Source organism: Camelus dromedarius, chromosome 2 (genome assembly GCF_036321535.1).
Source record: "Camelus dromedarius isolate mCamDro1 chromosome 2, mCamDro1.pat, whole genome shotgun sequence".
Taxonomy (NCBI): Eukaryota; Metazoa; Chordata; class Mammalia; order Artiodactyla; family Camelidae; genus Camelus; species Camelus dromedarius.
The window spans coordinates 64,925,241-65,213,598 of NC_087437.1; the positions used below are offsets into that span (position 1 = coordinate 64,925,241).

At 37.4% G+C, this 288,358-nt stretch overlaps 6 protein-coding genes across 21 annotated transcripts in view; 4 read left to right on the forward strand and 2 right to left on the reverse strand.

Annotated features, from left to right (window-relative positions):
* Positions 1-19,305: 19,305 nt before the first annotated feature.
* ILDR1 (immunoglobulin like domain containing receptor 1) lies at positions 19,306-58,892 on the forward strand. Of its 3 annotated transcripts, XM_031454854.2 has the most exons (8): positions 19,308-19,543; positions 31,243-31,413; positions 32,758-32,907; positions 36,240-36,359; positions 36,651-36,797; positions 42,562-42,693; positions 42,913-43,739; positions 53,695-58,892. In XM_031454854.2, the coding sequence occupies exons 1-8, from the start codon at positions 19,489-19,491 to the stop codon at positions 53,734-53,736; spliced, it is 1,644 nt and encodes a 547-aa protein (XP_031310714.1). In that variant the 5' UTR covers positions 19,308-19,488; the 3' UTR covers positions 53,737-58,892. The 3 variants fall into 3 exon arrangements, with proteins under 3 accessions (XP_031310716.1, XP_031310720.1, XP_031310714.1); XM_031454856.2 differs by lacking the exon at positions 42,562-42,693 and having other exon boundaries at positions 19,306-19,543; XM_031454860.2 differs by lacking the exon at positions 36,651-36,797 and having other exon boundaries at positions 19,307-19,543.
* A 5,497-nt stretch (positions 58,893-64,389) lies between these two features.
* Positions 64,390-95,857, reverse strand: SLC15A2 (solute carrier family 15 member 2). 2 transcript variants are annotated; one of them, XM_010981547.3, is made up of 22 exons: positions 95,387-95,857; positions 93,470-93,557; positions 92,755-92,896; positions 87,009-87,101; positions 85,758-85,857; positions 83,826-83,916; positions 83,493-83,570; positions 78,675-78,757; positions 78,167-78,253; positions 77,913-78,002; positions 77,776-77,820; positions 76,551-76,583; positions 75,748-75,836; positions 74,531-74,612; positions 73,819-73,953; positions 72,711-72,875; positions 72,512-72,558; positions 70,861-70,971; positions 70,059-70,155; positions 67,371-67,517; positions 66,677-66,781; positions 64,390-66,336 (listed from the first exon to the last, which is right to left on the reverse strand). In XM_010981547.3, the coding sequence occupies exons 1-22, from the start codon at positions 95,522-95,524 to the stop codon at positions 66,160-66,162; spliced, it is 2,223 nt and encodes a 740-aa protein (XP_010979849.2). In that variant the 5' UTR covers positions 95,525-95,857; the 3' UTR covers positions 64,390-66,159. The 2 variants fall into 2 exon arrangements, with proteins under 2 accessions (XP_010979849.2, XP_064350764.1); XM_064494694.1 differs by lacking the exons at positions 74,531-74,612; positions 75,748-75,836.
* A 16,662-nt stretch (positions 95,858-112,519) lies between these two features.
* On the reverse strand, positions 112,520-150,902 carry EAF2 (ELL associated factor 2). 2 transcript variants are annotated; one of them, XM_064494731.1, is made up of 7 exons: positions 150,674-150,902; positions 143,304-143,398; positions 133,411-133,547; positions 131,513-131,658; positions 119,841-120,098; positions 115,842-115,961; positions 112,520-112,980 (listed from the first exon to the last, which is right to left on the reverse strand). In XM_064494731.1, exons 1-7 carry the CDS (start codon positions 150,780-150,782, stop codon positions 112,934-112,936), a joined length of 912 nt encoding a protein of 303 aa, XP_064350801.1. In that variant the 5' UTR covers positions 150,783-150,902; the 3' UTR covers positions 112,520-112,933. The 2 variants fall into 2 exon arrangements, with proteins under 2 accessions (XP_064350801.1, XP_010979850.1); XM_010981548.3 differs by lacking the exon at positions 115,842-115,961 and having other exon boundaries at positions 150,674-150,899.
* Positions 150,903-151,010: 108 nt separating this feature from the next.
* IQCB1 (IQ motif containing B1) lies at positions 151,011-186,613 on the forward strand. 4 transcript variants are annotated; one of them, XM_031454882.2, is made up of 15 exons: positions 151,011-151,051; positions 151,589-151,671; positions 155,544-155,655; positions 155,889-156,051; positions 157,999-158,128; positions 161,726-161,819; positions 165,823-165,922; positions 168,953-169,131; positions 171,039-171,148; positions 171,744-171,853; positions 177,213-177,355; positions 178,977-179,125; positions 182,716-182,847; positions 184,329-184,485; positions 185,331-186,613. In XM_031454882.2, exons 3-15 carry the CDS (start codon positions 155,556-155,558, stop codon positions 185,558-185,560), a joined length of 1,797 nt encoding a protein of 598 aa, XP_031310742.1. In that variant the 5' UTR covers positions 151,011-151,051; positions 151,589-151,671; positions 155,544-155,555; the 3' UTR covers positions 185,561-186,613. The 4 variants fall into 4 exon arrangements, with proteins under 4 accessions (XP_031310742.1, XP_010979851.2, XP_031310749.1 ...); XM_010981549.3 differs by having other exon boundaries at positions 151,017-151,103; XM_031454889.2 differs by lacking the exon at positions 151,589-151,671 and having other exon boundaries at positions 151,023-151,103.
* Positions 186,614-195,413: 8,800 nt separating this feature from the next.
* Positions 195,414-268,086, forward strand: GOLGB1 (golgin B1). Of its 9 annotated transcripts, none has more exons than XM_010981551.3 (22): positions 195,414-195,546; positions 210,340-210,434; positions 211,187-211,339; positions 211,532-211,684; positions 213,733-213,861; positions 217,231-217,356; positions 219,220-219,342; positions 220,475-220,588; positions 222,053-222,455; positions 224,012-224,127; positions 233,430-233,544; positions 236,186-236,259; positions 239,262-244,459; positions 245,338-247,252; positions 252,696-252,874; positions 258,231-258,393; positions 258,595-258,732; positions 263,452-263,607; positions 264,353-264,450; positions 264,888-265,022; positions 266,359-266,464; positions 266,706-268,086. In XM_010981551.3, the coding sequence occupies exons 2-22, from the start codon at positions 210,342-210,344 to the stop codon at positions 266,838-266,840; spliced, it is 9,822 nt and encodes a 3,273-aa protein (XP_010979853.2). In that variant the 5' UTR covers positions 195,414-195,546; positions 210,340-210,341; the 3' UTR covers positions 266,841-268,086. The 9 variants fall into 9 exon arrangements, with proteins under 9 accessions (XP_010979853.2, XP_010979854.2, XP_010979855.2 ...); XM_010981552.3 differs by having other exon boundaries at positions 263,452-263,595; XM_010981553.3 differs by having other exon boundaries at positions 219,235-219,342.
* A 2,480-nt stretch (positions 268,087-270,566) lies between these two features.
* The window catches only part of HCLS1 (hematopoietic cell-specific Lyn substrate 1), a 24,285-nt gene continuing 6,493 nt past the window's right edge, over positions 270,567-288,358 (forward strand). The window contains exons 1-6 of the mRNA XM_010981559.3: positions 270,567-270,709; positions 274,135-274,218; positions 274,786-274,859; positions 281,126-281,255; positions 282,997-283,107; positions 284,953-285,007. Coding sequence (XP_010979861.2) covers positions 274,135-274,218; positions 274,786-274,859; positions 281,126-281,255; positions 282,997-283,107; positions 284,953-285,007 — 454 coding nt within the window. The 5' untranslated portion in view covers positions 270,567-270,709. The remainder of the gene's footprint in view (positions 270,710-274,134; positions 274,219-274,785; positions 274,860-281,125; positions 281,256-282,996; positions 283,108-284,952; positions 285,008-288,358) is intronic.

Sequence of the window (288,358 nt, forward strand, 5' to 3'; positions counted from 1 at the left end):
ACCAGAAGCAATTTCTGCATATGAACTAAAAAGGCACTCAAAAGGTTCAGATTGTCAAAAAAATTTCTTTAAGAAAATAGATTTTCATCCAGATAAAAAACATTGTGAGCATTTTAAACTCCAAAGACAAAGAAAACTTGAAAAAGAAATTTAAACTAGGCTGACTACAGAGAGAGCTAAACTGACTTGGCCTCTTAATCAACCCTAAATGTCAGAAAATCACAGAACAATATTCATTAAGTTTGGAGATAGCATTCTCTACCAAGATAAGTTGCCAGTTATGTGTGAAGTCAATAGAATATATTACCAAGCAGACAGAAAAACAACAATAACAAAAATACCACCACTAAGATAACCTTTCTAAATAAAGTACTTAAAAGACATGTTCCAGAATATTTAGAAATGAATTAAAATTGAAATTCTAATAATGGAAAAGCTATGACTGAAGAAAGAAATAAAATAAAAAGGCTATGAAGGAAGAAAGAAAAAAATGAAAGCCAGCTAAAATGTAAAGATAAGACTAAAAAAAAGTTGTAAATTAGTTTAGAAGATCAGAATGTTAAGAAAGAATTATTAGAAATAGACTACCTGTATTATTTTTAATGAAGTTTAAAAATAACAAATGATAGGATTCTGAAAAGATTGCAGAGTAGGAAGCACCAGGAATCTGTCTCACTAGACAACTATTGCACTGGCAGAATGTGTCTGATGTACTATTTTGGAACTCTGTAGTCTATTGAAGTCTTTCAATTTCCATAGGAAGGCTTGGACTATAAAATGTGGTTAATTTCAGTCAATTTCAACTCTTGGAAGAGGAGCAGCTGCCCATCTCCCACTCCCAGGTCCACTGCAGGTAGTTGTGCACAAGTTCCTGGAGCAGCTGCATACAGCTTGCATGATTCAGGGTGGACAAAATAACCCTGTATTCCAAATATTTGGGATCTAAATTCTGATCCCTGACTGCTGCTTCTGATAGGAAAGTGCAGACAAAGAGATGAGAAGCCATTGTTGTTGCACCTGCCCCCATTGTTGAAAGTTCCTCCCCTGCCAGTGAAAGTGACTTAGAGGGGATTTAAAGGGCTGGAGCCCTTCCTCTGCCTTTATTTTTCTCTTCCCCCACTTTGTAGAGCCAGGCATTAAAGACTAGGAAGTTCAAAAGCAATAGTGTATGGGGGAAATTAGAAAGTGACCATGCATGCCTAGAGAAAGGCATAGACTCACAAAAGACCTGAGAAAATCCTAAGTTTATACCTCAGTCTGATCCTTGGCACAGAGATAGCCTACAACAATCTAAAAACCAAAAAGAATAATGAAAAGCAAACACTGGGAAAGGTGGATAATCTGATTTCCAGAGTTACCACATTATTAGATTTAAATGTCCAGTTTCAACAGAAAACAATCACAATGTATATAATGAAATGGAAAGTATGGCCCACTCAAAGGAAACAAAAAATCGACAGAAACTGGTCTTGATAAAGACTTGATGGCAGATCTGCAAGACAAAGACTTTAGAACAACTATCTTAAAGATGCTTAAAGAACCAAAAGAAGCTGTGAAGAAAGTCAATAAAATGATGGATGAACAAAATGGAAATATCAATAAAAGAGATAGGAAACCTAGAAAAAAACCAAAACAATTATAGAGCTGAAAAGTACAATAACTGAAATGAAAAATTCACTAGAAGGAATCAAAGGAAAATTTGAGCAAAGAATCAGTGAACTTGAAGATAAAACGAAAGTAATTATCAAGATGAGATACAGGAAGAAAAAAATGAAGAAAAATGATCAGAGCCTAAAGTACCTATGGAACATCATCAAATCAACCAACATATTCATTATAGGACTCCAAGAAGGAGAAGAGAGGGAGAAAGGGCAGAAAACCTTTACAAATTTGATGAAAGACATGAATATAAACATTTAAGCAGCTTAACAATCTCTAAGTAAGATGAACTCAAAGAGACCTACCCTGAGACATATGATGAAACTTCTGAAAGCTAAATACAAAGAGAGATTCTTCAAAGCATCTTATGAGAATCACTTGTCATATACAAGGGATCCTCAATTAGATTATCACCATATTTCTTGTTAGAAACTTTGGAGGCCAGAAGGCCATGGGCCAATATAGTCAAAGTGCTAAAAGGAAAAAAAAAAAAAAAAAAAAACCACACAGTCAACCAACAATCCTATGTATGGAAAAACTATCTTTCAGAGGTGAGGGAGAAATTTAGTTATTCCCAGGTAAACGAAAGCTGAGAGACTTGGTTACTACTAGATTTTCTCTTCAAGAAATGCTTAAGGGAGTCCTGCAGGATGAAATGAAAGCAAACTAGATAGTAACTCAAAGCCATGTAAAGAAATAAAGATGTCAATAAAGGTAAATACATGGGCAATTCTAAAAGCTGGTATTATTTTAACTTTGGTTTGTAATTCTACATTTTGTTTTCTATGTAATTGAAGAGACTAATACATTTAAAAGACTTATTAGTTTATGTTTTGGGGCACACAATGAATAAAGATGCAATTTTGTACTGTCAACAACTGAGTAGGGGTGGTTACACAGCTATAAAGGAACAGAGTTTCTGTATATTACTAAAGTTAACCAAATTAATTCAAATTAAAATACTACAACTTTAGGATGTCTAAATGTAATCCCCATGGTAACCACAAAGAAAGCAGCTACAGAATATATATAAGGACATAAGAAAGGACTTTAAACATTTCACTACAAAAAAAAAATCAACTAAAGGCAAAAGAAGACTAATATAGGAAATGAGAGACAAAAAAAAAATCTATGAGGTAGATAGAAAACAGATACCAAAATGATGAAAGTAAGTCTCCTTATCAATAGTTACTGATAGTTGGAGACTTCATTAGACCACTCTCAATAATGGATAGAACAACCAAACAGAAGATAAGTAAGGAAATAGAGGACAAAACAGACCAACTAGATCTAACAGACGTACACAGAACACTTGGCCCAACAATAACAGCATACATCTTCTTTTCAAGTACACATAAGACATTTTCCAGGATAGACAATAAGTTAGGCCACAAATTAACTTTCAATAGATTTTAAAAGGTAGACATCATACAGAGTATCTTCTCAGACCACAACAAGAAGTTAGAAATCAATAACAGAGACAAAACTAGAAAATTCACAAATTTGTGGAAATTAAGCAACATAATCTTAAGCAACCAATGAATCAGAGGAGAAATCACAAAGGATATTAGAAAATACTTTGAGATGAATGAAAACGAAAACACAACACCAAAACTTGTAAGACACAGTGAAACTAGGTCTTATAGCTATAAACACTGACATAAAAAAAAAACAATGAAAATCTCAAATTGACAATGTAAGGGACTAGAAACTTTACAACATAAGAAACTAGAAAAAGAAGAACAAACTAAATCCAAAGATAGCAGAAGGAAGGAAATAATAAAGATTAAAAAAGAAATAAATGAAATAAAGAATAGAAAAGCAATAGAGAAACAAATCAAAAATTGGTTCCTTTTTAAAGATAAAAAAATTGACAAAAATTTAGCTAGATGGATTCAGAAAAAAAGAAGACTCAAATTACTAAAATCAGAGGTGATGAATGGGTCAAAGAAGAAATAAAAAAAGAGATCAAAAAGAATCTTGAGATAGACAAATGAAAACACAAAATACTGAAACTTATGAGATGCAGCAAGTGCAGTTCTAAGAGGGAAGTTTATAGCAATAAATGTCTATGTTAAGAAAGAAAAGAAGTTCCTTAACTGAATCTTTTAAGAACTTACAAGTAAATTTTATAATTGTGGTATTTTTGTCATCTATTTTACTTTTATTCATGCTTTAAACACAGTACATTATTATTTTGCTTTACACAGTTATTTCTAGCACATTAAATTTAAGGGAAAAATATTTTTTTCTTTCATTTATTCCATTTCAAATTTTTTTATGTACAGCCATACCTAATTTTATTGTGCCTTGATCTATTGCACTTCAGGAATAGTGTGGGGTTTTTGCAAAATTAATGTTTGTGGCAACTCAGAGTTGGCAGATAATGGTTAGCAGTTTTCAGCAATAAAGTATTTTTTAAGGTATGTACATTATTTTTTAAGACATAATGCTATTTGACACTTAATAGGCCAAGTATAGTGTAAACATAACTTTTATATGCCCTGGGAAACCAAAAAATCTTATGTGACTCACTTTGTTGAGGTGGTTTGGAACCAAACCAGCAGTAGCTCTAAGGTATGCCTGTATTTTTTAAACAATACATATTCCTTCTACCTAAAGGGTTTTTTTTTTTGTTTGTTGATTGGTGGGTTTTGGGGTTTTTTATATTTCTTGGGGAGTATGCATACTGGCAATGAATTTTATCAGTATTTGTCTGAAAAAGTAATTCTCCATCATTTCTGAAGAATATTTTTTGCTGGGTAAAGAATTGGGTTGACAATTTTCTTTCTTTCAGTACTTTAAGTACAGCACTCCATTATTTTCTTATTTGCAAGGTTTCAAGGGGGAGAAAAAGTCTGCTGTAATTCTTATCCTTCTTCTGTGGGTAATTTTGTTTCCCTCTATGTATTTTCAAGATTTCCTCTTTGCTTTTGGTTTTCAACTTTGAATATTGGCATGGACTGAATTGTTTCCCCCTAGAATTTATATGCTGAAGTCTTAACCCCAGGTACCATTGAATGTGACTGTATTTGAAGATATGGTCTTTAAAGAGGTGATTTAAGTTTAGATGAGGCTGTTGAGATGGCCCCTAATCCAGTCTGACTGATGTCCTTATAAGAAGGGAAAGTTTGGACACAGAGACACTATGAATAACATCCATGGACAGAGGGATGACTATGTAAAGAGACAGCAAGAAGACAGCCATCTGCAAGCCACAAGGAGATGCCCCAACCCTGCCACACCTTGATCTTAAACTTGCAGACTTCAGAACTGTGAGGAATAAATTTCTGTTGCTTCAGCCACCCAGTCTGTGGTATTTTGTTATGGTAGCCCAGCAAATTCATATAAATATAGGTAGGGTTTTTTTTGTTTGTTTGTTTTGGTTTGGTTTGGATATTTATCTTTCCTCTGAGCTTCTTAGATCTGTGGTTTGAGTTATGGCATTAATTTAAAAATATTCTTGGCCATTATTTCTTCAGATATTTGTTCTGTCTCATATTCTTTCTCTTTACCTCTCCTGGGATTCCAGTTACATGTATATTATACCATTTGGTGTTTTCCTTCAGCTCTTGGTTGCACTGTTCTGCTTTTTACCCCCATCCTATTTTTTCTTTTGTTTATTAGTTTATGTAATTTTTATTGACCTATTTTCAGGTTCCATGATTCTTCTTTGCTCCGCCAAGTTTATTGATGGGACTTTTTTTAATTTTTGGTTTTTCCTTTGATTTGTTTATTTCTTTGTTCACCTTTCTTTAAACATTTTTTTATTCAGTTATATAGTCATTTTACAATGTTGTATCAAATTCCAGTGTAGAGCACAATTTTCAGTTATACATGAACATACATATATTCATTGTCACATTTTTTTTGCTGTGAGCTACCACAAGATCTTGTATATATTTCCCTGTGCTATACAGTATAATCTTGTTTATCTATTCTACATTTTGAAATCCCAGTCTGTCCCTTCCCACCCTCCCGCCCCCTTGGCAACCAAAAGTTTGTATTCTATGTCTATAAGTCTGTTTCTGTTTTGTATTTATGTTCTTTTTTTTTTTAAGATTCCACATATGAGTGATCTCATTTGGTATTTTTGTTTCTCTTTCTGGCTTACTTCACTTAGAAAGACATTCTCCAGGAACATCCATGTTGCTGCAAATGGCATTATGTTGTTGGTTTTTATGGCTGAATACTATTCCATTGTATAAATATACCACCTCTTCTTTATCCAGTCATCTGTTGATGAACATTTAGGCTGTTTCCATGTCTTGGCTATTGTAAATAGTGCTGCTATGAACAATGGGGTGCAGGTGTCTTTTTGAAGTAGGGTTCCTTCTGGATATATGCCCAGGAGTGGGATTCCTGGGTCATATGGTAAGTCTATTCCTAGTCTTTTGAGGAATCTCCATACTGTTTTCCACAGTGGCTGCACAAAACTGTATTCTATTGATGGGACTTTTAAGGCATTTTTCATCTCTGTTACTGCATTTTTTTTTCTGGCTTTTCATTTGATTCTTTCTTATAATTTACATTTCTCTGACAGAATTATCTTTAAAATATCTTTTCCATTAGATCCTTTAACCTATTGAATATAATTATTTTAAGTCTTCTGTAAAATAGTTCCAACGTCTGTGTCATATTTGTTTCTGGTTCTGATTATTGTTTTGTCTCTTCAGATTTTTATTTTTCTTGCCATTTTTTATGTCTCTGCTATATAAATTCATATGTTAAGGCCTTAACACCCAGTGTGATAGTATGGGCCTTTGGTGGTAATTAGGCTTAGATGAGGTCATGAGGTCTATGAGGGTGGGGCTCTCATGATGGGATTAGTGCTCATATACAAAGAGACACCAGAGAGCTTGCTCTCGCTCACTCTTTTAACATATGAGAACACAGAGAGAAGACAGCCATCTGAAAGCCAGGAAGAGAGCTCTTACTGGTACCAAACCAAACTTTGTTCCACTTGCCCGATGCAGTGCAAAGCCAATCCACTGACACTGGGTTGTGGTGAAGGAAAGTATAGCATTTATTGGAGGATGCCAAACAAAGAGAATGGGAAGGTCATGTTTAAAAGACCTGCACTCCCCAATGGCTTTCAGGGAAGAGTCTTTAAAGACAGTGTGAGGGAAAGTGTTGTGGGGTGTGTGATCAGCTCATGCACAATATATGCACAGTTTTTTGATTGGTTGATGATAAAGTAACAGGGTGGTATTTCAGAAATCTCAATCATCAACCTTCTGGTTCCAGCCAGTCTAGGGTTTCCTTGCTGGTGGTCAGCATGCAGCTAATTTTTTCCCACCTGATGGGGTTAGTATCTGCAAAACAACTTAAGGATGTGGCTCAGGATATTACCTATATAGCCCTTGAGGAGGAACTAAAGGTCCTTGACTTTGATTTCTGGCTAAAATAATTATTTTGTTTTCCTTGATTGTTTTTCTCTGTTTTTTTCATTTTCTCACTTCTCTGATTAAATTTATTCTTTGGAACTCAGGGAAGACCTAGGAAGCTAAAGCAGTTTTACAAAGAAGAGGTGGGTGACACAGGGGTGGAGCATGACCCCAGGAAGGCCCCACAAGGTTCTGCTTGGTTTCATTATCAGAACCCAACTATGCTAGCATCCTGATCTTGGACTTCCCAACCTCCAGAACTGTGAGAAATAAATTTCTGCTTAAGCCACCCAGTCTATGGTATTATGACAGCCTGAACAGATTAAGACAGCCTCATATATTTTTTTTGTTCAAAATCAGATGTGTTATATAAAATAATAGCTACTGAGGTAAATATGTTTTATTTATTAAATAATATATCTATTAGATATATCCATTCTCTTTTAGGTTGTCTGTTAGAGATAAGCATGCTTTTCTTTCTACTAGGTCCTTAGCAATGAGGGGATTTGTGTCAGTTTTGTCTGGAGTTGAGTTGGGTTTGAAGTTTGTTGTTGGTATGATTAATTAACCACAGTGAACTACAGGCTTCAAATTTCTCTGATGATACCTTGTGTGGGCTATTTGCCAGTGTTTCTCTCAATATCTTCTCTACACTTGGCTTTCTCTCTTTCTGCTTTTTGTTGCACCTTCCCTTTGAACTGCTCCCGAGGAAGAATCTGTCTTTTGCAGCTCTCCTAGCTATGTTCCATTCTTATTGTTACTTGACACTTATCAGAGTGGTTGTGGCAGAGGGGACTGAGGAAGGCAGAGTTCTCTGATGTTCTAATTGTTTCAGCTTCAGTCAGACATTGTGACCCTGCTCTTGTGGGCCTTCATAGTGTTCCTGTCCCTCCGCCAAATCTAGTGCTAGGCCAGAACCTATTCCTGATTTTTTCCCAGGGTTAAACATGTTTTTCCTGTTTTCCTCCCCCAGTGGCAATGGGCTTCCACCAGTGCCTTAAAATGTAGTTTTTGTTTCCAAAATCTCTACAGATTAAGCCTTTTGTTCCATAAGGTTTAATCTGATAGATAGGATAGATGGGTTTGGGCAGAGTTTTGGCAGCAATTTTTTGTCCCCATCATCTATCAATCCCTATGAGGAAAATTTCCTCAGAATTTTCTCCAACTTTCCTTGTGAGCTGTTGGTGATGTTCTCACAGAAAAACCGTGCAAGAAAGTGCAAACCCCCAGGGGGCTTCATTGTATCACACTAGCCTATACTCAGCCTTTAGCAACTTATTTTCCAGCTGACTCTTGTTACTGACATGTGGCATCTGGAGGCCTCTGCCCAGGTAATCGAATGCTTTGATCCTGTTTTTCCATATAGGAGCTTGTCTCTCCCTAAATTTGGGGTTACATTTTTGCCCTATCATAGCAGTTCCCTAAAGGATTCAAGAGTCTTCATTGATTTGCAGTTTGTCCTGCATTTTCTTGCTGTTAGGGTGGGAACAACTCTTATATAGCTCTCTATATCTCTGAGTTGAAACCAGAATTAATCTCTATAATTTTTCATGTACAATTTCTGGGGCTTAAAAAAATGACCAGACACACAAGTTTGCTGAATACAAAGTTAATATACACAATCAACTTAATGTCTATATAGCAGCCACAAATAATAGAAAATAAAAATTTTAAATGATGCAATTTGCTATCAAGCCATATCAATACCCAGAAATAAACCACATGAAGATGTGTGGAATTTCTTTAAAAAAAAAAAACCTTTAAAAATTATTAAAAGAAATTGAAAAATACAAAAAATAAATAGAGATATACTAAGTTCATAAATTAGAAGACTCAATAATATAAAAATGGCAATTCCCCCCAAGTTGACCTATTGATGTAAGGCAATCCCAATTAAGATCCTAGTAGATTTTTGTGGAAATTATCAGGCTGATTCTAAAATGTGTGTGGAAATGCAGAGCTAAAAATAGTCGCATCATTCTTGAAGAAAAAAATGAGGTAGAAGGACTTGTTCCAGCAGATATCAAGACTTGTTTTAAAGCTCTAATTAAAAGAGTGTGGTATTGGCACGAAAGTTGGCAAATAAATAGGCCAATGGAAAAGAATAGTGAATCTGGAATCAGATACACATGTGTATTGACACTTGACTTTTGGAAAAGCTGACACTGCTGAGCAGTGGGAAAGGAATCAATTTTCAATAATTGGGCTTGGTCAGTTGGATATCCATATGAGAAAAGGTGAAATGTAACCCCCTCTACCACACACCTCAGTTCTATGCAGACTGAAGACCTAAATGTAAAAACCAAAATATAATTCTCCTAGGACACAATAGAGGAGAATATCTTCATGATCCTAGGGCAGGCAAGTGTTTTATCTTAAGTGAAAAGCTAAAATCTTAAGGACATTAAAGGAAAAGATTTATAAATCAAACTTAATAAAATAATAAAATATTAGTTCATCAGTATCATTAAGAGAGCAAAAAGGCAAGTCACAAATTGGGAGAAGATATTTTCAACCTATATACCACAAAAAGGACCATATCCAGGATATACGAGAAACTCGTACAAATCAAGAAAGTAGTAGAAAACTAAATAGAAAAATAAGCAAAAGAGTTTACCAAAGCCAAAAAAAGGATATCCCAAAAGTACAAAAGGCTAGTAAACATATGAAAAAGTGCTCAACTTCATAGTCTTCAAGGAAAAGAGTTTACCAAAGCCAAAAAGAGGATATCCCAAAAGTACAAAAGGCTAGTAAACATATGAAAAAGTGCTCAACTTCATAGTCTTCAAGGAAATGCAAATTAAACCACAATGCAATACTATTACACAGCCACCTGTAGAGCTATACTTGAAAAGACTTACCGATTCCAAATATTGCCAAGGATATGAAACAATGAAAACTTTCATACACTGGTGGTATGTAGGTAAATTTGGGGAAAAATTGTCATTTTTTACTAAAGTTCAACATATGCTTACTTTACTGGTAATCTATTGCTGCAACATTGTAATATTGTTTTAGTGGATTAAAATAATAAATATACATCCTCTCACTCTTTCTGTGGGGAATTTGACAGTAGCTTAGCTGTAGGGTTTTTGGCCTAGGGTCTCTCATGAGTTTAGTCAAGATGTCAGCTCTTTTGAAGACTTGACTGCAGCTAGAAAATTTCCTTCCAAGATGGCTTACTCACATGACTATTGGTAGGACGTCTTAGTTCCTCAGTATGTGGGCCTTTCCATAGGACTACTTGAGTGTCCTCGTAATATTGCAACTGGTTTCCCCCAGAGCAAGCAAGGAAAAAGCTGTAGTGCCTTTTATGACATGGTGTCAAAGGTAACACCTTGTCACTTCCGTTATTCTATTCAATAGAAGTGAGTTACTAAGTCCAGCCTATACTTGAAGGTCATGAATTTACGCTCCCCCTTTTGAAGACAGGAGGTCAAAGAATTTATGGACATATGCTAAAATCACCACACATACCCTATGACCAAATAATGTGACCCTAAATTATAGAAGCAAAAATGGGCAGGTGTATGCCCCCTTAAACATTTACTGGTATGTTTATAGCATTATTATTCATAATAGCCAAATAGTAGGAACAAATCAAGTGTCTATCAACAATAGAATGGATAAATAACTTATGATATATTCTAACATTGGAAAACTATTCAGAAATGAAAATTAATAAACTACAAATTAAGTATACTACAGGAACATGCAAAAACCATGGATGACTCTCACTAATTCTTTCGGTCACTAATATTGAGCAAAAGAGACAAACTCAAAAAAAACTGTACTACATTCTTTCCTTTATATAAATGTTAAAAGAGGCAAAACTAATCTATAATGTAAGAAATCAAGATGGTGGTTGCCTTTGGAGAGGAGGAAGGAGGGAATGACTAAGAGGGATCATGAGGGAGAGCTTCTGAAATGGTATTAACTGTGCTATAACTTGCCCAGAATGGTGGTTGCAAAGGTATGTTTACAACATGATAGTTCACTGGGCCATATACCTCTTATTTGTGCAGATTTCAGACTTGTCTTACCCTTCAAATTTGGAAAATTTTAAAAAAGATACCAAGGAAAGAAAAAAGTACTCTTCAGGCAAGAACAAAACAGGACTGTGTGCTGAATTTGGCTTGCAACTAGCCTTAGTTTGTAATATCTGCATTAAACCAGGGTTGGTAAATTTGATCTTCAGCAGGCCTCAAAGCATTTGGGTTATGGTAGTCTTTGGTGGTGGCATAAATCTATTCCTGTAGAATTTAGAATTGTTGACTGTTGTTTCTGGAAAAGACCTTTTGGATCATTTGACACAGTGATTTTTTAAACCAACCTCTGGCAGAGGCAACCCCTTAGGTGTTCCACAGAATGACAGGGTTTCTCAGAACACAGTTTAAAAACCACTGATCTCGTCTAACTCCCTTTGCTACAAGTAAAGATACTGAGGCTTAGAGAGACTCAGTGTTACCTGTTTAGAGTTACAGAACTATTACTTGGTGGTAATGACCTGAGAGTCACTGCCATCTGAAGGTAACATTATGCTGCCCTGATGGAGAAGCCAGAACAGTGTTTCATTTAGGGGCTGCCCTGGGGAATACCCTTTTTGGTAACAAAGATGTGGGGCATTTTCTCATCTAGCTCACCCTTCAAGTAGTTTCTCAACTCTGGCTGCACATTAGAACCATCTGGGAACTTTTTTAAAAAATACTGCTTCCTGGGCCTCCCCATAGACTAATTGAGTCAGACTCTCTGGAGTGGGCTGGAAAGAACTGGATATTCTCACCCTTATTGGGCATTACTGAGATGTTCATGGACTGAGCTCATCATCTCAGAGGAGCTCTGAGTCTGAACAGTAAACTGGGCCCTGCCACAAGAGGAATAAACACTAGAGAGAGAGAGAAAAAAAAAATCCCAGTGATGGTAGCAAAACTCCAGGCTCTCTGCCTTTGTTGCTATGACCTGAGGATGTGGACCTCTTCTCCGTGGCTCCAGGCTCAGGAATGCAGCCCCCTATTTGTCTCTAGCTTTTCTCTTTATAAAAAAATATTGAGGTAACCAGATCCTTAGGACTTGCATGACAAGTGCAATTGAAGTACATTGGTTTCAGGCATGGTTTTGGCAGAACATGGATTTAACCCCTCTGCTCAAGAGCCCAGCAGGACCCTTCTCTGAGGGAGGTCGCCCTTAGAGATGTGTTAGTTCTGTATTCCTCTGTCCAGCCAAGGGACACTGACATCTTCTTAATCTGGGTCCTTTTCACCTTTGAACTGTAGAATGCCAGAGGTGGAAGGACCAAGGAGGTTATCTTATCCAGTTTCCCATTTGATAGATAAAAACATTCTAGGCCTAAAGTGACTTACATAAGGTCACACTGAATGTCAGTGGAAATGTCCTGACACAAACACCCTTGGTCTGATTCTACACCCAGTACTCACTCTTTTTTTTTGGTTTGTTTGTTTCAAAAGTATTTTAAAATATAAAATATGCCCAAGATACAGAAAAGCATACAAAATACACAATTGGCACCACTTATACCACCCAAATTTAACTGATTTTACATTTTTAGCATATTTGTTTCAGATATTTTTTTTTAATGTTACAGATTCAGCTAAAATCCCTCCCAACCCATTTCTCTCCTCCTTCTCTCTTGGGAGTAACAACACTCTAAGACTGGTGAATCCCATTCCCATGAATGTTTTTATGCTTTGTTCTACATATATGTGAACCTTCCATAACACTAGACAATATTGTGTCTTAACGTTTGAAAAAATAGTATCTTGCAACTTCTTTATTCATACAACATTATGTTTTTAATACTCATTCATGTTATAGATCTGGTCAATTCATTATAACAGTGACAGATTATCTCAACCACTGATAAGCTCCATCTTATTTATTTCCCTCCAGTGGAAAGTTGTTTCCAAGTTTTGCACAGATTGCTTTGTAGTGAACATCCTTGCACATGTATCTGTGTACACAAGAGTGAGAATTTCTATAGAATGGAGACCTAGAGGGGAAATCACAAAGTCCTAGAATATGTGCACCTTCAGCTTTATGAGGTTTTGTCAAATTGTTTTCCAAAGTAGTTGAACCAATCTGTACTTCTCACATCTTTACCAACACTTGGTTGTCTCAGACTTTTACGCTTTAATCATTTGGTCAGATGTGAAACAGCATTTGTTGTTTGAATTTTCCAATTTCTGATTACTAGTCAGTTTGAGCATCTTTTAATATATTTAATAGTGAACCAGATTTCTTCCATGTGAATTGCCTATTCATCCCCCTTACTATTGGGTTGTCTCTTACTTGCTTTCCAAGGGTTTTTTTTAAATATATGCTGGTTATAATTTTTTTGCCTTTGAAATACATGGCAAATATCTAATTCCAGTTTGTGGTTTGTTTTTTCACTTTGTATATGTTGTCTTTTGTTTATAGAACTTTTTAATTTAGTATAGTCTGATCAGTTTTCCTTAATGAATAATTCTTTTTATTTTCTGTTTAAGAATATATTCTTTTCTTCAAGGTTATATGGGTATTCTACCATATTTTCTTATAAAAGCTTCAAATTTTTGCTTTTAGCATTTAGAGTTTAATCAGTTTGGAATTTTGTATGTGGTATGAAGAAAAGATAGATATTACATTTTAATATAATAGACACTAATTGTCCCAGTATCACTTATTGAATAGTACCATTGAAATATAATGCCATCTCTGTTATGTATCAAGTTCCCATTTATACGGATGTCTATTTCCAGAATCTCTTTTACGCTCCACTTGTTTGTCTATCTGTATGCCAATGCTACATGTTTTAATTGCTCTAGCTTTATTGGGGCAAATTCCCCCCTTCCTCCTTATTGTTATTCAAAATTATCTTGGCTAATTACCACCTTACAATTTCCACTTAATTTTAGAAATGGCTTGTGAAGTTCTGGGAAGATTTTTTCAGAAATTTGTTTTGAAATATATAGAATTTATTGATTAATTTGAGGAAAATTATCATCCTTAGTGATATTGAGTGTTCTTATCCACAAACATGGTGCATCTTTGCATTTGTTTAAGTCTTTTAAAAAGTGTTTCCAGTAACTTTTTTCAAATTTCTCCATAAAGCTATTCCACATATATTGTTAAAGATTTATTCCTAGTTACGTTATCAATTTATTGCTATTGCAAATATATATTTTAAAGTCCTATCTTTGAAATGGATGTTGCTGGTATATACAGATGACATTGGCATTAATATATTGGCCTTGTTTCCAGCAATCTTTCTTGTTAGTCCTTATATATAATTTGTAGATTCTCTTCAATATTCTATATAAGTAATCATAATACAGTGAATAACATCTTCATTCTTCATTTTCAGACTTTTAATTTTTATTTTCTTATTATACCAGTAATAACATCCTGTAAAATGTTGAATAGAAGTGGTAATAATAAACATATTTGTTCCCAGACTCCTTTCACTAGATTCTACCACCTCTTGCTTTTAGCCCTACTCCAAGATAAATTGTCTTGTTCTATTCCACTAACCAAGAAATAGGTCTCCCAATCTCTACTGACCCAGACCTCCCTAGACAAGTGTGCAGCTCCTACACCCCAGTCAACCAACTGCACTTAATAAAGATGTCCATTCGTCCACAGGAGTTTCCTTTGGATGACCCACTCTTCTCTCAGGTGCACTGTGTTTGAAGTGGTTCAGAACCTTTCTGTATTCCACATATAAGTGATTAAAAAAAACCACACCCTGTTTATATATCTATATTCTTTAAAGGCATCACCATCCACCCAGGTGCAATAGTCAGAAACCTATATTCTTCTCTCAATTCCCACATCTAATTTGTCACCAATCTTGTTAATTCTATATTCTAAATATCTACCAGAGTATCCTCTCCTCTCCATGCCCAACACCAGCGACTGGCTTAAGGGTTCAGTATCTCCCACTTTGACTACAGTGGTCTCCCTGCCTTTCATCTCAATTCCTGCCTATCATTCTTCTCACTGCTGCCAAGTTTATCTTTCTAAAATGCAAGTCTGATCATGCCTCACCTGGCTTAAAACCCTTCACTGGCTCCTCCATGTCTAATGTATGAAGTCTTAGTTCTCCAGCTGGTCATACAAGGCCCTTTATTTACCCTGGCTGGCTCTCTAATATACTTGCCTACCACTCCCCACCTTTCTCTATTGTCTGGTAAAACAGAAGTGCTTATTATTCAGCTATGCTATTTCCTGGTGCCATGGTTTTCGCACATGCTGGTCTCTTTGGTTGGATTACTCTGGCAAAATCTTACTTGTTTTCAAACCTAGATCACATGTGACTTCCTCCAGAAATTATGGATAATGAGCTCAACAAATATTTATGGAGCACTACCTATATGCCAAGTACTATACTGTATGCTAGGCATACAAAGATAGATAAGATATACTCCAAATGATGTAGCATCAGTTAGCTGCTTTCATTTCTTGCCCTCCTTTAAATTTAACTGCCTGAAGCATAACTTTTATTTAGATGTTCTTTTCTCCATTCTTGATAAATACACATATAGATGTACAAATATCACATTATTCTCAAATACAGATACACATGCACCTTATAGACACAATATTCAGATACATTCATGGATACAGTTTCAACTTGGAAGTATGATTGTAAATGGTGAGATCATAAGCTCAGTACTGTATGGTTAGACCCTTGACCAGTCAACACAAAGCAGCACAGGATGCCTAGGGTAGGAATTAAGGGTGTGTTCTCTGAACACGGATTGCCTGAGTTTGCATCTCAGCTCTGCTACTTACAAGCTGGGTGACCCTGGGTAAGTAACTGAATCTTTGTACCTCAAGTTCCTCAGCTATAAAATGGGGACAATGACAGTTCTTGCCTCACAGTGTTGTTGAGGGAATTATTGAAGTTAAAACAAGAAGTGCTTAGAGGGGGAGGATATAGCTCAAGTGGTAGAGCGCATGCTTAGCATACACAAGGTCCTGGGTTCAATCCCCAGAACCTCCTCTAAAAATAAGTAAACCTAATTACCTACCCTGCTAAGAAAAAAAAAAAAAGTGCTTAGAATATAGCCTAGCACAATGGAACCATTTAAAATATTACAGTTATTATCATTTTGTATATGTGGACACTTCTGTCTCAGTCACTATCAGCAGGTCAAGTGATATTTTCTTCTATATCCAGCAATGAAAGAACTGTTGTTCTGAGCCAAATGTACACTCCTATCTAATCTCTATTGAATAGTGGCACATGTTGGCAGAATGACTGGCTAAGGAGAGCTCATGGCACTGGAATAGAGTTTTTCTTTGTGTGAAACTAAATGGCATACGTGGGAAGAAACTGCATTAACACACACTGATAGAATCAAATAGCTGTAAATACACATTGAGGCATAGCTAGATGAGGATGTATGATGTAATAACTAAGAGCACAAGGTCTGGAATCAGACTGCCTCACTTAGACCATAACTCTGCCACTTACTGGCTTTGTGACTTTGGACAAGTTACTTCTTTGTACCTCAGCTTCCACATCTGTAAAATGCGATTGATAGTAATAGTTCTTATTTTGTATATTTATTGTGGAAATTTAATAATATATGTACAGCACTTAGAACATTACTTGGAATGCAATATATAATAGGTGGTGAAGAAAAAAAAAGGTGCATGTAGTAGACAGAGAACCATATAAAGTTAACCTAAGTGTTCTTTCCAAGAGAAGCAATGGAGGTAGATATTCAACTGAATGAGTAATTCCCAAGAGAAAAAAAGGAAATTCTAATTCTGCTGCACTTGGAATAACCTTTTGAAAAGTCATTTTTGTTGTTGTTCCTTTAGAAGTCTCCAGTATAGCCCTCTAGTTATGTTTGGTCTAGCCACCAGAATTTCCCAAAGAAAATTCCTTGGGACATCTGTCCTAAGATACGTATGAGGAAAATAGGTTTTGTGGTTGAATAATGCTGGGAAATACTCATGACATATTCGCTTAGAAATTCAAATGTATCGTAGTACCTTAAGGGTTTGCTGGATCTTGAAAAAATGCTCCATTTAGTTTAATCCAGCTTTTCTTGTATATATTTGATCAAAGAGTCCTTTATCCATATGCTAGTTATTAACATTCCAAGGAACTACTGTTCCATGGAATAAACATGGAGAAATGCTGCCTTCAATGAATATTAAAATGACCTTAATACCAAAGCAAGGGCTAAAGGAGGTAGGTGAGGGAAGATGAGGGCTCATAGTTTTTTAGACTGGGATTGGAAATTTGCCTAGAACCCCTGGACTTAAGTCAGAGGACATAATGACTCTGGGCGAACTAGGTGTGAGAGGTAACTGAAGGTTAAAGCGATGTAGTGTTTTTAAAAAGTCTGATTTTGCTGTGTTGTCTAAAAATGTCAATAAAATAAATTATCACATGCAAGCTTTGAGTTGCCACTGTCATTAGCCTCTGGACATGTTAACCAAGAAGCTAATAAATATAATAGATGAATAGTTAGGTTTTACTTTCTGGATGCATTTTTAAGTCATTAAATTATAGGATATATGTCTTGAATCCTCAGGCATTTGCTCTTTGAGCCAAGTGTGTGAACTTTATGATGAAAGAAAATGGTTGCAGGTATGGTGGAGCACTCTTGTCCATTTTGTCCCTCAAGTTTTGGGGAAATGTTTAAGTCTACATAAAGTTTTCTCACAGCTATGTATTGTTTACTTACAAAATCCTGTCATGTAGAAGTCACCTTCACTGTCATTGCCTAGTTATTGTAAAGAGGCACTAGGCCATTCAATGACTAACCAAAAATTCTGAACAATTAAAAAAAAATTTTAATTAAAAAAAAAAAGAAAATTTGCCTAGAAAATTCTCAAAGCCAGGAACCACAAATCTTGCAGGGTCACAAACACTCAGATACATACAATGTTCCTGGGAGCATGTGCAGGGTCTCTGGAAGGGGTCGGGGAGCACACCGCACTCACACTGTATCCTGCTACTGCTGTGGTGCAGGGACCCCACTGTGGAAGATTCAAAAGCTCCTAAACATATGATGCCATGTGTCTTCCACCCTGCACTTCCTGATCTTACTTCCTACTCTTTAGAAGAAAAGAGGCTACAAGAAAAACATTTAAAGTGGAGAAGCTCTACTGGAGAAACAGAGGCCACGCCCAGGAGTGGAGGGGGAAAGGGGGAGCTGAAGAGAAGAGACAGACTGGTTTGAGACCTCCAGTCAGATTCAGGACAAGGATACTTCCCTGGGCAGAGGTGAGATGAGAGGCACCACTAACTAGCACCAGGCGAAGAGGACCCTTCAAGGCAGAGCTGGGCAGGAGATACACTTATGAGAAATAATATTGACTTCTAAGGTCAGTGACCAGAATGGGAGCTTTCTGAGGACAGAAACCATGTTTAATGCATCTTTATAATTATTTTCTTCAGGAAAAAGGTGGTGGCTGGAAGGAAGGGGAATTGTGTCTGTTACAGAACAGGGAGCACAATGAGAAATCCCTGATAGGGAGAGGTGCATAAAATGGCTTGCTGTGTATTTTCATTGGCCAGTTTACATGTGACTTTCCAAATTAATGTCATTGGTTGGCTGCCTGAAGGCAAGTGAGCCTTCCTTCTCTGTTTTGCTTTACCCCTCCCTGTGGGTTCCTACCAAGGAAGGAGAGACTAGGATTACATCTTAGGTGGCCCGGTGCAAAGAGACCTAGAATCTTTGACCTTGAGGGGCTGCTGAGCTACATGCAGGATGGCAAATAATAAAAAGGAATAGACCAAAGTTAATAATGCCTAACTATGGATTTTTTTCTTATTTCCCTAAATTTATATTTTTCTAACTTTTCTATAAGAAGTATCTGGTTTTTTCTTTATAATTACGGAAAGTTAAGTCTATTGCTCTAGTTCATATCCTACATATCTAGTTCATATCCTCAGAAAACCTGAACAATCATCATGTGTAAATTTCCTATTAGTGTGCTTTTCTTGGGAAAAAAAGCTTTTTCCAAGCATGTATAATTGCCTGGGAACTAAGGCAGGAAATACTCCCTAGAAAGTTATAGCCACGTTTTTCTACGAGGAGAGTTGGGGGAGAACTTTGCTTGGGGTGAGATTTCCTGAGAACTGCTGGGTTAAATGGTTACGGGCAGTTTCGGCGAGGAGAATCACCTGGCAGCCTGCAAGGGGGCGGTGGCAGATAGGAAAGGTGGCCGCGGCCCGGGCCCAGGGGCGGAGCAGGAAACGGCGGCGCGCGGAGCGGGAGGCGGAGCGGCGGGCAGCGCCCCAGGTGGGAATGAGCCGGGCGGTACCTGCCCGCGGGCCGGTCCTCCCGCCGCGCTGCCCGGAGCGCGAGGAAAGCCGAGGGAGTCCTCGGGGAAGTGGTGCGTCCTGGGCCGGCCGCTGATGAAAGAAGACACAGTGTCCCCGGCGCCCCTGAGCTGAAAGGGGGCGCAGAGGGGCGGCATGGGCCCCGAGCTGCCCACACCTTGGCTGCTGCTCTTCACCTGGCTCCCAGCAGGTGAGCCGGGGGAAAATGGGTCCCGCCTCGGGCCGAAGGAGACAGGAAGCCATTGTTGCCTGGCCTTGCGGAGCTGGCCACAGGCAGGACGGCGGAGGCCTGGGCTGCGCTCTAGTGCCTCTTGGCTCGGGTGCCAGGAGGTCCGGGGACCGGATCGAGTTTCCGCCTGTGGGAACCTGTTGTTTTCCTCTCGTTAGCCCAGCCCCTTCTGAAACAGGTGCAAGAAAGAAACCCAGAACCTCTGGGCTTCTCATCCTGCAGTCTTTAGGCACTTCTTTGTCCCTGAAGCGGAATCCGTAGCGGCGGAAACATCACTCTTAAAATTCCTAATTACTTTTTCCTTTCATCTGATACTTGCTCTAGGTTTTAGATATGGTGAGAACCATACTGGCCCAGGAATGCACTTATTTCACTCCTGAGAGGTATATGTCTCCTCAGTATATGATGGAATGTTCCGTATGATTCACAATCCATTTTACAGGATCACAGCAGGAGGCTCTTTGCTAAACAGGTTCGGTGTCACTTTTCGGCCTTGTATCCACTCACTTCTCGAACTTTCCCCCTTGCTTATTATCTCACCATCAGGTGCCCATCCACCCACCCTTTCCTTCATGCGCTTAACCTCCAGGCCAGTCCCCTGTCTGCTTTGGAAGCTTGGTTTTGTGCATCTCAGTGTATCACTGAGAAAAATGGCAGGAGACTGTATGTGCATGGGTGAAACTAGATAGGAAGGACTAGCTGAGGGACAGAAGGTCTTTCATGCCGTTTCAGTTAGGATGTAGGTGTGACCTTGCAAATCAGAGTGTATGAGTTCTCTTGCAAGGTCTGCCGTTTTATTTCATTTTACCTTTTTGCCTTCCCTCTTTTAGGAATAGCTGCTCTCACCTCTAAGTCGTCTGTGGGAGATCAGCTCAGTCTGCTCACAGACCAGCTTCGGTCTTGTATTTTTCTGTGGGAAAAGAAGTAATAGGAAGGCACAGGTAGAATTCCATTTTTACAAGCTTGATAGGCATGAAAATAGCTCAGGTGTAACCAAATCTCACTCAGACAAGATGCCACAATAACTTAAGCTTAAGGCTGAGAATAAAAGGGAGGGAGTGTTGCAAAAGGCTAGGAAAACTAGAAAAATTGGTATCCCCAAGGTCCTCTGGATTACCACATTTCCTGTAGGATGTAGATCCTATAAATTATCTGAAGCTGACAAGTCTGGGTGTCAGACACCTATGGTACACAAGGAAATGGACTAAAACTCACCTTAACTGAAGTGCCCCCAAATTCCACCAGAGCAGTCAGCAGCTTAGACTGTGAAAGCAAATTCATAAAAATCCCACAGCTTTGCACAGTCTTCTCTCCTATGCCTCACGTGTTTAGCTCCAGCTCCACAGTAGCTAGGCATTTCTGAAGCTGCTTGAACTGACTTTTCAGGAAAATAGAAGTCTACTCCCACCTCTGCCTTGGGCACCGCATCCTCAGAATTAGGACTTCGTAGCCAACAGTCATCTACATCAAAAGAATAAGAAAAGAAGCCTTATAGACAAAAATCCCATTAGGGTGTAAACCCCAATCCTTAAATCACTGGCATGATATTTTAAAAGCTGTTCCAAGATTATACTGTATAGCACAGGGAAATATATACAAGATCTTATGGTAGCTCACAGAGAAAAAAAATGTGACAATGAATATATATATGTTCATGTATAATTGAAAAATTGTGCTCTACACTGGAATTTGACACAACATTATAAAATGATTATAAATCAATAAAAAACGTTAAAAAAAGTTTCCAAACCAAAACTACATTTGCATTTGAATAGGTGGTATATTAAATGCATGCTCCAGATAGTAGAATAAAAATTACAATCCAGAAATAAAATAAAATAAAATAAAAGCTGTTCTATTTTTATGAAGAATATTGAACACTGAACATTTTTCAAATATAGTGATTATAACCAACGGGTATATTCTTACAGTAAGCAAATTGCTAAATGGACAGAGACTTCAAAAAGTAGAGCTCCAGGTGTTCATGAACCAGCCATGCAGTGTGAGTAGCCAGGATGTTGAGGGGGTCAAATAATACAGACTGCTGGGTTTGCCTGGCATTTGTTAAATGGAAGCTTACCTGCATGACACATTTTAGAACCAGAGAATGCTGAACACACAAAAGTCCTAAGTCCAGTAAGAAATACAGTTTATATTGTGACATGTGCACACATATATAAGATTTATAAATTAGGAACAAAGGGTACACATACACACAGTGACTATGTTGGATAAAAGAGTAACAAATTCACATCAAATATTATTTTAATAAAATTTCAATCCATAGAAAACCATCCCCAAATTAATATTATTAAATAGAAAAATCCGGTAAGTTGATTTTTTTCAAGATCTGCTGCAAACTTTAGATAGGAACTTTGGAAAACCCAACACTAGAATGTGTTCATTTTGGCCCATCATCTTGTCCTTTTCTGTTTCTAAAGAAGAGTCAACCCCACCCTCTGATTAGCACCCAAGTTTCTGCAATTGCAAAGTGTGGGCCAGTAGTGAAATGATGTCAGAGGTGAGTACTGGCTGGTTAGTGTGGCTTGGGGCCTCTCATGGAGACTCTGGGGTCAGGAGGTCCTGTGAAGTTACATAGTCTGTATGTTTGGAGCAGTGGAGAGATTAGTTGTCAGAGGGTTTTGTGTGTGTGTAATTCTCCAAACTTCATTCCTTTAAAAAGAAAAAAAATTTATCACACAAGTGATACTTGCTCCTTAAAACAAAACATTAAGATAAGGCTAAAGTAAGTTCCTGTAGCCCTTTGCATTATTGGCTAATAACTCTGGTTACCTTCATCCAACCTCAAAGTTTATTCCTGGAATGAAAGTTTATGTTTCCCCCCAAATTCTAAAAGGTTGTGTGTCATTTTGTGCTTTTGGGGATTTTAAAAAATATCTTAGAGTGATGTTAACTTATAGATCCACACAGCTATCAACCTGTATTATCATTCTTTGGGAAATCAGACAGCTCTCTCTTAAGGGACAAGAATTTTTGGAGAGCATCTAGATCAGTAGCTCTCCCTTAGTGGTGAGGGTGAAGGTTGGGATCATACTGACAACTTAATGACATCTTGGTCCTTGATATAGTAGATAGTAAAGTGGAGCTTCTCAGGGGGAGGGGGAGGTCAAGGGTGGAGGACGGAGGACTGTCCACTCAGTGCCTCCCTTGCCCCTACAAGGCTCCCTGAAATACCTCCCAGAATCCCAGTGCTCTGCCAACACAAGGAGGAATCACTCCCATTCCCTATTTCCACCTCCCAGCCAGTTTTACAGATAAAGAAATCTGTGTCCAGGGAAGTCAGGTGTCTCAGATTGTCACGGTGGAGTTGGTTTGAGAGCTGGGACTAGAACCCTGGCATCTTCACTCTTAGTTCACTGCTCATTCACCTGTTTCATACCTAGAGCAGGTTTGTTTTGTCTAATCGAATCCTGGTAGAAATAGAAGTTGACTACCTCCTGGATGTCTAACTAGATGTTAATTATTAAACACCTTGCCCCAACAACAATGCAGTGGGGTGAGATGCTGGGTTGTTACTGCTGTACTGTCTGCCTAGGTTCCTTTCAGCCTAATACTTTATTTCGTTCTTTGAAGTCCTTAGGGGAGAAATAAGATTGTGTGTTTAAGAATTGGGAGGACTCTAATCATGTCTCATCTTTCTCTAGTCCTCATTTCTGCATCTTCTAATCTCCAGATCTTAGGGTAAGGTGGGGTCAGAGGAAAGCATTCAACACTTCCTTCATTTCTGAAACCAGTTACTCACTGTGTTCTGTTGCTTAAGCCCAGCATCTTAACCATCTCCTTGCCTCTAGGCCTGATGCCTCTCTGTCTAGTTCCAACCATCCTCTACCTAGATGATAGGTTAACCTACCTGAATTAATCTTTCCCACCTTCACTTTAATCCTCCAAGAACTCCTACTAGATCCTCATAGTTTACAAGAGTGGACTAAAGCTCTTTGTTTGTTTCAAGGCTCCCTCATTCTGGCCTCACGAACTTGGGCACCCTGGTGTCTGCTGCTCTGGGCATGCTTTTGTACCCCTTCTCCCTCCAACACACACCCTTCTTCCTTGCCTTTTGTCTGGCTGTACCACAAGTAGTTAACTTGAACCGCTTATTTTCCTTACTTTCAGAGAACTTAAAATTTGTTCTAAGCAGTTTAGACTGTCTCGTATGAATTTATTTGTTCTTTTATTCAGCAAATGTTTAATGCACACCATGTGCCAGGTGTGCTGTCAAATGAAAGTGGACATGGCCTTGGTCCCCATGGTGCTTACGATCTAAAGGAAATACAGGCAAATATAGAGATACAACTATGACAGGGACCATGAGGAAGAGATATAAGGTAGCCCAGGAACATGTAATAGGTGGGGTTTTGCTCATTTGGAAGGCCCTCCCTGGAGTAATGATGCTGGAGTTGAGAGCTGAGGAATGATCGTCCCAAACTAAAGGAACAGCATGTGCAAGTTTGCTGGATGGGAGCTCAGTGATAGGAGAGGTGGCAAGAATGTCAGCATGACTGAGAGGAGGAAGTCAACTGGCGTGCATGTGGTGGAAATGAGGCTGGGGTGGGTAGGACCAGGTCTGCATGGCTTCATGGTAGGAAGCTTTGTATTTATCCTAAGAATAACAGACAGCTTTTGGAGATTTTTCAGGAGAATGAGTTGGGAGACTGACAGCAGCAGGTGGAATCCACATGGAGGAAAACCAGAGTTTGCGCTGGTACAAGTTAAGCTGATGCACTCTCCAGACTAGAAGTGATGGTAGCTTGTGCCTGGGCAATGGTGATGATGGAGAGAGAGAGAGGATTCCAGAAATACTTAGGAGATAAATAAATCCAGTTTGATAATAGATTGTATATGGAGAGTGAGGGAGAAAGATGTCCAGGACACCTCCTAGTTTTCAGGCCTGCCCACCCACCAAGATGGGAAGTGTGGGAGAGGGCCAGGTTTGGATAGGATGAGAAGAGCTTAGAGCCTGATTTAGAATTGGAAACAACCAAGAAGAGCTGTGAGGAGGATTTGGACCCATGTATCTATCTTGTCCTTTATTGTACATTAGTAGGATTTGCTCTTCAAAGCTCTGGCAGTTTCTGAGCAGTCCTCTGAAGCTTAGCCATGACCACAAGTACTTGCTGATGGGTTTACTTGTTGACTATTGACTTTCTCTCCAAGAGTGCAGGGACCTTGTCTCTCTCATTAGCTACTTCACCGCCATCCTCTGGAACAGTGCCTGGATCATAGCAGGTATTCAATAAATGAGTGAATAAGTGACCGCTGAAGGTCCAGAGCACATAGAAATTTGTCACTCTGGTGAGACTTAAATTTGCATATGCTCTGAGATTAGCATGTGGGGACACAGATGAGTCACTGACCTGAGCGACTAACTTTGGGAAACCCCAAGCATCTGCCTCTCAGCCAGGTCTTGTTGTCCTCTACCTCTTATAACCAAAGGATATCAAATTCAAACCACCTAAGGGGCTATTTTTTTCACCTAGTAGTTTATCAAAATTTTTTAAAGATTGATATTTTCCCCTGTTGGAAAGATTGTGGTGAAACATGGGAGTGTCACGCAGTGTTCACAGGAATATAACTTCCTTTTCTGTATTATCTATTAAAATAGAAAAGCCTTATCGCATTTGGCCCAGCAATCTCACTTTGAGAAATACATCCTCCTGGAATAAAAGCACGCGTGTGAAGAGATACTTCATATAATATAAAAGTATTCATTTCAATAAGTTATTTCAACATTGTAGTAGTGAAAAATCAGAAACAGGCTAAATGCCCATCATTAGGAAAATGAGAAAATTATGGTTCATCCATGTAGTCACTTCATGCAACCACTAAAAAAGAAATTAAATTTATATATACTGATATAGAATAGAGTGGTATCTTATTAACTTGAAAAAAAACAAAGTTGCAAGTCAATGTACTTAATATGATTAATTAAAAAAAACAGCATAGGAAAAGATGTGGACGACAGACACCAAGTTATCAAGAGTGGTGCCTCTGGACAGTGGAATTCATGGTGAGCCAGGAAGAACTTTTTACTTTATTCTCTTCTCTATTGTCTTAAGTTTCTTATTATTTAGTTTATATTTACAAATTTTAAAAAGGAAAAAAGAGGTTTCTATACAGAGTGGTATAAAATAAATTTGTGAATGTCCCTTAAATTTGTGAATATCCCTTAAAGGGTTAAACCTCCACCATTAGAAAACTTATCCAGAAGGCAGGTGGTGCACTGGAAGCTGTGGGCTTTGGAATTTTAGAGGTGTAAGCGTAAGTCTAGTTTTGCTATTTACTAGTCTAGTTTTGCTATTTACTAGCCGTGTGCCTTCAAACCAGGTACTTAATCTCCCTGAGGATTTTCCTCATCTATGAAATTGAGATAAAAATAAGGCTGATCTCAAGGGTTTCTTGCAAAGGTTAGTGAGATACTGTGTAAAAAGCACCCAGTACCCTGCCTACCAGCATCTAAGTGCTCAGTAGTTACCAGTTTCCTCACCACGGTCACCATAGGCTTCTCCCACCCCAAGCCTAGTGCTGTTGAGTAGCACAGTCAGATCTGTGTTTAACATGTCACATGGAGATGTAATTCCTCCCCGCCACCACCCCCACCTGCTTCTCTTTGTCCCCTTTTCTCTGCTCCTAATTTTCTCTACCCCTTACTTCATATATGCACATTGGCAGGCCCTTTTCCCCTTGATTCTTCTGTTTGCACTGTTATCAAAGGAAATGTAACAAGCACTGATGGTAAATATACTTGGGGAGATAACTTGCCCTGACATAAACTCTGATAGGATTAAACCTGTGTACTTTTTGTTAACCAGCTTAGTGGAGCAGAGGTGCCTGGGTCCCTGAAAACCGGGAATCAGCACCTTCCATCAGAGGCAGCATTAGGCCACTGCCCCTCGCCAGGAAAGGCCTTGCTCTCCCTCCCTGACTGCCACTCCCTTCCAAGCAAGGCCCTTCATGTGGTAAGGAGTGGAAATGCCATCCGGTCCCCTGAAAACGGTTCTTAGTTTAAAAAAGAAAAGAAGTTTTGTACCTATATACCTACGCTGTATGGATAATATGTTCTAGAAACTAAAACATCTTGTCCACACTGATGCTACACAGGGAAGGCAGGCTGAATAAATAAATGTACGAAGACAGGTATCTATTTGGGAACACATGGCGCTTAGTCGTAAATATACTCTTCTTTCGTTGGTATATTTTCCTTCCACTTTAACGCAGAATGGTAGTCCCCACCCTGCACAGCAGTGAAGTCTTGGAAAGTACCTCATGGCGGGAAACAGAGAATCCCCTTCCCTTTCCCTCCTTCCCGTGAGCTTTGATACCTCATCTGAAGTCACTTTTCCACCCTTAAATGACAGATCTCCCTTCCTCTTTCAAAGAGGGGACAATCTGAATGGGTTTGCCAGGTAAGACACAGTTTTAAAAGCTTTTAATGCACTAATTCATTTTGCAAAGAGAAGACAGTAATGATAGCTTAACATTTGTAACATTTTAATTCTTTCAAAATGCTTTTACATGCTGTTCTCAGTTGACCTCAATTTCTCAAAGTATGATACAAATAATCGCTGATGTTCATTGAGTATCTATTATGTGCCAGGCTGTTTGCTGAATGCTGGACATATTTATCTGATTTAATACTCACTATTACCCCATCAGGCATATATTATCATGCCAGTCTTGCCTATAAAGAAACAACTGTAGTTTGGAAATAACTTGTCAGGTTTTTTAGCCAGCGGGGGAGTGGAGGCTGGAAGTGGAGAATCTCAACTCAGAAAGTCAGTCTCCAGAACTTAAAATTTTTGAGAGAAAATGATAGACACAACTAGCAAATTAGATGGCGATGAATTTGGGAGAAGGAGATGCCATAGGATGAAAGGCATTTAAGAACAAAAAGAAAATTTAAGAATTTGAAAACACGTAGTATGAGGTTTAAAAGAGCAAAGATGCAACCAGGACATCTATAAACAGAACACTTCTCTTTTTGAATCTATTCATATTTTCAGCCCACCTTCTGCTGCCCTTAATCTCTTCTTGAAAACTTTACCTGCTAAGTAGTGTGTGTAACCAGTTTGGTTAGTTGCACAGAGAAATTAGAAGCTAAAGGAAAAGAAAGATGGGAAGTTTTTGCCTTTGACATGAGCTGTCTTACTACTTCCTTTCCCTTCCTCCCAATCTGGAAAGTCCTCCTGCTTTTTGGGAGTCTGGTGCTTGACTTCTACTTGGAAGGTCAAGCTTGCCTGCTTGGGCAACCTCTGGTTCCAGCCAAGTTCCCTTCTCTGACTCCCAACAAACCCACACTACATCCCTGCAAATATTCCACCTCTATACGAGTAATGTTGACAAGAGTCTTTTGAATAGACTGCTATTTGTGTTGAATTACCGTTCAGTTATAAAGGACATCTAGTTTATTAATCAAAGTATCAGAGTGACTGCTGCCCATTGTATATTAATTATTGCTCCTATGGCCTGGCCCCATGCTATGATTATTTGCAAGTTAATGAATCCCAAACATCTTCCTTTATTTAAAGAATAGACAGGGAGAGTGACAAGAGCCTACTCAGGGGCAGAATCCTGACTTTGACCCCCTTAGAAAATAAATGACCATAGACAAGCCACTTAATCTTTTCCAACCTCAGATTTGCTATGTATTCAATGGCACCATTTTCTCCTCCCAGGGATCATATCTAGTGAGTCAAAGAAAATATATGGAAGTGCTCTGTGAATCTAGGATTTTGTTTAGACCACAAATCTGTGTTTTTCTCTCTATTCCAATCCATACGTGTTACTGAACAAAATAAGCTAGTGTTGACAATACCATCCTATTCTTTGCCAAATCTTACCTGTAGCTGCTTCTACTATTCAATTAAAGCTGTGTTGGGTGAATGCGCCAATGTCTATTTCAGGTCAGTTGTAGAAAAAGGGCAAAGGGTGGTGAGGATGGAGAAGCAAAAATAAAAAATCAATTATGAAATAATCCACGTTAGGCTTGAGATGCCAGTCATTGGCTCTTGCATTCAGACTGGACTGATTCCCAGGAACTCTATAGCTGGGAGAGAGAGCAGCTATTTTACCCCAATCTCCTCAATGCTTATTTTCAAAATGATGTTCTTTTTCTATTCACAGCTAAATAAGGAAGTCATCCATCTTCCAAAAAACACCACTTCACCTTCTCCTTCCTTCTTTCTTCCTCTGCTTCCTCCTCGTCCTCCTTCTTCTTCCCCTCCTCCTCCCCTTTAGTGATTATCCATTAACTAGAAATAGACGCTGAAGTGCAATTTACGCTCCACCCCATCTCCCCACTCACCACCACCAGCTCACTTTATCCCCTGTCTCCCATAAAGTCAGAGGCACCAGCGAGGTTGGTTCCCTCCAGATTCCCCAAGGAACTGCACCTTCCTCATAAGGACCTTGGCTCACTCTTTTCTTCCATCCTGAAGCAATGAATTTCTCTGCCCTCTCCCTAGTTTTCACGTGGAATCTTAATCCTACCTGGGTTGTAGGGCCTAGTTTAAAATCTCTTCCCTCTGTGACATCTTCTCCACCCACAGGTCTCCCCCACACTTCTGCAGGCCCACCCACTAGCACGGCTGTCCCTGGCACACCCTCTTTACAGCCCAGCCCTGGAAATGGCTCAGGTCATTCCTGGGCTCCAGAGCCTGCCCTGAGCAGCACCCTGCTTTCTCTCTGTGGCCATGAGAAAAGTGGGTGCTGGGACCCACTTTCACAAACCGCCACAAACCACAGTGGACTGACTTTTGAGGGCTGTGTCCAAGAAGCGAGGCAGGACCCAGAACCGTGTGGCTCTGACCACTGAGCCAGGCTCACACAGCTGCTCTGTAAGGGCGTGACTCTATCTGTTTTGTTTGTGGAAGTAACTCGGTCAAAATGAAGGCAGCTCCACCTGAGAATATTGGAGAGAATCCCAGCTTGAACCCCTTTCTCCTTGGCCCTCATAGTAAGGGAAAAAAGGAAGGAGACATGCACTGACACTAATGCGGCAGCATACATGCCAGCACCAGCACCATGGAGGTAGACATCTCATTGCATTGTTGCCAGGATCTAATGCGGTTAGTACTATTATAATCTTCATTCGTAGCTGAGGGAAACACAAGCTTAGAGAGAATAAATAACTTGTCCAATGTCCAAGTAAGTAGTAAAGTTTGATTTGAACCCAGTTGTGGGTTCAAATTTGAACCCAAAGCCTGGGTTTATTTTAGCTAGTCTACACCAGTGGTTCTCAAAGTACACCACCCAGAGCAGTAGTGTCAGCATCTCCTGGGAATTTGTTATAAACGTAAGTTCTTGGATCCCACCCAAGTCCCACTGCTTTTGAAATCCCTGCTGACAGTGATCTGGGCTGGCACGAGTCCTCCTGGCGGTGCACGCTCAAGTTTGAGTCCTACTGTTCTACACTAAACCTCCTAAGAGAAGACCCCCATGACAGCCTAGAATTGGTATTGACATAGGAATGTTCAAAGATGCTGGTTACGTGTGGACCTCTGACCATGCCAGAGTCACACCTGACATTTCTGTGCCACCTGGTTCCTTGTCAGCACGGAGCTGGAGCTTTAAGTGTGTCTGTAGATTTGGTGGGGAAGGGTGGGAAGTTTTTAAAAAGTGAAAAGAAAAAATTTTAATTCCTTCAAGTCTTTTTTGATAAAACTTGTTACAGTCTGATCATTTTTGTTTTCTTTGCTTTATGCTTATGTTAACCAGCTGTACTGCCAGTTTGCACTGGTTAATGTATTCTTGGTTATTCATTCCATCATTCAAAGATATTTGTTGGGTGACAAGGAGGTGACAGGCACAGTATGAGGCTCTTGTGTTTGAACAGTGAGTCAGAGACAAACCCAGCCAGCTTTCTCAGAGCCTACAGGAGCCAGGCCATTCCCGAGAATTGTGAAAAGCACTGCCTGGGCATCAGATGAGGCACTTTGGGAAAACAGAGGGAGGCCCCTTTCCCAGGTTATCAGTCAGGGAAGGCTTCTTGAGGAGGTGAGGGTGCAGCTGAAGACCTAAGGAGTAAATAGTACTTGGCCTGGTGAAGGGAGTGGAGTGGTGGCTGGTGACATGGAATAGTGCTCCGGCTGAGAGGTCCCCATGTGGGGAGACCTGGGGAAGACAGCAATCCTACCATGGGAAGGACTGAGGCAAGTTCAGGGTGGCTGAAACCCTGAGTGTAGGGTGGTGCGTGAGAGGGATGAGGCCGCAGAGAAAGGCTGAGGGCAAACCTGACTGGCCAGGGTACAGAAGTTGAACTTTACCCTTAGGAAAATGGGAAAACATTTGAAGAGTGACATGAAAAAGCACAAACATTAACAAATCATTCCAATACGTATATGGCCTTCTTCTAATATCATTTCTTGATCACTGTTGGATGTGGTAACACTCCCTGTGGACCATGTGCAACTTGGGAGTCATCTTCCTTTCCCGTTTTCTCTGCCTTCTCCCCGAGGAGTCTGTGCAGTCTCCACCCCTCATCCTGCCCAGGTTCAGGAAGAACTCAGACTGCCTGTGAGCTGCTCCCAACCAGTCAGGCAGTGTGTTTGCTTGTGTGCACTGCTTTTATTGCCCCGTGTATAGAAGTAGGTCACCCTGTAGAGACTTGGTCTGCCTTCAGCATTTTCTTCTGCTCTTGGCTGCAGGGTGTGTGTCCTTGCTGGTGACAGTCCAGCACACAGAGCGCTATGTCACCCTGTTTGCCTCCGTCGTCCTCAAGTGTGACTACACCACCTCTGCCCAGCTCCAGGATGTGGTGGTGACATGGCGCTTCAAGTCCTTCTGCAAGGACCCCATCTTTGATTACTACTCTGCATGTGAGTCCCCCCAGCCTGCTCTCCCAGGGCCCCTCTGTGAAGTACTGCCCTTAGGGTGTAGGAATTATTTAGGATCACAAATTCTTACAGTAAGAAGAAGCCAGAAAGATCACTTAATGCAAACCCCTCATTTTATAGATAAACAAACAGGCCAGGTAGATGAAGTAACTTGTTCAGGGTCACACACTATTTACTTTAAAATTTATGACCCACCTTGTTCTAAAATGATTTAGATTTAGGTCAGCTTAGACATTAAGTAAAAGCAGAGTGAGTTCTGGTTGCAGTGCTGAGGACGTAGCCCTGCCTCCCATGCCGCTCACCACCTAAGAATGCAGACAAGAAGACTCCTGCACTCCCCAGGATCCATCAGTGGTCACTTGTGAGCCTCCTGCCCCTGCCACATTCCCTACTATAGCCAGCCTTCCTGATGGGTGGTCATTCCTCCGCCGACTAAACACTCTTGGTGATGGAGTGCCCTCTGGCCACAGGCAGCCCGTTCCTTGTTGGACATCTCTAAGTGCCGTGCAGCCAGGTCCTACCTCCCAGTAACAACTGCCCCACTCCCGTCAGTTCTGCTGTCTGGACCCAAAGCCTTTTCCTAGCCTCCCACCTCTGCCTCTTTCAAGGATCAAAGGAACCCAGATCCCCACCACCAGCCTGGAACAATGAACCTTTAGACATTTTACAAACAGAAGTAGACAGCCTGTCTGAGCTTCCTGACATGAGGAAAAGGAGGGGGAGGCATCAGCTTTACCTTTTTCAGCCCCAACTAATATCTTACAATGTGAACTCCAAAACTTAACTCTCTGAGCCACCCACTGAGCCTAACGTCCCCAAAGGGGACATGCCTCTAAATTGAGGAATTGCTTGCTGGGGGATTACTCTTAAAATGCCTGGGTTAAGTGGGAAGGTAGGAGGGACTAGGGTGATAGGCATTTGTCACTAGCAGATTTGACAGCTCTCAAAACTTTTATTGTAAGGGCACATGGATGAACAGTATGGGAGCAGATTCTGGGATTACTTTGACAATGAGGCAAGGGAAATTGAGGTGAGAGATGGGGATACAGTCAGGATTTGGAAATGAGGGCCTATCAGAGGGGTTTGGAGTCATGCTGCTCAAAGTGTGGGTCATTGGTATCATCTGGGAGCTTATTAGAGATGCAGAATCTCAGATCTCCGCTCCAGACCTACAGAATCAGAATCTTCACCTTTAACAAGATTTACAGGGGATGCATAGGCTCAGGAAAGATTGAGAAGCATCACTGCTCCAGGGACCAGTAAGGACACCTTTCTTCATGGGAATTCCCCACTGCTGTGTGACTCAGGTGGGTCCTCTTTCCTCAGCATACCAGGCGGCTTTATCCCTGGGCCAGGACCCATCCAACGACTGCAATGACAGCCAGCGGGAGGTTCGCATCGTGGCCCAGAGACGGGGGCAGAATGAGCCCGTGCTGGGGGTGGATTACCGGCAGCGCAAGATCACCATCCAGAACCGTGAGTGTGGAGGAGGCAGCACGGAACTGGGGGGTGGAGAGATGTGCAGACACCGCACCCAGGAGGCTGAGTCATTGTGGGGATTTCCCCTTTTTTTTTTTTCCCTGCTGCCTGATGGTCTGCTTGGTCACTTTCATTGTTTGAGGAAAGTGCCAGATGCACAGAATGTGCTATACCGTCTGAAGTCACTGCCCTGGAAGTTGGTCTCTGGACAAGAGGGTGTCCTACAGCTTTGGCTAAAGATCTGGAAGTGGATGGTTTCCTTTGCTTCCCTGATACTGTGGGCTAAGGTGTGGCTCAGGTTCCCTAGATTCCTTCCACAAATTGTTCTGAGGCCCTAATGGAACCCCAAATCCCCGAGTTCCCCTCTGGCTACTCCTGTTGCCCAAATCTAAGGAAATAGGAGCTTCCAAGTAGATGGCCACCTTGAGACCATCACCCTTCATTGGTAGAAGAAAGAACATTGGGCTTAGAATTAAAAGATGGGGGTCAGGATCCTCATGCTCCCACTCCCTTGCTTAGTAACCAGCGGCAGACCAGTTGTCTTCTCTGGCCTCTGCTTCTGCATCTGAAAGATGGGCATAAAGGTCTCTGTCTCCCACACTGAAGTGAATATCAAATGTGATATCTGAGAGCCATGCCTAAAGCATACCTACTCTCTGTGGGAGCACAGAGAGCGGTGGTCAGCCCCGGTCTGGAGTTAGACTCAGGTGTAGGTCCCCGCTCTGCACTGACAGGGTGTGTGAACTCGGGCAAGCCCCTTCCATGTTTTCAGCCTCAATTTCTGTATGATGGGACTTGCCCTAGTACCTATCTCGTGGAGAGTTGTCAGGATTGAGATGATGTGTGTAAAGCACTCAGTGAGCAGTAAGTGGGCAGGGAACTTAAGTTGTGATCACTCAGCACCCCTTGGATGGATGGGTTAGGGCCCCACATTCCTGTCTTGTAACCCAGGACTGCTGCAGTGGGTTACTGGCACAAAATTCAGAGCCTATTTCAATGAGCTTTATGTGCTGGTTAAATAAAAAAACTGAAAAAAGTGGGGTGGGGAACACCCAGTAGGCCACCCAGGGAACCAGTAGCAACAATGTGAGGAAATCAGTGCATATTCTATGATTGTTCAGAGGTAGATCATCCCACCTTACAAATTACTTCCAACTTTGTGTATAATACTTTGGCTGTTAAGTCTGATCCTTTTACATTCAACCTCTGATTTTCCCAAGCCTGTCCTTGAACTCTCGGCCTTAGGGAACATCTATCCTTTTCCAATCTCTAGGTGTATCCTCAGAGATTCAGGGTGGCTCTATTTTCTCCAGAGCCTGCAGAATTAGCTCTGATTGACCCCAAAGTTTAAAGTCTCTTTAATTAGCAAGTCTCCCTTACAGTTTTTGAAGGATGAAAGTCCCCACACGTGACAGTCCTGATTTTCTGTCTTCTAATTTTGAATAGCACTGCTTACTACCTCCACTCCCAACCGCCTTTGGGTCAAACTCTGCCGCCTTTTCACTCCCATGGGAAAGTGGTATTCCCCTCGGTTTTAATTCCTACCTCCAGGCTCACTGTAACTTCTTAGAGCCCTTGTTTTCTGATATTTTTATGCCCTTGCTTGCATCATTTGAGATGACCCTGTCAAATCAGTTCTTGGATCATTTAAAATATTAACATATCTGATATCCCTAAAGTAATTTTTTTGTCTCTAATAAAAATTGGGTCGGATTTATAATACACATTAACCTTAGGGGGAAATTCCTCCAAAAGCACTTTCACCATTCTTCCAAGTCTGGGGTAAGCTTGTTTCTGGGAAAGGCAGTGGGTTTGGAAAATCATGGGTAGGAAAAAATCATAGGGATTGACGTAGAAAGAGAAGAAACAGAAGTCGAAGTTAGCTCCAGTGGTGCATGACCTTGTGTGTTTGTTTCATTTCCTCAATAAATATTTCTTGACAAACAGATAGTAAAGAATTGCAGCTATGACTGCCAACTAAGCAGGAGCAATTCTATAATGCTACGGTCTTTAAGAATTTAAAGGTGTTCCCTGGTCCTTACTGTGGTCAAAGTAGCAGGGACGTGGGGCTACCCTGATGCCTCTGACTGGACTTTAAGCCCTTTCAGGACAAAGACAGGTCTTACTTGATCTTCCACAAGAGTCTGACATAGTGCTGAACCCACAAAAGTTCTTTAGTGAGCATTTATTGCATTTACTAAGCGTGAACATAACATTCCTCTATCTTAATGGGGTAGCACAGCACTTGGTGCTCACGAGAACTGAAATTCTTTTCCTGAGTAACATTTACTCATAAAATATTGGCATTTCACCCTGACTCAAGTTCATCTTATAATCTGTCCCTTCAAGATTCAGAAGTATGTGTTCACAACTGGTGAGGAATCCAGGCTGTGGAGTTTTCCACTCAGCTTGGGGAGGACAGTAGAGCTTAGTGGTTAAGGGCACCAGGTTTGAGGCATAGACGTGAGTTTGAACCTACCTCTGCTACCTACCTCTCTCTGTTCTAGCTTCCTCTTGTCTTGGTTTCCTCATCTAAAATGCAGCTAATAGTCCTACCCACTGGATCAGGATTAAATTTGATTGTGAGTAAGCAAAAGCCTAAAATATTAGTGGCTTAAACAATAAAGAACCTTATCACTCCTCATGTATAAATTTGGAGGTAGACAGACTGGAACTAGTGTGGTGGCCCTGTTCCATTGAGTTCTCAGGGACCCACGCTCCTTCCAGCTCACCAAGAAAGAAGGTCATCTTCTTCCTCATGGTCCAAGATGGCAGCCAGCACATCTGCCTCCCAGATAACAGAGTGGAAGAAGAGGTAAAGAAGCAAAGGGCAAAGGAGTTCCCACACTGTTTTTAAGAAAGTTTCTGAGAACCAACCTGTGACATGTCTGCTTACATTCTGTCTGCCAGAACTGAGTCACATGTCCATGTCCATCTGTAAGAGAGGAAGGGAAATACTGACTTTATTCTGGACGGCCAGGTACATGACCAGAATTCTGTGACCATGAGAGAAAGAAAGAGTAGACACTGGGAGACAGCTGGAAATCTCTGCGTCACCACTTAGGGAGTCATGGTGGGAAGTAGTGAGGTGCCACATCTCAAATCTTTTCAAGGTACCTAATAGGGCTCAGTGAATGGTCAATTCTATCACCATTGTATCATTTGGAGAAAGAAGAGGGTCTGAAAAGAAGGAATTGAGGCCTTTCTCTGAACTACGAGAGGCCCTCTTAGGATGTGGAAGTATAACGCTGGGGTCTGGAAGCTACCATAGGTCAGAAACGATGTGCCCTCTCCTTTAACCACTGGGTCTCTCCCCTCCCTCCTTGCAGGAGCAGATCTTGTGATTAATGAAGTGATGTGGTGGGACCATGGAGTGTATTATTGCACCATTGAGGCTCCAGGGGACACGTCAGGAGACCCAGATAAGGAAGTGAAGCTCATTGTCCTGCGTAAGTTCTTCTGGAGCTTTTTCTTTTGCCACCCCACTATGACACTTCTACATACAGAAAAAAACAAAAAGCAAAACAGAAACAGAAACAAGAAAACCTAGGCTATTGTTGTCAACTGCCAAACTCTGGAGTTCTCTTACCAAAGCTAAACTCTTTTTTTTTTTTTGGCCTGTATATTGCCCAACCTTAACCTGTAGCTCAAGAGCTTCTGTGTTAGACCTCCAGAATGCTCCAGCCTGAAGCATGCCCCTGCATATGTAGTTCAACCCCTGCTCGGCTTCTCCGCTGCAGACTGGCTGACGGTGATCTTCATCATCCTGGGAGCCCTCCTCCTGCTGCTGCTGATTGGGGTGTGCTGGTGCCAGTGCTGCCCTCAATATTGCTGCTGCTACATCCGCTGCCCCTGCTGTCCCACCCGCTGCTGCTGCCCCGAGGAAGGTGAGAGGGGACGAACGGGCCGAGGGATGGGGTGGTGCAGGAGCCTGCGCCCCAGACGGATCGGTTTCACATGCCCAGCTCAGAACCTCGGGTTCTTCCAGGTTCTCCTCCATGCCCTTCTCCCATCACAGGCCTAGAGGTCTTTGGCCTCAGACCACAAAATGATACTCATGGAAGCTGTAGAGCCAAGGGGAGGGCTTCTGTCCTTTCACATCCTAGCCTGCCTGAGGCCTTCTTCAGATGGCTCTGCACACCACCGGCCTTTCCTCAGCAGCCCTGATACACCTGTGCTCCGGTATTTGCTCCCAGCACTGACCTTGCTTGGACATGAGGTGGCTGGAGGGAGTGGTTTGCATGTAGCAGTGAAAGATAAGTCCACTCCTTAGAGATGACTGGAAAAGAACAGATCAGCAAAGAGAGGTGTTGGAGTGGGGGTTCTCAAACTTAAGCATGTCCAGAGATTCTGATTTCACCAGTCTTGGGGGAAGGGGCTGAGAATTTGTACTTCTCAGGTGATGCAATGCTGCTGGTCTGGGGGAACCCTTTGAGAACCTCTGTTTTAGACAAAAGAAAGAGGGGGCAGAAGATCTTGCTCTAACGTGATCTGTCTTTGAGCTGAAATTTGACCTTATAAAACAGAATTATGACATGTCCTAAAAAATGTGGCTGCAGAATGCATGGTGAGGGCAAAAGAATAAAAATTACTCTACAAAGATCTTTTCTTACTAAATAGATGGAGCAGAGTCAACAGCTTTAAATGGAAGGATTTTTTGTGTGTTTAAAATGATTTTTTGTGTGTTTAAATAATATTTCCCTTTCCTGATGATGTAAGTAAAGTGTTACATTGTATAAAATTTGAGAAATTCAGGAAAATGTAAAGACTAAATCTGAGCACCCAGATATAAGCACTCTTATTATTTTGGTCCATTTGAAAGGAAATTTTTTAAAACAAAAGATAAGAAATTTTCTCTTAAGATAGAAACAAAATCTAATCTACAATGTCAGGTGGGTCAGTGGTCTGAGTCTGGTTTCAGGCCTATGTTCTGAGGTTGCTGTGTTACAGGAAAAGAGAACTAACTTTTATTGGATGTCCGCTGTGTGTGGGCCCTTTGCATATATTTCCCTTTTGAATCCTCACAACCCTAGAAGGCAGGTATCATCATTACTTAACAATGAGGAGACTGAAGGTCAGAGGAATCACACAGCTGGTAAGTAGCAGAAGCAGTGCAGTGTTGCATTCATGTGACTTACAAGTGCCTGAATTTCCCACCAGGGAGGCTGCCACAACCTCTGTGGGTAGGTCACTGTGGGACTGGCTGAGATAGCAGTGAACTCCTTAAAGAGACAGAAAACAGCAGAGAACTCAGCATCAGGCCAGGGAGCTCTCTACTTTTCAGGGGCCTCTGGGAGAGCAGCCAGGGAGAAGCCACTGTCACTGGAGTAGTAATATGCAGACTGAGATGAGAAAAACCCTCCCAAGATACCTTCTTAGAAACCCTAGGTCAGCAGAGCCCTCAGAATAGGCAGCATTAGGGATAAAGTCAGCACAAACAATAAACGTATCCACTGTCAGTAAAGCTGAAAAACAGGTTCTGGGAGAAAGTGGTTTCTCCTAAGTGGTTAGAGTTCTTTTAGGAGAACTGGTAAGATAAAGAAAAGTAGGCCACAAATAAAGATCCCTGAACTTGAGCAGATGAGATCACTTTCAAAGTGAGTCACTTGAGGAGACTGTCCTGAGAAATTTGGTGACAAGAAGAGATTACACAGAGGGGGCAGAAGTTGTAAAGGAAAGTGCTTGGATGGGGAAGAGGGTGAGTGTATATGATTGTTGATTTTTTTTTTTTTGGAATAAGGTAACCCTAAGCATATTTGTAGACAAAGAACCAAGGCCAATAGGAGAGAGAAGTGAAGCATTATGAGTGAGGTGATGACTGAGGAGAGATGGAGCCAGTGGGAGTGACATCAGGCTTGCAGTGAAAGGACTGCCTTTAGAAAGGAAAAGAAAAGGAAGCCTGACCTCTGCCAAGGAGATAGAGGAAGTTGTTAAAATGTGGAAGATGATTAAAGTATGAGGAAAGAGACTGTGGGAGTGAGCTCACACTGGCCTGTCTCTATTTCAGCAAATCAAAATTCTAGGTGCAAAGGACAGCTTCGAGGATGTCAGTGGTTCTTGAACTTTCATGATCACAGCCCACCTCCCAGCCTTCTCCCACTTTCCAGTGGGAGTTAATAGAGGACCAGAGAAGAGAAGAATGAATATGACACCAAATTTTAGTAGCCTTGATAATTCACTTAATACTAGTAGACAACCTGCAGTAGAACTCCAAGATGAAAGTGATTGACACTGAACCTTATCTTTTTTGTGAGAACTGGAGAGACAACTTCCATCCCTAGGTCAGTTGCTGGCTCTCCGCCCAACAGAACCTCTGGGCACACCCTGCAGTGGGCCAAGGGCCACAGGGAGAATGTCTGACCTACGCCACCCACTTCCCCAACCCTTCACCTGAGGGAAGTGAGACCTCCAGAGGTTTTTCCGCAGTGCACAGCTTGTTAGTGAGCCCTGGACTAGACCTAGAGCTCTTGATTCCATGTCCAGGGCTGGTTCGTCTTCCTCAACAAAGATATGCCATCAGTTCATAGGGAGGGGAAGACATGAGAAGTGGGGAATGTCTACACTGGTCACCAGGTCAGTCAAGGAAAGGCACATTGGGAGAACGAGGGTGGCTGCCTGCCTGTGCAGCCAGTGTGGTTCCAGGAAGCATCAGCTGGTGGTTCTCTAAAGCTGAAATGGCAAGAGTTCAAGGGACATGAGATTCTAGGATGCTCCTAAGGATGTCACTGAAAGGACCGACAGTAAAGTCAGCAGGGACTACCACTATATGTAAAAAAGCAAAAGAACTGTGACCATGGGTCAGAGAGGGCAAGGACACTCTGTAGGAGTGGAGAGGGGGTGGTAAGGAATGGTAGGAAGTTGGTGCCCACAGATGATGCTGGCTGTAGGGGAGGAGAGGCGCGGGTCTCTGGAGGAAGGGAGGTGTTGAGTGTTATTTCACGAAGGGGACATCTTAAAGAACATCCCCCAAGTTTTCCTCAGAAATGAGGATAAATATGCTTTTGGTGGTTTAGTCTCCAAATGTGTATGTTTTGTCTCCTGTGGGATCTAAGGTGAAAGAAGCAATTATTTTAATAATTTATTAAAACAGTGAGAGCCACCACCTATTGACTGTCCTGTATTAGGCATTTCATGTGTATTACCTCATTTAACTTCAGCCACCTTCTGAAATAGGTATTATTATCCCCAGCTCCTAGATGAGGAGATTGGGCTCAGACACTCTGGAAATTCACTCAAAATTACCCAGATAATACATGCTGGGATTCAAGTTGAAGTCCATGTGACCCTCAAAGCCTGTGTGTAAGGAAACTCATCCCTGAGGACCGTAATTCTCAGAATGTTGTTGCGAATCCACAACAGTCAATTCCAGTTTTACTCCCTGCATAGAAGTCAGGGTGCTTGTTGAAAACATGGATTTTCACATGTGGTATTAGATTGAAGGCCAGTCTGGGAGTGGGATCCAGGAGTCTGTATATTTAAGTAGCTTGTTAAAGGTGACCAAGGCAGACTTTACCCCATGGCAGTTCAGAGGTAACTTATTAGGAATCTTTTGATGCTTTGTTCATTTCTCCATGTTTCTTATTTTATTGCCTGTCTGAGTCCCCATTAGGTGAACAACAGAAACCCCTGATGGTCTAGACTTCCCACAGAGCTGTTTACAGGGACAAGAGGGCAAGGGACAAGCTCAGATGCTTAATTTTTCTATTCCCATCTCATCAGTTCTAGTCCATCAGGGAAGGAAGGGGCCCTGGGAAAGTTTTGTGGCAGCTAAGAAGGGAGCAGGTGGGTTAATCTTGGAAGTGCATAAAAATTTGACAAGAGAGCTCATAATGGATCTGGAAGGGTCTCTAGGGAGTCATCTGTGCAGGGGGTCCCATTAATTTAAAAGTTATTTGGGGAGCAAGGAGTAAGCCCAACTCTCCCTTTCTCTCGTATTGAATTGGGGCAGTTGGAGTAGGAAGTGGCCAAAAGCGGGAATGGTACCATCTAGAGGAAACCAGGATTCAGTTAGAGGGGTTGGGGGTGGGTAGGGTTGTCCCAGTGGAACCAGATCTTGGCAGGTCTTTGCAGCAGAGGTTAGTCTGGAGTGGGTTTTGAAAGATGTGGTGCTGAGGGAGAGAAATGAAGTGAGGAAGTACCACTGGGGAAGGTTTTTTGGGTTTTGGTTTTTTGCTTTATCACATAAATAAAGGAGTCTGGGGACTCTGTGGTTTGGCAGAAAGACTACAGGCTTGGGCGTCAGACAGACACAGGGTCACACGCTGCCTCTGCCAGTCACCAGTTGTGGGACGTTGGGTCGGGAAGGTAGCCTCTCTAAGCCTAACTTCCTCATCTGATTCTCACATTAAGAGATTTCTCTGAGGATTAGCTCCTGTGAAGTGACTGGCACATGCTAAGCAGGGCCTTATGTGTGCTGAAGGCAGCATGTGTAGAGAGCTGGGGGAGGCATCTGTTAGCAAGAGGGAGAAGAAAGAGCCGGGCGAGTGGACTTTTCTGCAGAGGGCCTGGAGTACTGTCCGTTGGCATGAGGGTGTGGCAGCTCAGTGAGCTGCTCTAAGTTTGCATCTGATTTCCTCCGGGCTGGGCTGTGACTCACCATCAGGGCTGGAGCTCCAGACATTTCTGGGGGCTTGGCTGCAACCACTTCCTGTTGTGCTGGAAGTTGGTCTCATACTGGAGCCACTGGGTAGCCTTCCAGATGGCCCTCTAGCTGCTGGCCTCAGCAAATCCCCTACCCTATGCAGCTGGGTCCAGAGTGCCTGTCTTCTGCCCCCTCCTACAGTGGCAGGAGGCAGCCTCTGGCAGAGCCTTGCTACTTTAGGGATGGCCACAGGGCTTGAGGAACCCAGGAGGAGTGAGAGTGCCAGGCTGGGGGCACCTAGGAGACTGGAGAAACATGTCTATGGATCCCTTGTGCTGCTTTTTTCATATCATTTTCTTTGCCCTGAAAGGAAATGGTATCTCTCTTCTCCCTTCTCAGCCTCTACCCCACCCCTGAGAGTCCCCCTACTTAGGGAAAACCCCAGTACTTAGTAAAGTGAGGAGAAGAGCAGAGAGGATCCACTTCAGCTTTTTGCATTCTCTGCCTACTTCCCCCTGGTTTTCTCCCACCCAGGGCTGGCATTACCAGCTAGAAGAGTTCCTCAGTCCCTCTCTCTTTACCAGTAATTCGGCCCATTGACCTCAGCATCCCTCTTGTTTTCTTTTTCCACTTTGAGCAGGCGGTCCTGAGCTTCTCTGGCAGCCCCTGACTCACAGCCTCCTCCAAGCCCTTTCCTTCTCTATTTGGCCTGTTGCCTGAAATTTTCATTGCCTGCTAATGTCTATGTGTCTACCTATACATTTTAGGTGACTTTGGGGATGAGCAGGATGATGAAATGTTTTCAAGACTAGGAAGCCAAGCTTTAAGAGTGTATTTTCCTAGGGTGCAGGAGTTGCATCTTGCTTAGGGAATTTATTCCCAGCTCCTTCCCAGGGGAACAGTTGATTCACTACTTCCCTTAACTCTTACTCCCAGGCAAGAGAAGTCACAGTAAAACTGGAGGAGAGAAAGTGGCCTCTTGGTAAGGCTACTAGGTGGAGAGAAGTGAAGTGGGAGGTGTGGGCCTTGCTGTGGCTGAGGGTCTGCATTTCTCCTTTTCCCCCCTGCAGCCCTGGCCCGCCACCGCTACATGAAGCAGGCTCAGGCGCTAGGCCCTCAGATGGTGGAAAAACCCCTGTACTGGGGGGCGGACAGGAGCTCCCCGTTTTCATCTTATCCAATGAACGCACTGCTGCAGCGAGGTAAACCTTGCTAGAGATTTGGGGTGGGAGAGGGCAAAGGGCAAGGGTAGAAGCATGGGCTGCATCGGGACCTTCATGACCAATACGGTGGGCATCTTTATGACTGACGATGGGAGGGGGTGTATGCAAGCCAAATAAGGTGGCATTTTGGTGCCCTGATTCTGAGGAGCGTGTTTTAGGCCAGAAGTTCTGCATGTTCTTATCCTTATTTTCATTCAGATTTGTCCCTGCGATCCAGCCTCCCAGAGATGCCGATGACCCAGACCACTGCTCACCCTCCCATCACCAATGGTGTCCTAGAGTATTTGGAGAAAGAGCTGCGGAACCTCAACCCAGCCCAGCCTCTGCCCCATGACCTCCAAGCCAGATCTGGCCATCCTTGTAGCATGCTGTCCTCCCTGGGGTCTGAGGTCGTGGAACGCAGAATCATCCACCTGCCTCCGCTCATCAGAGACCTGCCATCTTCGCGGAGGACCAGCAACTCCTCCCGCCAGCAGTGGCTCCCCTCGCCTTCCCCTGGACCCTGGGATCTGAGAGAGGGGAGGAGGCAGCACCACTACTCTGATTTCCACCGGGAGTTTCAGGACCGGGAGCCCAAGCGCTGGGCGCTGGAGCAAAGGGAGCTGGACCAGCCGCGGCGTGGAAGGCACCGCGGCTCCAGGCGGCGTGGGTCACCCACGCCCTGGTTGGACAGGGACAGCCTCAGCGACGGCTCCTTGTCCAGTGAGGCCCGCTGGCGGCCCAATCGCCCCCCTCTCCGGAGCCGCTACCCAGAGAGAGCCCGCAGGCCCAGCCCTCGGGGGAGCTTCCAGGGGCATCCAAGGCGCAGGCACCGCAGCTACTCCCCGCCCCCGCCCTCGGGCCTCAGTTCTTGGAGCTGGAGCTCGGAGGAGGCGAAGGAGGAGAGGCAGCCCCGGAACCGGGGGGCCCGCCGCCGCCGCTCGCGTTCGCCAAACTGGCCTGAAGAGAAGCCACCCAGCTACCGCTCACTGGATGTCTCCCCAGGCAAGGATGGCAGGAAAAAGGGGAGTGTGGAGAGGCGCTCGGTGAGCCTGGGGCATCCTGCAGAGGGTCGGGCGTGGGCGGAAAGGACACCTCAACCAGGCTGACACAGGCCAGCTCACTTGCCGCCTCTGCAGAGGGTCCCTCCTCCCTCCTTTGCAAGCTCGCCCCGTGGGCTTGGTGAGACGCCTCCTGTAGAGCCAGAAGGGAGCAGGGGGTGCCGAGGGCGGAGGAGCAGCTCAGGGCTTGATGCTTAAGAAGCGCTTTCTCACCCTTCGGCTCACCCCAGCTCTCATCAAAGTCCCCAGAGGCCAGTCGGGCAGGGTCACCCCATTTCACGGGTGAGGAAACCAGGCTCAGAAAAATTTAAGCACCTTGTGAGTAGTGGAGCTGGGACTCAGCGGGTCTTCGCGGCTAAGGCGCTACTTCCTGTCTTAGCTGCTTTGCTTTTCTTAGCAGCAATTTCCATACCCCAGATTAGAACACCCCCTGACAGGACATTCGTGCCACTTCTCAGCGCTGCAAGTCAGTGTGCAAGGGCCTGTTGTATTAAAGGACGAGGCCCCCCACCCCGGAAAGTATCATTAAAGTGATTTAGAAAACAAACAAACAAACAACCCCCCCACACACACACAAACCCTGCTATCCCAAATATGGGTCAAAACTAGAATTCTGTGAACAGGCAAGGTGCCAGTGTCAGAACTTACAAGCTTGAAAGGGGCATGAAGAAGGATGTAGTTCTTTTGGGCCTCTGAATATAGGCCTTTTTTCCCTTTAAGATGTGATTTTAAAAAATCATCTTGTAATTAATATACCCCAATAATGGTATTCCTTCTGTGTTTTCACTTTGCAAAGTTATGCTGGCCATTGCTCAAAAATATTCATGAACTGCCTTCAAAACCAACTTATAAGCTACCCACTAAAATCTGTTTCTCTATTTGACAAAAAAAAAAAATTTTTTTTCTGTTTTGCTTCTGTTGAGATAAAGGGATATGTAGTAGGTTCTGAGGGAAGTTCCCAGCATAGAGCGATATCAGAAGAACAGGAATTTTAATCTCTCACACGCTTTGAAGGACACAGCTCTCATTTGGAAATGTAAGTTCTGCTGTGATTTGTTTTAAAACGAATCGCCTGGATAGTGTGTGCAAAGAAACAGGCATCTTATGAAAGCCCCGGTTCTGGTCTTTCTAGGGAAGAACCTTGGTGAGAGTGATTCGTGAGGAAGGTAAACAAGGCCCACAGGCGTTTCTGAAATAATCAATGGCAATTATATTCTCACAGATATCCCATGAGAGAGGCAAAGACCAGTAATAATGAAACCTGGTAGTATCCTTACTAAGTGGTGCTGAGCCATGGACATTTATGCAACGTCTTATTTAATCCTTTCAGCGCCCTATGAGGTTTACACTATTACGTTCATTTTACAGTGATACCTCTCTTTCTTCCATGTTACCAGTAAGAAAATTACATCCTGAAAGAAAATACAGAATCAACCAGAGACAGGACAGCCGCTGTTACTTTGGTTATATGGTGACAACATAGTCTCTTATCTTCATTTTAACAGAAAAACGTAATTTAAAAGCCAGCTTTTGGCCTCAAATCCAAACCCTATTTTCTTGTAAATCTTTTCTTTATAGTCTTCTAAATTAAATTATGTGGTTTCTTGTAAGTGAGACTAGGGAACACCAGTTATGTTCTGGATGCTGGGATAAGCCCTTTCTAAGCCTTATTTCATTTCTTCCTTGAAACAGCCCTGTGAGGCTCAGTGAGGTTAAGTAACATGCCCAAGGTCACACAGCCATTAGAGAATAAAGCCAGAATCTGAACAAAGCCCTCTGACTCTCAAGCCTTTGCCCTTTTCAGTAACTCATGCTGCCTCATTAGAGAGAAGAAAATCACGTGGGGAAATGATGTTTTCTTGTGACTTTATTTCTTCCTTATTTTCTGAAACTATTATAATTTCCTTTGTCATCAAGTTGTACCCACCCATAATTCTATCACAAGCAAACCAAATTTTCTATTATAAAGTTGCTTGTGAGAGGCAGTTTCACTTAAGATAATTTTAAAGGCCTTCATTGTTTTGGATCTCTGAGCTTATCTCCAAAAGAGTTATCACTTTATCACATTCAGCTGTCCACTCATATTCTAAGTGACCAGTGGCCCAGGACCAAAGCTTGATTTGGAAGATTGATTTGTTTGAAGGGCATCCTGTTTCATTTGTAATTTGAACTTTGAATGCCTGTAGTGAGCTCAAAATCACACTCCTTGCTCCTCTCCTTGGTGGGGCTGGATGCTTTCCACACACCTTCCTAGCCTCTGAAATCTTTGGAGCTTGTAGCTAACTGTAGAAGTTATAATACAATTGGGCCACTAGATGGTGATCTTTGATTATGTATAACTTGAAGTTTCTCTATTTGAATTGGTAAGATGTATCATTATTTTCTTAAATCAAGCTTTCAATAGTTACAGCTTTACAGTAAATGTTTACAAAATACTTATTAAAATACTTTATTAAATATTTAGAGTAATTATCAATTAATAAAAAAATCTTTTGGCTTACATGAAATCTTCTCTCTCAAGAGTAATGTTTAACAAGTAGACACCAAAAGACAAGGCCTTCCATGTAAATAATCTCATGGGAACTGAATTAGGTAAGGAGTATTCTCTGCCCAGTGCCCATGAGAAAAGGGAGGTTGTGTTGAGGCATCTCCCATTTGACTCCAGAACCAGGACTCCAGCTGAGATCTCACTGTGGGTCTGGTGGTCTTTTCATTCCACCAAAGGCTACAACCTCAGAAATATAAGCAGTGATAGCAAGCTTTAAACTCCAGCTGTTTCAGACTGAGTTCCTGTGTTCCTGGTCTCCTTCAAATTGATTATTTTTCTCTCCGATCTTGTTCTATCAGAAAGGGCTTCCCAGGGCATTTCTGATTTGTGCCAAACTTGGCCTGTGCACACCTCTTCTAACACAAGAGAAAACTACTGCATTCTTTCCTTTCCAAGCTAAACTGAAACTTTCTGTAGAGAATCTAAGATTTTGTTTTCTTTTTTCTTGACTTTTAATTTAATAAGAATTTTTTTTTACGTTGGGATGCTTTTTTCTACTTTTAATAAAATGTCTATTCTTTGATGTCTTTTCTTCAGAAACCCCTGTCCTTTTGCCCCATTTTGTTGCTTTCCTTTGTGGCAGAGAGCATTCATTCAACATTTCTTTCCGAGAAAAACTTTTTACTGAGTATAGTTGATTTACAGTGTTTCAGTTGTATAGCAAAGTGATTTAGTTACATATATATATTTTCCATTTCAGATTGTTATCCTTGTAATTTATAGGTTATTACAAGATATTAAATATAGTCCCCTGTGCTATACAGCAGGTCCTTGTTGTTTATCTATATAGTAGTATATGTCTGTTAATCCCAAGTTCCTAATTTATCCTTCCCCTCACTATCCCCTTTGGTAACCATAAGTTTGTTTTCTATGTCTGTGACTCTATTTTTGTTTTTTAAGTAAGTTCATTTGTATTATTTTATAGATTCCACACGTAAGTGATATCATGTGATATTTATCTTTCTCTGTCTTACTTCAATAGTATGATAATCTCTAGGTCCACGCATATTGCTGCAAATGGCGTTGTTTCATTTTATGGCTGAGTAGTATTCCATTATATATATATACACCACATCCTCTTGATCCATTCATCTGTCAGTGGACATTTAGGTTGCTTCAGTGTCTTGGCTTTTGTAAATGCTGCTGTAAACATTGGGGAGCATGTATCTTTTTGAATTGGAGTTTTTTCTGGATATATGCCCAAGAGTGGGATTGCTGGATCATATGGCAGTTCTATTTTTAGTTTTTTGAGGAACATCCATACTGTTTTCCATAGTGGCTGTACCAATTTACATTCCCACCAACAGTGTAGGAGGATTCCTTTTTTTTCCACACCCTCTCCAGCGTTTATTATTTGTAGACTTTTTGGTGATGGCCATTTTGACTGGTGTGAGGTGATACCTCATTGTGGCTTTGATTTACATTTCTCTAATAGCGCTGTTGAGCATCTTTTCACGTGCCTGTTGACCATTTGTATGCCTTTTTTTGAGAAATGTCTATTTAGATCATTTGCCCCTTTTTTTTTATTGAGCTGTTTAAGTGGTTTGTATATTTTGGAAATTAATCCCTTATTGGTCACATTGTTTGCAAATATTTTCTCCCATTCTGTAGGTTGTCTTTTCATTTTTCTTATGGTTTCTTTTGCTATGCAAAAGCTTTTAAGTTTAATTAGGTCCCATTTGTTTATTTTTGCTTTTGCTTCCATTACTCTATGACACAGATCCAAAAAAATATTGCTGCAATTTATGTCAAAGAATGTTCTGCCCATGTGTTCCTCTAGGAGTTTTAGAGTATCCAGTCTTACATTTAGGTCTTTAATCCATTTTGAGTTTATTTTTGTATATGGTGTTAGAGAATCATTTTTGGTGGGGGACATAATTAGGTTTACTTATTTGTTTATTTTATTGATGTTTACTGGAATTGAACCCAGGACCTTGTGCATGCTAGGCATGTACTCTACCACTGAGCTATACTCTCCCTGAGAATGTTCTGATTTCATTCTCTTACATGTAGCTGTCCAGTTTTCCCAGCACTACTTATTAAAGAGACTTTCTTTTTTCCATAGTATATATTTTTGCCTCCTTTGTTGTAGATTGATTGACCATAAGTGCATGGGTTTATTTCTGGACTTCCTATAATGTTCCATTGATCTATGTGTCTGTTTTTGTGCCAGTACCATACTGTTTTGGTTACTGTAGCTCTTTAGTATAGTCTGAAGCCAAGGAGCATGATTCCCCCAGCTCCATTCTTCTTTTGCAAGATTTTTTTAGCTATTTGTGTTTTTTTTTTGTTTCCATGCAAATTTAAACTTTTTTTTTTCTAGTTCTGTGAAAAGTGCCATTGGTAATTTGATAGGGATTCCACTGAATCTGTAGATTGTCTTGGGTAGCATGGTCATTTGAACAATATTGATTCTTCCTATCCAAGAACACCAGTGTATCTCTCCTTCTGTTTGTGTTGTTTTCATTTTCTTTTATCAGCATTTTACAGTTCTCAAGAGTACAGGCCTTTGCCTCCTTAGGTAGGTTTATTCCTAGGTGTTTTGATGCAATGGTAAATGGGACTGTTTCCTTAATTTCTCTTTCTGATATTTCATTGTTAGTGTGTAGAAATGCAACAGATTTCTGTATATTAATTTGGTATCCTGCAACTTTACCAAATTCATTGATGAGCTCTAGTAGTTTTCTGATAGTGTCTTAAGGAATTTCTATGTATAGTATCGTATCATCTGAAATAGTGACAGTTTTACTACTTCTTTTCCAATTTAGGTTCCTTTTATTTCTTTTTCTTCTCTGATTGATGTGGCAAGGACTTCCAAAACTATGTTGAATAAAAGTGGTGAGAGTAGGAATTTGTCTTATTCCTGATCTTAGAGAGAATGCTTTCAGTTTTTCAGATGGAATACTCTATAAATCTCAATTAAGTCCATTTTGTCTAATGTGTTCATTTAGGCCTGTATTCCCTTATTGATTTCTCCGTCTGGATGATCTATCCATTGATGAAAGTGGGGTGTTAAAGTCCCCGCTATTACTGTGTTACTGTCAATTTCTCCTATGTCTGTTAATATTTGCTTTATATATTGAAGTACCCACATGTTAAGTTCATATATATTTATATATTTACCACTGTTATACTTCTTCTTGAATTGACCCCTTGATCCTTATGTAGTGTCCTTCTTTGTCTCTTGTAACAGTCTTTATTTTAAGGTCTGTTTTGTCTGATATAAGTATTGCTACTTTGGCTTTCTTCTGGTTTCCATTTGCCTGGAATACTTTCTCCCACATGCTCACTTTCAGTCTGTATGTGTCTCTAGATCTGAAGTGAGTCTTTATGTAGGCAGCATACATACAGGTCTTGTTTTTTTTTAATCCTTTCAGCCAGTCTTTGTCTTTTGGTTGTAGCATTTAGTCCATTTACATTTAAGGTAATTATTAATATGAATGTTCTTAAGCCATTTTGTTAATTGTTTTGGGTTTGTTTTTGTAGATAGTCCCCCCCCACACACCTTCTTTTTTTGTCAATTTGATTACTGTTTGTCTTGGTGTGTTCCTCTTTGGGTTCATCCTGTATGACACTGCCCTTACTGGACTTGCATGACTGCTTCCTTTCCCAAGATAGGGAAGTTTTCAGCTATTATCTCTTAAAATATTTTCCCAGGCCCTTTCTCTCTCTTTTCTTCTGGGATCCCTTTAATGTGAATATTCGTGCACTTGGTACTGTCCTGGAGGTCTCTTAAACTGTCCTCATTTCTTTTCACTCTTTTTCTCTTTTTTCTGTTCTGTGGCAATGATTACCACTAGTGTGTTTTCCAGCTTACTGATTCATTCTTCTGCCTCATTTAGTCTACTATTGATTCCTTCTATTTTTCATTTCAGTTATTATAGTCGTCATCTCTGTTTGATCTTTGTATTTTCTAACTCTTTGTTAAAAACATGTAATTTCTCACTTTGTGCATCCATTCTCCTCCTGAGTTCTTTGGTCATCTTCATAATCATTACTCTGAACTCTTTCTCACGTAGATTGCCTATCTCCACTTAGTTCTTATTCTGAGTATTTTTTAAACACCTTTATTGTGGAATGATTCCTATACAGTAAAATACACATATTTCAGATGTACAATTTGATGAATTTTGATAGATGTATATACCTATGAAACCACCACCACAATCAAGATAGCTAACATTTCCATCACTCCCTAAGAGGTGCAGATTTCAAATTCCCAATTTATCCCTTCCCACCCCTTTTCCCACCTAGTAACCATAAGTTTATTCTCTATGTGCGTGAGTCTGTTTCTTTCTTTTTTTTTTTCTTACATTTTTTTGGGGGTAGGGGTGATAATTAGGTTTATTTATTTTAATGGTGGTACTGAGGACTGAACCCAGGACCTTGTGCATGCTAGGCAAGCACTCTACCACTGAGCTATACTCTTCCTCCTAGTCTGTTTCTGTTTTGTACATAAGTTCATTTGTGTCCTTTTTTTTAGATTCCACATATAAGCAATATCATATGGTATTTTTCTTTCTCTTTCTGGCTTACTTCACTTAGAATGACAATCTCCAGGTCCATCCATGTTGCTGCAAATGGCATTATTTTATTTTTTATGGCTGAGTAGTATTCCATTGTATAAATATATCACATTTTCTTTATCCAGTCATCTGTCAATGGACATTTGGTTCGTTTCCATGTCTTGGCTATTGTAAATAGTGCTGCTGTGAATGCTGGGTGCATGTGTCTTTTTGAATTATATTTTTCTCTAGATATATGCCCAAGAGTGGGATTTCTGGGTCACATGGTAAGTTTATTTTTGGTTTTTAATGAACCTCCATGCTGTCCTCTATAATGGTTTTGTGTGTGTGTGTCTTTTCGAGGGGTCGGGGAGGAGGTAATTTGGTTTATTTATTTATTTTCAGAGGAGGTACTGGGGATTGAACCCAGGACGTTGTGCGCTTGTGCATGCCAAGTATGCACTCCACGACTTTAACTATACCTTCCCCTTGGGGTTTTATCTTGTTCCTTCATCTGGAGCATACTCCTCTGCCATCTCATTTTGTCTAAGTTGCTAATTGTATTTTTATGTATGTGGTAGGTTAGTTACGTTTCTTGACCTTGGAGAAGTGGCCCTCTGTAGGAGGCATCCTATGTGTCTTACTTAGCAGTGCAGCCCCATCTTAATATCCATGCTATATGCTCTAGGGGTACCCTTTAAGAGGACTGTGAGTCCTGTTGTGGTGGGCTATGTGAGCGGTCTGGTAGGCTTGGTTGGTCCCTAGTCTGATTGGTTGCCAGGCTGTGCCTTGTGCAGATGCTGCTGGCTGCTGTTTAGTGGGGTCTAGTCATGAGGTGGCTGGTTGCAGAATCTTAGGGGGCCCTGGGGCTAGTATTGGCTCACTGATGGGTGGGGTCAGGGTCCCAAAGACTCTGGGGCTGTTGCCCACCCATTGGCAGGTAAAGCTAGATCCTGGGGTTACTGCTGGACTGCTGGCAGGCAGAACTGTTTCCTGGAGTCTGGCTGTAGGACCCAGGAACACCAGAGCTCATTTTAGATTGTTGATGGGGGAAGGTGGTTCCTGACACAGTTGGGTATGGGGTCCAGGATGTCCCGAAGGTTGTGTTGGCCTGCTCATGGGCAAGGCCAGGGCCTGGCTGGTCAGAGTGGGGTCTGCCCTGTGTTGCAGGATTGTAGTTTTCTTGCTTGTGGTGTCTGCCCGTTGGTGGGTGAGGCTGGTCTAGAGGCTTGTGCGGGCTTTCTGGTGGCAGAGGCCAGTGCCTGCCCACTGGTAGGTGGAGTTGGGTTTTGGCTTCTGGTGGGCTGGGCCATGTCTACAGGTGTGTCTAGAAGTGCCTGTGGGCTCTTCAGTCTTTAGGCAGCCTGTCTGCTGATGGGTGGGGCTGTGTTTTCACAGTTAGTTGTTTGGCCTGAGGCATTACCCTGGATCCTACAGGTGGTTAGGTGGGGCCAGGTCTTGATGCTAATAAGCCAGTATGGCAGCTATCACGTGTTCACGCAGTTGAATGTTCCCCAGCATGTCTGCCATCATTGTCTAGGTCCCCAGGGTGAGCTGCAGCTGCCCTCTGCCTCTGCAGGGAACTCTCCAAGATGAGCAGGCAGGTCTGGCCCAGGCTTTACTGCCTTTACCCTGGGTCCTGGTGCACGTGAGGTTTTGCGCGCACCTCTTAAGAGTGAAATCTCTATTTCCCTCAGTCCTGTGGGGCTCCCGCAATTAAGCCCCTCTGGCCTTCAAAGCCAAATGCTCTGGGGGCTCATCTGGGGAGCCTGATACAGGGCTCAGAACTCTCACTCCTGTGGGAGATCCTCTGAAGTATAATTATTCTCTAGCTTGTGGGTCAACCACCCGGAGGTTATGGGATTTGCTTATGTTGCGAGTCTGCCTCTCCTCCTCATCTCATTGTGGTTCCTACTTTATGTCTTTAGTTGTAGAAGATCTTTCTGGTAGATTCTAGTTTTTTAAAATCAATGGTTGTTTTGCAGATGGTTGTGATGTAGTGTGTTCATGAGAGGAGGTGAGCTCAGGGTCCTTCTTCGCTTTCGTCTTGGCCACTCTCTCTCATCCTACAGCATTTTGATCAGAAACCATGTCCCCTAAAACTCACTTTCTTGATAAAATGGAAATACACAAAAATTTTATAACAACATGAGTATAGGACATACATATACAGTTTGAACAGTATGTTCTGGGACACATACCTTATCTCACCATTTCAAACAAGAAAGGTCACATTCATTGACTACAGCTGTAGATGTTCAAAATTGAAATAAAAATATCCTATAATATATAGTTATAAAAATATGGGAAATGTAAATTATAGTCCTTGAAGCCCTATAGATCAAGATAAGAAAGCTGAAAGATCAAGTGTAATAACTTCTGAAGAAAAGGCACTGAGTTTGGTCAGGAAGAGGTAATTAGTGATCTTTGAAAATAACTTCAGAGAAATGCCAAGGTATGAAGCTAAACCTTTTAGACAAGGGCTGAGAACAAATGGTTAAGGAGAATATAAATGGGGAAAGGAGATCTGGGCCATGTCTTTATGAACAAATGGTAGAGCAGGACTGATGAATGAAATAGGGTACCTTTTTTTTCTAAGAGAGACTTAAAGATATTAAAAATCAGCAAGAGGCTGAGTGAATGAGACTCTAAGAAAGTTTCAGAAATTAAAGGTGTTTGGGGGAGGCTCCAGAGAGGTAGGAAAGATGAGAAACCTAAGCCAGGGGGCTTCACAAAGAATCAAGAAATAATTTTTAGATTCAGATCTGCTGTCCCAGAAGCCACCATTCAACCAAGGATTTGCACCAAAATCAAGCCCACATGTGTACTGTATACCTAGACAGCAGAGCCCAGCTGACTGGATTTTCTGTGTTCTTCTATTCCCCAGGAGAGAGAGAGCTCCCATAGTGGAAGGAGTGTGGTCATTTAGTCACTGAACACAGCACTACTTCTGCGGCTGCTTCTCAGCTCCCGAGTGTCATCAGCATCACCGAGATGTCCAGCTGACTTGGGAGGGACTTTCCAGCTGACTTGAGAGTTTGTATCTAACTATAGGTTTGTAGCTAATGGTTTTGGGTTAAATTCTGAGAATCAAATAGAATTTTTTTAAGAAGTTTGAGGAATTAATGGCTCTAGTTTTATCCTTGTTTCACACTCTGCATATTTAGATAGTCTCTGACTTGTAATGAACCCTAACTGGGATGTGATCCCTCAGGAACTTAGTAGCCTGGGTCTTCAACTACATTACACTGCTCAGAACCATGGCCATTCTCAAAGTGAGGAATCTTTAAGAGGAAATCTATGGAGTATGACAGGGAGATTTCCATGGAAACTTGTCTCTCCCTATAGCATATCTAGAGGATCCTTCCATGTTATGAGTCTACCGCCCCCAAGACTGGTCCTGAGTTCCTCTGAGGGTCCACCCAGAGATGGCGCAGGAAATAACTCCAGCCATGTGCCCTCTCATGGGCTACTTCTTATAAGTGTAGAAAGTCACAGAGGAGCAATTTTGTACCAGTCTTATTCCTGTCCTTTGTTTTCCTCTTTTTTTCCCCCTACATCTAATTTATATGTTCTTATAGAGTATTTATCCACTAAAACCATTTTAAATGCTTCTTGGGAACAACAGTCATTAAATTGTACACTTAAAAGGAGTGAATCCTATGATATGGCTACTATACCACAATAAAAATCTGAAGTATAGTAGATGAACACCATTCCAAAATTTTTTCTCTGCATATATAGTGATAAAAATCCTTTTAAAATGTGTTCAAATGAATTCTAATTTTAATTAAAAACTTTTTTCTTTAACAGAAGACAAGAAATTGAAGTGAAAGAAACTAGAGGTTTTGTTAAAATCTTTCATTTCCAGGATTTTTTTTTAAAGAGCCCCCCTCCCCACCTCAGATTATGAAAAAAGATAAAGGAAAATGGTGAGCAATTGGCATCCCTGTGCTTTAAAATCCCAGGTTTCAAACGGACTTCTTGGTATAAATATGAGAATGCTAGCAACTCTCATATTTCCTCTAATCTCTCTGCTCCTCACCTCCCAATTTAGTCTTGTCAGAATAAAGTTCCCAGTTATATTTAATTTATAAAACCTGAAAAAGAAATAATTTTTATTCAGGATATTTTCCAAATTCTGCAGAAGGATGACCATATTAAATCAAAAGCTGTTCTGGTCTTTTATAATTCTGTAGAGATAAATGCTGCACTTCTGTTGGGGTGTGTCATGGACAGAGTTCTTAAAGTTCATTTTAAGTTCCAAAATATCAAGACAGGAACTAGCCAGGTGTTTGGACTTTTCATTATCTCAAACATATTTCATAATTCTTGACAAAGATTTGCATTTCAGATTAATCATTAGACAGTTTGATAGCACAAGAGTCTTCATTTCCTTACCTTGAATAGCAGGAAAATACAGGAAAGAAATCGTAGGTAAGATAGGGCGTAGTCAGGTTTTATATTACTGGAGACCTCACCTGAACCTGAATTAGTAAATACAACCTTCCTTTTGATACTCAGGCCATAAATAATATATCGTTCCCTCTAGATTCTATTAGCAGAAAAAAAGTGATTTACAACATAGTGTCTGAATTTAAAAAGTACTTTTAGGACCTGTTATTGATCTTGTTTAGTTTCCTTTTAAGTTAAAGTTGATGATGCCTTTCTTAAAGAGAAGCTCAAATTTTGGTTTACATATTTCATCCCTTATAGATGAGATATATTATTCTATCTTCAAATACATAAGTATTATTTTACCAAAGTTTATATTTATAACCTGCTTTACAGTCATCTTTCTCATAATTAGTATTTGTTTTATATTTAACACAGCTTCTCCATCCCCGAGTTCTTTATTTTTATTCATCTTTTCTTATCTGGATTTCATCACACACAGCTTTTGCAAGAGGTTCTCTCATAAAGGCAATCTTCCTTAAGTTCATTCATGTTTATGAAAGCTGTCAGTGACCCTAAAAATTCAATCAAATTTTGATATAATTTTTTTCTTTAGAATATTGTACCAACTTCTCCATTATCTTTTGGTATAGAATGCTGCTGTGGAAAAACATGAGGACAGTCTACGGGGATTTTTTCTTTTCTTTGTAGATCAGTGGCTCTTAAAGTATGGTCCCTGGATCAGCAGCATTAATATTACCTGGGAATTCATTAAAATGAAAATTTTCAGTCCCCACTTTGTAGCTACTGAATTAGAAACTTGGAGCATAGAATCCAGTAATCTGGTTTAACAAACCATTCAGGTGTTTCTCATGCATGCTAAAGTTCAAGAACTGATTAAATATTTACTTTTTCTGTCTGAACACCTGAAGATTTCTTACTTTGAAATTTAATAGCCTAATCCAGGATATCTTAGAATCGAGAGTTCTCTATCAAAATTTCCTGGATTCATCTTTCAGTGTGCACTGATTGGTCACGGACATGTAGTAAACAAATTAATCATTTGGCTCTTATAACTCTGGATGGCCATACAGCTCAAGATAGTTTTAATTTATGCCTGCCTGTTGTCCCAGGATACTTATTACTAGTGTCTCCTTTTACTCTCAGAACTGTCCTAGTTTGGATGATAGACTGCGTGGTCACCCCATTTATGACCATTGAGTCCTGTGGCTTGCAAAATACCTATGACTGATCAAGATGCTGTGTGGACTCTGTGGAAGCCCTGATGGGAGATGCAGAGTAGAGGCCCAGAGGATTTTGGAGCAAAATCTTGCCTATTTTGAAAATTATCCTTATTTTGAGAGGTGGCTCTTGGCTTGCTATTGGGCTGTGGTAGAGACTGAACACTCACTTGGCTGTAGAATACCAGCTGCCCGACATGATCTACCAAGCCATAGGGTCAGGCATGCCCAGCAACACTCTTTCATCATGTGGTATATTTGGGACTGGGCTTGAGCCAGAGTAAACTGGATGAGCAGGTGGCTCTCACTCCTGGTGTGCTACTCCAGTTGCATTGCCATCCTGCCCTCATTTTATGCTTAAGCCACATGAAGTGCTCTCTATGGCCAGTTGACTGAAGAAGAAAAAAAAATCTGAGCCTAGTTTATAGACAGTTTTTCATGACAGCTAGAGCTGGCTTCTGCAATGCAGCAGCCGTACCAAGGAGTGGCTCTTTAGTAAAAGAATAGGGAATTCCATCCGGTGGGCAGAATTTTAAACAGGACGACTTACTGTCCATTTTGCCCACAGGAAAGCTGGCCTGTGGAGCAGCTCTAGACTAATACATGGATAGGGGCTAATGATTTGGCAGGACAGCCAGGGCCATGAAAGGAATAAGCTATGAGGATTGGTAACAAGTTGGTCTTGGGAAAGAGGTATGTGAAGGGATCTCTCAGAATGAACTTGGAGTGTGAGAATATGTGTGTCCTGTGTAATGCTCACCAAAAGGCCTTTACTTCAGAGTTTTTCTTTACCCAGGTAAGCATGATGACCCTCCTAATTTCAGTGCTAGGGACCTTATGATCAATTATTCAGTGCCAAATATTCCTGTGGGTCAAACATTATGATTACCCACACCAGTCCTTCTTATTAAAGTAACCAGCCCAAGTTGTCTCTGGTAATTTGGTGCTACTTATCTCTGCCAACCCAAGATGTCATCATCCTTATTGAAATAATAGAACCTATTTCAATATCAGTATTTTCCACCTTCATCTCTGACCTACAGAAGACAGCCACTGTGGTGCTTTTCAAATATGTTGGTACTACCTTCATTAATGCATTTCTCAATGTTCTTCTGACAGCTGTGTCCTCAAACTGGGATGGCTTGAGTGGCTAATACATAACAAGTCCACTTTGACATTGTCATCTCCCTAAGTCTTTCTGTTCCTTCTTTTATAAGGGATTTCTGGTATTTCAACTCATCATAGGCCAGAAGTGAATCCAATTTTCAGTCTACAAAAAGATAAAATAATTAGAATTCTACCAACTGCATGTGATAGCACACTGAATCCAGAATCTCTGGTAAGTGCAACTATGTAATAATGTCAGCCTAATTGAAATGATTTTCCTCCATTTCTGGTGTAGTAACTTCATAATTTGGTTCCATATACTTTCCTCCAGGTTTTTGCTGATAAACATTAGTGCAGTTTTGTAACTCGTTTATCATGCAAGCCTTTTGCTCCCAAATTTGACTTGGTAATTGGTCCCACAGGCATTTCAGGATCTTCCTCTGGCCGCAGATGTGGAGGCAACAAAGGGGAGTTGGGTAGGGCGTGAAGAGAACTGGCACTCACTTGCCTGGTAATTACCTCAAGTAGGGTCATTACAGGGTCTTCAAGCAAGGCGGGATCACCATCAATCAGGAGTGAAGGGGCTGCTCTGCTGGCAACAGAGGCTCTCAGTGTTTGCAGTTAACAGATTCCTAGAGTCATCTGAATTCTTCTAGGATAACCGTTCCAATTCCTGGGTCCCCTGTGTTCCTGACAGCCTGTCCCCTTTTCTTTCTCACTGTTCCCTTGTCTGTTTTTGTCTCTTCCTGTTGTTGCTCTTTTTGTCTCGCTTACAAGCTGTGTGCCTTCATACTTCAGCTTTTCTCTATGTATTTGCTCATCTGTCCTCTCAGCTGACCACCTTCTTTTACATGATTCTAATCTCACCCCTGTGTAACTTTTGCTTACACAAAACTAGCTATGCTGCCAACACCCCAGCCCCCCAACAACCTACGCATCCTTCAGTTTGAGTGCCCTACACCATCTGACTGGCTCTCTGAACCTTTGCCTCAATTCTAAACTCTTGAGAGATTCTGATGAGCCCTACTTGGGCTGATGTTCCACCCTTGGTCCCATCTCCAAAGATGGCAGAGTCACTTAATACCTAGGGCTTCCCTTCCTCTGGGTCGTGGCTGGTGAGGTTCTGTAAGAGAGGTTTGGGCTGGGAGGATCCTGTGGAGGATGTGAAAGAAATATGATACAATCCTTGTCTTTAGGGAATTTAATACCATGGCTGACAGCCTGCTGTGCTTCATTATTAGTATTCTGCCTCCTTTTGAGTTTCTGTAATTGAATACTGTAAAGATTATAGTTGGAGTTAGGTGAGGGTAGATTTACAACAATAAAGTTCTAATTTACTGAAGATCTGAACTTCCTTTCCTACGCGTTAAAGCTTAACATAGTAGATTGTAGTATTTATGGAGTCCCTACTGTATCCCCAAAGCTTTGCACATATTTTATTCTCTGAGAAACTCTATTAACACTTATTATCACCCTCTACTCTAGTCTCAGAGAGACTAAGAAACTTTGCAAAAAGACCCACAGTAGTAAATAGAGATTCAGACTAGAGTTTGTCATTCCAGGCTCCATGGTTTTTCTAGTAACAATACAAAGCTCTCTCTCCAACCAGAGCAATAAGGAGCTTACCTTTAGTTAAAATGAAATCCACTTCTTTTAGAGATCCTAGTGTCTCAGAGGCACCAGAACAAAGCAGAAAACAGGCATGTTAAAGGAGAATTGCGCTGGCGTTGTCTGTTATGGCGCAGCCTAGAAAGGAGGCCACTCCTCAAGCTGCACATTGCAGCACAGTCTGTGTGCCACCATACAGGACATGTAATTTCTCAGGGACCATACAGGACCTTATAAATCCTCCCCAGATGCCATATGAAGCGTTAATCTTACCCTTGTGAAGACCTGTACTATAGTCTGTGGAAAAAAGAAAAGGTCAACAAAACAAACACATTGTGCTTAGATTTCTAGAAAGCAGACTCACAGGAATTCCTAGGTTTCTTTTTGTTGCCTATGTATCTCAGACAGGATGTAGAGAAGCCTACGAACTGGAACCACCAATAGGTGCAACCGAAAAAGTCCTCCATAATGGCTGTCCTCCTTAGCCAAAGAACCACCAGAAAAAGAGCAGTATAGCAGAATAGAAAACTTTTTTTTCTTCTACTACCAATCCTACTTCAGCCAAACACCAATGGAAAAACTATCTCCCCCATTATAGTTTCTGTGGGTCTGAGCCGGGAGTTGAACGTTCATCTGTCAACCAACGACAGCATTCTGATTCCCCCACCACAGCGGTGTTCACAAGGTCAAAGTCCCAGAAGGAGAGAGAAAGAGACAGGAAGGGAAGGAGAGGGGGAGAAAGAAGGAATGGAAAGAGAGAAAGAGAAATAAGACAGAATCAATAGTCAAAGAGATAATGGCTAAAATTTTTCCAAAACTGATGAAAGATATCAAGCCCCTGATTCATGGTGACCTGCAAACCCCAGGCAGGTTGAGCATAAAGAAGAGCACGTCTTGGTACATCATGGTAACAAGAATAAAAACCAAGATCAAAGGATAAATTTTATAGCAGCTAGGAGGTGAAAAATACTACCTTCAATTTAAGTTGATTTGATGTTGACTTTTTAACACGATGATGGAAGTTGGAATATAAGATGTAAAAGAAAATAACCACTAATCTGGAAATGTAGGCCCTCAAAATACATACAGCAAAAATATTCTTCAATAATAAGAGGATCTGCAGATCTGCAGATACTAACTACTATATATAAAACAGATAAAGAGCAAGGTCCCACTGTATAGCACAGGGAGCTATATTCAATACCTTGTAATAGCATATAATGGAAAAGAATATGAAAAAGATATATATATATATATATGTCTCTCACTATGCTGTACACCAGAAATTAATGACTCCAGGGGATAGGGGGAATAGAGGAGAAATACTTTTTTCAGACTAACAAAAAATGAGAATGCATTCCCAAAGAAATTGCACTAAAAGAAAAACTAAAGAGTTCTTCAGGAAGAATGAAAATTATCTCAGATAAAAGCATGGAAATGCAGGAAGGAATGAAAAGAGAAAGAGTAAATACATGAATAAATCTAAATGAATATTGAGCATATGCAATGATAGTAATATTGTTTTGCGGGGTCCAAAATATATGTAGAATTAAAATCCATAAAAACAATACAAAAAGAAAAGAATAAATGGAATTATAATGCTCTAAAATCCAAGAATTGCCAGGGCAGTAGTTAAATTAATCATGTGTATTTACTATAAGAAGCCCAGGGTGTATGTAATAATCTGAAGGGTAATCACTAAATACATTTTTTAAAAAAGAATGTACATAACCAAAAAAAAGCCAATAGTAGGGGAAATGGAACAAAAAATATTTGATAACTCAAAAAGGAGGCAGAAAAGGAAAGCAAAAGAGATATTAAACAGGCTAATTAAACAGAAAACAAACAAAATGGAAGACAAAATCTAAATATACCAATAATTATATTACTAAATATGAACAGACTAAATATTCAACTGAAAGACTTAGATTGGATTTTTTTTTAAAGCATATGGTACCTATAAGAGACACATGTTAAATATAAAGCCAAAGAAAGATAGAAGGTAAAAGGATGGGAAAAAATATCCCATGCAAATGTTAACCAAAAGAAAACTGATTTAACTATATTAGTATCAGACAGGGTGGATTTTAAGGCAAGAAGCTTTAGCAGAGATAAAGAAGGACATGACATAATAATAAAATAACCAATTCACTGTAAATAATATAATAATTATAAATCCACATGTAATACAACATAGCTTCAAAATATATAAAACAAAATTAAAAGTAGACAAATCTACAATCACAGCAGAGACAATTGCTCTGATATTTGTAGAGTATAGCATCTGACAGGACAGAATGTGTATTTTTTCAGGTGTACATGTACTGTTTACCAAAACCGAACTGGATCATATACTGGCCTCTATACAAGCCTCAACCAATTTCATTTCATTCAGAATATATTCTCTGACTCCAGTGGAATTAAGGTAGACATCGATAATGAAAGGATAATTTAGACTATCTTGAAATGTATGAAAATTAAGCAATACTTATAAATAACCCATACGTTAAAGAAGAAATCACAAAGGAAATTAGAAAGTATTTTAAACTGATGAAAATGCAACTCACAGGATCCTGCAGCTGAGCAGAGGAAATAAAACAACACAACATACCTGTGCTACAACATAGAAAATGATAACTATCTTCTACAAAATAACACACAGACCACTAGTTAGGTTGAGAGACTGGAGCAATCATGTGTATCCCAGTAGTGCATCAGAAAAGACCTCACCTAGATAAAATGGAGATCATTGGCATTAAAAAGGGGTTAAAGAATTGTGAACCTTGATATTAATGTTTATGTCTATGGATGTGGAAGATGCCAAAAGTGATTGCAGAAGATAAGCCAGAATAAGACTGAGAGTCAGATACTACAATTAGGAAGACATAAAGTTTTTGAAGAAAAAAATCTGAAAACTGAGAAGTTATGTGTTCATTGATGGCAAGAACTGTGTTACATTTATTTTTACGTCTTTCATGCATATAGCACATTGGGGACATAGCAAGAGCTCAATAGATATTTGCTGACTGAACTAACTCTTGTGTCCTCAGAAATTCATATTTATACATGATATGCTAGATGACTATCTCAAATTGAAAGGTCAGGTGATGTAGAGGTGACATATTAAGAACTGAGTGACAGAAAATGCCAGCCAAGATCTGGGGAAGAACTTTCCACACAATGCGAAGATCCTAAGGCAGGTTCAAGCTTGATATGTTTCGAGAATCAGAGAAAGTCTGAAATAATGCATGTGAAAAGTAAGATGCTAAACAATTACGCTCATTTTTATTTAGATGATAGTTATTGAGGTACATGCCTTATCTTCCTTCTGCAGACTTCTTAAGAGTAGGGGACTCTTTTTATTCATACCCATTTATTTCTCCCATAGCTTCTGATATGCCTTTCAGGTTTAAAAAAAAAAAAAAAAGGTCCATTAAATTAAATTAAATTGTGGAGGCAAAAGGATTTGGGCAGAACTTACATAGGAATTACCAGAACCCAGGTTTCCTAATAGGAACATGTGCTTCCTTTAGGTCAAAGAATTTTTTTTTCCATTTTAGTTTTGTCTAATTGTAATAAAGAATGTATAATTAAATCACATGCTCCTGGTTTTCCTCTTACTTCATAAATCACCCATTCTCATCACCTTTTCTGGATCTTCTTCCTCTTACAGATTTTTAATGTTGGAAAACCCCAGGACTAGTCCTTGAACCTCTTCTCTGCATACATTCACTTCCTAGAACATCTCCTCCAGTGTCATGGCTTTAAATACCATTTAAATGCTGATGACTCTCAAATTTACATGTCCAGCTTCAGCCTCATATCTGAACTTCAGACTCATAAAACTGCCAGCTCAACATTTCTAATTGGATACCTTATTGGCAACATGCACAAAACTCTTAGTTACTTTACACTCTAAACCAATTCTTACCCTAGTCTCTCTGCTCCCAGGAAATTGCACCATCATTCTCATTACTAAAGCCCCCAAATCAAAGGGTCAACATTGATTTCTTTCAAACCATATATGCAAACCATACTCAAATCATGTCAGTCCTACCTTAAATTCCAAGTCAAACCACTTCTCCCTACCTCCACTGCTACCACCTTGTCCAAATAACAATCACGTTTTATTCCTGGACTATTATAAGCATCTCCCAATTGGATTCCCTGCTTCCATTCTTTCCTGTCTACAGACAGTTCTCCACTTAGTAGCCAGAGTGATCTTAAATAGAGAACCAGATTATGCCACTCCTATAGTCTAAACCTCCAACGGTTTCACATCTTACTTAGAATAACATCAAAATGTCTTACCATTGTCACAAGGCCCCCCATGATCTGGCCCCTGGCTTCCTCTGCCCGCATCCTCCACCACTTCACACCTTGCTTACTCCAGTCCTGCCATCTAGTCCTTCTTGCTCTTCCTCCGTGTATCATTACTTCCTCAAGCCCTTTGTACTCTCTAAAATCTTAACAGTCAGTCAAGATTAGTGAGGTAAATTTGCACACAGATACAGTAGGTTATTCATCTTTGTTTTTTCAATATCTAACTCGATGAATGGCCTATAGTGAAACACAAAGATGTATTTGAATAAAAATATCACTCTCCTTTAAAAAAATGAGGTTTTAGCCAACCATATGATTAAAATGTAAGCCTTCACTGTGATGTAGTTGCCAAAAACATCTAAAGTTACCTAACGCTGCATTAACAGAAGTGCATTGTTTGGAGACAGGCAGGTTCTAGTTCTTCTGGTCTGATCATTTCTGGAATGTTGTACATATCTGGCTCCAGATACCACGTATTAAGAGAGATTCTGACCCACGCTTGCAGTTCAGGCAAAGGGTATTTTTCAGAAGAGGTAAAAAAAGAGTGGTCAAAAGACTAGAATATGCCCTGTGAGGGGCCATGAAAGGAACTGAGAATCTTTAGCTTGATGAATACTGACTCGACTGGGGAGGTGACATGAAAATTCTCCCCAAATAGCAAAAAGTCTGCTACATAAAAGAGGGGTTTATGCTTATTCTTGTTAGCCATGAAGGAAAGAAGCAACGGTAGATTTCAAAGAGGAAGCTTTTAGTTCAACATAAAGAATTGTGTACCAGTTTTTCCCAAGCCAGTGTTCTGCAGAACATGTGCCATGTTAGGCGAAACAAAGTGTCTTTACTGCAGGATTTCTCAGAATCTTTAATATGCAAATGTTAAGAAGAGGATATAATATGCTTCATTCCCAAAATTCATTTATCCATAGAAACTTTTATTCACAGAACACTGTTAAGATCTCTTGAAACAATAGTTCACAGAATGGATTGAGTTAAAGCTGCTCAAAAATGAATAGAATATCTTCTAAAGAAGTATGGTCAGGTTCACATCAAGATATCTGTGGAAAATGGATGGTGGTGCTGCCACTTCAGTACTTCTGAAAACTTGGTAACTAAAACTAAAGTATTAAAGCTTGGGAAACTGGAGCAACTTTTCTCATTACGTTTACAATGGGAGACTGACTCAACACAGTTCTAGATGAGAATAATGGAGCAAAACCAATGGAAATGAGACTGTCTAGGACAGAACATTTTTCCCTAGAAATACACTGTAGGGTCATGATATTCCCATATCTGTCCACTGATTCATTCATTGTTTGCAAGGTAGTACTTCTCAACTTTTCTCGCCAACACAAACAAAAACCCCTCGTGTTCTACCACTCCTTCCTTCAACCCCCAGATTTTGGCAGAATCCTGATATGGGACCATTCCCCTCACCCTCATTGAGCATTGACATTTTAGAAGCTCAAATCTAGAGTATTAATATAACTTTTTTTTTAATAAACAGGGAAATCCAGGCCTAAATGAAGAAATGGCATTTTAAAATTATGAGAAAAGTAAAAATTACCAAAACAGATCTACTACTTTGAGGCTGAAGGGAATACTACTAAAAACAAGAGTTGTATTCATGAAAATAATGTTATTAAATATTTGTTGCAATAAGCAAGATGATATAATAATAAGAAAAAGCTGTCTGGAGGGAGTATGGTCCTGCCCACCCTTGATTTGGGCACAGTGACAATGATTTCAGATTCGTGGCCTCCAGGATGGTGAGGGAATAAATATGTATGGTTTTGAGTTTCTAAAAAAAAAAAGAAGGAAAGAAAAAAAAGAAAAAGCTGGCCCAACAACATTGAAAAGCCAGGGTTGGAAAATTATAATTAGTTCCTGCACAATTGTCCACAGGAGGGCGTAATCTAGGGCTGAAACATCATAGTCCCTAAGAAGACTATACACTGTAGAATGGCTCATCAGGACTTGCACAATTTATACTTGTTGTTTTCCAGAACCATGTTTACTATCTTTAATTTAGTTTCCAAAGATCTGTCAGTACTGAAAAGGGGGTGTTTGGGTTAGTAGATAAAATACTGTAATTATCAGAAAGATGTATCTTCTGTGTGTTAATAAAATGTCATTTTGTCTCCTACTATCTGTACTGAAGCATTTACTAAGGTCTTATCAAACCTGGATAAGCTGACAAGCCAGCCCCTGGGCCAGATCATACCAGACATATCAATTCTTGAGGTCCTTGTAAACAGAACACTTGCAATGGTAATGAAGAAAATTGAAATACCATTTCTCTGTTATCTTGCAATTTTGCCCCTAAATCAGCACTTCAAAAAGTAGTGTCACCAGTTCTGAATGGCAGGTAAATCAATTCCCACATACTTCTGATAACCAGGGACTAACCTCAGTTAGACATTTGTGTTTTTCTTGGCCATTTGGAGATACCAGGCCAGCTTCAGCAACACTACACAAGGTTTACTGAGTTCACTGATAGACGGGGGGACATGGAGTCTAAGTGGCCTAGAAATGCCTCTATCATGGGAGAAAAGTGGAGGAGATCAGCCCAGATATGATTCTACTTCTCTCTTCTAACCACATCGGAGTGAAAAAAGGTTGAAGATGGGTAATGGCCAAGGCCAGAGCCCGGAACTGGGGTCTAGGCAGAGTCCAGGGGGCCATTAGAGCTTTGTCTTCTTGGTCTCCAGGTTGATCATGTCCCCTTGGATATGAGGAATCTGCTTATCTGCTGAGCCCTGAATATCCTTTGGCTTTATAGGAACATAGTAGTAGCCCATGATGGAGAAGATCAAGCAGACCACCAGCAGGAGGCAGGAAAACAAAATGAATTCGGCCCACTGCAGGAAGAAATACATATAAGAGAAGAATATGGGGAACCTGACACTAAAGATATCTTCATAGGACGAAGACTGGGGACAGAGACCCAAGGCCACCAGTTTAGGAAGAGGTTTGGTAGGAGAAAACGGGACTCACTGGCCTCTCCTCACGTTGGCCCAACATGGACTCTACTGCCACTTACATATGCCTATTTCCTTGGCAATGTCTGTGTGTATCTAATCCCACGTCAGAGGGCTGAGTGGGGAATGAGGAGGCAGAGAGTTGGGGGAAGAGGGGAAAAAGGAAGCTGGACAGAAATCCTTGGGTAGTCACGAGCTCCTGCTTCCATCAGATGCATACCTGTACCAGGCCACTGAACTGGGCCACAATAAGCACGATGATATTCCCAACTGCAACTGTCAGCAGCCAGGCTGCCTGGAGTACAGACTTCATGCTAGAGGGAGCCTGGGGAGGATACGGATTTGTGAGTACTCCTTCCTCAAACCGCATGCATCTATCCAGAAAACTTCTCCCACAAAAACTTCCAGATTTGAACTTCCCCCAGTAAGTTCAGCTGTCACATTGATTCATGGGATGGTAAAAATGTTAATAGTAATATAAGATGGGGCTCTTAATTGAATATTTAAATTCATTATATCATATCATCTTCATTACAACCCTGAGATAAGTCCTATTAGTATTATTTTATACATAAAGAAAAATACCATTAGAGAGATGACAATGCACTTGCTCAAGGTTACACAACAGTTGTGCAGCCAAAATTTGAACATGGGCAGTTTGACTCCACAACCCTTATTTTTCATGTTAAAAAGTATCCTTTGCTGGATCACGGACACAGGGAACACAGCATAGGGATCCATCCTACCAAGATCCTGGGAGTCAAGCTTACACTCTGTTCAGGATCATGAGGAATCGAAGGCCAAAAAATATGCAGGTCTTGGCCAGGGTCACATACCTAACTAAGGCAGTGCCAGTATTAAAACTGTTTTCTGAGCAATAGCTCCCCCTCCACTTTCCACTTGCAAAAACCTACCTGAGAATAAGAGAACTCAAGTCCTGTGACAGAGAACATGACCTCCCCAGCTGTAACAAGGGCATATTGTGGTAGCTGCCATGCAATGGACATTTTGTTGGCTGGGATGTATTCCATCTTCCAGGCCTGAGGACCCTGACTGGTGCTCTTGGTGAAGGAAAGAAGAAATGGGCTTGTTAGCAGTCTCAAGTAAATATTCCTGGCCTACAGCATTTTATGACCTTATATCTATACCCTCTTTGTATTGTCACCCTTTTGCCACCATCAAGAGATTAAGCAGTTTCTACACAATTTCAGTTTCCTGAAATTCATTTTGTAACCCTGCACTCATTTACCTGGCTTCAGTCAATCAGAAACCATTACTGCAGAGTCCTTAAATGGCAGAATATTTTGATACTGTAGTTTGGATACCCACCATTTTGACCTATTGGGTAGTTTGATCCTGGTAAACATTTTAAATGTAAAACAGCATCTGAATGATACAAACACAATGACTTTTCTGAAAGCATGTACTTAAGAAAAGTTTAACTCCTTGTTCAATTTTCTAGCTAAGTACAATTAAACTGTTTCTAACATTTTCTAATTAAATATTTATTTTATTAAATTTACTTTTATCAGAATGGATTATTTTCTTGGTAACCCTTACATTGAATATTTTCTTGATCAATTTTAAAAAATCCATATCAAATGCTACCTGCTATTTTGAATTCTATTTACTGGCCATTATTTTTGAACTCAAATCTTACACATTCAAATTATGTCAAAAAGGTGCAATTTTTCTGTAAAATTTTGGTCAGAATTTTTTCAAGTTCTCTTTTTTGGTCACTAATGTTACCAAGTATACATGATTCTACAATCTTTTTTTGTCTAAAATTACATTTACTATATGCAGGCTTTTAGTTATAGTTGGTCTTATTTTATATAGATTATATCTACTAATATTTCTTATTATAAATGGAATTAAATTTTTGAAATTATATATTTTTCCTGAAGTAAAGCCAAGTTATTAGGTAGTAGGTGTTTCTAGGTATTAGGTATAATATCTGGATATATCATGAGATAAAAGTGGCAGAGTTGAAACATCAGGGTCAAAAGTCCTTGAAATCAAAAGTCTTTGATGCCCAATGCCCTTGATTCTCTGAGTCAAAGGGCCACTGTGTTCAAAATATGTAAAGCAAAGTTGCTTTAGTTCATATTGTGAACAATACCTGGGCATATGTTTGGGTTTTCTTAGCCTAAGAGAAGACCATGACCTGAGCTTCTAAACCAGAGCCACATTCTCAAATACCCACAAGCAGGTAATTGAGTAAACAAAGTGGGCTGAATAGGAATGAGAGGGACCATGGTGAACTGGACGGTACAGGCCCCATCTAAGGGTGCAGCCACTACAGCACCAGCCAACTGACATGGTAATACCTGTTACAAAATCTTCTGATTTTGCTTTTAAGAAATGTTTGGAATCCATCTTCTGAGGTGAAATCTTTTGAATTTTAAATATTGTCAATTAATATTAATAATGACTATTTTGGTCAAGACTGCAGAATGAAGAATACTGGGCTACGTGAGGAACTGGGCCCCCAGGCCTCTAATTTACGACCTCTACTCTAGATAACATATTAGATCCTGGCATTCAGAAACAATACATATGGCCTGTTTCTTGAGCAGTATATGAGAGACAGAATAAATAAAAAATGGAATAACACCAGGAATGCAAGTGGTATGGGTTGAGTTGTGTCCCCCTAAAACTCAATGTTGAAGTCCTAATCCCACAGCACCTGAGAATGTGATCTTATTTGGAACCAGGGCTGCTGAAGATATAATTAGTCAAGTTAAAATGAGGTCATTAGGGTGGGCCCTAATCCAATATGACTGGTGTTCTCACAAGAGAAATTTAGACATTGACAAACATACAGGGAGAACTACAAGAGAGAATGAAGGCAGAGATTGGGGTGCCAGAGAAACACCAAATAATTGCCAGAAAACCACTAGAAGTTAAAGGAAGCTAAATCAAACAGGTTCTTCCTCATAGCTCTCAGAAGGAACCAACTCTACCCACACTTAATCTTGGACTTGTAACCCTTCATGACTATAAGAGAATAAATTTCTCTTGTTGAAGCTACTCAGCTTGTGTACTTTGTTACGGCAGCCCTAGAAAACTCATACATCTAGGTTGGTTTAATATCTGAAAATCAATTAATATAATATACCATATCAATAGGAAACCACACTAATATCTCAATAGACACAGAAAAACCACTTGACAAAGTTCAACACCCTCCTTCATGGAAAGCAAACAAACACCTCAACAAACTAGAAACAGAAGGGAATTTAACCTGATACCTGATAAATGACATCTATGAAAAACCCATAGCTAACATATTTAGTGATAAAATATGTCTACCATTCCCCAAGACCCCTGTGCCTGTGGCCAATGTGTTCACTTTTAACATCCCACATGGAGACCTTAGTCTAAAGTCACTACAGAACCTATCACCTTACACTAGAAATAAGTATGTAATTCTGTCTTGCCACAGAATCTTCTTTGTATCTCAGTATAGATACAGATGCAGATATACATAGACTATAGATATAGATACATATATATATGGTATAAATACTGTTGTATAGATATAAATATAAATACAGTTATACGGAAGGAGATGGTGAGGGTAGCCATGAGCTACTTACATTAGAGATAACAAACAGATAAGCTGCACCGAAGTCTAGTAGACCCAAATTGAGTGAAAAGTTCTCATCTTTTGTTCTACAGCGCACCGCAGGATATCTGGAACAGGACAAGTTTAGGTTAGAATAAACATTACAATTTAGAAAAGCACTCCCACCTCTGGGGGAAAGAGTGATTTCATCTCTCCACTGATGGTGAATCAAGCAGAGAAGCTACCATTTCTCTTTGAAGAGAGGAGTCTCAGAGTAAATTATTGTCATGCCAGGTTTTTCTATCCCTGATCTGAGCTCTTCAGTGCCTGGTCTGGTATTCTTTTTTTAACCTTAAACCTGAATGAAGAAGGCACAAATTGCCTTTTTTTTTTTTTTTTTTTTTTTTGTGAACTTCAGACTTTTAAGTCTTCTCATCAAAATCTGAATTTTTCTCTTCTAGGTCTTATGAATTAGTGCAACAGCATAAAAAAAAAAAAAAAAAAACAGTGAACCTGAAAGGATAAGCTCGAAGTGATGAGGTGCCAGTAGGAGTTCCCAAAGGGCAGGGGAGGGAGCCAAAATAAATTTGGCAGACCTCCCAGAGGTGGCCTTGTTAACCATACAGTATGGCCTTCACGGCAGTCATGGCCTCAATGTATTGGCGCCGAAAAAGGTGAGACTGAGGGAAAGGGGCAAGGGTTGAGAAAGAGCAGGAGACTGTAATGTTCAAAATTAGCTGAGATGTACCCAATCCTCCCACCCATATGCAAAAAAAGCACTTAGAAAACAGTTGTTGCTAAAAGTAAAATGTCCACAAGGGTAATGCTCTTACTCTCCTCTTCGCACAGTCCTGTAAGCAGACACGCCGTAGTCTTCATCAACACTAAGGAAGGTGTCTGTACTGAGGGAGATGTTGACCTCTTCATGCAAAGTGTTAACAAACCTAAGTGTGGAGACATTGTTACAGATCAGACAAACTCCCCCAAGCAGGGACATGTGGTAAAAGGGCAGGGGCCTTTTTTGTTTTGTTTACCACTGTATCTCTAGTGCCTAGAACAATGGCTGGCACATAAAAGGTACATGATATATATTGTTAACTGGGTGAATAAATGAACTCACACATAAGAAGTAATCAGTAGTCTTAGCTGTCCCTCACATTCTCTTTCCTTGGGTATTAGCTTTTTATCTGTCATATTCTCACCTGATCTCAAGCTGGGATGGACACTACCATGATCACCCACGGCAGTCTGAGTACCCTCACTAACCCATCTTAGGTGCACCCAATTTCTCTCCCTCTTATAATAGTGGAATTCATCAACTGAGACCCTACTAAGAAAAATAATTAGGTGTATATAAATGTATACTGGTATTTACATAAAATTGATACTTTATTCTCTTACAAATGAAGTCTGATTTGACTTTCACAAAACTCAGACTCTCAGGCCACAGTAGGTTGAGTTATCATTGTTTGGCGTCTGCAGACAACCCTGGACTCTTCCAGAATCATCTTTCTAGTTTTTGAACCTGTGCCCCTAAATTGCTTCCTCAGTTTGGGTTTTTGGTAGCATTTGCCTTGGTCCCTGACCCATGTGGATTAGAAGGGCAGTTCCCTCTGGAATCCTTGATATTGATTCCTGGATTTCTGATCACCCTGCACTAACCTAGAAATTGCCCCCTTTCATCCCTCTGGAGGTTCCTATTGCTCTCTGACCCAGGGAAGTCCTGTCCTCATTGTTGTCTTACTTCTTTTGATTTGTATACTTTTTCTGAAGCATATTCAATAGCAAATGATTATGACTATTCCACCCATCAGTGAAATTCTAATTTTTCATTTAAAGTTCTCTAAAATACTATTCTCAACAGCAACCATCTAACCTTGATGGCCACAGGCACATGCATCTATTTCATGTCAGATTCTTGCCACAGAGAGCAGGTGACCTCTCAGGGCTCCATCTCTCCAACTGTTCCAGGCTGTCTAACGAGACCTTTAGCCTTATCTAGATTCAAAAACAAATCTTTTGACTCCAAGTATGTTATCTTTACTATAGCATGATGCCTCTATAGGTTTATTTTAAGTTTTAAAAACATGGTAACTATACAAGATATTGAACTACCAACAATGAAGGGACGAATATTTGCTCACTTCTGAATTTCTCTCTGGTGATCACAGAGAAGAAAGTACTCAATTATTTTCCTGACAGCAAGATGAGCAGATAAAATTCAGCAGAAGGGATTTAAATACCAGAGCACAGGGGGCATACATAGATACAGGGTCATCTTTGAATATCAGATGAGAAAGCAAGCCTATTTGCCCCTCACAGTCCTGAAATGGCTTCTGACACCAATGCCCCTAACATTCTAGGAGAGAGAATCCCTGCACAAAACAAGTAGAATGTAAGGCCTCTTCATGTGAAGCCACACAGATTAGAAGAGACCCAAGATTCAAGAGAACAGAGTGGTCTGGGTCTCCTTGACATCCGAACCTCACAGCTGTCATCCCACTGGTTGTTTGGTTTTCTGCATCCTTCACCTACAAGAGAGGGAAGTAAAAATCAGTTACAGCTGAAAGAGGGAACTGATAATCAGAAAATCTGATAATCAGGCACATCCTTGGTAAGATATTAATCAGCCAGTCATCATACTCTTAAGATAATTTGGACACTAGGCCATTCTTCAACTTACCATCATGCTAGAAATATTTTTTCCATCTTCTCGAATGATCAGACTGTACCATTTTTTCTCCTCCACGGAATGCTCAGTGTAGACAGACAAATTTTGATATTTCAGTTGGAAGTGGAAATTCTGGCTTTTTGTCTTCAGGTGGAGTTTGGAATAGTGTGGCATTTTCTGTAGAATGAAGAACCTGTCACACTCAACTTCTACCCTATCTTGGACATCACAATCTCATAGCATCCCAGGGCAGGTGCCCTCATCAGATACTTTCACCATTACCCTTTAACTTAGTAATTCTATTTCTAGGACTATACCCTAAGAGTAATTAGAAGCTTGTATGAAGATTTATGAGTAAGGATGTTCATTATAGAATTATGTATAATAATAAAAAAAACCTTAAATACCTACAAGGAAATATTTTACTAAACCGTGGTATATCCACAGAATGTAATATTTTGTATCCATTAAAATTAGGTTCTCAAAATTTATTTAAGGACATGGAAAAATGTTTATAATGCAATTAATGTTAAGAAAGAAATCAAGGTCGATACAGCATACAGTCAGCACTTTAAAAAAATTAGTTTATTTACGTATTTATACAAAAATGTGAACTATGGTTATCTCTGGGTGATGGAGTTATAAGTGGTTTTTAAATCTTTCTACATACTCCCCAATTTTCACAATAAATGTATATTACTTTTATTATTTAAAAATATTTTAAAATAAATATTTCAGAATATGTATAGCATAGTAGTGAAAATATACAAGCCAAATTCTTCCAGAGGATGTGTGATTAGGAGGCAGTTTGAAATATTAATACACATTACAACCTATTGATAGCTTATAATGTCCCAGATACTATGCTAAGCACTTTACATATAATATTTATCTTTACAGAAGCTTATGACATAAAAATTATTGCCATTATACAGATGCTAAAACTGAAGACTAGAGATAAAAATAACTTGTTCAGGGTCCTATAGCTAAGGAGTGGTAGAACCAGAATTGGCGTGGGGAAGTCTGACTCCACAACAGCATGCTTTTAACTGCAGTATTACACTGCCACCTTGGTGCATAATCTGAATGTGTTTCTAATTCATTCAAGTCCATACATCACCTGAAAGGGTCTGATGGACTCTGCTGACAGAGAATTGTTTTTATCTCCCAGCACTGTCACCTTCACCTCATCATCTGCCAGATTCAAGACTTGTAGGAACATCTCTTGGGAATCTGGCTGGAGTGGGGCCATTTCCTTAGGACAGAGAACACATGTCAGAATTACCAATAAATAACCCTTCAGATACAATGAGAACACATACCTCAGTCCTACCTTGACAGCCTAGCTCATCTAATCAGGAGGACACAGTTTTCTACCTCTAACGAGCTTTTGGCTTAGAAAACTGTAAAGGCAATTTGGAGGGGGAATCACCAGCTTAATGTAGCAGGCACTGATGTCAGGTAACAAACTCCATGATTTTTGACTCAACTGTGGCCTCATACATCATTCCCCAATAGCAGCAATTCAATAAGCCAAAAGGTATTTGTTTCAGTATCTCATAAGGTAATAAAGAGACGGTTATATATCTTGGATATTGGTGTTTTGGAAATTCCTTGACAATATATTCTGAATCACTCAGGTGGGAGGTGGGCCTCATTTTGCACTGCTGCTCTACCCCTGTATCCACTCATTTGCCTCAAATACTTCTCATGCACCTTCTTTAAAACAGGTACTGTGCTAGGGCTCAGGGAATCAAGATTGAATAAGTCAGAAGAGTGAACAAAATAGACATGGTCCTGCTCTCATGAAGCTTAAGATTTACTGAACTCACATTAATTTTTATCTCTACAGCTGCAGCAACTGCAAATGCCAGGCACGCTAGGATCATGCCAACAGCCATTTTCCTAAGCGATCTGTAGAGGAAAGGGAGAGACAATTAAATCTAAATTCTAGACTCTAAAAGATACAATCTAAACCCCCTAAGCCTACCTAATTTGGTCCCAATTGCTTTTCAAAGTATTTCCTAGAACTCCCCTTCACACATTCTTCCTTCTACCCCTACTTAAGTCACATTGTACTGTTCTCTGTAATACACTACATTTTCCCACCTCTACCTTTGTTTATGATGATTTTTCTATCCATTATGTCATAATAACAAAAATAATAGTAATATACCCAGATTTATTAAACACTAGCATATACCAGTCACTCTATATTATTATCTTCTTTTCCTAGTCTTCAGAAGCCTTTCTTGAGCCTGGCCGCAGGGAGCACTCTCTTCCATCTCTACATTTCCTTGGCACTTTGCCCCCCTTCTTAGGGCACTTAACATATTTCACCTTGTGCAATAATTAACTGCATATTTTCCAGCTCCCTTCCTAAAGAGTAAACTCCTTAAGAGCAAGATTTGTGCTCTTACATCTGCATAGCACTTGGTGCTGGATTAAAAAAATCTGCTCCATGAATGAGTGAATGACAAAAGGTCATTTGAATATGACAATGGTTAGCAAAAGGAAATTGTTATTAAATCAGAAATTAGGAGACTTAAGACCCTCCTCTGTCAAACTTCACAAAGAATAACACTTCTCTATTTAGAATGAGGGAAAGCAGTAATTAGGGACAATTCTATCCCACTCTTAAGAGGTCCTCCATTTGTTTCATAGGGACAATAGGAGATTTAATGGAATTAGTTATCATCAATGGCTTTAGACTTTGAAGAGGCAACATTCAAGAACAAAGTAACAAGTTGGTTTCAGAGCCTAATCTCACATAATGTTGACTTTCCACCAAGCTTAGTCTTGGTCCTAACCCTTCAACATCATGCAGGTAAGTCTGCAGTAATGGCTCGGGCTCTCTATAATAAGAATTAATTAGATTCAATTCCCATCCTCCACCATTAATAGGCATTTAAACTTACATGGATAATAAGAAGCAGAAAAAATGATAAACCCAAACAAATCATCATTAAGTAGAAAAGACATTGAATCTTTATCAAACTGGGCAAGTATTGAGTCAGTTTGGAGAAACACAGACATAGTGAACACTTACGTGAAATTAATTCCACACTTGGAAACCAGACGATAAATGACAAGGTCAAACAATGGGATGAAGATAAGAACCAGAAAGGGATTTAGTACCTGTAATGTCACAGTGAAAAGGGATTAGTCACAAGCTTTCTATGAGCGTGAATATGCGCTCTCATTTGCACGCGCACACTCTCACATCCAAACACACTTTCATCATACTAAGCACAGAAAGATTCCACGTCTCTCAATCCCTTTACACCCAAGACTGTTTCCCTTGCATAGCACATTAGCTTCCAAATATTCCAAGGAACTAGTTTCACTCTGAACCTGTTTTTCTGCCAATCAGTTGGGAGTTCTCCCCTTCCATTTTCACTTATCTTCTCCAGTTCCACAGCTCAGGGGAAAATGTCATGGCCAGGAGAAAGGAAGGAGAGAAGGAAGAACTGGGCACTGTTGAATAAGGGGTTAAAAAAATAACTGGGAGTCACCAACAAACAGAGATTCCCACTTTGCTGCTCACACAACAAAGTCTTACAATTTCTTTGACAATATTTCCATGATACTTAACATGGGGGGGGGGGGGAATCCAGTGCTTATACTCTTCCTGTGAGCTCAAAACTCAGTCTCCCTGAAGTTGGGCAGGATGTAACAGAGGATGTAAAAGAGAACTGTGGAGGTTAAAGAGAATATTTTCATCCATATGTTTACCCCTTCTCAGCATACAAGGGAAAAAACTTCAAATTATGGCTAGTAATCCTATTACTACTGGTAGAGGTATAGATGAGGAAAGAAACACGTCCCAGTGACTATGCACAAGTCTCCTACCTGCATCTGGTCAGGCTGAAGCACAAAGAAACCCTGAAATGTTACAACAAATCACAGTTAGATGGTGGCCTGAAGACAGAAAGGGCCTAGATCAACAATCTTGCTAATTAGCTGGTGAAAGGCATAGGATAAAATCCATCAGATCTTTGCTTCAGGGCCTATTGCCCTTGTAAGGATACGTGGGGAAACAGACTGGGAATAGTTTAAGGCTATGTTTGCTGAAGGCAGATGGGCCTAAGGGAGAATCTTATTTTTTGTGAACCATCCTTTCCTCAACTTGAGAGAAAATAGAGTCAGTGTGTTTTTATTAATCACAGTAACTGCAGTCATAGGTGATAATGATGTGAAGGACAAGACATCATGGCTGGGGGAAGACTCCCACTGACACATATTGTTTCTGAAGTTTTTCTCCAGGGGGTCAAAAAGAGGACAACCATGGTAAATCCTGGACAACCAGAGGAAGGGAAAAGGTGAAATTATATTAGGCAAGCTCCAAATAGATGGTTTATAAAACCCTGGCATCATTCCACCCTCCCTCCTCACAAATAGTAGGAAAACAATACAGTAATCTAGGAAGTGGAACAACTGAGGGCAGACTTTGCCAAAGAATGGAAATTGGAAAAAGAGAAAATAATGTTCACAATTTTCTCGTTATTTCCAAATCCATGTACAAAATATCCCACTTCCGGTCCTCTGCCGTGAGCCCTGCCTGAGAGATGGGGACAATTGTGTAGGAGCAGCAATCAAACCTGTCCCTGCTGTGCCCTGGTCAGGTTTAGATGAAAGAAAACAACCACTCCCCCAGGTCTCTATCACTTCATTTGCTATCCTCTCAAGGCTTCCTTGTATATGTTTAAATCTCCCCCCACCTTGGGGGTGGGTATAGCTCAGTGGTACAGCCCATGCCTAGCATGGGCGAGGTCCTGGGTTCAATCCCCAGTTCAGTTCCCTGTTTAAAAAAATAAATAAACAAATAAAATCTAATTAACTTATCCTACAAATGAATAAATCTTTCCCACCCTATGTTCCTGATTTTTAAAGATAAGATTCTGGCTTTTATTTCTAGACTAGCTTTCTTTACTTTGCTTACTCAGTACTTTCATGCTAATGGCATCTCTCTTATGACCTTATGTCAGTTTTCAGGTGATAACACAAAGAAGTTTTTTCTTAATATGGATTATAAAGAAAATGATAGAACTTCTCTGGAAAAATCTCTTCTACTCACCAAATTCCCATTCATCCTGGTGGCTTGCAGAGTCCACCGTGAGCCCTAGGGCAAACAGACGCTATTATGAGAAAACTCTTTCCTGTAAGAGGGAAGGAGTTAGAGGAAGGGGTAGCTTTCAAAAGAACTATTCTTACCTGCTGATCCAAAAGAGCCCAGAACATAGGCAGTGGGATATAAAGGAATAGTACCCTGGTCAGTGCCTTCACATCCAAAATGAGCTGCTTCTACAAGAAGAGGGAAGATGGAACAGGTTGAATTGCCAGATAGGGTTTTCTTGCTTAGAGTAGAAGTGGCCCAGAACAGTAAAAGAATATAGCAGGAGGGAATCAGTTTGGACATTAGGAAAGATTCCATGGAGGCATCAGATGTTTCTGCAGTTCCAACTTACTGGGTATTTCTCAGCTGCCCAGTCCAGCCAATGCTCTCGCTTTGGAACGTCCCCAGAACGATTCTTGAAACGGTTGGAAATAGCAAACTAGGGCAGAGCATAGATATCAGAGGAGAGACACAAAAAAATATCCCCTGCCTTTTCTAATTTATTATCCCTCCCTCAAACACACATACTCTGACTTGCTCCAATCCTTTGATTTCATCAGACATTGAATTTCAGAATATTTCAAATATAATTTTATCTATCCTTATTTTCTATTGGCAACATATATAACTACATTTCAGAAGACTTTTGCCAATTAAAAAAATAGTTACCTTATCTTTTTAAGTTAGTGGTTAAGTAGAGGCACATGGGGTAAGACCAGTTAATCTGTTTTCCAAAAGGCACAGAAGTAGAACAGAGATCATTGAGAAAGGTGTATATCCATGTTTGAAGGCCTATATGCTCATCACACCATCTCTTTCCCTTTGATTGAGAAAGGTAGGTAAATGATTCATGGACTTACCCAGATACATTTAACAACTTGAGTCACTATGTTTCCTTCAGGAGGTGGTTTTTTGTATATTTTGCTTCCCACGGCAAACACAACTGCAGTTGATACACAAACAAGGATCTTAGCTTCTCATTCAGCACATTCAGTATGTCAATGCTAAAGACAGACTGCTGAAGTGTAGGAATGACTGGAAAATCTCATAAAGGGAGGAAACTGACTTACGTTCCCTGACTTTGGAGTTACAAAACTATGGGAGCCAAGAGAACAGTAACATTGTTGAGATTCTCTTATAATCACAGAAACGGAAGTCATCTCTGAATTCTCACTCTTCTTTCTCCATCTCTACATCTGATATATTACCAGCTTTCACTGATCCTCTGTCTTCAGTGTATTTCCCTTCTACCCGCTTTTTTGCATCACCATGACTCCTGTTTAGGACCTCACAATTTCCACCCTACATTATCAAAAGGGCCATCAACTACTTTCTCATTCCCTAGTGTCTTCTCCTTCTCTCATCTGATGCCAAATTAAAATCTTTTTTCTAGGACCTACTTAATAAGCCCAAACTCCTGGCATGGAAAGCCTTCCCAAGTTTATTATTATCCTGTGGTTATTGTTAACACTAACCATCTCTTGAAGGTTTATTATATATGTAAAGTGTTATGCATTTTACATACAGTACTGATTTAACCTGACAAAATGTGTATTACTGTCTCCATTCTATACATGAAAAAATCTAAGATTAAAGAAACTAAGTAATTTGTACAAGATTTCACAGCTAGAAACTACATTTTTGACCTGAGGCCAGTCTGAGTCAAAAATCGATGCTCTTTGCGGGGCGGGGGGGTGGGGAGGGGAGTATAGCTCAGTGGTAGAGTGTATACTTAGCATGCACAAGGCCCTGGGTTCAATCTCCAGTACCTCCAGTTAAAAAAAAATCTACGCTCTTAACCACCATAAAGCACCTCATTCATTCATTCTTGCATTACACACCATGCTAGACACTACTGGGAATAAAGATAAAAAAGACATGGCCATTGTCTACAGTGGAGCTCCCCTCAACCCACTATGTTCACTTTACCTTCTTTGCTCTCCATTAGGTACCCTGTGCTCTAACTACTATTCATCATCCCCTCAAAAATTTCTTTTCTGTACTATTTCTATTCTTGAGCCCATTCTCTTTCCCTTACCCCCCTTGTTTATTCTTTAACCACATCACCACAGCTATCTATAGGTGAATTTAATTTTGTTTTTTCTTTTATTTTCCAAATTACCAATAATGAGATGTTACTTTTCTAATCATAAAAAAGTACAGTTTTTAAAAAGGATTATTAAATGTAATTAAAATCAGTGGGAGACCTCCATCTTGGTACCCTCCCAGATGTACTTTCCTCTTGAACGGGTTTCCCAGCTCCAGCAAGATGCCCCTCTCAGAGATCTTCTACCAGAGATGCCTTTCTCAGTGACCAGTAGCACTTTCCAATATCCTTACATACCAGAATGCCTGACTCATCTTACTTTTCTCTATCTTAACCTTCTGATTTCTGCATTCCTCTCAGTCAGATTCACTCTATCACTTTTTCTTTATTTATCCTCTCAGTTTCCCAAAGCTTCTCCAAATAGTACCCTTTACTTACCAAAGCCTTTTTACTGTTGACAGAAAAAAATAGTTCAGAGCAAGAATGCCAGACCTGGGAGACTACTGGGTAAATAAAGCAGTGTCTAGACAAGAGGAAGATTTTGGATCAGAAATAGGCTGCTCCTGAAACTTGTTTTTCTTCAGTTTTCTAGGAAGAGGCTGGAATTCTCAGGAATTCTGGTCTAAAAAGTGACAGTGGAGTGATAAAAGGCCAGGTGATGAACTTGACAAGGCCACACTTAAATTTCAAAGCCACTTAAGATGAGTAGGGACCTTGAATTTCCCTACTATCTCCTCCCATTCATATGGATTGTTGCCTCCCACTTCACAGAGAAAATAAAAGACTTCAAATAAAAACTCTCTCAACTTCCTGCCCCACCCATCCTTTCCTCCATTTAGGTGAAGGTGAGACTCCTCCTCCTGTACAAAGGCAATTCTGCCATGTGTGCTTTCACAATGATTATACTGTCTTCTCTTACATCTTTAACTTCTTTCTCTGCTGGAGTCTTCCTAATAATATTCAAGCAATATCCTCTCGGTTCCATGTCACCTTTCAGCTATAAATAGGTACTGTTTTCCCTTTCTTACCTCTTATTCACTGCCCAGTTGACACTAATTAGTCTTGAATCTTTACCAGTCTACCATAACTGACATCACCAAATCAATGACCTTGTTGTCACTATATTTAATGGACATTTTCTACCCTGTCTCACTTTCCTAGTCAGTAATATTTGTTACTCTGAATGTTTCTCTTCTTGAAATCCTCTCGGTATCCAAGACAGAACTACCATGAGTTTGGCCACTCCTTCTTAGTTTCATTTGTGGGCTTTTCCTCTTTGTTTGTTTCTTAAAAACCTCAGGATTCTATCCCTGCTCTCTTTTTACCCGACTCTTATTATCTCTTAGTTATTCCATCTATTTTCATGACTGAATTGCTATCCATATACTAACAGCTTTAGATTTTATTCTATAGCCCAAACATTTTTTCTGAACTCTAAACCTGTATTTCCAAATAAATGTCTGATACTCCATTTGGATGTTCCAAGGACATCTAAAATGTGACATGTCCAAAACTAAATTAATTATTATTGCACCAAACCTGTTCTCCCTTACTATCTCAATTAATGACCCCCCCCATTCAACAGTTTGCTCAAGTCACAACCCTACATTCAATCTTGGCTTATCTTCCCCTTCAGTTTCATATATCTAATCATATCAAGTTTGTCAATTCTGCCAGGGCCAACTAGGGTGAGCTTAGTGAGGCACTCACCTTGAGCACAAAATTGAAGGGAGTACCAAAAATTCAGTAATCAAGACAAATATATCCATGTCTCACTTTTAACCCATTCTTTTACCACATTATAGTCAGAGATACCATTGAAAAATAAAAATCTAACATTCCACTATTTGAAATCCTTTTGTACCTTTCCACTATCCTCCTGATAAAGTTCTAATTCCTTATGATGTAAACGGTCCTTCATTATCTGGTTTCTGTCAATTTCTCCTCTTTATCTTTTTTATTTCTGTCCCAGGCAATCTGAATTCCTTTAAGTCCTTCAAATAGGTCATACTATCTCTCATCTCCTTGTGTTACAGATACCATGTCCTATTTCTGTTTCACTTCCCCATCTCTTCTTTGATTAACTGCTGTTAAACCTTTAGGTTTTATCTTAGATATCATTTCTTTAGGCAAACCTCTTCTGATCCTCAAAGTCTTAGTCAGACATCCCTCCTGTGTGTTCCTATAGCTTTCTCTGTTTCCCCATTTGTGACACTGATCATACTGTACTGAAAGTTCTCCCTGTGTACTTGTCTGTCTACCTCCTCCTGCTGGACTATATAAGTTCTTTGAAAGCATGAATTCTGTAGCTATCTAACTCACCAATGTGACACCACTACCTAGTACAGAATCTGACACACAGAAGGTTCATTAAACAAATGTTTGCTGAATGAATTAATGAGTGAAATAAATCAAATGAATATTTTAAATTATAGGGAAAAGCCAGAGAATTGAGTTATTAGTACCCTGAAAACCGAAGCAGCTGACTAATGACAGCTAATACTTGTTTAATGTTTCATAATTTACACAACATTTCAGCATCTCTTTTGATTTTCATAATCATTCTGGTATTATAAATATTATTATTATGCAGTAATCCAGAGAAAGAGACACAGTATTAATCAGTAGAAAACAAGGAAAATATTTAGGAAAATGTTTAGCTTCTAAGGGAGAAGGAAGCAGAAAATGTATTATCACAGGTCTCCTAGAAAAACACATAAACCTCCTTAGAACTGGAATTGCAGTCTGAGTAACACTATGAGCCCCCTCTCCCTGGTAGAAAATAATCAGATGGGACATTGAGTCCCTGGGCTCCTTTTCCTCTATTGAGCTCTTTATACGTGGACTGGATATCTTCCAGGGGGAGGTGCTACCCAAAGGCCCAGTGTGAGAACAGGTTTCCAGGTCAATGATTAGAAACAATCATGTCCAAGTTTCCCCTTAGACTGTATAAACTAAGCTACACACACATCCCCCTTCCTCCTCCATTGCTGGATTCTTGGCGGTAAAGAGACTGCCACTTGATTTAAGTTGCATCAGTTTCCACCTACTTATCCAACTCCTCTTATTCTCTTTGCTCAAGAGCAAACTTCTTGGGAGCATTGTAGAGCGGGGCAGAAATAGCTAAACCTGGAAACTACTGGAAAAGAATCAAAGAGTTTTAAAAATCTTCCAATTACCAGATAAATAACTATCAGATGAAATAAACTAGTTTGAGAGAAAGTATTAGTTATTTTCCTTGCCTCCTTACATATTATAGTGTATATCAGTACATCTCACATTATGACTGCACATTTGACTACACATTAGGATCACCTAGATATTTAAAAAATTATAGATGTCAAGGCCCTATCCCACCATAAATCTTGATTTAATTGGTCCTGCATGGGGTCCAGGGATCAGTCTTTCTTAAAGCTCTCTAAGAAAGTTCTTATTAGTTGTATAACCTTGGGTACTTTCTTTTTTTAAGGTTTCTGACTTTATTAAGTTAATTTATCGCCAATATCAATAATGTTTACCTAATATATTAGTGTGAGGACTGAATGAAATAGTTTGTGTAAAGTGCTTACATCATGCTTTACATGTGGGAGGCATCAGTGGTTATTGGTTTCCTCTGCCCTGCTGCACTTACCAAGAGCTATCACCATAAGCAATCCTGGAACTCCAAAAGCCAACGCATAGCAGTCTTTCCCAAAACATTGTATATCTCCTAAAGAAAAAAAAAAAGCCATCCTGAACCTCGAATCTTTGATGTTCTATTCTGCCAGCTCAGGTTTTTGAGGTCATAGACATGACCTTCCATCACCTGATCTATAATCCTTCTTTTGGGCCAGACAAATCAGGATTAAAAGAAGTTCTCTCAGATTTTCAAACACTTATAAAAGGAGAAGATGGACAGGAGGAAGCCTTGAAGGGTTTTCTGGGCCAGAATAAAGCCCTCAGGCCCCTCAGACAAGATCCTAACCTCTCAGCATGGGGGTGACAAATGTAGAAATCAAGCTCCCTGCATTGATGGAGAGGTAGAAGACTGAGAAGTATCTAGTCCGTTCCTCTGCCTGAAAAAACAAAACAGAAACAAATACAGGACAAATCATCAGTGCCATGTGCCTCCAAGCTCCTTCCCCTCATGTCCGGACTAACAGAGAGGTACATACACAGAGACAGATTCAGATATTGCCTCCATGGTATGTGAATATTATATTAGATATTTTAACACGTATCTGGCTGACCCCATCTTTCTTTCAGAACCTACAACAAACATCTTTAACATTCTTTTACCCTTTTATCTTGGCAAAAATGATCATCTTATCTTACCGTCTTATCTTACAGACTATGCCACTACTGTGTTCTATACATATCCATTCTAATATTAATTTATTTGCATTAAATGTCTGTCCCTTTCAGTGGGTTGAGAGTTCCTTTAGGACACAAATTGTATCTTACTATTTTCTGTAATCCTCACTATCTAGTATAGCACCTGACCTATATTACAGACTTAATATTTACTGACTGCATTAATTAAGTGAATAAATAATTGAATTAAATAATAGATTTTGTGGAATATGTGGTAGGAATAGGACCAGAACATAGGACAGTGGAGTAAACTGTTGCTCAAACAGGGTAATTTACCCAGTGTTTATGGGGAAGTCAGTCAGAGAATATAAAAGGAAGTCTGTGAGCTTAGAAGTGGCTGGTGGAAACCTGGAGGTGGGTTTGTCCTGTTTTTGAAATATCTTTGTGGAGTAGTTACCAAATGAAGCAACCTGCAAGTAAAGTTGCTGATGCTTTATTCATTAGGAACTTCTGTGCTTTATTCTGGGACCCCAGATCTTTTCCTGACACATTAGTACAATCTTCATTTTCTATTTATGGTGTGTTTTGCTTCCTCTTCTAGTCCTCATTTAAACCTATTCCACTCATCTATGTGTACAGTTTATTGTGGATAGAACCCCACTTGCCAAAGGTTGGTTATTTCTCCAAAGTCAGCAAGCAATTATGATCTATGGATCTTCGGGCAGATAAAGAATATAAAATAACTCAAATGGTCTGAAGGGTAAGAGAAACACCAGAAGTCAGGACACAGAGGAATAACAGAGAGGAAAAAACCAGAAACATGATAAATAGCTGTAGAAGAGGGAATAATACATGAAGACAGACAAAAAAGAAAACTAAGAGGAAAAAGAAGCTAGAAATGTTGGCTGGTCTAAGAATAGACTATTTCCCTTGTCTAGTTGTCACTGCTCTACATTCAGGCCCATTTTTACCTTTACTCATACCAGGTCTCCCCCCCCCCCCCCCCCCATTGACAGTGAATAGTATTTAGGAAAAGAAGGAATGATCATCCAGACAGATTCATCTATAGAAACTCAATCTGTTTTATTCTTAATGGTCATTTTCCCTGTTCACAGAATCTGAAAGCTAGAGATGCTTAAGTCACCTCTACACTACTCATCACCTCCCATCCCCAGAGAGACCACCATGTTTCTTCTTAAATACCTCAAATGAGAGTAAACTCACTGCTTCCAACTCTAATTATTTAAAGTTTTTCTTCCCATCAAGCAAAAAGCTAACTTCCTGTAGTTTTACTCATTGATCTCTGGTTTAATTACTGACGTCTTTCCAGTATCTATGGACAGCTATAATATTCTCTTTATTTCTTATCCAGGTTAAATATATCCATTTCTATCAACCTTTCTTCATAATATGTGTCTTTAGTCCATCTACCATCCTGGCCATTTTTCTCCATATTAATGACCAGTACCTGGCATTGAACACAACTTCTCAGATATGATCTGACTAGTGGATCACTTCAATCTTGGCAAATGGCTACCTGCCAGGTAACTTATTTAATGACTGTTCTACATTTTTGAAAATACAGAAATAACAGAATTCTTACATGTTTCTCTTCAAACTGGTCTCCACCAAAAGCTGCCACACAGGGTTTGATACCTCCTGTCCCCAAAGCTATTAGACTCAAGCCAATCATTGATAGGACTCTGAAACAGAGAGGTGAGAATACTAACCATATTGATACTAAACACAACTGTAGAAATTGAATATAGAGCTACAGGTGGAAAAAAATGTACACAAGGGTAAGGACCTCCTTCACATTTCTATACCGTGGGCATTTTCCACATGCTTTCACTCCTAGGGGAGAACCAGGGGCCATGACATTCTTTACAACTCTTGAGCTTCTGCCAGAAAGTATACATTACACGGGAAGATTTTGTCCCTGATAGTTTCATTTGCCCTTTGTGTGCAACAGATAGAAGCAGATACTGCAGGAACTCCAAAGGTAAAACACTGGTTCCGAATCTTGTCTTAGTCAAAGGTACACTTCAATGGAAAGACCTTATGAACCCATATCCCATATATCTTTACTAATCACAAAACAAAATGTTGAAATTAATCATAATTAATAGGAGAATCAGCAGTAATTTTTGATGGAATGACAGTAAGGGGGTATCTAATATTTATCAAATTTCAAACAAAATTCTTAACTCTTTGGAAAATGCACATATAGGCACATTATAAACATGAATATATATGATCTGCTTTTTTTAAATTAAAAAAAAATTTTAATCATCTGCTTCTTGAACAACTCTAACCCTCCCTACTAACTACACCAAGAGACATGAGAATCTGTCAAAAGGCTCTGGCATCATAACGTCAATAGCTTAAGTAAAGAGGAAGAGAGCAACTGGAATATGGAGAGCTACACATAAATGGAAATAATCCAAGCTTTGAATATAAATTCTACAACGTATTATAAGCAAATATTAGAGATTTTTTTTAACCCAAGTAAAGTAAAATGCATGGGTAGGTGAATAGGTGAGGGAATATGGAGGGCATGAAGGTTTTAATGATTGTCTTCAAGTGTATGAAGAGTTTTTATGAGAAGGATACTAACTAGGCATTCTACAAGTCCCCAAATGTTTGATAAGAACAAATGAGCTCAGACAAAGCAGGAAAGAGTTCAACTGGTCACAATCTTTTCTTCTTAACCAATTTTGTAATAAAATAGTGGGTTGGAAAAAAAAGGGACATCTCTGGTAAGAAGACAGAAAAACATCTGTAAAGAATGCGTGAGACATTTACCTATCCAATGGAAGAAAAGTGGTTCAGTTTATTACATGGTTTTACTCACGTGTGTACCACTGGTCCCCCCAGTATTGGTAAGGCACCCATGGATTTGATCACATGGCCAAGCACATACACCAAGGAGAGATAGATGATTGTCCTGTTGAGAGAGTTAAGCCAGTCAGTCTACAAACAGAATTTAGAGATTTGAGTAATACAAACAAGGAGTTCATACTGTTCTCAGTGCCAGGATAAATGAAGTGAAAGGAGAAAGGGGTGGAAGAGGAAAGAATTACCTGAGAAATACAAATAGAAATAATAATGGTGAACAAAGCAAATGGACTAGAAAGGTAGACAGCAACTCTTTACCCTCTAGTGTTAGAGATAATGGACATTTCTCACACCTGCTCTCTCCTTTTCCCCCCACTTACTCCACACATACACAGAATTTCCCTGATCTTGTAGAAATATGTCAAGAAATGGATTTGTAGTGAGTGAGTGTTTGTACTTTGACCTGATTTATTTTTTCCCCAAGGAATGTCTTTGGCTCTAAAAATCCATAAGGGTCAAGGAAGAATGTCATGTAGACATCAAAAAAAAAGGATTGCTAAAACAAAGAACTTTCTCCAAACACAATCACTGGGATATACAGAGATGTAAAGGGCTCACAGTTTCAGTCTGGTCTTGAACTCTTGGGTTAATTTCAGTCCCTAACACAGTTTCCTCATGGACAAATTACCAAGGGTAAAAAAGGAGTCAGGGACTTTGAATAGACTGTCCAGTGATATAGCTCATGCCATTGGTAGGGACTTCTTGTGTTGTTTTTCAAAAAAAAAAAAAAAAACTGAATGGCAAATAGGGAGTAGAAGAGTGAGGAATTCCAGTAAAAACATATGTAGAGATATACACACTGAAACGTGGCACACTACCACATACACAATATGCTCCTTATGTGTATGACCACACCAGCAGTCTTTCTACATATAAGTAGGGTATTAGTATAAGAAGGAACCTTGAAAATTATACAGTTTACTTCTGTGATTTTTAAAGTGATATATGCTAATATGGAATATAAAGAATGGAAAGGAGGTAGTGGAGAGACGCTGGAGGTGCCAGAAATCTCAGAAAGCGGATTTCTCATTCTAAATACTTAATCTTCCTAGGTTGGCTCTTCAGGATGAATAGATCTTACAGGGTTTATAATGGCAAGCAGGGGATAAGAAGATGAATGACTATTTCAGGGGTAGTTAATACCAGGGGAGGGGGCAGGCTTTCCCAGAAAGCCTTGTAGTATCTTCTGGAGAAAAGTTCTCTTTGTTGGAATTTAAAAAATGAGTAGAAAGAAAGAGAATAAAAAGGGACTAAAACAAGGCCAGTTATTATGAACCCGAAAACAAATGATTTATGCTAAATCATCACAGAGAAAAAATAAAAGAATTCTGAGCTGGAGGCATAGAGTCTGAATAAGGAGATCAGAGCGATACCAGCTTGTTGGACTAAATGAATGAGAGAAGTTGGACTAAATGAATGAGAGAAGTGTAGATGGCTTAGGAGGAAAACAGGCAACCTTCTAGGTGAAGGATTTGGGGAACTAGTCTAGAATATGAAGAATGTAAGAGAGGAAGCTAATGACAGGAAACTTTAACAGAAGGAAAGAGCAGTCAAAAGAGGCCTGAAAATTCTGCATTTGAAATGGAGTCATTGGGGTCATTATAATCCCAACCACAGGACACAGAACTGTTTTAGATAGACCAGACTTCCCATTTGCAAATAAGGAAAAGAGAAATCCAGAGAAGTCAAAGGATATTTCTAAAGTGACATTCTAATTAGTGTTAGAATTAGGTCTAGAACTTCTACTTTCTTACAGCCCAGTTTTCCTTCAGCTTTATCATGAACAAGTTTTTTTTTTTTAATGGAGGTACTGGAGATTGACTTGAACCCAGGACCTTGTGCATGCTAAGCATATGCCCTCATATGCCCTACCACTGAGCTATACCCTTCCCGCTATCATGAACAAATTAATGTGGAAAAAAGAAAGCGAAGAGGAAAAAGTTTTCAGTTTTATTTCACAATAAGAATGTCAAAATCCAGAGCCATTTTTAATTAGAGCTTAGGAACTGAGAGGACTATGTGCAGTGATGGCAAAGGAAGAGGCCTAGCATAAAGAGGGTCAACTCTGACCAGATAAAAAAGATATGAGAGGGAAAGGTCATGGGACAGAGCCCCATGGAGAAAGAGAAAGGGAAAGTGTAGCAAGGACATCCAAAAGTACATTTGGCAGCAAACATATTGAAGAGAGTGGTTTTAAGGGCTTGCCAAGATCAAGCGTCCAGACTGATAGAGATGGGTCACAGGGTATAAAAACCAATACTAGGGACTATGACTAAAAATGTTTTTCTCTCTTAAAAGTAACTTAGCATCAAAAATAGCAACCTAGCATATAATTAACCCTCTTAGTAGATTTTTAAAGAAATCATGAAAAGCCAGTATCCATGCTTAATAAATTTTGTTTTCTATTGTCTATCTATTGGCTACTCTTTCCTACATGTAGCCCAGGAGGAAGATTCACTTCTCTCCTGATACAGGGAGTTCCTTACATAAGAGTCAGGGGTCCTAGGTGCCCATTTTCTCTGAACAAAACTATGGTTCTGGGACAACAAAGAGAGGAAGAACTTTTAATAGAAGTTGTTTACTAAATTGAGAAAATTGACCCTTGAAGGTGTGAACAATCTTTCTAATGTTATAGGATGTTTTTCATCCTGAAAATAACATCTGAAGAAAAGTAAACACATAGATGCAGACTCATGCAGGGGAGCACAGAAAAGGTGAGGAAAAACTTTTAGTTTGAAACATTTAATCTACACCCTTTTTCCTTTAGCTAATGAAGAAAAGAAGACTATAGGTTCAAATCAAAAAAGAGAGTGAAGACAAAACCTGCTGTTTTCCTGATTTTCCGGCCTAAGAAAGCAGGGTAAAGTATGATGGCAGGGTAGTTGTAAACACTTATTTTCTTATGTTGCTGTCATCACTGTCTTTGTACATGTGAACTTGTACATACACACATAAGCTATTCCTGTTTTCTCAAACCCACATCCTTTCTGAAAGAGATACCAATTCATCCCCAAAAGAGTTCTATTATTTAAAAAGCAACCATAATACTCACTACAAAATAAAAGTCATCTTCATGCCTGCCCACACCTACCCTCAGACGTGTGCTTACATTTGAGTATCTGAGAGTGATAAATTTATTAACTGAAACACTTATTGTGGGCCTGCTATGTACCAGGCACTGTTCTAGGTGCTTTGGATAAAAATATAAAGGAGATTTTGTCTTCTAAGTGTTTGGAAGAAGACAGTAGATTCATATACAGGTAGTTATTAATAAGACAGAATTGTTAAATGTTACATTTACCAAGCAAAGAGTAAAAACAAGGGTGAAAAAACAAGGAGTTCAGAGAATATTAGATTACTTCCAGCTAGTGGTGAAAGGTGAGGGGCAGAGAATACCCCATAGCATAAGTAACATTTGAATTGAGCCTTAAAGAGTTTGCACTTGGAGGGCTGGCAAGGAAGGAGATTCCATGAAGTAGAAACTGCAAATGGACATACAAAAAATGGCCTGGCTATCATTAGGGAAATATTAGCATTCCATTTTTCTCTAGTGAACATTCTTGAAAGGGAGTAAGTTTGACAATAAGAGCAGAAAGGTAAGTTGGGATGAGATTAATTAGACAATGGGTTAGTCAGCAGAAATTTTTGAGCAGAGTAGTAATGTGAACAGGGATTTCTTTTAGGTAGATTAATTTGGGTGTAGGGCATAGCCCCAGTTGTGAAAAAAGGATATAGAAAGCAATGAAAACATTTTAGGTGTCCATTTCAATAGCCCAGTTTAGTGGCTAATGAAAAACAAAGCTAGAGTAGTGGCAATTAATGGCAGTGGGATTCAGTGTTGAAGACGGATAAATGTGTCAGATATTATAGAAAAAGTAAGGTAGAACTTGAGAACTGATTGGATGTAGGAGTATAGGGAAGCCAGGAGAGAGGATAAGGTGTAATTGCTAGTGTGCAGTTTTAATGCATACCAGGGCTAGGATTACAGATTTCAAGGAGCTATCAGCATAGAGCTAAAATTGACACCTCAGGGCCTGCTGAGGGAGAATCTGGAGAAAGGGAAGAGGGTCAAAGGTAAACACCAGGGAAATGCCTACATTCAGGAAAGAATGAAGTAAGCCAAAGGCAAAAGGAAAGCCAAATAAGAAAGAATCCAAAAAAAAAATAAGCAGAAAAGAACCAGAAAATACAGTGCTAGAGAAGCCCAGGAAGTTTCAAGAATACAGGCGTGATAAACAGACGGAAATTTTAAAACAAGTTCAGAGTGAATAAGAATATAGAAAAGACCTCTGGAACTTGATAACAAAGAGATCATTATCAGTGATTTTAGAGAAAGGAATTTCAACAGGATAAAAAGATAACATATAATACATTTTTGTACTTACCACAATCTGCTCTGTATTAAAGCTAGTTGAACATGAGCAATGTGAAGCAGGTATTATGTCTCACTCATCACTTTATCCCTCATGGTTCTTTGGACAAATAGAATTTACTCAATAAACTTTTACTGAATTTAATTGGACTCTATTGCATTGCATTATATTACTCTGCCCTAAGGGGTGATACTGAAGAGTGAGAAAGGATGGTAACAAACATAAATAAACCTTTGTAGGATCTGGAGGTAATGGTCACAAAGGAAGGTTAACAATAGTTTTGTTTGTTTAAAGTTACCAAGAGATTTTCACATGCTTTAGATACAGGAAAAGACTGTCTCTGAGGAAGAATTTAAAGGCAAGAGAGGAAAGTACTAAGGTTACAAAGACCCTAAGGAGAGTGATCTAGGTGATGGTGATACATATGTAAAAATTCATCCAGCTGTACATTTAAGACTTCTGAATTTGTGTACTTTACCTTCTCTTGGCGATTTTACAGTGTGAATTAGCTTTTTAAAGTCTATAAGAATTCATCCAGTAAAGAAACCTTTTTAGCTTTATTCAGCCCTGCATTTCTCAAACTTATTTGACCATGAGAGCTTTATGCTCCAACATAATATTCATTCGATCCTATACAACCAATTTTCAACACTTTGAGAAATGCTAATTTAGACAATTCCATAAATGACAAGTCCGTAGAAAATAAGTGAGCGATGGGTATCCAAGATCCTTCTCCAGCCTATGAGGAGGATGTTGTAGGGAACAACTATAACATTATCCCATAGACGTCTCTTGGTGCTATTTTCAGAGACATAAAAGATACTGAACTGAATAGACCATTAGTCTAATTCATGAAAATACTTACTATAGTCTTAAGAAACTACAGAAGGAGGTTAGAGAAGAGAAACAGAGATGGCAAGAGAGCTGAAAAGAGAGACACCTAAGAAGATACTAAAAGAGTTAGGATGGCTCAATCTGGAGAAGAGATGGATAGTATACCAAATAACTACACTGAATTATAAATTTTCTTGTGGGTAGTAGCAATCGCTATCACACCTGAGATCAGAACAAGAATTGGTCTTAAACTACCGAATGGAGGATTAAAATTAGATAAAAGAAAAATAAAACCCTCCCAAATGAACAGGATGTAAAAATACTAGAAAAACTGATAATGAAGAGACAAAACCTTTCTGTGTTGTCTGAGAGAGATTCTTATTTGTCATGGATGACATAAGTATGTTCTTCTTTGGAAGCAAGAGGCTAGAAGTGATAGTCTCTGCACAATTAATCTGTGAAGCTTCTTGGGTTGAGACCTCCCATCGTTCTTACTTGAATTTCCCCAGCCATGAGTCAGCAATGGCTGCTCCCAGGATGGGAGTGAAATAACAGAGGCTGCTGAAGGCATGGTATACAGATGTGGAAGTGTTTTCACTCCAATGCAGGAAATACAGGAAATACAGGGTCAGCACAGCTGAAGCAAAAAAAAAAAAAAAAAAAAAGGAGACAAAACAAGATAGATGCATTAAAATGACTTATGGGAGAACATTTGATCTGGTCTTTGAAGGTGATCTTGACCTTCAATACTCCTATCAGTGAAGCGACTTTGGATTTGGGGAAAGTGAATGGGGCTATGCATAGTGTATAAATGCAATATTCCTCCCTTTAGTGTATGTGTACAGAGCATCATTTAGCCCAATCCCAAAGAACATGGGGTTTCAATATCCCTTCCTTCTCCTTCTCAGCAGCAATATAGTTCATAGACCTGAAGAATAGAAATGAAGAATGGAATGCCGATAATGCGAGTTTTTCCACTTACGTTCTCATAGGCTGTGTTCTGGTTTCCATTAGGCCTTTCTGTCCTTGGCCTGTGTAAGTTAGTAGGTAAAATCCTATGAGGCATTTATTGGAGGTTTTGGTGAAAGAAAAGGACCAATTGGGTGAAGGCAGAAAGAGTGGATAAGGGAAATAAGTGCATATAAGACCAGGTTGTTACAAACATGGGATGAGAGTGAAGAGCAGGACTCTGGGACACAAAATTACCTACCTTTCATGCCATAATAGGAAAATCGCTCACAGAATTCATTCACCACAATGAAGGCAATACTCAGTGGATAGTTGGAGCCGCAGATTTTCTATGAAACAAAAAGGCAATGGTTCAGCTGTGAGATATATTTCCCTATTTAAACCATTGGATTGCTCCACTGAAAAATTATTTAAGTCACCATGATAGGTAATGTGAATCAATGGTCCCTACTCTTCATGAAACAGACAGTATCATACTAAAAGTGCTTGCATTCTTGATTTAGGAGTAAGAGAAACTATTCTGAATATTACTTTATTCCTCGTTCATTTAACATGGAATTGCTCAGGCATTCCTTGATTCTGGACCCAGGACCTATTCATTGTCCCACAAGTCCTAAATGAAAAGCTTAGGGTCCTGGGCAGGAGAATAATCATTCTTATTTCTAGGAACAGAATGAGAAGTTGACTCCTGGACATGAATTCATGTCCAAGCAGCTATACTCAGATGTCAGTATCCTGTTTAGCTCCACTGTGCAGATTAACCTCTGTCCCCACCTACCCTTTTCACCATGCTGGGGGGAATCCTGGCAATATGAAGGTTTACCATTTAGAGGCTATTGGAGCTGGGCACAGAGCTCAATACAGATTCCTAAATGTAAGCTGACAGATCACTCTGAACTTGGGGAGAGAGTTCTTACATCTTGTTAAATTAAATGTCCATTTTTTCTACGAAAGAGAGATTCTATAACATTTTCTTGCTAATCCTATTGGGCAATAAAAGGACTAAACTATTTCATGCACTGTATCAGTCAGAGTATAAGGAATATCATGTTTTATTTCAAATCCCTACCCCTTATGACAGCCCAACTAACATGTCAGGGAGATGGAGATATCCATATTTGGTTCAATAAAATTTTATCATGAGATTTTTATTGCCTCTTCTTATTCATAACATGTATAGACATCTTTGTGAGCAACTTTAAATTCTGTGGGACCAGATGATATAGAACTAAGTAAATAATGTACTCATTCTTTTATCCAATGGATATACATAAACATCCCTCCTAAATATTAATACACATTAATGTATGGTTGAAAACTTGCTTGAAAGATACAATGAATTAGGCTTCTTACCTTCCCAGCTCTCAGCTTGAGAATTATGCAACCTGGAATTTAGTTGACATACTTTGACTAGCTATGTAACACCGTCACTGGCTGTGTTAACATACTGAACCTGGCCATGTCAACATACTGACCCTGGCCATGTCACTATACCTGTCTTTATACTTCAGTTCTATTATTTCAAAGAAACAACCACCTCTAGAATACTACCACCTCTTTGCGGAAAGTAAGAACTCAGTAAATATTGGCTAGTTTTACTATATCCTCTCCACTTACAGGATTTTGATATGAGGATATGAGACAATGAATTTGATAGTGCTTTAACAAGTGTATAAAGTAAAATATTATTATTACTTCTTCATTTCTCTGTCCTTTGTCCCACTGTAAACTGGAACATACAGTAATAGAGACTAGATCTATTCTAAAACTTCTCTTGGTGTCCAGCATAGACTCTGCGCACCGGCGGAAGTTTTTAAGTTGGTAAAGAAAGAACAGTCACACACAGTTCTCCAGAAAGGAGTGCCTGCCAAGTTTCCCTGGACATTCAAGTAGCTTTTATTTCCACCCCAGAGAAACTCAGAATTTACAATGAAATACAGCAGAATCCTGGATACCAACTGAAGAACTCTGACGACCTCTTCCTGCTGCTTCCTCTCCTAAACAAAGGTTTAGGTTTAGTTTACAGGTTAATTCTAACTCCAAGCGAGAATAGCTTCTAATACTCTAATACAGCTCAGCCTGAGCTCCAGAGGCCAAGGAAGAGACCAAAAGAGCAAGTCTGTTCCTGTCAGAGGCAGAACTGAATCTGGGAACTCACCGGAGATGGCTTCTTTGGAAAGCTGGGGGGTCGAGGTTGTACCTCTTCAGTGGAGACAGGTGAAAAAAGAGTTTCCTTGGACTCATTTTTCTGGAAGGGATTCATGGCTAGCTCCTTACTCTCTCTCTCTTCAAGCATTTGGCTTCGGTAGGCAGTTGGGACAGCTGCCAGCCTACAGTGAAAAGGGGGACTTGGGAGGGGAAGAGGGGGTGGCTTCAGCAACTAGGTTTAACCCTGTGGGTGTCAGGCTTCAGCAGCTGCCTGGCCCAGAGAAAAGCAAACAGCTACAGAAAAACAAAGGGTTGGGCCTCAGAGAGTGGGTCAAAAGAATGATTATGTAAAAGGTAGAGCATGGGGAAGTGAGAACACATCATGAGATAAAGCTGGGGAATTGCAAGTGAATGAAAATTAGTTAAGACTACAATGCCTGGAGCACAGCCTAGAGCACAGATTTAAAAATAAATTTCAAAGTAACAATAGCTGCCATTTATTGCACACCCTATTATAGGCAAGGTTAATACATATATATCTATATGTTCTAATTCTTACTACTATTCCCATTTTACAGAAACTAATGTCCCAAGAAGTTACATAATCTGTCCAAAGTCATGTGGCTATTAAGTGGCAGATCTGGAATTTTTACTGTGCCTTGACAGAGAGATTAGTATCAGTAATGCCTGTGGTCATTACTCAGGAATGAAGACTATGGGAATGGAAACACAGGAATATGGGGAAACTGAGATGCACTGAAGAGGAAAAGTCATCTTCAAATTGAATTTGCAGAGACAGCAACAAATTTTGGTTTTCAACATAACTCAGTTCAACTAGATATTTTATAATGTACCTATATCTATATCTCTATATATCTTATATCAATTAAAGAGGCAGAGCTCAAAGAAATGAAAGTAAACAGTTGGTGATGTACATTTGTGAATCATTCTTCTCCTTTGCTAAATTCATTCCCTGTGTTTTCATTTTCTCACTTCAAGATGAATCCATCATTTCATTAGCAAGTAAAATTTAACTTGTGTAAAAATTATAAACCAGTTATTTTCTAGGTACTAATATAAACATCATTTTCCTTAATTTTCAGTGAATGAACTCCCAAATGGCTCCAGAATATAATATTTAGTTCTTATCAGAGGAGGAACAAGAACAAACATGGCAGTGACAGATGCATTTTATACAGTATTATTTTTGCTAAGTCAAAGAGGTAAAAGAAGAGTAAGTGGCTTGTCTAGCTGTCAGTCAAAAGAAAAAGGAAAATAATGGCTAGAGAGTGATAAGAAAAATGAGAACTAAACCAACAAGGAAGCCAGAAACAGGAGAATGAATTATTTTATTTAAGAACACAAGAGAGAGAGAGAGAAACTGTGACTATCTCTCATACTATTTTAACATTACCTGTTTGAGCAATTTATTGACAAAAAGACAGTGATAAACTCTACCCTTTTCTCCCTAAACTCTATCTCAGACTTTGACCATGTTTTCTCAGCTTCTATTACACTCCTCGTCCCGCTTCTATCCCACCAACCTTTACCCAAAGAAGAGTCCTGCTTCATTTCTGACTGAGACATTAATGATTAAGCTGTAGTTATTCTTTCAGAAAGCACTGCCCTTTCTGACATAGTTTGGTCAAAAACAAATGAACAGTCAGAAGTTACTAGTCAAGTTAACCACTAGAGGCACAGATGCCTTTAAAATCTAATTATATCAGTGGCTCCCCCTGCTCTGGCCTCGTACCTCTAGAATTTGATCTGGCAGAGCAGATGGAATAGCACATGTATGCAAGGCACCAATTCATTTGCACTCATAGGTGCCCTGAATACCAAACTTTAGATAGTTGACACTAGTTCTCTGATACTCCTTTGTTTAGATAAAATTCTTCTTGGGTTATGGCAATACAATGCTAACATTCATAGAATCAAATAATGTCAGAGAGGGAAGGAATCTTAATCTTGTCCTATGGAAACTAAGCTTCCCTGATGATAGAAATCATTTAGGGATATATATATGTATATTTATATTTATATAAATTTACAGAGCAAATCACACACACACACACACACACACACAAACTTATAGGCCTTTCCTTTGAAAAATCTTATTCAATAGATCTAAATAGGGATCTAAGAATTTGTATTTTTAATAAGCATCTCCAGTAATTCTTACAACATGGGTTTGGTGAACACTGGTTTGAAATCCCTCTGCTAGTCTAGTCTGAAGAATATTGCATAAGAGTTCAGAGGGACCAAGAAAGGACTAGAACCCCAGGCTCCAAGACCTATTCTAGAGCCGTCCTATCTTATCAAGGTGGCTCTTACACACCATTAGTTTTGCCAAGTTGAATCAGATAGCGGATAAAAGGCAAAAGGCCAAAGAGAAAAGCAAGTCTTGAAGAGAGTATAAACTCTTCAGAGACAAAAAATATAAGAAAAGTAGAAGAACCTAAAGTATCAGTGAGAAAAGTAAAAAATATTTGTGACGTCAATGATTATGATAGTCTACAGTTGTGTACAAAAAGGAGACTGCGGCTCTAAAATGATAGTGTTGGCTGAAATAAAATGCACAACCTAAAAGTTGAGAGTTATGTTTTATTCTGTGGATATTTCTGAGGACTCAGCCCAGAATGACAGCCTCTCAGATCGCTCTGAGGGACTACTCCAAAGAAGTAGGGAGGAGCCAGGATATAAAGGAGTTTTACAACAGAGACCAGGTAGTCAGAACATTAAAAGATTACTGTCAACAAAAGAAAACCAGACATCTCAAGGTAAAGAATTTAGTGCTTTTCTGTGTATGGGAAGGAGCAAATGTCTGGGCTCACTGAAATCATTCCTTTGACAAGCACCTAGCTATCTAAAGCCAGTATCCTGTCCTCTTACATTCTGAGTCCCCTCAGAGGACCACTGTGGAGGGCTGCAGAGGCTGGGCTGCCTGCTTGTCTGCACCCTGAGCTGACTGTGGGGGGTGGTGGCAGCTTGATGACATGGTGGAGTCAGCATTTTGTTTACTGATGTTGCTTGCAGTATTTTTTCATTCACGGTTCTCCTCCTTGGTCCTAAATTCGACCAGTATTTTGGGAGACATTTCATGACCAATTTTGTCCCATGGCACTAGGAAGTCTCATTCCTAGATTAAGTGAAGATTCTGTTGACATGCCACTCAAAGTGCCAAATTTTGGGATCAGTCCTGTTGATAACCAAAAATTCTCTGGATCATCTGTCTTACTAGTTTATTATGATCCAGTAAATGTTTTCCCCTCACTGTTCCTTCCCATACCTAGAATCACACATCACAATTATTCTATGCAGGGTTATAAATGTGATCTATTTGCTCAAGGTGTTTAGCCATTGTTAATCTTGCTGGAGGTCTAGTTACACATTGGGAAATCTGAGAGAAAACAATCTTATAAAATAGACAGGATGTAAGTAATACAGCTAGTAACGTTAATAAAGTCACATGTAGGGATTTAAGCCATGAGCTTCCAGAACCAAATCAGCTTCCCAAAAGATCACCAAGGCTAGGAAGTGGGTCATCTTAGGAGCAATCTGATTTTGCATGTGGGTCATTAAATGTGTTATGTTGGAGGACTCATCTGGTATAAAAACACAGCATTCAGTTTGAATTATGGCACAGGTGCCTCCTTGAGATGCTGTAAGGATGTCAAGGGCCATAAGATTTTGTAACACAGCTTTCCTCATCATAGAGATCTCAGAATTCAGTAAGCTAACAGCCTGACTGCTGTCATTTAAGGCCTTTTGGGTGAATTCTGTTAAGGCTCCAATATGAGAAATCACATCTTCCAGTCTTACTGAAGGCACAAAAATAGCTGCTAAATGATCATACCAGTGAAATACAGATCTCTTGATCCACTGGGCTTGCCTTGATGGTTAAGTTTGATGGGGTTGTATCTAAATTATCAAGTAAGTGGCCTCTAGCCCAAGGGAATCCTAAAGTACATCTTCCTATCCACCCTGGTGGAAGCCAGGGCCAAAGTTGGACTCACAAAGCCATTGAGTTCCATTAGGTGTGACCCAGTGTATTTCTGGTCACCTGACCTAATCTGTCCCATACCAGTCATTACCTTTAAAGGAAATGACATACTGGCATTTTTCATAAGGCACCCAGGCTAGTTTTCTACTGTTGATAGGCTGATTATCTTTAGTATGATTTAACTCTACCCAACAGAGTGGGGCTTTTAAACTTAGGTGACCATGGCCTGGTGTTAGCCAAATAAATTCATCCCATAACTAAGGGAAGGTCCCTTCTAATAGATAAGAGGTTAAATTTGGGGGTTGAAATTTAGCTTATTTTTCTGACTAAGCTTGAGTAAGGGAAAACTCATAATTATGGCCAGGGTCAGAATAAGTATGAAGCATGTTTGACTGGCCAAGTAAGGGGATCTCATCTAGTTCTATCAGCAGTGGCCCTGATAGAACTGTAATTTCATTCTTCTAATATAAATTTTCTAAGGGCCATCCAATCAGAGCCTTGGAGAGGAGAAACCCACCAAGGTAACCCAGAAGTACTGGATACTGGTAATTGACTACAAGCCCAGCAATTAGATTGATTTCTAAAAATTGCATAGGATCATGACCATGATAGAAAAACATTTTATTTGTGTGCAAAGGTACAAGAAATTAAGAAGAAAAGTTTATAGATAACCATACGGGTCAGGTCTGGCATCTTGGGATAGCTGTCTACTTCTGATGTCTTCTTCTCATCCAGGCATTGATGTTTCTTTTCTATTAGAGAGTCACTTTAAGATGAGTTTGAGGTCAGCAGTTCTCTATACAGATCAGTTTGGTGCAGGGGCTCTTTTCAGGTGGGAAATACAAATCCAAGAGTCAACTCCCTTTAGTTTTGCTGCTATGAGCTAGTTAAGAGAACCTGATAAGGGCCCCTCCATTTAGGTTGGAGGCAGTCCTTTAAATGATGTCTTTTCCAGTATACATAATCTCCTGGCTGCAAGTCATGAGGTATCTGATCTTCATTTGAGGTAGATTAGCTTCAGAAACAAACTTAGAATTTCTAGCTAATAGACATTTGCAATAATGTCATATATCCCCCTTTAATAATATAGGTTTATATAATCCTTCATCTAATCTCCCCATGATAATCTCAAAGGGAGACAAATGATGTTTTCCAAAAGGGGTGGATCTGAGGTCGAGGAGAACCAACAGAAGGGCCTTAGGCCAATGTGAGGAATAAGCATCCATAATTTTATCCAATTGGGTTTGAATTTTTCCGTTTGTCCTTTCTATTAACCCAGAAGGCTGGGGATGATAAGCACGATGGAAATGTTGCATATTGGCCAAAGCTTGCAAATTTCTTTAAAAATTTGTCCAGTAAAATCAGTTCCTCTATCACTATGTAGTTCTGAACGGACTTCCCAAATAGGAATCACTCTTTCTAAAATCAGTTTTCCTACTGATTGTGCCATGGCTCTTCTGCATGGGAATGCCTCAACGCAGTGTGAAAACATACAAATCATAACAAGAACATACTGATGACCCTGGGAGGGAGGCATTTGTACAAAATCAATCTGCCGCATTTCAAAAGGAAATGGAAAATTGGTAATGGAAAATTTCCTTGAGAACTATGTAATGGCTTCCCTGGGTTATATTTTGGACAAGTATTGCATCTCGAATAGACCTTCCGAGCTATAGTGAGAGAAGGTTTCCAAAAATATTTGTTACCCCAAAACACCATCATATCTGGGTTCCAATGGGTTAATTCATGAACATATTGTAAAATATGGTGAGTATTGAGCTCCAAATGGAAGGATAGGCTCCCCATTTGGGCCTATCCATAGCTATTTGTTGGAATTGAATTTTCCTCCCTTCTGCATCCAGATGTCCTTTTCTTAGTTGGGTGCCATACTCTGAAATTTTAACAACATATCAGTAAGGTTACTGGGAAGCTGAAAGGGAAAGATAATGGTTAGTTGGTCATTGTTGCTTTGTAAAGCTGTTGTCCTTTTGCTTCTGCAGTGTCAGCCTTTAAGTAACCCAGCATCTTAATAATAGCAGGTGCAGTTGGCAGCAGAATTGCATCTAATAACTCTGCCACTTGTTCCCCTTTTTTGTTGGGCTGTCCTGAGGATGCTAAAAATCTCCTTTGTTTCCAAAGCCTAACAAAGAAAGTCATGTTCAACTCCAAAAGCACAGCGGTTGTTTGTGTAAATACTAGCAGATTTTCCTTTTGCCAACTTTTTAATATATATTTTTATAGTATAGTCAGTTTGACAGTCTCTTGTCAGAGCTATTAATTCAGCCTGTTGGGCAGAAGAGACATTAGGCAAGGGAGCATTTTCAAGGATGGACACTAGAGAAACAATGGCATAGCCAGCCTGGTACTTTCCATGAGGTCCTCGCAGATATGAACCAGCAATAAATAATATAAAATCAGGATTATCTATTGGGCTTTCTCGAAGATCAATCCTGGGAGATAAAAAAGATTGTCAGTTACAACAGTACAATCATGCTTTTCATTATTGACGTCTGATTCTTCTGGGAGCAAGGTGGCTAGATTAAGTTTGTTACACCTGTGGAGAGTTACGTTTGGTGAGAGCAAGACAATCTCATGGGAAGTTAAATGGCTTGTTGAATAATGTTGTGTGTGATGAGAGTTTAGAAAGGCTTCCACAGAAAGGGGAACTTAGGGAAGGCTTCCACAAAATGGGGAACAAAGACTGAGAGGGTGGCCCATGACTATCTTCTGTGGTCTGACACAGCATAGCTGTTGCTGTGACAGCTTGGAGACGAGGGTGGAGGCCTTTGGCTACTGAGGCTTGTTGCTGGCTGTCATATCCTATTGGTTGGTAGTAACCACCGGGTTGTTGGGTTAATACTCCTAATGCAGCATCTTTGTTTTCATGTACAAAGAGAAAAAACAGGTAAATCCTAATTTGGTTGCCCCAAAGCCAAGGCCTTTGCCAGGAGGTCCTTTGGGGTCTCCATGGCTTTAGAATGTTCTGTTTTCCAGCAAAGAGGTTCAGTTTGGCCTTGTTTAAGTAAACTATATAGTGGTTGAGTCACTAAAGAAAAATTTGGAATCCAATTCTTGCAGTGACCTGCAAGACCTAGAAATCCCCTTAGTTGTCTTTTTGTTTTAAGGTCAGGGAAAGCTAAAATGCCCTTTACTCTGTCTAGGTAAATTAAAAGCCCCTCCTGACATCACATGTCCTAAATATTTTACATTAGCTTTACAAAGTTGTAATTTTTCTTTGGACACTTTATAACCCTTAGAAGCTAACTTCTGAAGCAAGTACAGGGTGTCTTGTTGGCTATTTATCAAAGAATCTCAACATAACAGCAAATAATCTATATATTGTATCAAAACTGATTTATGAGGAAAAACTAGATAATCTAAGTCTGCTTTTAATATCTGAGAAAAATAAGTGGGGCTTTCAGTGTAGCCCTGTGGGTGGCATCACAGTCCACATATATTGTCATTCATTACAAGTGAAGGCAAAAAGATACTGGTCATCAGGATGTACAGGTACACTAAAAATACACAGAAGAGATCAAAGAAAAGAGATCACTTTTTTAGGGATATAGGACAGTAAGGTATGGGGATTAGATACTACAGAATGACGAGGAATAATAATAGCAGGAATAATAATAGACCTCAGATCTTGTACAAATCTCCAACCTTTGCCATTAGATTTTTTAACTGGCAGGATGGGAGTGTTACAAGGGCTGGTGCAAGGGACAATAAGCCCTTTCTTAATGTAAGCTGATATTAAGGAGTTTATTCCCTCTATAGTCTCTTGTCTCAATGAGTACTGATGAATATTCAGCGGGGGCATATTTTGATCTATGGTAATTTTAATCGGTGATGCAGAATGTATTCTCCCTATGTCAGTAGGATCAAATGCTCATAATTCTTCAGGTACTAAGCCTAACAATTTATCTTGTTCTACATCACCTTCATCATGGGTCACAGATACTGTATGATGAAGAAAATCTGATTGCTCTTTTAGGTCTAAAAACATTCTCCCTTAGGAGTAAAAGAGATGTGGACTTCATAAGTTTCTAATAAATCTCTGCCTACTAGGTGAATAGGGACACTTTCTACTAGAAAAAGTTCTCCTAAGTAAAATTCTAAAGATAATGACTTAAAAGTCTTAATATTGCATTAGAGACCCCCACCATTTGCATTGAAGTATTACTCTGAGGGAGGGAGCCTTTGATTTTGGTAGGGTTTAAAACTGAAAACGTGGCCCCTGTATCTATTAGAGCCTTAACTGTTTCTCCCTGTATTTTCATTTCTACTTCTCCCAGAGTGTTAGAGAAGATGAAAGATCCCCAGTGTTCCCTTGGGGCAGCCCTAATTTTGTTCAACTCAATATTCTGGTCTGAAATCTAGCCTGTCCTCAAAATCTTTTTTCATTTTTCTGCAGTCGTTTTTTTGGTAGCTTTTTTTTTTACAGTAAAAGCAAATGCTAGTTTCTTCTGTCAGTCATGGGGATGGGGGTTTGTTAATCATCGACTGAACTTGCTACTTAATTGGCACAATTGGAAGTTCATAATTTTTATAGATGTATTCTGTTGGGCCAACTAACGTCCTTCAAAGTCCAATGACCCCCATTTCTGGGCTCTCAGATAAAGTACATTCTTAACTGGGCATGTTTCCCCTAACGAACTAATAGCCTCAGGTAATGCCTACCTTATCAGAGTCAAATCCCACTGCCCTTCAGGGACCTAAACCTCTTACTTCACCTACGGCCAATCAGAGGCTTGGGCACAAATTGATCAGGCACCTTCTGACCCTACCTTATAAAAGACCCCAATAACCGACCCTTGGTGCTCATGCAGGCACCCCTCGCCTGTGTGGCCCGCTGTTGCCTACAGCAGCATAACTACTGAAGCTTTCCCTTGGTCTTTACCCCGACACTCACACAGACACCTCTTGTCTGTGTGGCCCACTGTGGTCTATGAGAGTGTACCCTGATAAACTCCTTTCTATTCTTATACTTAACCTCTGGTAAATTGTTTTTACTAAACTATATGTCACCATGCCACCAACTGGCCCTGTTGCGGCCCACAACATTTGGTGCACACATTTGGTGACCACACTGGCTCCCTGAATGGGCTGCCATGTTGTGTCACACAACATATTCCTTTCCTTCCTCCTAATGGTTTTGGAAATTTGGTTGGCCAGTGTGACAAGGGCATTTGTATGTAATGCAGACCAACCTAAATTGTGTCTTTTAATTAGAGTAGCCAATTCTTCACCTATGCCTTCTAAAAAGGAAGGGTTAAGTAAAGGGTTGTTTTGGTGGTTAGAGAATGATTCAGGTGTCATACCTGAATATTGTTTATAAGTTTTCTCAAAACTCTTATAGTCATCCGGAATTGATTCATCTAGCCTTTGTTTGCATTGTTGAATCTTTGACCAATATATGGCTTTTGGTAAAAGCTCTGGGATAAGTCTAAGTAATTTATGAGCTAATTCCTTGCATTCAGCTCAAGCTTGTGGGCTATGTAAATAAAAATCTGTTAAGGGATCTTTCCACCCTGCTTTCTCTACCCATTCCTTTGTTTTACTTTTAGAAACTAATAGCTATATTAATTTATATATATCTGAAAACTCAGGCTCATAGGTTTGGATGGTTAGCTCAAATTCCTTAGCAAATCCTAGCGGATCTTGGCTAGGTTCGGAAAATTCCTTAGCTAAATCTCTAAATTCTGCTTGGGTCCAGGGTGTATACGTAAGCACTGAGGATGATTATCCTCTTCCCGTAATGGGTTTCTCCCTAAAGGGAGCTATGATTACCTCTGATTTTATGTCTTCCTTTTCTGGGGAAGGGGGAGGGGCAGTAGGCAGGGTTGATGGAAGAGAGAGTGGAATAGCCTCTGGATTGGGCAATTCAGATAAAAGAGATTATACAGGAGGAGCAGAGGGAGAGACAGGGTTAATGGTAGTGACTTCTTAAAATTCCAATGTTGTTTCAAGCAACCTTTTGCTGGTTTCCTGCAAAGAAGTCACTTTATCATTTCCCCTTTTAGAAGCTTCTAAATATCAATGAAAATAAGCATTCTATTCAGTCTTTCATTTTATAGCTGGCTTTTTCTAGCTACATATGCAAAAATATTAGTTTTGGAATATCAAAAGAGCCCCAATTTGAATGTAGCCATTATGGAAAACAGTATGGAGATTCCTCAAAAAACTAAAAATAGACTTATCATATCATCCAGCAATCCCACTCCTGGGCATATATCTGGAGGGAACTCTAATGTGAAAAGGTAAATGTACCCCAATGTTCACAGCAGTACTGTGTACAATAACCAAGACATGGAAACAACCTAAATGTCCACTGACAGATGACTGGATAAAGAAGTAGTGGTATAAAAAATGTTAAAAAAAAAAAAAAAAAGAAGTTGTGGTATATTTATACAATGGAATACTACTCAGCCATAAAGAAATAAAATAATGCCATTGGCAGCAACATGGATGGATCTGGAGAATGTCATTCTAAGTGAAGTAAGTCAGATAGAGAAAGAAAAATACCATAGGATATCACTCATATGTGGAATCAAAAAAAAAAAAAAAAAAAAGAAAGGAAAAAGAGGACACTGATAAACTCATCTACAAAAGAAACAGACTCGCAGACATAATAAACAATCTTATGGTTACTGGAGAAAGGGGGTGAGAAGGGATAAATTTTGGAGTTTGAGATTTGCTCATGTTAACCACTATACATAAAAATAGATTAAAAAATTTCTCCTGTATAACACAGGGAACTATGTTCAATATCTTACAATGATCTTTAATGAAAATGAATATATGTATGACAGGGATATTATGTTGCACACCAGAAATTGACACATTGTAACTGACTATACTTCAATTGAAAAAAATAAAAGCCCCAATTTGTCCATTTTAGGTTGAGACCTCCTTTAATATAATTTCCCCAATCAGGTAAGTATTTACAAGTATAATTCCCATATATATTGTATATGAACCTGGCTGGGGTGTTAGCTGGAGGCTGGCAATCTGTTGTTCCTTTTTCTTTGGTTTTGAGAACTTTATTACCCATTCTGAGGTTGGTTTGTTGAAATAAAATTGCTAGTGACGATGGTGTGATGGGCTCGTGTGCTGCTTGAAAGCTTAACTCCTCTAGGTTTTTACCCAGAGTTGTCTCAGCTCCCTCCTATGTCTCAGGTTCCCCCTTTGGTGGTATAAGACCACCATGGGTGCTCAGATCACTGAATGACCAATTATTATTCGAGTCCCTGGTAGAGCAAATTTTAATTAAAATGAGTGGGTTTCCCTACAGGGACAGTTGCATGGCATGAGGTCTTTGCCTCCATCACTCCTGCAAGTTTCTCAGTCACCTGAGAAAGCTGTTGCTGGCCAGAAGGAGGAGTCCCATCTTCAGAGGTGAAAGGCCCTCATAAGATTTCAGTTTTATTTCAACAAACTCTATTAAAGTAGCCAGTTCAAGGAAAAATGACAGGCCAGCCTTCCTTTATTTACTCAGTCCAACCCTACTCAGTGTTCTCTTAACTGAGCAAAGTCTTTTCAGTCTTTTAACTGAGGATAACCCACTCAATGTCTAAACTGAGCACAAATCTTCCTAGTGGCTTTCACTGAGGATAACCCAGGTATCCCTTATTGAAACTAAGTTTCAAGGATAACCTACTCCTCCAGAGAGGATTTTAACACCACCAAATAAAACTTAGGATCATCAACCAATAACGGGAGAATCTAGAATCAGGACTCACAGAGGAGGAGGATGGGTGCTAGAGGCCTCGGCTGGTACCAAGGTTCTGGATCCTTGTAGAGTTCAGGTGAAGGACAGAAGTCTGCTCTGGGTCCCTTCACAATGGTCACCAAAACTGCTGACTGAAATAAAACGCACAACCTAAAAATTGAGAGTTATGTTTTATTCTGTGGATATTTCTGAGGACTCAGCCCAGAATGACAGCCTCTCAGATCGCTCTGAGGAACTGCTCCAAAGAGGTAGGGGAGAAGCCAGGATATACAGGAGTTTTACAACAAAGACCAGGTAGTCAGAACATTAAAAGATTACTGTTAACTAATGAAAACCAGACATCTCAAGGTAAAGAATTTAGTGCTTTTCTGTGTATGGGAAGGAGCAAATGTCTGGGTTCACTGAAATCATTCCTTTGACAAGCACCTAGCTGTCTAGGGCCAGTATCCTGTCCTCTCACATTCTGAGTTCTCTCAGAGGGCACCACTGTGGAGGGCTGCAGATGCTGGGCTGCCTGCTTGTCTGCACCCTGAGCTCACTGTAGGGGGTGATGGCAGCTTGATGACTTGATGGTTTCAGCATTCTTTGTTTACTAATATGGCTTGCAGTATTTTCCATTCACAATAGATATTAATATAGTCAGAGAGGGGAGGCAAATATGAAATTAAAAGAGAACATGTGCTTAAGCAAGGTGTATGAATGTAAAATCACATAAAAATAAACTGTAACAAGTATCAGCAAAAACAAATAGAAAAGGGAATTTAAAAAATACCAGCTACAATAGCATAGAAGATACCTAGGAATAAATCTAATGAAAGATGTTTAAGAGATCAATACCAAACACTCTAAAACATTATTGAAAGAAATTAAAGATCTAAATAAATGGAGACATACCATGCTCATGATTTGAAAGGTTCATCTTGTAAAAATGTCAGCATTTCCCAAACCAATCTACAGTTGCAACACAAAATCCAACAGGGTTTGTGAGTGTAGAAAATGACAAGTTGATTTTAAAAATTCATATGGAGATGCAAAAAAACCAAGAATAGCAAAGGCAATCTTGAAGAACAATAATGGAGGATTTGCACTACTCAGTAGCAGATCTACTGAAAAGCTACAGTAATGATAATAGAGAGAAATTGACCCAAACATAGATACGGCAGTCAATGGAACAGAACAGAGCACAGAAAAAGACCCACACATACACTGAGGCATCATTTATGACAAAAGTGACACTGCAGTGCAGTGGGGGAAATGATGGTGTTTTCAATTTAAAAAACAGTATCTGGATACTCATATGGAAAAAAATGTTTTTACTCTCATCTTACACCATGCATAAAAACCAGTTCTATACAGATTACAGGTCTAACTGTTAAAGTTAAATAAAAATAAGGCTTTTAGAGGAAAATATAAAAGAACATCTGTATGACTGTGGAGTAAGCCAACATTTCTCAAATAAGACATAAACAATGGCAATCATAAAAGAAAAACAATTGATACATGACTATTAAAATTAATAATTTTGTCATTCATCAAAAGATACCATTAAGAGTAAAAAGATAACTCACAATGTGGGGGAAAATATGCATATTACATACGTCTGTCAAAGGGTTTGTGTCTAGACTATATAAATAACTTCAAAAATCAGTAACAAAAAGATCGATATTCAGATTTTTGAGTCTTTTGTAATTATAATACTGCAATAATAACCTTGCAAGTAAGTCAAATGTATCTGTAGAATATATTTCCAGAAGTGAGACTGCTTGACAAAAGTATGTTTCTATAATTTTTAGAACTGCCTATTCATTTCCTTTGTCCACTTTTCTATTGAGTCATTTGTCCCTTTCTTATAAGTTTGTAAGATCTACTTTTATATTAACGCTTTCACCCTCGACATTGCAAATATTTTTTCTATTGATTTCGTTTGTGGATTTTAAAAGGCACAAATCTTAAGTGTAAAACTCCATCATATTTTAAGTATGTGTAATTCACACAACCACCACTCAGGTAAGATATTTGTAGTAAATACTTATTTATAATAAATACATTATATATAATATTATATATTTATAATAAATAAAATAAACATATATATTTGTATTAATATAAATAAATATGTATCTCTAGCACCTCAGTGCTGGAAGCCCTTCAGAGTAATAACTGCTGCTTCCCTTCTGTCTCTCAGCCAAACTATCCTCCCTCGTGGTAACCAGTATTTTGACTTCTATCACCATAGGTTTGCTTTGTCTGTTCCGAATTTCATAAAAATGAAATAATGCCATTTACAACGTTTGTGTTTGATTTCTGTTACTTAACATTACGTCTGTGAGATTCATCTGTTGTTGCCTGTAACAAGATTCTTTTCTCCATTGTTCAGTAGAACTCACAAATATGCCACAATTTATTTCTCCATTTTTTTGTTGAAGGACATTTGGTTTGTTTTCAGTTTTAGGGTTGGCTATTGTTGTCTTAGTTTAAGCTAGGAATTATGCTTCCCAGAATCATCTAGATCAGAACTTGAGTGAGATTTGGGAGGTAGAAGTGAAGTAGCAGGTATTACTCTGAGTGGTCACAGACTGGGTGGAGGTCATGGTCAGATACCTTGCGCCAGTGAGGCTTTGTCCTTTGCTGATGAATCTGAGTGTATAGGAGAATGCATTCAATGTACAGGCTGTTTATATAGCCTCAGGGTTGGGCAGGAGCGTGTGAATAGGTTGGGGCATTTTTGGTCTCTGCTGTACATGTACACAGCCTGAGCCCGAAATACCATTGCCTTCACTAGGACTGCAACCTCAGACTAGTAGGGCTAAACTCTTGGCCATTCCCCTCTGGTCAGCACTGAAGAGGTCATTTCTACATACAGCCTTGCTGTGCATGGGTGTTACCTACTCCTACCAATTGAGAGAGTCCTCATGAAGGAGCGAGCTCTCAATCTTTTTAGAATACATTTTTTATGATTTTTTTTTTTGATTCTTGAGCTGTTAATTTTGATTCATCTCTTAAGAAAACTGGAAATTACTGGAGTAATTATTATAGGAGTAGTATGTGAATGATATAATTCCTGAATTCTGACATGTCTAAGAATGCCTTCTTACCAAACTGTGGATACATAATTCATAGGTCACACTCATATCCTTGTGCAGACGCAGCTTTACTAACTTCAGAGGTATGGAATAGTTCAGAGCCCACTGATTTTTGTTCCTTTGTAGCCAACTTAATTTTCCTACTTACATGCTTATATTATCATCAGTCTCATCAAACCACTCAGAAAGGTCAAACTGAAAGAATATGAGCTTATGTTAACTAACCTTACTTTAATAATCATTTCATAATATATTCACGTTTCAAATCATCACACTGTACACTTTAAAACTTACACAATGTTATATGTCAATTATATTTCATTAAAGCTGGGAGAAAAAAAGATATGTGCTTAGAGTCATGTTAGGATGGTTCTGACAGAGAACCTCACATCTGAGAACTTGTCTCATCCATGGCTCCCTACATTTCAACATCCGAAAATGCATCAAATAAGGAGATAACATGAGCAAAGGAGATATTATTTCATTATTCTCTAAACTACTTATGTTTTCCCTTAAGGGGTATAGAGAATGATACAGTAGGTATTCAATCCATAAAAAAGATCTTTAAGAACATGTTTCATTTATGGGGGAAATAATAACGGGGGAAAGAGTGGAGCTGGGCTTTTAAAAAAAATGTATGGGTGAAATATGTTTCATTTATTAAAATTTTTTTTAATTTTTATTTTTTGATTTACAATGTTGTGTTAGTTTCTGGTGTACAGCATAGTGATTCAGTTATACATAAATATATATACATATTCTTTTTCATTACAGGTTACTACAAGCCATTGAATATAGTTCCCTGTGCTATACAGCAGGACCTTGTTGTTTAGCTATTCTGTAATAGTAGTTTGTAGCAGCCAATCCCAAACACCCAATTTATCTCTCCCTCCCTCTCCCCCTCCCAGTAACCAAAAGTTTGTTTTCCATGTCTATGAGTCTCTGTTTTATAAATAAGCTGTAAATCTAAATAGCTCAAGGATGAGCTGTTTAGATTGCAGGAGGTATACTTTGAGAACATAATGTGTGTTATGTATTCAGCATTATCAGCTCATATCAACATGTACTCATTTCTGGCAGAGTAAACACTAAAAAAAGAAATCAGCAGTAAAAGCTATTATAATTTGTATTCCTGTTAAAATGATAAGCATGTTTTACTAACACTTTGAATACTCAAGCTTGCTTTAGTTAAGAAATAAATAATACAGTTGTGGTATTGATGAATAAATATATATAAAAGTGAGAATACAAAGAAATTGTAACTGAAGGTAGGCCAGAGAGATAAAGGGAGAGAGAAGACAGTGGTAGAGATTAAAACTAAAACTTAAGAATTAAAAAAAAAAAATAACTACAGAACTTCCTATAGTAAGAGGTGAAGTTGAATAAAAATTTTTTTCATAGTTGCCAAAACTTGGAAGCAACCAAGATTCCTTCAGTAAGTTAGTGGATAAATAAACAATAATACATCCAAACAATGTAATATTATCCAGTGCTAAAAAGAAATGAACTATCAAGCCATGAAAGAGATACGGTGGAAATTTAAGTGCATATTACTAAGTGAAAGCAGTAAATATGAAAAGGTTGTTTAATGTATGATTCCAATTATAAGACATTCTGGAAAAGGCAAAACTAAGGAGACAGTAAAAAGATCACTGATTGCCGGGGCTGGGGTGTGGAGGAATGAACTGGCGGAGTACAGGATTTTTAGGGCAGTGAAACTATCTTGTATGATACTGCAGTGGTGGGTAAAAGTCATTATACATTTGTTAATACCCACAGAACGTACAACACAAAGAGTGACCTCTAATGTATAGGACTTTGGGTGATGGTGTGTGAATATAGGTTCATGAATTGTAAAAAACAAAACAAAACAAAAAAAACCTGTACCACTCTGGTGCAGGATGTTTATATTGTAGGGGAGGTTGTGCATGTGTGGGAAGAGGGGTATATGAGGATCCTCTGTACTTTCTGCTCAGTTTTGTTGTGAACCTAAAACTGCTCTTAAAAATAAAATTTTAATTAAAAAAAAAAAAGACCTTGCTGCTGGTCAGTAGTTTTCAACTATAATATTTATCATTTCCTACAAACTCAAAAATGTTATAGGTATAAATATTAATTATGTATCTCATTAACACAACTGCTTATTTTTACCTCAAAAGCAAAATAAAATAAAAATATCTAAGAGATAAAAGAACATGATAAAATATGTGAGAGATAAGAGAACAACTGTTTCATTAAAACAATTACTTAGCTTCACCTTTACCCTAAGTTATAACTTACTTTTCGACTAAAATTTAAGAAGCAACAGATAAAAAGGCTCAGAGATATAATTAAAACAATGGACATTTATTATAAATCAACAATTTTGACATTTCACAATTGAAAACAGCAGTGTGGTAAAAAAAGAACACTGAACTTGAACTTTAGAACACCTGATCTGCCACTTGTTAACTAACAATATGTGGGCAAGTTACCTAACCTCTGGATTTGTTTTCTTATCTGTTAAACTTCATAAAAGTTTTAAGATTAAATGAAAACAAATGAAAATGCTGGTACTCATAAAAGGTAAGGGAAAAAAAGTAATATTAACTGAACCAGAGTTCAAAAACTCTGAACTGGATTTAATTTCTTATCATCAAAAGTTAAGATTCCTTTTCCTCAGTCTTAGGAATTTTTATTCTTAATATAAAATAAATTATCACATGTCTTGTAAATTTATACTTAGAGCTCAATATTTCTTCAGTCATCACTGTCACTTCCTGATTCACTCAGCTGCAAATCATTTCCTAAAATAAAAAAAGCAACACTGTAACAATATTTTAATATTGAATATTTTTGGAAAACATAGATATTATGCAAAATATAACCCCAAAGTGATCCTCATTGGTCAGTATTTTGTCTTTAATAATCATAGATGCTTATCCTATAATTTAGTCACATCATTAGTAACTCAAATAATACTGCCTATAAAGAAAAAAATAAACCATCAATCTTCAGTATAGTTTTAGTATTAACTGACATCTATTTTAATCTTTTTTCATATACCAACATCACCTCTTTTTTATACCACTGATTTAATTACATCAGGAAATGAGAAGAAAATGTGGTTTAGAAGATCATTCTATTTTGAAGAATGAAATAAAGTTATATAATTTTTTAAAGTTTCAGCCAAAATCATTAAGTAGTATATGTTAAGAGTAACTCACATTGATTCTTTTGTAATACATCCATGTGGTTATAGTCATGGAACTTACAGTCCAAATGGGGAGACAGATAGTAAACAAGTAGACAAATATATAATGTAATATTTATCTCAAGTAGGGATAAGTACTATGAAAAAATGAAGATGGGTGTAGGGGAGTGGTGGAAGGAGCTATTTAGACAGAGCAGTTAGGAAGGCCTCCTTGAGATAGAACATTTGGACAGAGATCCAAATGTTGAGAGAGAGTTGTGAGAATATGGAGGCGGAGAAACTGCCCAGGCTCAAGGAACAGAAAATACAAATGCTCCAAGGTAGAAGCATGTTTATTGTGTTCTCTGACAGCAAGAACACCACTGTGGCTGGAGTGGAATGAATGAGAAAAGAACAGTAGGAAATAGGTCAGAAAGATACCTAAAGACCATGCTGTAGAGGTCATGGTTAAAAAAAAAACTTCAGATTTTGTTTGAAATGTAATGGGAATTCAATTCATTGGAAAATTTTAAGCAGGCAACTGAATTGAACTCTATCGCATATCAGTGAATAGGCTATAATAGTGTGGAAGAAACACGGAATCAAGTAGAGCAGTTATGAGCCTATGTAGTTTCTTATGCAAGAAATAATACTGGCTTTGAGATGGACAAACACTGTATGATTTCACTTATATGTGGAATGCAAAAAACAAAGCAAATGAACAAGCCGAAACAGAGTGATGAATGCAAAAAACAAATAGGTGCCAGAAGAGAGAATGGTAGGGTGAGGAGAGAAATAGGTGAGGGAGATTAAGCAGTACAAACTTTCAGTTATAAAAGAAATGAGTCACAGGTATGAAATGTACAGTGTAGGGAATATAGCCAATAACTATGTAATATCTTTAATTGATGACATATTATAACTAGACTTATCATGGTGATCATTTTGAAGTATACAGAAATATCAAATCACTATGTTGTGTACCAGGAACTAACATAGTGTTATAGGTCAATTATAGTTCACAACCAAACAAACAAGCAAGCTCATAGAAAAAAGATCAGATTTGTGGCTACCAGAGGTAGGGGGTTGGGGGTGGAGATCAAATGAAGGTAGTCAAAAGATACAAACTTTCAGTTATAAGATAAATAAGTACTAGGGATGTAATGTATAATATGATGAAAAGAATTAACACTGCTGTATGTTATAAAAGGAAGTAAATCCTAAGAGTTCTCATCACAAGGAAAAACATTTTTTTTTCTATTTCTTTAATGCTGTATCTATATGCAATGATGGATGCTCACTAAATCTATTGTGATCATTTCATGATGGATGTAGTCAAACATTAGTTGTACACCTTAAAATTATACACTGTTGTATGCCAATTATATCTCAATAAAACTGGGGAAAAAAGAAAAAGAAATAATATTGGCTTAGACTCAGGTGGTCCAGGTGAAGGTAATGCTAAATGGTCAAATTTATAATTTGCTTTGAAGATAGAGCTTACAGGACTATCAACAGTATTGGATTTAGTGCATGAGAGAAAGAGAAAAGTGAAGAATGACCTCCAAGGTTTCTGGTCTAAACAACTGAATAAATGGTGGTATCATTCACTGAGATGAGAAACACCAGAGGAACAAGACTGTAAGAAAAATCACAAGTTCAATTTTCAACATGGTACATTTGAAATAGCTAATAAACATTCAAGTATATATGGTACAGGCAACTGGATATATGAGTCTGAAGCTCAAGGTAGAGGCTAGAGCTAAAAAAGTGGTGCTGGGAAAACTGGAAGCTTCCTGTAAAAGAGTGAAATTAGAACATTCTCTAACACTATACGCAAAAATAAACTCAAAATGGATTACAGACTAAGTGTGAGACCAGATGCTATAAAACTCCTAGAGGAAAACATAGGCAGAACACTCTTTGACATGAATCACAGCAATATTTTTTTTGAACCAGCTCCTAGAATAATGGAAATAAAAGCAAAAATAAACAAATGGGACCTAATTAAACTTAAAAGCTTTTGCACAGCTAAGGATACCATCAACAAAATGAAAAGACAACCTACAGAATGGGAGAAAATATTTGCAAATGATGTGACCAACAAGGGACTAATTTCCAAAATATACAAACAGCTCATACAGCTTAATATTTTTTTAAAAAAGCAATCCAATTTAAAAAAATGAGCAGAAGACCTAAATAGATATCTCTCCAAAGAAGATATCCAGATGACCAACAGGCACATGAAAAGATACTCAGCATCACTAATTGTTAGAGAAATGCAAACCAAAACTACAATGAGATATCACCTCACACCAGTCAGAATGGCCAACATTAAAAAGTTCACAAATGATAAATGCTGGAGAGGGTGTGGATACAAAGGAACCCTCCTACATTGTTGGTGAGAATGTAAGTTGGTGCAGCCACTATGGAGGACAGTATGGAATTTCCTTAAAAAACTAAAAATAAACTTACCATATGATCCAGCAATCCCACTCCTCGGCATATATCCAGAGGAAAATATAATTCGAAAAGACACATGCACCCCAAAGTTCACAGCAGCACTGTATACAATAGCCAACACATGGAAACAACCTAAAAGTCCATTGAGAGATGACTGGATAAAGAAGATGTGGTATTTATACACAATGGAATACTACTCAGCCATAAAAAATAATGAAATAATGCCATTTGCAGCACAATGGATGGACCTGGAGATTGTCATTCTAAGTGAAGCAAACCAGAAAGAAAAAGAAAAACACCATATGATAAATATGGCTTATATGTAGAATAGATATGGCTTATATGTAGAATCGAAAAAAAGGACAAAAATGAACTTATGTACAAAACAGAAACAGACTCACAAACATAGAGAACAAACTTATGGAACTTATGGTTACCAGTGGGTAAAGGGGGTGGGAAGGGATAAATCAGGAGTTCAAAATTTGCACCTCTTGGGGAATGATGGAAATGTTAGCTATCTTGATTGTGGTGGTAGTTTCATATGTGTATACACCTATCAAAATTCATCAAATTGTATATCTGAAATATGTGTAGCTTACTGTACAAGAATTATACCACAACAGAGGTGTTTTTAAAAAGTATTCTTTTACACAGATTTAAAATTCTCTGAAACTTACAAGGATGCAACTATCATGTAAACTGAAAGACTTTACCTTTTTTTTTAGAACTTTACAAGGATTTTCTTTTTTTAATCATTTTTGAAAACATCAGTGATATCAATGCTGCTCATTGTATTTGGATCAGCAGTATAGTACCTCAACACTTCTCTGCGTATGCAATTCTATGAATATATATGTACATACTTTTCCAGCCCTTATTTGAACAAGTTAAATAAAAAGAAAAATTATCGACATACGAGTCGAATGCTGTCTTGCTTCTCTTAGTTTCAAATTTATTCATTAAAAGTAAGTGCAATTTTCTGGCACTTTGTTAGGTCTTCTGGTCATACCTGAACATTTTCAAAGTAGAATATATGCTATTTTTATTTTGTCTTATTATATTAATTATTATCAAAGATGTATGTGCCTAGATGATACTTAGCTATGAAATTCATTTCAACATAATAATAACATAACATAGTATGTTATTAAAGAGAATTCTGAGTCTGAAAAGGTTGAGAAATGAGATGACTGCAGTAACAGTAAAAAAAAGAAAAAGGAATTTATTTCCTCTTATTAGGAAACTTACAGTTTGGATAAAATGTATCAGGAAAAGAAATTCACTAATTTTTAAAAAGAAATCCTAAGTGGTTATTACTGGTATAACAAGATCACTGCTAATTTTTCCATATCATTTTTTAAAATATGCCTATGTTTAGAAAGGGAAGATGTTCTTTCTTTGGATTTTTTTTAATGTAGTAGTGAGTTTACAATGTTGTGTCAATTTCTAGTGTACAGCATAATGTTTCAGTCATACATATACATACATATATTCTTTTTCATAATCTTTTTCACTATAGGTTACTACAAGATATTGAATGTAGTTCCCTGTGCTATACAGAAGAAACTTGTTTATCTATTTTATACATAGTAGTTAGTATCTGCAAATCTTAAACTCCCAATTTATCCCTTCCCGCTCTCTTTTCTCCCTGGTAACCATAAATTTGTTTTCTATGTCTGTGAGTCTGTTTCTGTTTTGTAAGTAAGTTCATTTGTGTGTGTGTGTGTGTGTGTGTTGTTGTTTTGTTTTTTTTTTAGATTCCACATATGAGTGATAATTACATGGTATTTTTCTCTTTCTGGCTTACTTCACTTAGAATGACATTCTCCAGGTCTATAAGCACCATTTAGGTGTACCCCCAAACTGCTGAGATATTTCTGATACTGCTTACTTATAAATATTTTATAATTTCATTATAATTTCCTTTTAACATGTAAGTCACTAAGTCTATGTGCTCTGACAGTTTCTAAGCATGTATTTTAAATTATTTTTGTTATTTATTTTTATTTTCATTGTATTATAGTCATATGATATGATTGATAAAATATGAATTCTTTTAAATGTGTTATTTCCTTTGTTCTAATGGAAAGTAATTTCTATAAATGCTTTATATTTATATTCTTAAAAGAATGCCTAGTTTTCCTTTTTAGACTGTAAGATTCTGTGTATTTACTATTAGAATGGGCATGTTAATTATGTTGTTTGAAGATTTTATACCCTTACTAAATTCTGTCTGCTTGATTAGAGATACATTAAATCTACTATTATGATAGATTTGTCAGTTTCTCCTATTTCTGTCAAATTTTGTTTTAAGTATACACACATATGTAACTACATACTTTAATATATGTACATAGATTATGAAGGTGTATTATTATGGGCATACAGATTCATAACTGTTTATCCCTCTGGTAAATTGAACTTTCGTCATTTGTCCATTCAAGAAATCAGATGCTAAAATTTCACCTCTCAGGTTAGGGATAATAGCACTAAAGACAAATAACTAGAAGCTCAAAAGACCTCTCCTGGTCCCTAATTAACTCATAGTTTTATATTAACTCTCTACCACCCATTTGTGGCTCCTCCCTTGTTTAGTTCTGTTATTAGGCTACAGCTAGTCAGTCTTTCCTAGCTGCTCACTTTATTATTATTAATTAACATAGTGAAATTAGTTTTAACCAAACAGAAAGTCCCATTCTCCCCCAGAGTATCAGCCTGCATGCCTTCATTAAAAAGAATTTATGGAGCATCTACTATATATCAGGTACTGTGCTAGGTGTTAGTACTAGTATTCAATGATAAGCAACATAAACAAGATCACTGTCCTTCCAGAACTTATACTTTAGAAGAAAGCAAATCACACAAATATAAATGTATAATTGTGACAACTGATATAAAGAAGACATTGCTCTGAAGGTCTATAACAAGAGGGATTTGACCCTGTCAAAAAGGTCAAGAAAGTCTTTGTTGATAAAGTAAACCTTAAACTGTAATCTTAAGGAGAAAAAGTTAACACATGAAAAGAAGAAAGTGCTTCTGGCTGAATGGACAGCACATGTAAAGGCCCTGGGGTAGGTTAAAGTATTTGAGAATGGTGACAAAAAGAAGGCAAATGTTGCTATAACAAAAGGAGCAAGACCTTAATGTTAAAATGTTTTGTTTCTATCCTAAAAGAAATTATAAGCTACTGAAAAGCATAAAGTAGGAGAGACAAAATATATTTGAATTATGCAAAATACATTTGACATGGCTGCAATGTACTTAGTGATCAAAAATGGGTTTGAACTGATAAGAGGTGAACTGGTTAAGAAGTCACTGCATAGTTTAAAGCAAAAAAATAATAGGTTTAACTACAGTGACAGTAGTTGAGATGCACAGAAGTAGATGAATTTGAGATTAAGGAGGTAAAATAAATAAGACTTGGTGAAAAATTGACTAAACTATATAAAGGGAGAGGAAGTCAACCCTTGGATACAATCAGGCTTCTGGTTTGCATAATTAGATGAATTCTGCCTTTCACTAGAAGGAAACACAGTTAGTCAAAGATTATAAAATGGTTTTGGACAAAGTGAATTTGAAATGTCTTTTAACATGAGATAACGTTGGATTTATGTGCCTAGAGGTCAGAGGTCTGGTCATAGATGCAAATTTACAAGTTATTTACACATAAGTATTAACCAAAATAGAAGTATGAAGATTATCTGGGGAAAGAAAATAGAATAAAAAGAAACAAGGAACTAGAATTACACCTTGAGGAACCCCAGCTCCAATGACCGAGTTGAAAATTATAAACCAGCAAAGAAGAGACAGAAAAGTATCTAGAAAGATAGGAGAAACACCAATAAGGCGTTATGCCACAGAGTAAAAAAAATGAATAATTCAATAAGAAGGTAATGGTTAATCTTGTCAAATGAATAAAAAAGAAGTCTTTCTTTTTATCCAGTTTTTAGACCATAATGGCTCCACTGTGAATTCTTACTTTTCCAGTTACTCACGCTTATGTATACTTACTTAAAGTATTCATCAGAAGGCCACTGTTGTCATATTTATTATGACTGGCATCTATCTCAGGAATCCTGCGCTGTGGCATGGCAGACATGGTAGGATGTCCTGAGATATAATTCCCTGGATCAGAAGGAGAGGATCTGCACTCTTCATCTTCCGAATCACTGGAACTATCCTCACTGCTTGATGATGATGAACTTTTGGAATCTGATGAACTATCGCAACTACTCATCTGGTCCATTAGACTAGCCTCTGCCATCAGTTCTGAAAATAAAAGAAAAGATAATAGAAAGGTTAAATAAATGATACTAACTGTAAGGGGACAGGGTATAGCTCAGTGGTAGAGTGCATGCCTAGCATGCACAAGGTCCTGGGTTCAATCCCCAGTACCTCCACCAAGTAAATAAATAAATAAACAATTACCTCCCTCTCCAAAAAAAAATAAAATAAAATAAAAAAAAAAAGATGAATAATATGAGCTGTAATTATTAAATAAATATAATAAAATTTGAATGTATGAGTTTCTAAAAAACTATTTATGAGGCATAAATAAGACTAAACACACATTTACAGCATTCAAAGCATTTTATTTAAAAAGTTCCCCTACAAGTACAAAAGGAAAAGCAAAAATTGCTCTTTCCTAGCCCCTCCTCAAGTTTCTTTAATCCTACTCCCCAGGAATAATCACTGCTAACTTTTTTGTGACCATATGCTTTAAAATTCTGCTTGGAAAATGGTATTTTAGATTTTGACACCCAACTTATCTATTGTTAGAGATTGAGCGTGCTTTGTTACCACCCAACCAAGAGTTGAAAAAAAATGGGGGTGGGGGGCAACTTTTCTAGCAAAAATTGCAGCCCTGGACCCAAGTCTTCCTTTCTTTCTCAGCAGTTCTCTGGTAGTACTTCTTTCTCCCTGTCCCATCTCTGGACAACATACATGCACAGGCCTAGGACCTCCCCCACCACCAAAATAAAATAAAAACCTCATCTACCATTAAGTGAAGCCATATTCAATTTTGGGATTATGAAAGGTAAAAGATATAGGCAATATCTAAATGTTAACACTAGATTTATACCATTATACTTAAATACACAAGTAATTCAAATAAAATATACAAAAAAGGAAAATTTTAAAAATGTAAAAACAGTATGGAGATTCCTCAAAAGACTAGGAATAGACTTACCATATGACCCAGTAATCCCGCTCCTGGGCATATATCCAGAAGGAACCCTACTTCACAATGACACCTGCACTCCAATGTTCATAGCAGCACTATTTACAATAGCCAAGACATGGAAACAGCCTAAATGTTCATCAACAGATGACTGGATAAAGAAGATGTGGTATATTTATACAATGGAATACTACTCAGCCATAAAAAAGAATAAAATAATGCCATTTGCAACAACATGGATAGACCTGGAGAATGTCATTCTAAGTGAAGTAAGCCAGAAAGAGAAAGAAAAATACCTTATGAGATCACTCATATGTGGAATCTAAAAAAAAAAAAAAGAACATAAATATAAAATAGAAACAGACTCATAGACATAGAATACAAACTTGTGGTTACCAAGGGGGAAGGGGGGTGAAAAGGGACAGACTGAGATTTCAAAAGTTGTAGATATTGACAGGTATACACAGAATAGATAAACAAGATTATACTGTATAGCACAGGGAAATATATACAAGATCTTGTGGTAGCTCACAGTGAAAAAAAAAGTGACAATGAATATATGTATGTTCATGTATAACTGAAAAATTGTGCTTTACATTGGAATTTGACACAACATTGTAAAATGACTATAACTCAATAAAAAAAAGTTAAAAAATGTAAAAATTAAAATCTATTCTGATAGAAATCATCCTCTAATACTTTTCTTATTTCCCCAATACATGTAATTCAATGCAACACATACAGATGAATTTTTTCAACTTTATTGAGGTATAATTAGCAAAAAAACCCTTGTATATCTCTACAGTGTACATGATGCTTTGATATACATATACACTGTGAAATGATTACCATAATCAAGTTACTTAATACATTGGTCACCTCACATGGTTACCATTTTGTTTGTGTGTGTGTGTGTGTATGTGATGGGAACACTTAAGATCTCTCTCAGGAAATTTCTAGTATACAATACAGTATTATTAACTATAGACACCTTACTGTACATTAGATCCCCAGAACTTATTGACATTAAAACTAAAAGTTTATACCCTTTGACCAATAAGCTCCTCTTTTTCCCTTACACCTGGCTCCTGGCATACTTTCTACACTCTGTTTCTATGAGTTTGACTTTTTTTCTTTTTTTGGATTCCACATACAAGTGATGTCATACAGTATTTGTCTTTATCTGTGTAGCTTATTTCACTTATTTCTCTTTCTGATAGCCTATTGTTAGTAATAGAAATGCAACTGACTTTGTACGTTGATTTTGTATCTTGCACTTTATTAGTTCTAACAGGTTTTTTTAGTGAAGTTTTTAAGGTTTTCTATACAAAATTGTGTCACCTGCAAACGGAGACAAAATTTATTTCTTCTTTCTCATGTGAATGTCACTGAATTCTTTTTCTTGCCCAGTTGCACTGGCTAGAATTTCCAGTACTATGTTCAATAGAAATGATGAGAGTGAGCACTCTTGCCTTGTTCTTGATCTTAGAGAAAAACCTTTCAGCTTTTCACTGTTGAGTATGATGTTACCATACATGGTCTTTACAATGTTGAAATACATTTTTTCTATATATAATTTGTTGAGATTTTTATCATGAAAGTATGTTGAATTTTGTCAAATGCTTTTTTTCTGTGTCTATTGAGATGATCATATAATTTTTATCCTTTATTCTGTTAACATGGTGTGTTACATTTATTGATTTGTGTATGTTGAACCATCCTTGCATCTCAGACTAAATCCCACTTTATCATGATGTATAATCTTTTTAATGTGCTGTTGAATTCTGTTTGCTAGTACTTTGTTGATGATTTTTGCATCTATGTTCATCAGAGATACTGGCCTGTAATTTTCTTTTCTTATAGTGTCCTTGTCTGGTTGGTACCAGGGGAAAGCTGGCATCATAAAATCAATTTCAAAGTGTTCCTTCCTCTTCACTTTGTTGGAATAGTTTGAGAAAGATTAATTATTCTTTAAACAGTTGGTAGAACTCACCAGTGAAGCCATCTGATCCTGGGCTTTTTCTTTGCTAGGAGTTTTCTGATTACTGATTCAATATCCTTACTAATAATTGGTCTGTCAGATTTTCTATTTCTTGATGATTTAGTCTTAGCAGGTTGTGTGTTTCTAGGAATTCATCCATTTCTTCCAGGTTATCCAATTTGTTGGCATATAATTATTCATAGTAGTCTTATGAATATGTGTTTTTCTGTAGTATCAATTTAATGTCTCAGTTCTGATTTTACTTATTTGAGTTGTCTCTCTTTTGTTCTTCATTAGACTACTTAGAGGTTTGTCAATTTTGTCTTTTTAAAAATTCAACTCAGTTTTATTCATTTTTTGTATTGTTTTTCTAGTCTCTTTTTATTTTATTTCTGCTCTGATTCTTATTGTCTCCTTCCTTCTGCTAACTTGGGCCTAGTTTGTTCTTTTTCCAGTTTCTTGAGGTATAAAAGTGGTTTCTTTGAGATCTTTTTTCTCATGCAGGCATTTATTGCTATAAACTCCCTTCTTAGAACTTCTTTTGCTGCATACCATAATTTTTGGTGTATTGTGCTTCCATTTTAATTTATTTGAAGATATTTCAAAATTTCCTTTTTGATTTCTTCTTTGACCCACTGGCATTCGGGAGTGTGTTGCTTAATTTCCACATTTTTTCCCGGTTCTCCTCTTATTAATCCTAGTTTCATACTGTTGTGGTTGGAAAAGATACTTAATATGATTTCACTCTCTTTAAATTTCTTAAGATTAGTTTTGTGACCTGACATAAGGTTCCACTTGTCATAGTGGGATTCCACTTATGAGTGCCTTCTGGCCATGTGGTATCTCTGATTGAGGAGAGGAGTACCAGGCCAGGCAGAGAAAGAGAGAACTTCCAAGACTGGAGCCACTCGTGGCATGATCTCCCTTGCCAGTACTCCTCGCTGTATGGTGTCTCTGGGTGGGGGAGGGGAGTCCCAGGCCTAGGAGAGAAGAACAACACTTCCCATGCCAGGGCTGCTTTTGTGGCATGATCCCCTTTGCTGATAAAGTAGCCCACACAGTGTCTCTGGTAGGGAAGAAGAGTCTCAGGCCCACAGGGACAAAGAAAATTCCCAAGCGGGTTGCTTGCTGTGGTATGACTCCTCTGCCACTAAACATCTCTCTCCAATAAACATACACACAAGATGTCTCTGGATGGAGAAGGGGAGTGTTTCTTGGGGTGTACCCTTTTTATGGTGGGATCTCCCTTGCCATTTTTGTGGTGGGACCCTACACTATCTTTTGCCAATATCCTCTGGGTAGGGAAATGGAACCTCAGGCCTGGAGAGAAAGGAGAGTATTTTCCCTGGTGACAAGTTGTCAGCAGATCTATCCCTGCTGTTTGTCTTGTCTGAACTAGCCTAGTGTTGGATACTTCTTTCAATCTGGGGGAAGAATGAATTTGGGATGCCTTATATAGCTAAGTTGGGGGTCAAGACATGTTAGGCCTGAATTGTCATCTTCTGGGAGGGGAAGGTTATAAGATGCCCTGACTATACTGTTCCTCTAGTCCTTCCTGGGGTCCCTAACCAGATTACCTTGCTCTTTCCACCTTTCAGAGTTCTCCTTTGGTTGTCTTTTGTGTTATTTCCAGGGTTTATAGTTTTACTTAGTGGGGAGAAGCAGAAAGAGATAAGTCTATGCCATCTTGTCCCACAATACATTTTAAAACACTGGATTTATACAGAGTATGTCCTCTACCAAAACAAAATAAAATTTAAAATTTATAAGTGGAACGTACATAATCCCCAAATATTTGATAAGTAAATACACTTCTAAAAAACTCATGGGTCAAAAAAGAAATCAAAAATAATTTAGAAAATACTTCTAATCGAATGAAAATGAAAACACAACTTATCAAAATCTGTGGAATACAACTAAAGTATAGCCTAGAGAGAAATTTAAAACATTAAATGATTATATTGGGGGGGGGTCTCAATTACATGAAATAAACTGTACCTTAAGAGGTTAGAGACAGAAGAGCAAATTAAAACTAAAGTAAGCAAAAGGAAAAAAATAGTAAAAGCAAGAAACAAAGACAACAGAGAAAAGTAGTGAAAATAAATGAAACCAAAAACTGATTGCTTGAGAACATAAGTAATATTGATAAAACTCTACAAAGTGTGTCAAGAAAAAAGATACTAGACATGAATTACTAATATCAGGAGTCAAAAGGGTGACTGCACAGATCCTACAGAATTAAATGAATAAGAAGGAATACTGTGAACTACTTTATGCCCCAAAACTCAACAAATTAGATGAAATGGATCAACTGCATGAAAGGCACAAACTATTAAAGTTCACTCAAGAAGAAACAGATACCTGAAAATTCATAAGTTTTCTTTAGACAGTTGAGTTATAGTTAAAACCCTCCCTATTCCCCCCACACATATCTCCAACTACAGATGACTTCACAAGTGAATTCTACACTCATTTAAGGAAGAAATAATACCAGTTTGATACAAACTCTTCCATATAATTAAAAAGGAAGGAATACTTTTCAACTCATTCCTTAGGGCTAGAATTACTGATACAAAATCCAACAAAGACATTACAAAATAAATTACAAATCAACATGTCTTATGAACACAGATACAAAAAATTTAAAGAAAATTTTAGCAAATCAAATTTAGTAATACACAACAGTGGTTCTCAATCAGGGATGATTCTGTCACCTAGAGAGACATCTGGTAATGTCTGGAGATATTTTTGGTTGTCACAATTGGGCGCAAATGGTGATACTAGAATCAAATAGGTAGAACCTAGCAATGCTGCTAGACATTCTACAATGAGTGAGACAGCCCCTGACAAAGAATTATTCAACTCCAAATGCCAATATTGCTGAGGTTGAGAAATGCTAATATAGTAAAAGGATAATACAACATGACTAAGTGGGGTTTTCTAAGGCATATAGACTTTCAAAAATCAATGAATATAATTCATCATATTAAAAACTGGAAATTAAAAGCCATCTCAAAACAGTAGAAATTTTAACATTCTTGATAAAAAAACTCTTAGCAAAATAGAAACAGAAGGGAAGTTAATCTGATGAAGGACACCTAGGAAAAGCCTACAGCTGAAATCATACATAATTGTAAGAGGCTAAATATTTTCCCTCCAGCATCAGAAATACGAGGCTTCTCAATTTGACCACCTCGAGTCAACATCATGTTGAAGGTTCTAACTCATACAGTAAGTCATGAATAAGAAATAAAAGCCATCCAGATTGGAAAGAAAGAGGTAAAATTGTCATTATTCACAGATAACATGACTGTGTATGTAGAAAATTTCATGGTATCTACAAAAAAGCTACTAGAATAGTGAGTTTATTAGCAAGGTTAAATATATAGGAACAATATACAAAAATTAATTGTATTTCTATGTACTAGCAATGAGCAATTAGAAATCAAAATTATATAAATAAGAGCATTTATAATAGCTTCTCAAAATTAAATAATTATAGATAACTCTAACAAAATATTTGAAGAACATGTATGCTGAAAACCATAAAGCACTGCTGAAAGAAATTAAAGATCTAAATAAAGGGAGAGAAATATTCTGTTCATGGGTCAGAAGACTCAATACTGTTAAAATATCAATTTTCCTGAAATTGATCTATGGGTTCAATGCAGTCACAACAAAAATTTCAATAAGATTTTTAAGAAATTGAGAAGCTAATTCTAAACTTTATATGAAAATGGAAAAGTCCTAGAATACCCAAAACAACACTGTAAGAGAATAATAATGTAGTAGGACGAAAACTTCCTGATTTCAAGACTTATTATAAAACTACAGTTATCAAGATAATGTGGTGTGCCTGGCATAAAATAACAAATGTATCAATGTAATAGAATAAAGAGTCCAGAAATAGACCCACACATATATGGACAACTGATTTTTTTAAAAAAGGTGCGAACGTAATCCATTTGAGAATAATTAGCCTTTTCAACAAACGGTGTTGGAATAATTCAATCTCCACATGCAAAAAAATAAACTTTGATACAAAAATTAACTTAAAATGTAACTTAGACCTAATTGTAAAACTATAAGACTTGTAAAAGAAAACATAGGAGAAAACCTTTGTTACTGTGACCTTGGTTTAGTCTTCAAAATTTTTTTTCAACATGACACCAAAAAGACAATCTAGAAAAAAAAACTGACAAAATGGGTGTATTCAAAAGTAAAAACTTTGGCTCTTCAAATGTCACTGTTAAGAGAATGAAAAAATAAAATTCACAGTCTAGGAGAATACATACATGCCTTCTGTTTTCAAAAATGGTACACACACACACACACACACACACACACCCCACACATTATATAATATGCAAAAACTAACTTTTTTGCTTCACAATATATCTGGATATCCTTCTTTGTTCCTAAAATGTAGTCTAACCCCTTTTTTAAATGGATGTGTAATATTGTAATCCCTTCTTGATGGACACTTAAAATTTTTCCATTTTTTCCCTTAGAATGAAAAATGCTTCACAGAACATTCTTATGTGATTGATACTGATATATCTATGTAGATATCTACCTATCTGTACAAGTTTCGTTATAAGAGGAATTTCTAGATAAGGAATAGGCACATTTTTAATAGTTATTAGCAAATAAGTATGATGATAATGATAGCAAAACCTTTTATAGTATTTTCTAGGTACTAGACACTGTTCTAAGTGCTTTGTAGAAAAAATGCCTCTACAAAAAATAAGTATGTGCCAATTTATACTTCCTCAAAAATGTATGAACATATTTGTTTCCCTTTATATCCTCACCAGTACTGGCTGTTGACAAAAATTTTAGCTACTGCCAAGCACATAAATGGAAAAATATCTTTCCCTATCAATATACCCATGGCATTTTCCATAGAACTAGAACAAATAACCTAAAATTTATATGAAACCACAAAAAGACTCCAAATTGCCAAAGCAATCTTGAGAAAAGAGAACAAAGCTGGAGGAATCAAGCTCCTTGACTTCAGACTATACTATAAAGTTAAAAAAACAGTAATCAAAACAGCACGGTACTGGCACAAAAACAGACACATAAAACAATGCAACAGAATAGACAGCCCAGAAATAAACCCACACACTTATGGACAACTAATCTACAACAAAGGAGGTAAAACTATACAATGGAGAAAGGACAGTTTCTTCAGGGAAACTGGACAGCTAAATGGAAATCTAAAAGAATGAGATTCGAATGTTTCCTCACACCATCTATTAAAATAAACTCAAAATGGATTAAAGCCCTAAATATAAGACCTAAATCATAGAACTCCTAGATAAGACTATAGGCAGAACAGTCTTTGACATAAAAATTGCAGCAATATTTTTTTTTTTGGATCTGTCTTCTAGGGCAAAATAAAGAAAAGCAAAAATAAATAGGACATAAACTTAAAAGCTTTGCACAGCAAAGGAAACCATCCACAAAATGAAAAGACAATCTACTGAATAGGAAAGAATAATTGCAAATCATATGACTGATAAGGGGTTAAGATCTGAAATCTATAAACAGCTCATACAAGTCAGTATCAAAAATAAATTAAAAACCCGATTAAAATATGGGTGGAAGACTTGAGTAGACATTTTCCAAAGAGAAGATATACAGATGGCCAAAGGCACATGAAAAAATGCTCAGCATCACTAATCATCAGAGAAATACACATCAAAACCACAATGAGAAATCATTTCACACTTATCAAAATGGCTATCATTAAAAAGCCTACAAATAATAAATGTTGGCAAGGATGTGGAGAAAAGGGAACCCTAGTACACTGTTGATGAGAATGTAAATTGGTGCAGCCACTATGGAAAACAGTATGAAGATACCTTAAGACAGAACTACCATGTGATCCAGCAATTCCATTCCAGGGTATATATCTGAAGAAAACAAAAACACTAACTCAAAAAGATACATGCACTCCAATATTCATAGCAGCATTATTTTAAAAAGCTAAGATATGGAAGCAATCTAAGTGTCTTTCAACAGATGACTGGATAAAGAAAACGTGGTATATACATACACAATGGAATATTACTGAGGCATAAAAAAGAATGAAATTCTGCCATTTGCAAAAATGTGGATGGACCTAGAGGGTATTATGCTTAGTCAGGCAGAGAAAGACAAATACGATATGTTAATACTTATGTGTGGAATCTAAGAGATGAAATGAATGTATATAAAAAACAGAAATAGATTCACATACATAGAGAACAAACTAGTGGTTATCAATGGGGAGAGGAGAAGGGGCAGGGGTATGGGATTAAGAGATACAAACTACTATATATAAAATAAACAAGCAAAAAGGATATATTGTACAGCACAGGGGAATACAGCCATTAATTTATTATAACTTTAAACGGATTATAATCTATAAAAATATTAAATCACTATGTTGTACACCTGAAACTAATATAATATTGTAAAGCAATTAAACTTCAATTTAAAAAAAGTTTTTTTTATGAGATGCTTTGCTATATAGCACATGGCCAGTTTTTTTTTTTTTTAATTTCACGTGGACTTGAAAAAAACTGTATATCTCAAACTGTTCATGCAGAGTTCTATATATGTCTACTTAAGTCAAGCTTCTTAATGATACTTTGCAAATTGTATTAATTTGGGGTCTCCTGAATCTATCAATTTCTGAGAGGGGTATACTAGAAATCTCCTACTATGAAATGAATTTATTAATTTCTCCTTGAAATTATGTTAAATTTTTGGCTTATTCATGTCTAGGCATACTCATGTAACTCCTTCATAGTGTCAGACACTGTAGGAATGAAACTATTAAATTATTAGAAAAAAATCTTTTAATCTTAAAATTTGCATTTTGAAAGCATTAGTGGGTCTGATCAATTTTTCATATATTTACTGGCCATTGCATATCTTATACTGTGAGACAGACTTAAATCCAGATAGAAATTTTGCAGGTGATAAAAATGGCTTTTTATACCAGAAATAGAGGCTTATTCAATAAATGAATATTGATATGCACTCTTTACAAATACCACATTTGTCAAGTCTCTCTCAATACCTATTTTAAATATACTGCTGCAGAGGAGGGAAATTTAGATTCTTAAATCCTAAACTAAAATTCCAGACATCTCAAACATGAAAATGTAAAAATTAAACCACAGAAACACTAGTACAATTGACAGACATCTAAAGATAAACCTGAAAAAATAATTCAACCTGAGCAGTAAGCACTGGCATAGCAGGGTCAAGAAAATATTCAAAAGAAGACAGTCTAAGGAACATCCTATACAAACATCTCAAGGTAAATTCTTATTCAAAGTTAGATCTTTATGCTTAGATAATGTTAACTTATCCTCCACAATACAATGCTTCAATACAATGTTTTTATTAAGATCTCTGCTAAAAAACTGCCATATAGTGGAACCTCTTTTTGTATTGTAAAATTATTGTTGAAGATACTATATAGTTTAATGCTCCAAACAACAGGTTCTATATGACAAATTCCTTTTAAAATTTAGTAGGAGGAAAGAGTCTTGAGTCTTTGGAACCTATCTCTTAAATAATACAAAATATGCTACTTAGGTCTTCATTTTTGCATTAGTGGATAGGAAGCTCAGATATAAATTCAATGTGTTAATAATTGGCAAATTTGCTTCCTCTTCCCCTTCAAAATCTTGATTTTCTGTTCTAGTATTTTATTATACACATGCATAAAATGACACCATGATTCAAATCCATTTTGGAAACAGATATGATATAATAATAAAATAAAATTCAGGATCCCTTCTAGCAAAAAGGTTCTGAACTTATATCTTCTTTTCTGTTTGTAAAGGGAACACTAATATATTAGGGAACTAATACTACAGTGGCCTAGAAAGGGGCAAGTGGAAATAGCTATATGCAAGTTATGAAGGAAAAATTTAGAAGCAAATACACTTTGGTGACCAGGGTCTTACTCTTACTACAATTACCATAACACCAACACCCAAACTGCAGCTAGGAAAAAAACGGAGATTTAAGTTTTCTTACTTTCAAAATGACTGTGCCTCTCTAGAAACATCTTCCTTCTGAGAAGTAAGCAGCAATTCAGAAGAACTTGCCCGCTGCTTCAGCTTACTACATCTCCTACTTCACTATTGGTTTGGTGACATCTTAGACATCTACAGTCTGGCTCTACACAAAAAACTTCAATAGGAAGATGCTGTGAAGAACTGAATTTGAATCATCACTACTGTCAAAAGGAAGAAAACTCCAGTTACACATATCTAAATAGTTACTGTTTTCCCCTGAATAATTAAAAAATATATAAATTCTCATATAGGTATAGGCTTATGCACATAATACTCCAAATCATAACCTACACTCTTCTCCAGGAAAAATCCATGAAAAAGACATTTTGCTCTCAGTAGAATTTTAGATTCCTTGTCAATTAAAATGAAAATTTTCACTTAACATTTCTTAATAATTTCTTGTAAAGGGACATTATATACACATAGATTTTACCTCTTTCAATATCATCCATTGGAGATGCTGGGGACATCTTGTTTTCGGATGGAGAGTGTTTTATAAGGTTGGGAGTCCTAGTTGAATTCCTCATTTGTTGCTGCTGTTGCTCTATACGATACTGCATTTTACTGCTTCCTTCAACTCTGCAATTAAGAATATCAAAAGGTCAAAACAAGTATAACAGCAATATAACAACAATTTCAATTCACAAAGTTACTGAAGTTGACCACTTATTCTTTTCCCTAGAGATCTTTAAAGTGATATTCAAGGATTAAACATTAATTTAATTCATTATTTAACAAATATTTATTGAGCCTTGCTATATGCATAGCACACACACAAGTCCACTGAGGGATACAAATGTGAATAAACGCGAAATCACTACTCAAAATTGAATACATAAGACATACACAAGTGACTAAAATAAAATGAAATTATACGTAAGTGTATAAGGTATAAGATAGACCTTAAATTCTGAAGTTATCATTTCTGTTAAAATTAAACCATTTTACCATTTTTCATTCATAACATTAAGACATGTTACTAAAGGAGAGTCACATAATTTCCCTTCAATACTTTTAAGAAAAGAATATGCAATACAATTATATTGAATTTGCCTCTCCCATTATCAGTCACCACATCCTCTTAGTTCTTCCTTCACAAGGCATTTAGAACTTCACTTTTCTCTTCATTCTTACTCTCAAAAACCATGATTTATGCATTTTTGTTTCACACATTGTTTCATTTAAGTTAGTTTGTTTGGTGGATTCATACTTCAAAACAAGAATTAGATTCTTGGTAAAAAACACTTTAACATGTAATTACTGCCAATAAGGCAAGGTCCTAATTTCATAGTTAATATTGAAGGCATTAGCCTCAACCTACCTTAATAACCTCTAGTCTACTATCAACCACGATCCCCACTTTCTAATAGTCTACAAAGGCACAAAAACAAATCTGTGCTCTATTCAAGTAAGTCTTACTCATAGGCTCCAAGTAAGTCATATATATCCCTGCCTTCAGGCCTTGCTTACATCCTCATGGTCTCTCTGATCATTTAAATCAGTAGTTTCCAAACTTTCCTACAAATAAAAATCACCTGTGGAAATGGGTAATTTAAAAATAGAGCTTCCCAGGTTCCTTCTCCGGTCTGTACTTAGATTTGGGAACTAATATGTTTAACAAGCACTCAAAGGTAATTCCTATCATTAAATATATTTGAGGGGGGAAAAAGCCCTAAATTTTAACTTCTTCTCAAGGTACATCAATAAGGGCTCTCTGAATGCTCCAATCAATCATAACCTCTTCCTTCCTTTAATTCCTAGAACAATTTTTGTCTATACTATTTGTATGGCTTTTAGAGCGTATCCCTCATATTACATGTTAATTAATGCACTGCCTATTTCCAAAAATTTTTTTGAGATGGCTATATTCTCTTATTGTCTTTTCTAGTGGAACTGTCTGTTAATCCAATTAAAATGTTTAAGATTTGAGGTTAGTATTTGTAAAGGAAACTATCCTTTTTCTAGTGCCTTACATATCTAGGTGCTTGATAAATTTTTACTAATGAATATGAAATTATTTAAAAAAGTATATAATGACTTCTTTCAGTCCAGTTCTATGAAAGCACCTACAACAGAATAAGAGATACACCTATACATACAGAAAATATTCAGAAGCAAAACAAGCTTTGCATTATCACAGGGGGAAATGGTTAAAGCTTTTGGATATAGATCTCCATCAAATTTAAACTTAGAAAAAGATAATAACATTTTTATACCACACAGAAATAATCCTTATATAATAATGTGACTTAATCCAATAGCTTTTTCCACTGACATTTCCTTAGCAATTTATGTGTTGATAAAATAAAATTTATTTTATTAACCACATACCTTGTTTTTTTAACAGTGATGTTGCTGTTGAGTTTTTCTAGTCGACATTCCCCAGTATCATGGTTAATAATCAAAATGCATTCTTTTAAATAAGGTTTCTTTGAACCTTTGAAAACAGTTACTGGTGTAGTTGATCCCTGTTTAAAAAGTTAATTATTATTACTTGAAATTTATAATAGAAATTCAGTTGGGAGGGCCACTGAGATCTTCTGTCTTTCTCAATCTATTTTATACTTCAAGTTACCTAACTACCTAAACTTACTACTCTGGCAACAAGTACTACAGTAAAAAATACAGATAAAGACAGGCTGAGATCTCAAAGCTGCTGTCATTGAGGAAAGAAAATAGAGGAAGTACTTGCCCTGAGGAAGAATTTGCAGATGTGTAGATGTGATCTGCAATAGGCAATTGGGATTCAATTCTAATGCAACCAATATTTCTTACAAAAAAGGGAAAAGAAACCCTGAATCATATTTCCTACCCCTCCTCTTCTTCCATCCTAAGTTTAATTTTTTAAATCTGGCATTTCATTAAAGTGGTGCTTCCCTATGCAGATTAAGGAAAATGAATGTATCAAGAAACATGTTACACTAAACCTACTGGTTAATTTTAGCATCATTAAAAGTGGGACAATCAGAAATTATATGCTTCATGATGTGATATAAAAGGTATGCAGAATCATCTATAAAAGTATTTTTGCCTAAAAAATCCCCACAAAGAATCTAACTCTCGTCAAGCCTTTAGATACAACTACCAGTTTATAGGAAATATGAGGAATAGAGGAACAAGTTGAATAATACCAGAAAGAAGTAATTTGAAATCCAAAATGTGGATATTTTCTCTGGGACAAGTAACCTGATTTCACCAACAAACCAGTGGCATGAAAGTGGGGAGGGACTTTTACAGAAGAAAAGAGACTTAAGAAACATAATATCAAAATACAATAATAGGACTCTTAGATGGATTCCGAGGGGGAAAAACTGAAAAAAAATTTTTTGAGACTATCGTGAAAATATGAATATGGACTAAATTTTATAATTAATTCTGCTATGGGTGATAACAGTCTGGTTAGTATGGTAGTTAGGTAAAAATAAAAATATCCTTATCAGTTAGAGATGAGTATGTAAACATTAATGTAATGGCATGTCTGGCTGGGATTGCTTTAACATATGTCAGGAAAAAAAAGTAGTACGAAATGATATAAAAAAGATTAGCAAAATGCTGATAACTATTAAAGGTCAGTGATGAGTACCTGGTGGAGTTCATTATATTATTCTATTTTTCATAATAAAATATTAAAGAATCCTAGATTCTTACTAATAACTAACATCTACCTACATGCTCCTCCTCTGTCCTTTGTCTCTGCCTCCCTTAACCCTGAAGGAATTTTATGTTTCTCATTCTCTTATTTTATCCCACATATAAGTATCCCTAAACAATATATCATTATATTTACTTGGTTTTGAAGTTTACAAAAGAACATTAAATTTTTAGAGCACTGACCGATTATAATAATTTTGTCAAATACAATAGTAATATTAGATCAGGTTAGAAAAAGGTGATTTCTAAAAAGATTAAAGGGCATATCATATTTAAAAGTTTTTATGATAAAAACTCTCACCAAAGTGGGTACAGAGGGAACATATCTCAACATAATAAAAGCTATATATGACAAACCTACAGGCAGCATAGTACTCAACGGTGAAAAACTCAAAAGCTTCCCACTAAAATCTGGGATGAGACAAGGTTGCCCACTATCACCACTCCTATTCAACATAGCCTTGGAAGTCCTAGCCACAGCAATCAGGCAAGAGAGAGAAATACAAGGGATCCAAATTGGAAAAGAAGAGGTAGAAGTGGCACTATATGCAGATGACATGATACTATATATAGAAAACCCTAAAAGATCCACACAAAAACTACTAGAAATAACTGAAGAATTCAGCAAGGTAGCAGGTTACAAGATTAACGTTCAAACATTGGTTGCATTTCTTTACACTAAAGATGAATCAACAGAACAAGTAAAGAAACAATCCCCTTTAAAATAGCACCCAAAGTAATAAAATACCTAGGAATAAATCTAACCAAGGAGGTGAAAGACTTATACATGGAAAACTATAAAACACTGATTAAGGAAATTAAATTAGACTTTAAAAAATGGAAAGATATCCCATGCTCCTGGATTGGAAGAATCAATATTGTTAAAATGGTCATACTGGCCAAGGCAATCTACAGATTTAATGCAATCTCTAACAAATTACCCAGGACATATTTCACAGAAATAGAACAAATCATAATAAAATTTATATGGAACCACAAAAGACCTAGAATTGCCAAAGCATTACTGAAGAAAAGGAAGAGGCTGGAGGAATAACTCTCCCAGACCTAGACAATACTATAGAGCTACAGTAATCAAGACAGCATGGTTTTGGTACAAAAACAGATATATGGAGCAATGGAATAGAATAGAGAGCCCAGAAGTGAACCCACAAACTTTTGGTCAACTAATCTTTGACAAAGGAGGCAAGAACATACAATGGAATAAAGACAGTCTCTTCAGCGAATGGTGTTGGGAAAACTGGATGCGGCATGTAAATCAATGAAGCTAGAACACTCCCTCACATCATACACAAAAATAAACTCAAAATGGATCAAAGACTTAAACATAAGACAAGATACAATATCAGTGGTTTATAGTTTTCTGTGTATAAATCTTTCACCTCCTTGGTTAGATTTCTTCCTAGGTATTTTATTACTTTGGGTACTATTTTAAAGGGGATTGTTTCTTTACTTTCTTTTTCTGTTGATTCATCATTAGTGTAAAGAAGTGCAACTGATTTTTGAACGTTAATCTTGTAACCTGCTACCTTGTTGAATTCTTCAATCAGCTCTAGAAGATGTGGTATATTTATACAATGGAATACTACTCAGCCATAAAAGCTGACAACATAACGCAATTTGCAGCAACATGGATGCTCCTGGAGAACGTCATTCTAAGTGAAGTAAGCCAGAAAGAAAAAGAAAAATACCATATGAGATCGCTCATATGTGGAATCTAAAAAAAAAAAAAGGACATAAATATAAAACAGAAACAGACTCATAGACATAGAATACAAACTTGTGGTTACCAAGTGGGTGGAAGGTGGGAAAGGACAGACAGGATTTCAAAATTGTAGAATAGATAAACAAGATTATACTGTATAGCAGAGGGAAATATACACAAGGTCTTATGGTAGCTCACAGAGAAAAAAATGTGACAATGAATATATATATGTTCATGTATAACTAAAAAATTGTACTGAACACTGGAATTTGACACAACATTGTAAAGTGATTATAAATCAATAAAAAATGTTAAAAAAAGACAAGATACAATAAACCTCCTAGAAGAAAATATAGGCAAAACATTATCTGACATACATCTCAAAAATGTTCTCCTAGGGCAAGCAATAGAAATAAAAGCAAGAAAAAACAAATGGGACCTAATGAAACATACAAGCTTCTGCACAGCAAAGGAAACCATAAGTAAAACAAAATGACAATCTATGGAATGGGAGAAAATTTTTGCAAATGATGAAACCAACAAAGGCTTGATCTCCAGAATGTATAAGCAGCTCATACGACTTAATAAGAAAAAAAACAAATAACCCAATCCAAAAATGGGCAGAAGGCCTAAATAAGCAATTATCCAAGGAAGAAATACAAATGATCAATAGGCACATGAAAAAATGCTCAATATCACTAATTATCAGAGAAATGCAAATCAAAACTGCAATGAGATATCACCTCACACCAGTCAGAATGGCCATCATTCAAAAATCCACAAACGACAAATGCTGGAGAGGCTGTGGAGAAAAGGGAACCCTCCTACACTGCTGGTGGGAATGCAGTTTGGTACAGCCACTGTGGAAAACAGTATGGAGATTCCTCAAAAGACTAGGAATAGACTTACCATATGACCCAGTAATCCCACTCCTGGGCATATATCCAGAAGGAACCCTACTTCAAAAAGACACCTGCACCGCAATGTTCGTAGCAGTACTATTTACAATAGCCAAGACATGGAAACAGCCTAAATGTCCATCAACAGATGACTGGATAAAGAAGATGTGGTATATTTATACAATGGAATACTATTCAGCCACAAAAAACAACATAATGCTATTTGCAGCAACATGGATGTCGCTGGAGAATGTCATTCTAAGTGAAGTAAGCCAGAAAGAGAAAGAAAAATACCATATGAGATTACTCATATGTGGAATCTTAAAAAAAAAAGAACATAAATACAAAACAAACAGACTTATAGACGTAGAATACAAACTTGTGGTTGCCAAGGGGGAGGAGAGTGGGAGGGGACAGACTGGGATTTCAAAACTTGTAGATACTGACAGGCATATGTAGAATAGATAAACAAGATTATACTGTATACCACAGGGAAATATATACAAGATCTTGTGGTAGCTCACAGCGAAAAAAAAATATGACAATGAATATATGTATGTTCATGTATAACTGAAAAATTGTGCTCTACACTGGAATTTGACACAACATTGTAAAATGACTATAACTCAATTAAAAAAAAAAGGAAAAAAAATTAACAATCAGTAGAGATTTAACATATGACCACAAGGAGGAGTATGAGATAAATTTGGTCATTGAGAATGCCATAAAAGAGGCGTAGGTTAGACTTCTGAGAGGCTGGGAGAGAAATTGATGAAACCAAAGCAAGGAACAGGTTTTCCCCCTTATTTCTAAGATGAAAATGATCTACAGGAAGTCAAGTACGCATAGCACACAGATGAGGACACATCCAGAGCAGTCCTAGAAGAGGGAGATGTGGAGTACTTAGCTGAAGCCCTGGTCAGGTAGAGAGCCAGGAGCACGATCATGACAAAACTAAGTTGGGCCTACCTGGCTGGTAAGCTTATTTTTAAGATGTCTTGACTGAAAACAAGTAAGAACTCCAAAATAGCAATCCAAGGACTCCAAATTACATTTAAAAGACTCATACTATATATATATCTATGTATATATATAAATACACACACACACACACACACACACACACGTATTTTAATTTGTATTCTTACCCAGAATAGGATACTTTTTTAAATTATAATACATTATTGTACTCTGAGTTTCTGAAGAATAAGTACTGGATCAGAAATTTTTTTTTATTGCTCTTAGCACCTAAAGTACTAAGCTCTTCACAGATACTCAATGAATGCCAAATATGAACAATGTGAACATTTTTATCATAAATAACAAATGAAATAAACCTTTCATATACTCTCTACCTGCCTTTTCCACTTTGAACAAGTTTTTTTTAATTAAACTTTTTCCTCATTAAAGTGAGCATCTTCTTATTTTAAACTTCAATTTCTTGCCATGTCCCTGATTCAATTCTCCAAATAAAGAGTATTAAAATATCAAGGTACCAGGAAACTTCTAAGCATATGAACTTTCCTTGCCTCTAAGTAACCACTGAATACATCCTACCATCTCCATGTTAACTGCTATAACCCAACTTCAGAACTCAATCATTGTCTCACCTAGATTACCATCATCCTCCTTCCTACTCTCCTTCCAATTTTGTTTCCTATCTGTTGACCGGCAAATCCGATGATGCCTGATTATGAATACCACAAAAAGAAATAATCATAATGGAATGGAAGAGTACAGTAGCGCTCCTAAACATGAGGGAAAACAAAAAGAAAAGAAGAGATGTTTGATGAAACCAATAAAGAACAAAAAAGAGAAAACAAATTCAAATAACTAATACATATAAGATGATAGAAATAAAAATCAAGTATATTGACTTTGAACTAAATGTGGATAGAATTCTCCTAACAAAAATGGAAAGCATTACACCGGGTTTAAAAATGAAACACAGAATATTCTGTCAACAAAAGATATACTTAAAACAAAATGTAAGCTAAAAAAAAGTAGAGACACTAAGATTCCATGAACATGCAAACAAAAAGAAAGCAAAAGTGGCACTATTAATATTAAATAAGGTGGTATTAGGCTTAAAATCACAAAAACAGGATAAGAAAGGTTTATTATACAATGATAAAATATATAGTTCATTTAAAAGTATACTAGAAATAGACTTACAGACACAGAAAACAAATTTATGGTTATGGGGGAGCGGGTGGGACGGGATAAATTGGGAGTTCAAGATTTGCAGATACTAACTACTATATATAAAATAGATAAACAACAAGTTTATACTGTATAGCACAGGGAACTATCTTTAATATCTTGTAGTAACCTACAATGAAAAAGAATATGAGGAGTATATGTATGTACATGTATGACTGAAACATTATGCTGTACACCAGAAGTTGACACAGCAGTGTAAACTGACTATACTTCAATTTGAAAAAAAGGGGAAAAAAGTATACTGTAACAGGACATTAAAATAGGATTCTGGTCCTAAAATAAGCTGAAGTCCCAAGAATGTGTTATGCTATCTTCCCATGTGAGCTAAGTAAACTCAATGGAAAGAATCAGACTAGGTTCACCTTGGATTGGAGGGTTGTCCAGAGTGGTATAGCAATCTGTCAGACATGTGGAACTCTCACAAGTCCAGGGTTTGAGGGCTAAAGTTGTTAAGCAACCACTAGAGATGCATTCGTTGCATAACAGGAAGTATAGTTGGAAGGCTGAGGGGTATTTAATCCAGGCCCACAAAAAGTACCCCACAAAATAGAGAGCCAGCACTAACAATATGACAAATCCTAACAATCAAGTAAATTTTTTCCTTTCAAAATTCAGCATTTTGAGATTTTATAGCAGTCAACCATAGAGAATTGTTTGTAAAAAGGAGAGATTAGCAAATGCTCATTATTAATCCCCTTAACAGTCTTCATTTTTATTAGTTTCTTCTATTTGATACTACCAAAGAAAACCTAGAGGAATGAGAATTAGAAAATCTACCCTATCAAAGAACCACCAGAACCTGAAGGTACTCTTAAAAGTATAAAATTTCTATCTTATGGAATGTCTCCAAGCATCTAGGCATTTTTACCAAGATATGAAGGCAAGTTCATAAAGAGAATCAGAGAATCTAAACGCTTCAAACTAATGATCATTATATTTCCACAAAATGCCCACAAAATTAGTAACACTGAAGAAATGTAAACCTCCTACTTATTTAAAGAAGTTCTTTAATTTAGGGGAAAAATCCACAAAATTTAAGAATGTAATTTCTATTCTTATTTACAATTGTTTAAGGACTCTAACGCCCAGCAGGAAAAAAAAATTGCTCTTAACAGGTAGTAATTTTAACAGTTTTCTTTCATTCCAGCGATCTGAAAGAGTCCCAGGATAAAATTCAAATTTTTCTGCATTACACATTAGGCCCTTCTTTATCTGATTCCTAAATACCTTTCCATCTCTCACTATGTCCCCATATGTCCCCCTTCTTACCTAGCCACTGTTTCTTACCTAGCCACATATAAATACAAGAATACTTATATGTGGTTCTTCAAGTGTAACAGACTCTTTTGTTGCTTTGTCTTATTCCATGTCTTTTTCTTTCTCTGCCTAAAAGGTTCTTCCCTCTTTCTTTCACATGAGTAATTCCAACTCATCTTTAAGACAGCATATCCTGATGTCTCCTCTCTCTCCCCTCTCCCTCCCACTGCAGGCTGAGTTACCTCTCTTTTATACTCCCATAATATTCTGTGTATTCTCTTATGATAGTCCTTATATTACAAAATTTTCAGTTATCTCCTGCCTTCCTCATTAAATGGTAGTATTTTTTAGGACACTGACCATGTCTAGTCTACCTCTGTATTCCCAAAAGCTACCTAGCAAAGGACTTGCCACACAGAAAATACATGTGTATATGGTCTAGCTATCTGTCTCTTTCTCATGTACACATATACACACCCAAAAAATATTGAGGCATATTCATTTTGGTCATATGTCTGGTGGGCTGGGGAAGGAGTTACTTTTCCACAAATGATTTCTTTGCTGTTTCAAAAATTTACAATTTGTAGGCTTGAAAATTTCCTCCTATAGTTGTCATTCCTTTAAGAAGTATTTTTAATTGAGACCATAATCAAACACATGGTGGATAACAACTCTGGATTATAGCAGGATCATGTGTGAATGAAAAAGGTTTATTAATAAGTGTAAGAATCCCCATCTACTTGGAGTAGAAAAGCAATGCAAGAGATGAGGATGGGAGGAATGTTATTTTAGAAAACAATATTCTACATGGCAAAGAACTCAACTAAGGTTCTGCAAACCAATCATCACTGGTCAATAATCCTATAATCTGAGACTAGGATAAAAGGTGGTACCTGTTATCTACTTGATGCTTTTTAATAACTTTTAAAATTAAATGAATGATTTAGGTTTTCCTTTAATAAACCTCATAAAGCAAAAAAGCCTTAGATTATTAGGTACTTAATTTCCAAACTATTTAAGAGGCACCAGAATCTGAACACTTTTTCATAACACAGTAATACAAAGGCTAACTTATCTACAATGTCTTGTACTGAATTGATTTTTCATTTCCTTCAATTTCAAAGGAAGCAAATGAGAAATATACAATAAAGTGCCCCTGCAAATTTAATTAACCTTAGGGAAACCGTCAGAGGCAACTGATACACTCTGACATAAAAGCAGGGTCTCAATATATAGTGTTGACTGATAAAAATAAGAAAAAGATGGAAGACTAGATAGAGAATAGAGTTTGTTTGCTATATCTCTGAACATGACAAGCCATCTCATAAATGCTTACAAGAGAATGTGGATGATCTAGCACAAAACCATTCCTATTACAAAAATTAAACAAAACAAAGGGGAAAAAAATCTCAGAAAGTCCAGTGTTCTCTACAATAAAGTACAAAGTTAAGTCTTGGTTTTCTCTGAGAACAGATCAAGTCAATACAGAAGGAAAAAAAAGAAACAACATGAAAGCTAAGAAGTTTCTAACTCAAGGACTGAGGGAAAAAAGCATACAACAAAGAATTTGTGTATTTATGTAAACAGTATTGAACAGTGTTACTCTGATACACCAGAACATTTTAAAATGGGTGAAAATTTTGGTTAAGGCCTCCCTGACCTAAACTTTCTTTTCCAACCCATTCCCCAAATTATTGCTAAAATCACTCCCAAAGCACGAATCTAATCTTGTTAGCTCTCTGCTTAAAAACATCTAATGGTTCTCTAATACCTATGAGATAAACTCCAAATTCTGTATTATAACATAAAAGATTCCTCATAATATAATGCCCATCTACCTTTCCAGTCACTATTCCTATCAGTCATTTTTTCATTACCCTGTAATTTACTACATTAATTCATTTATTCCACAAAATTCTTGTTCTTTCTCATTGGAGTCTTTCAGATACTGTTACTTTGGCCTAGAATATTCCACTCCCTTCTACACAATGAAATTCTACTTGTCCTTTAAGTCTCAGTCAAATAGCATCTGCCTTTTAAAGCCTTTCAAGATTCCACCAGGCAGAGTATTTAACTCTACTTAGGTGCTTAAACAGAATTTGTCTATGCTCTAATCTATAGCACTAGATGTTTGTGTCTGTCTGCTGTGACAGATTAGGACTAGAAGGTAGGGGATATGTTATTATTCCTAGTTTGGAATACAAAATTGCTCATAATAGTGATTTAATAAATATCTGTTTAGACCTCTAATTATTTCAAATCACTTAATATGATAGTTCTCAAAACTTACAAAGTAGAGTTTAAGTATTTTAAGATTGCTTTACCTAAAATAGTTGAAAATAAGATTTTTTGCTGTTCTGTTTAATTACTTTAACTGACTACACTACATGAATTGTGCAATTATTTTCATTTAAATTTAATGGAAATCCTGCAAAAAGATCTCTTCAATCTAAATATATAGAAATACTCACTTCTATATTTGGCAGAGTAATTGTCACTTGTTCACCTTTGCCGACTTCAAGCTCTCCTTCACAAGAAGTGTCAATAGAGGCAGGTTTGAAGTCATCTAAAAATAGATACAGATACAGATTTTTATGAGATGGAACAATATCTGAACATCTGTATATCAAAAATATGAGCATGCTTCAGAGTGATAAATCATTTTTCAACAGCCAGTAATTAAAAAGGGTTAGAAGGGTCTTAATGTTACAAATAAAACACAGTACAGTTTATTTCTGTATGTGTAATTCTGAGAAAAAAAGAAATAGCTATACTCTAAAACAATATTCCTCAAATCATGATCCCTTGGGATTCTGTTTACATCAAGATGAACTAGACTAAGGTGTTCTACTGCTAAAAACTAAATAATGTCAGTATCTTCGCAATTTGCTAAAAACTGTTATCAGTAGAACATTTTCAATTTTCAGCCTTATTCTCCCATACATTTTTAAAAACCATCTTCGGCACCTACTACCACTTGCCTGTTGTCCTAGCAGAATACAAAATGAGTGAAAACACAGCACACACATACTTAAGGGGAAACTTTTTAAAAAAATTTATTTAGTTTAACAGCTTGAGTTTTTCATAGAAATATATGCCACTAAAAGATGTGTAAATTTAACTAAATCTGCCAGAAGAAATTAAAAGAAGTTTTTGTTTTGAATTAAATCATAATTCAAATGATATTAAAATATATCACTGAGAACAAATTTAGGGTGCTGAGATACTTCATATGCTGAACAAGCTTAAAAACCACTAAGATATGAAAGTTACTTGAAAAATAATTCACATCAATATGTATCAATGACTAATAATAATTCTGATATAGAATTCCTTTGCTATTGCCAGATTATCTTCTGTTTTTTTAAAGAGAGGCCGGTAATCCAGATTTTTGTATAAAAGATCTTGATTTTGGGGTATTTACAACTAATTCATGTTAAAACAACTGTGTGAGTCAAAGAAAGCATCTCTAAATTCAAAATCAGCTGATAGGCTGTTAATCTATAACCTCTGTTCAGTGTTTAAAAGCTGATTCTTTTTCTTTATATCATTACTTTTGATTTTTATAACAACTCTTTGAGTTGAATATTCTCATCCATATTTTACCAATGGTGAATCCCTCTAAAGTAATGAACTCAAGTCACATACTCTACCCACTCCATATTATATAGTCTCTTTGCCTTAGATCCACAGTTCTTTTTTAAAAATTTATTTTTTTTTGAAGGGTGGTGGTAATTAGGTTTACTTACTTATTCATTTATTTGTTTAATGGAGGCACTGGGAATTGAACCCAGGACCTCATGCAGGCTAGGCACATACTCTACCATTGAGCTATATCCTCCTCCCTTGATCCACAGTTCTGAATTTGTGTGTGTATGTGTTGGGGCAGCAAGGGTGGTGTTAGATGAGGGACAGTTATAAGTCCCTATGGGAATCTGAAGAAATTATAGACCAGCCATAGATCCTCTCTGCAGAAAAATGCATTTATTAACATACATATCAAATACTATGTAATTTCAAGGGATTCACAAGCCCTTGAAGCCCATGCCATAGATGTTCATAGGATATTATAAGATACCTATAACAGACAGAAATGTACTCAAAGTATCTGCAGCTTTACTTAATGATAAGCAGTAATTTATAACCAGTAAGTCTAGCAAAATTATTCTGAATCTATGTTTCTAATTATTTTTACTGTTAGAATTAATAAATTCCAGTTTTTATTACTTGTTATATTAAGTAGTGTTGTCTTCTATTTACCTTCATACAAGTTTCTTTTTAAGAATACAACTTATGAAACTGTACAGCTACCTGTGAAAGACAGAAATTAGAACATTCTCTAACACCATGCACAGAAATAAACTCAAAATGTATTAAAGACCTAATGTAAGGCCAGATTCTATAAAACTCCTAGAGGAAAACATAGGCAGAACACCCACGGACATACATCACAGCAGTATATTTTTTGAACCAGCTCCTGGAGTAATGGAAATAAAAACAAAAATAAACAAATAGGACCTAATTAAACTTAAAAGCTTTTGCACAGCTAAGAATACCATCAACAAAACAAAAAGACAACCAACAGAATGGGAGAAAATATTTGCAAATGATGCAACCGACGAGGGACTAACTTCCAAAACATACTAACAGCTCATACATCTTAATGTCAAAGAAACAAGCAATCCAATCCAAAAATGGGCAAGAGACTTAAACAAGCAATTCTCCAATGAAGAAATACGAATGGCCAATAAACACATGAAAAAATGCTCAGTATCACTAATTGTCAGAGAGATGCAGATCAAAACTATGAGATATCACCTCACACCAGCCAGAATGGCCATCATTGAAAAGTCTACAAACGATAGATGCTGGAGAGGGTGCAGAGAAAAGGGAATCCTCCTACACTGCTGGTGGAAGTGCAGACTGGTGTAGCCACTATGGAGGACAGTATGGAGGTTCCTTAAAAAACTGAAAATAGACTTACCGTGTGATCCTGCAATCCCATTCCTAGGCATATAACCAGGGAAAAATAAAATTCAAAAAGACTTGTGTATGCCAATGTTCACAGCAGCACTATTTACAATAGCCAAGACTTAGAAACAATCCAAATGTCCATCAACAGATGGCTGAATAAAGAAGATGTGGTACGCATATACAATGGAACACTACTTAGTCATAAAAAAGAATAAAATAATGCCTTTTGCAGAAATATGGATGGACCTGAAGATCATCATTCTAAGTGAACTAGTCTGGAAAGAGAAAGAAAAATTCCATATGATATCACTTACATGTGGAATCTAAATAATAATAATAATAATAATAATAATAATAATAATAATAATAATAATAATAACAACAACAATAATAATAACAATAATAATAATAAGGATACAAATGAATTACTTATTATTTATAACTTAGATGATTGATTTCTTGAATATGTGTAAGCACATTTGACTGTCCTGTATGATTGGATCACCACATTTTTGTTGATTCTAATTTTATGGTTGGCTTTACTCCTTTGATAACTATGTAAGTTTAAAAAGCTAAAGCTCTAATCTTCTCTTAGAAACAACGGTTAGTAAATATATATAAACTAAAAAAAGTACAGTATATTGTATATATTGTATTTACATGCAATATAATGTATATGTGCAGTCAAACTGTAATAATTCTACCTAAAAAACTGAAAAAGGAAAGAAAAGAAAACAAAAGAATACAACTTATGAGTGTCAAGGGGTTAATAGCTCTAGAATTACAGAATTTGTTGAATGATTTTCATGTTCATGCTTTCCAAATGCTTCCAAATGTCAAATATATTTTCTTCTAAGTTGCTGATTCCAGGCCAAATAGTTTATTTCTTTTAGTTTTTCTTGGTTTGGAAAACTCACCACTAATTTTATCATTTATTTATTCTCTCTGGCTTTCCTTCATCTATATTATTTTCTTCAGGTTTATAATATAATTACTTATATTACATAAAGAGTAGAAAAACATTTCCTGCTTTGTACTTAATATTTTTCTGTTAGTGTTGCTCACTTTTCTGACTACTTGGCTGTAGCATCACACAATGTCAATATCTTCATGAAAGAGTCCACAATTAGTATCATAAATTTATTTCCTGGGATTTGAATTAATTTAACTAACTCTAAAACCCACACCCTTTCCAATATACCACACTAATCAGAGAACATTAACTGTAAATATAATTTTAATCCTATATTTCATTAGCGTATTTTCTAATATTTGCTCACACCAAAGCTTAACAACCACTTTTTTTGGGAATGGCTCCCCTTGATGTCCCAGACAATCTTTCTGTAGTCAATGCCCATGAGCTCATTATTTTGTGACAGCAAAAAGTGGTGTCATTTACAGCCTTAAGAATTTCAATCTTTATTCCCTTATATGATATAAATTGTAAAACTAGTATTAGCCCAAACCAAAATTTATTTTAGTGAGTCCTGTTGCTCAAGGTCTTCTACTGAGTGAGGCATCTGCTGCTAAGCATTTAGTTTATCATTTATGGAACATCCCACGTCCTCCCTACCACACGCCAAGCTATCTTTTTGATAGGTTTTATTGCAAAGCCCTGATAAATGCTTTTTGAAAGTCTAAGTAAATTACATGTATTGGTACTCCTTATACACACATGAATATAACCCTTCAAGAATAATGGTGACTACTATTTATTCTGTCCAAATACTGTGCTAGGTTGTCAATACTATCTTATTTAATCCTGAAACTCTGAAATGTAGATATTATTATCCCTATTTTACATATAAGAAAACTGAGGCTGAAAGCTTAGGTAATGTTACCGAAGGTACACTGCATATATAGGTGGTAAAGGTCAGAATTCATACCCAGGTTTTTCCAAAGCCTCCGCATACTGAACAGGTACAATTACCTAAGTACATAAAGATAGGATATTACTTTCTTCCAGGTAACACTGTTTTGAGTGTTATAAATTAAATCCACCCTGAACGGGATTAAGAGGTACAAACCTCCAGTTATAATAAACAAGTCACAAGGATGTAATACACAACATAAGGAACACGGTCAATAATATTGTAATAACTCTGTGGGGACAGACGGTTACTAGACTTATTGTGGTGATCATTTCATAATGTATGCAAATGCCAAATCATAATGTAGCACACCTGAAACTAACATAGTATTGTATATTAACTATGTTTCAAAAAAATTTAAAATAAATAAATGTCATGCTAAAATATATTTGAATCATCCTTATGAATTATCATGATACTTTCAATATTTTCACACCCTTCCTGTTAAAAAACTTAGATTATAACAATATTTACATTGAGTGAATGAATGAAAATTGTGAGCATTATGTAAAACTGATACTGGAAACACTGTATTTTTCACATACCTATCAATTTAAAGGCATTTAATAATTTTAATAAAAAATGAGAATGGTTGAATTTATTGCTTCATTCTATAGGTAAGATGAACTTAGCAACTTAAAGTGAATTGTCTAAAGTTCCACAGTCTATAGAAAAGCTGAATTAATGTATTTGTGTATTTTCTGTTCTACTTCATTACAGAGCTTAAACATGAATATATTTTTTAAAAAACAGAAACAAGGTCTTATTTATTCTCCCTGAGGAAAAACATACTTTCACATGTAGTACTGATAAATAAAGTAAAAATAATAAATATTCTTTGTTTCCAGAAAGAAAAATGTACAATTAAAAGGAAACAAATTAGGTTCACCTGTATCAAAGTCAGAACTCCTATTCTATAGTTTCTATCCCTCACTCTGAGTCTTTAAGAGTAAGAATTATATGGGAAATGAACCTATCCTCAAGAATAATGATTGGTTTTATTTTAAAAAATCTAGAAAAGTTCTATCTGCTTCAACAAGAAGAATAAAACTAAGGGCTGAAAACTTTTATAATGTCTTCCATAGGACTAAAAGTGTATTCAAACATCTGGGTTTATTGTGGTTATTATTATTGCTGTTCTATTTTCATTCTTGTAACTAGATCATCCAATTCTCTAATTCTGAAGACACAATTCCAGCATTTTGAAAATTTTTGTTTCTTGAGCAAAATTGTGTAATCTTAAACCTTGTAATTAAAAAAATTAATACTAAGACTACTGCATACCTAAGAAAGAAGAGGAAAGGAGAGAGAGAAGATATTATTTAAGAGAAAGGCATGGAGAAACCAGATAAGAACTATATCATATTTTTGGAAAACGAGACTGAAGAAAGAGAGAAACTGCACAGCCAGCACTAGCTGTCTCACTGTGGTAAGCCCTGGACCACAAAGTATGGTAAAGAAGAACAAAAAGGAACACTGTTGAGATCTGTTTGCAAATGTCTTCCCATTTATTCTATCAATTGGATATCAATTTTGCTAAATAAAACCCTTTTATAAAATGTAAATATATCCATGGAGAGTTAAACCTATTGGTTCTTCATACCTTTACTGTGAGTTACTGTAATTAGATTGTGTCAAACTTAAGTAAACTTCTGTAAAATGTGAATTTTAATTGGGTGTTCTGATTGAAGCATGAAATACTTCAGAATAAAAACCATAAAGATCTTTGAACAGTCTAAGGCCAGAATAACTGAAAAAGGTGGAGTGATGAGACACTAAGGAAGGGCAGGGCTAGCAAGAGGAAGTGAAATAATACCTACTTTACAATTTGCCACAGAAAAATAAGAGGTTATGATTCAATGATCTCAAAGTTTCCTTCCCACTCTATAATTCTATGAGGGCAAAGAATGAATGTTTTACATACCAAATCATAATATACTATATTTTTCTTCCTGAAACTTACATCATCCAATTATTAAAGCAAAAGAGCTCCATTTTCTACTTCAACAACATAAAATACAAAAATGTATCAAAACTAGTTCCAGAGGACAACCAAAAGGAAACCAAAAGGATAAATCATAGGGGGGAAATATCTTTCTAATAAATTAATAATACATCCTTCAATACTTTGATAACCAGTATTTGATGATTGACTGAAATTGGGAGTCCAAAAGAGATACAGATTATTAAAATGGTCCAGAATCTCTCTCTGGGAACACACTTAAATAAGAACCCTCATCAGCCAGAAATACCTAAAGTAAAGAGACTATTTCCCCACCAACCTAAAGGCAATCCCTTTCCCCAGCATAATAATAGTTCAGTCCTTCGCTCTCTTCCATTTGTCACCTTATTACAGTTGTCCCTTGAATAACAAGGGTGTAAACTGCAAGGGTCCACTTCCTTGCGGATTTTTTTCAATACATATAGTATCTGTACTTTCATCTTTAGAGATCTTTAAATTAACGAAGTGTGGGAAAAGTTTGTTCGATTAGAGATCACAATATGCGGAATTAAAAGAACTAGGGGTTGAGTCCTGATTCTATCCAAATGGTTTCAGCTTCCGGACCTTGGGTGAGTCACGTATCAATTCTTTAGTTTTTGAGGCAGAGAGAGCAATATGTGGATTTTCCACTGCGCGGGATCCACGCCCCTAACCCCTGCCTTGTTCAAGGGTCAATTGAATTTTCCCTTCCATCTCTGCATCATCCACCCGTCATGTCTATCTCCATCCATAGTCACTCCTGCAGACCTCCACAAAATACCCCTTTCTGCCTGTTGGTCTTAACTTAAATTTCTGCCCCAAATTACCCACAGCTGCTCCACGCAGCTGCTTCCACCGATACCCTAGGACGCGGGACAAGGCAGTGGATCACGTTGGGCAGCCACTTTCCTTCAGAATAAGAAGGTATGTGCGAACACGACTTGGGGAGGGTTGTCTCTCTGCACCCGCATAACCAGAGCTCCCCCTTTTCCCTCCCGGCGTCGTCCGTACTCACAGCGCACTGTGTGGAAGGCGCAGCGCGGCTGCTTCTCAAAACTCTCGCCTAACTTGAGAATCCGCTCGCGACTGTCAATATGCGAGGGTCTCGCTACTCCATTCATCATTATCCTCCAGCTCCGACTTGGCTTCGGCCACCAGCGCTCATTACCATCTGCCACCTCAGCCTAAAGCAGCTGCACTTGCTGCAGCCGGCGCAGCCACCACAGACCCCGCCCCGCGCCGGACAAGCGCGGCCCCTCTGGCGCCCCTCGCGTGCTGATTGGCTGCCTGGAGAGGGCGCCCCGCCCCTTGGCCCCGAGGCTCCTGGTCCCGTAGCCCCGCCCGACTTCCCGCGTTGAGACGCACGCCGCCCGAAGAAGGCCGCGCTTCTGAGGTGCGCGGTGGGAGTCGGGTCCTTTGGTGGAGGAACGTGAAGCGGGAATGAGGTAGCGGACCTGAGGTGCCAGTTAGGGAAGCAGAGGGTCCCGGGGTACCGGGAGGCCCGGATACTTGGCTTCTGGACCAAGTGACCTGGCATTTAGGCGTTCTTAAGAGAAGAGTCGGCCTGCTCCACGCCCTTTCTGTGGAGATCTGGGGTGGAAACTGAGGCCTGGGGAGGGGCGGGGCCTGGGCACGAGGCCTGGTGTCTTGCCCAAGGCCTCGCAGCGCCAAAGCGGGGTCTAGAATCTGGAGTAGAGCTCCGCGGTCCTTGGACCTGACCGGAGCGACGCCGTTACCTCAGCAGTCGTCTTCTGACTATGTTCCAGAGCAAGTTCTCGGTGGTATTAGGACCGCGACAGAGAGCAGGGGTGGGGGTGGGGGGTGGGGGGTTGGGGGAAAGACGGGAAAAAGGTTCAGAGTTAGGAGCTGCAGATATTTAGGCTCGTTTGCAACTAGATTGGGTTGCCTTCTTCACTTCTTTCCTTCACAGTGATCCGTGGAGGCAGTAACCGCACGGCCACGGAGACAAACTTCCCAGAAGGTCAAGGCCGGAGCTTGTGCTCTGGCAACAGGGTAATAGCATTAATAATTGAAAAATAATTGTCTTTTTTTCCTGTCAAAAGTTCGTGAGTTTAAGGGTAAAGATGAGAAAAGTGCTGTATTAGAGGAGAAGCACCCAAGAGAATTAGTTTACAAATGGTTGCCATAGCAGTGGTGGTTTTTCAGGGTAATCACAGAATCAGACTACTCCCTTACTTTACCTTCGCGTATTGTAATTTATTATTCCAAGTAGGTAGATGAATGAGTCTCCCTCAACCTATCTTTTTGTCTAAATTCTACTCTTTTAAGGCGTATTAAGACTGTTTCCTTGGTAGTTAAGGGCTCAGGTTCTGGAGCCAGAATCTCTGAGTTAGTACCGCAGCGTCATACTCTACAGTGTGACTTTGTGCAAACCAAAATAATGTGCTCATCATTAAAATTGGGGGAAAAATAATAGCACTTATACCTTAGAGTTGTTGAGAGGATTAAATGAATAAACACATGAAAGCATTTAAAACAATTCATGGGCATACAGTAAAAGTTCTCCAAATGGTTATTGTTTTTGAGAATTTACTGTCATGCAACACTTTAGGACCATCCTTGGTAGCTGCCTTCTATTCTAACTCTTGAATTATTCTAAGAGGTAGTAATTATTATTTTGTTTACAGATAAGAAAGCTTGTTCAGGGAAGCCCAGTCCTCTGACTTTGTGGTCTTTATCCTCATCATCTGTGTCATCTTTATGACATTTAACATATTTTACATAATTAAATATTTTATTTTACATATGAGTATATATGGGTATGTGTGTATACTTTTCCAACCAGAACATGAGTGAGGAATCTGCTGTATAAAATCTTTGTGACCCTTGCATCTAACATAGGATTATGCACACTTTTGGTGATGATGATAATGTTTCAGTGATGTTTTGTTACATTAGCCAGTGGGCAAGAACAGTGTTTTAAGCCTGTTTTATCTTAAAAAGGCTTTCAACTAGAAATCTGAGGTTTCCATTTACTAACAAGGAGAAAAGCAGAGCATCAAGAAATTGAGGTTTTGGAATGCCCAAAGTTTGTATATTTATTAATTCTTTCAACATTTATTAGTATTAAATACCTACCACATCCCAAGCACTAGTCTAGCCTTTAGGAATATACCAGTGAACCAAAGAGATAAGAAGGTGGCCACCGAGGATGGTATGAGTTTTGCCCTCATGAAGCTTACCTTCTAATGAGAATTTTCTCTCATCATATGTTGAAATGAACTATATTGTACTAGCCCAGGAATAAACAGATACATTAATGAACTAAATAGAATCCAAAAATATACCCAAGTGACGTTTCAGGTTGTTTCTGTTGTATGCATTCATGATAAGTTACCTCAGGAATTTATGACAGTTACGTGCACTTGTTCTTTTCCACCAATCTGTAACCTCATCTAACTTAAAAAATTTAATTAGCTTCCTTACACCATTCACAAAAATAACTTACATGTGAATTGAAGATATAAATAAAGCTATAAGTAAATGAAGATATAAGTAACACAAAACCATAAAAACAATTTAAAAAGTGAGAATATATTTTAACTTTTAAGATAGAAAGGACCTTTCTAAACATGACATCAAAGGCAAAAGCCATAGAGGGAAAGATTGTTATACTTGACTACATAAAAATTGTAAAACTATGGTAAAACTATAATCAGACTTAAAAAAAAAGTCAGGCAAGGAGAAAATGTTTACAGCCAGTATAAAAGATTAAGGGTTCACATCCATCTGTGAAAAGCTTAAAGCTTCTACAAAATAATAAGACAAGCCAATAGAAAAATTGTTGGGGAATATGAATAGAAAAATATATAAAAGAAGAAATGGCCAGTGAACATGAAAGCTTCCTAACCTCCCAATTATCAAAGAAATAGAAATTAAAACAAGATTATAACCATTTTTCACCCAGCAGATTGGCAAAAACATAAAATATAACATTATGTATTAGTGAATGTATAGTAAAATGATCACCTTTGTACATTGTTGGAAATATAAATTGGAACACTCATTTTGGAAAAAAATTTGGTATCTAATCAAAAATTTCAAAATATGTATCTTCCTACCCAGCCACCTGACTTCAAGGGAAATTCAGCCTGCAAAGTACTATCATGAGTACGTAAAAACTTGTACTTTGATATTCATTGCAGCATTGCTTGTAATAGCATACACTAAATGACTTCTAATAGAGGAGATGTTTAAATATATTTTGATGCACTCTAGAAAGAATGCAATATCCATTCCCTTGGAAAGTTTTATGCCTACTATGTGCCACAAGTGGTGTTGGGCTTGCTTTAAAAATATTTCCAAAAAACTTGTTTTTTGATGATTTATATTTTACCTATTAAGGAATGATCTTTGGATCCATGTATTATGGCCAACTCTTCAGTATAAAGAATGAACTGTAGTACCAGTTATGAAGAATAATAGCTTAAAAAGTGAGTTAGGGAAAACAAGTGAGTCAGAAGTTGGTCATTTGGGAATATGTTTTGTGTTTCTTACTCTTTTACATGGGAGGCAATATAATGAACATTATATAAAATGGTAAACTAATCTGGATTTGTATACTGACTCCACCACATCATGCTGGTAGAACCATGACAAGTTTATTAACTTCTTTGAGCTTTACTTTTTTAAAATCTGTAAAATGGAGATGATTACAGGCCCTACCTCATAGTCCTGTTGTGAGGGCTAATAAGATAATGCATTGCAAAGCACTTAGCACAATGCTTAGTTCATAGTAAACACTTAATATATGTTAGCTTTCATTAATTCTAAGTAAGTAAAGATTTTACTTTTTAAAAAATGATATCTTTGAGGTTTGAATGCCTTAAATTAAAACTTTTATGAAGAAAAATTTTAGCAATAAAATTGTAATGTGGATTTTTTTAAAATTTTAAGACAATTGATTTTATTCATTATGCTATTTATAAACAAGCTTTGGTTATCTTTTAATAACATTTATGAGTTGTGTGTTGGAGATCCCCAAGACCTGCTCCATGTTCAGTGATTTGCTAGGAGGGCTCATAGTTCCCAGGATATAATTACATTCATGGCTATGACTTATTACAGTGAAAGGATAAAAGCAAGATTGGCAAAGGGAAAAGGCACATAAGGTGAAATTCAGAGGAAATAGGTGCAAACTTCCACGGGTCCTCTTCCAGTGGAGTCACATAAGACAGCTTAATTCCTCCTACAATGTGTTGTAATAACATGTTGAAGTGTTGCCTACTAGGGTAACTCACTAGAGACTCAGTGACCAGAGTCTTTATCGAATGGTGGTCATGTGGGCATCCTCTGCTACCACATACCAGAATTCCAAACTTCAGGAAGGAAAGCAGGTGTTCAGCATAAACCATGTCGTTTTTACAAACGGATTAGGCCAGTTGGTCACTCTTACTAGGAAACTGGTGGAAACAGTTCTGAAATCCAAGTGCCTAGACACCAGCCACGGGCCAACCTTGTAAGGAGATCTTTAAAAAATGATAGCAGTCTTAGGCTTGTGTTAGCTCTTTTCTGTACACTCAGTTTCTCTTTTATGATAAAGGAAAATTAATTCCTAACCTAGTATTGTTGTGCAGATTAGAGAGAGTGAATGTTAAGCACAGTTTTTGACTCTTAGTGAGTGTATAATAAACAGTACCTCCTGTAGCTGTTATGACAAGGTATGATGATCTCTAGCTCTTTTACAGATATACTAGTTGGGAAAACCAGAGTTTGCTATAAGGAAGAAATGAGAAAAATCTACCCTTCACTTCTCAACCAAGCAAAATGGTTTTCATTTATACTGAAACTGTATTTCAGATATATAGAGGGTGAATATATGAGGGCTGTTTGATCTTTATTTTTCTGATTCTGCTAAAATATAGGTGGTATGAGAAATGAAGCCAACAGGTACAGACCCAAGGATCTTATCTCTAGCTGCTGAAGTTGCAAACAGTCCTGAGCAGAATGTCCCTGTTATACTGTTGAGGTTAAAAGGTAAGAAAATCTTTCTGTGATTGTCTAACACTTCTTAAGTAACAGTTCCATCATGGATACAATTTTAGAATTTGTTTTTAATTTGTTCAGTGAAATCTTAAAGTTGAGATAAAGCAGTGATGGCTTTTTCCTTTTTTAGTGTATTTTTAGTTATTATTCAACCTATAAAAATACAGATAGCTCTTGGTTTTATTGAGCAAAAAATAAGTATATCTTATTTCCTTTTGCCTTAGAAATAATGAATAACACACCTTTAGGAAGCTCAGAGTTGAAGAAAATCAAACAAGATATATATTGTTATGATCTCATTCAGTATTGCCTCTTGGTCCTCAGTCAAGATTGTTCTCGAATCCAGGGTGGTTGGACTACTATTTCCCAGCTTACACAGATATTAAGGTAAAATGATGTAGTAAGTTAGCTTGTTCTTGAGGGATATAGTAATATATTCTTACGTTCAACATTTTCTTCCTTTTCTTCATCTGCCTAACAAGCATTGGCAACCTTCCATGGTAGGTTATGGTTGTACTTTTCCTTCATAATCTGTGTTATTTTTCCTAGCTGTGTATGGGAGTATGCCACTGTCTAAAATTTTACTCCATGTGCTTGATGAAGATGGTGATCTTGTCTTTTGCTCATCACTGAATCTCAAGTGCCTAACAGACTATTGACTAAGAAATATTGAAAAAATGAGAAGATTAAGGCACTGACTCTTATACTGAAAAAACTTACAATAGAGATGAGATGACAGTCATGTGAATTGATCATACAAGGCCGAATGAAATAGGTGCCGAAATGGAAGGCATAGCAAAGTACTATGGGAGAACAGCTACAGAAACGATTCATTTCACAATATATTGATTTAGCTATCTTAACTGTATATTTCATTAAATAACCCAAAATCCTATCAATAAAATTTAGAAGCATCATTTACCGATCTACTGCCATTCTAGAAATTAAGAGAAAAGAGATCAAAATCTTTTTTTTATAAGAAGCAATAAAATAAACCAGCTGTTCTCAGTGTCTAAGCCACTTCCTAATTAACTGAAAATGTACATTACTAATTGGATCTTAGCTTTCGAAAGCGCTTACTCATAATTTGTTTTAGATAAAGGCCAGATTCAAGGTGTACAGTTAGGAAAAACAGTTAACAAATGTATATAATATTTTTATACTTTAATTTTCAAGGTTAATTATTTCCTTAAGTAAATAAAGCCTTATGGCTTTGTTTTGTTAGATATGTTTGCTCATGAAAATATTGATTGAGCTAGGCTTTCAGAAGTGGAATCCAAGTCTTAAATCCCCATGTTTGTGAATGTACAAAGAACATAATTTCATTTATTAATGTTCTTAATCAAAATAGATTCTTAATTAACTTTCAAACCAAAGAAAAAAGAGAAACTGATGCATGTAAGTCTGTTGACCTTGGGAATTGATATGCAAAAAAAAAAAAATGACACATTGAGCATTAGTCAGTTTTTAGCATACTCAATATATAGTCACTGTTGCTCATCAGTGTCTGCACATTTTGTGGAAGAGCCTTAAACAGCAGTACCTACTCATTAGAGTACACACATAGAGACCATTCTTTGCATGGGGACTTTCTTTGGTATTAGTCTGTACAAATTCTTTTTATTACTGAAACTTCTGAATATACTCATTTCATGTCCAAGGAATGACTACGTGTGGTTTCCAGAGGACTCATTTCTCTAAACGACGTATATTGTACACCTCTCTCTTCTCTTTTTCAATGTATAGTCTCTCTTTCAATGTATATTGTAGAGTGTTCTACTAGAGTTTTTGCCACTTCCTTTTCAGATGTAGGGAATATGCAATCAAATATTTTGCAGATTTTAGGAAAGTAGATCTATTGGAAAGAGTTGGTATAAAATTAGAGTTTTTGATTTCCTAATCTATCCCTTACAGACTAATACTACCCTATTTTTCAGCTAACAGATGTCTAAAATGTATCAGTTAACACAAATGTTATTCCTGAATTAGACTTTCAAAGTATCCTATTGCTTTTAGGTGTTTGTATGCCATTCACTGAAAACTTGCCTCTTTCTCTTTATTGTGAGCCAGCTGTGTTTTGTTTCCTGAAGGATTGACAAGTAGATTTTTAGGACATACGAATTCTGTCTCTAAGTACAGGCATGGTTCACACCACTGTTTACTTTTCTAGAAAGTTGTTGTATTGATTTTCCAGCAGAAGTTCTTTATTGCCTTGGCAACAAAAGAGAGATGCTAAAAGTTCTCATTAAGGCATGGTGTCTATAAAAACTTTAGCATTCAACTATAATTTACAATTAACATAAACTGAGTCACAAACTTGTGCTCTCATTTCAGCCATTGCTGTGTGGGCTTGGAGCCAGGAGAAGATGCAGAGGAATTTTACAATGAATTACTTCCATCGGCTGCAGAAAATTTTCTGATTTTGGGGAGGCGATTGCAAACATGTTTCATCAACGCATCTAAGGTATATGTATTTATTTAGGGTTTTGCGTCTTGTAGAAAAAAACAATTGAATTCTTGAGAAGATGTTCCACATTGTTTTTCAAATGTGCAATATTTGGCTGAAAGTACAATTAGAGTAATAGATTCAAACATTTTTAAAACTGCAACCAAATAAAAAAAAATCTTTACGTTTGAAAATTTTGAAGTGCTGACTGAAACATCCTGTATAACAGTATGCTTTTTGAAGGATCTGCTTTAGGACTGAATTTTGAGCAGCACTCATTAGACACATATTTCCACAGCATCTTCCTAAAACGTACTTTCTACTTAACAGTAGAGGAAAATATTGTTCTCTGGGCCCAAGGCTTTTCTTCATAGTGCCAATGGTGAAGAAGAAAAAAGGTGAACTTTCTGTTTGATCTTTCAAATCCTCTTTAGTCAAAATATTTCAACCCAAACAGGATTCATTTCAAGCCAAGAAGTATTTCTTGGGTGAATTGTGCTGGATGCTATGTTTCCCTTTTTTTTTTGCGGGGTGTGGGGGGCATGGATTATTTAGAAGTATGTTGCTTAGTTTCCAAATATTTGAGGATTTTCTTTATGTTTTATTGTTATCAATTTCTAATTTTTTTCTGTCATAGTCAGATAACATACTCTGTGTCATTTCAATCCTTTGAAATGTTTCCAGACTTATTTTATGGCTCTCCATATGTTTTATATTGGTGAATGTTCCATTACAAACAGTCCTTGATATCCAGTGCTATCTTAACTGGTATCAGAACCATGTAAAGGTTTTGATATACACAAATTTCGTTTAATGTGGTACCATGCAAAAGCAAGGATGCCCTGTATACTTGAATGTGAACTCTGCAGTTGTTGTGTATAATGTTCTGTGAATGTCAATTAGATCAGTTTGGTTATGTAGAATTTATAAGGGGTGATAAGTCTGCAAGGATGAAACTCCTTTACTTTGAAAGAGTTCTTGGCTATATATATTTATAGGCATATTGCCACCTCAGAGATTGAGCAGATTGACAGCTTTTGTGAATTATGAAGGGAAATAGCTTGTCACTGTGGGATGTTAAGTTTCATTTGAGATGCTTTGAGTATATAAGGAATTGACAGTCTTGCATTTAAAAAACTCTCAGACTAATGAAGTAGGTAAAATCTTTAGATATTTCTTATGGAGAACCTAAGACAGATATATTTTTGATTCAAAAACAATAAAAAATTGTAAGAGTGAAACTGAGCAAGATGTACAATAATATGGAGAAAAAAGTGGTTTGAGTGTGAGAAGTATTGTCAGCAGAGAATTTAACTTAGTGATAGAGCATACAGGTCCCAAATACCACTTCTAGCATCTCCACTGACATTTTGAGGGAAGCTAGCAGTAAATAAACATTTGCATATTTGCTGGGCTTAATTCAGTTCAGTCCAATTAAAGCAACGTGAACTATGGAAATTGTGTTGGGCTTGATTTCTTTTTCTGGCTGTGTCACCGACTGACTCTGGGTTCTGAGGCAAACTACTTGATTTCACTGTACCTCAGTCTCCTCCTTTGTGAAATGAATTTCCATCTCATGAATAGTTCAGACCATTATGAAAACTTTATGTTTTTCTCAAAGTACTTTTATTTAATATTCTCCACTTAAGAGCAATAATAATTATATTCTTTTCATTTAAATAGTCCTTCAGTACTTTTCATAATACTTTCCTACTCTTTATTATGGAATTTGTGGAGAGATAAAAAATCTTTAGTATATACATCAAAGGGAGTAAATCAGCTACAAAAAAGAGGGCCACTTGACCCCAGAGCAAAGTAAAATGGTGGATAAAAAGATGAGAGAGGATTCAGTGCACAGACACAGGCCGGGCACAGGGAAAGTGTCCAGAATCCAGGCAGGAAGCTGCTTTCTCAGTTCATGACTCAGGTTCCTATGGAGCAGGTGCTGGTGTGATGGACAAGCTGGTTGGGCAGGAGGACCAACTCTCCTTGCTCTGTAAGCTCAGTTTCTGCCCCTGAGCCCATATGCTTCCCCCCATAGCACTCATTTCTTGATAGGTTATCATGGCAAAAGGGAAGCACAGAAAAAGTTAATTATCAATACAGAATAAAATAAAACAATTTGGACTTTGGATTAAAGGTAATTAAAATTCTGTTTCTAATGTTGAAAAAAAAGATGACAAGAAAACTGAATTTATCTAGTAGTTCTATCTACCTGGGTGTTTCCCAGTCATAAATGTATTTTTTAATTGTCTGGCATATAGGTAAGTAGAGCATATGGTGGGACATACACAGGATGTTATAGCCTAAATTGCAAACTTATTAAAATATACTTACATGTATACATGCACACACACACAGACACACAGACACACACACACACACACACACAGTCTATCTATAAGAATAGAAGAATACCCATGCCAGAATTTTGAAGAGGCTTAAGGGTAAATTTTGTTAACCGAGTCTCAAAGGCTGTGAATTTATGCGTGACATTATCTAATGGGTTTTTAAAGGAAAGTATTAAGTATAGGAGCTCAGCACTATCTTTTGAGGTTATCAGCAATGAGGATTGCTGTGCCCTTTCTGCTGCTTCCGTGAAACTGGCTAAGGCAGTTTATTGGACTAAAGGGATTCTTGGTCTAATCTGACACTTCTTTCTTTTTAAATTATTGTAATATTTGTTAGTACTTGTCTGTTAAAGCACTTATCTAATCCTGTGCTAGAGTAATAGAAAGAAAATACTTTGATTATTATGAGGAGTAATCATAGCAATCATGTTTTTGCTGTTGTCACTATTTTTGTGCCACAGTACATTCAGGACATGGATAAGATTGGTGGCCTTTATACAGCTTTCCACTGAAGTTTCATGGCCAGAAAAGACAGAATTGTGAATGGAATCTGTTTCTTATTTCCCATTGTGTTGCATACTCTAATCTAGAATAATTTCTGACCCTACTTTCCAGAAAGAAAGAAGCAGAAATAATTGTCATTTATTTACTGGATAAATATTGATTGAACATTTACTGTGTGTCAGAACTGTTTTAGACACAGGGTGTATACTGGAGAGGTAAATAACATGGTCTCTGCCCTCATGGAGTCATAGAGTAGAAGCTGCAACTGAAATGCACTAATAATAGTGCTTTACATGCTAACATCTACGTTTGCATACTGCAGTGATTTTCAGCCTTGGTTGCATAGCCAAATCACCCACCTAATTCAGTAAAAATTTGATGTCAAGACTTTTGACTTTGGAGATTCAGATTTCAGTATATTTGTGCTAAAGCCTTTACATAGGAATATTTTTTAAAGCTCCTGAGATGATTCTTATGTATAGCTAGTGTTGAAAAATCCTAGCATATAAACTTGTATTTCTTATACTACTTATATTGTCTTATTTACCTCTGGATAACAACCATTTCTGTTAAGTAGAGCAAGTATCATAAGCCTGTAGCCACAGTTTTTTAAATTAAAAAACTAAAAGCTACAAGGTCATGGACCTCATAAATAGCTACGATAGATCCAGAAACCAGGTCCTGTGATTCCACAGAGTGGTCTTTAAAAAAAAAAAACAATTACAGAAAAGTAAATTGGGTTTTTTGTGTATATGTTAAGGGTGAAGAAAAAGATGCATTACTACACTTTTTCCAAATTGTGACTGATTCTCTTTTCTGGCTATTGGGAGGCCATGTTCAACTCATCCAAAATGGTAAGAGAAAAGATTTTTCATATAACTGATAGTCATTGTAGAGTCACCTGCTAACAGTTTGATTTTTTTTTCCTAAAAATAAATACCTCATTAACTACAGATAACCACAGTTAAATGAAACCACATTGAAATAACCCCACACACAAAAAAATAAAAGCGCATTTGGAGGTTCCAGCTTTAAATAGACGACATTAACAATGTGAATATTATATTAAGGGGAAATTTGCTAAAGTATGACTTTCTTCTTAGCTTTTTCTATTTAGCAAATCTAAGATAAGGATTAATAATTTTATGTCCATGAATGACTGAAAAATTGCGCTGAACACTGGAAGTTGGCACAACATTGTAAAATGATTATAAATCAATAAAAAATGTTTAAAAAATTAATTAAAAGAAAAAATATGACCAACATAAAAAAATAATAATTTTAATAATTTAGGGAAAATTTTTTATGTTTCAAAGATTACAATTGTGTTTTAGACTCAGTATGAGGGTGAGAGAAATCCTTATGTACAGAGTATATATATGATTTAACTCACAGCCTAACTATTGATATAAGAGTAAGCTTTTATATAGTGACATTTTACTGAACTTCAAAGTTCCTTTCTATACTTAGCATATTTCTATACTTACACAGAGAAATGTAAATATATGTTAGTTTCCTTAAGACTGAGAAAGTAATCCTTAATAATAATCATGATAACACTCCTACCTTCTTGGGGGGGGGTTATAATTTGGTTTATTTATTTAATTTTTTTTTTTTAACGGACGTTCTGGGGATTGAATCCAGGACCCCATGCATGCTAAGCATGCACTCTACCACTTGAGCTATACCCTCCCCACAATTCCTACCTTCTTGAAAGATTTAATCTAAGAAAAATGTAACTATATATGAATAATAAAAGAACATTGATTTTTTTAGAGAGTAAAAATTGAACTAAATATTACTATTTTATTTTTCACTCAGAATTATGCATGCACACAATTTAAAGAGTCAAATAGTTCTATAAAGATTGTTTAAAAAAAACGCAATCTCTGGCCCTTGGGCCTCACTCCATTTCCCACTTTCCAAAGGCAGCAATTTTCAATTAGGATAACTAATATTTTTGGTAGTTATATCCAAAATCTATATATGGATTCTATCTATAGAAATCTATCTATTATAGAGCTAAGTAATATGCTTAAATAGTTCCTTTTTTAAAAGCATTCTCTTTTCATTTCCCAATATGGAACAAGTATATAAAGTTCCCAATTTAAAGAACTATTTTACCAAAAATATAAAGTACTTAGACTCACTGTAGTGAGATATTAAAGACCTAGTAAAAAGAGAGACAGCGACAGAGAGAACCTTAAAAAATTTTTTAAGTATACCATATTCCTTTTCAATGATAATAATTGTAACAAAAGTGACAGTACTCCTCAGATTAATCTGAGGAGATTTAAAGTATCAATAAAGTACATATTAAAACTAAATTAAACTGGGTACAAAATTAGGATGTCCAATAACCTTTTCTCTCAAAAGGGTCACCTCCTTGGGGAAATGGCTGACTATAGGTCTGGGGTCAAAAATATGCAAGATAAGCCGGAAGTATCTTGAATACTAGATAGGAAGGAAGCAGTCAAAGTCTATTAGGATTCTGTGAAAAGGACTCAGGAGCCAACATAAGAAGACTTCTAGCCAAAAGTGGGAAATTTGAACAGTAGTAAGGATAATAACTACAGTTGATTAGAACACAACAAATATAGTGAGGCTATTAACCTTTTATGGAAAAAGTAGAGTAGTATAATGAACCCCCATGTACTCATCACTGAATTTCAACAACTATCAGCACTTTGCTAATCTTTTTTATATATTCCTCTACCACTATTTAAAAAAATTACCATTAGAATCTGCTAGGGAACCAGTTCATTTTGAAAACTGGTAAATGAAGAATCCAGCATTTATCCTGCCTTTTCTTACATAATGATGAGGAGAAATTTCTATCTATAAAAATATTCCAATAAGTGAAAAATGTATGATAGAATAGAGCCATTTTGCAACCTTCAGTGAATTGACAGATCGAGGAATTAATTATCCATCACTGTCAACATCTCAAAAGGAGAGACAACCAGATATTAGTGCCTCATCATAATGGCTCATCACAGCCTCACATATGAAATGTATATGCCAAAAAATTCAAACCTGAATCATTTCAATCCTTCAATAGCTCCAATTACCAATTTACAGAAGGTCAGAGAAATCTTAAATTATACCCCAGGAATGCAGTTAGCAAAACTAGACTTTAGGAAGCTCATAGGACAATTGTAAATTGCAAGGGGGAAAAAGGTAGAGTAGGAACCCATAGTTTAAAAGAAATTTAAAAGATAACCAATTACAATATGTAGGTATTATTTGGATCTTGATTTAAACAGACTTATAAAAGTTTACAACAAAACAGTTGGATATGGGAGCACTGGCTAGATATATGATGAAATCAAGGAATCATGATTATTTAGGTTAAATAATGGTTATGTTTTATTTTTTAATAATTCATAGCTATGGGGAATATATATTGAAATATTGGCGGATATGAAGATTTGATGCCTTGTATTTGCTTCAAAATAAAGTAGGCAAAAAGTGGATGGGGCAGGCTAATCAAGATTAGCCTTGAGCTGATCATTGTTAAAGTTGAGTGACTGGTATATATTAGGTCATTACACTATTCTCTCTACTTTTATGTATGTTTGAAACTTTTATTTAAAGAAGTGAGCAAAAGTACCAGTTTTTGTTTGGGGGACCAAATAGTTATCTGACTGCACTTGAAAAACATAATAGGGGCTCCAAAAATAAGTTATATAAGACAACTAGTATAAAAAGTAAGATGGAATGACTTTAATAAATTATTTTATCATAATCTTTTCCAATGTAGAAAAAAGATAAACTTATATACACACTACATACTACATGATTTCAGTGAATCCAAAATGAAGAGTTGTTAATAAAATATCTTTAAGGAGACAAAAGTGGAAAAATATACTTATCTCAGCTACAGAAGAGAATTTTGCTATTGAATAATAGAAAATAAGAAGCCATAAAAATATTTAATAGTAGTAGAATTGTTTTTTGAAGTTGTTAAACATTAAAGGAAAATTGGTGTCTGGTGAAATATTGAAATATTGGACTACGTAAATACAAATGAAGAACAGTAGTTGATATGTGAAAGAAATCAAATATATTCACTTAGGAGATTGAAAGAGGAAAGTTGTTTTGTAGAAGCTAGTGTGGTATTCACAGAGCTGCCTTGCTAGCATCCCTGATCCCACTTAAATTTAAATTCTGATCCGCTAGTGCAGAATGGAATAGAAACAGACATTTACTGGAAGTCTGCCCTGTTGTAGGACATTCTACCATAGCCTGTGAGAGAGCTGTTTATTTTACAGATGGAGAAATAGATGTTCTGAGAGGTTAAGCAATTTGCATAAGCATTTAGTGCCAAGTCTTCATAACTGGCTGCTTAGAGCCTAAAATTTACAAATCAATTAAAAAAAATTGTTCTGTAGTTAATGATTTTATTATTGCTTAAGATACTACCAAACATGACATATTATATAACAATTAAATTTTTTAAGTCAAGAGCCACTGATTATAGGTATCTGTATCATTTCTGTTCCTTCATATTCTCTGTTTTTCACAGAAAATTTGATTTTGTTTACTGAAATTTACTGCTAGAAAAAGATTCAGATTTAGGATGTGTTACATCTTATTTTTAATTTAAAGGGAGATAACAATAGATTCTTAACTTAGTATTTGTGGATATTCTTTATTTGTTACTGTTTATAAAAGTGGAATAACTGTCTATTATTTTTGGTTATTGAAACTATCTTAAAATCATCTTTTTATTGTAATGAATACAAAGGTAGGAGGTTTAGCTGAAATAAACTTTGGTTTGGTTTTGAAAGGACAAGTAAATCCCAATTGAATCATCATAGAATCTTAATCTTTTTTTTTTTTCTCTTTATTTAGTATTGCAAAGTGATCATTTCTTGCACTTACTGCAAACTGACAATGTTCAAATAGGATCTACAGTCATGACTATGCTACAGAGCATACTACAGATCAAAAGGTGACTTGGTTTTACAAAATACTTAAAATTTTTTATGTTTAATCAGAAGCATTACCAGTTTTATTCCAGTTTTCCTGAACTCATTGATTGCATATGACTTGTACTTGATGTTTAAAAAGCTCTATTATTACCATTGTATTTCAGAAAAAAAAATGAATATACAATACTATAAAAGACTGCAGATTTACTATAAAATTGGTATCTTATCTCAGTGCTTAACAAGATTTTAGACCAAATCTCAGGCTTAGAGAAGAAAAATTACTGTGATATCTGAAGAAAAATACTGTGATCACAATAAACAATGCTTTAATTGTGTATTTATTTAGCGGTCTACAAGCTCAGTATTTGACAGGTGGTATAAAAGGGCATAAAAGAAGTAGTAGGCAGTTCTCCCAGGTTAAAATGGGAAGGCAGAACAAATCATTAAAATCATTGATTCTTTTAGTTTAATATGGATTTATTAGGCATCTGCTATATGCCAGGTATATGTCTGTCATTGGGTTTACACAATTGATCAAAATATGAACCTCTTTTTCAGATAGCTTACAGTATAGTGGAAGAGATCAACACAACACAATTATGTTACAGTGTATTAAGTTACAATGTTTGAGGGTGCACAAGTATTAGAGCTCCTAATCCAAACTGAGGGGGGGATGCTTTCTGGAGAAGGTAACACCTGAAATGAAACATTAAGCATGAAAATTTGGCCAGAAAGGAAGAAAAGAAAGCAGTATTTGTAGGTAGAAGTAACAATATAAGCAAAAGTACAGAGATAAGAAACAACATGCTGAGGGTGAAAAGTAGGCTATAGTTCACAAGACAGAATACCATGGAAGAGAGAGCTCCAGAGATCTGCAGAGTCCCCTTCAAGTATTCAGTAGTGTACTGATTGGCACATGCGTTTGAGGAAACTACCTAATGCCAAGAAAAACAGTAATCCAAAAGGATTTAGAGGAACAGTACCAGAAACACACAAAGCCAGGGGTACTGCCTGATTCCAACAGTCAAACTGGAAAACCTCATGAATAATGGAGCATTGGGTAGAGTACTCAGGTTTCATCTCGGTAGTGGGGGATAATTAACATTAGACTGAGCACTATTCTGAACCATCCCAACAAAATGAAAACAAAATCTGAAAGGATCAAATTATTTCCAAGCCAGTTAACTGCATCTGGTAATTGAAACTGCCTACATCTTAAAATCTTCTTTATTCTAAAGTATACAAAGGCAGGAAGTTTAGCAGAAAAGGTCATACTTTGATTTGGCTTTAAAAAGATGAGAAAACCCCGCTTATGCCATCATATAATCTCTTTGCTCTCTCCCCCTCTCCCTGCTTCCTCTACTAATACAAAGTAATTATATCTTGCAGTAATAATTTCTGCAAACTAATGATGTTTAGATAGAATCTATAATCATAACTATATGTAAAATTCTTGAAAATGTAAACTAATTTATAGTGACAGCAGATCAGTGGTTGCCTGGGAATAAGGTACCAGGGAGGGCAAAGAGGGAAGGACTGCCGTGAAACAAAGGGAAACTTTAGGGGGGTGATGGATATGTTCATTATCTTGATTGTGGTAGGGAAAAATATCAGAACTTATCAAATTGCACTTTTAAATATGTACAGTTTGTTGTATATCAATTATAATTTAATGATGCTGTTCAAAATAAAAATCATCAGGCCTTGAGAAGTATTTTGATAAGGGGTAAGATAAAAGATACATTCAGGTATCACAAGTTTTCTATATTGGGTAATGAGACAGTGGTATAACCAAAACAAAGAATATATAAAGAGTTGATTTGGAGAAACAGGTGATAAATTCAGTATTGGTTTTGTTGAACATAGATATGTTCAGCAGGAAGAGAAATAAGAGTCCATGCATAGACTTGTATACAAATATTCATAGCTTTATTTGTAATACCAAAGACAAGACAACTTAGATATCCACTGACTGCTGAATAGATAAACTGTGACTTCTGGAAAAAATCTGGACTAGAGTTATAGATTTATGAGTTATCAGCCTACAAATGATAGTTAAAAACATGAGAGCTTAGTGGAAAGTATGAATCCAGTGAGAAAGGAAGTAGGCTGAAAATGAATCCTGAGGAGTAGCCTTTAAGGGGTATGTTGGGGAAGGGGAACCCATGAAGAAGACTGAGAAAGAATGGTCAATAATCTGTAAGCGGAGGATGGAGGGGGACCAGAAGAACATTGTATCACAGAAGTTGAATGGTAGAGTATCAGGTAAAAACTTTATGATTACTTTTTCTAACTGAACGCAAGTCATTTATATTGTTGTTGAATAAGAATCTATTTGCATTGCTCTCAGATAAGAATCATTGCCATTATTCATTTTCTACAGGCCAATATCTATTTTTACAGAATTGCAAAATATCCTAATAAGTAGTAAATACATAGTCAAAGGTACGCACCCCTAGAAAATGACATGTTCCTTAATGGGATGAGTAAAAGGACGCTCAGTAATCCCTTTTGATTATTTCTAAGTATCAGGTAATTTTTCACGACATCAGTAATGCAAGATGAGGTTGCTAGTATAATAAAGGAAATACCAAAAGAAATTAAAGTTCCTTCTACATTAAGTACATGATAATTAAATTCCTGTAGCATGTTTGTCTTCATACATCATTAAACAATGAACCATGTATTTACTGTCTTGTGATTTTCCTCTTATTATTACCTTGAATTCTTTTGAATCATCTATTTAATATTTTGTACATTTATCTTTCCTCCCCAATTTGATTGCAGGTTTCTCTGAGGAGAGGGCCTTTGGCTACTTTGTATTCCCTATTTTACTTAGCATGGTGCCTTATATACAGTAAGAATTCAATTAATTGGGTTAATGTGGTATATTCTTGGAACTAAGCTATGCACTTAAAATTTGGTTATCTTCTTGGATCAAACCACAGTCAGGCATCAAGTTGCTGAACGTTTTATGTTTAATTTGTTGTAATACTTATGCATCAAGCAGTAATGGTACATTTTTTATTTTTTTTATTTTGTTCTATTAGTGGTGATTTACTCAGAATAGAAGTGAAAACTCTGCATTCAATTTTAGATGAAGTTGTTTTCAAACTTTTATCAACAACTAGTCCGGTTATAAGAAGTACTGCTACAAAGCTCCTACTGTTGATGGCTGAATCCCATCAGGAAATTTTGATTTTACTGAGACTAAGTGCCTGCTACAAAGGTAGTGCTTATATATTCTTTTTTCTCTTGAGGTTTTCAAAAAGAACATTTTTATTGGTGGTTTATGGAAAAAAATTACCTGTGTTTTAAAAAAAGTCAGTACTGAAATGTGCAGATAAAACTGTCACAACAGGAAAAATGAGGAAAAAAATCTTGATGTTATCCACCATCTTCATGTCTCAACAGATGGCATATGATACTTTATTGATGAGGTTACAATGAATATTGCTCCCTCTCTGACAAAAAGGTGTATTGAATATGCCACATAGTGTAGTAAAATAATGACCAAAAAGATTAGTGATCTTACCTAACTTTACTGAGAAAATAGAGCTATGCTTGAGAAATTGACAGCCCTTTTGATTTTTACATCAATTAATAATTACTCTTCAGCTCCTATACTGCCTTTCCTCAAAACAAACAAAAACTTTCCCTCACCTCCAAAACCAAACGTGTATGTGAATAAAAAGTCAGAAAACCTAAGAAGGAAAGGACTCAGTGTATGACCATTCCCATATAATAGTTTTCTACTATTCTACAAACTTTACATGTGTTAAACTATTTAATCTTCATAACAATCCTGTGAGATGTTTACTCTTAACCTCATTTTATAGCAGTAGAAACAGAGGCATGGAAAAAGTAGGTAAATTACCCAAGATCACTCAGTTTTTTTTTAATTACCTAGTAAAGTTATGTGTTAGCTTAATTTTATTTTTTTTGCTAGCCAGAGCTGTGAATTCATTACAATATATTTTCTTATTCAGTATGGTCAAGGACTAGGTTTCTAGTTATTATATGTACTTATTAATACAGGGTTATATGTAAATTTTCAAACATTAGAATATAATGTGATGCATTTAATACCAAAACAATTACAGTGGACTTCAATCATTCCTGATGATTTGGAAGGCACTTTAGTGACTTAGCTTGCATTACTCATTACTGTGAACATAATTATTTTATGTATTATAGGAATAGATAGGGAGAGAAAGTGCCAGTTAAAAAATTCTGTACATGATATTGTGCCAGATACATATTTTTTATCTTTGTAATTAGATTTCTTCTATAGAAATGTGACTGTCCAGCAGATTTCATTATAAAGGAATTTTATCTTAACAATATTTCTCTTTCTTAGCAGTAGAACTTACTCAGTTTCCTCAAGATATTTTACAGTTGTTAATGCTGCTGAGAACTTGAGTCTTGAAGAAAGTATTAGACATGGAAGGATCCATACAGTGGATTCCCCAGTTGTATACTCCAAGGCCATTTTCCCTTGTATATTGAATACATACATTACAATGCATCATTCCACCATGCCCTGGAAATAATACTTACTTTGTACCTTATATTATTGCTCGGTTTTGTTTTGGGATGAAAGTGTAGTATTCTAGTGTTATAGCATTTCTCCTATAATATATATGCTCAGGGAACCTATTGATTTGCCCCAAATTACATACATTACTGTACATTTTTGTTTAATAATAACTTCCTTTAATTAATAGTAACTAGTAACCTGCTTAAGTGCTTCCATAGGATAGGCATTTATTTACTCAGTATGTATTCATTATCTTTTAAAAAATGTTTTGGTTTAAGGTATTTATGTTCAAACAGGAAAAAAAAACCTGTATAATTCTGTTCCTTGACTTATCACAATGATTTCACTCCCCTTCTTTTTTTTTAATTAAAAAGAATGACTAGACAGATTTTGCATCAGATCTCAGTTAGCACATAAAAACTTTTAGGATAGAGGAATATCCTTAAAGACCTCGGTCTAGAAGTTTTTGAGAAAAGGAAAAAGAAAAATGATGTGATTGGTCTTTTTATTGTGTTCATTTGTTTCTAAACTAGACTTCTTAACCTCAAATTAATTCTGGTTAGATAACAAAATCATATTTTGTTATTGCATTTCAGGACTCAGAAGTCTACTAAATAAACAAGAGCCTGGGACAGAGTTTACTCAAGAACTTAGACAGCTCATTGCTCTTTTAAGCCCTAACGTCTATCAGGAAGTAGAAGAGCAGGTATCAAATTATAAAAATAATTTGCACGGTATTTGCTAACATTTCAGTAAACATTTTAATTTCAAAATATTGGAGAATGGTAGCCTCTTGAATCTTTTATTTGCTCTCTCTCCCCTTTCCTTTACTTATTTCCCCCAAACATCCAGAGCAGCAATAGTTTGATGGGAGAAGGAGTTGTTTATGGACTAAATTCTTAACCCTAGAGCCTTTTTCTATTTTTAAGCATGTACAGAGTCCTTCATACCTTTGAATCCTTGATTAAGTGAAGCCATGCAAAGAAGTCAGGCAAAGATGTTAAAGCATTAAATAAGCAGGACTAAAAAATCCTTGTAATGGGATTGGAAGTGAGATTAATCAGGAAGAATTTGGAGCTAACCAGACTATCTTGAATATGTTCTAGATATTGCCTAAGTGAGCCTCCTTTGGGAAGTCAGGTTTAACATTCTTAGGCCTTCCCTGTCCTGGACCTATGAAAATGTTGCCTCCTGCCCAGCTTATTAGAGGTGGAGATTAATACCTGATATTTTAAGAAGTAAACTTCTAAAAAAGACTTCCCTAGAGATGTCTGTAAATTAATTCTGGGCTTTAATTTCAGAAACTGCATCAAGCAGCTTGCTTGATTCAAGCTTATTGGAAGGGTTTTCAAACTAGAAAGAGATTAAAGAAGCTTCCATCTGCTGTGATTACTTTGCAGAGGAGTTTCAGGTAAAAAAATTTTGGTGAGAGGAATGATGTTCTTGAGAGGGCTAGATATGTTTTATTAGAGCACAGCTGAGTGAAAACTTAAGAGTCTGGGGTTCTTTTTTTCTTTTTCAGTTTTGGTAATCTATTTTATTCTTGCTTTCATTCTTGTTCCATTCATTTCTGAGTACCAGCATTCCATTAACCAGATGTACTTTCAAAGCAAAGGACATACTGTAAGACAGGAATCTAATGTAACAAATATATAATCCTGTTCACTTAATAAGACTTTTTTTGTGTGGGCCAAGCCTACAGAGGGAGCCAGTGATGGTCAGTTACCTTATTAAACCCTTAAAACTTTAAAGTTGCCGTAATCGTTCATATGTTAATTATGGTAAAAATACATATGAGTATATAACTATGTCAACCTGATTTTCCTCAGTAAATATGGCATGGATATATATGGTCATTGTGATATGACATAGTTTGTCATTTATCTCTATTTCAAGTGGACTAAAAGTGAAATACTGAAGACATAGCTCAGTTTACATATAACTAACCCATCCAGATTCTTAGAGGCACTAAAAAGAACACACACACAAATGAGTTATCCCCTCATTGATGATAAAGTAGAGCCATCTCAGAGGTGATTTTTCATGCAACCTAACTTAGCTAAATTTTAATTCACTAAAGTGAAACTTGCATATTCCAAAAGTCAGTGTTTTTTTTTTTTTTTAAGAAAACTGAAACCTTTCAAGACTGCAGCTGCATTTCTCAGTTAGAAACATGTTTTAAAATAGTGAACTAAAATTCACCTTTAAGTTAGGCTGCATGAGGAAATCACCTTTGAGATGGCTCTACTTTGTCACAAATGACCTCAGGAGCTAAGTCATTTGTATCTGAGTGTTTTCTTTCTATTGTGTCTAAGAATTTGATGGGTTAGTGGTAGATATTTAAGCCACTCTGGCTAACTGTGTCCCTTAGTGGACATTCTTTTCATAGATAAAAGTTTCCTTCAGAGAAGACTTATAAAGTTATTGATATCATAGGGCATGAGTTTTGTTGGTAGCAAAAAAAATTAATATTTTTAAACATGCTGCAAGTGCCTAATGTGTGCCAGGAGCTATGCGTGGTAGTGGGAGAGTTAAACAGACTTGAATTTGTATCCCTCATCAGAAACTTAAGGGCTGAATCACCTTGGACAAGTTGTCCCACCTTTCTCAGCCTCTAATTTCCCATCAATAAGATGGGGATAATTGTCTATGTACCTCACAAGATTAAAAGAATAGAAAGTTTTTCTAGCATGTTACTTAGAAAGTGGTAGGAGGGAAAATGCATATGGCATATTTTTTGCTCTTGAAGATTTACAAATCTAGTTAGACAGACATCTGTTAAATAAGCAGTTCTCATGAGAGGCACGTGTAATCCATTCCAGCATTGCTCAAAGTTTATTGTCTATCTACTAGCTGTTTTCTTAAAAAACACATGTAAAGTATTTCTTTGGTCAAATAAATTTGAGAAGTGATGAATACTTTGAGAGTTACAATGTATATTCTTTTATTCAGGAGTCTCATATGTTCTTGGTATAGCCTTGCCTTCTGTGGTGAACTCAAGTGGACTATTTATGACTTACAGATTTTCTACTTGGCTATCATTCTCAGCTGAATGTGCTCTTAACATTTAAGTGTCCCTATGCCATGAATTCAGACTGTTAATGTTTAGCCTTATAGTAGTTGCTAAATTTGCCAGTTTACTTTCCTTTGCAATTAAAATCTTTATTTAATAGTATCTTAGGATGACAGATTTTGTCCACTTAGAAGGATATCTATGGAATTTAATTAATATTCCACTCTTTAAAAATAGAAGTTCCATTGCCTATGTAACAAAACCAGACTGGGTACAAATACATCCATTAAAAGACGTTTACCTGAAGCCAAAATTATTTAAATCTCATATTATGATGTGTTTTTAATTTTTTAACCTCAAGTTTTCTCCAGGTGTCAGCATCTTTCCTCTTCTATTAGTTGCAACGTTTATGCAAATTTCTCTTACTTCCTTTGTAGCTGGGCTTTCTGCAAAGGTTATTTCTGTCTTATTTGTGGTCAGGTCATTATCTCAGAGTAATTTTCCCCCTCCCTGATTTTTTGGGGAGAGACTGCCCACCACTCACAGTTATGGACCTAGATTCATCAGAGCTCTTCAGATTCAACAAGAGGTACATTTTTACTGTCACATCCTTGCTAAAGCACTTTCTTGGTGGTTTCTTTTTATTTAATCATTTTCTTGGTCAGAAACTTTGTTTTCTGTTAAGTACCCTTCTCCTCAGCAAGGTTTTCTAAAGGAACAGTTATTTCAATTACCTTCGGAAAGCTCACAATTTACCTACCTCTATCATGGTGCTGATATTAGGTCTTTTATTTATAATTATTTGACTTTGTAGGGGAGAAATAATTGTTCCCTCTACCCATTTTAGGTTCATTGGCTGGGGCCCTGAAAATTATACTGACCAAAAAATACCAGATTAAAAAGAGAAAAAGTTTATTAATGTGTGCAGCACTCACACAAGAAACTTGATGTGATGGGTAACTAAAAGGGGTGGTTAGAACTTGGGCTTATATAGATATTAAAAAAGAACAATACATTTATAGAAAAATGGCAGGTGAAAAGAAAAAGATTTCAGACTTCCAAGGGCAGCAAACTGTGGGAAGGTAGATATATTGGGGAAACTCATGGAAGATATGGGTTATTTCTGTAGATCTGTCTTGGCACCAGCTTTCCATCTTCATGGCCATGGCATCTATGGCAGTCTTCATTTCTCAGATGTTTCTGTTTTTAGTTAGTTAAGGGAAGCTCTGGGAAGGCTTATTTCTGCATTTTTTGATTCTCATTTGCCTCCAGCACAAAACAGTCTTTATGCCAAACTGGCATATTCCACTACCCTTCAACTTCTCCTTGAAACTAAGCTCAAGGGCTGTATTTCTTCTCTCTTCACCTAAGGCAGCAATCACTCAAATGTTTGTTGAGTTAATAATGAACAGAACCCATGACCTACTTTGCCCATCAACTATATGGGTCTCCTCTGGTTCATACTTCGTATTCTATGACAGAGAAATTTCTGGAGAATTCCTGATGTCTTGGCAGCAGATACTTAGGTCAGCTCTCTCTTTGATGGTAAAGGTTCATGTTAATTAAATGTAAATCATGAAACATACTTAGGTAAATTATTTTGAGAATATGATATCAGTCTTCCTTTTCAGAAGTGCAGTACAAATTCCAGATAGTCAAATGGCTACTTTTTCTCACAAAGAAACCAGTTACGTTAATAATCTTTTAATTTTTGAGTGATTATAGAAACCTTTACCCACAGAATACCTAGAATATCCCTAAGGGGAGTTGGAAAATATGCAAAATCACATTAATTCCTAATAAATGTTTTCAAAACAGTAGGTTAAAACACGTGAATTCAGAAGCACATATATTTATAATTTATTGTCGTTATTCAATCACTGAACCTCACTTGTCTACTGTTTTCCTGGTTTGTATTTTACTTCTACCTGTATGCTACATGGTCTTTGCAGTTTTGCTAGTTTCATAACCTGCATACCTATGCTATTTATCAAACCCAGTTTTCTGACAGGTTAAATGTCTTAGCAATGTGGTTTTAATGATTACTATGTTTCTCATACTATAGTATAGTAAAAATATTAGTAATGCAGTATTAGACATTATAATCTATAATCAATTAGAAATTAGAAACAGGTGGTTTTTTGTTTTGCTTTGTTGTTAATCAGTTTGAAAGTAGATTCTGTTTAGGGCTTGTTCTCTTTTACCCTCTATAAGTAGGTAAAGGGCAAAACATTCTTATCTATATACTATTATACAACCCAGTTTTGGAGGGGAGTTCTTTGGGAGAGTCAAGTTTCCATTAGCCATTCTTTAAGAAGGAAAGAGCCTTTCTTTACTTGATCCCCAGCACTTCGAAGGGAGCAGGAGAGATAGTTAGAAACTATTCAGCTTGCCCTACATCCTCTCTAGAACCCCTTCTCCTTCTGGTACACACACATACTTGAGGTCTTCTCTACCTTTGATAATAGGGTTAAGAAAGATGTTTTGACACAAATAAATCCTCATCTCAACTCTGGCTTAAGTAGAAAGCCAGAGAAAACTTAAATTGTAATTGGTAGCAGTTAAGAAATTGTAAGAAAACAAAAACTATACATACAAAATATTATCAAAATCATTTTGTAGTTTTCCTTTTAAAGTTGTGTTATACTTAATTGTATTTGCTGTTTCAAAAGAAATTGAGTTAAAATCATTATAACCCTCTCTAACTACACCAGTATGAAGTCTGCCTGTTAAGACTCCAAAGCTGTAGCCAAGGTACTACATTTGTTGGCCATTTAATTCTAAGAATCTATAAGAAAGCAAATGCTCTTGAGTGGATACATGCAAATTAAATCTATAGAGATAGATTGCAGTCTGTTTCTCATTTTAATTGTCTGATTTCTTTTTGTATGGGTATCTGAAGGCATTTTGAGTATATTTACTGTATACTAACATTTGTGATCTCCTTACATAGTGATAATAGGAAGTAATAAAAAACTATAGACAGAAAGAGCTGAGGAGAAATTTTGGTGAATAAAAGCAGATAATATAGAAATGCTAACTGAATAAAAATTTTGCAGCCACATGAAAAATCCTATGATCGGTTATAAAAATAATTAATAAGTGATAAATAGGTAAACATATGAAGAAAATTAAAGCCATCTATAATCACATGCAGTGAAAATCCCTGTTGGAATTTTAATGCATTTTAATTATTTATTTTTCTATATAAGTAAATATATATTTTTAAACACAATTTGAATCTCATAAATTATCCTGATTTTATTTTCACTTGACAGTAGATTGTGGGTATATTCCTATATTACTAAATATTCTTTGAAACTATTTTTCTCATAGTTTATAGAGTTTCATCCAGTGAATGAATCAGTATTTATTTATATAACTCACTATTGTGGGACATATGGTTTATTTTCAACTTGTTACTGTTGTAATGCTGTGGAGAACATTCTTAATTATTTACATACATACTGGATTTTTCCTTAAGAAAATTATTAGAAATGAAATTAATTGGTTAACATTTTTAAGGCTGTTGATACATATGTTGATGCATATATCCAGATATTTCTCTAGGAAGGTTGTACAGCAGCAGCACATGAAAACTTATTTCATCACATTCTAACTACACTTGGAATTATCTTTAAAGTTTTTTTTTCTGTCTGTATTTATATGATTACTAGTGAGGTTGTCTTTTTTCATATACTTCTTGAGTAGACATATGATTATGAAAATTGTGTGTAAGGTAATGTTTCCATCACAGATCTAAACGAACAAAGATGTTACTGAAGCTAAATAGGCAGAAGGAAGAAGAAGATCGCAGATTACAAGTGCAACTTCAAAGGCAGAGAGCCATGAGACTTTCCCGAGAAATACGACTGAGTATGCTCGAAGTAGTTCATCCAGGTGCGTGGCAGTATCAGTTTTATAAGTGAAAGACTGACTACAGTATCTTAATAAATAAATTTCCTAGCTACCTGATGATTTCTTATTTTAAATGTGGACCTTTCCCTGTTTCTCCTTTTTTAGATAAACCTTAAATCTCTCAAGTCAAAAAAAGTTACTGATTTTTCTAATTAAGGCCTATTAGTTGATGATGAGCAATCTCTCCACTAGTTTTTCTTTTCTTTCAGATAAATTAGTGAAACATAAAATTTTATGCTTAAAGATAGCTGTCAGTGACATAAAGAAAGAACCCCTTGAACTTAAGTAAGGTGTTAGACTATTGCTACATTCTGCCCTCAGAACTTTACCCATACCCCAGGTTAAGCTTTGTGAACCTTCTTACCACCTTTGACACACTAAGCTGAAATTAATATTAAAGTATAGTCTGGAAATCTGAGTTGTTTCAGCATTCTTTTTTTGTTCTTCCCCTCCCTTCTTGGTACTCATTCCCAGTATCCTTTATAGCCTCTTATTTCTCTTCCTTTCCCTTAAATATAGATGTTTTCCAGAGTTCCATCCTTACCCCATTATTCTCATGTTGCTCTTCCCATCCGTAACTGTAGCTTCAACCACCAACTGTGTGTTTAGCACTCTGAAATCCTATCTGCATTGTCATCCTTTCTGCTAAGCTGTAGACCAAACCTGCCCAGTATAACTTTTGACAAAATGAAATATTCTATATCTGCACTGTCCAATACAGTAGCCAGTGACTACAGGTGGCTGTTTACTTGAAATGTGGCTAGTGCACATGAAATTTTAATTTTACTGTATTTAAATTTAAGTAGCTATTTGTGGCTGATGTCTACTACATTGAATAATACAGCTCTGTAGCCAGCTGCCTGTTGGTTGATTTTACTTAGCTATCTACAAGCATCCGTAACACTAGTCATTATCTGCCCCCACTAACTTCCTCTTCCTGTATTCCTCATCTCAGGTAATTCCACCAACAGTCTACTCAGTTTCCTATCTGTGAGACACCCTAGAGTTATTTTCCTCTCTCACCTACATGTCTAGTTCTAGTTGGTCACTAAATTCTATTAATTTGTTGTACTATTTCTCAGATATATCCTTTTTTATTATTACCTTCTACTGCCTTATTCTCTCACTTAGCTACTGTTAACCCTGGGTTATATGCTGACCAACTCCCAGAAAGTAAAAATAAAATCATCTGTAGAATCAAATGAGTGACTAAAGAGACATTTAGAATCACACAGAGTAGGTAACACATGTACATGATTTGCCCTTTCCCTCTGGTGGCACTGAAAGTCTTCTTAACTATTTACTTGTGTATCTTTTTTCTGAATGTTTTTGCTATCAGATTTTTAGCCCTTTTCTCATTCCTCTGACACAAAAAAATTATATGAGTCTTTTTTTCTAAAGAAGATGCCTAATCTGGGGAAGCTTTTAGAGCTCTTTGTTTTTAAAATCTTACATTGTAAAATAACAAAGTTGGGAAAATCAGTGAGCAGTATTGAAAAAAATAAAAAGACTGCAAGACTGTTGTTACTTTCATTGTCCTGATTCCAGAACTTCAGAAAGCATAGAAGTGAGTATGTTGTAATAGTGTCTGTCATCTTTTTAGGTCAGGTGGAAAAACATAATCGGGAAATAGAAGAGAAATCAGCATTGATTATCCAGAAACATTGGAGAGGGTACAGGGAAAGGAAAAATTTTCGCCAACAGAGGCCATCTCTTACGGAATATAAAGCAGCTGTCACACTTCAGAGAGCAGTGAGTCTGATGTAGTACAAAGAGTACTGGACTAGGAGGCAAAAACATGGGTTCATACCTGACTTTGCTGTTTATCTGCTGTAAAGTCCTGGTCAAGTAACTTAGCTTTTCTGAACCTTACTTTCTCCCTCTATAAAGTGAGAACCTCCTTACCACTGGCCAGAATGATTTAGACACTCAGTCCTTAGTATTTCCATAGACCTTATACATTATTTACCATAATGCAGTGTTGTTTGTTAATTTTTTTCTTTCTTACTTGAGCTATGGGCATCTCAAAGATAAGGACTTAAGTTTTATTTATTGTCAGCTTTTAACATGTGTTTGATGAGCAAAGTCTACCCTATCTTTTTCACTCATCTGCTGTGTAGATTAGATGACCTAATTTATGGCAAGGTATTTTGTCAACTGCATAGTCCTATGCAAATGCCTATTTGATGTTTTTTAATGCACAGATAATATATTAGGTATAATTAGATCATTATAATTCTTGAATTGTAGAATGGTGGTATTAAATGCTAATTTTCCTGGGATTTATCTGGAGCATAGTAATATTTTATTGCCTTGGAAATACATAGCACAAGGCTGCCTATTTCACTTAATGACCAGTTTTCCTAATATCCAGTTATTTACTTATACATAGTTATAAGTGGATCCTTTCATATTAGGATTTTAGGTCATACAGCATTTAGTTTTATAATCCCTTATTAAACCAGATCAATTTCAGTTTTTCACAGTGATAGATTTTGAACAGTCTCTTTGTTGAATTCTCTGATTAACCTTTTACAAAGATTTTTTTTAAAGCCATTCAAAAAACAGAGTAAATACTAGGGAAATAGGAAGAGATGTCTGCTACCTCCTTCTTCCTCAGGCTCTTCGAGGGATATCAGGCCATATCTGCAACAAACAGTCCTGTACCATCACTGAATCACATCCACACCTACTATTTACCCTCTGCTAAATAAGGCCATCTAAGCATTAACCTGTGAATATCAGTGTTGCAAACTGACAGTGGGTCCTTTCTAATACCTTTACTTCATGGCTACCTTCTTTTTAAACTCTTCCCTGTGAAAGAATCAGCCTGGCCCTTATTGAGTTGTCTTATTATCTTGCCTAATTTAGATAAGTCCAATACTTTGTAAAAGGGTCCTCTACTGTAAAGTGAGATACTCCAGTTTGTTCACCATTCCCTAGAGAGAGAAGCAGGGGACATCATCACAACAGGATATCTGAGGGCTATAAAGGCAGAGTTGTTCTGGCTTTCACACTTTCCTTTGGAATAAGAGGGGGGAAAGTAGTCACATTTACCTCATTTCTTCACCCAGAGAATGGAATATGAGTCTCCATTGAAGTAAAAACAAAAACGATGGGTCTAGGTCATGTTTAGATGGCCTTCATGTCTTTGAAACTCACTACTGAAAATAACAGTGAACTGAAAGCAGAGCTAGTCAGAAATAGGAAAGAAGAGGATTAGTTTCAAAGAGGGAAAAGAAAAAGTAAAATGACAGAGTACAGAAAAGGGAGGAAAAGGAAAATAGAAAAAAATTAGAACAGGGCAATAAAGGACACATTTTGCCACATTTTGAAGCATCCATTTCTAAGATATACTACAGACTTGCACTAAATAGCCAATAACCACTTGTGGCTACTGAGTGTTTGATATGTGATGTAGCCAGTACAAAGTTAGCTGTGCTGTAAGTTGAAAATACCAGATTTTGAAGACTTGGTATGGAAAAAATGTGTAAAACATCACCTTAATTTTTAAATTTTGTTTTTTTTTTAATTTTTAAATTTTGATTACCTGTTGGAATGCTAGTATTTTACATATACTGTTATGCTTATGTAACTCAGTATATGCAAAATATTAATTTCACATGTTTCTGTTTACTTTTTTAATGTGCCTACTGGAACATTTAAAATTATATATTTGACTCCCTTTATATTTCTATTAGTACTGCAAATGATCTTGATAAGAAAGAAAAGAAAACAATAATTCATCAGTTTCACAGAAAGAAGTAGGAATATCATTTCATTGAACTTATCCCTCAGGAGGAGCTAGTTATTAGTGTCCTTGGCACAGAAAGGCCAAGAACTGTTGTTTACCTTCTGTCCCTTCTTTTGTGCAAAGGCAGAGGGCTCATTTGTCAGGTAGCTAAAAATCAAGAAAACTCTATGTTAACTTGCTAGTTTCAAATTACACATCCTTACGTAGATGGGTTGGAGTTCTTTGTGGTGGTATAGTATTGGAATTAAATTAGAAGAATTAGCTGCCTTTTCCCTTTCAATGCTCCAGGATATTCATTTCTTGCTTTCTCATTTCTTAAGAAGCTCAGAAGGAAGCTGATGTTTGCTGGTGTCTGCTCTCTAGAGCCAGAGTGATGGCTAATTTTTGCTAGTTGATTATAGCACAAAGTACTATAGCACTAATATACGTATCCATTAAAGACCAACCACAAAAGCACTTACTGAAACAAACCATTGGTAGTTGAGAAAAAAAAATTGGGAGATAAATATAATTTTAGAGAGTCCTGAAGTGACAAAGAATAAAAAAAGACAGAGAAGTAAAGGTGGACTTTTCTGATCTTAAGGGCAGAGAATCCTCTGTTCTGGAACCTTTATTCTGAAGTTCCCAGCATAGTATTGTAAGCCTAAGGTAGTACTAAAAGCAGGAGGTAGAGGAAAGATAGAAGGAGAAACAAAGAATAAAAATCAAAAAAAGGGAAGAATAGAAGAAAAGGAGAAAATCTCTCAAAAGGAGGATATAAGTACAATTGAAGCTGTGGACAGAATGTAAACAAGTGAGATACACTGTGTTTCAATAAACATTATTTGTAAACACTGAATTTTGAATTTTATATAATTTTCTCATGTCATGAAATAATTTTTTTCCTTTTAAGCTTTGTAACCATATAAAATATAAGAAACTATTCTTAGGTCATTCAAAAACAGGCAGCAGGCTGGATCTGACCTGTGGGCCATAACTTGCCAATCCTTGCCTGAGACAATGTGAACGTGTAACTTTAATGAAAATAAAAACTACAAAGAAAGGAGAGAGTGAAAAAAAATTGGACAGAATAACTTCAAATTTGTCTCCAAATCTTGCCTGTTACAAGATTTCTTCTTTCACCAGGAGTTTATTCTGAAGGGCATGAGAAAGAGTATTCATTTACCAAACTTTGTCTTATATATTGTCTCTCTGATCTTTACAGTCCTTTGGCTAAGTAGAATTGGAGTTCTTGTTTTCTGTGGACATAGAACCTGTCCTATAGAGATCAAGTGACTTGCCCAAAATCATACCGTTTATAAGGGACTAGAGTTAAAGACTAGAACCCAAAGCTGATTTTCTACTTTTTTCTCTTTATGGCTTACTATACAAATAATACATGAATATATCCTTGTAAAAATATTAAAACACTACAGAAGAATATAATTAGAAGGTCACTGTCCTCTGTCACCCCTGTCACAACCCCATCCTTCTCCCTATATACACTAAGAGTTAACAACTATAGTAGTGTTGTCACTACCATATGTTATTGTAGGAAGAAAATAGTTCTGTTAGGGAAGAAAATCACAGATCTTTTTTCTTTCTTCAGACTCTTAAGTTCCTAGCAAAGTGCCATAAGAAAAAGAAACTATTTGCTCCTTGGCAAGGATTCAGAGAACTCACTGATGCACGCAGAGTTGAACTGAAGCAGCAAGTGGATGACTATGTCAGAAGACATCCAGTATGTAGGCTTCTGTGCCATGGTATTGGTGTTACATTATTGTGGTGCGTGATATTCACCAACAAAGAAGTGTCTCAGCTGTATTATGTACCTTTATTGTTGATACAAGGTAGTGCACTTGCTTTACCATAGAGTTAATGGCTTTGGCGTCTTCTTATAATTATTACATGGACCATAGAAGCATAGTAAAGGAGACTTCTCTTCAAGTCAGTCATTTTCCACGCTGCATGAGCAAGACTGTCTACACATCCTTACCAACATTTATTATTTTCACATCGTAATGAATGTGAAGTGCTATTGTGATTTGGATTTGCATTCTCTAATAATTAGTGACTTTGAGCCTCTTTTCATGTGTTTATTCGCTATTTGTGTGTGTGTATATATATATAATCTTTTTTTTTGGCAGAATGTTTCAAGTCCTTTGCCCATTTTTTAATCAGGTTATTTGCTTTTGTGTTGTTGAGTTTTAGAAGTTATCTGTATGTTCTGGATATTAGTCCCATATCAGATACATGATTTGCAAATATTTTCTTCCATTCTGTATACTACCTTTTTACTCTATTGATAGTATCCTTAGATGCGCAAAAGTTTTTAATTTTGGTAAGTCCAATTTGTCTAATTTTTCTTTTGTTGCCAGTTCCTTCAGTGTCATATTCTAGAAATCATTGCCAAATCTGTCATTAAACTCTTCCTGTATCTTTTGTAATAAGAGTTTTGTAGTTTTAGCTCTTAGGCTTTGGTCTTTGATCTCTGGTTTTTCTGATGTATTGTGTGTGATTCTGATGCATACTCCTATTTAAAAGAAGAGCTGCTTTAGCCATACTCTAGTACAGCTGCTTAAAATTCTGTGGCTGAAAAGTAAGGTGTTAGCTGGAACAGGACTGCATCAAAGATCCAGGAACTGGAATATTTGAGAAACCTGTGGTGTCAGAAGCTTTATCAGCTTCAAAGCTTTACTTCAGCTTTATTTCTTCCTTGTCCAAACTAATTAGTTAAGTTCCCTTTAAAGTAGCTGACTACCAAAAGAATATGGTCCATTGAATGATTCTATCTCTTGTTCTGTGAAATTATGGCTTGGATAAGTGGGGATAGGATAAGAAGTGAGATAGTCTATCAGGTGGGGTCCAGAACAAAAGGGCTGGTCTTGTTACTCCTTTTCCAAGCTAGTGTCTTTACCATGCCGTTTGTAATTTTCTCTGTGACTTCTCATTCTTATCCCTTCTCCCAGAATACCATATGGTGTGAGGAAATGAGGCATGAGAGCATATCAGAAAGAAAGTTGCCCACCTGCATTTTCATTTAAAGCTGCTTTTAAGAGGCTATAATAATGCTTGTTCAAGAGTACAAGATTGACATCAACCATAATATTCCATTGATGAGAGACAGCTAAACATTCTGGAACCTCTACTAAGTGGTGGGGTGAAACGTACTTTGACATATGTGTCCTTCATGTGACAGTTTTTTCTGTCCTCTGTTCCCAGAGCTCTGAGGTATCAGATGTGACCAGCAGGGAGCTCCATTCCCAGGCACAAGAACAACTGCAACACTACTTCATGGGTCGGGCTCTGCAAGAGAGAGCCCAACAGCACAGGGAGGCACTGATGGCTCAGATCAGCACCAACATTGAACAGTTGATGAGTATGTGCTCATTCCATTTTTTTCTTCCGTAAAAGAACAGCCTATTCAAGATTTTGTGACATCCAAAATCTTCAGAAGGAAAACACCATTTCGTGGTCTATTAGCCATCTCTTACCCTCAGAAATTTCTACTTCTAGATCATATCAGTACACAGTGCTTTTAAATGCTGCAGAACCTTCTTGACTTCTTCCCTCAGCCTTGCTCTCTTTCATATGTATCAAACTCAAAGTTACTGATTTTAAAGATGCTGAACCCTACTAACAAGATTCTACTATATAGTCTGAAAAGCTTTTGATCACATTTTAGAAGTAGATGATGACAGTCGTTACACTGCCATTTTATATTTTTAATGAAGTATTTTCACAAAAATTAATTCATCTGCTTCTCACAACCACTAGTACATTCAATGAGAGATCTCATCCATGAAGCCAGTGTTTCGGTCAGCCTCTGAAACACTTTTTAGTATTTGTGGAGCAAAATGGGCAGGATCCTCTGTTTAGTGCCATTACTTGCAAATTTTGTATTTTTGAATGGATAGGTGGCTGTAACTGAGCCTGTCATCTATAAGAGATGGTTCTGCTATTATTTTTAAAATTCTTGTTCTTAAAAAAAGAAAAACAAAACCTAAAAAAAATCCCTTTTTTTATTCTTTCCTTTTAAACACAGAATGGGGGCCTACAACCTGTGAATAGTCACATGCCATCTACAGCTAGCAATATAATAGATTTAGAATTGGAACCTTGTTCCTGCCTGCTAGTGCAAAGTCCCAACTCTGTAGTTTGCAAATCCCTGTTTGTTTGCTACAGAACTCTTCTACTCATCTGTTTATTTTCTGTTTACTGCAGAAGCACCAAGTCTGAAGGAGGCAGAAGGGAAAGAACCTGAGCTCTTCCTAAGCAGATCCAGGCCTGTGGCAGCCAAAGCCAAGCAGGCCCACCTCACCACCCTGAAGCATATACAAGCACCCTGGTGGAAGAAGCTTGGGGAAGAAGCAGGAGATGAGATGGATGTCCCAAAGGATGAACTTAGTGTAGAATTAGGAACTTTATTCATTGGTGGAACCAAACCCCCTTAAGGGAGGTGGAATGATACACATCTGTATTTCAAGAGATTAGATTGGTTCTGCCTCTGACATACTAGTAGACTAGCACTATCCTAACTTACGGTTTTCCAGAAGTTCCTCTCCAAACAAGACTGGAGGGAGTAAGCAAAAGAGTTATCTTCTACCTCTATCTCAGTTCTCTTTTTCTTTGTCCACACTCCCATTCTTGGGCACACATACAAATTGGTGTGGCTTTTGTTGTGAAACTAAACTCAGCATAGTATTCTGTTGCTTATATGAAATGTGATTTCTTTTTTTGTTTCTGCTATTTTCCAACTAACAGTGTTTTCTAAATAAATATTTTCAATTATTGTTATGAAAGCCTCCCCCACTTTCCCAAACCCTTCTCTTAAAAGCTTTAAGCCACTAGAGCAGGGGCAACAAGCCCTCTTACCTCCAAGGCTCACACCTTCCATTGCATGTAAGGAAGGAATAGAAACAAAACCTGTCTGCTTCTGTGAGTGTGTGGCAGGGGCAGGGGGCAAGGGGATAGGAAACATTCTAGTCCCAGACAGAAGTAGAGATTTTTTTGGTGTTGCTGAGGGAAGGATAGAAATAAGAACCTTCTCTCATGGGAAGGGAGTAGGAAATGATCTTGGGCCCAGAAATCCTACACCAATACAGAGCAGATGTCTGCTAATGCTGCTAATGAAAGGCAATGTTCCTGCTAAAGACCAACCACAAATATGAGGCAGTTTGGGTGCCATACGGTAGAAGGGTAGGAACCTTGAAAAAGCCCTACTTCCAACCCCAGGAAGAAGAAACCTGGCCTAAAATTTAGGCTGGATCAGGAAAACAGACCACCCAAGACCCAGCAACTAGCCTAGCACCAAGTAATAAGCAATAGCAGTTTACCACTGGGGTTGGGGAAGGTGAGTGGCGACCCCCCCCCACACACACTGTGGCAAAGGCATACAGGGATGGCTAAAAGTGGAGGTGGAGCAGAAACACAGAAAATCTTCAAGCTTTCCAGACCCCTATAAGCATAAAGTAACAGCAGCTGAAAAATAAAGAACTTGAAGCCTATGATAACTCATCATTTTGTATATCCTCCATGGGGAAACTGGGACACTGGAACATTGTGACTTTGTTCCAGGCACTCCAATCACATTAATGTTTGAATGGAAAGACACAATGAAGTGCTCAGAGACAGCCTAGGGCTCAGCATCTTAAGGGGAAGGGCAGTGACACCAACAAGCTCAGGTTTCGCCTCTCTTTCTGACACATTCTCCAGCCAAAACAATATGTCCAGAAAGTTTCCCTTTCTTTTCCTGTCTTGTGCCTTCTCTGCCTCCTAATTCTTTTACCAGCTGGATTTTCTGCCTCAAGCTTTGACGGTCACTAGTCAATCAAAGCTTGCCCCACCCCTTCTACTGCCCAATGTCCCAAAGTTTCCATGTTGACAGCAAAGCTACAGACTACCTGTTGATGTCAAGAGACAGATGGAGGAGTTCTGCTCATGTCTGAGCAGAAACGCTGGAGTAACAGAACCAGAAACAGGGAGGAAGTGAATGAAAGGCAGGTGGTAGGTAAGTGAGGGGAGGCTCTTGAGTGTGCAGGTGAAGGGTGTGGGATACTTAGGGCATCTATGCTTGAGGTTACATGTGTGTGTGTAAGATGAATGTGTCATCATTTTCTTTGTCTTGCTTTATCATGTTCAATGTCCTCATTGCTGCCGGACAAAAAAAAAAAAAAAAAGGAATTAGGCCCAGAAATTTATGTTCAGATCCTTGTATCTTCTTCCTCAACCAGTAGGGCTAGTGTCTATAAAGGCTACTACCCCCTTTCCCAAAGTCTTTCTGTAAATCTTCCTCTCTGGATCTTAACCCTGAGGGTCTGGAGATGGGTTTGGGCTCATTGTCCTGCCCTCACCTGTGCCCACTTGCTTGAGCACTGGGGCTATCCTGGCTGAATGGTTCATCTCTCTTCCATTTGATTTGCTCTCAGAGTTGGGTAAACGGCTAGATGGTGGGCTGCAGAGGAGCTGAGAGGGTCTGGGCTTCCGTTACTCCTTTTATCTTTTCTGACATAAACCAAGAACCTATAATAGCTTATAATGACCTTAGAGTTTCTCTGGTCTCATTTTAAAACTGCAGACAGACAACAGTCATCTAAACTTTAAAATATCTAATGTGGAGATTATTGCCTGTCTTAATTTTACAGAAAGGATAGTCCTCAATTTTTATTTTAGGAAGGTAGTTCTTAATATCTAACTTAACTCAATAGCATTCAAAGGCATTCTCTGGTTTAATCCTTTGGGTAGATGAGGAAACAACTGTACAGCAATTTCCCTCCTGCTGGAATCTTTGTTTAATGGCATGTTTCAGCTTTAGACAGTATCTGTTGACTCTCTGCTATAGAAGATTAGCACACTTAAATGGTTTCTTTTCCCTTTAGTTTTATTTACCTTTAAATTCTAAAGACATTTATGTTCTGTTCTATTACTTTAACCTCCACATTGTTCAATCTCTAAATTACAATAGATTCAATGCTTACGACTAGTCTTTTATCATTATGTCTCAATGTCTGAGTATTCTGATTCACCTCCTTAGTTGGCTAGGTTTTCTTTCTTTCTTTCTTTCTTTCTTTCTTTCTTTCTTTCTTTCTTTCTTTCTTTCTTTCTTTCTTTCTTTCTTTCTTTCTTTCTTTCTTTCTTTCTTTCTTTCCTCCTTCCCTTCTTTCTCTCTTTTCTCTCTCTCATCTTTTAAAGGATAGCATACATAAAGTGCACTAATTGTGTACAGTTAAGTGAACTTTACATAGGTAAAAACTCATTCAGGGTTAGCATCTTTTTATTTACAATTCAATGGCTGAAAAATTATGTGATACTTTAGTGTTAATTCACAATATGGCAAAAAAAGATGTCTTGTCAGATTTGTAATGTTAAAATCTGGTTATACAACCCAGGATTCTTTTTTATATCCTCTAAAATAGCTGTATTTTCAATTTGGTCCACTGACTTCTTAAGCCTTGATTTGTCCTCATATGTCATAGTTAAACATCCACCAGTGTTATAGACAGAGATTCCAAGTTCTTATATAAAAAATTTGGAAAGAACACTCTACTTTTATTAATTCGTTGTTAATTATAAAGTAGACTCTACCCATCACTCTCCAGCAATAACTGTTGACAGCTTCAGATTGTTTTTTGGTGAAAAACATGAATATAAACACCCAAGAACCTCAACTCCAAGTAAAATAAACTGAGATAGACCCACACTGAGACACATTATAATCAAACTTTTGAAAGCCAAAGATAATCTCAAAAGCCACAAAAGAGAAGTAACTTGTCACACACACAGGTTCCTCAATAAGACACCAGCAGGTTTGTTACCAGAAACTTTGGAGGCCAGAAGGCCAGTATATTCAAAATGCTAAAAGAAAAAACCTGTCAACTGAGAATCCTGTATCTGGCAAAACTATCTTTCAAGAGTCTGAGAGAAATTAAGACATTCACAGATAAACGAAAGCTGAGGGAGTTGGTTATCACTAGATCTGCCCTGCAAGAAATGCTCAAGGGGAGTGCTGGAGGGTGAAATGTAAGGACATTAGACAGTAACTCAGAGCTGTATGAAGAAATAAATATCTCAATGAGGAATCTGAGTGATGACAGGTGTCTGACTGATTTCCATCTGAATGGAAACCCTACCATTTGGATGATTCAGTGTACATACCATGGATTCATGGCTGTGGTTTTCCCATAGACTCTTTGTTTTATTTTTAGTGAGAGAAGGTAATTAAGTTTATTTATTTATTTTTAGAGGAGGTACTGGGGATTGAACCCAGGACCTCATGTATGCTAAGCATGTGCTCTACCACTTGAGCTATACCCTCCTGCCTTCATAGACTCAATCATTTATTTAGGACTGTTGCAAAATAATTCATATTTGTAAGGGGGATATGTAAAGTCTCAAAGCATGCCAGAAAACTTACACATTTAAAATATCAGGAAAACAAAAGCATTTATAGAAATCATTCTCATAGATCCCATTTACATTTAAAATAAAAGCAGCCATATGGAAATATTAGGCCAATTTGTTTTAAAAAGTCTATTTCTGACTTCTGAATGTATTTACTCGAGTTTATAAGTGTCTCAAAGAAATGAGGGAAGCATGACGTTCCCAAAGCCTATTTCTTCTTTGCCAAAATATCAAGGGTGTTCATGGCAACAGGACTGCAATTGCATAGCCACTCTAATGCACTCTTATGAATTAAAGGGCTTAAAAGTTATACTTCCAAAAAATTATGTTTTCTATTTCTTAATAAAATTTTAAACATTCTCCTTAATTCTTCAATTGTTTTTTAAAAGAGGGTCTACAGTTTCTTTGTCAGCCAGATAGAGGAGGAACTGAAGATCTTGTGTTCTGTGAGCAAGAGTTAATTGACACATACCTATGTGACTGACATAATGTCTGTAAGACTAAAAAATGTTTGGAGCATTATACATTTGCTTGTTGTAATTGGGTAAATGAGTTTCAAATTAGGGAACATAAAGAAACATAATTTTTAAAAAGAAAATTAAAGTCAATCTTTTCCCTTAAGGAATCTGTAATATAAAACAATAATTTACAATGTGTAGTTCATGCAACCCTGCAGGGGGTGGTCCTGAGACCCTTTCAGTTACCCAAGTGTCAAAACTATTTTTGTAATAATTCTAAGATGTCATTTGCCTTTTATACTGTGTTGATATTTGCACTGATAGTACAAAAGCAATGGTGGTAAAACTGCTGGCACAAATCAAGGCAGGGGGACCCAAATATTGCAGGAACCACTGTATTCTTCATAGCCACACATTTGCAGTACTGAAAACAAAAGATGACTTTCACTTAAGAATGCTTTTGATGAAGCAGTGAAAGTCAATTTTATTAAACTTCAGCTCTAATATATTAATATGAATTCACAGCAGGCACACTCGAGCCTCAGAGCCTCTGTATTTCCCCATCTCTAAGCCCACAAAACTCTTTCCCTATTTATCCCCATGGTAAGACTCTTCTTTCCCATGCTTTCATTGGAATATCACTTTCTTTTGACTGCCCCCTCCTACCCTATCCCCTGGGACCCCATAATCCCCTTCCCTGACTTATTTTTTCCATGGCACTTACTCACCTAACAGTGCTTCCAGTATTGTTAAAATGCTGATTCTGATTCAATGGGTGTGGGGCGGGGCCTGAGATTTCTCCATCTCAACTGTTGTCCCAAGTGATGCGGATGAGGCATGTAACATACAATTTAGTTGAAAAATATGGTCTCTTCCATCTTACCACACTTGAATAGAAATTCCTTACTGAGCAGAGATTCCTTATTTACTGCTGTCTCCTCATCATATTAAACTGTGCTCGACATAAAGTTGATGCCTAATACACATTTGCTGAATGAATATGAGAGTGAAGAAGGCCCTGATCTCTCTCCACACTTCACCTCCACATGCCCAGTTACCCTGGGAAGCCTAGATCCAAAGAGTCCTACCTGCCTCAGCCATGCTTCCCACCCTATCTCCCCATTTGCACCTCAAGACATCTTCCTTCCCAACTAGCACCCCAAATGCTGTCAGCCAAACAGCACAAAAGAGCAGCATGTTTGTTTCACCTCTTACCATGCACTAGTTTACTGCGAGAAATTTCCACAAACAGATGGAACCCTCCCTTCCTCAAGCCTACAAGTCTTTGAGATTGTGTAAGTAAAAGTCCTGTGGACCCACAGAAAGCAGAGGATGAAAGGAATAGAGAGAAAGGCTAGGGCTGCATTCTTTTTAAGGATCAGAAGAAAGGCCGTTGACTGCTGGTTAGACAAAATCTATTAATAACTTAGTTTAGGTTGAATAAACCTTCCTAAACAGCATGATTAGAACTCTATGAACTAGTAAATGCAGAAAATCTCCTAACTGTTAGAGGACTCTAGTAAAGATCAAGGAGAGTTTATTGAGCAGGACACACCTAGGACAGTTTAGAGAAATTTAGGAAGTCTGTAGACTTTCTCAAAATACCTGCTTTACATGCAAGTCATCAAATTTTTTATATCAGCAGTGGTGGGGTGACTTTGTTAATCTGGTGATGTTCTTGGCTTGAAATACTGATGAAGGTAGGCTTCAGTGATACAGTCCTTGAAAGTACCTATGAAGCATATCAGAGATGTCAGTTTGATATGTAACTTGGGTTCTAGTGGTCTCTGTGCTAGTATATTAAGTCTTTAAATATATTTGTATCCTGAGGAGCTTTTATAGTACTTGGGAGTTCTCCAAAAGAGGAGCCTAACAACACCCCCTAAGATGTATGATAAGAACATTCTTCAAATTGATGGACTATATAAGTCCCCTTCCCAAAGCTTGCTTAGAGGCCTGAGAGTTATTCTTAGATCTCAGATAAAAAAATAAACCACATTAGTGCCTGACACAGTCTGTGCTTAGTATTTGCACAGAGTGAATGCTGAATAAGAGCTTTATGGTTATATCTCTTAAGAATTTTCTTCTCTTTGATTTCAGATTCCTCATGCCCTCGGCTCTTGGTAGCTCGGGATGAGAAAGTCACCATTTTCCCTGTATGACTTTTTCATATGTTGTAAATGCTCAATAATAATTCACATAGAAATAGTACCTGAGTTCTTGTGGCATGAATATTGCTTTTCCTCTACAAAATATCCTGGCTTCATCCCCTATAGAGAATAAGCCTCTTGTTTGAGCCATTCCCCACCCTTTGCCTACTGGGCTTCCAAGATTTTCTGCCTGGCTCCACATGCTCCATGAAGTACACAGAGCCTGCTGAGTCTGTTGGGTAAGACTCTTAAGTCAGAAAAGGCCTCAGTCAGTTCGCCTGGAGCCTGGGCTATTCCAGGCCTTTCAGTCAAACAGTGTTAGCATCTCTAGCCCCTGAAGACACAGTGAGAGTTTTAACAGGGGTCTCTTATTCACTTGTCAGAGGAGCAGCTTCAAGCAAGACCGTGGCTGGGAGACAACTCTTGCCATCTGCCAGGCAGGGATGCCTAGCCTCTTTAGCTCTCCTGTTCTCCCATATGCCAGGGTTCCTGCGTAGCTCAGCTCATCCTTGAGTAAACTGCTGCTGCTTGAGAATGCTCAGCAAGAGCTAAGACAGGCACCAGGGCCTTAACATCAAGGTAGGAGCAGAAACTGACAAGTTTCTGTATCCCTCAGGCATCTCTGATGCCTCCTCTGAGAAGCCTAACATCTCCTCTGAGATGTCCTAACCAGGACATCTACTCACCCCACACTTACAGCCCTCTCAAGATACAATCTCCCATCCCTGCTCCCCATCCAAAGTTCATCCATCTGGAGGCAAGGAGGCACCCACAGCTCCAGAGACAGAAGAGTTCCCCCAAATCCCAATCTCTTCCACCTTCAAAGATAAACTATATATAGGGAACTGTGGAGAGCAAAAACTGGAGCTGGGCTGGAAAATACACATCAAGGGCTGCTGTAAATACCAAGTTTTAAGGGGGACAAGAAGATGAAACAGAACTTATCAGGCCTGGTCTCAGTTTTCCTAAAGCCAGCTCAGTCTTTCCATGGGCCTGGTGCCTAATCAGGATTGCCAACATTCTCAGGAGGAAAGTCAGAACAAAAGTCCCAATTCCTGTAGAGAGCCTCCTCTGGCATCTGTTTCTAGGAGTCAATTGGTATGAAACATGATCACCAACTGCGACATGAAGACAACTGGCCTGAAATCCACCCCATACCACACTTGCTTCCTTGGGGCACAGAACAAAGCCCAAATAATTCACAGAGCAGCAGTCCCTCTGTCTTCAGCATAAGTGGAGGAGACATTTACTGACACTGTATTCTGCAGGCAAGCCTTAGTCAAGAAATGAGCACAAAAGGGTGGACAAGTATTTTTGCCCTTCGAGAGGAGATACCCTCCTCACTACTGACTCACTACTTGTGAGGGCCAGGGATTTCAGAAGAACAATCTTTTCTTAGGCTTTGGGTGTGGGGTATTTGGTGCACTCTGGATCCTTCCGGGATTTTTGCTGATGTAGGGGAATATAACTGATAAAGACCCAGACCTCTGATGGCAAGTACACACATATCCAGATCTTATAATTTAGACTCCTTCACCCCTAGGGAATCCTGATTCATGAGGATTTTATTTAATGACTATACTTAAATATAACCCAAAGACCAGCTACATGAGAGGTATGTACATCATCAGGGAGCAGTTTCAGCTGTTGATGCAGTCAGCTGGGTGCCTCAGTCCTAAACAGCTGCAGTGGGTATTCAGCAACATTCCCTTGCTCACTGACCTCAGCTAGCATCTCTCAGAGAGCCTGCAGAAAAAGCTCTGCAAACCTTGGCTCATGTCAGGCCCTGGAAAGACTGCTCTGTACATTCCAAGTTTTAAGAAGTATAAGAGAATGAAGCATAAGGCTTGCTCTCAGTTTTTCTAAAGTTGCAGTTCCCTGAACCCAGTATCCCCCTTCTATGATTATACTTTCCATAAGCATTTTTGTTATCTACCATGTTACAGCTGACTCTTGAACAATGTGGGGATTAGGGCCACTGTCTCTCTGCAATCGTAAATCCCAGAATAAATTATAGTCGGTTCTCCTGGTAGGTGTTTCTTTGTTATAGGTGGTTCCGTATTCACAGGTTCAACCAGCCACAGGCCAGATGGTGTAGAACTATAGTATTTATTATTGAAAACAAATCACTGTATAAGTGGAACCCTGCAATTCATACCTGTGTTTTTCAATGGCCAACTGTATGTTACTAATCTTTATTTTCTCTCTCCTCACTAGATTATTAGTTTCAAAAGGGCAGGAATGTTTGTCTCTTGATCTCAGCTATAACTCTGGGTCCAAGAACAGTACACAGTAAGTACAGGGGACTATGATTTTTAGATGGGTAGTCAGCAAAGGCCTAACTGAGCTGATGTTTGAACTTCAAAGGATTATGTAAGCATTAGTGTGAGGATGCATATAGTGAGTGAGCAGCTCAGTGCCTTGCACACAGTATGACTCAAGAATAATTCAAATAATACTCGTTGTCAAGAGAGTGCCTGAAATCACAGGACCTGACTACTTTTTCCCTTTTCCTTAGGGGCTTAAGGAGAGCATGCATATTTTCTGTGACTGTTACTGAAGCTTCTCACTGACTCCTATTCCAGGACCGGAGCCCTCCACTCTCACTCTCTGCTTAAGGGATAGTTCAAGTACCATTTTCTAAAAGGTATTTCCTAGTATTCACTATTCTCTCTCTCTCTCACTCATGTCCTTAGAAACATCTCTGATTCTTTCATATAGATGCCAGGTTCTAGTCCGAGTTTCATTAGTAAATCGCTGTTTGTCTTCGGGCGAGTCACTTTAATCTGATTCTCATTTGTTATCAGCAAAATGAAAAGATCATATTAGACGACCTACCTTCCTGGCTCTAATATTTTAAGACTCTAGAACAAAACCCACACCCTCACTCCCTTCTCACAGCTCATTCAACAATTCTTATGGTAGTTGGTTCCCGCTGTGCGGTGTCTCTGCAAAAGCCCAAGCCATAGTTCAGTCACCACCAACCCTGCCGAGGAATTAAAAGAAATCGGCCGACCCACCTCACTTTGTAAACACCTGACCTTTCCTAGAACGCCCGCCCTTTCCCCGGGCACTTCCGGCTCTTCCCCACATTTTCTTCCGGAGCACTTGCTTGCGTCTGACCCCGCCCCCTCCACTCTTTAGAGTCTATTGGCTGTTTCTTTGAGGAAGCGGAGCATTTCCTGACGTTGATTGGTTTCCGTTATTGTTGATGGGTTAGTTACAAACAAGGCGTGCCTGGTCTCCCTGGTAACGCTCTGCGGATAGTTCTGATTGGTCCATATTCCAATCCCATCTTCCGTCCCAGCTGCGAGTGGTTGAGTCCCTTGGCGGGGCGCGGCGGTGGTAGGTGTCGCCTACGGGATTCCCGAGCTGACGTGGCTTCAATTTGGGAGGGGGGTAGCTGGAGTCTCCGGCGACAACCTCTTCCAGGTGAGTGGGGGACGCTCCCCAACTCCTCCCCTCCTTGAGTCTTGTAACGGTCACCGCTACTACAGGCCCCGCGGGGCTGCCAAAGCAGCTACACTCGGGTACCCTCCCCTCCCTCCTCTCCCGATTCAGTCCCGGATCCGGCCTTTCAGCCTGCCTCCCTTCACCTACCAGGCCTACTTTTAATAGTCCACACGCCAGCTGGCCCCTCCGGAGGGCTTCGGCTGCCTCCGGGCACATATGCGTGGTCTGCCCCCTCTCTAGGACCTTTCTCCTCCAGGAGCGACGGAGAAAGGCGCTTGGGTCAGTCCTGTCCGCACGGCCTTGTTCCCTGAGCGGCCTGCTCAGGCCGACCTGTGTACGCAGCAGCTGACGTCGGAGAGAACCTGCCCGGCCCCTGCGCCCAAGCCCTAAACAAACTTAGTGTCGGGAAGGGGAGGCGGGACCCAAACAGATCGAAGGTCTTGAGGGCGCAGATCACGGAAATATTGGAGATATTAACGCAAACGAGGGCCTGTCGAACAATCCTACTAATGCGTTGCTGAAGAGATTGGAGAGATTCGGAGAGAGGGATGATCTTTGCGACCCTATCAACACTAAGATCCCAGGAGTCAGAGGTAGGCAGGCTGTAAGAGGAAAGGGAACCCTGAAGAGAGTTCTGGAGGAAAAAGAACTTGACATGGTGGTGTGGAGGATGTTAATTCTGCTGGAGCGGGAGTGTGAAGGAGAGGATGAACCCCTCGACAAATGAGGAATATGTTTGTCTGACTTATTTAAAGGGCTCCAGCTGGTCTGTAGGGGGAGGACAATTTGCGAGTGGGACAGGGATATTTAAAAGTCTCTGGATACGTACTTTCACTTTTGGAAATAGCTGGAAGCTTTCTGAGCTTGTAAAGAATCTCACAGTTCTATGCAAGATGGCAGTGGAGAACTCCCTACAGAAAGACCGGAGGCCTTTTCAGAAACATGAAATATTAAATCTGGATAGTCAGCATGATTATGAATGGTCAAAATGAGGAAATGTTCTTTGGAAAATGGCAGGATATGGTCATGGAATAGATATAGGAAAAGTTGAAGAGAATTCAAAAATTGCAGACATTGTACACTGTTTCACAGCTTTTATTTTTCATCTCTTGACCATGAAATGACTATTTAATGCTTTCCTTTTCACTGCATTAAGTTTGTTGGACTACATCAGTAGTTTCCAACTTTTTAAATTGCTTGCCCTATCAGTAAAACATTTTGAGCAACCATCTTCTAAGTACTGTATATTTAATTATGAATAATATATAAATAGCACTGTAAATGTGTTACTTATAAAATATACAAAAACATACATTTAAAAGGATGAAAAAAATTCTTGTCATTTCCTGGGACACTCCCAGCCCAATTTGGAGATCACATAAAGGTGTTTCCTTATTTTCTGAGAAGATGTTTGCGTCTCTGAGGATTCCAGATTAGGGGAATCGTTTTTTTTTTTTTTTTTTTGAGGACCTCTATTCCTCTGGGATCCAGCCTCTCCTAAAAATAATCATCTTTTGGATATTATTCTTTTTTCCTTTTGCTTGAATCTTAAGTGTCTCTTTTTTCCCCTTTGCATTAGAAGATTAGTTAAAGGGATGTTGATTTTATTCTTGTTTATAAAAAATAAATCATTCATAAACTTCTCTAGCTTAACTACTATTATAAATTTGGGGGGACATATCTTACCACTGATCATTACATACTAGTCTATTGTTAGGAACCACTATATGAAAGGATGTTAGCTCTATAATACTGTATCTTTAATTAAGCCATTTTATTTTATTTTTTAATTTAATTTAATTTTTTAATATATATTTTTATTGAAGTATAGTCAGTTTACAGTGTTGTGTCAGTTTCTGGTGTACAGCATAATGCTTCAGTCATACATGAACATACAAATTCATTTTCATATTAATTAGCTATTTTAAAATTAGTGATATGTGCTTTTGGTAAAATTAAATTCAATGCAAAAGGATAAAACAAAAGTCTCTTTCTCTTCTATGTACTGACCCTTTTCCCCATTCCCTACTTCCCAGAAGTAAGCACTGTAAATAATTTGTTCTTAAGAAACTTTCTGATCATATTCAACCACATTCAACTGCTCCTTTTCTTTCTCACACAAGTTGAATTATAATATACCTGCTACTCTACACCTTTTGGTTTTTTTTGTGACTTTATACTTAAATTAGGGTTTTTTTTCCATATTCGTATGTATAAAATTCTCATTCTTTTAAAAGACTGGCAGCATTCCCTTCTAGAAATATCAAAATATAGTCAGCCTGTCCCCTATTGGTGGACATTGAGATTGTTTTCAGTCATTAGCCATCACAAACACTGCTGAAGTGTCTGTCCATGTACATTTATCTTTGTGTCCTTGCATGAGCCTGTGTATGGTATAAACAGTATGGAGTTCTTTGGGGCCCTCCTACTCTGAGTCATCTCATTTTAGTCTGTGTACTGCTGGGGAAAAAGTGCTTATATAACTGTAAGTATACATAAGTATATGAGTGCCCTTATGCCTCCAGCTCTGTTTTAAGCCCCAGTGAAGAATGCTGGGTGATGAAGGTACTCAGAAAATTGGTTATCTTCTGTATCTCTACCAGCTAAGAAGCTTTGTTGAGCTCTGGGTCTGGGAAAATTACTTAACCTGCCTATGCCTTAGTTTACTCACCTTAATACTGGGGATATTGATAGAATTCCTCCTTGGGTTGTTTTAATAATAAAATGAGTAAAATGATGAGATTTGATCAGTTTGTAGTGCATGGTACTGTGTATATCAGTTATAGCTACTATTTACTTCTAAATTTGGTTAATGAAAACAGTTTTTTTATGGCATGAAAAATAGTTTTTCATTTTCTAATTGTAAAATTATAATGTTGCATATGCTTTTCCCAGCGATATAGCACCATTTCCTATCAGTTTCTCAAACTGGTTGAGAATCACTTAAAATTAACGAAAACTACTGAGACTCAACTAAATATGCATTAAATAAGTTTGAGGAGTGACCTGGAAATACAACCATTTCCTGTGTTGTTGTCTTTGTGGGAAAAATGTGATTTAAATTCCAAAGCAAATTGTGCGATTGCATGTAGTCACAAGCATGCGCTCACTGTCTTCAGTTACTTTTGTTGTCCTATGTGTTTGTACTAAGTTCTCTGTGGTTAGGGACATGCCTTGTATTTCTTTTCAGATTTTTGTGGCTCCCAGGATAATGCTCTACACCAAGTAAATATTTTGAGAATAATTATTGACAGCAGTGAAGACAGAAAATAAGACTCACTGAATTTTAAGTACTGCCTCAACACACAAGTGTCCAGATCTTGTGGCAGGGTTTGTAGAAGGTGTGGCCAGCACTGACTCTGAGGGATTGTTTTATTTGCCTAAATATTTTATGGAAGGGTGGATTTGGCATGAAGCTCTTTATTTTATTCTTTCCCCAAGTTGCTACTCATGACTCTGGTGCTTTATAAAACAGTAGCAAGAGCATTGCATGTCCAGCAGTAATAGATATTCCTTACATGAATTTATTACTATATATTTTCCCCTTTACTAATTTTTATATATACATCTGCCCATTTCTGTCCTACAGTGAGCCTATCAGAGAGGGAGATCCTTCCTTCTTCATTTAGCTTAAGCATGGCTGCTTAGTGGCTCTTTTGCCCTCAAGTTCCCAACCTCTGAGCTAACTTAAAGCACTTAACTGTGCCTGGGATGCCCTTCCCATTTACATTTCCTTGTTATTCCTTTAATGTCAACAGCTACAGAAATCACTCTTGCATCATTGGGTCATAATACTGGGCAATAGAATGCTCCTTGCTAGTATTCTTTATTTTAAGGTGAGGAAACTGTAAAGTGACTTACCCAGTATAATACAACTTTTTTGTGTTGGAGACAGGACTGAAAACTCAGTTCCTGGCTCCCAATTTGGTGCTCTTTCCACTGTGCCATCTACTTTCTCATGGACCTCTCAGAATGTTGACTCAGTCTGTGAGAAATTCCTTTTACTTTGGCCTGAAATGGTCCTTCCCTGATACTGAGCTTTCCTTTCTTCAAATATATAGATTTTTAAACAGTTATGTGAGAAAACCCATCTTCCATTGAAAGACCGTCTATCTTATTCAATAATGCTTATTTAACTAAGGGACCTTGAGATGTCAGTTTCTCTGAGTATCAGTTTTATTCATCTATAAAATGGGGATGATGATAATACCTACCTTGCAGATTTTGTAAGGATTAGAGAGAAATGTATATAGAGTGTCTGATACATATTGCTCGGTAGTTGTTACCATTCATATTATCATTATCCTGTGTTCATCTGTATGTCCTTCATGTGCAGTAATTCATAGGATGCTGATGGAGACACACCCTTCTAGGGAGGATGCCTCCGAATCTTATGTGTGGTAATGGTGGATTGTTGGGGGCAGTTTTAGTTTGAAAAAACATTCAGGATTTTAATTTTATATTTGGAAAGTGATATCATATTTTCACGGTAGAAATTACGTATCCATCACAATCTTCTTGGTTAATGGTGACATGCAAAAGATTTGATCTAGAGCATACCACTCTGAGGTCTTTTCAGTTTCTGTTGCAGAACTTAGGACTCTTCACCTGTGTACTTTCCCACAGTCTGGGAATTGCACTTTCAGTGGGGCAGTTCAACGTATTCCTCTGTCTTCTCCATTTCCCGGAAATTGACAGCCAATCCAGAGGCTTCACCAGACTGATGGTCAGTCCCTTTGGCAAGACTATACAGGTGGTGGTGTTCCTTCATCAAGAGGCACAGGGTATCTGGTTTTGCTCTTTTTTGAGGATAGCAGCTGTGGCTGTTCAGTGTCTAGATTCATGAATTTATTAGGAGTTACAAAATATTACATGAGATACTCCAGTTCTACCATTTGTTTTCATTAGCTGGAATAATTTTACAAAATGTGTCCCCTAATCCACTATTTGCTTCCTAAATGGTTAAGTCCCGATAGAAAAGGCAATATAAATCCTTGTACTTACCTCGTTTTTTTATGATACTTAGTTCAGATGATGACCAGTTTATTATTATTATGAACCTGTGGATTTAAATATGTTTGGTAGATTTTTAATCTGTTGCAGTTTAGCTCATATTCTTATTAGAAACTCAGTTGTTCCTTTGGCTTGTAAGAACCGCTTCAGTTTGTCTCCTGGGTCCTTTGACATAGGCTATCTTTGATAGCTTCCTTGCTATTTTGTATGACAAGATTTTTCAGGCTCGTTTTATTCATTTCCTGGTTCAGAACTGGAATCAGCCATTTGTCTTAGAAGCCTTCCTATTTAAAAAAAATTTTTAAATGGGGAATAATATTTCAAGACCCTAATCTAGGTGCTAAAGATGTTTATTGCTTCTCAGTTTGTCATCGTTTTCAGCCTTTTCAGTGGACAGAGCTAGGAAAATATATTTACTAAGGTAAAATACTTCGTAGGTTCATATTAATATTTTTGATTCAAATTCAAGGTTTTTATTTTGGGTTTCATAATTTCATCTGTATTATATGTATATCTCCTTTTTCATAATGAAAATATGGTAGAATTACTATGCTCGTAATTACTCACTTTAATTCCACATGACACATAAAATAGTCCAGGAGTAATAACACTGTTGATAACCACTACTAATTTTGGTTGTTAGAAACAATTTCTTAAGTTTTTTTTTACATACACTATTCACATTTTCCTCAGTTCTGTTTATTGGAGCTGTATATATTGTCAGTGCATATAATCATTAAATAAATACTCTACTCTCTCTATCCCGGTCCTAGTCCTATGAGTAACATGTTTAATGCTCACTACTAGATCTTATGATGATGTTTCTTCAGTCATTTTGGTTGTTTCAAGCTTTCTCTCTAATAGATGCCTTAGGAAAGGCTCCTGGGAAATTTTTTTCATGAATTTTCTTGCAAGTTTATAACATTCTGTCTGTGCTCTTTATATCTGAAGGTCACTTTTGCTGGAAATAGAATCCTTGGCTCACATTTTCTTTTTTTAAATATCTCAAATCTATAAGTCCATTTTTTCTGGCAAGCATTTGCTGTTGAAAAGTCTGATTATAGTCTTTTTTTAAACTTACAAGTCATAATATTTTGGCCTAAATCTCAAAGAATTTTTTTAAGTCCATTAATTTTACTAGAATGCCTTATTGGTCATTCTGGGTTGGTATTTTCAGATACATGGTGGCCCTTTCAGTGTGTAACTGCAAATCTTTTAAAATTCAGATAAGTTCTCTTGGATTTTGTTTTTTTGTGTGTATTCTGTATCTTTGCTTTGGTTGTCTTTTTCAGGGAATCTGATTATCCTCATTGCTTATCTTCAACATTTATCACTTTCTCTTGATTCCTTTTTTACTGTCTATTTTTTGAATTTTTTTAAAATAAACAATTGTGAGTAATTTTAAATTTATTAGAAGATATGCAAAGATAGTTAAGAGTTCAGTAAGCCCCTTACCCAGTATTCTCTAATGTTTACATGTTACAATTGCAAAGTGCATTAATCAAATTTAAGAAACCAACACTGACATGTTACTATTAACTAAACTCCATACTTTGTTTGGATTTCACTTATTTCTCCATTGATGTCCTTTTTCTGTTCTGGGATACTATCATAAGATATCACATTTAGTTCAATTCTTTTTCTTTTTAAAAACTGAGATAATTGTAAATTCACTTGTAGACTCAATTACAGATTTTATAGAATTGTAATAAATAATACAGAGAGATCCTTTTTGTGCATTTTGTTCAGTTTCCTTCAGTGGTAACACTTTACAAAACTGTTGTATAATATCACAACCAGGATACTGACATTAGTACATTCCCCAGTTTTATTTGTATATGTATGTGTTAAGTTCTATACAGTTTTATTACCTGTGAAGGTTCTTGTGTCCACCACCACAGTTAATGTTTTGAATGTTTCCAACACCACAGAATACCTTGTATTGCTGTTTTATAGCTACAACCACCTCCTACTTTCCCACCTCCAATTCCTCCCTAAGCACTGGTAACCACTAATTTGTCCTCCATTTCTAAAATTTTGTCATTTCAAAATATTATACAAGCATGGAATTATATAGCATGTAACCTTTTGGAATTGGCTTTTGTTTTTTCATTCAGCATAATTTCCTGGAGATTCATCTAAATTGTTGGGTGTATCAGTAGTTTGTTTCTTTTTATTGCTGAGTAGTATGCCATGGTATGTATGTAGGTACAGGCATACCTTAGAGAGATTGTGGGTTCAGTTTCAGACCACCACAATAAAGCTAATATTGCAATAAAATGAGTCACACAAATTTTTTGGTTTCCCAGTACATATGAAGTTATGTTTACACTATACTGTAGTCTTTTAAGTTGAAATAGCATTATGTCTAAAAAATGTATGTACCTTAATTAAAGAATGCTTTGTTGCTAAAAATGCTATCTGAACATTCAGCCATAATCTGTTTGCTGGTGTAGGGTCTTGCCTTGTTGTTGGTGGCTGCTGACTGATCAGAGTGGTGGTTGCTGGAAGTTGGGGTGGCTGTGGCAATTTTAAAAAATTAAGACAAAAATGAAGTTTGCTGCATTGATTGACTCTTCCTTTCATGAATGATTTCTCTGTGGCATGCAGTGTTGTTTGATAGCATTTTACCTACAGTAGAATTTCTTTGAAAATTAGAGTCAGTCCTCTAAAACCCTGCTACTGCTTTATCAACTAAGTTTATGTAATATTCTAAATGGTTTGCTGTCATTTCAGCAATCTTCATAGCATTTTACCAGGAGCAGATTCCATCTCAAGACACCACTTTCTTTGATCATCCTCACCTGTTCAAGATTTATCCTGAGATTTCCCCAATTCAGTCACATCATCAGACTCTGGTTTTAGTTCTAGTTCTCTTGCTATTTCCACCCATCTGCAGTTACTTCTTCCACTGAAGTCTTGAACCCCTCCAAGTCATCCATGAGAATTGGAGTCGTCTTCTCCCAAACTCCTTTTAATGTTAATCTTTACCTCTTTTCATGAAGCATGAATATTTTTAATGGAATCTAGAATGGTGAATCCTGTCCAGAAGGTTTTCAATTTACTTTGCCCAGATCTATCAGAAGAATCTTTGATAGCTGTAGCCTTATGAAACATATTTCTTAAATACTAAGACTCGAGAGTTGGGATTACTCCTTGGTCCATGGAGTGCAGAATGGATATTTTGTTAGCAGGCATGAAAACAACTTTAATTTCATTGTACATCTCCATCAGAGCTCTTGAATAACCAGGTGCATTGTCAGTGAGCAGCAATAATTTGAAAGGGATCTTTTTTTCTGACCAGTAGGTCTCAACACTGGGCTTACTCAGTAAACCATGTTGTAAATAGATGTACTTTGTTGTTCCATTTATAGAGCACAGAGAGAGTAGATTTTACATAATTCTTAAGAGCCCTAGGATTTTCAGATGGTAAATGAGCATTGGCTTTAACTTAAAGTCTTCAGCTGTATTAGCCTCTAACCAGAGAGTCAGACTGTCCTTTGAATTTTGAAGCCAGGCATTAACCTCTCTCTAGCTGTGAAACTCCTAGATGGCATCATTTTCCAATAGAAGGCTATTTTGTCTGTGTTGAAAATCTGTTGTTTAGCATAGCCAGCTTCATTAATTATCTTTACTAGATCTGGATAACTTGCAGCAGCTTCTACATCAGCATTTGCTGCTTTACCTTGTATTTTTATGTTTTAGAGACAGCTTCTTCCCTTCAGTCTCATGAATTAAATTCTGCAACCTTCAAACTTTTCTTCTGCAGCTTCCTCATCTCTCTAAGCTTTCATAGCATTGCAGAGAGTTAGGGCCTTTGTCTGGATTAGGCTTTGGTTTAAGGGAATGTTATGACTGATTTAATCTTGTATTCAGACCACTAAAACTTTCTGCATAACAGCAGAACAGTAGTAACATCAAAGATCACTGATCACAGATGACCATAACAAAGAACAGAGAATAGTGAAAAAGTTTGAAATATTGTGAGAATTATCAAAATGTGACAGACATGACATGAACAAACACTTTAGGAAAAATGATGCCAGTAGACTGGCTTGACACAGGGTTACCACAGACCTTTAATTTGTGAAAAATGCAGTATCTGTGGAGCACAATACAGCAAAGCTCAATAAAACAAGTTATGCCTGTACCATAGTTAAATTAGCCATTTACTTGTTGAAGGATATCCTTACTGATTCCAGTTTTGGGCTCTTAAAAATCAAGCTGCTGAGAACATTCATGTACAGGTTTTTGTGTGAATTTAAGTTTTCACTGCTCTGAGATAAATGCCTAGGGGTAAAATTACTGAGTCATAAAGTAGTTGCATGTTTAGTTTATGGTTAATTTCTTTTTGATTTTTAAAGTTATCCTTTATTTCAACATTCTTTTTTTTTCTTAAGGCATGCTTTGTTTTGATTATTCATACACTTATTCCTTTCAGTTTCATCTTCATTTCCAAAATGAATTTTTAAAATTTTAAATTATTTCTTGTTTCTGCTTCATTTCTGGGTTTTTCTATTTTTGATGAGGCATAATTGATAAACTTATTTGTTTTAATTCATATGAGATATCATCATATATATCTGTGTTCAGCAAAGTTTGCATCATAGAAAATGGTGAGAGTATCAAAGTTCAATTTTTCTTTTGTAAAAGTAAATATGATACATATCTCTGTCATATATCTACTGTTTGTGTTCTGCTGTACTGTTAGGTGCTCTAAATACATTTAGCAATTATTAATTTTTGGTAAGTAAGTGTTAATATTGGAAGTAGATATCATTTTTAAGCTTTTTGATGTATAATTAATAAAAATATATATTTAAGGTGTATGTGATATGTTGATATACAATACATTGTTAAATGATTATTACAGTCAAGCTAATTAATATATTTATCACCTTACATGGTTACCTTTTTTGCATGTGTGTGGTAAGAACATTTAAGATCTACTCTGTTAGCAAACTTCAAATATACAGTACAGTATTACTGTCTGTAGTCACCATGATGAACATTAGATTCTCAGAACTTACTCATCTGGCATAATTGAAATTTTGTACCTTTTGACAAACATCTCCCCTGTACCTGCTGGCTACCACTATTCAACTCTCTGCTTCCTTGCGTTTGACTATTTTAGATTCCATATATAGGTAAGATCAGGCAGTATTTGTCTTTCTGTATCTGGCTTATTTCACTCAGCATAATGTCCTCCAGATTCATCCATGTTTTTGCAAATGACACGATTTCCTTATTTTGGGGGGGGGGCAGTGAATAATATTCCATTGTGTGTATCTACCACATTTTCTTTATCCATTCATCTGTCAATAGACACAGGTTGATTCTGTATTTTAACTATTGTGAATAATGCTGCAATAACCATAGGAGTACACATATCTCTTCAAGATATTAATTTCGTTTCTTTTGGATATATATACCTAGAAGTGGAATTGCTGGTTCGGATGGTTGTTCTATGCTTAGTTTTTTGAGGAACCTCCCGACTGTTTTCCAAAATAACTGTACCAATTTACATTCACACCAGCAGTGTTCAAGGGTTTCTTTTTCTCCACATCCTGGCCAACACTTGTTATCTTTTGTCTTTTGGATAATAGCCTTTCTATTAGTGATGTCAGGTGATACTGTGATTTTTGTTTGCATTCCCTTAATGATTAGTGATGTTGAGCATTTATCGTATACCTGTTGGCCATTTGTATGTCTTCTTTTGAGAAGTGTCTATGTAAATCCTTTGTTTTCCCATTTAAAATTCGGGTTATTTGTTTTCTTGCTGTTGAGTTGTTTGAGTTCCATTATATTTTGGATATTAATACTGTATCAGATGTGTGGTTTCCAAATATTTTCTTCCATTCCATAGGTTATCTCTTCATTCTATTCATTGTTTCCTTTTCTGTACAGTAGCTTTTTAGTTTGGTGGAATATCATTTTTCATTTTTGCTTTTTTATCTGTACTTTTGGAGTCATATCTAAGAAATAATTGCCCAGATCAATGTCAAGAAGCCTTTTTTCTGTTTTTTTTTCTACTAGTTTTACAGTTGCATGTTTTAAGTCTTTAACCCTTTTGGAGTTGATTTTTGTATATGGGGTGAGATAAGAGTCCAGTTTCATTCTTCTGCATGTGGATATCCAGTTTTCCCAATACCATTTATTGAAGAAACTGTCCTTTACCTGTTGTGTGCTCCTGGCACCTTTTTTAATGATCAGTTGATAGTAAATGTGTTAATTTATTTCAGGGCTCTTTATTCTGTTCCATTGGCCTGTATGTCTGTTTTTATGCCAATACCATACTGTTTTGATTACTATAGCTTTGTAGTATATTTTGAAATCAAGTAGCGTGATACCTCCAGCTTCATTCTTGCTCAAGATTGCTTTGGCTATTCATGGTCTTTTGTAGTTCCACATGATTTTAGGATTTTTTTCCCTCTTTCTGTGAAAAAGGGTAATGGAGTTTTGATAAGGATTGCATTGACTCTGTACACTGCTTTGAATGTTATGTACATTTTAACAATATTAATTCTTCCAATCTATGAACACAGGATATCTCTCCATTTATTTGTGTCTTCTTTAATTTCTTTCAATGTTTTATAGTTTTCAGTGTACAAATGTTTCACATCTTTTTAAATTTATTTGTAAGTACTTTATTATTATTTTTGATGCTATATAAATAGGGTTGTTTTCTTAATTTATTTTTTTGACTAGCTCATTGTTAGTATATAAAAACACAGTAATTTTTGCATATTGATTTCGTATCTTGCAACTTTACCGAATTCATTTGTATTAACAGCTTTTGTGTGTGTGAATTCTTTAGCATTTTCTATATGGAAGATTATGTCTTCTGCAAACAGAGATAGTTTTATTCTTTCTTTCTGATTTGGATGCCTATTATTTATTTTCTTGTGTAATTGCTGTGGCTAGGAATTCTAGCACTATATTGAATAGAAGTAGTGAGAATGGGCATCCTTGTCTTGTTTCTGATCTTGGAGCAGAAGCTTCTAGCTTTTTGCCATTGAGTGTGATGTGTATATAACCTTATTATGTTGAGGTGCACTCCTTCTGTACCTAATTTGTTGAGAGTTTTTATCATGAAGGATTTTGGATTTTGTCAGATGCTTTTTCTGCATCTATTCAGATGATTTTATGATATTTATCTTTCATTCTGTTGATATGGTATATCACATTGGTTTGTAGATGTGTTCCCTCCTCTTCAATTTTTGGGAAAGAGTTTGAGAAAAATTGGCATTAATTCTTCTTTAAACATGTAGTAGAATTCACCAGCGAAACCATCAAGTTCTGGATGTTTCAGTCTCCTTACTTGTTTTTGTTCTGTTGAGATTTTCTGTTTCTTCACAATTGAGTTGTGATAGGTTATATATATCTAGGAATTTATCTGTTTCTTCCAGGTTGTCCAATTTGTTGGCATATAATTGTTTATCATAGTCCCTTATGATCCTTTGTATTTCTGTGGTATCAGTTTTAATGTCTTTTCTTTCACTTATACTTTTATTTGAATCTTCTCCCTTTTTTTCTTAGTTGATATAACTGAATTTGTCAATTTTGTTTATCTCTTCAGAAAACCAGTTAGTTTCATTGAAAAATGAAACTTAGTTTTATTAATCTTTTCTATTGTTTTTGTACTCTTCAGTTCATTTATTTCTGTATTGATCCTGGTTATTTCCTTCCTTCTGCTAACTTTCAGCTTAGTTTGTTCTTTTTCTAATTCCTTAAGGTGCAAAATTAGGTTATTTATTCAAGGTATTTGTTTTTTCTAAATGCAGGAGTTTATTGCCGTAAGCTTCCCTCTTAGAACTTACATTTTTGCTGCATCCCAGGAGTTTTGGTTTGTCATGTTTTTATTTTCATTTGTCTCAGGATAATTTTTTATTTTCCTTTTGATTTTTTCTTTATCCCATTGGTGGTACAGAAGTGTGTTGTTTAATTTCCACATGTTTGTGAATTTTCCACTTTTCCTCTTGTTACTGATTTCTAATTTCATACCATTGTGATCAGAAGTGATAAAAAAAATCTGAAGATAAAGTGATTCTGTTTGATAAGTTAGGTTCTGTTATGACTTTTTGATTAGTGCAAATTTCTGTGCCTAATAATGGCTCTTTAGTTGTAGTGTTCATTTCCTTCATTAATAGTTACTATAGAAAATTGAATCTCTACAGTTGAAAGTCTAAAGAGTCTTTGTCCTGGTGAATTATGATTTTTATTAACTGACTGTTGTTATGCATCTCATAGCTTGAATGAGTGATTATGATGTCCCTATGTACTTACATATGACCCTGTGTTGCCCTTAGAGTAGTTATATGTGTAGTTGTATATGGTCCTATGTTGCCCTCCTAGTTGTGGTTCTCTTTTTTCTTTCCCGTTTCATACATCTTTTCCAAATGCTATATATACTGCTTATCCAATTAACATGTTGTAGAAACAGAAGTCTTGCCATTTCTTTCTTAATGAAGGACCATGGCTGCCCTAAACACTATTACTACCATGAGTAGAAGAAAACTATAGCAGAGACTAGTTTTATTGAAGTGCTTATTTTGTACAACAGCTTTTGCATTTCTCCCTGCTGAGGGTTTTAAAAGCTTGATAGTATTTTGTCACTATGCATATGATTTAGCATAATCACCTGTCTAATGCTATGCACAGTCTAATTTATTTTGATTTTTCATATGAAAACATTACAGTTTTCACTTTCAAAGGGTTTATGGACTGGCTGGTGACACCGGTCTGAATGAATGAATGATTAAATAAAGACAGGGAACGAAGGAAGGAAGGAACAAAGGAAGGAAGGAAAGAAAAAAAGAGGCAAAGGATGTGTATATGGGGGTTTATTTCTTCTTGAGTGAGTTTTGGTGGCTTGTATCTTTCAAGGAATTGGCCTATTTCATCTATGTTGATGAATTTATGAGCAAGAGTTGTTTGTGATGTTACTGTATTACCTTTTTATGTATGTTAGGTCAGTAGTAGTGTCTTCTCTTTCTTATCTGGTGTTGATATTTTGTATCTTTTCTCTTTTTTTGTTGGTCATCCTGACTGAGCTTTATACATTTTATTCATCTTTTCAAAGAACCAACTTTTGGTTTTATTGATTTTCTCTTTTTTTCTATTTCCAATTTTATTAATTTTTGCTCTAGTACTTTCTTTTTTTCTGCTTATATTTGTTTTAATTTGCTCTTCTTTTTCCAATTCCCTATAGAAGCATAGGTTGCTGATTTCAGTCCTCCTTCCTTTTTTTTCCTGTAGTATATGCATTTAATGCTATACACTTTGAGCAAGGATTACATTTAAATTTTAGTGAAACCACATAGAATGGGGTTCATGGACACATAAAAGAAAAAATTTTTTGAATCCTGGGTGTATTTGACAACGTAGAAGAAAGTAATAGTCTGGCAGGGGAAGGAATAGTTAGATGTCCATGTTTGTAAATGAAATTATGATGATAGAAAAAGCATTAAAGATAACCTTAAGGTGTATTATTTTCCACTAAACAATTATGTATTTGTATTTCATTTAAAAAATATTAGTGATGGTGAGTAAAATCTCTGTGCAATTGCCACTGAAAAGAACAGAGTGTGATTACACTGTATATACTCAAATGCCTTTTTAAAGACATCACCATGCTGGAGTCTGTGTTGAATATATATTACCTGCACAGTTTTCTTATTTCACTTAGACATAATACAGTTACCATGATAGGAGAAGCCTACGTCCATTTTACTGATTCTTATGTTTTCTTTCCTGCAGAAATGCTGAGCCGATTGTCAGGATTAGCTAATGTTGTTTTGCATGAATTATCAGGAGATGATACTGATGAGAATATGAAGGCTTCCTTAGAACCTGTGAGTAGCTCTGTTCTGAATTAAGCTGATGAGACATATATTCCATGTTCTTCTGAGGACAAAAATGTAAGATAGAAAGATATAGGCAGCTTCCCTTGTGCTAAGTGGAAGAGAAGATTAAGAAAAACATGGAGACTTTATAAATGATCCTTTTCCTCCAAGTCTGTAGCCTGTGAGCCACAGTGAGGGGAATCAAGTTCTGGATGAGGTTAGAAAGATTGTTCTCGTTTGTCCCCTTGTTTAGTGCTAGATTGTTTTAACTCCTCCAGTATGTATTCCTGTTCCACAGGAAAGGTTTGAAATGACAAATGGTGGAACTGGAACACCTTTTGGGTTTGAGAATATCTGTTTGTATTGTATTTTCTGAGGGCCACATAGGGATCAAAAGAAGTCGTTTTGCTTTCTGAAAAGACAAGCAGTATTGCCTAGTGGTTAAATTTTAAATTTTGGCTCTTCCACGTAATGGTTTGTGATCTTTGCTTCCCTTTATTTTTATCTTTGGTAAAATTACTATAATAAGATTATAAATGAGATAATGTTTATAAAATGGTTAACATTTACAAAATATGTAATATATTGCTATGATAGTATGTTCTAAATAATAATTATTGGGTAATAATTATTATTGGAAAGATTTCATAAGTAAGGATATGAATTGAGCAAGAGATAAGATGAAGCTGGAATGAAGGAACTCCTGTTGGATGCTAATACCTTTTCCCTCATGCACTGGCAACTTTTTGTCTAAATACTAGGAATTACCCCAAGAACCTGACATGGAATTTAATGATAGAACACAGGAGGATGTTCTGGAGCGCCTGGCTTATGCAGAGCAGTTGGTGGTGGAACTAAAAGAAATCATCAGAGAGAAGGATGCTCAACTGCAGCAGAAGGATGAAGTTCTACAGGTATCATTGTTTTTGTCCTTTCTTGCCAAATATTTGATGAAAGACAGATGTAACAGTCACTTAGATTATTAGAGAATCTGATTCTTATTTCCCTAATGCTGTAGGATGATGTCTACTGAGAATACCTTTTGTTATATGCTAGATAACTGATGAATAAACATTTGTTTATTTACCATCATTGTTCTCTGACAGGAAGAAAGAAAAGCTGCTGATAACAAAATAAAAAAACTAAAACTTCATGCTAAGGCCAAGTTAACTTCTTTGAATAAACACATAGAAGAGATGAAGGCACAAGGAGGGACTGTTCTGTCTGCAGAACCTCAGTCAGAGGAGCAACTCTCCAAGGTATGGTGATTGGGTATAATACATATTTTCTGAGTAGGAAAAGCCTCCCATATGGCACATCTTCACTAATCACAAAAATTTATGAGGCTAAAGTAATCTAGCACTAAATGCTATCCTTTCTTATTGAACTTGCAGTCTAGCTGGGCTGTGGGCCATACACAGAATAAAGGACCAACAGAAAACATGGAAATTCAGTATCAGTTGTGACCTAGACTTTCAAAGAATTAAAAAGGCTAACAGGAAGAAATAAATATTGTAGTGAGGCATTTGGATAGGAGAAGCACATAGCTTTTAGAGAAGTTTCATCACTGCTTCAAAGATTAAACTAGGTGATATGTAAGGTTTCTCTCTCTGAAATTCTCTGGTTCAGTGACTTGATACAGAATATTCTTTGTCTTCATATAGTGACATAATAATACATTAAAGTTTCATACATCTTGGGCTCCTATAAGGGATGCTCTCTAGGTTTATGACTGCCACCAACAAGACAGTTTAAGGTTGAGGGTGGAGAGAGAAATAAGTAAAGTGTTGCCTTTTGAGGAATAAAGCATTGTCCCAATACTTGTTCTTATTACCTTTCCTCTGTGGTTAAACCCTACATATTCACATTCAGTCAGCTCTTTAGAGTACAAGAAACCTCAGGGTTTTTGTTTTTGTTTTTGTTTTTTTGGAGAGTTTGGTATAGGACAAAGAGAGGCTGGCACATCACGTGCACGTTACAGTTGGCTTAGATGTCACTCTACATAAGAAATCTTTAAATTTTTTTAGATTTCATCCTGTTTTACCTTATGACTCACTAATATTCTTATTCACAATGTTTTTACTCTTGGGAAATTAGATTTTAATCAATTCTAGGCATAATCCTTGGGGTCACTAGTTAGCTCACGAGTACCCTGGTTAGTCTTTCTTTCCTGGGTCTAATGCTCAAAAGGTAACTCTTTTCCTGCAATGATAGCTGTATTTAACTTCTCAAAGCTTATTTTAGAAGCTTCTCCTATTCTTCTTAAATAATGTCTTCATCTTGAGTCTTCTTTATTTACTTTTTGGGTTTTTTTTTCCTTTTTTCCTCTCACAATTTTTCCTTCCTTTGGCTGTGGTAGCACCAACCTATCTCTCCCCATGTTGCTTTGTTTCCTCTAAACATTTCCCTCTGCTATATTGTTAGATTTTTAGATGATCCACTTTATACTCTGCCTTTTTTTTTTAAAGTTTAGAGTCCTTAAACAAATCAACATTTTATAGCTTCATTTATTTCCTCTGTTAAATAAAAAGGTTGGATTAAATGATTTCTAAGTTCCAGCAATCAGTCATAGCAGCCTTTCAACTATTGTATGCTCACTACAAAGCTGATGTTCTGTGGAAAGTGTAGTTGAAGAAGTGGTGGCTATCCTCAGATGCTTGACTGACTATTATGTAGAAGAAAGTGAAATTATTTGGTGTAGTTCCAGTGAACAGACTAGGTTCATTTTGGGGTAGGTGGTGGTGAATTCAATTGGGAAGCAGAGTCTAGTTCAGTCTAAGGACGAACTTTTGGGGGAAAAAAATAGAGTATTTGAAAGAGTTATACTTCCTCCCCACTGGCTCTTTTATGATGTTTTGCCCCTGACTTAGCAGCAGCCTTGTTTTCCTGAATTCTGTCCTCTAGTTCTTCAAGGCAGTGAGACTGTGAGCTTTCTATTAAGTTTTAATCCTTTCAGTCACTGACTGGTTTTGCCCTCAGACTAAAAACCATAAAAATGGGGAATTTGGTACCATTTCTTCCAAGTATCTACTCCCCTCCAGCATCTTCCTGCTTTGGGTTGCTCTGCAGCATTTTCAGATAGCGATTTTACTATCTTTTCCAGAGTTTACAGTGGTTATCTGAGGGAGGATGGGTCTAACAGGAGCTCCTTGGCCACACTGAAACTGGAAGACTCCAGGATTCCTTCCTTGTTGTTAGGTCAGGTGTTATTTCTTGCTCCCAGCAGTTGGATAAAACTATAATAAACTGGTTGTATCGGGCAAATTAGATTCTTTTAAATAAATGACTTTATCTCCTGTGTTTTCAGCATGACAAGAGTTCTACGGAGGAAGAGATGGAACTAGAAAAGATAAAACATAAACTCCAGGAGAAGGAGGAACTAATTAGCAGTTTGCAAGCCCAACTTACCCAGGCACGAACAGAGCAAGCCACACAGGTAGGGGTGTCAGTCACTTTATAATCATTAAGTTAACATGTCACTAAAGTGCTATGACTAATACATTTTTCTAGATGCCCAATAGATATTTGTCTATGTATCTATCAATTTTCTTCTTTGTTTCTTCCTTTCCCTTCTCTTCCCTCCCTTCCTTTCTCCTCCACTAAGTCTAGTGATTTTACTAGGCTGGGCATTGGTGTTTGTCATTCATGGCTGATATTTGTAGATACCCAGTATGGTTTTTCAATATATGGTTTCACACATCTTTTTTTTTCAGAAGAGTTTCTTGAATTATATAGCTTGTAATATTTGGTATGTTTTCTTCTTTAGGGAATTCTGTTATCCCTATGTTCCACCTTTGATTATCTTCAATATTCATCAGTTTTTCTCAGTTCCTTTTTATCTCTTCATTTTAAAAAGATTTTTCTTTTTTTCCCTTATTTTATTTAAGGCATTCTATTTTGTGTTTATTTGCTTTTGTGTTTCTTCTTGTTTTGTCTTCTTTTCTGAAATGATATGTCAGAGTTCATTTTGATTCACAAGAATCAAATTCTTCTTGAATTCTGTTACCTTGTTTCTGAGTTTTTCTAGTTCTGATGTTTAAAATTTATTTTCATGTCTTATATAATTTTCTTAATGTTTTTTTAAACACCTGTTGAAATAGATTGCAATTTTGATTTGTTTTTTGAGCTGATGGTACTCTCTTCTCACATGTTCCTTAGTTATTTTTTCTTTTTTAATAGTATCTTTGAATGGGATTTGACTTGGATCCTTTTATGTTTTTTTATTTTTGTGTGAAATTAATTTTCCTAAATTTTTAGAAGGAGGCTTAGTTCAGGAAAACTGTGTTTTATTAACAGACTTATCTCTTTTGTTGTTGTTTTGTGTGTGTGCTCAAAGATAGGGCAGGTGAATTTCTGAGATTTCCTTGCTTTCTTCCCCTGACCTTCACTTTGGTCTATACTAACATTGTCCAACAGTAGTATAATGTGAGCCACATGTATAATTTAAAATTTTTTTAGCAGCTGCATTACAAAAGGTAAAAAAGAAACAGGTAAAATTAATGTTAACAATATATTTTATTTAATCCAATTTATTAAAAATATACTTTTAAGATTAACATAAAAATTATTTTTGTGTTAATTTAATTTTTTTTCTGTACTAAGTCTGAAATTTGGTGTGTATTTTACATGATATCTCAATTTGGATGCTTAGTTTTCATTGGAAATACTTCATCTGTGTTTAGATTTCATAAAATTTCCAGTTGAAAAAAATAGATTCATGTACTCAGGTTTTTCCAGTACATATTTAGAAACTTCCTAATAACTGAACCAAGTGCTGAAACATCATTTTCCTTTAATATTTGCATCTGTGTTAAGAAACTGCTTAATTATTTTTAGGACAATTAATTTGACTTTGAAAAGCATATTAACTTTAAAGCGACATCTGTAAGAAATGAAAGCATATGACCACATAGACTTGTATGTGCATGTTCATAGCAGCTTTTCTTGTAATAACCAAAAACTAGAAACACCTCACATGTCTATCAGCAGGAGGATATTTAAACAAACCATGGTATATCCACACAATGGAATACTGCTTAGAAATCAGAAGGAATGAACTATGCATCAATATTACACTTTTATTTTAAACTTAAAAATGTATCTATACTTATTTTTTAACATTTTTTATTGAGTTATAGTCATTTTACAATGTTGTGTCAAATTCCAGTGTAGAGCACAATTTTCAGTTATACATGAACATACATATATTCATTGTCACATTTTTTTTGCTGGGAGCTACCACAAGATCTTGTATATATTTCCCTGTGCTATACAGTATACTCTTGTTTATCTATTCTGCATATGCCTGTCAGTATCTACAAATTTTGAAATCCCAGTCTGTCCCTTTCCACCCCCTGCCGCCTTGGCAACCACAAGTTTGTATTCTCTGTCTATGAGTCTGTTGTTTCTGTTTTGTATTTATGGTGTTTTTTTGTTTGTTTGTTTGTTTGTTTTGGTTTCACATATGAGCAATCTCATATGGTATTTTTCTTTCTCTTTCTGGCTTACTTCACTTAGAATGACATTCTCCAGGAACATCCATGTTGCTGCAAATGGCGTTATGTTGTTGGTTTTTATGGCTGAATAGTATTCCATTGTATGAATATACCACATCTTTTTATCTATATTTATTTTTAACTAGAAAAATAATTTGACTAAAATTAATAATAAGTGTTTGTATTGTAATTTAGTTACCAATTATGATTTGCATAGGTTATCAACTGGTACTGCTACTCTCTGCTTAAGGTATTCAGATAAACACATTACAGGGTTACATCGGTATGTAGGAAGAAAGTGTTTAAATTGAATCAATCCTTTGACATAGACTAGATAGCTGGTATGTTTATTATAGCACTAGGAACAATGTGCATACTTGTTACTTGCACAACAATTCAGCAGTACCTTATGTGATGCAACAGGGAAAGTGAAATATAATCATACTAAAACATAGTTGTATTTAATGAAAAAGTATTTTATACTTAAATTAATTTAAATTAAATAATATTAATAATTAACTTCCTCACTTACATTAGATATATTTCAAGCCTTCGATAGCCACACGTGGCTAGTTGATAATGAATTATATAGCACATGTGTAGCCCTTGTTTTTCTTCTATTTCTGTTACCCCTATTCTGCTTAATTTCTATTTCACACCTAGATGTTTCTTCTTAGTGTAGTTTGTATCTTGGAAAAAACCCCTGATGAGTTAGTTTTGAGAGTTCACAGGGACTAGATTGGTCTAGCCTGTTAGTCCTTTCTACTACGGACCCCTTGCATTCAGCCAGTATTGGAGAATGGGAAGGCCCTGCCAATATAAGCTGCTGTTTTAAGATGGGCCAACTGTGCTACGCAATAAGAACTTACTGGCTATTTGGGCGTTGTTCTCAAGGCCATCAGATGTTGCTCTGTTGCTGACTTCTTCCTATAGCACAAACGCTAATCCCATGCAAATCTTGTCCCTTTTGGTTGTTTATCCCTACTTACTTGTATTTTGGGGTTTGTAGGATTACCTTCCTAATTTTATTGTAAATATTGTCCATGGATTTTGGTTTTATTATCTATTTATGCTTTCTGTTTCTATGTGAGGATTCAGAGAAACTGAAAAACTTCTGCTATTGCTTCTGTTTTCCTCTGACAAATAATTTTGACAATTACTTTTTTAAAAAACCAACATATATGGCAATTCTCTTTAGTTTGAAGTGGAAATTAGAAGGATACTGTTAGGTATTTAGGGCAAATGAGGTCAAAGAATTAAGAGTGTTAATTCTTTTGCTTAAATATTTTTTTTTCCTTTTGTGTTTTCAGTTTGCTAAGAGTTCAACAGAGATGGAAGAACTTTTAATAATGAAGAAACAGCTCCAAGAGAAGGAAGAACTCATTAGCGCTTTGCAAACCCAGCTCAGCCAGACACAGGCAGAGCAAGCTGCTCAGGTAGGGTGGAAGTTACCTCACAATCACTGGAATAAAGACTCACGAAAGGCCAAGATTATGACATGACAAGTCAGTTCAGACAATCTGTTTTTAAAACTTTAGCACATGAAAGTGTAGTAGCTAGAATGTTATAGTAGAAATTACAAGGGTGTGGTAGTAGAAGAAATTGGAAATGTTATTTACCTTGATGAGTATACTATAGTCTAATTGATGGCTGTTTTGTAGTTCTACAGGCCCAGAAACTTGGTTTTAATAGCACATGGCCTTTCAGTCTCAGGAAGGAAGGGGTTTGTGCTAAGTTCAAGAGACTATTAGATAAACCAAAAGAAGTACAAATGATTAAATCCATTCTTTCTCTATAGTAAAATCTTAATGGGAAGTTAAATTATAATCAGAAGATTACTTAGTGATTATGTAATGAGAAAGTGGTATAGGTTATGTGATTCAGCGTTAAAAGTATGTGACTTTCTTCTTCATATTTATTTCTGCTACCAGGACCAGACTGTTTGGACTGGCATCCTCAACTCTATTTTTCTAAATTTCCAGTTTGACCATCCAGTCTTGTATTTTTCCTTTGTGAAGGCCTTTGATTCACAAAACATTTTTTTCCCTAAAGTGCTTTTGTACAATAGCTAATTTTATCCATTGGGTGTTTGGTGTTTACTTTATTGATAACTTGTACTATTAGTGGTCTACTGCTGTGTATACATTTAAAGTTGTCTATCCTAAAATCCTTAGTTTTGCTTGTAAGCTTTTATTGTGTCCTTTTTATGTACAAACACTTTATACAGGGTTGGATAAAGAAATATAAAATATTTTTACTGAGTGGCTTAATACATAGAAAGCCAAAATATATATATCAGCAGCAATAAGAACTGAAAATATTTTGAGAGGTGAAGGAGCTTACTGTGCGTGTGACCACCAAGGGAGGTTTCAAATTCATAGTGATACCAAAATTCAGATAGTCAAAAATATGGAGTTTTTTTTCCACCTAGGAGAGCCAGAGTCAATTCAAGGTGTCACAAATTGAGAAATCAGCAATAGTTGAAGAGTCTGTGCAAAATGGGCAGGGTAAGAGCTGGTTGATGTGCTCAACCACAGATTTCAAGGAAATGAATAAGCGCGTGCGTGCATGCGCGTCCATGCACCCGCGCACGCGCGCACCCCCCCCCCCCCAAGAACAAAACAAAATAAAAACACTGATACTGAGCAACTCACAACCAGTTAATTTATTTCCACTTCATTCTGTTAAGAGCCAGTTTGGGTGATCTAGAAGCCAGCAAATAATGGCAGCTGAAAATAGCTGTCCTGGGGAGGTGGTGTAGGTTTGGAAATATACCAAGTTCTTTGGTAGAAGCAATTCTTTGGAAATAAGACTGGAAAGAGGATTTGTATTTCCCATTGTAGAGAATCTTGAGTAAAAGATACATTAGTTTTAAGTTTATATTTATAGGGCATGACAATTTCACTGAGAGTTTTCTTCGAGCATAAGTGTAGTATTGAAGTGCCCAGGGCTTAACAGGAATCTAACTTTGTCTGCTTAGTATTCTAATCTCCTTAGATCTTTTAAGAATATACCTCTGTGTATTTAAACACTTCTATTAAACATGCAAATATAATTATTCAAAATTTATATATAGGTTGACTTCTGAATTTGGTAATAAGCTTCCTCTCACATTTGGAAGTTACCATCAGGCCTGTATCTCTTGCCTAACATTCTCATCCTTGACGTTCTAAATTTAATTTAAAAAACCTATTGTCTATCAGTTCCCAGTGTCTGTCTTTGGAGAATAGTCTGTGAGTTTTGTCTGTGTGATATTCGGGGAGTGTAACTTGTATAGTTTCTCTGGTGTGTGTCTTCAGTTGAGTTCCATGCAGCAGGTGGTCCGAGAGAAAGATGCCCGCTTTGAAACACAAGTTCGTCTTCATGAAGATGAGCTTCTTCAGTTAGTAACCCAGGCAGATGTGGAAACAGAGATGCAACAGGTGTGTTGCTAAAACTTAGTAGAATGACTGTCGTTTTAGTTAACTTTGATTAAGTTATCACAGCACCTCTTCCATTCTCACCCACTGCTCTTCACTTGGTTGGGGTCTGCTCATCAGTTGGCTTATTTTTGGTGTTCTTCTCTTCTGTTGCATATTAATTATTTATTTCTCCTTACCTCGCCTCTTACCCCTCTCATCAGGTTGCTGGTACTCAAAAGCTGAGTTGAATTGGCAAATGTATGTGGTAGTCGGAAGTTGGTTTCTCTTCAGTTTGCCTGTCATAGCTACCTTTGTGCATTAAAAACCTGATCCAAAGCTTTAAATCAATGAAGTCAGTTTTAAACTTTAAATAATTTAAAGGTAAAAAGAAGTGATTTTGAAGCCATAAAGTCTTCTATTAAATCGATAATTCTTTTTTTAAAAAGTTCACTGAGTAAGTTTTGAAAATTGGCTTCATTGTTTTTAGCTTTATCATCTACTAACTCAAAAGTATTTCATTTCTGTTCAGTGTGTAGTACAGTGTGGTACCCGAAGGCACTCCAGTGGTATTTCATGGTTGATCCATTTAATTTTTTTCTTTTTTTTTTCAGTAAAAACCTCTTCCAAGTTCTAGGCAGTCCTTCAGAGTACACCACTAAGTAAAGTTTCAGAATATGGCACTTTTTAAAGTAGCATATTGATATATACATGTATCATTGATTTATTCATTCAACAAATATTTATCCAGTGCATGTCCCATGCATGAAACTGGAAGAGAAATGGTTCTTACCTGTAGAGAATGTCCTCTTTGGTGAGTGAAATACACATGTACCTATGTTATTTAGGTACAGCACATTGACTATATAATTTTAAAGGTGGATATGTGTAATAAATATCTAATTATTAAAAAGGCTCCCTAATTCAGGGGCTTGCTTGTGTCCATTTGGTTGTTGGTGGTGTTCTGGAGAAGACATTTTTGGAGATTCTTTGTTGCTGCTGGATGAGGAGCATGGCATGCTGGTGTCTCACACTTGAATGTGTCATCCTCAACATCCAAAAATCCTAAGTAGACCATGCTGTGTGACATTTTGAAAGGTAAGCAGATAACTGTGCTCATTTGTTAGCACATCATGTGGAAACGTTTTCTCCTCAGAAACTGAGGGTGCTGCAGAGGAAGCTTGAAGAGCATGAAGAAGCCTTGTTGGGCCGTGCTCAGGTTGTGGACTTGCTCCAACAGGAGCTGACTGCTGCCGAACAGAGAAACAAGGTACCGCCTTATGATCTCTACTGCCTGCCGTGGGAGGGTTCCTTTCCACCATAGTTCGCCAGGCAGCAGGTGTAAAATCCTATTAGAAACCTTCAGAGAATTGGTGCCATTTATTCATTCTTTCAACAAATTCCCTGTGCTTAAGTGCTGGTGATATTCTGATGAGCAAAACAGATACAGTTCCTCCCTCACGAAGCTTACATTTCACGTCTTTTACTGTCTCTCTTTTCCCTTGTGATTTTGGGTCGAGTCCTACTTTCTCTAGAATGTTGCATTTTCCTTTTCTTTTCTTTGAGTTTCTTTTCTGTCAGTTTTCCCTTCTCTGTTGTGAATGTTTCTTGTGCATTATATACTGTCCCTTCTTTGCTTGTTTTTGTTGGTTAATTTTCTGTTGGATTAAAATAATCCCACCATGCAGTGTTCCCTCACATCTAAAGGTGATTAAGGATGCTCGTGTTCCAAAATCTGAAACTCAAGTATCCCATACCCTGACTATAACCCATCCTGTTACTCCCTTTCTCAGGCTGAACTCACCTTCATTCTCATTAGGATTTCTTGATCCTTTCAGTTTGTTCCTCCAGTGTGTTAGTTCGTTCTTGGCCTCTCTCCTTTCCTTGTCTAGTATAGACTTGTAATTGACCATCTGGACTACTCTTTTACCAGCCCTTGGATCCCCTGTGTTGCTGCCCCTTCACATCCAGGGAGCCAAATCCTAACGTGGAATGAATGCTGCAGTCCACATTCTCCACTCGTTCATCTGGGTGCTGCAAGAAAATCATCTCCTTTCTTAATTTTCAACTCCCCTTGAGAAGGACTGTCTTTCTTGCAGAGAAACATATTTCCGTATCTCCAGTGCTAACAAAACCCATGCCCTGACCCTGAGTTCCCTCTCTGGCTGTCATCAGATTGTCAGGTTCAAATCCCAGTTGTGTTACTTACTAGATAGGTTCTATAGAGATAGTTACATATATGTGACTTTATGGTAAATTTCCCTTCTCTGCTCCTTTTAATACCTTGTAAGTATCTCTCTCATGGCCTCAATCATTTTATATTACTATGATCTTTTAAGTGTGAATCTCCCAATAAACTCTTGAGTTCCTTGAGGGCAGGGACTGGATCCTTTATTCATTCATTTATTCAGTATTTATTGAGTAACATGTAGTCAATATGCCATGTACTATGTTGGGTGCTGGAGAACAATGATGATAAAACACACAGTCCCTTCCCTTATTGAACTTATTTTATACTGGGAGACACATAAGTGAAATGATAATGCCACAAATAAAAAATATATGAATAGAAACTGTCAAAAGTATCAAGAAACAATAACAGAGGATATTATGCAATTATAGGCTTGGTCTTGAGTGTCTTGGCCCAGGCTTCACCTGGAAGAAGCACTTCACTATGCTTATTGAAATGAAAGAATGAATTTATGGTTCACGTGGCTTCATCTTTTTTTCTTAGATTCTCTCTCAGCAGTTAGAGCAGATGGAAGCTGAACGTAATACTTTAAGGAACACTATAGAAACAGAAAAACAAGAGTCCAAGATTCTGATGGAAAAGATGGAACTTGAAGTGGCAGAGAAAAAATTATCCTTCCACAACCTGCAGGAAGAAATGCATCATCTTCTGGAACAGCTTGAACAAGCCAGTCAAGCCCAGGCTGAACTGCAGTCCCGGTACAGTGCTTTGGAACAGAAGCACAGAGCAGAAATGGAAGAGAAGACCTCTCACATTTTGAGTCTTCAAAAGACTGAACAAGAGCTGCACACTGCCTGTGATGCCCTAAAGGATCAAAATTCAAGTCTTCTCCAAGAAAAGAGTGAACAGGCGGTTCGTTCAGCCCAGACCATTCAACAGCTGGAAGGTCAGTATTTTGTTGCCTTTGAAGCTCACCTGTCTAGCACCAGAGTGGCTCCTACTTTAAAATTCTAGGGATGACATCATTTGCTTAAATCAATTGAGTCAATAGAAGGATTAAGAAAAGCATCTCTTCTGAGCTCTGTTTCATTTCTCCCACCTCTGACTAAAGTTATAATCTGGCTTAGCATTGTAATTATCATAATAGTACTAAAAACTATTGACAGTTATGTGTCAGGTATTAAAAAGAATGCTATATGAGACATGACTGTGGTCTGAAGGATTCACTGACTAAAAAGAGTAGGATTTGAATTAATTTGTCAAAAACTCAGGCCAGATCTAGTTGCAAACATTGGGAAGACTGAGTTGTATGGAGTCATCCTTACTTCTAAAGATGGATCTGAATGCTTTTCTAATAGCTGAAAATTTCTTTTTATAGAAAACTTTTATCTTTTAATAAGCTTTAAAGAAAACTTATTTTTCAGTGTGTTATATTACAATAGTGAAGAGCTGAACATTAACCAGAAAGCCTCGAGGGGCATTACCTGGGAACAGTGTGTTACAGAAGCGTGCTGTTCTCTTTTTTTTTTTTTTCTCCCAAGTTTCTTTAATTAATTTATTTTTTAAAATTGATATACAGTCAGTTCCCATGTGTCAATTTCTGGTGTACAACACAATGCCCTAGTCATCCATATACATATATATTTTTCATATTCTTTTTCATTAAAGGTTATTACAAGATATTGAACATAGTTCCCTGGGCTATATAGAAGAAACTTTTTTTAAAATCTATTTTTATATATAGTGGCTAACATTTGTAAATCTCAAACTCCCAAATTTATCCCTTCCCACTCTCTATCCCTGGTAACCATAAGATTGTTTACTATGTCTTTGAGTCTATTTCTGTTTTGTAGATGAGTTCATAGTGTCCTTTTCTTTCTTTTTGTAGATTTCACATATGAGTGATGTATGGTATTTTTCTTTCTCTTTCTGGCTTACTTCACTTAAAATGATGATCTCTGGGTCTATCCATGTTGCTGCAAATGGCATTATTTTATTCTTTTTTATGACTGAATAATATTCAATTATATAAATATACCAGAACTTCTTTATCCAGTCATGTGTTGATGGACATTTAGGTTGTTTTCATGTCTTGGCTATTGTATATAGTGCTGCTTTGAACATTGGGGGAGCATGCTGTTCTCTTAACTGAGCCATGTTCATGTTTAAAACTGCTATAGAGTCTCAGGAGGATTTACAACGCTTATGTAGAGAGTGAAGAAAATAGACACTAAAGGTATTTTCAAGGGGGGAAGAAAAGAATGACTTTTTAAAAAATACCTAGGCATGTTTTATTTTACCTTTGAAGGAAGCTTACTGAGATGTCCTTTGGTTCTTGTGAGTATTTAAACAATTTAAAAAAATGTCCTTGGCATCATAATTTTAATTAAGATAACTGAACTAGTGTAAACAGCATATGGTATATCCCTAGATGATAATAACTCACTAAGTTTCAGACTTGAGGCAAAGAACATTTCAATTTACTTATTCTCATTTCTTTAGATCAACTCCAGCAAAAATCTGAAGAAATTAGCCAATTTCTAAATAAACCAACATTGCAAAATTATGAAACAGCATCTCAGACTTCTTTCCCAGATGTTTCTAATGAGGGTACACAGGTAATTAAATGTATACTTCTTATAAATATCTGTTTGTCTTTGCTGTATCTATGCTTGAGTGTTTTAATAGAATTTATTCCAGGAAGCAGTATAAGCCTCTTCTGTCTGATAAAATGTTTTTTTGGAGGCTATTCCATTGGAAAGGTTCAGGAAAGACATTAAGGTAGTGTCCCAACAACGAATAATGAGAAAAAAGTAGACAATAAGCACCATGATCTCAGGAACCTTTCTAATTCTACAGTCTTAGAAATCTGTGTTAGAGATGAATCATTATTTTTAATTTTATAATCAGTTTCTTCATTTGAGAAGACACTTTTGCTTTTGGTATTCTGAGATTTGATCAGGTTTAAAGTATACAGTTCAGTCTAACCTAACTTAAATGTCTATTATAGAAATCATAATGCTCACATTAATTAGCTAACAGTAAAAAATTCAACTGCCTGTTGATTGGCTAGTATGTTCTATCTGCCTTTGGTAAAAATCTCTGTGGGAAGCTAGATTTTAATCACTAGAAGGCTGCTTATTGAGCTTGAATATCAGAACAAGGAGAGTTAGTTTGATGGTCTTAATTAGCTAGTGTAAATCTGGGATAACTGGATTCGTTCATCTCCATTATAAGATTATACCCTTCCAAACTGACAGGCATACTGGTCAACAGAGCCCCATGGTTCCTGGGCAGTACTGTGCACTGATAAAAATTTTTGCTTCCTGGTTTTTAGCATCTAGGCTTTCCAGTCTCTTCTGTTCTCCCATTCTCAACTCAACTTTCCTCCAAAGTTTTAAGACATTTTTCAGCAACTCTAGAAAAATTGAATTTTATAGTGAACACCTGTATACCTACCATCTAGATTCTGTCAACATTTACTGTATTTTTTTAATCAAATATCTATCCATTTATCCATCTAAGAACTCATCTTAATTTTTTATACAGTTCACAGTAAATTGTAGACATTAGTCCATTTTTCTCTAACTAGTTCAACATTCATGTCATTGACTAGATTTTAATATTTGTTTATAGTTCTTTTTCTTTTGAAGTAAGATTTACAAGACATGAAATGTACAAGTATTAAGTGTACCGTTCATTGAGTTTTGTCAATGTACACCTGTGTTACCCAAATCCCTATCAAGATATATCACCCCACAAAGTACCCTTTTGCAGTCAGCCCCATTCTTCCCCTCCAGAGATGATCAGTGTTCTGTTTTTTTTTGCCATATATTAATTTTGCCTGTTTTATATCCTATAAATGTAATCATACATTTGTGTTCTTTTGTGTAAAACCTCTTTCACTCAGCATGTTTTGAGGTTCATTTATATTGTTGCATATATCCTAATTTATTCTTTTATATTGCTAAGAAATATTCCGTTTTGTGAGTATACTGCATTTTCCTTTTGCATGATTGTGCTATAATTTTCTTTTGATGGATACCTGTCTTTTTCATGCTTTGGCTATTATGAATTAAGCTGCTATGGATATTCTTATACAAGTATTTGTGTGGACATATGTTTTTATTTATCTTCATTAAATGCTAGTTGACGAATTTCTGGGCCATAGAGTAAGAATATATATAGCTTTATAGGGAAATGCCAGATCTTTTTCCAAAGTAGTTGTATTACTTATACTCTCATCTAAAATATATGAGAGTTCTAGTTGCTCCATATCTTCTCTAAGATTTGTTATTGTCCATTTTTGAAATTTTAGCCATTGTAATGGGTGTGTAGTGGTAGGTCATTTTGGTTTCAACTTGCATTTCCTTCATGACAAATGATGTGGAACATTTTTTGGGGGGATTCTGGGTCATCTGTATATCTTCTTTTTGTGAACTATGTGTTCAAGTCATTTCACCATTTTAATAATCAAGTTCTTTGCCTATTTATCAAGTTGTATTAATTCTGTATATATTCTGAATTCCAGTTTATTATCAGATATATTTAGTGAGTATTTTCTATCATGCTGTGGCTTGCCTCCTATTAATTTTCTTCAGGATATCTTTTAATTAGCAGACATTTAAAATTTTGATAAAGTCTATTATTTATCGGGTTTTTGGGAGGTTTGTAATTTTCTGTGTCCCATCTATGAAAACTTTGCTTAACTCCAAGTCATGCAGATATTCTCTTATGTTTTCTTTCTTCTATATAGTTTTTGCTTTCACAGTTAAGTGTCTGAACCTCAGTAAATTTTTGTATGTGATGTAGGATAAAGTTAAGTTTTTATTTTTTTCTATATAGATATCCAATTGTTTCAGCACCATTTCCTGAAAACATTTTACTTTCCTCATTGGATTGCTTTGGTACCTTTGTTGAAAACAAATGATTACTAGGTCTATGTCTGAGCTTTCTGTTCTGTTGATCTTTTTGTCAGTTCTTATGTCAGTATTACACAGTTTTCACTACTGTAGTCTGTAGTTAGTCTTGAAGTCAGGTAGTATAAGTCCTCTAACTGTTCTTCTTTTCAAGATTGCTTTGATTATTCCAGGTCCTTTGCATTTCCACAGAAATTATAAAACCAATTTTCTCAAATTCTATTTGGAAAAAAAAAGCTGGATGGGATTTTGAATTGGCATTATGCTAAGTCTATAGGTCAATTTAGGGAGAATTGACATCTTAACGCTACTGAATTTTTCAACCCATGAGTATAGTATTTCTCTTCACTTATTAAGATCTTCTTTGATTTCTTTCATCAGTGGTTTATAGCTTTGATTGGAGGAGTTGTGCACATGTTAAAAATATTCTGAAATCCTTTTTAATGCTATTGTAGATGGAATTTATTCTAATTTCACTTTCTGGCTGTTTGATGCTTATATGTAAGTATACAATTGAATTTTGCTTATGTGAGCTTGATAAATATTTGTTTTATTAGTTCTAGTCTCTTTATAGAGTCCTTAGGATTTTCTACATAAATAATCATATCGTCTGCAAATAAAGACAAGTTTACTTACTCCTTTCTAATCTTTATGCCTTTATTTCTTTTTCATATAATGGCTAGGACCTTCATTACACTGTTTCATAGAAGTGGTAAGATTGGCCTTCTTGCACTGTTCCTGATCTTAGGGGAAAGTGTTCCTTATTTTACCACTAGCTGTGCTACCAGCTTTCAGTTTTCGATGTATATCCTTTATCAGGCTGAGATCATTCCCCTGTATTCCTAGTTTGATGAGAATTGGTGTTGGATTTTGTCAAATGCCTTTTCTGCATTTATTGAAATGACCATATGAGTTTTCTTTACTCTGTTAATATGGTACAGTACTTTAATTTTTAAATATTAAACCAACCTGGTAATGTTAGGATAAACCCCACTTGGTCATAAAGTATTATTGTTTTTATATATTACTAAATTTGGTTTGCTACTGTTTTCTGAAGCATTTTTGTATCCGTATTTATGAAAGCTATTGGTCTTTGTTTTGATCATGAAGGTTTTCCTTTGTTTTGTAGTATCTTTGTCAGATTTTGCTATTAGGGTTATAATGGTATCAAAAAAGAAAAAAAATCAGTGGGGAAGTGTTCCCTTCTATTTTCTGAGAGTTTGTGTAAGATTGGTATTATTTTTCAAGGGTTTGAAAGAATTCACTAGTGAAACCATCTGGGCCTTGAGCTGATAATAAATTGATTTTCTTTTTCATCTTGTGTCAGTTTGGATTTTTTTTTTTTTTTAGGCTTTGTCTATTTCATTGAAGATGTCAAATCTTTGTTATGTTGGTTGGTTATGTTGGTTATACTATCCCCTTTTTATCCTTTTATGCTTGTAAGCTCTGTAGTGGTACCCATCCCTACCCTAATCCCTATTTTTTTTTAATTAAGATGTTATTGACTTATTGTATAAGTTTAAGGTGTTGCTTTGACACATTTATACGTTGCAGTAGGATTACCACCGTAACACCTCTATTACAGCACATAATTATCATTTCTTTTTTGTTGTGAGAACATCTAGTCTCTTAGCAACTTTGAAGTATAGAATACAATATTGTTAACTGTAATCACAATGCTGGGTATTAGATCTTCAAAAGTTGTTCATATTCTAACTGCAAGTTTGTGCTGTTTAACCAGCATCTTCCCAATTTGTGCTTCATTTTCTTGACTTAACTAGAAATTATTTGACTTTAAAAAATCTTTTTAAAGAACCAAGTTTGGGGCTTGTTAATTTTCTCTATTGCTGTTTTTTTTTCACTTTTATTAATTTTGGCTCTTTGGTATTTCTATTTATTTGGTTTTACTTTTTTCTAGCTTTGTAAAGATCTCTTCTCATATAACTTAAGATCTTCTTTTCTTATATAAACATTTAAAATTATAAAATTCCCTCTTAAGCACATGGTTTGATATGTTTGTTTTTTATCATTAAGTTTTTGAAGAGTTTTCTAATTTTCTTTGTGACTTTTTCTTGGATCATGGATTATTTAGAAGTGTGTTGTCGGTTAACTATCCAGATATTTAGTTTTGTTTCTAGATATCTTATTATTATTAATTTCTAATTTAATTTCATTATAATCAGATAATATGCTGTATATGATTTCAGTGCTTTGAAATTTATAGACTTGTTTTATGACACAGTATATTGTCTGTCTTAGTGAACATAGCTTGTGCACTCATAAAGAAGATATATTCTGTAGTTATTGGATGTAACATTTTATAAATATCACTTAAAATCATAGTGTTATTCAGATTATCTTTTTTTGATTGATTTTTGTCTAGTTGTTGAAACTAAACTGACTTTTGTCTAGTTGTTTTGTCTGTTTTATGTCCAGTTGCTAAGAGGGGATTAAAATCTTTAACTGTGATTGTGAAGTTGTCTGTTTTTCCTTTTAACTCTGTCACTTTTTGTTTCTTTGTATTTTGGATCTCTTTTAATAAGTACATATGCATTTATGATTTTATGTCTTCTGATAAAACGTTCCTTTTTGTATTTATGAAATATTACTCTTATCTCTAGTAATTTCTTTACTGGAAGTTCTGTTGTATCTGTTACGTTTACTGTTTGCATGGTATATTCTTTTCTGTTCTTTACTTTCAACTTCTTTCTTTACAGTAAATGTCTCGAAGGCAGCATATAGTTAAGTTTTGCTTTTTTATTTCTTCTCATAAGCTCTGCTTTGTCATTCAAGTGGTTAGTTCATTTAATGTAACTATTGACATGATTTGATTTGTCTTCCATTTTGGCCATCTTTTTTTTCTTCTGTTTTCTGTTTCTTTCTTATCCTTTCTTTCTATTTAATAATTTAAAGTTTTTTGAATTTTATTTTCACTTATCTACTAACTTACTTTCCTTTTAAACATCTATATTAGAGTTATAATTGACATACAATAATCTATAGACTTTTAAAGTGTACAGTTTGATGAGTTTTGACATATGCCTGAAGCCATCATCACTATCAAGTAAATGAACATATTCATCATCCCCCAAAGTTTCTCATGCCCTCTTTTAAGTTTTCTCTCACATCCCCACATCCCCATGCCCCGCCACTCTTTCTTTCATTATAGATTAGTTGTATTTTTTAAAATTTTATATAAATTATATGTACTCTTCTTTTTTCCTGGCTTCTCTCACTCAGCGTACCTATTTTGATATTCATACTATTATTGTATGTAGCAATAATCCATTCCTTTGTATTGTTGAGGATATTGTACATACCACGGTTTATTTATCCATTTCCTTTTTGATGGACAAATTTGGGTTGTTGACAGTTTTTATCTGTTACAAATAATGAATATTATTTTACAAATCTTTGGACCTGTGCTTTCTTTACTCTCAGTAAATATCTAAAAATGGAGTGTCTGGATCATGTGGGAAGTGTTTGGAAGTTTTTAAGATACTGCCAGACTGTTTCCCAAAGTGGTGTTACCATTTTCTATTCCCACCAGCAGTGTATGAGATTTCCAGGGATAAAGCTCATTTGGTCGTGATATATTATCCTTCCACTTTCTTGGATTTAATTGCTAAAATTTTGTTTCAAAGTTTTACATCTGCATTCATGAGGAATATTTGTCTGTCTGTAATTTTATGTAATGTCTTTTTCTGGTTTTGCTCTGAGTAATGTTGGCCTTTTAGAAGAATGGGGAAATGTTCTTTCCTTTTTTGTTTCTTGGAAAGATTTTGTGTAGACTTGGTATTATTTTTTCCTTAAATGTTTTATGAAAATTCACCAGTAAAGCTGTCTACTTTTGGAATTTTCTTTGTGGAAGCATCTGTCTGTACAAATTCTATTTGCTTCATAGCTATTTGATGATTTAGGTTATATATTTCTTCTTAAGTGAGTTTTGGTGTTTTATATCTTTTAGGGAATTTGTCCATTTAAAGGGTCAAACTTAAAAGCAAAAAGTTACTCTTAAGAATCTCTAATTACTCTTTTAAAATGTATAGAATCTATAGTGATGTTACCTTTTCCATTCCTAATATTGGTATTTATACTTTCTTTATTATACAGATTAGACTGCCCAGAGGTTTATTAACTTTACTGATCTCAAAGCCAACCTTCATTGATTCTCTCTTGTTTTCTGCTTTCTATTTTATTGATTTCACTTTGATCTTTTTATTTCCTTCCTTCTGTTTGCTTTTGATTTGATTTCCTCATTTCTTAGCTTCTTAAGGTAAAAGCTGAGACCATTAATTTGAGACCTTTTTAATTTCTAATATGGGCATATTGCATTATAAATTTTCCTCTAAAATCTGCTTTAGTGGTATCTCACAAATTCTGTTGTATTTTCATTTTCACTCAGTTCAAAATAACTAATTTCCCTTTTGATTTCTTCTTTGCCCCCTTGGCTACTTAGTTTCCACATATTTGAGGATATGTCTAGTAGTCTATTATTAATTTTTATTTTAATTCCATTGCGGTCAGAGCACATACCTTATATGACTTTAGTCTTTTAGAAATGATTGAGACTTGTTTTATGGCCCAGATTATTGCCTATTTTGGTAAATGTTCCATGTGTACTTGGAAATAATGTGCAGTCTGCTGTTGTTGGCTGAAATGTTCTATAAATGTCGATCATGTAAGGTTGGTTGACAAGAGTTATTCAAGTGCACTGTATCCTTGCTGCTTTTCTGCCTATTTGTTCCCTCAGTTATTGAGAGGAGAATTGAAATTTCATATTATAGTGGTGGATTTATTTATAGTTCTGTCAGTTTTTACATCATGTATTTTCAGTCTGTCTTACTGGAGATTCAAACTTTTAGGGGTTTTATGCCATTTTGATTAGAGATATTTTGATTATGAAATGACCTTCTTTATCCTTGGTGACATTCTTTGCTCTGAGATGTACGTTTGTCTGATACTAATATAGCAATTCTACTTTTCTTTTGACTAGTGTTAGCATGGTGTATCTTTTTTCCTTAACTTATTTGTGTCTTTATATTTAAAGCACATTGCTTAAATGCAGCATAGAATTTGATCCTACTTCTTATCCAAATTGTCAATCTCTGCCTTTCAGTTGGAATGTTCAGACCATTTCCATTACTGTTGTCACTGATACAGTTTTAAAGTCTCTCACCTTGCTATTTGTTTTCTATTTTTCCAACTGTTGTTTCTTACTTTTTTACTTTTCCTTCCTTTTAAAAAATTGGTTGAGTATTTTTTATGACTCTGTTTTTCCCCCTTTTCATCTTATTAGCTATAATTCTTTATTTTGTTAAGATAGTAACTGCATTAAGGATTATAGTTTGCATTTTTATCACGGTTTACCTTTACATAATACTGTGTGGATTCATGTGTAGAATAAAACTTTTACAATCATATACTTACATTTCTTCACTCTTGGGATTTATGTTATTATTACTTTACTTATTAATGTCTTATAAACAAAAATATAAAAATATAACATGTTATAAGCAAAAATTTTTATTTTTGTTTAGTCAGTTATCTTTTAAGGAGATTCAAATAATAAAGTAAATCTTAACTACCACTGCAGTTATCATTTCTGGTGCTTTTCATTCTTTAAGGTAGATCAAGAGTTGGCAGTCTTTTTCTATAAAAGGTCCAATGACAAATATTTTAGGCTTTTTTTTTTTAACATTTTTTATTGATTTATAATCATTTTACAATGTTGTGTCAAATTCCAGTGTTCAGCACAATTTTTCAGTCATTCATCGACATATACACACTCATTGTCACATTTTTTTCTCTGTGAGTTATCATAACATTTTAGGCTTTTAGGCCATAACTGTATTTACAAAAATAGGTGGAAGGCCTCCAAAGTTTGCCAAGCTCTGGTGCAGTTTCATATTTCCATCTAGTGTCATTTTCCTGCTCCCTGAAGGACTTCCTTCCTTTAATATGTATGTGTGTGCTCTCTCATGAGTGCATGCGTCTGCTGGTGATGGGTTCTTATAGCTCTTGTATGTTTGAAGACATCTTTATCTTTCTGTTGTTGCTAAAAGATACTTTTAAAAGCTGACTATAGAATGCTACATCGATAGTTTTTTTTTTCTCTTTCAGTACTTTAAGGCTATTACTCTATCTTTTTTCTTGCATTTTGTTTTTGACAAGAAATCTGTCATCCTTGTCTTTTCTTTCTTTCTTTCTTTCTTTCTTTCTTTCTTTCTTTCTTTCTTTCTTTCTTTCTTTCTCTCTCTCTCTCTCTCTCTCTCTCTTCCTTTCTTTCTTCCTTCCTTCCTTCCTTCCTTTCTTTCTTTCTTTCTTTCTTTCTTTCTTTCTTTCTTTCTTTCTTTCTTTCTTTCTTTCTTTCTCTCTCTCTCTCTCTCTCTCTCTCTCTCTCTCTCTTCCTTCCTTCCTTTCTTTCTTTTCTTTCTTTTCTGGCTGCTTTTGGGATTTATCTCTGGTTTTGAGCACTTGGGTTATGTTGTGCCCTGGCATAGTGTTCTTCATGTTTCTTGTGCTTGGAGTTTGCCTTTTAAATTGCTGTGGTTATAGTGTTCATCAGTTTGGAAAATGTTCTACCATTAGTTAGCCAAATATTTTTTCTGACCCTCTCCCTTCCTTTGGAGACTTCAATTACACATATGTTAGATTATTTGAAGCTTTTACAAAACTCATGGATGCACTTTTAATTTTTTGGATTCTGAAAATGTTCTTTCATGTGCAGTAGACTTGGGATTTCTCTTTTTGTAATCCAGTCTTCAGTCTTAAATTCAAAACCCAATGAACTGGAAATTTGTATGAAAGATTTTCTCTTTATATTTTCAGATAAGAAGCATTATTTTAAACGTTACCTAGGGAGATAAAGTAGATAGTATTTTTAAAGTATTTCATGGCTGGAGAACTTTTAGAAGACAAAAATGCCAGAAGCTTTCTGGACATTAGTATGAGAGTTTTACACTGGAGAATCATTAATTTGTTGTCTTTCTACAATTTAGGCAGTCACTGAGGAGAGTATTGCCTTTTTGCAGAAGAGAGTGGTAGAACTAGAGAATGAAAAGGGAGCCTTGCTCCTTAATTCTATAGAGCTGGAGGAGCTGAAAGCTGAGAATGGTACGTATAAATGAAAACCATAATCCTCTGTCTTCTTAACCCACAAGTGCCTACTTTTATCACTATACATGTATAACATGTAGATTGTCTGATTCTATGATAGTAAAGATCTTAGCAGGGCTGGTAGTTGCTGAAGATAGGAGTAATATACATGAAACAATTTGAGCACAATATCAAGGTTTACATAAGTATAACATTTTGCAGTATGAGCTACAAGTGCTGCAGGATATCTGTGTTATATTCACTTTGGAGTAGTCAAGAAATCTTCTCAAAAGTGAGTCTTGAATAATGGACCTTAATAAAATGATAAATTCCTAAAAAGGCAAAATGAAGAGAGAAAGGACTTTCCTAGTAATAAATTTGTGGGATGAAGTAACAGAGATCAGTATAAATAAAGGTAGAAACCATTTTGGATTTTGCTCATGCTGTATACTGCTTGAAACCTTATCCCTTTCCTTTCGGCTGGCTAATTCTTACTCATCTTTCAGGTCTCAACTAGGGTATTGTCTTTTTCAGGAAATCGACCCTCATCCCCCAACTTGGGTTAAATGCATTTTGGGGCTTCTGAAACATCCTTGCATTCCTTGAACATTGTATTAAGATCATCTGTTATATGTTTATATTTTATTCTTTAAGCTCTTCAGAGATAAAGTATAAGCTCTTCAAAGGCAGGGGCCTTTTTTTTTTTCCATCTTTGCTTCACCCTTTACCAAGAACTAGAATAATAGCTGGCAAATGAGTGGTTGCTGGATAAAGTTTTGTTGGATTGAACTAAATTTAGCACTTTATTCTATTGGACTGTGGGTGAACAGTTAATAAGAATGAAGATATACCTCCTTTCACTTATCACCTGCTTCACAATGACCTTATGGTTTTAGTAACAGGTAGTTAATAACACTTTACTGATCTATTTTATCCTGGAGTAACTGACTAATATGCTTTATCTTTAAGAGTGAGAACGAATACCAAGTAAAGTTTGTACAATTTCCTAAACTTTACAGCCAATATTTCCAACCTAACCATTTTATGACAGTTCTACTTAGCTATAAACTAGGGATTATATACCTTTTTCAGTCTAGTCCCACCATTGCTAATAAAGAACACCACAAATTCAGCTCATTATTTAACCCACTCAAACCACTTCTTTCAGACCTTATCCGTGGTGCTTATTTTGTAGTTTTGCAAGCAGTCCCTCTCACTTTCATGTGGCTCTTATGGTTTTGAGGTCACATGCGTTCCATTCTCTTGGCTCTTTCCTGCAGGGATCCCTGGCCTTAAGGTTTTCTGTATTAGTGTTCGTATCTAGTCTCATAGGTTACCTTTGCTTTAGGAGTCTGTATTAAACTCACCTTTTGCGCTTCCATTTCTACCACTGTGCCCTTCCTCAAATAATCTTGTGAAATGTGTAAACACATTATATATAGTCTTGAATTCATTCATTCATTCGTTCATTCAGCAAATATCTATGGTGCCTTTCCTGTGAGCCAGGCAGTAATCTAGTTGCTGAGGATACTGCTCTGAACATGTTAGAGGGGAAGACAGGCCATAAACATGTATATAAATAAGAAAATTTCAGTGAGTGATTCGTATTAGGATAAAAATAAAACAGGTTCCTGCAAGTGTGCCTGGGGGAAGAAGAAAGCGGCAGTAGCGTGATCAGGGTTGGCCTCTCTGAGCACTTAATGATGAAAAGGGGACAGCCACGCAAAAAGAGGCTGAGCAAAGAGCGTTCCAAGTAGAGAAGAACAGTGCACATACCATACCCTGAGGTATGAATACATTTGATACGTTTGCAGGCAGAAGGAAGGCCAGTGTTCTTGGGATTAGAGTGAACAAAAAAGGGGCAGTGAGAGAAGAGAAGATTGGAGAATAAGTGGAGTCAAATCACATAGGTCATGTTAAGACATTTAGATGTAGTGTAAAACATGCTTTTTTTTTCTTTCTTTAGTATATTTGTCTTAGCTTCTCAGAAAGAGTACAAACTTCTTGGAGGCTTATTAATACTTAACGTTTTTGATCCTCCAAGGTGCTACTACCCTTTTTAGATACACACCCTGTAATAGAACACGAGTTTGAACTCAGAAGATTGGATTATGATCCCAGGTCTCTGAACTAACTGTAGGTCATGTCATTTCTTTGTTTCCTCATATGGTCATTGAGGAGATTGGATAGCTCCCTTCTAGTGCTAAAATTTGATGTCCTTATGAACATATGAAAAGAACATTGAAGAAATTTTAAATGCTGTATTAATGTGTGATGTATACTATGAACACAGAAAGGTTGTAGATAAATTAAAGCAGATTTATTGCCCTAGAAGTCCCAAATTCTGCCACAGAAATAGCTGCTTCTTATCACACATTCTGGCATTTTTTTCCTTTAAAGCCTTCCATTATTTTTTGTACTTCACTAAGGTTAATTATTAACACTTTGTCACATTCTATCTTATATCTCATCTTCTCATCTTCTTTTGCCACTTCTTTATTTTAATAAAATAAGTGTTTCATCTCCTCCAAACTATTTTGTCTATTTCTTTCTTCTTGGTTATTTCATGCATCTCAAATAGCCTCATACATAATCATACCTTTGTTTTTTCAAATATTCTACATTTTTCTTCTAAGGATATTGATTTTGTGACTTTCAGAAAAACTGTCCTCTCAGATTACTTTCCTGGAGGCTCAGAAGAGAGCTGGAGAAGCAGATAGAGAAGTCAGTGAGGTAAGTGATGCATTCTTGAAATGATCAGAATGTAGTAGATCAAGGGGAGGTAGTTTCAAATCTAAACATTTCTGCAGTTTTCTGATGTTGACAGAGAATTGCATTATCTAGAAAGTGAGATTTAAGAGAGTCATAATGGTTATTTCTTCTCATTTATTCTCATTTGTTTCTGACTATTTGGAATTTTTTATTTGTCCTAAACCAACGCAAGTACAGTAGCACTTATTTGAGATTTGATAACCCATTTTTCATACTGGGTTATCATTTATCTCTACTTCTTTGCCCGTCTCAGAAAAGTTTCTCGGTGAAGAGATTAGATAAAATCTCTGTTCTCCACCTACCCCAGGCCTCCCCAGTTGGCACAGTTTCACTTTGGATTATATTGAAAAGGGTATCTTCAGAGAGTGGTGTTTTTTATTTTATAACCTAAAAATTACTACAAGAAATGTATGGTTGCTCAATATTCTGTTGATTCAAGATTATTATTAGCTGTTTTGTGTTTAATTGTTCTTCCAATCAGGAAGTCAGTGATAGACTCATAAATGGCCTTGAGGAATAACATAACTTCCTAACAAAAGTATCTGCTTGCTTATTGCATTAGAGTTCTCCAGAGAAATGGAACTAATAGGAAGTATATATAGAGAAATTTATTTTAAGGAATTGGCTCATGCAATTGTGGAAGGTGGCTAATCCAAAATTGCAAAGTGGAGACCTAGGGAGGAGTTGCAGTTTGAGCTTGAAGGTAGTCTGCAGGCAGAATTTCCTCTTTTTGGTGGATGACAGGCCTGTTTTGGCTTCTAGCCTTCAACTGATTAGATAAGGCCCACCCACATTATGGAAAGCAAGGTACTTTACTCCATCTGCTGATTCAAATCTTAATCTCATCTCGAAATACCTTTTCAGAAACATCTGGAATAATGTTTGACCAAGTATATGAGTACTGGTGGGTAGCCAAGTTTACACATAAAATTAACTTCCACTCTTATATTCAGTACTTTTTCATGGGGCTGCTGCTGCTCTGTTCATAAAATTGTCAAAAGGGAACTAAATTTTGAAAATTATAGCATTATATGGTTATTGACAAAAATTATATGGTTATTGACAAATTATGAATCTTGTTTGGCCAAGGAGGTGCTTAATGTTTTAAGATGCTTAACAGTAGTGTCTAGTGAAAACAAGATAGCTCAAAAAAGAACAGATAAGAAAGATGGGGACTTGTTAAAAACAAGAAAAACAAAACAGCCAGAAGGGAGAACAAATAAACAGGAAACAATGAAGAAAAAAAACCCCACAGAAATTGCAAAAGGTAGAGTGACTAAGAGAATCCCTGGGATAAAAGAGAGTGAGTAGAAAAGGTCCAAGGAAAGTGTAAGCCCAGCCAAAAGGAGAAGACTAGCACTAGAAGAAAAAGTAATTAGAGTGTCTGAAAATAGCAAAGTTCTCTGCCCTCTCATTATGGGATAAGTTTTTTTTGTTTGTTTGTTTTTTAATTTAAAACTCAAGCCAAACTCTGTCGATAGCATAGGGAGCAGCTAAGGATGAGACTAAGGGAAGGAAGAGTGTGAGTAAAGTGAAAATGACAGTAAAGAGGAAGTAAGAATACTTTGGGTATGAGAGAACAGAGAAGGAGCTAGTTACATTGAAGTCTTCTGGCAGAAGTGATGCCTTAACTATATCAGATTTTTAATATATGTAGGGATGGATAAATAGGAACATGACATGAAGAAATTATAAAGGAACATTTCCTCTGCTAAATAAATATTGTGTCCAGTTTTGGCTTTAGAAATTTGAGAGAGTGAGAAATGCAGAGAGCAAAGAATTTTCAATGATTAAATATAATGCTTATGGAAAATGATCAGATAATTTTTCATAAAATAATACATAATTCTAAAATAATGAATTTTTTGAGGGAGTGATATTTAGGTTTTTATTATTTTATTAATTTAATTTAATTTATTTATATGGAGGTACTGATGATTGAACCCAGGACCTCACACATGCTAAGCATGCACTCTACGACTGAGTTATATCCTCCCCCTGCTAAAATAGTGAGTTTTTTTTTTCACTCAGTGGCTGAGAATGATACCAAGATAATAGCTGACATTCACTGAATACTTACTATGTGCCAGCATCTGCTAGTAAATGGCAGATGTGAAGGTGTGAACTCAGGCAGCTGGGCTGCAGAGCTTTGCTCTTGGCTACTACATTATTTGACAGTCCCTGGGGAATTTTTCCGCATATCAAGTTGGAATTTTTTTCTGGGGAAAGAAAAAGGAGCTATTGGCAAAGATGGAGATTTTATTGTGTACACCGTCCCCACACTCATTTAATAAAACACTAATTAAATTTACCATGAGATTCACTGATTTTGTTTCCCAGGAAAACAATTATAGAAATAATTTATATGAATTGAGCAGTCTAACACAGTAATTTTTGTAATAATAACTTGGTTAATATTTTGTCGAACAGGTCCATAATATCATACCCAAGTCCCAGCAGAACTTCCTTTTGATGATTTTATCCTGATAATTTATCTCAAGCTGCTTGTTTGATCATTTACTTGTCTGTTAATGGCTGTCTTATCTAATATTTCCTACTCCAATAGATAGTTTAGGAAAAGGAATCCCATGACTTCCTTCTTGGTATGGGAATGAAATAAAAATTTAATTTCCTGCTTCCCTTTTTATTTTTAAGAAGTTCTTAGGAGAAACAAAGAGGAATTTTAATTTGAAGAAAAAGTTTCCAAAGTGAAGAATATTTAGAAAATGAGTCTCAGGTTTCTTTAAGTCTTATGATTGTGACTTGAGCTCATTGCAGAATTAACAAGATGCCCTCAGAGGTCTAATTTGAGAGATGAAAACTGATTTTAAAAGTATTTAGCAGTTTTATGGTAAGAAGGTTTGGACTGAAAAGTTTCAGGTTTTGGAAAATGCAGTTTTCAGTTAGGCTATTTCTTATAAAACATTTGATTGAGGCTTTTTCTTTCTTTTTTTTAAAAACAGATCAGCGTGGTTGATACTGCTGGGCTCAACAAGAGTAGCTGTTCCACTGAGGAAAGTGGACAAGATGTCCTAGAGAACACATTTTCTCAGAAGCATAAAGAATTATCCATTTTATTGTTGGAAATGAAAGAAGCTCAAGAGGAGATTGCATTTCTTAAGTTGCAGCTTCAAGGCAAAAGGGCAGAGGGTGACCCTGAAGTCCTTGGTCAGAAAGAAACAAAACAGATAGAGTGTGAAGGAATACCTCCAGTTGAAATGACAGTATTGCTTGAAGATACAGGGCAACCATTACCCCCAGTGCCAGGTGAAGAGAGCAGTCTTCCAACAACTGAAAAAGAAGAGCAGATGAGCACTAAACAGCAACACAGAGCATCTGAGGAAATATCTTTAAATGATGCTGGAATGGAATTAAAATCAACAAAGCAGGATGATGAGGATAAACCCCCTTCTGCCATACAAGATGTTTGTCAGTGTCACCAGGATGAACTGGAAAGGCTAAAAGGTCAAATTTTGGAGCTTGAGATAAACTTTCATAAAGCAGAAGAAATCTATGAGAAAAGTTTAGATGAAAAAGCTAAGGAAATAGGCAACCTAACCCAGATGATTGAAGAGTTTAAGAAAAATGCTGAAAACACCAATAGTGCACTCACTGCTTTGTCTGAAGAAAGAGACCAGCTCCTTTCTCAGGTGAAGGAACTTAGTGTGGTAACAGAACTCAGGGCTCAGGTACAGCAACTGGAAGTGAACCTTGCAGAAGCAGAAAGGCAAAGAAGACTTGACTATGAGAGTCAGACTGCTCATAGCAGCTTGCTTACTGAACAAATCCACAGTCTCAGCATAGAAGCTAAATCTAAAGATGTGAAGATTGAAGTTTTACAGAACGAACTGGATGATGTGCAGGTTCAGTTTTCCGAGCAGAGTACTTTGATCAAAAGCCTGCAAAGCCAGCTGCAGAAGAAGGAAAGGGAAGTGCTTGATGGAGCGGAACGTGTGAGGGACGTCTCAACTAAGATGGAAGAACTGTCACAGGCTCTTTCACAGAGGGAACTTGAAATAGCAAAACTGGATCAACTCTTACTAGAGAAGAAGAAAGATGTAGAAACCCTCCAGCAAGCTATCGAGGAGAAGGATCAGCAAGTAACAGAAATCAGCTTTAGTATGACTGAGAAGATGGTCCAGCTTAATGAAGAGAAGTTTTCTCTTGGGGTTGAAATTAAAACCCTTAAAGAACAGCTGAATTTATTATCCAGAGCTGAAGAGGCCAAAAAAGAGCAGGTGGAAGAAGATAAAGAAATTGTTTCTGGCATCAAACAGAATTATGATGAGTTGAATCCAGCAGGGCTAATAAGTAAAGAAGAACTTCAGCGTGAATTAGACCTTGTAAAGAAAGAAAGCGAGCAGAGAAAGAGAAAACTCCAGGCAGCTCTTATTAACAGAAAGGAACTTCTACAGCAAGTCAGCAAATTAGAGGAGGAATTGGCCAAAGTGAAAGACGAACCCAGGAAAGAGATTCCCCTCCATGAGAGTGAGAGGAAGGAAATGGAGGAAGATAAAGAAAGCAAAGAAGACTTAGAAAAATGTGTGACTTCTCACTGCCAAGAAATGGAAATGTCTTTGAAACAGACAGTATTTGAGAAGGAAGTGGAACTAGAGCGTGTAAGGAAGGATTTGGAGGAAAAGGCAGCAGCTGAAGAACAGTTACAGGCTGTGGTCAAACAGATGAATCAGAACTTGCAAGAGAAGACAAACCAAATAGATTTGCTCCAAGCAGAAATCATTGAAAACCAAGCAGTTATCCAAAAGTTAACCACAGATACTAAGGATGCAGGTGATGGTGACTCGGCAGCACCTATAAAAGAAGCAGTGGCCATCAGTCCACATGGTTCAGGTAGTGGTGAACACTGGAAACCGGAACTGGAAGGAAAAATATTAGACCTTGAAAAAGAAAAGGAACAACTTCAAAAGAAGCTACAGGAAGTATTAACCTCTCGCAAGGTGATTCTAAAAAAGGCACAGGCGAAAGAAAGACATCTGAGGGAGGAGCTAAAGCAACAGAAAGATGAATATAATCGCTTGCAAGAACAGTTTGATGAGCAAAGCAAGGAAAATGAGAACATTGGGGACCAACTAAGGCAACTCCAGAGTCAAGTAAAGGAGTCTATGGACAGAAAATTCCCAAGCAGTGGCCAGCAGGAACCAGGCTCTCCTACCCAAGGTTTAGAAGAACCTTTATCCAAAGCTACAGAGCAGCAACCTGCTCAGCCTTTTTCAGAGTCTGACTTGTGCCCAGACTGGCCCTCCCATTCTGGAGATACAAGTGCTCTGCAGGGCAATGCGGCTATTGCCCAAATTAAGACCCAGCTGGAAGAAACAGAGGCTGAGAAAGAACAGTTAGAATTGAAACTCAGCTCTACGACAAGTGAGCTGACTGAAAAATCAGAAGAGGTGTTTCAGTTACAAGAGCAGATAAATAAACAGGATTTTGAAATCCAGAGTCTCAAGACAGCGTCCCATGAAGCTGAAGCCCATGCAGAAAGCCTAAGGCAGAAACTGGAAAGCAGTCAACTAGAAATCGCTGGGCTGGAACATTTAAGAGAATTACAGCCTGAACTGGACAAACTGCGAAAACTCATAAGCAAAAAGGAAGAAGAAGTTACATACCTTTCTGGACAGCTGAGCGAGAAAGCAGCAGCCCTTACTAAAGTACAGACAGAGAGAACAGAGCAAGAGGATTTAATGAAAGCTCTGCACATGCAGCTGGAAATGCAAGCTAAAGAACATGATGAGAAGATAAAGCATTTACAGGTGGAGCTCTGCGAAATGAAGCAAAAACCAGAAGAGACTGAAGAAGAAAGTAAAGCAAAGCAACAAATACAGAGGAAATTGCAAGCTGCTCTTATTTCTCGAAAAGAAGCACTAAAAGAAAACAAAAGCCTCCAGGAGGAGTTGTCTTTGGCCAGAAATACTATTGAACATCTCACTAAGTCTCTGGCAGATGTGGAAAACCAAGTTTCTGCTCAAAATAAAGAAAAGGATGTATTCTTAGGAAAGTTAGCTCTTCTTCAGGAGGAAAGAGACAAACTCATTACAGAAGTGGACAGATCTTTAATGGAAAATCAAAGTCTGAATGGTTCTTGTGAAAGTCTGAAATTAGCTCTAGAGGGTCTTACTGAAGACAAGGAAAACTTAGTGAAGGAACTTGAGTCTTTGAAGTGTTCTAAGATTGCAGAAAACACTGAGTGGCAAGAGAAACACAAGGAGTTACAGAAAGAATATGAAATTCTTCTGCAGTCCTATGAGAATATTAGTAACGAGGCGGAAAGGATTCAGCATGTGGTGGAAACAGTGAGGCAAGAGAAGCAAGAACTGTATGGCAAGTTAAGAAGCACAGAAGCAAACAAGAAGGAGACAGAAAAACAGTTGCAGGAAGCTGAACAGGAAATGGAGGAGATGAAAGAAAAGATGAGAAAGTTTGCTAAATCTAAACAGCAGAAAATCCTAGAGTTGGAAGAAGAGAATGACCGGCTTAGAGCAGAGGTGAACCCTGCAGGAGGTACATCTAAAGATAGTATGGAAGCACTTCTTTCTTCCAATTCTGACCTGAAGGAGGAACTAGAAAGGGTCAAAACAGAGTATAAAACTCTTTCTAAGGAGTTTGAGGCTTTAACAACTGAGAAGAACTCTTTAATTGAAGAGGTTCAAGATTTAAAACATCAGATAGAAGGTATTGTGTCCCAAAAAGCTAGCCTAGAGGCCACCGAGAAACATGATAACCAAATGGACGTCACTGAAGAGGCAACCCGATCTGTTCCAGGTGAGGCTAGTAAGCAAGACTCTCCAAGTATGAGCACAAGGCCTGAAAATTCAGAATCCGTTCTGTCAGAGAACAGTGCCAGGCTTGATATACGTGAGAATGTCAGCTTACATGATGAAATTAATAACTACTTACAGCAGATTGATCAGCTCAAAGAAAGAATTACTGAATTAGAGGAGGAGAAGCAGAAAGACAGGGAATTTAGCCAAACTTTAGAAAATGAGAGAGATGCTTTATTGAGTCAGAAAGCAGCAAAGGATGATGAACTAAAAATGCTTCAGGAAGAAGTAAACAAAATGAACCTGTTAAATGAGCAAATCCAAGAAGAACTTGCCAGAGTTACCAAGCTAAAGCAGACAGCAGAAGAAGAGAAAGATGATTTGGAAGAAAGGCTTATGAATCAATTAGCAGAACTTAATGGAAGCATTGGGAATTATTATCAGGATGTTACAGATGCCCAAATAAAAAATGAGCTTCTAGAATCTGAAATGCAGAACCTTAAAAAGTGTGTGAGTGAATTGGAAGAAGAAAAGCAGCAGTTAGTCAAGGAGAAAACTAAGGTGGAATCAGAAATACGAAAGGAATATATGGAGAAAATACAAGGTGCTCAGAAAGGGCCTGGCAATAAGAGCCATGCAAAGGAACTTCAGGAGCTGTTAAAGGAAAAACAGCAAGAGGTAAAGCAGCTGCAGAAGGATTGCATCAGGTACCAAGAGAAAATAAGTGCTCTGGAGAGAACTGTTAAGGCCCTAGAATTTGTTCAGACTGAGTCCCAAAAAGATTTAGAAATAACCAAAGAAAACCTGGCTCAAACCAATGAGCAGCGCAAGAAGGCAGAAACAGAATTAGCTAGCTTCAAAGTACTGCTCGATGATACTCAAAGTGAAGCAGCAAGGGTCCTAGCAGACAATCTCAAGTTGAAAAAGGAGCTTCAGTCAAATAAAGAATCAGTTAAAAGCCAAATGAAACAAAAAGATGAAGATCTTGAGCGGAGACTGGAGCAGGTAGAAGAGAAACACCTGAAAGAGAAGAAGAATATGCAAGAGAAACTGGATGCTTTGAGTAGAGAAAAAGTCCACTTAGAAGAGACATTTGGAGAGATTCAGTTTACTTTGAACAAGAAAGACAGGGAAGTTAAGCAACTTCAGGAAAACTTGGATAGTACTGTGGCCCAGCTTGCAGCTTTCACTAAGAGCATGTCTTCCCTCCAGGACGATCGGGACAGGGTGATAGATGAAGCCAAGAAATGGGAGAGGAAGTTCAGTGATGCTATTCAAACCAAAGAAGAAGAAATTCGACTTAAAGAGGAGAATTGCAGTGTTCTAAAGGATCAGCTTAGACAGATGTCCATCCACATGGAGGAATTGAAGATCAACATTTCTAGGTAAATGAAACTTATTGTTTACACTTCCAAAGTAATTGAAGGCAAAAGAAGTCTCTATTTAAACTATTTCTATTCCCTTTAGTATTATGGAACTAATGTTGGTTTAAATTTCCCCAGAAGATATATTCTCTCTCACTTCTGACTCTCCCCCCCCCCCATTTTTTGGAGGGGGCAGCGAATTACTTTTTGTTACAACTTGTACTAAGATGAAAAATTCACATCTGCTTCTCTTCCCATCTTTCTATTGAGAGATCTCATAGATTTCTCCCTTCTCATTTCCATTTCCATTATCCATGTCGGAATGTTTTACCATGGTACAAATGATTGTACTCCCCAAATTATTGCCTTAGCCTCTGAAATGATTGCCTCTTTTTTCTTCCCCACATTCCACATCAATTCATACTGCATATACCTGCTAGAGGTATTTTCCTCAAACTCCAATTTTACATCAGTTTTCAAACTTGAGAACTGACAATGTCCCCCACACTTTGCATTCTTTCATTTTTATTAGAATCCTTCTGCTCTGAGAGAGTTTTCCTCATTGTCTCTCATTCCAAGATTATTCTTTTAATAGGCCAGACAATATCTTGTGTAAAGCAAAGTAAACCCAAATTTGGGACACTTTTCAGAGTGTCCCAAGCTTTGTCACTAAATTAGCAAGATACTTTGGAGTTTATGATTTAAATATGTGAATTCTTAGGTGCAATATGCCTTTAGTACAAAGCATTCAGTAGAACTAATATCTCTATTAAAAAGACGAACACCTTCAATTATGAATATTTGTTCATTGGCAGATCTGAGTACATGTTGTAGTATGTGTTCTTTAGACAGCAAGTACTTTTCCCTTGAAATCTGTAATTAATGACCTGTTTTTCCAGGCTTGAACATGACAAACAGACTTGGGAATCCAAAGCCCAGACGGAGGTCCAGCTTCAACAGAAGGTCTGTGATACTCTACAGGGGGAAAACAAAGAACTTTTGTCCCAGCTAGAAGAGACTCGACATCTATACCATAATTCTCAGGATGAATTAGCTAAGTTGGAATCTGAACTTAAGATTCTCAGAGACCAGTCGACTGATTTAAATAACTCTTTAGAAAAATATAAGGAAAATAAAGAAAATTTGGAAGGGATCATAAAGCAGCAAGAGGCTGATATCCAAAATTGTAAGTTCAGTTATGAACAGCTAGAGACTGATCTTCAGGCCTCCAAACAACTGACCAGTAGGCTGCATGAAGAAATAAACATGAAAGAGCAGAAGATTATAAGCCTGCTTTCTGCCAAGGAGCAGGCAATCCAAGTAGCTGTTGCTGAACTACATCAACAGCATGATAAAGAAATTAAAGAGTTAGAAAATCTGCTGTCTCAGGAGGAAGAGGAGAATACTGTCTTAGAAGAGGAGAACAAAAAAGCTGTTGACAAAACCAATCAGCTTATGGAAACACTGAAAAACATGAAAAAAGAGAACATGCAGCAGAAGGCTCAGTTGAGTTCCTTCGTTAAGTCCATGTCTTCTCTCCAGGATGACCGAGACCGCATAGTAGGTGACTACCAAAAGCTGGAAGAGCGACACCTCTCCGTGATCTTGGAGAAAGACCAACTCATCCAAGATGCTGCTACTGAGAATAATAGGCTTAAGGAAGAAATTCGAAGCTTAAGAAGTCATATGGATGATCTCAATTCTGAGAATGCCAAGCTAGATGCAGAGCTGATCCAATACAGAGAGGACCTGAACCAAGTTATATCCAGAAAAGATTGTCAGCAAAAGCAGCTCCTTGAAGCTCAACTTCAGCAAACTAAGGAGCTGAAAAGTGAATATGCTAAATTAGAAGAAAAGCTCAAGGAGTCTGAAGAAGCAAAGGAGGATCTTCAGAGGTCCTCTCTTGTCCTACAGGAGGAGAAACAAGGTTTATCAAAAGAGATTGAGAACTTGAAAGGGTCTATATCCCAACTAAAGAAACAATTGACAGCCTTGCAAGAAGAGGGTACTTTAGGAATATTTCAGGCCCAATTGAAAGTTAAAGAAGAAGAGGTACAGAAGTTAACTACTACCCTTTCCTCCTCTCAGAAGAGAATTACAGAACTGGAAGAGGAACTGGTTCATGTTCAGAAGGATGCTGCCAAGAAGGTAGGTGAAATTGAAGATAAACTAAAGAAAGAATTAAAGCACCTCCATCATGATGCAGGGATAATGCGAAATGAAACTGAAACAGCAGAAGAGAGAGTGGCAGAGCTAGCAAGAGATCTGGTGGAGATGGAACAGAAATTACTCATGGTCACCAAAGAAAATAAAGATCTCACAGCACAAATCCAGTCTTTTGGAAGGTCTATGAGTTCCCTACAGAATAGTAGAGATCATGCCCATGAGGAGCTTGATGAACTGAGAAGGAAACACGACTCCAGTCTGAAGGAGTTGGCACAGCTGCGAGAAGCACAGGGCCTTTTAAACAGAGAGAGAGATGTTCTTGTTGCTAAAGCTGCATTTCCAGTGAACTCCACTGAGGATAGCAGCTTGCCTCACCTTGAGAAACTTAACCAACAGCTTCTATCCAAAGATGAGCAGCTGCTTCACTTGTCCTCACAACTAGAAGATTCTTACAATCAAGTGCAGTCCTTTTCCAAAGCTATGGCCAGTCTGCAGAACGAGAGAGATTGCCTGTTGAATGAACTGGAGAAATTCCGCAAATCAGAGGAAGGGAAGCAGAGGTCTGCAGCCCAGCCTGCAACCAACCCAGCTGAAGTACAGAGTTTAAAAAAAGCTATGTCATCACTCCAAAATGACAGAGACCGGCTAGTAAGTGTCTAGTTTTCTCTTTCCAATCTTCGTTAGAGAGTTTTTGAACCTTTCTTTCAATTGATTTTCATTTTTGTAGAAAAGGATAAACACATTTTTATACATATGATCTGGGCATATCCCATAGGTTTGATCTTGGAGAAACAGAAACATTATTTAAATTACTTTAAATCTGCCATTGCTGTTTTAAAAAAATTACAGATTTCCTTTGCATAAAACCCTCCATTGGTTATAAAAGTAGATGGGGTAGGAGATAGAGAACTTTTTATATAATTTATACATGCATGTATAAATGTGTGCAGAATTTGTAATAGTTTAATTGAATGAAAGTTTCAGGATCACTTAGTCCCTTCTTAGGTGACAGTTTAGCAAAATCTGGTAGAATTAAGGGTAAAGAAGACTCAGCTTATCTCGTATTTATGTATAACTCAGCCCTAATTTGTCAAAAAAAAAAGTATAAATGACTATAGTAAAGCTTTATTTGCAGATTGAACCATTTATCCACTTCCCTTTAATTACCCAACTTTTCTTTAATCTGAGAGAAGGATAAGGAGATCTTTCATGCTAAAATTGTGCTGCTTCTATTAGAATCCAGACTTTACTCCAGGTCTTTTTTTCCTGAAAACATCTAGGTCATCAAGATTTAGAGGCAAAAGCTGAAACTATATATACGCACTCAGCCAGGTTGTCAGGGGATTCTACTTTGTGACGTTACTCTCTTCACTTTAATGACGATCTCTTAACTCTGTCAAGGGCATGTACTTAAGCCCAAATAGGAAATAAATTGAGCTTCAAAGGCTCGATTTTCTATTTTTAAATCTAGAATATGAAAATTCTAGTTTTGAAGATTAACCTTAAGGGATAAGATCATTCTTCCTAACTGTAAAATCTTATGCAAAATTTTCTTTTTCTTTGTAGGTAATGTGTTCATTCATGTTACATTTAATATTGAATATTTATAGAGTCTTTTTCCTTTTATAATCTGAACAAAGTCCCCCATTTCAGCTGTGGTTTTGACATCAATGCAATGTAGGCATATTTGTTTATATTTTTAAAATAGTTTAAACTTAGCTAACTTTGTCCCAGGAGCTTAACCTTTTGTCATCACTTTCAGAATGCAAGTGCAAAAGACTTTTATCGGACAGTGTATACCTCAAAGCTCTAATTTATAGCACCCAGGTGATGATTATCTTCTAAGTCGAACTCTTTTTCCTGAACACTGTTAGGATAGATTCTGAATTAGCTATGTTTCATTCAGTGAATTGCTTTACTATTCTTATCTGTTGTAAACACTAGGGACTAAACTTTGTCTCTCAACTGCTGTTTTACATTTTTGTTTGCAGGATATTTATAAGCCAAGCCAGCATTTTATTTCTATATAAATCATAGTAATGTTCTTCTGTTCCCTAAGGCTCGTAATTTTATTTCATTTAATCATCAAGGTCTGTCATTTCTTTATTTGCAATGTGCCTCAAATATTTCTTTTTTCTTTCCATCCTCAACATCTTAGGATAAGTTCCTAACACCTTACCCTTGTAATACTGCTGCTCCCAGTTTGTTACCCCTTCAATACATTGTATATATCATTTCTGAATAGACTTTCTGAAATGACTTTAGTACTGCACTGTTCAATAACCTTTAAAAATTGTTCTAGCTTTAGAGCAGGTTTAGAATTGAAACCTCTTAGTCTGGTTTTTAAGACCCTATAATTTGTATTTGCCTCTTTCCAGCCTTCCCTTTTACTGCTTTCCTCCTCATAGTCTTCATTTCAGCCAAACTGATCTACTCACTCTGCAGTAGTCATATCCAGTACTTCCTGCTTACCCACATTACTAATCTCTCAACCAAAATGTCCTCTCCATTTTCCTTTTTTGGGCAAATATTTCCCACTCTTCAAAGGTCGCCCCAGAGCATAAATCCTCTGGTTACATTTCTGGGTCACTTGATTGTCCATTACCTTCTGTTTGTGCTTCCCTAGTGCTTCTCTTTTCATTGTCCCATATTGCCTTGATGTGTATGGGGGTGTGTGTGTTTAATTTCTATACCATTGTTTTTTATTTCCCCAATTAAATTGCAAACTTCTGGTAAGTAAGTGTCATATCTCCTACTTGTTCATACTTCGCATGGTTTTTAGCATAAGGGTAGTTAATTATATGGTAGATAAACAATTGATGGGCATTCTCTGTATGTGTGCTTGTTATTGAGAACACTGTGTTCTCCATTTTGTAAAATTGTTATATAGGGATTATAGGAACTTTTGAGACTGAGGCTTTTACATCTGCCATGAGTAAATCATAAAGCCTAGGCAAGGGTGTAAATCATGTGAAGGCCCGACAGTCTGCCTCAGCAATATTGCATACAGGGTCTGCTACAGTCTGCTGAGGCCCTTCTGCATGCTAACTGAATGTATTACTAACTGTCCATCAACTCTTTCCTTTTCCACATACCTTGTTCTCAGTCTGTCTCATGAGCGTTGATGTTTCTGGTCTCTCAGTCACTGGCTGCATATGCAATAACTTACTTCAATCACTATCAGTTTAAATATTCAGCCTAGGCCATCAGTTTGTCACCTCTGCTTATACTACACTTCCCTCAGGACCACCCCAGAGATGAGCTGGATGTGAAAGGAGTTTAGGTTACTTTGGTTCTCTTCTTTACTTAGTCAAGGGGGAGTTTCCCAAATAACACATGAGGGTCTGAGTGGCAAGGAATTAGCCTAGGGTATTCTACTAGTGTGTAACAAACAATTCTGAAAACATTCCAGAGTTTTAATATCTGTCCAAACTTTCTTAGGACTCTCCCATAATCCAGTGAATCACTTAGGTAATTCCTGCCTAACGGCTGGAGAGCAAATCTCAAGAGGTACCTTTTTGTTTATCTGTACTCACTTCATTCTCAAAATGATTTGAGGTAGCATATAAAGATATGAACAATTTTTCAAGGTAAGATAATACAAGGAATTGGGAAGGAAGACAAAAAGATTAAACCAGGAGTAAGTTCAGTGTCCCAAGGAGATATCATAATATCCTATTAGAAAGATGGACCACTAATTTTGCTCTGAGCTCTGGCAGTCATCAGAAGTGGGAGATTGCAAAACTATGTGCATAAATTGCAGTATCCATATTTTACAGAAAAGGAAAAAGGGGAAACTACTTGGAACAGATAAGAATAGTTATTCTTTAAGTATTGAGGCCTGCAAGAAGTTTCTTCTGTGTTTCCATAGAGAGTACACTATGAAGTTGTGAAACATTCTTTACTTCTCTGCAATAAATATAGCTTTGTTCTATAGGGATTTTATTTAGCTGTTCCTTAATGTAAGCACGTAGGGAAAGAATTTTGTGTAATTCACTAAAAAAGTACCTCTACAAGTGACTAAAATGCAGTCCCAGGCACACAGCTTTCTGATGATCTTCGATTCCAAGGATAACATTTAGAGTATCTGGACTAGAGGAATGAGTGGATTGCATAAAGAATATATGTTTGCTTTAAAACAAAATAAAAATATGGTTTCATTTTAGTTTTTGGTTAAAAAATAAAGCTATACATACATATTTAACAAGTCACTACATCTTACAATGTTTGATGAGAAAAACAAGCAGTAGCATTTGCAACCCTGTTTCTCCTTCTGAGGCAATTTGCTTTCAGCCCTTTTATTATTTTGGTGTTTCTTCAATATCTAAATATCATGCTTACAGTGCATCTTGGCTTTTCATTCTTTGTGTTAGCTATTAACTTTCTTTTACGTTAACAGGGTTTAGTTCTCTTAACCCACTCTTTGTATGCTATACTGTACTTTCCACAGTATATGTGCACTTTGTCAGTATACAACCTCTTCCCTATTCTCCTGGTGTAATTTAATCTTAGTTTGATTAATCAGTATTTGATGTTTACATTTCTATGACAAGAGCTATTAGACCTGAGACGTGTTACTTTTATTTTCCTCAGTATCTTTGTTTTTCTTGGAGTTAATAACTGCTTTTGTTGTCACTACGTACTTAGTTTTCTTTGTGGCATACTAATATAATGTAAGCCCACATTTACTGCCGTTTATCCACATCTGTCAAGATGTTTATTCCTATCTGTTTTGTCCTCAGGAAGAAAATTCTATTGAAGTCTCTTTGTTGCTCTTTTATGAACCAGCTGTCCTGTATTCCTAGGACAGTTTTCATCCTAGAATATCTCCATTCATTTCTCTCCTGTATTAGATCTCCTGTGTCTTGTATTCCATGTTTTCCTTGTCTTGGTTTTGTGCCATCATTATATTGGAATAAATCATTTAGTAGCTCTCTAAGAAATGATATGGGGGAGGTAAATTTATTGAAAATGTCTTTTCATCTCATACCTAATTGGTACTCCGGGTATAGAATTATAGGCTGAAAATAATTTCCCTTCAAAATTGTTAAGACATTGCTCTGTTCCCTTTTAGCTTTCATTGTGGTTCAGGAGTCTAGAGCTTTTCTGATCCTTGATCCTTTTTACGTGATCTGTCTTTGTCTCTGTCTCCTTCCCTCCCTCATCTCTCATCTACCTCTCTAGAAATACAGTTGGACCTTGAGCAACATGGCTTTAAATCCGTGGGTTCACTTATACATGGATATTTTCCTCTGTCTAGTAAATACTACAGTACTACACCATCAGGGATTGGCTGACTCCCTGAATGTAGAACCACAGAAACAAAGGAACTGCATATACTGAGGGCTGGCTATAAAGTATACATAGATTTTTTATTTTTTTTGCTATACTTTGGGGAGATTTTCTCACCTTCATTTAAGAATCCTATATTGAATTTTCATTTTTCTCTCATGTTCCTGATTTCTAAGGATTTTTTTTTTGTCTCATGGTTATATGTTTTTAATTTCTCTCTCAAGAATAGTGGTGATAGTTTTGTTCTTTGAAATTTTTTCATAATGAATTTTTCTTTATAATTTTTTATCTCTGCTATGTTTCTAACTTCCAATATTCTCTCTTAAGTCTTTGGATGTATGATAGTCTTTATAATCAACATCAGCTAAGCTAGAATTAAGGTTGGTATCCATGTAGGAAAGTTTAGAAGCCTCGCCAGGGCACATGACTAAACAAAGTCATTCTATCTTTACACTTCTTGTTCTAGGGAGCTATCACCCACCAAGAAGCTGTAAGTCTATCCCATCTCAGAGTTATAGATCTAGAGTCAACTTAGGACTTAGGGCCAGGGGGCTGGGATAGAAGTTGCAGAAGTGGTCAGGCTCTGCAGCCTTGATGGCCACTCCATGGGGAGATTCCCACCAGCCTGGCTGCATGTATTTCACCATTTTGGAGATTTCGTGCTGCAGGGATGTCACTGGACTGTCTGGTGCTGGAAGTCCGTTGTGGTGTTGACTGACTTAGTAGGGAACTGCTGATGACTTACAGCTAGGTGAAGGAAATGTGGTGAATCAACCTTCTACTTTCCTTTTGGTTAAAGCTGAAGGAACTGAAGAATCTGCAGCAGCAGTACTTACAGATTAATCAAGAAATCACTGAGCTACGTCCATTGAAGGCTCAACTTCAGGAGTATCAAGATAAAACAAAAACATTTCAGATAATGCAAGAAGAGCTCAGGCAGGAAAACCTCTCCTGGCAGAATGAGCTGCATCAGCTCAGGTATGGTAATCCCTGCTTTTTAACTTTCTTCTTTTTGTTTTTTAAAAATTATGGAATAATTATAGATTTGTAGGAAGTTGCAAAAACAGTACAGAGAGCTTTCACATACCCTTCATCTAGCTTCCTCTAATGGTAACATCTTACATCACTGTGGTACAATTTTAAAACCAGGACCTTGACATTGGTAGGATTCAAAGATCTTATGCAGGTTTCACCAGTTTACATTCACTCAGGTATGTGTATTGTTCTGTGCAACTTTATCATATGTGCAGCCTCATGTAACCACCACTACAACCAGATATACAGCTGCTCCATCATCACAAATATGTCCTTGTGCTCCTAGTTTATAGTCACCCTCTTCCCCTCCCCTTATCCCTAACTTCTGGCAACCACTAATCTGTTCTCCGTCTCTATAATTTTGCCATTCTAGGAATTTTTTTTAAATAAGCAACATTTTGAAATTAACTTTACTCATGCATAATACCCTTGACATCCATCACCATCATTGTATCAATACTTCATTTTTTTTGTTGATGAATAGGATTCATGGTATGAATGTACCGCTTTAACCATTCACCCATTGAAGGACCTAAGTGTTGTTTCTAATTTTTAGTTATTATAAATAAAGCCACTATAAACATTTATGTATAGGTGTTTATGTGGACAGTAAGTTTTAATTTCTCTGGGATAATTAATTGCCCAGGAGTACAAATGCTAGGTTGTATTGTAAGTTTATGTTTAGTTTTTTTAAGGAATTGCAAAACTATATTCCAGAATGACTATATCATTTTTCATTCCTACCAGCAGTATACGAGTGATCCAGTTTCAATATCAAATGCTGCATCCTCATCAGCATTCAATATTGTTACTATATTTTAGATTTTAATAGGTATGCTGTGCTGTTCCGTTGTGGTTTTAATTTGCATAATGGCTACTAATAGTGAACATTTTTATGTGCTTATTTGACATCCATATATCCTTTTTGACAAAGTATTTGTTCATTTGTTTTGTCCATTTCCTAATTGGGTTGTTAATTTTTACTGTTGAGTTTTGAGAGTTCTTTATATATTCCAGATACAGGCTCTTTGTAAGATATGTGGCTTGCAAATACTTTCTCCCAGTCTGCATTTTATTTTTTTCCTCCTTCCATTGAGAAGTTTTTTTAAATTTTGATGAAACCAGTTTATTGATTATTTTTCTCTTTTCTCCTGATACTGCCAGAAAGAAGTGGAAGTTCGGGATCCCCACTTGTGCTCCACTGACACTGCAGTTAGTGGGGAGCAGTGCCGCGTGACTGTTAGATGAGAGTAGAAGCCTAAGCTCCGCACATGGCCTCCATTGATACCACTGAGGGGTGTGGAGAGGGGCACCTGATTATCACTGAGCAGTGGTGAAAGTCCAGGCTCCCCACTGAGTCTCCACTGACACTACAAGAGGGCGGTTGAGGAGGGGCACCTTTTTACCACTGGCTAGCGCCCAAAGTCCAAACTTCCCTCCTGACCTCTTCTGTTACCACCTCTGCAGGGACAGAAAGGAACGTTCTCCTTTGTTATGGGTCGGGGTGGATGCGCAGGCTCCACGTGTTGTCTCCATTGACAGCACAGTGAGGGTGAAAGTGGGGCTGGTCAGAGAGGCAGCTCTTCACTGCTGGGTGCTGTTGACGGTGTAGGGTACAGCCTTGGCCCCTTCTGCCCCCACCCAGCAGGGAGGGTGAGGGGCACCTAGTTACCTCCAGGCAAGGATGAACCTAGTCTGCCCGCTAGGATTTTGTTAGTGGGGGTGGGGAAGTACTGTAGTTTTTCCATGGTGGTCTCCTGGAGTAGGGTGGTTATTGTCATTAATGTTTCTGTCTCTAGTCTGCCCCTTTCTGGTCCTTGGGCAAAAGGGAGCAAACTTTTCTTAGCACTCTTTGGTGCTCTAGGTTGTTGGATCCTCCTTTCTCCAGTTTGGGATATATAGAATTCAAAAAGAAAAACCAGTGAATTCACCTCCATGTGATTCCTCAAGTCCCAGGGTCCCCTGCTTCTCCACCTTCTTCTCCGTCTTCCTAAGTTATCTTATGTTCATTTTTACATATAATACCCAGGGTTTTTATCTATATTTAGTGGCAATAATAAGGAGAAATACATCTACTCCATCTTGTGTGGATCCAGAAATCCAAGCCCTTTTCTTTTAAAGATGAATAACAGTGCTATATGGTTCTATTAGAGCAGAAAAAAATTATGATAGGAACAGTAATTCTGGTTGGTTTTTAAATTTAATGTTTCAAACAAACTTGATCCAAAGAGAAAAAGGTAAAGAATAAGTGGTTAACAATATATAAAAACAGGTCCTACTGTTGCAACCCCATTCTTGGGGACTTTATTACTTTAGCTTAAGATGATGTATGTCACCTATTTAATAAAGTCAAACCCAAAGCTTTCAAAGTTTGGTACTAAAGAGGGAATCCCCATGTTAGAAAACTCTGCTGCTGCTGAAACAGCACCTGCTTTGTCTCATCTGCTGCTGCAGGACAAAAATAGGCAAGTGAATAAAGAGAGTATGAGGTGGAGGCTAGATTCCTACCCAGCCTATAAAGGGGCTTCTGTGATGACAGATAACAGTATAGCAAGACTAGTATTGTGATGTCCCTAAGAGAGCCCTTAATGTGCACACGCAAGCAGTTTGTTCCTTCAGAGATCCTAGATGCCATGCACTTTACTAATATGATATTTCAAAATAAACCTTAAGCAAAGTTTATAGAGCAAAACTTTTTAGAATTTTGTCATTTAAATTTTATGGAGTGAAATTACATTCAAAAGATTTCCATACTAACATCTTTATGGACTTTCTTATAAGTGAAAATATATCAAAGTTATTCCATGGAGTTGGCAGCTTTCCCAGATAATACAATAACACATTTTTTTTAATCAAAGGATGACTACTGAGAAGGTAAAAAACTGAATTTTTGCTCTCTAGGAATTTAAATTTCTTCTCTTTCTTCTTTCTGGAATTGAACCTCCAGAAGAAAGATAAATTGCTTCATTTCAACCTGATCTTCCCCACCCTTCCTGTCCAGGGAATAGCTGCCCCAGCTATTTTTCAAATTCTTTTTAGAATCTCAATTCATCATCGAGAAATCAGGCTCTTGGTATGTCTTCCTCCAGGTGCACATTAATCCTGACCGTTGAATTTTAGGTCCTCCAAAGGTGATTGGGAGCACACGGAAGTATTACCTTGATGTCTCCCGTATTACCTCCAGTCACTCGGAACCTCAGAAGTACTAAGTGTCTGGTTGCTAGTTAAACCAACGACGAGCTGCAAAGCTCTAAAGGCTTATTTTCTGTAGCAACTTGTTCCTCTTTTTTTTTTGAGTTATAGTCATTTTACAATGTTGTGTCAAATTCCAGTGTAGAGCACAATTTTTCAGTTATACCTGAACATACACTTGTTCCTCTTTAAATTTCCTCAAAGGACATTCTGAAAGGATACTTTCCTTATGAAGTAGGCACTTAAGGAAGAGAAAAAGAGGGAGAAAAAATGATTTCCGGTCTGTTGATTTTTTTTCCCCTAATTTTCTCTCTTTCCATCTTTTTCTTAGCCTTTCTCTCTTTACCATATTTTCACTTTGTACATTTTTACTTTCCACATTTGAGCAGTTTTGAAGAAAAGAAAGATTATGTATCAAGTGAATGTGAGTAAATTACAAGACAGAAAGGAAGACATTTTCACTTTTAGAAGGAAATGAGGACACAGATTTGATTCACTGGCTTTAGAGCCAGTTTCTTTAGCTGAGTATCTTTAAGACTCCCTGTCTTTTGCCCTTGAAATACTTGGGAGAAATGAGCCTTCCAAATACTAAAAAGCTGGAGCATTTTGTTCAGGCTTCTGTTGCCCTGAGGTTGGCTCATCAGAAGAACCTTTCTCTTCCTCTTGTAGCTACTGGCTTGCTTATTCTGCTCTCTCTTCTGTGCTCTCTTACGTCAGGGATAACTGAGGTATAGCCTTTTTATGGCTGAGTTCTATTAAGTCAGCAGGTTTGTTCCTTAGCCCCAGTTCTCCATTGAGGGTCTCTCCACGCCTTAACCACGTGTCCATCTTTCCCCCAAAAATGGCAGCTTGAAGCTTTTTATGGAAGATTGTTATTTTTTGTGTGCGCCTTCTTACTCTTACACTCCTTCCTTATTCTCTCTCATTTTTCACAAATATCAAAGGAAGTGTATTAGAAAATTTCTGCGTCTTTTCCACATAGTGACCTTGTAATAAAAATTTATTTTAGTTTCTAAGTTTCAGCTCTACCTTTTTGAAAATATTTTGACTGTAATCCAAATCCCCTCTTAGCAAAGCAGGATTATTTCATAATGGGTTTATGTCATTCAGAAAAGAAGGGACCTTTTTACCTTACTTATATAGAAAAAGACAAAAAGTCAGATGCAATTCAAACAAAGCCTTGTATTATAGGGAAAAATTTGATTACAGTCCTAATGGTTTTTTTTTCAAGCATAGCATAGAGAGAAGTAGAATTAAAGACTATGACAGAGAGTCAGTTTTTGCTAGTGCTATAGAAAGTTAACTGGGTCAGATAGAAGCCTCCCTCTTGGCCAAATTCAGGGAATAAATAAACAGCAGCAGCAGCTAATATTATTGAGTAATTATGACATGCCAGGCTCTGTGTTTGATGCATGATGTATAGTGTCTGATTTAATCTCAAAATAATCCTAAGGAATAGATCATTTATTCCCATTTTACCAATGAGACGCAGAGACATTAAGTAACTTTTACTCAGGGTCTCATGCCTAGTGTATGACAGAGCCAGCATTTGAACCTACATCCTTCATCCTCTACAATTGGATTCTCATAGCTGTGATGTTATACTGAATCATGGCACTGCTTTTCTGAAGGATTACAGTGGTTTCCCGTTGCTTACGGAGTAAGCTTTATTAGCATGGTGCTCAGTGCCCCATAAAGTCTGACCCTTTCCCTCTCTATCCTCATTCCCTGCCCTATCCACTCTATACACTATTTACTACAACAATTCCAAAAACTCACTACATGTATTCATTCCTGTGCCTTTTGTTCTGTTTGCTCCCTGAACCTGGAATGCTTTTCCCATTGTGGAAACCTGACTCATTGTTCAGGGTTCAGACCAAATGCCTGCTTTCTTGTGGTATCTTCCTTAGTCCTACCAGTTACAATTCCCTTTTAAGTTCTACTCCATCATCTTATTGCACAGTTCTGTTTATAATACAGATTTCCCTCTGGTTATGTATTTTCTTTACTACCTCTCTACAGCCTATAATACTGTTTGAAATATGCAGTTATTCATCCTTGTCTCACAAGTGTATTTTTGCCTGTGATTATTTCATGTGTTTTCTAGGATGGAGAAGAATTCCTGGAAAATTCACGAGAGGAGAATGAAGGAGCAGTACCTGATGGCTATCTCAGATAAAGATCAGCAGCTCAGTCATCTGCAGAATCTTTTGAGGGAACTGAGACCTTCCTCCCAGACTGAGACCGTCAAAGTGCAGTACCAAAGACAGGTGAGTAATTTCAATACTGACTGCTAGTGAGAAGTAACCACTACCCAGGAAACATCAGCTTCCTGCAAGCTAAGTGCTTATCTAGCACTGTTAGGTAAACCCTCTTAGGACTTCCTATGAGGTGGGCAGGGTTTCTGGAGGGAAGGAGTTAAGCATGAACAATGTTAGGAGAGAATTTTATCAGTGTTTGTATCCTGACAGGCACCCCCAGAGACATCAGCTTCCCTAGATGGATCACAAAACCTAGTTTATGAGACAGAACGTCTTAGGGCTCAGCTCAATGACAGCTTAAAGGAAATTCACCAAAAGGAGTTAAGAATTCAGCAACTGAACAGCAAGGTAGGTGTTTCCTGCTAGCCTGGAATTCAATTTATTTCCATGACTAGAATTAAGAAGGTAAGTAGAAGCTGGTTAAAGCTAGGCTCTAGCTATATTAGAGGCCAGAAATTTTACCTTTCTCAGAGCCTGTGTTGCTCACCCCATAGCATTGGACACAGAGCCATTTCCTTTTCCTTGCCCTTGGAGAGTCCTTGGGGATGATTTGTAGAAATATATTCAGTAAGAATGAAAAAGGCAACTCCTCTAGGAAACCGTCCTCGCCAGCATCCTCCCTGCCTCCCCATCTGTACCACTTGTTAGTAATACTGAGGTAACGCCCCACAAATCCTCCAGCAGGCTCCTCTGTATTTCCCACCAGTAAGCAACAGAGAACAGGGGTAGAGGTGAGAGGTCTGCTCTTCATTCCACTCTTTGTAGGCTTCCTCATTGTGTGTCTAATGTTCTGGAACTAAAGAAGCCAGTTTTCTTTTTTCCCAAATCCCAGCCTTGCCACTCCAGACACTCTAGGGAAGCATGCGGGAGGAGATGGACCTGTTTCTATAGGGAAGAGCTGCTTTGCCATCTGGTCCCCAGAGCAAAGGCCAAGGCAAGATAAAAGGAAATTATTCTTGGTGCCTTCTCACATCTCTGTCTTCTCTCCTCCTCCTCCGTTCTCTGGCTTCTCCTTCGCCTGCTTCCCCTCCCCCACCCCTTATGGATCGTTGTACTCCTGTTGCTTTCTCACTGGTCAGGGTATTCTCTAGTATTCTTGGCACCTCCCCTAGTTCTGCCTTCTTCAGAGGAACCCAGCTAAGTAGTTTATGTTGGCACTGGAAGGAATTTCAGTCATCATCTAGACTCTGGAATCCAAAGATTGGCTTTGAGGAGAGCTGTTAGTGTCCAAAAATTATGTGTGAAATGTGTATGTGTGTGTGTGTGTGTATACATAAGCTTCTCATCACAAGAACTCCAGAGTTCACCAAAGGATCTGTGATCCAAAAATGGTAAAGATCAGTAAGCTGTATCACAGATGGGGAAAATAAGGTCCAAAGGTATTAAGTAATTTGTCTAAGGTGTTAGGAGGAGGTCAGTCTGAGATAAATATAATGTATATGAAAAAGCACAGTGCTTGGTTTATGTAGAAGATACTTACTAAATATTTTTAAATTTAACTAATTGACACTGAAGTATGGAAGACTGATTACACTATTAACTTTGGCAAAGAAATTTGCATTTTTAAGGTAGGTTTGTTGATCAAAATGAATTGGTTAATTTGCAGGCCCTTTGTTGGGGAAGTTGTCTGGGAGTTTTCAAGGTGTGAAGGCGGGGGCACCAGAGCAGATCCTAGCCAGTTCCACTTCCAGCCTAGTCAGTTGTTAGCAGAAAGTTCTGCCTTTCATCGCTCTGTAGCACCTCCTCTTTCTATAAACTAGACCCATCTCAACCTTGTTATATTTGCTCTCCTGAACATTAGACTGTGAATCACTCTGGGCATTTGTCTCAGTACTTTAAACTGCAACCCAGGGCTGTTAGTAGATGATGAAGTCATTTAGCGGACAGCAACTGAAGAAACTTTAATGTAAATGCGTTACTGAAGTAAAACACAGAAAAGCATACAGATCATAAATACAGTATGGCACATCTTCGTGAAGTGACAACACCTATATAAGAAGCACCCAGATCAAGAATCAGAACACACCAGAACCCCAGAAGTCTCTAGTGTCCTATTCTCTGCCACCTTAGAAGCTACATATCAATAGATCATGCCTTCTCTTCTGTGTTGCTTCATTTATTTTGTGAGATTCATCCATGTTGTTGTGTGTAGTGTGATTTTTCTGTTCTCATGCTGTATGGTGTTACATTGTAGGTGTATAATAATTTCTCTATTCTGCTGTTAAAGGACTTTTGGAGTTTTCTGGTTTTGAGCCGTTACAAGTAGTGCAAATAGTGTTTTTTTACAAAACAAAATAAAAGAGATTGGAAATATGTACTATGTTATATATAATATAGAGTATACTTTGTTTTGAGAAAACTTTTAGCTTCAATTACATATATTTATGTTCTGGGTCCTGGATCATTACTGAAGTTATGTTTTCTTTAACTGCTTTATTGAGATATACTTCACATACCACTTAATCAAAGTATGAGGAATACCGCTGTCGGTCACTGTCATTCTGCGTGAGAAAGAGTTCTTCCTTTAGGAATCAGCTGTAGGGGGCATCTCTGTCCCTGGGGTCGGTCGTTCTCTTACTCACTCGTTCATTAAGCAGATAACTGTCACCTGCCTTCTGTGAGCCTGGCCGTACACTAGGTATTGAGGTATTGTGACCTTTCATGGAGCTAATAGTTTGGTGAGGTTAGAGCCTCATTCTAAATGGGTCCCAGCTAACTAGGAGAATTGTTTCTTGAGCCCTAGCATGGGATTTAGGAGATGGGCTGTCAGCATAGAATGTCTCCTCTTCAAGCTGCTACCTGAATTCTTTCTATGTATACTCAGACTTTATATATATTTCTACCAGCATGGTTGGATATATATATGTAATGCAAACTTAAAGCATGAAACTTAAAAATATGAGAGGAATGGTTACTGTTATAATGTAGTCTAGATTATTTGCTCCTATTCTGTTTTTATAAGTGTAGATATGATGAAATACAGTAGCTTATGAGTTAGAGCAAAGGTCAGCAGACTTTTTCTTAAAGATTCAGACAGTAAATATTTTGGTTTTGTAGGCTTTGCCATTTTTGTTACAACTATTCAGCTCTGCAATCATAGTGCAGAAGCAATCACAGACGAGACATAAACAAATGGGGTAGTTATGTTCCAATAAAGCCTTATTTACAAAAAAAAGGAAGTGGGGGCAGGAGGCCCTGGGTTGTAGTTTGCCAGCCCCTAAACTGCAGGGATCTATGTCTATCCTACACAAAACCATGTGGACATTATAAAAGGTGGTTTACATAAGGGTAGCTTAAAAGCAATTAGACATCTCCAGTTAAAGGAGTTTTTGCTTCCAACGAGTTTTACTGGTCTGTACCCCATCCTCTTGATCTTCCAAGGAAGAAAGTGTTGGATTTTTTCAATACTGAGGGATTGGGGGTTTTGTTCTGTTGGTTTTTTGTTTGTTTTGTTCTGTTCTGTTTTGGTATGGTTTGGGCTGTTCACTGTGGCAAGGAAAGTGAACTGTCTCCTGTGTTAGGAGAGGATTGTATTACTCCTTGTCTCAGAACCCAGTAGTTGTCATTGTACCCAGCTACCTCTATCTTCCAATTAGTATTGCTTCTTAAATATTTATATCCTCTCCTTTACTGCTCCCCCCACCCAAAAAATCCCATAACCTGCTTAAGTTCCCTTCCTGAACTCAGATGCGACACCATCTCTAGACTTGGAATCAGGAACCATACTTGAGTCCTGATCTGCCATCTTCTAGCCACATGACATTGGACAAGTCACTGCTCATCTGTTTTCCTTTGTCATTTGTAAACGGGGACAGAAGTCCTTCCTCTATCTCTCTCAAATAAGATGATACTTTCAAAAGTGCCTTGTAAACTGAAAATTACTCTTCAGAGATAAAGTTATTTGTTATATTTTTCATTCTGGCTATGCAAATATTTTTCTTACACCACATGGATTTTTTTTCTAATTTTCTGTTTGTATCAAATGTCCTTCTCAGTCAGAGTATCTTTAGAAAACTGTTTAGCCTTTCTTCTCTGAACATCGATTCAACCTTTTTATACAAACATTAACCCAGAATACTTACAAAAAAAAATATTCAAGAAAAGATTGAACACACAGCCAGGTACACCAGTTTTCTTTTATATAATGTACATAGACCTACAGAAGTACTTCAGAGAAACATCTCTGTATTGTTAACTGGGTATAGCTAGAATCCGGATGTTAATCATAACTAAAATTTAAAATCTGACAGCCTTCAAGTGAGGAATTAGAGTTATAGTTCCAGGGGAACTGAATTCAAATCTTTGGGTAGAAGCTACGATTGGTAAATTTTTCATTCGATATAAAAAATAATTTTCTGTTTTTGACGTGGTGAGAAACGGCTTGGGCTGCTTTGTCAGGCTGTGAGTGCCCCTGACGCTGGACATGTTCAAGGGAAGACTGAACAACTACCTGTTACTCATACAGTAGGGGAGACCTCCCACTTTGAGTAACTGAAATGTTTCCACCTAGGAGAGTCGATGCTCCCAGTATAGTTTCTTACACACAGGAGTATATAGGATTCATTCTGTTTCTCCCTCTTACCACATATTATAATTTCTACTTTCTTTGTGACTTGTAACTCTCTACAGCGTTGAAGAATCTGCCCAGTAATATTATTGCATGAATCTTTAGGTGATAGCTCTGTCTCCTGCCATATTGAGCTCTGAGGATTATAGTCATTTATTAGTAATCTCAATTTAGACCCAAACTATTGCCATTTCTCCTCTTACTGACCTGGGTTAGCCTAGCCTATTGGATTGCTTGAGAGTTTCTGCCTCCTGGTTTTTCAGTTAATGTACTAGGCACCATAAAGTTTCCTTCCCTTTCCCAGAATTGTTTTCCTTCCTCAGTTGAAAAATTCTGAGTTTTTTCACTTTGGAGGAACACACAGTACTATTGTTACTATTATTGAAATAAAAATCTTGTAGTAAAAAAAATTAGATCCTTAAAACTCAGAAAGTTTGCCTGAGCACTGCCCGTAGTGAGACAGTCCCGCAGGCTGGTGCTTATCCTCTCTCCCATTTCAGTTCTCTCAGTTACTGGAAGAGAAAAATACCCTTTCCATTCAGCTCTGTGACACCAGTCAGAGTCTCCGTGAGAACCAGCAGCATTACAGCGACCTTTTCAATCACTGTGCAGTCCTGGAGAAGCAGGTGCAAGAACTGCAGGCGGTGAGTGAGAAGGTAAAAGTCTGGGAAGAGTGTCAGGAATCTGAGTGCAGGTGATAAAGCAGAAGGAACAGCGTGGAAGAGGTTGCGGTCTTTACGCTGAGGATTAACTAGGTGTGATGGAGAAAGAGAAGAGGAGAGTGGGAATAAGGTCCAGGAAAGACTAAGGAATGGAGGGATTAGAAGGAAAAAGATCCGTGAGGTGGTGAGAAAGAAATCAAAAGGTGGTGGGAAACTGTGATGCGTAGGGCTCTTGGAACACTGAAACTAAGAAAATTTGGACTTTGCTTCAAGAAGTAGGAAAGCTGTAGAAAGATTTGGAGCTGAGAAACAAAGTAGGCAGAGCTGTTAGCAGTGGAGAGGGGTGGATCTTTGACATTGGAGGAGACTGAGAATTAGCATGGAGGTGAATAGGACATGGAAGGAGGAGGAGGGGCTGCGGAGGGGTTGTGGAATAAGGGAAGGATCAGAGTAGCTTCTGGTAAGTACGTGAGCCTTCACTAGAAGAAAGCAGACTTCAGTGGTAAGATTCGAGAATGAGAACCTGGAAGAAAATGTAATAAAGAGTTTTATGAGGGAGATGAGTCTGTCACAGCAGAAGATTCTCACTTCTAAACCTGTCCTTGAAAAGAGTGATAACGGAGGTATTCCTCTCCAAGATTTCTCAATCTCTCTGACACCTCAGCGAGGTCTCATTTTGCCTAAGTACAGTTTCCTAAGGGCTTTCCTCACTGAATTACTAACCTTTCTCTTCTTCTAGGGGCCACTGAATATAGACGTTGCTCCAGGAGCTCCCCAGGAAAAGAATGGTGCTCACAGGAAGGGTGATCCTGAGGAACTGAGGGAGCCACAGCTAAGGTGGGGGAGCAGCTCTCAACCCCGGAATGTGTGCACAGAAACTGGGTGGTCATGGAGTTTGAATGGACATCCATTGTATGGATTTAATATGTCTTCTTATCTTACTGGCTTCACAGAATTGACGTGAAGATTAAATAGGAACAATTATGGTAATAAATTGTCCGTGAAAAGTTTGTAAAGCAGAAACAGCGACACCAAGACACACACACCTTACTAATATTATGATACCCAAATGAAAGATATTCAGTCAATCCCCAAAACCTCTTAAGGCATTTTCTGCAGCTTTGTTTAATCTCTTGACAGCTATGCTATTAAAATATTTTGTACAAGCTTCTATAAATTTTCATGCTTGATAACCTTGCAAAGACGTCGAATCCCTTGTATCAGCAACTGTGTTCTGCACCTAGTGATGCTGTCATTCTGCTTTTATCCTGAAGCTTTTCTGAAGCCCAGCAGCAGCTGTGCAACACTAAACAGGAGGTAAATGAATTGAGGAAGCTGCTGGAGGAAGAACGAGACCAAAGAGTGGCTGCTGAGGCTGCACTCTCCGTGGCTGAGGAGCAGATCAGGAGGTGAGGGGCTGAGGGACACGGCCTCTATTTGCTTCGGACCCTTTCTGATCATACTGGTGTGCATTTTAGTGGCCAGACTTTGGAATAACTAGGTGCTAATTCTCATCCTGAGATGGTCCTGCAGTGGGCGTAGGTCCAGACAAGCCACATTAATCCGAGTTTAACCCCTCCACAGTCCCCTCTTTGGCCCTGATGCAGAGCGGAAATTAAGGCAGCTAATCGAGTGCTGCCTACCCAGGCCCAGCACTTGTTGGGTTAGTGCTTCACATGTGCTCTGTAGTGCTGGTGGAACTCAGCGGACTTGCTATTTAAAAGCAGCTCACCAATGCTTAAAACATCTCATCCTTCCTCAGCCTAGCCTACAGAAGTTTACAGACTGACCCTCATGGTACCAGACCATGCTGTTCCGTATCAAGGCTGCCCCTGAGAAGCTTATCGGATGGAAGGACAGACACAGAAGGGGTCCCATGCAGACAGCCTGGTTCTCAAGAGGAAAGCAAGCAGGATGGAGCTAGGCTGTGTGTGTTCAGTTTCTCTTTCCTGGCTCACAAATCAGATTAAAGTATTCCTTCTCTCCTAGAGAAAAGTGTGTGTCCTGTAAAGAAAGTCAAGGAGTATTGGGCTAATGGATATCCCTCATATGGAGGAAACATCAGGAGTAAAGAGTTCCATCCTCCCCACCACAATTAAAAAGTGCACCCCTCTAGACAAAGGCTTGATCAGATGTGTGCTGTTACTTGCAGCCCCTTGGTACATTTCTTGTTTTTTGTGAGAGATTGTTGTGTGGATAAAGGCAGCTTCTTCATTAAATGGAGAAGTTCCAGTATTAAATAAATAAGCAAATGAGCAAAAATTGAAGCAGAAAACAGCAGTTTAACTGTAAGAAATCTTTCTTGGATGCTTCTGCCTATCAATCTTTAATAAATGAAAAAAAAATTAATGTGCTTCTCTGAGTCAGACGTGGTGTAGCGGAAAAAGGGGACACACCTGGGTTTTGAATTCTGGCTCTACATCTTACTGGCTGTGCCACCGTGGACAAGCCTTACTTTGACGATAGTAACACCAACCTCAAAGCTGAGGATTAAATGTACATAAAGCACCTGGTCCAACATCTGACCCATAGTAGGCAGTCGGTTCCTGGTCATTATTACCACCTCTACTGCTGCTGAAAGAAACCTATCTGCCCGCACACTCCTTTCATGGGGCGGGGCTGTGAGAGCAGCCTTTGCTGCAAGTCCCTTACGCGGTATCGCACGGCAGGACGGCCAGGGTAGGGTGACTTCACCTGATCAGCCTCTCGTGCCGTGAACCATGCCTCTTTTTTTTCTCAACACAGGTTGGAGCACAGTGAGTGGGACTCTGCCCGGTCTCCCATCATAGGCTCCTGTGGCACTCAGGAGCAGGCGCTGTTAATAGATCTTACAAGCAACAGTTGTCGAAGGGTAAGAAGGGAGGAGAATAAAGAGAGGGTACTGTGCTGTCCGACAGGGCCGGCTGCTTTGAGGGCAAGGGGTCAAGGAGAAGGAGCGTGGGCCTGAGACTGGAAGGATATGGAAGGTTGGAGGAAACCAGTGGACTTTGCCAAGTTGTTGGCCCTGAGGAGACTTTCTGCTGTGGTTGGGGAGGGGATGGGGACACATCCCTATAGGGTGAAACTCTCTGACTTTCAACGTTTCCTTTCAGACCCGGAGTGGTGCTGGATGGAAGCGGGTTCTGCGTTCACTCTGTCATTCCCGGACCCGGGTGCCTCTGCTGGCAGCCATCTACTTTGTGATGGTTCATGTCCTACTCATTCTGTGTTTCACAGGCCATCTATAAATTTAGTCCTCACCTTTGGACCTCTCCCCTTAGAACTTGGAACGCCCTCACCTCTAACATCAAAACCATCAATTCCAGTGGAGCAGTCTTCCCACTACAGGTCCTCTCTCCAACTCTCCACAGAAAGTGCCTGTAAAAACTGCAGTGGATATGAGCACAGGTTAGAGCTGCAGGGACAGTGAGTCTGCTTTCTACTGCCCAGGGCCTGACACTCCTGCATCATCTGAGGAGCCCCCACAGTTGGTTGTTGAGCCCAGTATTTGCTCAGATCTTGCAGGGCCCTGATCTTTTATGGTCCTATGAAAGGTGCTGAGGAATGTCTTTCAGCCAGGAGGATGGTTCTACTAAACCTAGTAATCAGAAGTCCACTATGATTTTGATTGATGCTTTCTTTGCTTCATGTACCTTATATTTTCTCCTGCTTCAGAGGGAAGGTGGACCTGCTATAAACAATGTTCTGGGCAACATTATCTCATAGGATATTTGACTAGGTCTCTCAGAGTGGAAGAACCCCCCAGGGGTTTTAGCTATTGGATCACAGTGGAGGACAGCATCTCCTTCCCCAGCTGTTCAGACATAATTGGAGTGAGAGTCATGGTCCTGGACTGTAAGGAGAGGATCCCATTGCTTATCCCTTGATCACATGTTACTGAGGTATTATCGTGGCCTGTGCTTTTCGTTTTGCTGAAAGGCAGGAAGAACTTGACTGTGGACAGTGGGATTCAATTCTTATCATTCCTATTTTATCTGGATAAGCCTCGAATGTGGGCCCTAAGACGATACATTAGGAACCAGTCCCAGGGAGGCACTGGCTTCCAGCTGGGGAGGTCTAGTGGGTCTGACACCCACTCCTAGCCTCTTGAAGTACGAAGCTACTTTGCTGTTGGTGACAGTTGTTATTCCAGTTTCTTGGCGTGTAGTCATGTGCCCTCTGTGATAGCAGAGAGCTGAGAAGAATGGAGACTCTAGAGAAGACAAAATATTTAAATCCAAGCCTGAGAATGGCAGCCAGGTTTGAATTCCCTTTGTGCCTGTTCCTCCCCACCCCTCCCCCCTTTCCCGTTGGTTATTTTCTCATTTTGCACATGGTGTGTTCCTTTTCTCACTGCCCAAAGAAGAGAGAAAACTGGTGGACTGACTGATCTGCTCTAATCCTTTGTTCTGTGGTGACCAAATCTTGGTCACAGCAACCCAGGAACTTTCCTGAACAACTGTAAAATAATAAAATTATTTTCAGAATGAAAAACTGTGGTGGCGTGTGAATGTGTGTACCCACCAGTGTGTCCATATGCGTGTTTGCACGCTCAGGGGAGGATGGTGCCTAGAGGAAGTAGGGATGGGGTAGCCAGGAATCGCCCAAGGGTAGGAGCTCTGCATGTGCAGGCTTCCTTCTCATTGGCCAGCATTGGGCTGCTTGTGTCCTCTCTCCTTAGCTGCTAGACCCCAGGGTGATAAAGTGGAGGGAGAAAATTCCATCCTAATACTGAACCCAACAAGCTGGGCTTTTTTTTTTTTAATTGTAGTACAGTCAGTTACAATGTGTCAATTTCTGGTGTACAGCACAGTGTTCCAGTCATGCATATATATACATATATTCATTTTCATTAAAGGTTATTACAAGATACTGAATATAGTTCCCTGGGCTATACAGAAGAAACTTTTAAAATCTATTTTTATATATAGTGGCTAACATTTGCAAATCTCAAACCCCCAAATTTATCCCTTTTCACCCTCCTTTGGTAACCATAAGATTGTTTACTATGTCTGTTTCTGTTTTGTAGATGAGTTCATAGTGTCCTTTTCTTTCTTCTTTTTAAGATTTCACATATGAGTGATATCATATGGTATTTTTCTTTTTCTGGCTTATTTCACTTAGAATGATCTCTCAGTCCATCCATGTTGCTGCAAATGGCATTGTTTTATTCTTTTTATGGCTGAGTAGTATTCTGTTATATAAATATACCACAGCTTCTTTATTCAGTCATCTGTCAATGGACATTTAGGTTGTATCCATGTCTTGGCTATTGTATATAGTGCTACTATGAACATTGGGGTGCATGTCGAGCTGGACCTTAAGGCAGGAGGTTCATGCAGGTTTTTGCCTGGGCCTGGGAGAACTGTTACCTGTTACATATTGAAAATATTAGGCCCCTAGGGACCCCTCTGGGTGGGAGTAGGGGAAGGGAACTCCAATAGGGTATAGCAGGATGGGTATTATGTGTTTATATCAAGTCACTGCTTAAGAAGGGCTAACTCACTTCCTCAAGTTTCAATAAGTGAATTGAACTAAGTCTATCTTGCATTAAAGCCCATGCTTGCTATGTCTCACTGCCTCTCATCAGGAATGAACTTGGAACATTGCTAAGGAGAGATGGGCTTTCTTGTCATCTCGGATTAAATTCTATGATTTCTCTAAAGAACTGTGCCTGGATGATGTGTCACAATATCTGGTCTGATCATTTCTCCTTTTGACACTGGAATAGAATTCAAAATGTTCTAAAAGATATTTTCTTCTTCCACAAAAATTACTCTTCCTTAAAATAATTTTGTTGCTGCCATAATAAATAGGTTATGAAGTAGGAGAAATAATCAGTCTCTCCACTAGGCATAGAATCCTTAGATTTGGAAGTGACTAAAGTCTTAGATTCCTAATGCAGGATTCCCCTCCTCTATATCTTGGACAAATTTCATCCAGTTTCGCTTGAATCCATTGGGAAGCTCACGGCTAAGCAAATCAGGTCAGAACTCTATGTCAATCAAGATTAGGAGAGGCTAGATCAGATAAGGTAACAAACACCCCCATATTCTCAGTAGCTAAAACAGCAATTATTTTTTAGGATTATTTTTTAGTCAAAGACTCCAAGTCCCTCACACAATGGATGGGGCTCTACTTGTGCTGTCATTAGTTGAGGACCCTGTCACCCAGGGACCCACACTGCCAGGGGAACCACTCAGGAGACCCGCAGGTTGCCTTGCTGGGCAGTGGGCTAAAGGGCACAGCAAAGCTTGAAGTCTCTCCACTGGGAAGTGATACATTTCACTTCTTACATTTCATTGGCCGAAACAAGGCCACCTGAGCAAGTCTGACTTCAAGAGGGAGGGGAGGGGCAGCAAATCTTGGTGAACAGTAATATCACAAAGACCTTCCGTCATCTGGTACAACCTAGTTCTTTAAGACTTCTCCCTATTATCTGGAAACAAATCTTTCTGAATTAGCTCAGACTTCTCACTGTCCCCTAAACAATCTCTAAACCTTCCTGCCTCCATGCCTTGCCTTTCCCTGTGAATTACGCCCTTCCATCTTTCAATTAATCAGTGTTTATTTGAACACCTACTATACACAAATGCCAGTGTTAAGTACTATGGGTAATGTATGAGTTTCATTTTAAATCTTACCCTTCAAAATCCACATAAAAAATATTTTTTCCACTAAGCCTCTCTTAATTCCTTCAGTCCATATCAAATTCTCTCAGTTTCTTTACCGTGACAGATGCAACTGCCCACCTCTTTAGGACACAGCTCTGTTGCATAGTGTTCTTTTATGTGCTTTCTGGCTGAATGTTTTGCTTCCCTGACCAGAGAGTAAGAGCAGCATTTTTTTATGACCTCTGGGACCCTCAAAGCCTTGCAAAAGAAGCGGTCCGGAGCATTTAATCCTTTTTTAATTTAAGTCCTAAGCAGAAGGAACTGACTCAAACTTCAGGAAGTTGCTGTGAGGACAGGGTGGCAGGAAATGACAGAAAACCTGAATACGGAACTGAACTGAAGCAGCAGCTCAGTTTCTTGCTCTGAGGTGGCAGCAGCCAGAGAGGAGCTGAGTGTCTACGTGAGGAGCTGGGAGCTGAGAGTGAACGCTTGCACTGTTAAAGGTGGGTACTCTGAGCCATGAAAAAGTTGTGGGGCACAGAAAAAGAGCTGAAGTGAGAGAAACCTACCTGGCTCTCAGTCCTTGCTGAGAGGTAAAGTCACTGCCAGTAGGCTTTTAACCTTTTATGGCCAGAAGGCCTGGGCATGAGTGGTTGTAGATAATGAGCATCTAGAGATGGAAATGAGGAGGCTTGAGCCCAGGGAACACAATTCAACAGCCATCCAGGACCCCTGGTTTCTGCTGACAGTCTACAACCCTCTCTAAGGCCCGTTGCTCCTAAGTACTGAGTTGGGAGGGGGACCACCGGAGATGAAGACCGTCTGTACCCTGGGAGAGCTTATGGTCTGGCAGAGAGACAAAGCCCACAGGAGACACTGTAGCAGATCAGGAAGTGGTAATTGCTAATGTACAACAGTGCTGAGGACCAAGTGCTAAATGAAGGTTTGACTAGGGCAGGTTTCTGTGATTTTAGGATCACAGAATCCCAGATTGTCAGAAATGAAGGGGGCTTGATGGATTAGTGAGGTTAACCTCTTCATTTATTTTCCACTGGGGAAAACAATATTCAGGGATGTTCAATGATTTACCAAATTATTTAATATTCATAAATTGCCTAGCCTGGTACCTGGCAAATAAGAACATATTCTCTCTCTGTTGACCCCCTTACCCATGCTCCCACAAGGGCTTAGTAACAGAGCTGGGGGACCTTCTGATTCCCAGTCTGTGTACTTTACTGAGGCAGCCTTAAGATAAGGCCCTCGATTGTGCCTGATATCCTGGGCACCAGGCCTCACTGAGTTACTCTCCGGTCTCCCACCTCTAGAAAGCACTTCTTGGCTTCCCTGTTTTGGCCAGTGGCTCAAGGATGCTAATTGTCCCTATGTCAGAAACCCTTCCCTTTGTTTCAAAAATACATGAGGATGGGAGGCTTATGGGAGAATTAGGCTGAACTGCAAGGAAGAGGACAGGACCATCAGTCCTCACTGCTTCCTTATTACGAATATTTCAGAAACCTCTCTTTTCCAGTTTTCTGCATGAAGCCTTTTTTTGCAAAGGAGCCCAGGAGCCAGGACCATAAGTCTTATCTATGTGCCCCCACCCATTACTGTTGCCCCACAGGGGAAGGCAGAGCTGCACTTGGCAGGGATTCATCCCACAGTCCAGCTGACTCGGTCAATCTCAATCAATACTTCTCCGTGTCCTTTTTGCATCTTGTTAACCAGTCTACCCCCAAATTTCCCTTGAACTGGTTTCCAACAGGGTTTTCAAAGAGCTGGAGAAGGAGGGAGTTTTCAAGTAGGAAGGAAAATCGGAAAATCTGAGCTCCTGGCTAGAGAGAACAGAGGGTCCTTTAAAAGGCAGTGAAGAGCATGGAGAAGGAGACTGAGCAGGGATGGGTGGGCAGGGTGCTGCCAGCTAGTAAGTGGTATCAGGGTCAAGAGGTCACCATCAGAGAAGATGAGTACTGCCTGTTGTTTCCTCGTCACACCACAAGCCAGGATTTCCAAGATGTAGAGCACCTGTGCATCATCTCCTGCAGGCATGGCCAGGCCAGCAGAAACACTGGGGAAGCCCAGGTGGAAACAAGTTGGCACCCACTTCAACTGGTTTTTTTTGTCTAACCTTTTTTTATCATTTTTTATTGATTTATAATCATTTTACAATGTTGTGTCAAATTCCAGTGTAGAACACAATTTTTCAGTTATACATGAACATATATATATTCATTGTCACTTTTTTTTTCTCTGTGAGCTACCGTAAGATCTTGCATATATTTCCCTGTGCTATACAGTATAATCTTGTTTATCTATTCTACAATTTTGAAATCCCAGTCTATCCCTTCCCACCCCCTGCCCCCTTGGCAACCACAGGTTTGTATTCTATGTCTATGAGTCTATTTCTGTTTTGTATTTATGCTTTGTTTGTTTGTTTTTTAGATTCCACATATGAGTGATCTCATATGGTATTTTTCATTCTCTTTCTGGCTTACTTCACTTAGAATGACATTCTCCAGGAGCATCCATGTTGCTGCAAATGGTGTTATGTTGTCAGTTTTTATGGCTGAATAGTATTCCATTGTATAAATGTACCACATCTTCTTTATCCAGTCATCTGTTGATGGACATTTAGGCTGTTTCCATGTCTTAATAATTCTTTTTTTTTTTTTAACATTTTTTATTGATTTATAATCATTTTACAATGTTGTGTCAAATTCCAGTGTTCAGCACAATTTTTCAGTCATTCATGGACATATACACACTCATTGTCACATTTTTTTCTCTGTGAGTTATCATAACATTTTGTGTATATTTCCCTGTGCTATACAGTGTAGTCTATTCTACAATTTTGAAATCCCAGTCTATCCCTTCCCACCCTCCACCCCCCTGGTAACCACAAGTCTGTATTCTCTGTCTGTGAGTCTATTTCTGTCCTTTATTTACGCTTTGTTTTTGTTTGTTTGTTTGTTTTTGTTTTTGTTTTTTAGATTCCACATATGAGCGATCTCATATGGTATTTTTCTTTCTCTTTCTGGCTTACTTCACTTAGAATGACATTCTCTAGGAGCATCCATGTTGCTGCAAATGGCATTATGTTGTCGGTTTTTATGGCTGAGTAGTATTCCATTGTATAAATATACCACATCTTCTTTATCCAGTCACCTGTTGATGGACATTTAGGCTGTTTCCATGTCTTAATAATTCTTAATGCTCAAAATAAGTGACTTATTACATGCTCTTTTTTGAACCAGTAATCTTCAGAAATATAATGAAGCTGTTTTAAACAACTGAAGAAGAAATGACTTATTCTCAGCAAATAATGCATCCCCATGCATTGTTCAGTGTAGGAATTTCAGCTGAGTGCCCCTACTGACATGTGCAGCTGTGCAGTGGCCAGTCTTGGAGTGGGGATTGGAAAAATCCTCAGTAGAATTAATCAGGTTGTGGGGAGGAGTAGGGGCTCACTGCATAAAGAGCTGGACCAATATATATTTTGACAGCTGTGAAGTCGTATGTAGATACCTGGGTGAAAGGATGCTACAGTTCCAAGGGTGTTCTAGCATCCCTCGTTGACGATCATATCAAGCCACTGCCTGGCTGGCCTCTTGACAAAAGTGAAGATCCCAGCAGTTTTGACACCCAGGTTATTTAGTGTTACCTGCACCCATGATGACTTCTCTCTCTCCAGACTCAGGTGAGCTCAGGCCACATAAGTTTGTCTTAAGTAAATCCTCACCACCACCCCCCCACACACCCTCTAACTGAGCCAAAGTGCTTTCCTAAAACTTCCATCTGCTTTGCCTTAGGTTCTATGTTCTTCTAAGAAAAAATGACAAGAAACATGGGGCTGCTCCATCACTGACTTTGCATTCTTGTTGCCTCCTCTTGATTTTTTAACCTAATCATTCCCATTTTCTGTCACCCTCAGATGTGGAAGTCTGTAGTAGGGCATGATGTATCTGTTTCCGTGGAGACCCAGGGTGATGACTGGGACACAGACCCTGACTTTGTGGTGAGTTTGGAAATAGCTTTTCTTGGGCAATGAAGGACAGTGGGGAGGCATGTGGGCCACTCTGTAACATTTGAGGGCACTTAAAAAAAGTCTGGGGCTGAGATAGCCTTCATTGTGGGACTGACTGGCAGGAAAGTTGGCTGTCAGGAGTGCAGCATGCATGATAGCCTGTGTTGAGGATGGAAAGAGACAGGTACAGAGGAGTTTGACATTGTGATTGACAGGCTACGTCAGGCTATGCTGAAGGAGCAGGTTAGCTGGGTCTCCTTCAGTCTATGAGCCTGGATTTGAGCTGGACATTTATAATTTGGGGGGACTGAGAAGTTGTAGAAGACCTCAAGAAGAAGATTTGAGAGATGCAGAGTAGGAATGGTGGTTTCAGAGCTCACCAGTTTAATTTCAGCATGGGGTCTAGGTGGGGTGAACACAGAGAGGAGTCAGAGTAAAGACCCTGACTGAGGGAAGCAGCTGATGTGGAGGCCAAGGGGGCATGTGTGTCAGCTGGGTGACCACTCCCAGCCTGGCACATCTCTTGCATCACTTATAGCTGAGTGCTGTCTGTTGTAGAATGACATCTCTGAGAAGGAGCAACGGTGGGGAGCCAAGACCATCGAGGGCTCTGGACGTGCAGAGCACATCAAGTAGGTGCCAAAAGGACTGGGAGGAGGGAGAGAGGTATGGGAAGAGCCCAAGGAAAACTTGGAGACTCAGGAGAAGGTGACAGGGGAAGGAGAGAGAAATCCATGTGTGTGTGTCTTTGTTTCTACTTCAGTCTGTCCCTGTGTGTCCTATGTGTGTCACTGTGTATTGTTTCATGTCCCTCCTCTTATCCCCCCAACCCTGTTACTGTCTTTATTTCTCACCACTCTGCCATTTCCCCAAGTGGGTCTATTATTTTAAGTGTCTCTCCTCCTTCAGTAAGGCAGGAGGAGTTCAGAGAGGGAAGTGCTGCACTTGTATCATTTATTATTTATCCATCTACTCACAGAAATACAAATGTGTATCTGGACTGCAGGGTGACTTCAGATGGGCCAAGGAGGACCCAGTAAAATGTCAAAGTAAAGAGCTCAGAATAAATCCTGTAAAAAAGAGCACAATATGTCAGGCCCCATAACTGGCCTAAATGACTTTTAAAATAAAAGTTTGATTTTGACTACTTGACAGAAGTGGGAAGCCATGAATGCTAACACGAAGAAATATAACACTTGGAAAACTTGTTGACTAAAACTATTTAAGCAATGGTACTTAGAAGTCTTAAAGTTCATAACCAAATATTTAACCCGGAAAAAAAAAATGCAAAACAAAAAAAACCCTCAGATACCACAAGAGAGAAGGAAGTTGCTCACAGACAAACCCAGGCGGTCTCTGTGGGATGTACTGTGTATCAGGATTGAGAGATTCCCTCTTCTTTCCATGGATTATTCAGAATCATCTAATCAAGGCTGTTTACTCTGGAGAGTGTCAGAATGTCCAATAGGAGTAGCAAGGTAGACAAAATGAACAGTATAACAGGAGCAAAATTAAAAAGTAAAAATCAACAGTCACACACAAATTGACAAAATTGATAATTTTTAGTTCCATTTTAACTTCCCTCCTCACTAACACCAATTTTTCACCTCATTTTCTTCTAGATTTTAGGTGTTAGTGGATGATCACATTGCACAAGCAACACACTATGAAAACTTGGCACATATTTGTACAATTTGATAATATTCAGTACTATGTGTTGTTGTTTAATCAGACATAAATGGTTTGTCTCAAGTGACTGTAATAAATATTATTTGTAAACAACCAAGCAATTCTGGAAGCAGTTGGAGAGTGAAAAAATGGGATAGGGTTGTGCAGGAAGCTTCTTTGATGCTCCTCTGTAGCTCATCCATCCTACCTAAGTTAAGACCCATTTCCCTTCTCTGAGTAAAGGCCGCTCAGCCCTAGTGTCCTGAGAACTGTTAAGATAAGGTGCAAACTCTCCTTGCACCTCTCCCCTTCCAGTGTCTGTCTCATGCAGAGCAGGAGTAGAACATTTTAAGGAAGACTCCTAAATCCCTGCCATGATCTTACAGAAAGAGCTTGAGTTTGGATATTTAGATTCAAATCACAGGTCTACAATTAGCAGCAGTGTGTATTAGACATATAACCTCTCTGCATCTCACTTATTTATCAAATGGGAATAATAAAACCTACCCTGCAGATGTATGGTTAGAATTCAAAGGACTAACATATACCGAGAGCAGTATTTAGCACCTCTCAGCAGCTCAATAATGTTATTCCTCTTTCCTGTTAATGTAGATGATTTGAATCAGCTTTTCTTCTAAAAGCCTAACATGAACATGTGAACAGATGACAATCTTCCTTCTTCCTAAATGACATTTACCTGGACTGTTGTGTTGCACAACCTAGTGTACATATTACTCCAACTTGACCCCTGGGGTTGTAAAATGTGGTGACCCTGGATCTGAATCTGATAGAATAAAGTGGAGACATTACACAAAAAAACCCACTCCCTCCCTTTCACCCAGGCTACTGAGGTGTAAAAGCCTGGTCTCTGTTAGTAACTAGCTGCGTGATCTTGGACAGGTCACTTTCCTCCCTGGTTCCCAGTCTTCCCATTGGGATCAAAAAGACTTCTAGAAGACCTTCCTGACATAAGTCTTTACTATTCTGCGATTCTTTCTGGCTAGTGTGGATGAAGACAATCTTTCAGGTCAGATGGGAATCACCAAAGTCCTGGGAAAGAAGGGGGAAGTTGGAGAGCAGAACAGTAGCTGAGCTCAGATGACTGAAAGCAGGAAAAGGAAGTGATTGTGTTTCTCATTAATCTCACTACCATCCCCCACACCACGATCTTTCTTTTTTAGGTCTGCCTGAAACATATTTAGTTTGGGGAGTGGTTTGGTAATTCAGTGACTGGTTGAAAGGATTCTGTCCATCCCTCATCTATTGTAGAGAGGAGTCCTGGGCCAGGCAGCTCCAAGCAGCCTAGTGTTTCTTCGGGACTGCCTGGTTTTCAAGGGCTGTTGCCCTTTTCTCCATCTTCTTCTCACCACTCTTACTCGTGCTCATGTGCCTCTTTACAGTCAAGACCCCACCCCCAGACCTGGCCGGATGTAAACACTGATCTGCTCCTTGTCACTACAGATTAGTTTTGCCTGTCCTAGAATTTCATATACATGGAATAATATAGAATGTAGTCCTTTGTGTCTGTCCTCTTTCACTCGGCGTGGTAGTTTTGAGATCTGTTCATGGTCTTGTGTGTATCAGTCTTTTGCTCCTTCTTATTGTCAGGTAGTATCTCATTGTACAGATAAACTACAGTTTGGTTTATTACTCTCTTAACGAACATTTGGGTTGTTGACAATTTGGGGCTATTACAAATAAAGCTATCATGAACATTTGGGTCCAAATCTTTTCATTAACGTACATTTTTATTTCTCTTGGGAAAAACCTAAGAGTAGTAGAATTCCCAAGTCATATAAGTGTTATAACCTTTTAAGAACCTGCTAAACTGTTTTCTGAAAGGAATTTACCATTTTTCTTTCCTACCAATAATGTTTGGGTTTCAATTGCTCCACGTCTTTGTCTACACTTGGTATTGTTACTCTTTTTAATTTTAACCATTCTTCTGAGTGTGTGGTGGTTTTAATTTGTATTTTCTGCTGACTAATTTTATTGAACATCTTTTTATATGCCATTCATGTATCTTCATATATCTTAATTTTGAAGTGTCTATTCAACTCTTTTCTCACTTTTAAAGTGAGTGGTTTGTATTCTTATTGGGTTTTAAGAACTCAATATATATATTGAGTTTTTATATTTTCTGGATACAAGTCTTTTGAGAGATATTTATTTTACAAATATTTTCTTCCAGAGCATAACTTGGCTTTATTTTATTAATGGCATCTTTTGGAAACCAGAAGATATTAATTATAATGAAGTCTACTTTATCAAAATTTTTGTGGTTAGTGTTGTATATGTCTAAGAAAATTTTACCTATTTCAAAATTGTGAAGTTTTTTTCCTATGTTTTACTCTAAAGGTTTATAGTTTCAACATTTATATTTAAGTCTATGATCTATTTCAGATTAGCTTTTGTGTAGAGTATGAGGCACAGACTAAGCTTCATTTTTTTGCATATGGATATTTCATTATTCCAACACCATTAAAAGCCTATTCTTTCCCCATTGACTGACCTCACATCTTTGACCATATACTTGTGGGTCTATTTCTAGACTATTTGATTAACTTACATGTCTGCTCTGACCCATACCATACTGCACTTCAACTTTGCTCTCCATTTGAAAAAAAAATTTATTTTTACTCTTCTAAGACTTTACATTTGCAAATACATTTTAGAATTAGCTAGTCAATCTCTATAAAAATGCCCATTGGTATTTTATTGGGGTGGATTGAATTTATAGATCATTTTGGAGAGAACTGATATCTTAATGATCTTGAGTTTTCCAATCCATGAATATGGGTTATCTCTCCATTTATTTAGGTCTTCTTTAATTTTTTCAGAAATGTTTTTCTGTGTTCAGCTCTTGCACATATTTTGTTAAATTGATGCTAAAATATCTCGTGTTATTTCATGTAATGGTAAGTGGTATTTATTTTTAACTTTAAATTTCCAAATGTCTGTGGCTAGCATGTAGAAATAAAATTAATTTTGAAAGTGATGTTGTCTCCTAGGACCTTGCCAAATGTAATTAATAGTTCCAATAGTACATTTTTGTAGATTCTTTAGGATTTTCTACATCTACAATCATTTCGTCTGTGAATAAACTCTTACAGTCTGAGTCGCTCACCTTTGCACTTGTACTTTTGTGATAAAAAAAAATCCGTTCCTTCTCTCAGTTCATCTTTAAGGTCCTGGATTTCACTTGGTTTCTATAAACTGTATTGCTTTATCAATTCTAAGTTATTTTAAAACTTAAAATAGGCATCTGAGAGTTAATGTGTCAAAACTTTCTTAGGACTGCCAATTAGGGCATTGAATTATGATTTTTTGTTTTCCTCTCTATATCTTCCACCTGATCACTGTTGTCATACATGAATTACCTTTGTGTCCTCAGAGCCTAATAGTACCTCATACTCAAAAGTTTAATTAATATTTATTTAATAAAGGAATAATATAACTAACACATATTTAGAGTGGCTTCAGCTATATTCCAAATAATTGGATAAGAAGTTGGTCTTTGTTGGCCCCAACATTTTTATTCATATTATATTATCTACTGGCATGATTTTCTGACTAGCCTTGCTGTCATCTATTAAGTGGCTATTCCTGAATCTCATTTTCTTATCCCTTTCAAAAACTTGTTTCAACTATAAAATATTTATCACCCAGGTAACTGTCATTGGATTTATTAAAACTTTACAGATTTTTCCCATTTGAAAGTAACATTTAGCCCCATCTTCTTTATTCTTCATCTGAATACTTTGATTGGGATATACTGGTCATTTACTTGTTCTTGGAACCAGTAAATTTTTGACACAGACAGATCTAAAGGGTCAGTGTAGTCAAACTAGCAACACGGAGTCTCTGCCCTCACTGCTGCCAGAGGGTTTAGAGCAGGCACAGGAACAGAGGGTTCTTCCAGCTCTTAGCTTCATTTCATCTGGTTCAAAGCCAGCTTTCTAAAATTAACTTTAACTAAAGCTGAGTAGGCTTTTTAAAAAGACCTTTGTTGGGCTCCTACTAGAAGGCCACCAGATGGATCTATTCGTCCATGAAAGAGGGGAATTTCTGCTGTGAGATGGACATTCTAGCTATAACCAATATATCTTGTTTTCCTGAGCTAGTGAAGTCTCAGTGATACCACTATCTCAGTTCCCTAAACCTCCATCTCTTGCTGCCAGAAGCCAGATTTTTTTTTTTTTTTGGTAGGATTTTCTTGCCCAGGTATTTCTAAGAATTCCCGGCAGTCCTTGTATGTGCCCAGTATCAGTCCTGATTGTCATTACTGGTGCTAGTGTTGGTGCTGAGCTGTCACTTCATACCTTCAGGACAAACAGATATGCTCCCTACCCGTGTGGTAAAGGTGAAAGTGAAGTAAGAAGGGAAATGCCCCTTTCTGGTATTACATTTTCTTAAGGATAGAGGTTTCCCAAATCAAGTTTACTTGGGCCTTAAAGTGTTTCAACAATTAGCGATGAGAGTGAATTTTATTAGTGAGTTTTTTTTAGTTTTATTAGTTCTCTCAGGAATTATCAGATTTAGGGGTAGGGTAAAGGGCATTCATTTTTGACAAGAAAATACACAAAATACTTAATGTACAGACAAATTTTCCAATGCTACATTTTTCACAATCATCATTTTTAATGATTTCCTAGTGTGCCACTGAAAGGTAATATTGCAATTTACTTAACTATTACCCAATTTTCTGCCATATAAATTATTTCTTATTTCTTGCTATTAAATACAGTAGTTCATGTATATCATTAGCCATTAAGCTTTGCCATATTTAAAGTTATTTTCTTGGGGCAGACTTATAGGACAAGCGTGTGTGGGTAAACAGTATATGAATATCTTTGTGCTTCTTGAGGTAGAGTACTTACTTGCTAGACAGCAAATCCATTCAGAGAGAAAAACAACTTTTCAGTTACTAGAATATAGATATCACTGTCCTCTAATATTTAAGAACATGAAAAATAGGACTAAATTGCAGAAGGTTATTTACTGAGCAAAATAATAGACTAGAAGAAATGCAGTTATCTTATGGAGAGTTTATATCAGGTTCTATATGCAGACCACACGGACCCCTTACTCCCAGACCCAGCACTGGTATACCTTGGGTGCGGAGGTTATTACTAAAAATAAACAGAACACATTTCAATATTTCTATTTTTCTGGGAAGGAGGCTTGACTTCCCTGTGCCAGTGAGTCTCTGTGGTGTGGTTATTTCCAGCATCCACCAACTGAGGAACAAAGTGTCAGAGGAACATGATATTCTCAAGAAAAAGGAGATGGAATCAGGGCCCAAAGCATCCCATGGCTACGGAGGTCGGTTTGGGGTGGAAAGGGACCGCATGGACAAGGTGAGTTGCAAGGGGGATATTTGCTTAAAATAAAAAGAGTCATTTGTTGGTTTTGTGGTTTAAAACCTGTTCAAAAGTGAAATATTCATTTGGGTTTTAAAATAGAATGTCCACATATTATTTGTATCATTTTTTCCTTGATTACAACACATAAGATATAGATGGGGGAAAATGGGAGCCAAAACTTTAGAAGGACTGGCCTATTGTAGGTCCCGCCACATTGTAACTCCTAGACTAAGGAGACAGGGAGCACAAGTAGAGAAGGGAAAAATATGTTTTAAAATCATTTACTGCTCCTAAATATATGCATATTGTCTATGTTGTAAATTCTCTTATTGTTTTCTTCACTGTATATTTAGTGTTCTTTTTGTACCTATTTTATATAAAGCTTATGTGATTTGCACATAAGTATGAAAAATATTGATGTGAATTTATCCACCAGATACCCTCAAATATGAATATTATTTTAACTTACTCCATTAGAAACTATAAAAGTATGATAAAAGATGCTTGCATATTGAATCAGATTTTCCACTGACTTTCCTAACCTCAGAGATAAATATCTATTTCTACAAGAAAAAATGTTTAATTTCCGAGGAGAAAGAAATTTCAGTGAAAGCCTTTAGTTCACCCTCAAGAACTAAAGTTTTGTTTTGTTTTATCATTGTGTATAGTGTGGTGCAGGCATTGTATTCTCCCGCAGAATTCCTAGGAAAAAGTGAAAAAGATAAGCAGTCATTCATTCTCTTCTTTTTTAACTTTTGTTTTTAATGGGGGTACTGGGGATTGAACCCAGGACCTCATGCATGGTAAGCACATGCCCTACCATGGAGCTACACCCTCTCCCCCAACCCTTAGTCATTCATTCTTGAATTTAGCAAGCAACATTGACCTACACAGACCCCAAAATACTGCAAAATGACTTCCCAGGAGCTCATATAGGGCAGTGCCTCACCTCAACATCTGTACTGATATTTATCCCAACATAGAATTGGAAATACAGGAGGAAAAAGAAACTTTCTGATTTCTTCTTAGTTGAGAGCCTACAAGGTATCATTATTTGATTCAAAGTATTATTCAATTCCAAGATTATTAAAGTATCCATATCTAAATATTGAGTCATACCTTTGAAAACTAAGTAGAAAATAGTAGATGGAGGAAAAAGTGGAGGGGAATAGAAAAGAATTAAGTAATATTCCATCTGAGAATACTCACAGTATTGTCCGCCAACCCCCTTCAGCATAAAGAGTCAGTCACTCTTAATCAGGGCTCAGGTAGCACTTCTGAACTTTGATGGTCATACAGGAGCAAAGATCAGAACAAGAGCACCTGGCTCTGTGAGTGAAATACTCAGTCCCGGCTATGGCATCTACATCTGGTCCCTCCACAATAACTACCCTCATTTCCATTTTGATGCACAAAGCCTTTTTGTTTCTGGTTTAAACACTGATCTGTCTACTTAGTCTCTATCCTTCTGGTTCTCAACCCATCCTATGGGAGTTTCCAAAATGATGGGTTCCTAGTGGTATTAAAGAAGAATCAGGATGGGCAAGGCTTCAGAAATAATCACATTGCCCTCCCATCACACATTCCTTGGCACTACTGTCAGAGGTTAGCAATCTGACCCATAATGGAATTTCTTGTATTCTCACATCTCATCCTTCTCTTCATCAATTTTTTTGTGTGTGTGTGTGTGTGGTCATTTTATCTCCTTACTCATTCTGACCTTGATTTTTCTCAGAGTGCTTTGGGCCATGAATACGTTGCTGAGGTAGAGAAGCACTCTTCTCAGACTGATGCTGCCAGAGGCTTTGGGGGCAAATACGGAGTTGAGAAGGACAGAGCAGACAAGGTAAGTGACAACTCTGTCCCTGCACCACCCAATTCAGATCAAGTGGGACTTACCAACCCTCACCCTTGAATGTGGGTCTATGCTTCTCCTGTGGAAAGACCAGGCAGGCAGTGGACTTGAGGAGGGTCCATCACGAGGAAAGCTCCTACACCTCCCTCAGCAAGTTCCTTGGTGCCAGGATTGGAGGCCATGTGTTGAACTGAAAGGTGTTAATTTAAATAAGACAAAGATTCTCAAACTCTGTTTGAAAAAAGAATCCCTAAGCCATTGGTTTTATCATACCTGTATGCATGAAGAGAGTAAGGGAAATTCTAAAACTCCTCCTTTGGTCAAACATCAAAACCTTATAAATATTTATGCCTTTCAGGAAAACAGAGATGTCAGCTTAATTATTATTCCAATGGCAGTAAATAATCAAGTAAAACAACTAACTGAGGTTACAACATTTTTAGAAGGTGGAGGTTACTTTTCACAGGATTTAGCCCCAACTCCCTGAAGTCCAGGTGTTTTCTACTCCTTTGTCAAAAAAGTATCTTAAAGAGAGAGAGGAAAAAAGGACAGCATGATTACGGATGATACAGTGGTCAGGAGAGTACCACTGATAACTCATTGATGATCTCATTTTTACACCTTAGGAGATCGGATTCTCTGAGCTCTTTTTTTTTTTTTTTTTTTTTTTTTTAATGGTACAGAGTAGTGTCTCTTCCCCTGCAGCTGCACACAGAAAGGACATCTCCTTCACAGCTAGCTGAGATTTTTTTTTTCACCTGTAGTCATTAATAAGTGGGCCTGAATCCTAAAAGTTAAGTGTTAGAGTGTTATTTGCATTGTAAGGGAATTTTAAAAAAAACAGAAAAATTCAAAACATACTGTGAGAGAAAGGAAAAACACAGAGTAATTTTTAAAAGCAGTAATGGAATATGGAACATGTAATGTTCTCTAATCAGGATGAAATTTCCCTTCCATCTTGGTCCCCCTCCTGCCTTTGTCCAGTCTTTCATTGTTTTCTTTCATCTCCTGCCTCACCAGGGACAAACTGAATCACCTTAACAATCAGTGTGTCATGTAAATCAAGAAACAGTATATACTAATAGCTCTTAAGATGCAAAATCTAGACTTGCTTAGAGACTCATACTTACTCAGCTAGATGGGGGCACAGTTATGTGGTAGTTAGGTATTGTCCAATGTAGCCAGTCCTGAAGCAGCTAGGATCCAGACTTGCCTGGTTGCTTCTCATCCCATTGAAACCCACATCTCTGGGTTTCCACTGCTGTGTGGAAAAAGAGGAGAAGCACAGTATAATCGATTCAGTACAGCATGATAGCTCTCACAGGTGCATAGTGCTTTATGGTTCACAAGGCATTTTCCTAGCACTTATTTCATTCTAGTTTTGTGAGAATTAGGAAGAAAAGCATTAATTTACTGGTGACCCACACCATAAATATCTTGCCACATTTAGTCCTCACAATGTCCCAGATTAAGTGGAATCATCTCTCCCATTTCAGAGGTGAGGTTAATAGGGCAGGTATACCTATTTTCAATCCATATTTGAGGAGCCTGAGGCTCAGTAACATTAAAGGACCTACCTAACATTGTACAACTATAGATAGGGAAGGTGGCGCTGGGGTTTGGATCCAGAGCTGTCTGTGCCCAGAGCCCATGTTCACTGCTCTGGCGTATTCTGCCTCTATAACAGCCTCTCAGTGTACTGCTGTTTCTGTATTAAACTCCGTTCTCAGCTCTGAGCCCCTGTAACTAACCACTGGGCTAAGTGTAAGGGTAAGTGAGGGAGGGGAAAAACGGCCAGCTCTGACTCTAACCAATTCTCTCTCCTTGTCCCTGTAGTCAGCAGTTGGCTTTGATTACAAAGGAGAAGTGGAGAAACACACATCTCAGAAAGGCAAGGACCCTGCACTTCAGCCTTAGCAACGTGACTGACCAGACTGCTCAGACTTCAACTCCAGCAGCTGTCATCCACTCCCTTTAGTTCCATTACCCTGTTGACCACTATTTTATTTCTTTTTATCTTCTTTTCTCTTTGTTTTGTTTTGTTTTTGGTGTTTTTTTTGTATACATATTTTTATTGAAGTACAGTCAGTTTACAATGTGGTGTTGATTTCTGGACAGCACAATGCTTCAGTCATACATGAACATACAGATATTCATTTTCATATTCTTTTCCACCATAAGTTACTACAAGATATTGACTATAGTCCCCTATGCTATACAGTATGAACTTGTTTATCTATTTTATATATATATATTAGTTAGTGTCTGTTATTTCTCTTTAAATCCAAGCATATACTTGTTTCTTTCTCTTTTGTCATTTTCTATGAGACTGGTCAAGTTTTCTTTAGTCCCCTTTCCCCTCTAATGGATTGAAAATAAGGTATTATCCTCCTTTATGTTAGGAAGTTATCCCTAGGTTTTAATATTCCTCTTTGACTTAAATTTAAAATCAATCACTAGCTCTTCCTAATACAGCAAAAATGTAGAATAACTTAATTATATTCCTTCTACATCATAGAGTCTTTGTACCAATTTGTTGTCCAGTATATTGGTTCCACGTGTTTGTTTTTAAACCTCACAAAAATTAATCATTCTGATTATGAGGTGAATGCTTATTTAAATTGACCGACATATTTACCAACTTCCTAGCTCATCATTGTTTACTGTATTTCATTGTTTCCTCCTTGAATCTTCTATTTCCTTCTTGCTAAAGTACATCCTTTGGTAATTATTTCAGTGAGAGTCTATGAAAGAATTCCCAGGCTTTGTCTAAAAAAAATATTTTGCTCCAGTCTTCATTGTTATTTTCCCATCATCGTGTTGAAGATACTGTTCCATCATCTCTGGCGTTTGTCTTGGGTTAGTCTGATCATTATTCCTTTGTAGGTAACATGTCTTGTCTCTCCGTTTTTTTTTTTTTCATGAAAAGTTTTCTTTTTGTCCTGATATTCTGAAATATCATCAGGCTATGTCTGGGTGTTGGATTTGTTTTTATTATTCTACCTGAGACTTATTTCTCCTCTTCAACCTGAGAAATAACTTTCAATGTGGGAAGTTATCAGGCATTTTTTCTTTGGCTACTGCCTCTCCTCTCTCTTCTTTTATTCTTTCTTTTGAAACTCAAGTTAGACATGTATTTGAACTTTTCATTCTCTTCTCAATCTCTCTCTTTTAAAGAGACTTTATATTTGTAGAGCAGTTTTAGGTTTGTAAGAAAGTTGAGAGGAAGGTACAGAGATTTCCCATACACTACTGCCCCTCTACATGTATAGCCTCCCCCACTATCAACATCATTGACCATAAGGATACTCTTTTTTTATTTAAATCTTTTTTTTTTTTTTAACCAAGGACAATTCTACACTGACACATCAAAATCACCTGAAGTCCATAGTTTACTTTAGGGTTCACTCTTGGTGTTGTACGTTCTTGGGGTTTGAACAAAAGTATAGGGACATATATCCATCATTATGTCATACAAAGTATTTTCAGTGCCCTAAAAATCCTCTTGCATGTTCATTTTCCCTACCCCTTAGCAACCACTGATTTTTTTCGTCTTGATAGTTTATATGTTTGGAATCATATACCACATAAGTTTTCCAGACTGGCTTCTTTCACTTAGTAATATGCATTTAAGTTTACTCCATATCTTTTCAAAGCTCGATAGCTAACTTCTTTTTAGTGCAAAATATTATTCATCTGGGTACACCACAATTTATTTATCCATTCACCTACTAAAGTACATCTTGGTTGCTTCCAAGTTTTGGTAACTATGAATAAAGCTGCTATAAACATCTGTGGCAAGTTTGTGTGTGGACATACATTTTCAACTCCTTTGGGTAAATACCAGGGAGTACAATTGTTGGATTCTACAGTAAGAGTATATTAAGTTTTATAAGAAGTTGCCAAACTGTCTTCCAAAGTGGCTGTACCATTTTGCATTCTCATTAACAATGTATGAAAGTTTCTGTTGTTCCACATCCTCACAAGTGCTTGGCGATGTGAGTGTTCTGGATTTTGGCCATTCTAATTGGTGTGTAGTGGCATCCTGTTTTAATTTGTATTTCGCTGATGATACATGATGTAGAGCATCTTTTTATACACTTATTAGCCATATATGTATCTTCCAGTAAGATGTTTGTAAAGATATTTGGCCCATTTTTACCAAATTTGTGGACAGAAAATTGTTCATAGTATCATTTTATTATCCTTTTAATTTCATTGGCTTCTGTAGTGATGCAGCCTCTTTCACTTCTGATATTAGTAATTCATGTTCTCTCTCTTTTTCTTAGTTAGCCCGACTAGAGGTTTATCTATTTTATTGATTTTTTTCAAAGAATAAGCTTTAGGTTTCCTTGATTTTTCTCTATTCACTTCTTGTTTTTAATTTCATTGATTTTTTTTTTTTTTTTTGCTCTAATTCTTCTGCTGACTTTGGATTTAATTTACTCTTCTTTTTTCTAGTTTCCTAAGGTGGGAACTTAAATGATTGATTTTAGATCTTTTTTTCTTTTCTAATAGATGCATTCAATGCTATAAATTTCTGCCTAAGCACTGCTTTCACTGCATCCTAGAACTTTTGATAAGTTACATTCTTGATGTCTCTTAATCTTTCTTCTCTATTTCTCTCTCTTTATCTCCCTGTATTGCATTCTGGGTAATTCCCTTGGATCTTTGTTAAGTTCTCTAATTCTCCCTTCAGCTATATTTAATTACCATTTAAGCTGTCCACTAAAAATTTTTAACTTTCTTTCAGATATTTTCACTTGTACAAGTTCCCTTTGATTTTATGGCAAATCTGCTGGTTCTTTTTCCATAATGCCTTGTTGCTTTCATTTTTTCCCTTTCTTTAAACTCTTTAATTACTTTAAGAATATTTATTTCATAATTTCTTTCACATTATTATATTATTTGCAGTTCTTGGGGCTGCCAATTCTTCTGTTTGATTATTCTTTTTTCCCTCATGGTTATTTATTTCTTTGATGGTTTGAAACTTTTGTTAACAAACTTATTTCAGTGAAAGGAAAGGGATGTTTGTTTTATGGGAGTTTTATATGCCCTGGGTTGAGAAAGTTTCCTATCAGAGAAATTCTGCCTCAGAATTCTGGCTGAATTCTCAGAAATTTCTGGCTGAGTTCTCAGAAATTTCTGGCTGAGTTCTAGGGGATCTTGATAGTAACAGACCATTTTTTTTCTCTGAGGTTTTTGTTTTCCATTATGAGTTCAATTTCTTAAATAGATATAG

Excerpts from the sequence above, each read along its gene's own strand:
- SLC15A2 (XM_010981547.3), bottom strand. The coding sequence starts at position 95,524 with ATGCTTGAAGAGAGAGAGAGTAAGGAGCTAGCCATGAATCCCTTCCAG. Across the intron at positions 67,518-70,058 it reads ATCTGTTTGTTATCTCTAAT|AGCACCAGTCAGGGTCCTCA; the intron begins GTAAGTAGCTCA and ends TCCTTCACCAAG. Across the intron at positions 66,782-67,370 it reads TTGAGTTCTCTTATTCTCAG|GCTCCCTCTAGCATGAAGTC; the intron begins GTAGGTTTTTGC and ends TATCCTCCCCAG.
- EAF2 (XM_064494731.1), bottom strand. The coding sequence starts at position 150,782 with ATGATGAATGGAGTAGCGAGACCCTCGCATATTGACAGTCGCGAGCGG. Across the intron at positions 131,659-133,410 it reads ATCACTGTTAAAAAAACAAG|AGTTGAAGGAAGCAGTAAAA; the intron begins GTATGTGGTTAA and ends TCTTAATTGCAG. Across the intron at positions 120,099-131,512 it reads AATGGATGATATTGAAAGAG|AACTGATGGCAGAGGCTAGT; the intron begins GTAAAATCTATG and ends TTTTATTTTCAG.
- ILDR1 (XM_031454854.2), top strand. The coding sequence starts at position 19,489 with ATGGGCCCCGAGCTGCCCACACCTTGGCTGCTGCTCTTCACCTGGCTC. Across the intron at positions 36,360-36,650 it reads AGTGAAGCTCATTGTCCTGC|ACTGGCTGACGGTGATCTTC; the intron begins GTAAGTTCTTCT and ends TCTCCGCTGCAG. Across the intron at positions 43,740-53,694 it reads GGAGTGTGGAGAGGCGCTCG|GAGAGAGAGAGCTCCCATAG; the intron begins GTGAGCCTGGGG and ends TCTATTCCCCAG.
- IQCB1 (XM_031454882.2), top strand. The coding sequence starts at position 155,556 with ATGAAGCCAACAGGTACAGACCCAAGGATCTTATCTCTAGCTGCTGAA. Across the intron at positions 169,132-171,038 it reads ACTAAGTGCCTGCTACAAAG|GACTCAGAAGTCTACTAAAT; the intron begins GTAGTGCTTATA and ends ATTGCATTTCAG. Across the intron at positions 177,356-178,976 it reads GCTCGAAGTAGTTCATCCAG|GTCAGGTGGAAAAACATAAT; the intron begins GTGCGTGGCAGT and ends TCATCTTTTTAG.
- GOLGB1 (XM_010981551.3), top strand. The coding sequence starts at position 210,342 with ATGCTGAGCCGATTGTCAGGATTAGCTAATGTTGTTTTGCATGAATTA. Across the intron at positions 211,685-213,732 it reads CAGAGGAGCAACTCTCCAAG|CATGACAAGAGTTCTACGGA; the intron begins GTATGGTGATTG and ends CTGTGTTTTCAG. Across the intron at positions 222,456-224,011 it reads GACCATTCAACAGCTGGAAG|ATCAACTCCAGCAAAAATCT; the intron begins GTCAGTATTTTG and ends TCATTTCTTTAG.